At 38.2% G+C, this 288,358-nt stretch overlaps 2 protein-coding genes, 1 long non-coding RNA gene and 1 pseudogene across 7 annotated transcripts; 3 read left to right on the forward strand and 1 right to left on the reverse strand.

Moving 5' to 3' along the window:
• Nucleotides 1-17,373: 17,373 nt before the first annotated feature.
• LOC115430899 (uncharacterized) lies at nucleotides 17,374-17,550 on the forward strand (annotated as a pseudogene).
• Nucleotides 17,551-37,509: 19,959 nt separating this feature from the next.
• On the forward strand, nucleotides 37,510-125,663 carry ctif (CBP80/20-dependent translation initiation factor). 4 transcript variants are annotated; one of them, XM_030151026.1, is made up of 14 exons: nucleotides 47,190-47,422; nucleotides 47,997-48,234; nucleotides 48,883-48,954; nucleotides 54,179-54,307; nucleotides 54,936-55,009; nucleotides 60,255-60,359; nucleotides 60,493-60,571; nucleotides 80,212-80,288; nucleotides 95,850-96,268; nucleotides 96,362-96,459; nucleotides 98,360-98,659; nucleotides 105,289-105,444; nucleotides 119,586-119,639; nucleotides 125,159-125,663. In XM_030151026.1, the coding sequence occupies exons 2-14, from the start codon at nucleotides 48,058-48,060 to the stop codon at nucleotides 125,378-125,380; spliced, it is 1,962 nt and encodes a 653-aa protein (XP_030006886.1). In that variant the 5' UTR covers nucleotides 47,190-47,422; nucleotides 47,997-48,057; the 3' UTR covers nucleotides 125,381-125,663. The 4 variants fall into 4 exon arrangements, with proteins under 4 accessions (XP_030006884.1, XP_030006886.1, XP_030006883.1 ...); XM_030151024.1 differs by lacking the exon at nucleotides 47,190-47,422 and adding an exon at nucleotides 37,510-37,704 and having other exon boundaries at nucleotides 95,850-96,459; XM_030151023.1 differs by having other exon boundaries at nucleotides 47,191-47,422; nucleotides 95,850-96,459.
• A 1,128-nt stretch (nucleotides 125,664-126,791) lies between these two features.
• LOC115430803 (uncharacterized) lies at nucleotides 126,792-130,738 on the forward strand. The gene is made up of 2 exons (XR_003936986.1): nucleotides 126,792-127,393; nucleotides 128,067-130,738. It is a non-coding gene; the product is annotated as an uncharacterized LOC115430803 (long non-coding RNA).
• Nucleotides 130,739-263,252: 132,514 nt separating this feature from the next.
• On the reverse strand, nucleotides 263,253-282,429 carry smad7 (SMAD family member 7). 2 transcript variants are annotated; one of them, XM_030151035.1, is made up of 5 exons: nucleotides 282,150-282,429; nucleotides 281,732-282,116; nucleotides 280,669-280,722; nucleotides 275,997-276,068; nucleotides 263,253-264,168 (listed from the first exon to the last, which is right to left on the reverse strand). In XM_030151035.1, exons 1-5 carry the CDS (start codon nucleotides 282,231-282,233, stop codon nucleotides 263,630-263,632), a joined length of 1,134 nt encoding a protein of 377 aa, XP_030006895.1. In that variant the 5' UTR covers nucleotides 282,234-282,429; the 3' UTR covers nucleotides 263,253-263,629. The 2 variants fall into 2 exon arrangements, with proteins under 2 accessions (XP_030006895.1, XP_030006894.1); XM_030151034.1 differs by having other exon boundaries at nucleotides 281,732-282,429.
• Nucleotides 282,430-288,358: the final 5,929 nt, after the last annotated feature.

A 288,358-nucleotide genomic window follows, 5' to 3' on the forward strand; every position in this document is an offset into this window, starting at 1 on the left:
CACTTCATGTTTTAGTCACACACTGATGGCAAAAGATGAGGAGGATGTGTACCTGATGGCCCCTTTAGATTAGAAAAGGCCTGGTATGCATCATATCAACATGTGTGTGTGTATGTGTGTGTGTGTGTGTGTGTGTGTGTGTGTGTGTGTGTGTGTGTGAGACATGTCTTACTGATCTGGTGGGACAATCGTTTGATATGGGGACATTTCACTGGTTTCCACGGTGCACCCGGACTCAGATGTGATCAGGGTTATCACCATGGTGACGCATACGTGCATGTCTTCAGTGTCCTTTTGGCTCAGAGTCGATAGCAGGCAGCTGATAAGAGTGTGTGTGAGTGCATATTCTGTCCTGGTGCAGGTGTATCACTGTCCAATATGCTCTCACACAAACCCTCCCCACGGTTCCCTTTCCCTTCACTCTTTCCATGTCCTCATCCCTCCACCCTGCCCGTCTACCCCTCCCCTTCCGTTGCCTTTCCTGGCCGTCTGTGAAGCCGAGACCGGGCTCGGTGGCGCTGACCTCACCCCTAGGACCCCCAGGAGACAGTGACCATTACTTCGCTTCCAGCTGTCTCACAGTCCAGCCAGTTATCCCTCCTCAGACTAAAATAGCCTCGGCTGCTCACCCTCATATGCTCTGCCTATTAGCAGTCACATATGCCCTCACCACTGGCCCTGTCATTGTTTTTTTAGGAGGATGGGTACAAGTGTTAATGCACACCATTTACGGAAACTAGTCCGTTAAATGTGAACCGGAAAAAAAGGAACAAATATTCAGTGTGTGAGGTTCAGCTCTGATTTCATTATAAACTAGAAGCACTCAGAGAGCTCAGACCTCCGCCAAGGCTGATCAGTGGCCCCCCCGTGGGCCCCCCCACCCCCGATCACCACCAAAATTTTATCATTTCTTCCTTATCCCATTTCCAACAAACCCTGAAAATTTCATCCAAATCTGTCCATAACTTTTTGAGTTATGTTGCACACTAACGGACAGACAAACAAACAAACAAACAGACAAACAAACCCTGGCAAAAACATAACCTCCTTGGCGGAGGTAATTATAAAAAAATATGAACATTCGTTACAGTTAACAACACTGCAACACAGTACCATGTGGTATTATTAAGTAAATTTAAAGTTAGAATATATTTTAAAAGGTTAGTCAAACACAACCTAAATATTCAATATAACCAAATTATTTTGACAATTAAAGTGGAATCAAATGTGTTAAATGCATTACAAAAACGAACCTAAATTCAATACCAGGATATTAATAGAATAGAATAGAATAGAATAGAATAAGCTTTATTGTCAATGCAAAAAAAAAAAAAAAAAAATTGGTTTTAATATTTTTAATATTTTAGATTTACTAAAACCACTGTACTGGCGACTGATAAAAATGTTATCAGATTTGCTTTTATAATACAGTACATTTGAATAATTTGTCCACTCTACTTAACATTTTATTTATTGTTCACAAGATTGACATAAATATATAATAATATATCAGTGCACGGAAAACAGATTTTATTCATCATTTTAAATAATTTAAAATCAGTGAAATCATTTTAAAAGTAAAAAAAAAAAAGATTGATCACATATTATTTATAAAGTGAAATAGCTCTGTTTTCTGAATCTTTTTCCTCAGTATATTATATTAATTCATACCAGTCTCTCTTTTCATTATGTACAGTAGATGCCCACAAAAACACTGATCCGATTCTGCATTCATTTCCATTTTAAAATAATAGGAAAATGAATTGTTTCTAGTGAATGTTGAGGTTCAACATATGACAAATCTTCCTCTTTGATACAGCTGTGGTTCAGTGAAGCAGCTCCGTTGTGTGAAAAGGTGCAGAGATGAATGATAGAGAAACACGATTAAATTAAGAGGAAAGGACCGGGGTGGAGGTGGGGGGTGGGGGGGTACTACAGAACGAGATGAAAAAATATGGAGCCTGGCAAAATTATTTAATAATAGTCTGCTCGCCTTTCAGATAGAAACCATCGGACCATTTGTGATTTGTCTGTCAAAAACACAGCTGTGGAAATAATCATGGGAGCACTGTGATAATATTTGTCATAAATGTGACTTGTCAGGCTAGCACTGCTTTTCTCATGTGCAAATGTGAGACAGAAATCTAGTGAAATGTTTGCTTTACAAATTGCACATGTAACATATGAACTGAGAACATTTGAAATCCTGAATATTCCAAAAGCGTGGTCATATTTATGCGCATTTCTTATTTCTTGTTTGCTTTTTTTTCAATTAAACAAATCCAATGGTGGTCTAATAATTATTTCTAGACCTGTAGGTGCAGTTTGAAGTGCTGCACCGATGACACGTCGAAAAACAGTAGTGTCAGTGTCTGTCTTTTCGAAAGGATGTGGGTATAGGTACACGCTTATTCGACAACCACAGTTTCAACGTGTTTTTGACATGTATTTGTTACCAAAAGTGACAGTCGAGCCTGCTGGTGCCACTGTCTGTGAAAAGATGGTTGTTATATGGAGACAGATTGAATCACAGGTGATAAACACAGAGCTCACCAGGACCTCTGCCATCAGATCAACCAGCAAGATGTACTGTAGACATTCAGTAAGGCATCTGCAAAGACTTACTCATACCTGAAAATAAATGTTCAAGACAGAATATGGATGGTCAATGAAAGAACTGTATTTAACCCTTTCATGCATTAATTATGAGAACATTAATTAAGTTTTTTTTTTCTTTATTCCTCTTTAGGCATTTAAAAAACGATACGATTTTTTTTTTTTTTTAATGAAGCTATTTTTCATGGAGTTGCAAAAATGTGCGTTTCATTTTTAAAGCAAAGAAACGTGTGTTTACTGATATACTGTGTGAAAACTATGAAACAAAAACATTAAATGCTGTTAATTTTGACAAACAAAAAGTTAAGGATATTTAAAAATTTTGGGCAATTTTTTTCAGTTGGGATTCTTGCACAACACTTTTTACTTTTTTGTGTGTGAACTGAATTGAAACACATTTTTTTAATGACCAGACATAGTTTTATTTACTACGACGGCGTATTAGGGCCACATAAGAAAAAAAACCAGCTTGTCACCACGAGAAAAAAGTCGTTATTTAACGAGAATAAAGTCAAAGTTTTAAAAAGCCATTATTTAACGAGAATAAAGTCGCTAATTAATGAGAATAAAGTCGTTAATTAATGAGAATAAAGTCATTATTTAACGAGAATAAAGTCGTACTTTTATGAGATTAAACTCGTAATATTTTGAAAATTCGACAGAGTTTCTGGTTTTACGGCGAAGGCAACGAACGAAGCAGCAACTTTCCCTTCTGTTGGACTCAAAATCTCACAGTAGAATCTCCACAGTTTGTTCAGAAACATCAGACCGTCTGTGTTTAGTTCTCTGGTGTTTCCTTGATAGTCCTACAGCTGAACACTTCACCAGTTTCTCCTCCACAAAAGAAGCAATTTGCTACAAATCAGTTTGATTCTTACAACAAACCCAAACGTGTGCAAACTCTTCCAAGCCCTTAGACTAATGTGTTGATGGAGGATAGACTAATGAAAGCAGAACTTCACAAAATGTTCCAAGTTCTACATCAATGATTAGGTACAACTTCTCATTATATTACGACTTTATTCTCGAAATATAACGACTTTATTCTCGTTAAATAATGACTTTATTCTCGTTAAATAACGACTTTATTCTTGTTAAATAATGACTTTATTCTCGTTAAATAATGACTTTATTCTTGTAGTGACCAGCGTTTTTTTTTTTTTTTTCTTATGTGGCCCTAATACGCCGTCGTAATTTACAAATAGAAAAAATGACAAAAAAAGACCAAAAAAAAAGAAATATCCTTATCTTTTTGTTTGTAGTGTACTCTAATACTAGTCATTATCCATTCCATGGAGATAACGTGCCAGAAAAAAAAAAAAAAACAAGTTAATTACAGTCTAATAACAATAACAAGACCTTGATTTACACTCAAACATGCCAGATCAGGTTTATCTAGAACAGCAAAGTTACAGTATTGTTTTCAATGTCAGTGTATGGGATGCTGCATAAGCGTCCACTGTATCAGCTCATGTGAAACTAAAACAACAAAATCCATGAAGGTACAAGAGAACAGCTGCAGAAAAACTGTCCACTGGAGTGACCACTATGCATGAAAGGGTTAAATCATTTGTGTTTATAACTTATAAATATATGGCTCTAGCAATCTCATTGGAGGAAAATGTTCTATGCATAGTCACCTTTCTCCTTATATAAGATATTGTTTTTATGTTTCAAACCAAACCATTGAGCGTCACTTATTCGTCTTTAAGATAGCCCCACCATAGAAATGTTAAACATACTTTTTGTGCAATAATTCTAGGTTTTGGGAGTTTAGGAAGGGAATCTGCTGGTACTCTGTGCACAATAGTCTAAATAATTGACTGGCTAACTCTCTCAACAGATAGACAGATTTTTTCATGGTAAAAAAAAAATAACAAATACCCACTAACATGTACATAACAATTTAAAACCCAACCATTAGCAACTCAACAGGCCTAATGACAAATGCTGGAGAATTTTTTTTTTTTTTTACCCTTTTTTTCCTGTCTTTTTCCACAGTTAGCTTGGGCGCTGAATCATTTATTGTGGAGCCCCACACCCCAAAAACTTCCCCAAGATGAATTGAACCAAAACTGTTTATGCATTCATTCCATATACTCTGTGGCACATTACATTCTGCATTGCAAATGGGGGTGCAGGTAATGAAGCTTATGCAGTGTGAAAAGGCCAATTACTCTAGTGTGTGGTGGCTGGGACTAGAGTGTGCTTGGGCTCCCTCCAGGCTAAAGACAGAACCTAGTAAACACCTCATCAGCTGATGAGACACACACACACACACATACACATACACACACACACTGCTCAAGATCCTCCTAGTATGGCTATTGTGAAAGACACAATAAAGAACATGGACGAGTGAACAATACGTACATGCATAAGGTCAACACGTACGCGTCTGCATGTACACTGAGTCTACAAATAGATACGAGGTTTAAGTAGATTTACATGCAGATCAGCGTGGAAAACACATATAGAGATAATCACATCCTATAAAACTAATCTGTACGTTCACTGTTCACATACAAACTGGAGTGAAAACAGATGAACAAACACTTCACTTGAGCTATTCAGTAGGTAACTTTTTCTGTCCTCTTTGCTTATTCTTTGTGTGTGTTTTTGCAGGCTTGTGTTCCCAGTTTTGAGCAAATATGGTCCTGATTTGTGTGTGTGTGTCAAGGTTATTATCATTAACGAAAACTAACGAAATGACGAAAACTAGAATTGAAAAAACATTTTCGTGAAGTGAAATAAATAAAAACTGTAATTAAAAGAAAAAACGATAACTAACTCAAACTGTATTGTGTGTTTACGAAACGAACTAAAACGTTTAAAAGTTATGGATAAAATTCCCTTCGTTTTCGTCTTTGTCAATGTCCGATTGATGCGAAATCGATTTATTTCGCTCTAGCAATTTTAGCTAGCGGCGCCATACGATACTTCACGGTCCGTCTCTTCTCGTCAGTTGTCATTTAGAGTCGTCTTCTCATCCACACTCTACCTGGAAATATGGAGACTAAAGTTGGGAGAAAACAGAGTCCTGTCTGGGATTTATTTGAATGTGATGGCGAAGAAGATAAAAGATACAACTAGGGATGTAATGATTACCAGTAAAACAATAAACCGCGGTAAAATTGCAGACGGTTAGTAGTACCGTTTAAATTCTAATTATCATGATAACCGTGTTTGATTACCGCACTTTTAGGGGAAAAAATGCCAATGTAAAGATCTGATTTTATGTCAAATATTTGAGTATAGTTTTAATTTATTACAATTTTGATTTTATAGACCTAATATTTGGAACCAATATTCACTTTTAAAGTCTTTGAACAGGTTTGTTAAGCATCTTTGTGTTATTTATGCAATAAAGCATATACATTTTTCAAATCAGATTTTATATTTTTTGTGTTTTCTGGCCTTTTATATTTTTATAGTAGGTTAAAGTAAAAAAATAATAGACAGATGAGATAGATGAAGTTGTGCTGAAAAAACAGATCCCAAACATGGGTATAGTAAACATTTGTTTATATAGTATATAAAGGTAAAATCAAAAGTACTGAAAAACGGCCAAAATAGGCTCAGACCACTAAGGGTTAATATTTGAATATTTCTGCAACAGAAGGTACATTATGCCAATTATTTTATTCATTTATTTATTTTCCAAAATACAACTTGGTTAAATTATTTCACTGTGTGTATAAATACTTTTTGAACACTTTGAGCACAATTTCAATGATACCGCGATAATAATGATAATCATGATAATTTTGGTCACAATAACCATGGTATGAAATTTTCATATTGTTACATCCCTAGATAAAACAAAAATAAAATTAATACTAAAACTAAGCATTTGCAAAAAAAATTAAAACTAATAAAAACTAGCAAACGTGCTCTTAATACAAATTAAAACTAACTGAATTAGAGAAAAAAAAGTCAAAACTAAATAAAACTAAACTATAATGAAAAATCCAAAACCATTATAACCTTGGTGTGTGTGTGTGTGTGTGTGTGTGTGTGTGTGTGTGTGTGTGTGTGTGTGTGTAATTTTCTGACAATACTGACTGTAGACCACAGGTGTCAAACATGCGGCCCGGGGGCCAAATCCGGCCCACCAAAGGGTCCAGTTCGGTCCTTGGGATGAATGTGTGAAATGCAAAAATTACACTGAAGATATTAATAATCCTTTTAGTTCAGGTTCCACGTTCAGACCAATACGATCGTAAGTGGGTTGGATCAGTAAAATACTATGGTAATAACCTATAAAAATACTCACAACTCCAAATTTTGCTCTTTTCAAACATAAACATTTTCATGTATTTACACTAATTTCACAAAAACTGTGAATAACCTGAAATGTCCTAAGAGAAGCAAGTGCAATTTTAACAATATTATGTCTGTAAATAATAAACTGAAGCATAATATTGTTAAAATTGCACTTATTTATTCAGTTTGTTCATGATATTCACATTGTTTGAAAGGATAGTTTGTAGATGTAAACATTTTCATAATGTAATTTTCCTGTTTCACTCTAAAACATAGAGGAAAGTTTGAAGTTGACATTTCTATATTATTCTGTTATTATTTTACAGATCAAATTTAGCTGAATGTGGCCCCTGAACTAAAATGAGTTTGACACCCCTGCCGTAGACAATTACATTTTGGTCATTGTAGGTCAGGGTTTCTTAACCTTAACCTTTTATGAACCACGCCCCCACTAACAGTATCAAGAGCCTACTGGCACCCCCCCCCCCCCCCCCCGGCACCCCCCAAATTCTAAAATTAACGCGACAGACCTGTATGAGGAGGACGTGGTGGGTTATACAGGTCTGTACATAGAGCTAGGAGAAAGTCAAAGTCAAAGTGAGCTCCACTCACCTTATCATTGACTACCTGCTGCCCCCGAAAACACATTTGTGACTGCAGGGGGAGGTACAATGTGCCGGACGATATGCCCCCCCCCCCCCCCCCCCCCCCCCCCCACAATTAATCTAAAAGTAACGTGACAGACCTATTTGACGAGGACGTGGCGTGTTATATAACTCTGTAGATAAAGCTGTGAGAAAGTGAAAGTGAGCGCCCCTTACCTTATCGTTGAGTACCTGCTGCCCCCTGAAAACGAATTTGCGAACAGGGGGTTGGGGGGAGTGGGGACGATGTGCTGGACAATGTGCCCCCCCTCCACTCACAGACCTCAATCTGTGAGCAGGAGGAAAGTATGTGCCATGTGATTTATAATGTTGTGATGTACAGCAGTAGTAACTAATGCACCCGCATGCACGACAATGCCACTCACAACCCCCCCCCACCCCCCCGGGAGAGTGTCCGCAGCCAGCTGCACTATAAACCCAAATAAGTAAATTTAACTCAAAAAAAAAAAAAAAATAGTTGAAATTGATTACATCAAAATTTTTAAGTCCGGTAACTCTAACCCTGTTGCCTTAAAAAATGTAAGTAATGACTAATAAAAACTTGAGTGTATTAAACTTAAATGCTTGATTTGAATGGAATTGCTATTTTAAGTACAACACACTAAATGCCAAGTTAATTAAACTTAATTTTTTTTGTATAATCTATAACTTAATATCATCAGTTCATTGAACTCAATTCCAAGTTGATTTAAATTAAAATCTTCTGCAATATAAATTGCTTTGCATAATTATTAAACTTAATATATTGTAGCGTGGATAGAAGTTAAGCAGGGAGTTAGCTTTGTATAATTTACCACACAGGTGTCAAACATGTGGCCCGGGGGCCAAAACCAGCCCGCCATAGGCTCCGCAGGATGAATCTGCAAAGTGCAAGTTAGGGCACCGAACTTAAAAATAATATCCAAATAATCTATAAATAATGACAACACCAATTTTTCTCTTTGATTTAGTGCAAAAAAACATTAAATTATTAAAATATTTACATTTACAAACTATCCTGTAACAATAAAATGTGAATAACCTGAACACATATGAACAACCTGAAATGTCTAAAGAAAATTAAGTGTAATTTTATCAATATTCTGCCTGTTATTAAATGTTTTGTGCCTTTGTAGATCTGGTCTGTAAGGCATATGTGTAAATGATAAGTTGAGGCATAATATTGATAAAATTGTACTTATATTTCTTAACAAATGACTTTTTTTTCAGGTTATTTACATCCTTTTCATTTGGATAGTTTGTAAATGTAAATATTGGCATAACTGAATGTTATTTCTTGCACTAAAACAATTTGGAGTTGTCATTATTTATGGGCTATCATGCTATTATTTTACTGGTTGGCTCACTTAAGATTAAATTGGGCCAAATGTGGTCCCTGGAAGATAATGAGTTTGACACCCCTGATATGCCAGTACAGGAAATGCTTTTAATTTGGCAAAGCGTAAAGATTTACACTGGGCAGGAACAAACTGAGATGAACAGGAAAGCCATTGTTCAGCCTATGACTCTGACTCATGGTGCAGCTCTACAAAAATACAAAAACAAACACAAAAAGGCCAATAAACCTTACCATACACACATTAAGTCCAAATTAACACTAACACCACAACCCCGCTGAACCCCTGTACATAAAAATAACACATTTTCAACAACATGCCCAATACCCACAATGCAATGCAGAGATAAAAAGGTGTGGTCATGACTAAAACTGAGTGATTTAAATCTATTCAACTTCAACTTTTTCGTACTTTCGACAGTTTCTAAAAATTAGTAGCACATGCTTAACATTTTATAGTAATGTAATAAAACTGAAATCATTTAAGTACATTGTAATTAAAGTATTTTAGTAAATACAAAGTCTGGGCTTACAGTGTGGTTGAGAACTACTGTTCTAGGTCGTAAGTAAAGGTCAGGAAATTTTAATTTTAATGTGGGAGGAAATATTTAAGAAAAACATCTCATACAAAACTTCTACCTTAACACATAAACACATACATGATTATTATCAAAATCTAGTGCAGATGAAAGTTTGAAGGTCAAAGGTCAATGTTACAGCGGGTTATTTTTCAGAAATTACAGGCTGATCAGTAGTGAATGTTTAAAAGGTCAATATAATAAACATAATTTGGATAATTTCCATCCACGCACACATATACACTGGAACTGAACATCAAAAACGGGGGGGGGGGGGGATTTTTTATTACTTGAACCATTTTTTTTCCCTGTAAGCCATCCATGAACCACTACCGGAGTCAGGTTCTATCAAGACATTCACTCTGATTAATGAAATTTTAGGCAGATTTCTTTCCAGTTTTGGTCAGTGGTATCCTTGGATCAGTGTACCAAACTGAATTACATAAATGATGTTATATCCGTACAGCCATTGTGTTTGCTATTATTAGCAGTAGTAGATGTTAATTTCTCTGGGTACTTTTCTATTTCTTTAACCCTTAAAGACCCAGTGTTACTTCAGTGTCAGTTTTCTCTCCATTTAACCTTTCTTAAGTAATTTATCACCATTTATTCTAATATTATCCTCTGCACTTTGTGTTTTTTTTTTTTTTTATATGAAAATCATGTATTTTCCTATATTTAACTCACTGATCATCTACATGTTCATAAAAGCTCAGATTAAAGTTGAAGGTTATTATATCAGAAACAAAGAAAACTGAAAAAAAGTGACTTTTTCAGCAAAGATATCAGTAACTCAATATAAACCAAGTGTCTCCATCCACTGTTATTTATCAAATTACGTGAGTTTTACTGATGATTCAATGTTGTAGAAGATGATGGTGTTTCCACGTTCACTACAGAGCCTCTGAACGTCCAAATGGGTCATATGTGATGACCACGAAAAGATGACAAACTGTATTTTGCCTGAATTATTCAAGTATTGATTGGGTTAGTTGTTCAGAAAATCTTAAACATTTTAGATCTGTAGATGCTTTTGGTTGCCAGTGGTTGTTTAGGTCTTTATGAGTGAAATAAATTTATTTATGTATGTATGTATGTATGTATGTATGTATGTATGTATGTATTTATTTAGTTATTTAGTTATTTATGTGCAATAACTTGCTTTACCTCCTTACTCTCATTATTATTATTATTATTAGTAGTAGTAGTAGTAGTAGTAGTAGTAGTATTGTTAGTATTAGTATTTTTATTATTATTATTATTATTATTATTATTATTATTATTATTATTATTATTGTTGTTGTTGTTGTTTTTATTCAGTTATTTATTTAGTTATTTATTTATGTGCAATAACTTGTTTTACCTCCTTACCCTCATTATTATTATTATTATTATTATTATTATTATTGTTGTTGTTGTTGTTGTTGTTATTGTTGTATTTATTTATTTATTTATTTTTATACAGTACTCTATTTTACAAGTGTGTATTTGTGTCTGTCTGTGCGATAACTATTTTTATATGTTATACCTGTGTTTATTTTTTGTTTCTGTTTTTGTTCATGTCTATTTTTTTTTTTTTTTTTAATTCCGTTACTCAGGGAAACACACAAAAATTCCAGTGTACCTATACTGCGACAAATCTGTGCAAACGGCAAATAAAGTCTATTCTATTCTATTCTATTCTATTTTGAATCAAGATTCTCTGTATCTTGCGTCGCACATGCACCAGGTAAAGATTAACCCTCTATAGACATGAGAAAAAAAATCTGAGAAAAGTAAAGAACGTCAGAGATGAGAGTGGAATCTGCGGGAAGAGGATTAGGGGGCATACGGTGGAGAAGGAAACAGGAGAGGCGTGCAGCGGGAGGCCACTTGTGTCACCAGTTGCAGAGGGTCATGGTGGGGGAGGTGAAAATTAAAGCATGCGGGCGGCGTCTTGCACCTCAGCCCAGACTGAACCCCCCCCCCTCATGTCCCCGGTGGTCTTGGCGGACTCTGCGTATGTGTGTGTGGGTGGGTTTACAGGAGGTGGAGTGATGGACAAGGGAGATCTCAGGGGCGCAGACATGCACAGGTGAGTCACAGGTGTAGCACACGCTGCATATTTCAGGAGTATCATCACGGGGCGGAGGGGGCGCGGGCCACGCCAAATGCCTCCCTGCTCGTCAGACAAATTATTCTGATGTCTCTTTGTGTAGAGCAGGGAGTGTAGGCTGGAGTTAAGCAGAGAAGTGAGACCTGTTGGTTGTGTTGAAAGATGTGTGGATGAGAAAGTAGTTTTAATCACACTCTGAAGGCTGCAAAGGACAAAGGCTGCTCTGTTCACCAGTGGTAAGATCTGTCTGCAAATGTAAAAAAAAATAAACACAATGTTAATCCCACTCATTACATTTAGTGCATTTCATATGTAAAAGTGTTCTATTCATCCGTGTGCAAAAATGTGTTAAAAATCTAAGTGTAGTTTCGTATGGGATATGAAATAAATTGTTTCTTTGGTTTGAGATATAATCTTTTATTTTTTTTAATACAATAAAAAAATTATGCATATTATTATTATTTTTTTAGGTCTTTAATGTTTTGTTGCTTTTCATAAACTAAAAGGACAAAAATACCAGGACACAACATACCAGCTTAACTTCCTATTGCACACTGGAAAAAAAATCCAGATCTTATCAAGTGTATTTTTGTCATTTCTAGTCCAAATATCTCATCACACTTAAAATAAGATATAATCACTTAAAGAGTAACTTTTCAATGAGGTATAAGAACTTATTTTTAGACAATAGATCTGGAAAATCTTATTTCAAGAAATCTTACTAAGATCATTTTCATTTGTTCCATTAGCAGAATCTTTTTTGGATTGAATTTAGCAAAAAAAAAAAAAAAAAAAAAAAAAAAAAAAAATTGAATTAAACAAAAAAATCTTGAATTAAAATCTGCTAATGAACAAATGAAAATTATCTTGGTAAGATTTCTTTAAAGAACTAAAAAGCTCTTATATCTCACTGAAAAGTTTAGGTGATTATGTCTTATTTTAAGTGTGATGAGAAATTTGGACTAGAAATGAGAAAAATACATTTGGTAAGATTTAGATTTTTGCAGTGCATTTCCCATTTTAAATATTACATAATAAAAATAATAATAATTCTTGTTACAGTCAATAATTATCACAATAAATATCAAATCAAGTTTTAAGGTTGATTTTTCCATCTGAGTTTCTGAGTTAAAGAGACCAAATAGTTACTTGTTCTTTATGTGTGGCTACTACAGGAAAAATATTTCTGAAATTTTGTATTAGAATATTTAAACAATTATGGTAAAATAAATAAATAAATAAAAGAACAAAAAAAAGGAAAATTCAGTGCTGACTGAATTTAAGTTAAAACCTGAAGTATGGATGACAACGTAACCAAAATTAAATAGTATTTATTGCAAAATGAAGTTATATTAAAAAAACACTCATCATCATTGTTTTGTAGTCCAGTCCATTATTGGCAATGAAACACCTCAATTTCTTTTGTTCCAATATCCTTATTAATGTATTTCATTATTTCTTTATTGAAGGATCCCATTAGTTTCTACCAAAGTACAGACTATCCTTCCTGGGGTCCATTCCCAATATTAAAGTATTACAGTTTTTACATTTACAAAGCACATAGACAGAAAAAAAAAGACATAGTTGCATTAATTTAGCATTGTTTCATTGTAGATTACAGATGTCTTAAAGTTTGTTTGTTTGTATTAGATGAATTACTGTGAAAGAAATGTCATATGTAAAAAATATTTAACATTTCTTACTATAAAATATATCTGTCATGTAATAAAGAGTAGAAATGGACCCATATTTAACACACAAAGTATGCAAATATTACATGTAAATAGAAATATAAAAATGTTACTGCACAACCTGTCTATTCTATTCTATTCTATTCTATTCTATTCTATTCTATTCTATTCTATTCTATTCTATTCTATTCTATTCTATTCTATTCTAATCTAATTATTTGTTAATCTGATCCTTGATTTTCTGTAGAAATGTGATGTTAGACTCCTTCAAATGACCTTTTGATATTGTATTTTATGTTGTTTTTCATTACCACAACTAATTAATTTTTAAAAGGTTTTTGTTGTCATTCATTTAAGCACAGTTTATGTCATTATAAAATTTGTAAAGTCTTTCTGCCAATTTTTTACATTTTCAAACAACAGAGCTCAAGAGCTTTTCACCACTTTTCACAGTGGTCTAATAATTACCTCCTACTTAAATTGTATGCTTTTACTCATGAATTTTTCAGTAACTGTTCATTCCGCATTGAAACCTCTGACCTGACTCTGTTTTTACCCCGTATAAACACACTTCCTTTTAAAACAGAGTAGAACTTTGAAATGATGATCATCACGATATCACCCTCCTTAAAATTCACTGCAAACAGGAACGACTTTAAAAATAACCATCTGAGAAAGTGTCCCACGTCCGTGTGACGACGTGCTGATCAGGGATGTTTGACTCTGCCCTCTAGCTGTGAGTGTGTTGGGTTCACTGCCTCCATGTTTGTCTCACTCACATCCTATCTTGACCTATGTGACTCAGCATGGGTTTTTGTGGTCGTATAATCGGGAATGCCCTAACTCATGAACCATAATCATCTCCATTTCCATCTCTCAACATTAAAGGCCACTCATTTTTCTACCGTGTAATAATAGGGAACTTCCAATTCATGCCTTACAACGGCTTGTAACTTTGTACAAATCACATGCCCATTAAAAGAAAGCTGGTTCTTCCTCCGTTGGTGTTTAATTTCATTACTCTGAAAGCTACAATAAACCAAAAAAAAAAAACAAAAACAACAACAACTTTCTCTAGATTTGGTTTGTGCAGGTGAAATGAAACCTAATGAGAAATATGCTTGTGACGGAAAGAGAGAAAGAGTGAAAGAAGCCTGATGAAAAACAGAGACGGTGAAGGTCAGTGTTGGAGACAGAAGGAGTGACAGGAGACAAATCTATGAAAAACACGCCAAATAAAGCAGTGAGAGGGGAGGGAGAAGGGAGTAATCTTCACCAGAGGAGAGGAGGGTGGGGAGCGCTTGGACGTCGCTGCACACACACACACACACACACACACACACACCCTCACACACACACATACAAGTGTGTTTCCATGCAAACAACTTGGCCATGCTGGGCGGTTAGGTGGGAGGATGTAAGGGAGAGGGCTACACCCTTGTGCAAAGCTTTGTTGTGTGACACATAGACAGCCCACCCTAACATTCCCACCCCTATATTTGGCCTTGAATACAATTGCAGGTTTGAGAGCGACAAATCGGACCAGGGCAAGGCAGACAGACTCAGCTGAGGACAAGGGCAAAATTACATGAGTAGAAGGGAAAAGCTGCCGTGGTGGAGTGGTTGTTTTGCAACAGTGTTATAGATAAGACGGATGTTGTGCGTCACAGATAATGCACATTTTTTATTCTCTGGGGGAAGTTTGGATTTTCTAAACCAAGTCCGCAGACGTTTTCATCCGCAGTGAAAGGAGGAACCAGGAGAATGCCTGGTTTTCTGTGTCCTTCTTCTGATAAGAGTGTTGTCATTTCTATTTTAATCAAATCCAAGAGGTCGTCCTTTATTGCACAGGTTATAAAGCTGCTTGAGCTGCTTTGTCCTATTAGGCTATAAAAAGAAGACTTATTTCAATCGACTCTTTTTGTTTTCTTTTTAGAAGAAAAAAAAAAAAAATAAAGATAAAAAATAAAATGAATGAAAAACATAGGGAATATTAAACAATGCTCCATAAAAGCAATATTTCCTTCTTGTTTTAGTCAAAATACAAATTAAAAGTCTTAAGCTATAGAAAATCTTACCTGAATTTGAAAAACCATGAAGCTTTTAATGTAAAATATATTAAATGGTATTTGTTGTTTATGTTTTAGGCACAAATGATTAAACCTGAAAAATAAAAAACTACAACTGCTGCACCCATACACACAAGCTGCATCCATTGAATAGTGATGCCTGTTACACACTTTATACGTGTGTACATGTAAGTGTGCAGTAAGTGCATGCTTGTGCTTTGTGACTGTGTGTAATTATGTGTGTGTAATTCAGTGCCTATATATGTGTGTGTGTGTGCGTGCGTGCGTGTGTGTGTGTGTGTGTGTGTGTGTAAATTATACAGTAGTGGACGAGTGGTGGGACAGTAAATCAACTGTAGAATGACTTGGATTGGTCCGCTCTGCCGGCAGCACTCCTCACTTGCTAACCCGTCATCAGGGAGGGATACACTCTCAAAATGAATATAGAGTGTGTGTGTGTGTGTTGGTGTGTAGGCATCCATCCATGTGCATCCACATAATTTGTATTTACACACATATGCGCACATGTTTTTGTCAGTGTGGAGTGCTGTGTGTGTCTGTGTCAATGCTAATTTCTACATATGTGGATAAAACTTGAGTGTGTATGTATGTGTGTGTGTGTGTGTGTGTGTGTGTGCGCGTCCATGCTGTATGGGCGTGTCGGTCCATGGTGTATTTGTATGTGCACAAATGCCGGTGGTGTGTCAGCAGAGTTCCTCACCCAAACAGGTCATGAAAAAAGGGACTCTTGACTGCTGCCTTTTTCACCACATCGGCCGCTCGGCCTGCAGCCACATGGTTAGCTGCTATTAAAAACACTCGCCACAAACCCCGAGTGAGAGAAATATTTTAGTGCGTCACTCACAATTTAAAAGCATTTCTCAAATTTTATGAGAAGGTCCAAGGTGTAATCAGTCAGAGTATATATATGTATGTGTGCGTATCTTTTTTTGTAATCATAGATGTTGGGTTTACCAAAATCCCAGAAGAACAAGAATTTTAAAAAAGCAGAAAACATCAGTATTATTTGGAGGTTTTGGAATATTTATGTGTGACATATTTAAGGCCATATTAATACAAAAACAGTCATTTAATCTCTGAATACTTTCCTTCTGATTGTTTTTTTTTTTTTTTCTGTTCAGTAATTTGTCCTCCAGTATAAGTGTACTGGGGGCACAAGCTGCTTGACAGTTTAGATCTAAGAGGGTTTCGAACTTTAGATCAATTCCCCCTATTGGTTGGATTTAATTATTTTATTACTGTATGGATATTACCAGATGGGAGAACAGGACGGGGTTATAGCATTTGTTCTCAACCTTTTTTTTCTCTCATGACCCCATTTTAACATCACAAATTTCTGGCGACCCCAGACATTCAAAACACAGACTTTTTTTTTTTTTTTTTTTTGCTAAAATTCATTTGTTTTTGAACATGTAATAGTTTGCTATACTATGTTGCAACTAAATGTTAATTTTAGACACATTTAGTCTATATAATGTATATTATTATGGACGGGGGCAGAAAAGCCAGGTGTAGATTACTGCACAAAGGGAGAATTTGATTTTCCTTGGTCAGAATATGTACAGTCAGTCCAGCTTGGATTTCCAAGGCTGACAATTAATACTGAACAAACAAGAACTCAAACTATGAATTATGAAAGAGCTGCAGCATCTGAAATCGAACACAATGGACATTTGACAGATAAACAGAACCACAGTGCTTCAGTTTCAGACTCACAGTTTGTCATGTCTTTTATATATTTGGATTGTCTCCGTCAACTCACCATATATTTTTTATTAGTAAGGTTTTTTATTTTTATTTTTATGAATATAGAAATTTTAGGCGACTCCATTTGAATTCCAGGCGACCCCACGTGGGGTCCCGACCCCAAGGTTGAAAAACACTGGGTTATACACAAACACTGATACAGACCCTGAAACAGAAGCAGACAACGGGCCAAAACAGAACAGTAACAACAGCAATAAACAGTAACAACAACAATAAACAGTAACAACAACAACAACAAGTGGTGCTAGGCACAACAAACTCCGCCCCTCAAACCTTTTTTGCCCATTATAAGTAAATGAGAAGATTTGAAGAATTCATTAAAAATTTGACCTTTGTGAAAAGCTGTGATATTCCCTTCTGAGCATGAAGTGGAATGAGAATAATGATTCAGGTCATACGTTCACTGTCATTGATGACTGAGCACTGAGGAGGGGAATATGATCAGAGTGATAAAAAAAAGAAATAAAAAGAAAAAGGGAAGGAAAAGAAAAACAAAAAAGAAAACTGATTTTTTTTTTTTTTTTTTACTTTGACCTACTTTTCCCAAATGTAATGACATCTATTCTGGGTCAGTGGCAGTCTGTAAACCCAATTTCAACCACTGGTTTTGTTGCTAATGTTAACAAACAAACAAACCAAACCAAACCAAACCACAAACAATAGCCCCCTTTGGGTTGGCGGGGTCATAAACAGTGACAACAGCAACAATAGAAGAATATCAGTGAATTTGAAGAACAAAATAGTCCAATATCACAGCAACCAGGAGCAAACAGGAAAGGAAAATAAATAAAGAAGTAATATTTTAGTGTGTCACTCACAATTTAAAAGCATTTCTTCAATTTTATGAGAAGGTCCAAGGTGTAATCAGTCAGAGTATATATATGTATGTGAGCATATCTTTTTTTGTAATCTTAGATATTAGGTTTACCAGAAAAACAAGAATTAAAAAAAAAAAAAAGCCAAAAACATCAGTATTACTTGGAGGTTTTGGAATATTTGTGTGGGACATATTTAAGGCCATATTAATACAAAAACAGTCACTTAATCTCTGAACACTTTGTGTTTTAATGTAGCTGATATATCTCTTTTTTTGTGCTGAAAACAAACCTTTAAAATCCTATTTATTGTTCTATCCTGGGCACCTCCTGTGTAACTTTAATTCCTATTTTCCCCAAACTTGGAGGTGCAGAGGTGTTTTTACTGCGTCTCAAGTTGGCCGAGGAAAATATATATTGTTGTAATATGAAGTAATGTCAAGTAATGCTAATTAAAGGAGGAGAAAAGTTAGTTCTGGAAGAATTCATAAAGTCAAGTGAACTGTAGAGGAGACGTGTCAGTTATAAACAGTATACCAAGACAAAAGGGAGATAATGAGATTGTCATGATGTAAAAAAGGCATCAAGATCAAACTGACATAAAATACATGACTACATGAGGACGATGTAAAAGTAAAAAATGATATATATAAAATGAAAGTCACACAAAGAGAATTTTTTTGAAAAATGTATAGTTTGGGTTGAATTTGAGTCCTGAGGAGACGCCAGATTTCTCTTTTGCGTCCTGTGCTGAGAAAGTTTGGGAATAGCTGCTTTACGTTTTTTATTTCTTTTTGAATGAGCTTATCTTATATTTTAACAGCTCTAACCAGAACGTTCAGTCAGACTTGTCCACTGTCATTTATCAGCAATTAAGACGAAAATGTTTTTTTAGGTCATTAAAAAAATGACCTTTGAATGTTTGGGCCAGATCTGAACTAATTTCACTAATGTTTGTATTTAGGTGATTGTTCCAAATTTGTAACATTCTGTCAAGTTTTTCTTGAAATAATTTGATTTAAACCTAATGACACAGACTAATAAATAATCCAACTTCCTACAGAGCTACAGCACTGATGCATCTGAATGTTGGTTATTTCTGTTACCATGTACCCTGCTGCTGGGTGAAATATGGACAAACACATAGAATAGAATAGAACAGAATAGAATAGAATAGAATAGAATAGAATAGAATAGAATAGAATAGAACAGAACAGAATAAAACAGAATAGAACAGAATAGAATAGAATAGAATAGAATAGAATAGAATAGAATAGAATAGAACAGAACAGAATAGAACAGAATAGAATAGAATAGAATAAAACAGAACAGAATAGAATAGAATAGAATAGAATAGAATAGAACAGAACAGAACAGAACAGAATAGAATAGAACAGAACAGAACAGAACAGAACAGAACAGAACAGAACAGAATAGAATAGAATAGAATAGAATAGAATAGAATAGAATAGAACAGAACAGAACAGAACAGAACAGAACAGAACAGAACAGAATAGAATAGAATAGAATAGAATAGAATAAAACAGAACAGAACAGAACAGAACAGAACAGAACAGAACAGAATAGAATAGAATAGAATAGAACAGAACAGAACAGAACAGAATAGAATAGAATAGAATAGAATAGAATAGAATAGAATAGAATAGAATAGAACAGAACAGAACAGAACAGAACAGAATAGAATAGAATAGAATAGAATAGAATAATATTGGTTCAGAGTATCAGATGTAATGTATGCCAGTGTTGCTTCCCACAGATTTAACACATTAGTAGGTCATGTCGCCTGGTAACTCAAACACTCAACAGGCAAATGTTAATTAAGATGAGCCGACTATTACTTAGTCTGAACTACGGCACATGACTTATTTTCCCCTGGGGGTTAGTAAAAGTTACCTCTATACGTGTCTCTATCTGTTATCTATTTTTTCACATAAACTTGGGTGTTACCATTACTGTGCTGTGAGACACACCTAATTTAGCATGAATTCACTTTTATTATATTTTATCCATTTTGGATTATGAGTACAGTAGAAAACGGATGATCTTATTTGTGTTTATCGGCTAAAATTTACTTAAGGGCCATTTTGGTCAAAAAAAAAGTTGTAAGAAATGCACAGAACTGTGTTGAAATAATGCTAATACATTTGTGCACAGACTACTGATATTATTTGACAGTGGAAGCTATATTTTCAGAAATATTGGATTTTCAATAGCACGTGTATGTGAAAACTTTTGCTGGTGGACGGACGTGACATTACCCATGATGATCTGGTCAGTACCAGTACTTTATTAGTAATAAACTTATATACTTACTATTGCTAATTATCCTCTTATTCATAAATGTTAGTATTGTGGATCTAAAACAATAACAGCTGACACAAAAACACAAAATGTGGCAGTGGACGGATGTGACATGGTTGTTACAGATCCCATCATACTGATGCTCGGCAGCCATGTCACCGCTTCCACAAATGATCCCTGTGCAAAAACTAGGATCAGAATTATTTATTGTATAGTTTACCATCAAACTAAAGAGGAAATAACAATATAGAAGTGTTATTTCTTTATAAAATGCTTATTATTAGAAAACTGTTGATTTAAAAGTGATGTGACATTCTTAATGTATGTATTGGTGTAACATAAGCAGGATGGATCAGCACCATACTCCATATCGAACCTGTAAAAATAAAACATATGATATGTAGTATATAATCTTGTAAGAAAAATTGGGGAATCTAAAAGAATAGAATATTTGTTTTCAGGTAAATTCAGTTAAAACATAACTTAGCCATTTTTGACATGAAAATATAGCATTAATTGTGATGAAATTGGACATTTTTGACCTGAAAACATAGTTCATATGACCATCAACATGTTGCAACAGAACTGAAATCCTGTAAATTTGCATAACTTGCATTTACCAACACAAAGTTCCTTTGGGGATTCACTTATATTGATTTCTTTTGCACAAAGACAGAAATAAGACCTCTAAGCAAATTTTAGCCGATATATGATGCTGGTCTATGATTTAAAAAAAAAAAAAAAACAATACTAAACTGATATTATTTGATCGGACATATTCCACCTTGTCTAAATCCAATGATGCGCTTGTGTTTTGTTTGTGATGATAAGGAAACTTCTGCCAACACTTAGAACGTGACTGACTGAAACACAGGCGTCTTCTAGGATGAGTCACAATCACACACACACACACACACACACACACACACACACACACACACACACACACACACACACACAGATTGTCCATATTATTGGAACCAGTAATTGTTGGCAACAGATCCAAATCAGCCTTCTTGTCCATAGTGTCAGTGTGTGTAACTCTTTCTGTTCATATCATAGCCTAATTAGGAAACTTGCATGTGTGTCGCTGTCATTGCTCAGAAGACCCACTCCCCATCAGCGCATTAAAGCATCAAGCCTCGTACTGCATGGGGGTGGTTCACAGAAGCTCCTGCTACACGACACACAAAACAAACTTTGCGCTCACGCTCACGTCTTTAGCCACAGCAACAGCGCAGCCCCTAACCTCCCCTCACCATGACAACCACGGGCCGACCACAGCGACGCACACACATGCCCGTTCTGCACATATGCACACACTCCTGTCTGTTCAGGGCCATCATTAGGTTTTGGGGTGACGCCCCGCAGGTGCTTTAGTGCTTAGTTTGTCAGAATTACCAACCATGTCTCTGGGATGGATTTCTTTCCTGATTAATCCAGCAAACAGTTGCTACAGTTTATTTTATTGTACCGCTAAAACAAAACCAACATCAGCACTCCCACACAGAAATGTTGGAACGTCTGTATTTAATTGCCTTTAAATAATCATGTAAGATACGTTGTGTCTACTATTGACGCAGAGACTACTTTAAAAATAACTCAGACCTCAGTAACTAAAGATAAACCGACGGTATTTTAAATACCATAGCAACTCTCTGCTCATGCGTTCACCTGAACACCTTTAACATACTCAATGGAAGGTGTCTGGTCTATTATTTCAATCCATTTAAATAGTTAAGGCGAAGAACAATCAGCCTTAATAAAGAAAAAAATTAAACACGAAAACACACAGGAAAGAATAGAATTTATTATGTAATATTCAGGTTCTGACAGCTTCAGACTTCTGTTATGTGTTCATTTCTGCAGTTTTCTGCTGTTACACACTGGAAAAAATCTAAATCTTACAAAGTGTATTTTTCTCATTTCTAGTCAAAATATCTCATCACACTTAAAATAAGACATAATCACCTAAAGAGTAACTTTTCAGTGAGATTTATGAACTGATTTTTAGACAATAAATCTGGAAAATGTTATTTCAAGAAATCTTACCAAGATAATTTTTGTTCCTTTTTTTTTTTTTTTTTTTTTTGCTTAATTCAAGCAAAAAAAAAAATCTGGTTTTAGATTTTTTCCAGTGCATCTCCATAGCACTAACTTTAAGGTCTAAGTTTTAAAGGCGTCACCTCTGTGGAGTCCACAGTGTTACACCACTATGTTCTACAGTAGCTCCAAACAGGCTTCCTCTTTTCTCTCTTTTTTTTTTCTTTCTGTTCTGTTTTATCCATCACTATCACTCCGACTGTGAAACAACCTTTACATCCCTACAACTAAAACCTCCAGAATAGACAAAACAAACACTTGCTCCAACAAGAGACCAATGGATTTATTTATTTTATTTTTTGGTTTTTTTTGGTCACCACTTTGGGGCGTCAGAGTATGGTTGTAATCTCCGTCTGAACCTTTAAACTTTTGTACTTATTTATGTGATTGCATCATTTATATGATGATACATCCTGGTATTGTCATCTTAAAATATGTCTGTGTCATCAGGGAAGAAAAAACTCCACTAATGTTCAGACGTGATCATACGCTGCAGTAGTTATTCAGTTAAATCCAGGTGGTAAGTTTCTTTTGGTCAGGTTATGTATTTAACCAGCCATGAGAAGAAAAGGCATATTTACTATGACCCAGCAGCACGGTGAGGATATTCACTGGTATTATTCCTTTATAACTGTCACAACTGAATACATAACCATAACCATTACAAAACCATAAAACTAACTTAATTCTAACCTTGACTTTAAAACCAAGTCTCATACAGTTCTTTGAAGGTCCATGTGAAGGTAATGACTGGCCACAACAAGGTCCTCACACCAAAGATTAAATATGGGGACTCGTTCTCACAAAGATTTCCATACAAGACCACTTACAGAAAGAAATGCAGACACACACAGGAAAGTAAAGAGTTTTAATTTAAAAAAAAAAAAAAAAAAAAAAAAGGGTCCAGAGGAGCCCACAGTCTCTCAGCCTTGTGTGGGATGTAGTTTGGCTGGGCATGAACGCAATAGAACCAGACACACTCGGTTCACCCCCTCCCATCCCATCCCCTCCCAGACAAGACACACACACACAGATGTTATGCGTGATCATTTCAACACCCTACTCTGACCTGAAGGCACCTCGAACTATCACTGTGTGGACTGTACAATTCAGACAAGGTCAGCTAGTGGGCAGAGATTTCTGTATTAGCACCCTTTGTTGGAGTTCTCACACACATGCACACACACACATATTCATGAGGAAAAGAGTAAATGTGAAACCATCTAGCTACATTGTGCAAAGAAATGTGCATGGGAAACAAGTTAGGAGACAAAAGTTTCTTTTTTTCTATCAAAGGAAAAGTCAAAACTGTAGCAGTCAACATCTGCAAACTATGGCTGATATATGAGAGCTCTATTAACCCTGTAAAGCCTGAACCATTGAATCACTGACACAAAATTCCAGTTCGTAGAAACCAGAGCCTTTATTGGTCCCTCTGAACAGCACTTTTTTTTTTCTTTTTTTTTTTCAAATATCAATTTCCATGTATGAGTTTAAATTTAGTATCATATTTGATACATCGGGTCTCAATGCTCAAACATTATTATTGTTGAACAAACAAAAACATAATTTAACACGTTTACATTTTACATTTACATTTATGCATTTGCAGACGCTTTTTCCAAAGGGACTTACAGGGGAAAACCCAAAATAAAAGAATAAAATACAAGAATAGATTGAAGACTTACAACAGCTGTACAATTAAAAATACTGGAATAAAAATACCAAGTAAACCAACAGAATAAACATAATAATACATTTGAAATGGAATAACACAAACATGTCTAACAAATTGGTAATTCCTTTTCAAAATTGTCAAAGTTCTTCCTCCTTCCTCATTAATGACAGTCTTGTAGTGTCACTGGAAAGGCCTTTGGTGAATGAATTCCTCCCCCTGGTGGATTATCCGTGTATTGCATGTATCTAATTGTATACATCAGGTTTTTCAAGAAAAAAAAATATCGCACTGATCATATAAAGGGCTTCAAAACTCATGTATCAAATATGACACATTTTGCATTATAGAAACCCCAGTTCTTAGAAACCGGAGCCTTTATTGGTCCTTCTGAAAAACCCAATTTTTTTTTTTTTTTCAAATATCAATTTCCATGTAGGAGTTTCAATTTTATATTATATTTGGTACATTGGGTCTCAATGCTCAAACATTATTATTGTTGAACAAACAAAAACATAATATAAAACATTTACATTTTACATTTACATTCATGCATTTGGCAGACACTTTTTCCAAAGGGACTTACAGGGGAAAAACCAAAATAAAAGAATAAAATACAAGAATAGATTAAAGACACAAAACAGCTGTACAATTAAAAACAGTGTTGTACACAAGAATAAAAAAAAATGATAGACTTAAAAACAAGAATAGATTAAAAAGACATAAAAACAGTTGCACAATTAAAAACAATGAAATAAAAATACCAAGTTAAACAACAGAATAAACGTAATAATATATTTAAAATGGAATACACAACCACAAACATGTCTAACAAATTGGTAATTCTTTTTCAAAATTGTCGAAGTTCTTCTCCTTATTAATGACAGTCTTGTAGTGTCACTGGAAAGGCCTCTGGTGAATGAACTCCTCCCCCTGGTGGATTATCTGTGTATTGCATGTATCTAATTGTATACATTAGGTTTTTCAAGAAAAAAAATATCACACTGATCTTGTAGAGGGCTTCAAAACTCATGTATCAAATATGATACATTTGGCATTATAGAGTTAGTAAAGAAAGGCCACATTTACACCACATCAATAATTTAAGTGCACATGATGTATCTAAAGCTACTTATCAAAATAATTTCTTTTTGCTTTCCCACAGAAAATGAAGTAAACATTTGAGTTGAGTTTCATGTAAAATGAATTTAAAATAACTTTCCTTTTGTCTCCAGTTGAACAACATGACACCAGCCCTTATTTGTGTCCAGACTGTATAATGCCACTGCATACCCTATAAATGTGGGAGACTAGACTAGATTAAACACCCAGCACTCTGACATGAGGGCGATGGAATAATGAGAAAGAAAAAAAAAGAAAGAAAGAAAAAAGAAGAGCTCTGAAGGCTGACGTAAATGAACAGTAACACAGAGAACATGTCATCAACATCTGCCATGAATGTTCAGACTGAAAAGTGACTTTAATAGATTTAAACAAACACATTACATCTTAGTGGGTAGTGTCTGTTGGGAAAAAGAAAATGAGGGGGATTTTCTTCCCCCATGGTTGTATTTTTAGGTCTACTCTGCATGTAGCACATAGTTAGCATGATTAAGATGAGCATTGTAATTATGTATGTAATTAATAAGACCACAAAAAAAATGTCACTTGGTTGATATAGATCATAATAATTCTTTTTTTTTTCTTTATTAGTGATAGTTAACAAGACATTGTGGACAGAAAAACAACAACAACACATAAACAAAGGGAAAATCAAACAAATAAACAAACCAAAAACAACAACAACAACAGAGTAATGACAAACAACAACAATGACAACATCATATTACAATGAAAAGATAAGAAATGTAAAGAGCAACTAAACAATATAGATTGATTAGGGACGATAGGGAAAAGGGGAAGAGGGGAATGTGAATAAAAGTGAGAAAATAAGAGGGGAGAGTGAGAGGAAAATAATTATAGAAACAATGATAGTGATAATAACAACAACACAAAAATACATGATAATAATAATAATAATAATAATAATAATAATAATAATAATAATAATAATACCAATAGTCTAATTTGCTAGTATTGTTGTGGTGGCGTCATAATCATTTTACTAAATCTATTTTAGCATTCATGTGAGATAAAATTTTGGATAAAAATTTTGGATGGATGGATGGATGGATGGATGGATGGATGATAGATAGATAGATAGATAGATAGATAGATAGATAGATAGATAGATAGATAGATAGATAGATAGATAGATAGATAGATAGATAGATAGATAGATAGATAGATAGATAGATAGATAGATAGATAGATAGATAGATAGATGTCTTGCCTCTCAAGACAGTTATAATAACCTAAGAACAAATCTGTAACTTTATACTCTTAAATGAGCCTCATAAAACAAAAAAATATTAAATGAAACTATTCATCAGAAATATATCTAACAGAAATAGAAGTTAAAATATCATTCTTATCATAAATATCATAAAAGTATAAAAGCAGTGCAAAGGATGGTGATGATTGTATAACAAAGGTATCAAATCACATTTTCTCATACATGTGTGATATCTGTGTTACTGTGTTGGAAGGTTTCAATCAGATTTAACCCAAAAAGACCCAGTGTTACTTTTGTTACCACAAAAGTTCCCAAATTAACTATTTAACCTTTCTTAAGTGATTTATCACAATTGATTTAATTTACTTAATTTAGTGATCATATAGATATTCATAAAAGCTCAGTAAATTTCAGGGTTATTATATCAAAATGAGAGAAAACTGAAGAAAAAGTAACTTTTTCAGCAAATCCATTGTTAACTGAACATTAAAATACTGATTTGTATCCACTGTCATTGATCCAACTCCATGGGTTTTGCTGGTGAATCAATGTTGTAGAAGATGACGGTGTTTTCATATTCACTACAGAGCCTCTGAGCGTCCAAATGGGTCACATCTGATAACCATGAAAAGACACAAACTGTATTTTACCTCAGTTATTTACTTGTATTAGTAGTTAGTAGGTATAAAGTTACTTAACATTTTAGATCAGTAGATGATTTTGGATTCCAGTGGCTGTTTGGGTCTTTATGGGTTAACATTTGTCAATTAATTCTCAATCACGTGTTATGAAAGTTCAGAAAGTTGAAACACTTATGAGCTGTTGAAGTCCAAAGATTTATAGATTAATGATAGTGATGATGAGTAAAGAGTCATTTGGATGCACTTTTAAAGATGGTACTTCTGCAGATAAAAGATAGAGAAGGGAGCAGAAGAGTCAGTAGTGGCTTTTGCATTGGACATCTGCGCAAAACTTTACCGATATTTATTAAATGTCGAAAAAACAGAAGTGCATAATGTCGCTTTTTCCATTAAATCACAAATGTGATGATTTGTTTATTTATTATCACAAGATGACACGAGAAGTCATTCCATAAACATGGCGACAGACATGTTCATTATTATCCCTCTATCCTGTACTAAATTAATAAAGGATTGGGTTTCCTGGTGTGTCCACATGTTTCTTTTAAAACTCTTCTTCTTTGCTAGTTGTAAGATCTGTCAGCATCTGTTTTATTTGTATTCACATTACTCTAGTTTTGGAAAAAGGTCTTTCCATTGCAGTTTTGTGTGATATACCAATTTCGCTACAACTGAAAAACCACCTCTTGCCAGCGCAAAAACTTTTAATCGAAAAATGAGAGTTTTGGCGAAATTGTTGTTTTTCCATTACGTAAATTTTTATGCACAAGTTAAATTCACGTAATTTGAGGGTCAATGGTGACTAGTGATACTGTTATGTGTGTGGAGTTGATTGAGTTCACAACAGGATTATAGAATTGAAAACAATGCATAACACCTGAAAAACTGTTAAATTGCATTATATTTCACTATAAACTGATGCTGACAGGGACCAAACTGGTGCATAAATATCCACAAGAATCTATAGGAAATGAAGGGCTAGATCAGTGTTTTTCAACCTTGGGGTCGGGACCCCACGTGGGGTCGCCTGGAATTCAAATGGGGTCGCCTGAAATTTCCAGTAATTGATTAAAAAAAAAAAACCCAAAACTTACTAATTAAAAATATATGGTGAGTTTATATAAAGACATGACAAACTGTGACTCTGAAACTGAAGCACTGTGGTTCTGTTTATCTGTCAAATGTTCATTGTGGTCAGTTTCAGATGCTGCAGCTCTTTCATAATTCATAGTGTGAGTTCTTGTTTGTTCAGTACTAATTGTCAGCCTTGTAAATCCAAGCTGGACTGACTGTACATATCCTGAACAAGGAAAATCCAATTCTCCCTTTGTGCAGTAATCTACACCTGGCTTTTCTGCCTCCGTCCAGAATAATATACATTATATAGACTAAATGTCCTCTAAAATGAACGTTTATTTGCAACATAGTATAGCAAACTATTACATGATCAACAAGAAAAGCACTCGGAGAGCGCAGACCTCTGCCAAGACAGATCTGCCCCCCCCCCCCGATCGCCACCAAAATTTTATCATTTCTTCCTTGTGCCAGTATCAACATTTCCTGAAAATTTCATGAAAATCCATCCATAACTTTTTGAGTGATCTTGCTAACAAACAAACAAACAAACACACAAACATGCAAACACAAAGCAAAGTGATCACAATACCTCCTGGTAACAAGTGTTCAGAGAACACAAACCTCCGCCGAGCACCCTGAACTATGTGCATGTGTGGATCGACTATTTCTTTTTAAATTAAACAGTTTCAAGGTTGTTCCATACAGTAGAAAAAGTTGAAGCTTGGTACCAGTCATGTGTATGTCAAATTGTATTCAATTCCAATCAGTGTTGAGTTATAATGAAAAATGTGTTGTAAATGGGATTTTCAATGTTACATTGAAATGTCCACAGAGTCCACATTCCACAGTGGATGTGGACAATTTTGTGCCAGATACAAGATATTGTTATAAGCTACAGGTGGATCAAATTGGAGGCTAATCGGAGTCGTTTTGAATTTTTTAAGAAATTTTCGAAAATTGCTCAATGATGAGAGTTTGGAAAAATTGAGATTTTGTGACCTCACTGTGACCTTGAACTTTGGCCTACTTTGCCCAAAATTGAATGGGTTGGTCCCAGGGCCTAGGCCTATCTGTGGGTACAATTTGGTAAAGATGGTTGTAATAGTTTTCCCGTAAAGTTGCTAACAAACAAAGACACAAAGCAAAGTGATCACAATACTTCCTGGCGGAGGTAAAATCAAAGTTGTCTCTTCATTTTAGTGTAAAAAAAAATTAATTTTAGTAGAAAAAAAAGTCTCCGTTTTGAATGTCTGGGGTCACCAGAAATTTGTGATGTTAAAATGGGGTCATGAGCCAAAAAAGGCTGAGAACGACTGGGTTACATGCTCAACATTTCCAGGGAAGGACCCCTTTGAAAAGTGAGCCTAAGCTCCGTGCCCATCCCCCACATTTGGGTAAAGTGTTCCCCTGTGCAGGTCTAATAAGGATCCCATATGCAGTATGTCCCTACACGTCCTTATGCAAACCCACTCCTGCACCCTACACTCACACTGTCTTTGAAGGTCAAAAGTATCTTGCTCCCTCCCTCCTTTCCACCCATCACATTATCCTCCTGCACCTGACATCATTATCACCCTCCAAAACCCAACTCCTCCACCCTCCATCCCTACCTGTCACCCTCCCTCCCCTCTTGCGTCCCGCTGCTCACCGTTTCTCTCGCACCTCTCCCTCTGGTCCCTGACACTTGTCTCACCTCTCCCCCCCTCCCTCTCCTCGCTCCCCCACCCTTCCCTGTCTCCATCATTCTCTCGCCACTCGCCACCCTGTTGTTTTTTTTCCTTTCTTTCTTTTTCCATTCCTCTATACCTTTCACTCACCCTGTGGCTCTAGCTGAACCCCCCCTCCCTCCCCTCTCCCCTCCTTCCTTCTCTTCTTTCTGACACTCGCCATCTCTGGTGAACTTCCTTCTGTGTTCCATCTGCCCCTTTCCCACCTCTCCCACTCCCTTCCAGCAGACCCACCTACTCAACGGGTGCTCACCATACATGCAGACTCGGCCTGGAGCTGTCAACGCACTCCTCGGATGGTCAGCGCTGTACCAGGATCCTGCAGCAGGGGGAGTGTGAGGACGCACAGCACAGGACCCCCACAGCACATGGAGGACGACCACTCCTCTGGTCTGGTCTGTCTTTTCTCTTTTCTTTTCTTTTCTTTTCTTTTCTTTTCTTTTCTTTTCTTTTCTTTTCTTTTCTTTTTCTTTCTTTTCTTCTCTTTCTTTTCTTTTCCTTTTCTTTTCTTTCCTTCCTTTCCTTCCTTTCTTTTCCTTCCTTTTCTTTCTTTTTCTTTCCTTTCTTTCCTTTTTTTTTTTTCTTTTTTCCTTTCTTTTTTTTCCTTTCTTTTTTCTTTTTTTTTTCTTTCTTTTTTTTTTTTTTTTTTTTTTCTTTTTTCCTTTTTTTTTTCTTTTTTTCTTTTTTCTTTTTTTTTTTTTTTTCCTTTTTTTTTTTTTCCTTTTTTCTTTTTTTTTTTTTTTTTTCTTTCCTTTCTTTTCTTTCTTTTCTTTCTTTCTCTTTTTCTTTCTTTTTTTTTTCTTTTCTTTTTTTTTTCTTTTCTTCCTTTCGTTCTTTTGTTTATTCCTTTCTTTTCTTTCCTTTTTTCCTTTCTTTCTTTTTTCCTTTCTTCTTCTTTTTTCTATTCATTTTTTTCTTTCCTTTCTTTCTTCTTTTCTTTTTCTTTCCCTTTTCTTTCTTTTTCTTCTCTTTCTTCTTTCCTTTTCCTTTCTTTTCAACATCTCATCATTTCCCCTCTATTTACTTTTTTATGAATCAATCAATCCATCAAATTTTATTTATACAGCATCAAATCATTTTGTAACTCTTTTCACTCATTAAACATTTTACAGTGATACAACAGGATAAAATTATAAGAAAATAAATCAATAAAAATATGAAAATCAATTGTTAAAAAAACAAAACAAAAAAAAACACACTCACAAAAAAAAATAAATACAGAAACGATAGAATACTGTCAGTTTTGTTATGCAGGATATGTTGTTCCATGATAAATCTTTCCAGGTGAGATAAGGCCAAGGCCAGGACAATTAAACATTTACCAAAATACATTGTGGGATCAGAGTACCAATGCCTTAAGATATTATAGGAATACCCAAGACTGTAGTCGGATCCATTTAGTTTTCTATTCTGCACTTCATCTAAAAAGGGGCCCCATCTTTTTTTTTTTTTTTTTTATTCTCCTGTCTGTTATTGATTTTAAAGATCAGTTTTTCATAGCTGGCTATTTTAATCATTCCCTCATTCATTCACTAAAAGCTACGGTATCAGTAGTTTTCCAGTGCCTGAGCATTATTCTGCACATATAGCATCAAATCATAACAAAAGTTATCTCATGACACTTTACATATAGAGGTGGTTGAAACCAGACTCTGAAACTAATTTACAGAAACCCAACAGAACCCTCCAGGAGCAAACGCTGAACAATTCTCAAAAACAATTACTCAGAATAAAGACCCAAACATTCACCGGTGACCAAAAGCATCTACTGATCTAAACTGTTTAATACCTGTTGATCCATTAATCCTATCAATACATGTAAATAATTGATATAAAATGCAGTTATTCATCTTTTCATGGTCATCAGATATGACCCATTTGGACGTTCAGAAGCTCCATAGTAAGAGTGGAAACACCGTCCTCTTCTACAACATTGATTCACCAGTAAAACCCATGGAATTGGATCAATGACATTGGATGGACACACTGGGTTTATGTTCAGTTAATGATAGATTTTGCTGAAAAAGTCACTTTTCCATCAGTTTTCTCTGTTTCTGATATAATAACCCTTAACTCTAATCTGAGATTTAATGAACATCTACATCAGGGTCAAATTCATTTTGGTTCAGGGGCCATATTTAGCCCAATATGATCTCAAGTGGGCCAAACCAGTAAAATAATGACTTAATAACCTATAAATAATGACAAATCCAAGTTTTTCTTTTTGTTTTAGTACAAAAAAAAACCCAATTAAATATGAAAATATTTACATTTTACAAAAAAGATGTGAAGATATGAACCTGAAAAAAATGAAATTTCATTTGAAAAATTTGTGCAATTTTAACAATGTTATGCCTCGACTTATTACACTCTCTCTCTCTCTCTCTCTCTCTCTCTCTCTCTCACACACACACACACACACACACACACACACACTCACCTCATTCAAAAGCCAACTCAAATCCCACCTCTTCAGATCATCATTCGAAAAATGGCCGCCCGTTCAACCTCCTCCACTCTCATCTACCTTCTTTTGTGTGTTTTTCTTTTGTCAGTATTTTTCTCTGTATTTGTTCTTCAATTACCATTTAGTATTAACTTCGTATCTGTTTACCCATTGGATGTATGTTTGTCCCTTGGTTGTTTTTGTAGAGCGTCTTTGAGTACTTAGAAAAGCGCTATATAAAACCAATGTATTATTATTATTATTATTATTATTATTATTATTATTATTATTATTATTATTTATACATGTACATTTACACACAATGTTTCATAAACATTTGGTAACAGGCAGAATATTGTTAAAATTTTGGCGTTTGGAACTAAAATTTGAACAACTTCTACAATATTACATCTGTTATTAACATAACTACAGATCACAGTGGATCCATAAATGCACCAAACATTTAGTAACAGACAGAATATTATTAAAATTGCACATTTCGGATTGTTCATCTCTGTTTTTATTTATGTATTTATTTGCATTTTATTGTGAAAGAATAGTTTTGTAAATGCAAATATTTTTACAGTGTAATGCTATTTTTTTCACTTAAATTTTTTCCACATAATTTTTCTCAAAGAAAATTTGTATTTGTCATTATTTATGGGTTATTTATTGTGTTGTTCTTTTTACTGTAGCTCACATTGCTCTGTATGTGGAACCTGAACCAAAATGAGTTTGACACCCTTGACTCTTCAGGTTAATTTTTGCACTTTCATCTTGCGGGCCAGAATGGAACCGTTGGCGGGTCCAGATTTGGCCCTTGGACCACATGTTTGACACCTGTGATCTATATGATCAGTGAATTAAATATAGGAAAATACTTGGTTTATACTGAAAAAACACAAAATATAGAGGAGAATATAATAATAAATGGTGATACATCACATAAGAAAGGTTAAACAGAGAGAAGAAATCATTTGGAAACTGGCACAAAAGTAGCACTGGATCTTTATGGGTTAAAGATGTATGACATATAATAAACTATGGAGGGTAACACGTTGTAGAGTTTGAGATAAATCAAATTTGCAGACACAATACAATGTTGTTTTTTTATCGTCTTGTCAGTTTTATTGCTCTATAACACAGTCATGTAATGTTACTAATAAACTTCTGTGGCTGTGTGGCATTAAAATGTTTTACACTGACACAGTTCTGCAGTATTTGGCTCTTAAATAATGTACATTTAGAATTAGGGTAAAAAAAAAAAAATCACTGCAGTGCATTGAAGGTACTATTTATTAGGACAATAGTGGGAGACCTTTCAAATGTTTTGACCATTTCATCTCATTTTTAGAAAAAGATACATCATATGTACAGTCATTTTGGTGTGAAATATGTATTATATTGGATGACACTTTTTACAAGAATTACAGTATTTTATAATGGTCTGTCTGGCTATGATCTGTCTACTGCCCCCACCTGCTGGTTAGAAAGCTATCATGTTTTTTTGGTTTTTTTTTTCTTGCTGCTCAACAAATTGAACCCGGTCCAACCTCGGAGTATTTATTTGCCTGTGAGTTTAACGTGTGTGTCTGTGTGTTTTTGCTCAAAGACATGTTCCATCATTTTTGCCTTCGAAGTTTCTCTCTGTCCTCTTCCCTTTGAGCTTTCTCCCACCTACCTACTATTGTACATATTTGACCTGACAATGAAAGAGCAGAACCACTGCTTTGGGGTCGCTGCCCTAATGAACTTCACACACACCAACAAGCGCATATAATCAGTGCCCTGTTAGGAAAGACCACATCCAGTAATAATAGTTTGCTCACCAGTGTTGTTTATATCACACTTTGCTCTCACAAGCCGCAGTAGGGGAGAGTCTGCGACCTTAGGAGCTGTGGGGCCGGTACTGTCTAATTCCATGTTTATGGTTTTGCCTTTTATAACACACACAGACGGAGCTGCCCAGGCCGCAAGTACACGGAAATATCATCATGCGCCCTCTTTGCTGCTAATTGGTGCCTTGGTACCATCCCTCTGGTGAGGATTCAGGACTGTGCAGGGCAACCTGAGGAGGAACGGCAATTTCAGGGTTTGCCTGCATTTACAGGATCGCTGTAAAAACACTGACTACTTCACTAACAAACACATTCACCATGCATCATTTATAACCTGCTGAAGAAATATGACTAAGATCTAACATCTTGATCAACACCAGGGGTCTCAGACTCCTTTTCTTTCAGGTTCCACATTCAGCCTGATTTGATCTCAAGTCAAATAATAGCATAATAACCTATAAATAATGACAACTCCAAATTTTTGTCTTTGTTTTAGTGTAAAAAAAAAAACCCATTAAATTATGAAAATACTCACTTTTATAAACTGGCCAAACAAAAAAGATGTGAATAACCTGAAAAAAAATGAATGTCTGAAGAAAAATAAGTGCAATTTTAACAATATTATGCCTCAACTTATCATTTATACATGTGCATTATGGGTTGAATCTACAAAGACAGTAAACACTTTGTAAAATTAAAACTGTTAAAATTGTGCTTAATTTTCTAGAGACATTTCAGGTTCATATTTGTTCAGGTTATTCACATTTTATTGTCACAGGATGTTTGTAGATGTAAATATTTTCATAATTTAATGTTATTTTTTGCACTAAATCAAACGCTAAAATTTAAGTAGTCATTATTTATTAGCATAATGTTTGTTTGTTTGGTTTTTTCACATAAAACGAAGAAAATATGGAGTCATTATTTTCTGTAGGTTTTTATGCTATTTTACTATAGATCATGTTGGTCTGTATGTGCAACCTGAAAAGCCTTGACTGTGGAATTTTTGCACTTTGCAAATTCATCCCACAGTCCAGACTGGAACCTTTGGCGGGCCGCATGTTTGGGATCCCTGATCTACACAGTGCAGAGACTGACTGATGTTGTTTATTGTTTAGTTAATATGGTGAAATCTCTAAACTTTTTGAGAAAAATAACAAAGCTTTTCCTCCAAAACTTCTGACTTCTTGCAATAATGTCCAATGATTGCTAAATTTCCTTTAAAACTCCTTCATTTCTTACTTCACATTTATCATACAGTATTTCTCAGCTCTTTTTACAATGAATGTGACTTATTAAGATTTATTAAGACTTAATTGACTTTGACTCTGTAGTGATTAGTTTATGTGAATAACTTTTCAAAGTAATGGAAGTGTGCAACATTTATAGAACACTGAAATTATGTAGCGGCTCAGTATTTAGAGTTTCCTTGGCAACAGGACAAATGACTTTGAATCTTTACTTATTTCACAACTCCACGCAGAAGCTCCAACCTATAGGCAGATTCATTAATGCAATAGATTTATAAGACAGGAAAAAATAGATACGTTTATCTTTCTGGTTCAAAGTATACAGAGATTTCAGGATGCCACTTCAAACGTCACAGATTCACACGAAATTTAAAAAAAGGTATGAAAAAAAAACTGATGTGAGAAAGATGGGAAATGATGAAGCATCTGCAGAGGAAAACTTATGGGTGGGAAAATGGATGAATGGCTTGCGGTGCTGGTGTGGGTAATGTGAAGAAGACAACAAAGTAATTATGGGATGGCTAAGGATAGATGGAGGACTGACCAAGGCAGTGAGGTGGAGACAGAGACAGAAGGGGGGTGAGTGAGGTATATACAGTACAGTGGGTTTAGTAACCTGCTGAAGCTTCCAATGTGTCAGCAAAGTTAATTAGCCTCCGACTGTGGTGAGTAATGTCTCTACAGTCAGCGGGAGCATGGATAAACATTTTATACTCAGCTGTAAATCAGAGTTAGTTCATCTTTCTGACTGTATTTATCTTTACACCAGCCTGTTTCATGTGTATTTAATCACTGGAGTCTCTGTTTACATGCATGTGTTCTCTAAGAGGACACTGTGGCAGTGGATAACTCGCTGCACTTCTTGCATTTTCCACGAGGGGTCATAATTGGGTCGAGAAAAAAAATCACAGGTTTTTAATTGTGAGCGACAGTCACCTGCAGAAGTAAAACCATACTGTGTAGGTTGGAGTGTTAATGTGGAATTGTAAACACAGCTGTTAGCAATTGGTTATGATTTGCAAAAATGAAAAAAAACGAAATAAAACTGTGTTTTATACTATATTAACCCTTTCATGCATGAAATATGAGAGCCCTAAGATTTTTTTCCTGTTTTTGTTCCTCTTTAAGCATGAAAAAAAAAAACAAAACAAAACAATGCAATTGAAATTTTTTTTATGAACCTATTTTTCATGGAGTTGCAAAAATGTCCACTCAGCTGGACACCATGCATTTCATTTTTGAAGCAAAAAAACATGTATTTAGTGATATACTGTGTGAAAACTATGAAATAAAAACATTTTTCATGCTGCTAATGTGATGTTTTCTCACACTTTAACATACTGTAATACTAGTCATTACTCACTTCATGGAGATAATATCAAAAAAAAAAAAAAAAAACTTTTTGAAAAAAAAAAAAAACACAAAAACTGTTAATTACAGTCTAATAACATTTGGCAAATTTTTACACTCAAACATGTTACTCCAGATCCGATTTATCAACAACAGCAAAGTTACAGTAATGGTATGAATGTCAGTGTATGTGATGATGCATAAGTGTCCACTGTGTTGGCTGATACGGAACTAAAACAACAAAATCCATGAATATACAAGAGAACAGCTGGAGAATAACTGTCCACTATATTGACCACTATGCATGAAAGGGTTAATTTTACTATCAGCTGCCAGACTTCCATATTCCAGAAACTGGCCATTATGATGTTGGGATAATTTTAATCTTTCATTCTTCTTTAATTAACATGATGAAATTTTATCATAGCCTCCTGAGAAAATGATGGAACTTTTCTTGATTGAACAAAATATTTGTGTATAGTCCATGTACTTGCTAGACGTTTTAAAATGTAGTGTTTATGATGTAATATTAACCACTTTAAAAAGGTCTAAACTTTGTCATATAGGCAGTTACAAGGCTAAATAGCTTCTGTTGTCAGATGGTTGATGTATGTTACAATATAGAATATAAATACTTAACCTGCTTAATGAAATGAAATGAAACGATTTTATTTTATTTTATTTTATTTTAGTTGTTTCTCAGCATGCAGTAAGCTTCTACTGACTGTCTTTGGACACATTAAAGCTGTTTTCTAGTTCCTTCGTGAACACCATTCCCCACAATGCACCGCTCTAGAGCGCACGTGTCAACGTTGCCAGCAAACCGGACTGAACGTCACATTCCTGCATTCCCTTTTTCCTCTGCCTGGGACGGCGGAGTTTACCATAAGATAGCTAATCCTCTCTCCCACTTTTCATTTTGAGAAACACACGCATGACACGGCGAATTTGATCTCAGGAGGGGATCCCGAGTTCACCAGGAGTCTCACTTACACTTGGGGTGAGGATTTATGTCATTTTAAGCCGGTGTGGCCGGTTGGAATGCTGTGTTCTTATTGTAGTACCCAGATAACAGTTTGGAAAAATGTCCATGGTAGACCTGGAGTTGAACCTATGAATGACCTGGTTTGGTTTTAACCCCAAGTGGCAAACCTGTTGACATGCTAGACTTGGCGAATGGTGGTTTGAGGGCGGTATGTGTGGCCTGTTGTTTACTGTTGTACTTAAAGCTAGCGTTAGCCGGCTGGTTAGCCGCAAACGTTGCGTCACCATTGTTACCGGTCATACACGGGCAGAACCACCAGGGCGTGGAGGAGCCCCCAGGTGTGGTCGTGGCACTTTGTCAGAGATGTTGCGGTATGGTCATTTGGGTAATACAGCTATAAAAACAAACTAGTTTGCAGTGGGACACAGAGCAACCGGAGCAGCATGGGCGTGGCTAGAGTGCTAATTAGAAAAACAACTGTAGCAGAGGTAATGTTCAGATGGTTCTTCGGGTCAGCACCCACTCAATGTGGTTTCAGTGAAGTTACACTAATGGTGCAGGACAGGAATAACCATTTAAAATGTCAGGAGCTTTCAGTAGATCTCAGCTGTTGACCCTCATAACAAAGAGTGGAGATTCACAGCTGCAGGTAGCCTGTGGCAGGACAGAGGGGAGATGCCCATCCGGGTATTCATTCATTTCTAATGAAGGAGAGATCTAAAAAAGTTAGAGGCACTAGAGGACGTACAAGTAGTTGTTTTGAGAGTATATTATGAGAACTTCTTGGTAATGGGAGGAACTCATCACTGGTATATACTTATTTGCATCCATTAGCAGTGTGTTGGAAGAAAACATATCTGTGGAGCATGGATAGTTAACAAACCTGCAGCACTGAGTAGCTCCTGAGTCATATCATGTTGAAGACTTGACTACTTTGAGGGTACATGGAGTCCAGTTTGCATGTCATTACATTCCACAGATTCCTGTTGTTCAGAGACAGATTGAATCTGATTTACTCTTGTGAAGTAAAGGAATGTTTGCATGCCACTGCAAGTCCTATAACAGAAGGATACGTACTGTCCGTTATGTCTGATACATGGTAAATTATTAGCCTTCCTTTACTGGTAAATCAGGTTCAGTCACTGGCTGCCTCATCCTTCACATTATGCATGTGTGTTTAAAGTGACATTTACCTTGGCTGTAAGCCTGTCATCAACTACAGTCTACCATGAATGAGCACAGTTATTGAAGCGTGTATGGGGTGTTTTTGCAGATGTTCGTTCTGTTAAAAATGCCAGAAAACTTTGCACTTGCACCAAAGTGTAAATTTCATGACTCAGTTAGAGTCCTGAGCTTAACATATTTGGAAAATATTTTTAGACACACGATGGTTAGCACATGGTTGGAACACTGGGTGTGTTACTAATGTAACCTTTTACCTCAGGATGTTAAACAGAAGAGGTTTGATAAGTTGGTGATTTCTTTTCAGTGCCTTTTTAGCATATCAAAACTTGGGGTGGGTAATGTAACCAAAATCTTCTGTCATGGTATATGTCATTTTCTGTTAGTAAGGGTATGTCTGAATAATTTAATACATTTTCTTTGAATGTAAATATTTAGAATAAACTTAATTAATCTCATACATTTAATTTTGAACTTCTTTCATTTGGAAATTTATACTTTTTCAGGATTACCCCCTTCTGTGTCCTCTCCATTCTCCTGCTTTCTTTTTGTGTTGTGTTCGTGCAGTTTTCCTGTCTGCATTCATGCCTTGTGAATGAACACTAAACAATAGATCATATGAAACACTATGGATTTTTCTATTATAACATTGTATATAGTCATATTACACAGTGTTAGTCTATTTTAGGTCACTTTTCACTTATGACTTTGTCAAAATAACAGATGTGCAGTATATTGACCCCACTGCTCTGCTGTCCCAGTACATAATATGAATGCTGCATTGACGTGACGGCTGAGTGAGGCACTTCAGCTGTGAACTCTGACCTCAGAGATCAATTAGTGGCACAAAATGAAACAGTGTCCACACAGCAGAAGCAAAAACTGATAATGGACTTACTGTGTTCATTTAAGTGTCTGTCTGTCTTTCATGTAGGCTATTTATGCTCTGTTGTTAGCAGATAATGGCTTATGATGTTAACTGCTGTACATTACACATTTACCTTTTCTGTCATTATATTTGGCCCTTAACATAGACTGTTTGACTGAACTTATTCCTTCACAAACAGATAACTCATTAAAATAACTTACTTGCACATTGTGTTTAATGAAATACAGAACTGTGCAAAAGTCCTAGGCCAGCATTAGGTATTTTAGTTTAGTAAAGTTCTAAAGACCACAAATTTGCATTTCTCAGTCTTTCTATTAATATCCAATCTGGATATATGGGAAGTATGTACAGCAGTAAAAACAAAAGTTCCAGGGTATAAACAACTTCCATAAACCAAAGTGGTAGTATTTAGTGTGACCTCCCTTTACACTTAACATGTCTTTAACCTTTTGTTCAGACAATATGACATTTATGGCATTTGTTTTATGAGGTTTTATACCAGGTTTCATTCAACACATGTCAAAGGTTTCTAATTGTTTGTGCTGCTTCTTGTCACAGGGGCAGGTCGCACTAAATAGTGACTTTAACAACCCATTTATTTCTATTTTTTATGTCTTTTAAGGCCGTGCACCTGTATTTTGTTGTTGTATCTGAAGAAAAGAGAATGTGAAATAAATGTGCACACTGATTTCAACCCTGCAAAAAAAAAAAAAAAAACAACCCTAAAGGTGGCCTAAGACTTTAGCGCAGTACTGTATATTCACATTATATCATTTCATTCTAGTGAAAGAGCAGCAAGTAACATTACATGTTAATGCTAGTGTAATGCAGGGTATACGACACTATTTATGAGTGACCAAATAAATCCATTGAACTCGGTTGGAAAAAATTTGACACGTCTGGACACAGTTCAAGAAAATAAATAACACAGGCATAGTTTTTAATTCAGAAATACAACTTAATTGCAGGTTGTTGTTTTTTTTTATTAGAATCTAGTTATGTGCCAGTCTTCAGGGCTGTGACACACCTCCAGTTACACCCATGCAGCATTTTGATGAATGTGGTGGAGGAGTACACAGCTGCATGATTTGGAGGAGAGAGTGGGAGTGGCCTGCAGAAAACTGGAACACCCTGACTCAGGCTGCAGAGCAGAAATGTAGCCTCATTTCAGTGGGAACCTCTGCTCATTATGCTGAATGTATATGGATGAGTGAGTGGGGAAAAGAGCAAATAATGAAAGACAGAGGGCAGTCATGTGTGTCATGATTCATAAAAGCCTATAGTGTCAGGTCAGAGGAGAGAAGCCCAGGTAGGGACTTGGATCTCCCACCATCAGGCCTGTAGTTAAGTGTAGACATGTATACTCAAGTTAACTGTAGTGCTGTACACCAGGTATTTTTACTCTGCTGAGGCTAACCTTTTCTAAGCACAGGTACTTGTTTTGTTGTCAGCTCAGTCCTTACCAGAGAATGCCACCGCTGCATTTCAAGCTAGCCTTTGTTGGCACCCTTTTCAGTTTTGTTACCTGTTGCCTTTGTGGCCTCCTCACATCTATGTTTACTTGAAAAGCTTTGAGAGATATTACCCACACCCTTCAGTTGCAGTCCCAACCGTTGCTCTATACTGCACATTGCCAGACTTCTCCAATCAGGTCAGTACAGGGGCACAGGGGAGACAATGGGGCTATTGTCAGAAGCGCACATACTGAACCGGACCCCCACCAGTGTTACATATATACACTACATTTACCGGGTTGTTCTTCTCATTTGAAATCACAACAGACTCCTTTTGAAGTTGACTTTTAATTTATTTCTACAAAGACCTGTCCCTTATTTGTATTGAGCTGTTAAAATGTGTTGACGGTTTTGTAACCACTATACTCTCAGTTTATGTTTTTGTACCTTTGTATTAGCAAAGGGACCATGCCTGTGTGCTTTGCCTCTATTTGGTTTTACCCTGGAGGTGTATCATCAGAGTAAATGTGCACAACAGAAGTGCAGCACTGGATACTACAGGGTGGGGAAGCAAAATTTACAATGAACATTTAGTTGTTTTTTCTCCGCAGGCACTACGTCAATTGTTTTGAAACCAAACATATATTGATGTCATAATCATACCTAACACTATTATCCATACCTTTTCAGAAACTTTTGCCCATATGAGTAATCAGGAAAGCAAACGTCAAAGAGTGTGTGATTTGCTGAATGTACTCGTCACACCAAAGGAGATTTCAAAAATAGTTGGAGTGTCCATAAAGACTGTTTATAATGTAAAGAAGAGAATGACTGAGCAAAACTATTACGAGAAAGTCTGGAAGATACTATTAAAGAAGAATGGGAGAAGTTGTCACCCGAATATTTGAGGAACACTCGCGCAAGTTTCAGGAAGCGTGTGAAGGCAGTTATTGAGAAAGAAGGAGGACACATAGAATAAAAACATTTTCTATTATGTCAATTTTCTTGTGGCAAATAAATTCTCATGACTTTCAATAAACTAATTGGTCATACACTGTCTTTCAATCCCTGCCTCAAAATATTGTAAATTTTGCTTCCCCACCCTGTACATTCCTATAATTAACTGTTCATCTTCTGGATATAAGTTCTTTCCTGTTGTTTCCCACAACAAGAAGTTGCATAGACACATATTGAGACAATTTTAGTGACATTTCACAGGTGGACCAAACCACCAAAACGCCTCTGTAAAGACATTTGGTTCGGTTCTCGTTTTTTTCCACTGATGTTGCAAAATATGCTAGCAGACAACATAAAAAGCTCCAACAGGAAGCCATAAAGTACCACTTAGGCATTGCTTTCCCCCTCAGGTGACCTACCTCTGCTCTGTACTTTATTTATTTAAATTTCAGCATTTAACATACTAACAAATTGTTAAATGACCTGCAAAGATGCCACGCTACCACTGCTTTCCAGAGACTACTCCACATTCTATTCAAACACAAGTGCGAGTTTGTTAAGCCAGCCAGTTAGTAGTAGACCAGATTAGACGTATTAGCAGCTCTCACTGCATGGGGTGAGAACACTGACTTGGACCCCCTTCTGTGGAGCCTGTGTCTCATGTTCTCTATTTGGGTTGCGGGGATTATAATTCTCAGTTGTGTAACCACATCAAGTAGTGCAAATCACGGACGCCAGGGAGATCTTTACTTTACTTTCTCTGTGATGTGTTGATCTTAGATGTTGTGATGCAGCCGGTATTATTTGATCAGAGACTATAGTCGTATTCACCATGAAGTGCATCTCAGTCTGGACGTCTGGGAAGTGTTGTTTATATTACTGTAACAGCTATTTTGCAAACGAAATGCACATATACCCTATTTATCTGGCCAGTACAACAGCATATTTGTATGCAAAGCTGCTGAATACTTGAATTTCCCTCCGAACACTGGGTCTTTTTGGGTTAAATCTGACTGAAGCATTCCAGCACTGTAACACAGATATCATACATGTATTAGAAAATGGGATTTGATACCTTTGATATACAATCATCACCATCCTTTGCTCTGCTTCTGTGATATTTTAACTTCTATTTCTGTTAGATATATTTCTGATAAATACTTTAGTTTAATATTTTTTTGTGTTATGAAGCTAATTTGAAAGTGTAAAGTTGCAGATTTGTTCTAATATTATACCTGTGTAGAAAGGCATCTATCTATCTATCTATCTATCTATCTATCTATCTATCTATCTATCTATCTATCTATCTATCTATCTATCTATCTATCTATCTATCTATCTATCTATCTATCTATCTATCTATCTATCTATCTATCTATCTATCTATCTATCTATCTATCTATCTATCTATCTATCTATCTATCTATAATTTAGTGTATGTACAGTATATATACACACACATACCAAATGACATATTCAGTAATTACATGTAAATCACTGAATATTAACATTTACAGCTGTGTGACTCTGATACCCAACATCAAGCAAACTGTCCTAATCCTAGACGTTTCTGTGTGCCACTTTTTGGCCTTTTTTTCCCCCTCAAACAGCATTTCTACTTCAGCAGTCTAATATTAGCCATTAGCTACTATGAGAGCTGTCACAGTCAAATTCTGCCATTTCCAATAGTTTGTAAAACTATCAATAGTGTCTTATCCCTGCCTTTGTTACCAACGATACTCGCTGAATTATTTTTATGTCTTTGTGAACAAATGCCACGCAAATAGGGAGAGGTAGATATTCAGCCTGTCATGGAGCATATATAATGTAGGCTGGCATTTGCCTGCGCTTCACACACAAAGAAACATTGTGCTGTCCAGTGCCATGCTGTGTCTGTCTGGACAGTTTAATTTCTGTCTGTGCTCTGGGCTTCAGGCAAAGTCCTCCACTTAGCTGTTCTGTAACTGTAAATGATTTCTGCTCATCTGTACTGTCACACTGTGTCACTGGGTCAATGTTAAATTAACCATACAGTCAATTAATGATCAGTTTTACCTTATTATGATTAATTAGCTGAACTTTGGATCCTGTTGAGGAGATCAGACTGCCCAATATACAGAGATGGAAAGCGTATGGCCATGGTTGTTGGATGCTAATGTATCAGAGGGTTCAGTGCAGGAGTGAGTCGAACCCTTTGGACAGTGTAGCATGCAGTTCTTTGTTGGAGCAGCTGGTGAAATTGTGGGATGGAGAGCAGAGGGTGGAGACAGGAAGGAACAGGGGAGGAGCTGGGATATGGGGGAGACCAGACATGTAGTTTTAGAGGAGTAAACACAGGGGAACAGACATCCACATTGGTACATGCATTCTAATGCTACAACCAGTAATCACTGAACATGAAAACCTGGACTGTGAATGACTTCATCTCAGTGAAGTATGGTTGTCTCTGCTACAGTCTACACTGCACATGTTCTCACTGAGTTTTCTATAAATTATGAAGGAAAACAAATGAGAAATGACTGATATAACAGTTTTGTTTATAGGAGTGCTTTTTCAGTCATGATTAGCATCAATGACTGTGATGCAAGAGACCATATCATGGTCTCCTCTTGTGGCAAAAGGGTTTACATTAGCAAGATGAAGCTTGTGTTAAATACATGTGAGAGGCCTTGCGGTGCTATTTGTGCTTGTGGTCTTGCAGAGACAGTTTCTCTGTTTGTTGAAGGTTAGCGTGGCCACTAGGCCTCTGGTTTTGTTTGTGTTTGGTTTTGTCAGGGACACCGAGCACAGTCCTGTGTTATTGGTTCAGATCAGTTAAATGAATCCTTTGCTTTAATGTTCTCAGGTCAGCATCAGGGTTACACCCAGTATCATGGCTGTGTTTCTGGCTGACTCTCGCATGAAAGTCACTGCTTCCCTGGAATAAACTCACTTGATGGGAATGTAAACTCCTTTTTCTTACTTGCGTACCCACAGGATGGTAATAATCAGAACCTTTCAACTGCAACCTTTTTGAGTTCTAACTCATTTCACTGCAACACAACATAGGCAAAACCAATGTTTGCACTAAATAATTAGTTAAGTCATTAATCACATGCACGGGTCTGGTTAGCTGGTAGCCCTTGCAGTACAACCATATAGATGCCATGAACATAAAGCAAATAACTGACAGGCACTGAGACAGAAACACTGACAAATGTCTGGGTTGTATAGCTGTATTAATGAGCTGGTCAATAGTTTTTGGCAGCAGTTTCCCTCGGGCAGTAATTCTATACTATGTGTCAAGGACAACAGTAGGACATCTGACTGTGCTTCAGCAGCTACCACTATGCAACAATCCACCTAGACTTGCTGTATGTTACTGCATGCACCTTCATTTAAAGTCTTGTAATTGGAGTTTTTTGTCAACACAGGTTAATGTTCAGGAATATTTGTTTTGTTGCTGATTGCGCACTGTTCTGTCAACAGACAACATTGCTGTTGCAAAGTGAGTAACTTACTTTTTGGATCGTGCACTATACGTCACTATGTGCACACAAATTGTTACATACCTTTACAAGAAATTTGGGTTTCTATCTTAAGATCTTTTTTTTTCTTGAACTGTGCATAAAAAATGTGCTTTGAGGGGTTCTATCACAAGTGGCCAGTTGTAAGCATGTTCACCCCTGACATTAAAACAGGTCTCCACATTAATAAGATCAACTATAGCCTCAGGTATAGTAAACACGTTAATCTCCAGTTTAACAGGCTGGCTTTATAGTGTTTGTAATTCACTGTGCAGCTCAAAACATCCAGCAGCTTTAAAAGTTGAATGTTTTCTTGCCTGTTAATCACTACATGAGTTGACACCATGAATCGGTCAGTGCACCTTAAAGGTTGAGATGACGACTTTGACCACTCTGCTTTTCTATTTGTTCTCTTACATGACAACTGCTCAAAGTATGTGCATGCGTTTCTGATGGATTATGTGAACTTGTCCTTCAGTCTGTCAGAGGACACATTTGTATTCAGACTGCTAAGGGAACGTGGGCATACAGTATGTGTTCCAGACCTCCTCCGAATATGGGCTAAGTGATCAGATCTGACCACATCGTTAATGCATACTGAGGGTGCATTTACACCTGAACATTAAAGCTGTCCACTAGTCAGGATGTATGTTAATGCCATGTTTGAACTTGGTAAGTAAGTAATTAATCATCAAAAAAAAAAAAAAACAACTCATAAATGTCTTTTTTTTATATCACATACAGGGCACTTGATATGATTAGGATTTTTGCGTAGTTTTGTTTTACTCTATGATTAAAAATGATGTACACCAGCAGGCTAATCAAAGCTTTCACATTAATATGTGGATTATCGTATTGACACTGTCAGATTAGGATGCAGTCTGGTGACCTTGCTGTATACTGTGCAGAGATTAAAGTATTAATCCTAAAAATGCATAAGAAAAGCAAGACTGATGACAGACTGATGATAAATAGAGAGTCTTCAAAGCTCAGCTCTTACAGTGGAGCATTTCTCTCACATTATTAATAATTCAGTCATCAGTGTATTATTAGCAGTACTGTCACTTGAGGTAGTAACCATGTTTTTTTTTTGCATTTTTTATATTTTGGAAAGTGTGCTGAAATATTTCATGTTTCATTTTGTTATCTTCATCTGACTTTACATATGGGTTAGGACTTAATGCAGCTGGACTTACAGTAAAAAAATAAACTCTATTAGACTGTATAGAGTCCTTAATAGTCTTTAGGGTGTAGTATGTATGGTAACCATGATATTACATAGTCCGTATAGTCAAAACCAAAACAAAAGTTTTAGACCTTGTGCAGCCGACCTGTTGGCTGCAAATGCACAGGGCTCCCCAGCGAGTCCCCAGGGCTCAGCAGATACCATTCTGCGTGCTCCAGGGCATAAATCCTCTTTGCATGGCTGGTGATCAAGCGATGATGTAAAGGAGCTTAGTAGCAATAGACAGGCAGGCGGGAAGCTGCTTCCCCGTTGGCTCAGAGTCATGTGATCACACAAAATACTCACAGGAGAGAGAGACGGCAGAAAAGAGGTGTAAAAACAAAGAGAAATGGACAGACGTGTTGTAAATGTGCATGCAGCGTGACAGCAGAAGTGCTTTTAAACAGGGGAATTCTGATGAGCGAAACCTTGCACATTGGACCCTTTCCAAGCAAATGGTGCAAATGTGGATGTTTGTTGACAGCAGGGAGATCATGGCTCTGTTTTGAGACTTGGAAAGGTGAGAGAAATGTTACTCTACAAGGTTTTATCATAACTAATGTGACTAATAGAACAAAATCCACCTTTTACCCTATATGCTTAACCCTTTAGAAGCCAGAAGTTTTGTTTTTGTTTGTTTTCTTTCTTTATTTTTTAAATACATTTCGATATCAAGATTTCAAAAAGCTGTCTGTTTCATTAAGTTATGTTGCTTGTTGCAATATTGCAACTTTAGTGCTTAAAGGGTTACAAGCTGTTTTTCAACACTCACTTTCAGTCCAACATGGCTGTTTTAGCTCTGCATGGACATAGGAAAATAGATTATGTTTCAAAATTTATGCGTATAAGTTGTACGGCAGTAGCAAAAAATACAAACGAAGCAGTTTGTGGAAAAACATGAAAATGTGTTGACAGTTCTTTTCAATGTGCTTTTTTTGAAGGGGGTACCACCACACATCCATAATGGCAGAATAATAGCTCTGTTGTCATCCATTGACCAATTAGCACTGAGTTCTTGCCCATATAAATTCTTTGTTTCTATTATTGTTTTAATGAGATGTCTTCCTCGTGTGATTCTCCTCTACCTTGCACAGGTCACTTTCCTCCTTCCCCTCCCCTCCTCCTCCCCTTCCACCCATCACGGACCTGGTTGCCATGGAGAACTCTTCGGTGGCCTCTGCATCATCTGAGGCAGGAAGTACACGTTCTCAAGAGATCGAAGAGCTAGAGCGCTTCATTGACAGCTACGTGCTGGAGTACCAGGTGCAGGGGCTTCTGGGAGACAAGGGAGATGGCGACTCGGAACTCGACAACAGTGGCAAGGTTCCACAGGTCAGAACCTTTTTCTTTTCTTTTTTTTTCACTTAAGTTTTTTTTTTAATTTTATAAACACATAATGAGCGAAAACAACAAAAAAGCAAACAAACAAACCTTGCTTAGGTACACTACATGACATTACATTCACATTATTCAGTCCGTCCACCACTGTGGGTTCTGTAATCAGTCCATTTATTCCATTTTTTGTCCATTTGTGCTTCTTGTAGTCACAGTTTTAGAGTTATTTTTTCCATTGTATATATTCCTTCAATAATTGTGATCCATTGATCCTTTGTTGTTGGTTCTGTCTTTCCCCAGTTCCTTGTAATATTTTTTTTGCAAGCCACTAAAAGTACCTTAATCAAGTATATGTTGTTTCCCACTACATTTCCATCAGACAAGTAGAACCTTTTTATTTTCAGTTCCATGTATAATGAAGGTCATGTTTGAAAAATTATTCAGCCGTACAGCATATATGAAAACAGCTGGTTCGTTTACTGTACTGTAAACCCTTGAGGATGGAGACACGTCTACAAACACTGCTATGACATAAATTAGCTAAGGGTTGAGTTCAATACTTGAGTCCATCCATGTTCCATCTGCATATAACTTCTCCCCCCTTTCACAATTAATGGTATCATCTTGTCTGTTTATCTTCTGTAGTGGACAGATGACTGCAACGACAAGAAAGATGGCAGCTGGACTTCGTCACGGGGCAGAGGATCATCTAAGCCAGTATGTGTCTCTGTAAATAAGTCACTTGATTCATAAAAACTTTTCGAGGTTTGGTTCTCCTGCCATCTCCATATAGCCCAGTGTTAGTCAAAACCCTCTGGTCACCCAATAATTACATTGACCCAGGCATAAGCTCTCTGTGCTCTCACCGTCCCTTATGGAGTTGGCTTTTACCATTCTACAGAGAGTTGCATCATGGGTCATTAGGATTTGATGGAAATGGCTGGCTTTGATGGCTTGACGAAACTCTGATGGGAAATACTCTTCAGGGAAAACGGTATTTCCTAAAAGCCATGCACTCACTGAGTTTGCCATTTGAAATCGCGGTTGAGTTACGTTTTTAAATAGAAAATAGAAGTTTTCCTTTATTGGTGTGAAAACAAACTTTCTTGTTGGATGGAGTTTTTGCTACACTGAGACCTTTTAGCTCACCTGCCGATAGGCCAGGAGCTATTGTGAAGGTGCTGTGTCTAGCTTTGTGTTCGTCTTCCTCTTCTTTAACAATTTCGTCTTCCCCGACAAAATTACTGGTTGTATTCATTTCAGATTTTTTATTTACAAAGTACCTCTTCAGAATAGCTTACTAATAGAAAACTTCTGTGATACACGCTGAGACAAAAGATGGAGTCACTGGATTCTGGAATTAGAAGATTTTACTTGCAAGGAGTCAAGTACATACAGCGAGATGCAGTTGACTGACTAACAACAGGAAGTTTAAGATCTTATGAAAGAACATGAATATTACAGGGTGAGTCAGAAAAAATGCTCTTTTCATTTAAAGAAATTGTACCACTGAAATGGAAATGCTTATTTTTCTTTTGATTATACAGTCATATTGATGTGGTTATTGAGCATGTCTGGCGATTGAATCATTGATTTATGGCATAGCATAACAGAGGGAATGTCCATTGTTTATTGTGCACCGAAATATCTGCCAACACAGTTTATGCCACCGTGAATGAAATTGAAATTGTCAACCATTACAGCATGTTTACTCGCCATCAAAATGTTTTGTCTCAACGAAGTCGTTCGGCACAACCTTCAACCTGGCTACCATTCAGATTGATGCAAATCTGTGCTCGTTGTCGCATCTCTAACACAGCTCTTCTCGCCATTCGTGTTCGTCGTAGGGCTTGGATTTCAGCCGTGATGCGATTTCAGAGTTCCTGAAGAGTTTGTGGAACAGTCTGATACACACGGTTTTTAAGATACCCCCACAAGAAAAAATCAAGGGGGGTCAAGTCTGGGGATCTAGGTGGCCACTCTCTCTCCTGACCCAAACAGACAACTCGATGAGGAAATAATACCTGCAATCGCTGTGGTCTTGCCATGATGAAAACTCCCTGGGCACTGTCATGTAGGCCTATGTCCTGAGTGTGAAAGCAAAGCCCCGACTCCTGTAATTGTTGTCAATTTCAAGTTTGTTCACTGTGGCATACATTGTGTTGGCAGGTATTTCAGTGCCCAATAAATAATGGACCTTCTCTCTCTTATGCAATGCAATAAATCTATGACTACATCACCAGACATGCTCAATAACCACATCAATATGACTGTATGATCAAAAGAAAAATCAGTGTTTCCGTTTTAGCAGTACAATTTCTTTAAATGGAAAGAGCGTTTTTTCTGACTCACCCTGTACAACCATTGGACCAAGTGTACAAATATAATGACGATCAAGTTCACCATTGGCTTAGGTATTCAAAACACGGTGATGCATGGGTTCAGTGACCACGTTTGTACTCTTCTCCCACTTATGCTATGGCCTGATCTCCTCAACGGCAGCAGCCCGCTCTGGTCCCAAACTGGATGGACAACAAGTGCGCTCTGGTCCCAAAATGGAACAAAACAAGCAGATAGCAAAGAAATGGTAGACATATCCTGAGTGGATATGTCTGAGCATTCTTGCAAAATATGTCATCATAACCCATCCATGACTCGTGCTCTGGATGCCTGGTATTTACAGGATATAGTCTAATAGCCTAATATTACATTTTTCTTACACTTACCCACCATAAGTTTTACCCTCCATTTTGCATTCTCATTTCTATGTATTGCAATTTTTCTTTTATCTATTTGTTTACTTCTTTGTATTTTATGCATTGTCTGTTTTATCCTCTGCTGTACAGTGTCCTTGGGTGTCCTGAAAGGCGCTTATAAATAAGATTTATTATCATTATTATTATTATTATAATTATTATTATTAAAGCTCAGGTTCCACATGCAGACAAATATGATCAAAAGTGGATCTAACCAGTAAAATACTATCATAATAACCTATAAATAAAACTAATTTTGTCTTTATTTTAATGTAAAAAACTTAAATTCCGTAAAAATGTTGATATTTACAAACTATCCTTTCATACAAAATGTGAACCTGAACAAATATGAACAACCTGAAATATCTTAAGGGACCTAAGTGTATTTTTAACAATATTCTGTATGTTACTAAATGTTTTGTGTATTTGTAGATCCACTGTGATCTGTTAGTTGTAATGTACTTGTGTAAATGATAAACTGAGACAGAATATTGTTAAAATTGCTCTGTTCTTTTTCTTTTTCTTTTCTTAACACATTTCAGGTTGTTCATGTGAAACTTTGTAGATGTAAACACTTTCATAATGTAATTTAACTTTTTTCACTGTTATTATTTGACTGGTCCGGCCCACTTCAGATCATATTGGGCTGAATGTGGCAGACGGAATAAAATGAGTTTGACACCCCGATGTAGAGAATTCAGAAGGATTTCACTTAGATTTTTTTTTTTTTTTTTCCAAGAAATTCTTTGGTGAGATGACATGGAATGGTCTTTTTTCTGTTAAGACTAAGTTACTCCACTTGCAATATTTTTGGTTTGCTGTGAGACTATAGGGCATCAGATTAGACTTGGCAGGCTGCACTGCATCATATCCTCTGTGGAGGAAAAAATGTTGAAATTACACTGAATATACTTATGCAAGCGTTAATATCCCTGAGCAGTCGACTGGAGTAAAGTCTGTATGTGAGGGGAAATACTTTGTGTGTTTATGCTTCACCTTCAGTCTAGAAAGCATCAGAACACCAGCGTGGAGTATCTCAGAGCTCGTCTGCTTGTTTGTGGTTGGAAGAAGTAAAGCATGCTCTTAATCAGGACTATCATGGGGATATTGTGATTTATGCTTTTAATGACTAACATGGGATATTGTGATCCCAGTAATTTGATAATCCTAAATGAATTGCAAGTCCGTAAGGTTTCTAAATAGCATTGTGTGTGTGTGTGTGTGTGTTTGCGTGCGTGTGTGCGCGTGTGTGTGCAACTCGGCTTGAAGCAGCTCTGCAGTCTCCACTGATTTAGAGTATTATTGGTCCTCAGAGATTCACTGGTATGACTCACCACAAAAGTGAGTGGTGAGGGGAGAAACAGCAGTGCTTTAATGTTCAAAGAGAGCTAAGTCATTCAGAATATCACAGAGATAAATGGAGGAAAAAAAACAGCTGAAATGTCACTATTTCATCTTAATACATCAAGTTCTTGTCCTTACATTTTTCAGTGTCCATAATGCCAAAGAATTTTTGTAAGCTCACCGTATTACCGCTGTACTAAAGGTATATAACATGTTCAATCTGCAGCACATGATAAATCTGCTGAAGTTAGAAATGTGTAGATGATAGAATCTTTAATTATATACATTATATGCATTTGTAAAATAATTATGGTTATAGTTAAGACTTAACATGAGGGAAATTGGATTAAATGTTACAGATTTAACACTGGTTTACCCTTTGTTTTGCAGCTTTATGTGGATTATCCATTCTGGTCAAATATTAACCCTTTAAGTGCCAAAGTTGCCATAGTGTAACAAGTAACATAACAGAATGAAATGGCTTTTTAAAATCCTGATATCAAAATTTAATATTAAAAAAAAAAAAAAAAAACTCTGGTGCCTCAAAGGTTAACGTGTGCACATTTGTTGTTTGATCTGAGATGTAGATTTGGTTAAGTATCTTTCCAATGGTGTTTCTCAGGATATATTGCAATTGCAGGGGTTCCCAAAGTGGGGTACGTGTACCCCCAGGGGTACTTGGAAGAAGCTGAGGGGGTACTTGATATTTTTGGGAAAAATACAATAAATAATTCATCATGTACCAAATGCAAAATAAATAATGAGAATTAATGCTGATATATAAAACACAATAAATACATTCATATAATAGTTTTTGTCAATCGTCTCGTTTCAGCTTTGGTAACATTTTAAGAACATTTCTATTTTACATTATTCAAAATTAGTTTATTTGAGTAGATAAGTATTTTTTTTGATGAAATATTAATTTATTAATTAATTAATGACAAATTTATTTATTTTTCTTATCAATGAAAGAGGGCACTTTTCCATTTATATTTTGCACACAAAATTTACTTTCAAATTTTTTTTTTTTTAATATATTGCAGTGAAATATCTATTGTTTGTTTACAAAGTTTTGAAAATATGAACAGACACCTTTGGCACAGGAACAAATTTTGCCAAATTTTTTTCAATCAAAAATATTGAAGCTAGAGTTGGAGGTACTTGGCTATAAAAGTATATTTCAGGGGGTAGTCCACTGTAAAAAGTTTGAGAACCACTGCTGCAGGGTATTCTCTATCACTATAAGGTGCAGAATCAGCATTTTAGATACTGTTTATGTATCATCTACTATAGCTTTTCTTAGGCAGCCCTGAGTTCCATTCCAACCAGGGACCTTTCTGTGTGGAGTTTGTGTGTTCTTCCTGTGTTTTTATGGGTTCTCTCTGGGTACTCCGGCTTCCTCCCACCATCCGAAGATATGCAGTAATAGGTTAATGGGTTACCCTAAAATTGCGAATGTGAAAGTGATTGGTTGTTCGTCTCTATGTCAGCCCTGCGATGAACTGGCAACACGTCCAAGGTGTACCCTACTTTTGCCCATAGGCAGCTGGGATAGGCTCCAGCACCCCTGTGACCCTCTTGAGGATAAAGCAGTTCAGAAGATGGATGGATGGACGGATACAGCTTTTTTTTTTTAAATTATTTTAAACTAAGACATTGTAATGTTGGTCCAAAACTATGTGAAATTGTCTTTTTTTATTTATTAAAAATGTATTTTCCTTCTTCATGCCTTAATCTTTCTATATGTAAAACAAAAACAGACAGCTAAGCCACCTGTACTATGCCCCAAAATGGAGTTAAAGGAATCAGGTAGAAACCATTGTGTGTTGTCTTTCCAGGATGATTGGGAACATAGCAGTAATGGCAGTACAGGCTCCAGACCAAGTTCAGGGTCCAGGCCAGGTTCGGGTTCCCGCTCGGGCAGCAAAGGCCGAAACAACCAGTTCAAAGGCTCCGTCAAGGTACAGGTACATCTGCTTTCACAACACTACCTCCATTTAATAATCACTGCTGTAAAAAATCAGGCATCAGACTTGGCCCCTTTAATGACTTTTATAATGCGAGTGACTCATGTTCAGGGGGAAGTAATTTTCCTTTATTGAGTATGAGAACCTTATTGCATATAACTCTAGAAAAGCACTCGGAGAGTGCAGACCTCCACCCACGCAAGTCAGTCTCCCTCCCCTACCCCCAATCACCCCAATATTTAATAATTTGTTACTTGTGCCAATATCAACATTTCCTGAAAATGTCTTCAAAATCCTTCCATAAGTTTTTGAGTTATCTTGCTAACAGACAAACAAACAGATAAGCCCTGATGAAAGCATAATCTCCTTGGCGGAGGTAATAAAATACAAGTAAAAAAAAAACACCCTATACACAAAAAATGTAAGTATGTAGATTAATAAGCATGTTGAATATTTGTGATTTCTAAGTTTCCTTTCAGCTTATATCTCATAAATCATGAAACATCTGACTGTACATTACCTAGTTTATGCTGAAGACATTTTATTTTTAGATCTCATGCAGTCTGATGTGAACAGGTTCTGTGTATTCACACTGAAAACATGTGTCTGTCTGTGTCCTACTTCTCAGAATGGAAACAGAGATGGCTCCTTTGACATCCTGGGGACAGACATCTGGGCCGCCAACACAATGGACTCACACGGGTAAGGCGCCTTGTCTTTGAGCAAACTTAATGTCACGTGTGCTCCACAGACTCTGCATACCTCACATAGTTTCTGGAGGGTCACATGACTGTTTCAGACGCAGACAGAGAAATCTCATCTGTGCTTTTGCTTTGGTCTGGTACTTTGGAACAGGGGCTCAAACTCATTTTAGTTCAGTTCCACATTCACCCCAGTATAATATGAAGTGGGCCGGCCCAGTAAAATAATAACAGTGAAAAAAGTAAAATTACATTATGGAAGTGTTTACATCTCCAAAGTTTCATTAAAAATGTGAATAACATGAACAACCTGAAATTTCCTAAGGAAATCAAGTGCAATTTGAACAATATTATGCCTCAGTTTATCATTTACACATGTGTATTACAACTTACAGATCATAGTGGATCTACAAATACACAAAACATTTAATAACAGGATGAATATTGATAAACTTACATTTACTTCTCAAGATATTTCAGGTTGCTCATATTTGTTTAGGTTATTCACTGTTTGTGAAAGGTTTGTTTGTAAATGTCAACATTTTCATGTAATTTTACTTTTTACACTAAAACAGACAAACATTTTGAGTTGTTATTTTGTAGGTTATGATAGTATTTTACTGGTCTGATCCACTTGAGATCATATTGGTATTTATGTTGAACCTGAACTAAAACGATTTTAATTTTAATATCTTCTGTGTAATTTTTGCATCCAACTATATAATGCACGTTCTGTGTCCGTCCACCCGGCGTCCCGTCCATCGATGTCCGATCGATGTTGCAGCACGGGAGGGCATTTGGGTGCAATGCCGCTGTTGCACCACGGGAGGGCGTCATGCTATTGTACAATGGCACCATGGGTACAATGCCGCTAGTTTCAATAATTCCTCTTGTGGGCCGGATTGGACCCATTGGCAGGCTGGTTTTGGCCCACAGGACTTATGTGTGACACCTGTGCTTTGGAACAACCATTAGTTTTAGTTGCTCACCTTGTCTTTGACGTGTCTCAACTTGGTCATGTTGGTCTGATACAGATTATTTGTTGTAAAGTTGCATCATGCCTTGCAGTTGAAGTGTCAGCCTCTGCGATTTCGTAATTGTAAAAAGCTGCATTCCAAATTTGAAGCTGGTCTGGCTCAGTGTTTGACCAAGGTTATCTGGTAGAGTGAGCGGGTTTCAGATCTTAAACTACAGAAGCTTAATGTGCTCGTAGGCCAGTTGGGGACCCTGATTATTTTCATTTGTGTTGGATATTTATGAGTCAGAATCAGGGATTATTGCATCCAGGGCTGTCACCATATTGAAATTATATCTGACAGTTAATTGCCATGCAGTTAATCGCAATTAACAATATTGTTCATTCTGTTAACTGTATGCCGCTGCTGTAATACTTCTAATTATGAAGATGAGACATTCAGTGGCACAGAATTTTGAAACGTATACAATTAATTATATTTCTGTTTCCCTTTTCTGTTCACAAAAACTGAACACAGCAGTTATGTGTAGAAGCCCATTAGTGAAAACAAGCCAAAAACAAAAATCGCAGTGCTCGTTCTTCCCTGAACTCAAGTAGAATAACATGCAGTGAGATGATATTATTAAAAACAATAATTTCAATAAAATACATTATTTCTCTTAGTTTCACTTGCCTGTGAATGGAGATGATTGTCATAATTGTGTAAAAATATTCATAATTATTTCTAATAATTGTGATATGATAGTTATGTAATAGTTGTGAACCACAGCAGCCAATCAGAGAGATTTGGCACAAGAGTAAATACTCTAGCCCCAGTGCAGAGGTGCCCAACCTTTTTCATCTCAAGACACAAATATTAGATGATTATTGGGACCCAAATGTACTAAATTGTCTTTTACATTATTCTCACCTTGTTGCATCCTGTATGTAATTTTTTCATTGTGGTCTTTTATGTTGTTTTCATCTCGTTACATTTTCTGTCGTCATCTTATGTCTTTTACATCATGGTTGTCTGTCATGCGTTTTCATCCCACCGGCCATGAAGGCATTGTCTTCAATCGTAATTTCTTCAAACATCTTCTCTGATGAAACTACTGGTTGGATTCATTTCAAATTTTTTATGTAGCTTCCTTGGGGCAATATTTACATTTTTTTTCACAGTTTTGAGAAATTTTGATTTTTTTCAGTGTTTTAGGAATTTTTTAAATATTAAAAATGTGCCTTTATTTACAATGCACCATATTTTGATGATTTATAACATGGAAATGGTTAGAGATATCAATATATTTACTATCGAGCACTGATAGGATGTTATATATGTACTTTCATTTAATTAGTTGAGTTCTCCTCCAGTGAAACTACCATCCACTTCCATTGGTAGTTTGATCTGCTGCATCCAGACCACAGGACTCTAACATAGAGACAGAACCAGACAACCTCACACATTCAACTTGTCATTGATTCTTGATAGAACATGCTGGTTGAGATACAGGGACATTGGTCCTATTTTTATCTTGATGATTCTCCTTAGAAAGTATGGCGCAACCACATTTCAACACTGCGTGAGATTTTAGAATCTTCTTGTGCTTCTAGTGCAAGGCTGAAATGAGATTTAGGCTGGTTGGTCAAAGAGTGTATTTAATTTCTCTGGCTCCCAGTTACTTGCTGACTGTGGTTAATGTAATCTGCGTGTGCACTTGAATGCAGATCACCCTCAGTGGACTCCAACGTTGTTTACGTTGGCTGTGATCTCTGTCCCTTTAACCCAAACTCAGTCGTATTTCATCAGTCCTCTGGCAGCACTGTGCAGTATATTCTGTTGAGTGACAGGACGTCTGTTATTTTAGAGTTTTGTCTTGAACCCGGTTGCTGCTTCTATCAACACTGATGTCTGAAATCTTACACAGTGCATGTTATTAAACATTTTGTTTCAAATTATTTTCTAAACAAGACCTGAAATTTAAAAGGTGACAAAGGAAACTAAGACCAGTGTAGCTGGAGGGAAGAGGGGTTGCCATGGTAACAGCTGCTGCTCAGCTGCTTCACCTACATAAGTTCCGGCCACGTTGGCACATCTGAGGGATGGAGCTGCCCCAGTAAGATGATGTCAGCAAACCCCCCCACCCCCACCTCCCCATGCAGACATAATGTGTGGTTTACAGGAGACTGAATTCTGATTGAAAACTACTTCCATGCGATGCTGTATGAAATCTGTAATCTTAATCAGAGAAGGATCTGGATGTGTGATATTGGTTCGTGTTGTTAAATCTATTATAATTGGTGTTACAAGAGGTTATGGCGTGTTTAGTGTCTGATGGCCATCTTTAAAGAATGGTTCTGATCATTCTAGATATAGATGTTGTAGATTTCTGGATGTGTGAGATCCACTTGAATGTAACTCTGTCAGCATCAGGAGTTTTAGTACAAGAATACTTTAATGCTAACATGTACCTGACAGTCTGCTGAGTAGCTTTCCAAGACTTAGCTGCCAAAGGGAAAAATCCACCTGCATGTGAGGCTTTGTGGGTGTCCCATCTATTTCACGTGTGAGATTCATCCATAGTGATTGAAAAGTTTATCACTGTTTCTAGGGCTGGGCGATGCGGAAATAAATCAGATCAGGATCTTTTTTTTTTCATATCAGACGATATTGATATGTATCACAGTATAAATCAAATCACTATTTTTGTCGAGCTTAAATTTTCCATTTCTCATAAGTTAGATGTGAAGACATCAGAAGGTTATTTTTGATTAAAATATGATTTGTTTTCTGTCAGAGGTTGAACATGACAGATGTGCTGAAAAACATTATACAACTGTTTCAGATCAATAAAACAGGTACATTTATTTAAAACTAAACTAAAAGTCTGAGCAGCAGGCTTTTAAAAGCTTTCAACCGACCATCTTCAAAAAACAATGCCGGGGTTATATACGTTGGGGTGCATTCCGTAACTGGCATAAACCAAAAGTGAAAATTAACATGCTTTGAACATCCGACTCCCGGCACCCTACTTTTCACTAACCCACTCACCTGAGTTCTCGGTCAAATTTTCTCAAGGGAACAGTCATTACCTCCCGCTGCAGCCCAAACATCAGTGTGTGCTGCGGCTGCTCTTGCTCTGTGCTGTGTGCATCAACCTAACTTGCCATGGCTCTAGCGTGATTGGTTCGGTGCGGTGCTACTTAATTATGATTGGCTGTTCTTATATCTGTCAAAACATGGATGAATGAATTCTATCGAAATTGTTTTGAGCATGTCTCATATTTCTATCAAGGAAAAGTTATTTTGCGATATATATCGTTATTGTTTTATCAGCCAGCCCTAACTGTTGCCAACAAATGCAATAAAACAGACTTGTTTTGAGATTGTTTTATCACTCAGCCATCTTGTGCCTAGTCTATTTTTATGGGTAGAATGCTTTTCAAAGATAGCATGTGAACTCAGATCTAAGGCAGAGGAGATTCAACATTGATTTATAAATATGCCGGTCTGGATAAACAAGTCTTAGCAGAAAGCCGAGCATAAAAAGTACTGTTTATTTTTGAGCATTAACCCATAAAGACCCTAACACCCACTGGCAACCAAAATCATCTACTGATATAAAATGTTTAATAACTGCTGATCCACTCATCCTATCAACCCATGTAAATAATTGTTGTAAAATGCAGTTTGTCATCTTTTTATGGATATCCGATAGGACCCATTTGGACGTTCAGAGGCTCTGTAGTGAACGTGGAAACACCGTCATCTTCCACAACATTGATTCACAATAAAACCCATGGAGTTCAATCAATGACAGTGGATGCTTTACGTTCAGTTATTGACATCTTCACTGAAAAAGTCACTTTTTTTCAGTTTTCTCTGTTTTTGATATAATAACCCTCAACTTTAATCTGAGCTTTCATGAACTACTGTACATGATCAGTGAACTAAATAAAGGAAAATACCAGATTTTCACAGAAAAAACACAAAATACAGAAGATAGTGTTGTAATAATTGGAGATAAATCACTTGAGAAAGGTTAAATAATGAGAAAAATTAATTTGGGAACTGACACAAATGTGGCACTGGGTCTTCATGGGTTAAACAAGAATCAGACAGTGGCTAGTGAAGGCCTAATTGTGTTAACAATATAGTATGTTAATCCACACAAAATGGTGGTGGTGGAAAATTATTGATGATTAAAAGGAAGACTTGTGCTCCTTTCTCACATATTACCTGCTTGTCTGCAGGATGCCTCTAACCTTTAATTTAATCTCTGTGTTGTAGAGGTGCAGGTTGGGACGTGCAACCGGAGAAGCTGGATTTCAGCCATTTCCATAGGAAACACTTCAGAGGAACACCAAAGCACCTGCCACACATCGACAGGGAGGGGTAAGACCTGCCCCTGGATTCCTCCCCTTTTCCAAGTTGAAATGTTGACGTTACCTCTTAAATAAATACACCAGATTCTTCTTGCATCCTTGCACTTTTCACTGATTGTTTGTTTCTCACCTCATATCCTCAGGATGAACAAAAACAAGTTTGAGGAAGACGATGGCATAGACATGAATGAAATAGAGAAGTTCTTACCTCGTCTGCGCTCTGTAAGTCACTGTTTTCTTAAGATCTTTTCTCACTCAAACTCTTTCCTCACACTGATTTTGCCAGTTGTTAAAGACTACATATTTCTGTCATGTCAGTTAACACAACAGAACAGCAGTCTGTCACCATGGTGGAAACTAAATGATTTATCAGTTGTTGGATAGTGCCCCCTAGTGGTGTAATTGAGGTAATGAGCTGTGATACTCTGCTTGGATATGTACAATAGCGAAAATTACAAAAATAAAACAAAAAACAGAAATTACATTTAAGCTTTAATGTATTAGAAAAATGTGTAGAATTATGTTGTTATAGATATATATAATTATGTGTTTTGTTTTACCCCATTAACTTGGAAGAGTTTGGTTTTGATCAGATCTAACTGTTAAGTGTCATGAGAGAAGTTTTGCTATGGTTTGGTGCTATATAAATAAATTTGATCGATGTATTGATTAATCAAACTTGACTAATATGCAATAAGCAATCTACATGCAATGAAGTTGTAGTACAAGTAAGACTGCATAGTATAAGTGAGACTCTGCTGACACCTGCTGGTCACATTCTGAAGTGACCTATGCTCAGCAGGAAGCTGCATTTAAGGTGGTATTGTGACCCCTGGTGTTGGTTTGACTGTCTAACATTTAACACAAGGATGTCAAACTCATTTTCTTTCAGGTTCCACATTCAGCCCAATTTGATCTTCAGTGAGTCGGCCAAGTAAAATGATAACATAATAACCTATAAACAATGACAACTCCAAACTTTTCTCTTTGTTCTAGTGCAAAAAAATACATTAAATTATTAAAATATTTACACTTACAAACTATTAAAACAGAAAAGATGTGATTAACTTGAAGAAACTGAAATTTATTAAGAAAATTAAGTGCAGTTTTAACAATTTAATGCCTCAACTATTTTATACATGTGTATTGTGGATCAGATCTACAAAGACAAAAAACATTAAGTAACAGGCAGAATATTGACAAAATTGCTCTTAATTTTCTGTAGACATTTCAGGTTGTATATATTTGTTCAAGTTATTCACATTTTATTGTTAAGAGATAGTTTGTTGATGTAAATATTTTAATAATTGGGTGTTGTTTTTAAGTTGTCATTATCTACATGCATAATGTAGTATTATTTTTATCACATCAAACCAAGACAAAAATTGCGTCACTATTTATAGGTTATTATGTTATTATTTTACTTGAGGTCACAGTGGTCTGTATGTGGCTCCTGAACTATAGCAAGTTTGACATCTTTCACTGTTAATATCTTCGGTGTAATTTTTTTGGACTTTGCAAATTCATCCCATGGGCCGGATTGTAAACTTTAGCGGGCCGGTTTGGGCACGCGAGCCGCATGTTTGACACACCTTGTTTAACATTTGGAGGTTGATATGTCAGGTTAAAGGTTTTTAGGTTTCAAAGATTTAAAGAATACATCTTTATTGAGTTTGTCAGTTCTTTAAGTTTATAGTTTATGATATTAAAGCAAAACCAACTTCCCAGTTTTATTTCTGAATGTTATGAGTCTGGAGTCAACCAAAAGAGACTGTCTAAATGAATATTGCAGCTGTGGTTCCCCCACCTCCACACTATGAGGTATCAGGCATTGTGTTTTCCAAGGAGATATACAATCCAATTCTTTCAGGGTGTTGGAGTTCTCATGAGGTCACTGATGTCTCCTTCCTTTCTTCCTTTCCTATTTTTTCTGAGCCAGAACGTCCTCGTCTTTCACGCTGTTTGAGCTACAGTGCCTTCCTCTTTCCTTCCCCTTTTGGCTTCTGAGGCCGAGCGCTTCTCACCTCTCGCACTGTGTTAGCCCAGTTTCTCTTCCATGATGGTTTCCTCATTTTGTAGCCCGTTCCTGAGCCAAGTTCACCATTTCCGTTCATTCAGCGAGGTCCAAATGAAATATCGTATCAACTGTATTTGCGTGGTAGGCTTGGGATCGTTTATATGTTGATGCCGGGGGCACGGTGAAGGGTCAGGGGCACAAACTAGGGAGGGAGAGACATATTTTCTTTCTTTCTCTCACATTCTTTAGCTGTATCTGATATATACCATCATCAGAGGCAACAAATCTGTTCCACAGCATGATCTTCATTGGAAATCTCTACCAGGCTGAATTCTCACAGTTGAGAAACCCTGAAGAAACACACTTTTAAGGATGCAAACTCTTCATCATTCACTGAAATTAGCTGTTTTGAGTCCAAAATAAGTCACCTATACCTATGAAATTTGTGAGTATCTAGGGAGTTGTAGATGGTTACATGAAACGTCAACAGTATAATTATTTAAATAGAAAACACGATGAAGTGGTTGTAGTTTCCAAAGAATCAATTCAGGTGTCAGTAAAACACAGTGAATTTCACCTAAGTTCACATAGGTCGGCTTCATAGTCAGATATTTCAGTGAAATACAATACATTCAATCACATATGGGTAGGGATGTAAGAAAATATCAGGCCTGCAATATATCGCGATATTTCATTTCACAATACCGTATCGATATTAAAAAGTACTGTATCGATATTTTTAGGTATTCAAATGCAGATATTGTGGAGGTTCATTTTTGGTTTTTTGTTTATATTTTATTTATTATTATTTAACACTCTTTTATTAAATAATGTTAGTTCCTTTGTTGGGATTGCACAAAAATAATGTTATGATGTTAGTTATGAACTAATAGAATATGAACGTTTGAACAGGATCTTACACTGTGATGTCTGTAAAACATGATTTAAGTTTTAACACAGGAAAATGTTGTGATATAGCATTAGATCCTGTTCTAATCAAATAAAAATATGTTTGGTGTTTGTGCATATTTCTGGTGTAATTCAGTTCTTTAAGGAAATAATCATTTAAAAAAAGAAACAAAAAGTTGCCCTTTTAACAGTATCATGATATATTGTGATATGTTGTATTGTGATTTGTATTGTATTGCTAGATTCTTGCCAATACACACCCCTACTTATGGAGCAGTAAAATTAATTAATTCCTGCAAATACTGTAAATCAACATGTTGAAAGTGATATTTTAAACATTTTCTTCTGCTGACTTGGCTTCCTAGACATTTTTTTCACTTCACAAGCCTGAATTATGTTAGTAAGAATGTTTATAAAACAGGAGAACAAACCTGTCACATTCAGACACTGAAACGTAATGTTGAGGGAAGTAGATCTCAGCGTTTTCCTTAAGTTTGGACTTATTTGGAGGTACTATAATCTTCAGAGAATGATTCATTAGCTGAAGGTTTTTCTGAGTATCTGAAGTGAATATCAGTGCTGCTTCATTTTCACGCTGTAGTAAAGTGCACTTCTGTTAATGGACTGAAAAACTGTCAATGGACACGGAATGAGTATTATGAGTTGGTGAAAAGATTATGAAGTCTGTGGGAACCCTGGTTGCCATGGTGATGCCAGGACACCACTACCCAGTTATAGTTCAGTCTGATGAGATTGACACATGTTGGTCTCGGATGGTACCAGACATGATTAGACAGACACACCAGTAAACGGAGGCTACACTGTCAAATGAAAACTCCACCGACTGTTATTAAAGGCTTTCACATCTACTGAAGTGGGATGATTTCCAGTCAGGAGTGTGAATGAATGAATGAAAACAAGGATATTTTGCATGTGGTGTATTTTTGTTATTCTAGTGGTGTAAGAACGATGCGGGAGCTCAGACTTTTTAGATTAAGCACTGAAAAAAAAATCACATGTAAACCATACATTGTGGATACTAAATGTCCAGTGGTATCTGTAATGTTAGGGCTCTTTGTGCTTTCTCAGAGAGACGTACAAGATTTTTTAAATTATTTTTTATTTCACCTTTATTTAACCAGGAAAAAAAAGATCCCATTGAGATTAAGAACCTCTTTTCTGAGGGAGTCCTGGCCAAGAGGCAGCATGAAATACAACACACAGTTAAAACATACAATAATTTACAGGACAAGTCAAACTATGAAAAACAAGTGCAAGTCATTGAGTTAGTCTCTAGCACTTTGAGTTTGGATTTAAAAGCATTCAAGGAGATCAATGAGGGGATCAAGATGAGGGAAGGAGAGAAAAAAGTGGTTTGTGTTTAAAAAAAAAAAAAAGAAATAGCTGCGAGAATTAGATTTCTTTTTTTTTTTGTTGGTTTGTTTGTTTTGGGATTTTTAAAAAAAAGATTTACTACTAAAAAATGTATATATTCTACATCAAAATGTACATAAAATTGACATTCTTTTTGCCCTTAAACGTGCCCTGCCACACAAAATCGTTTTTACTTGTATTTTTTTTAAATATGTTCGGCCCATAGGTGTTTGTGTTATGTAGTGTATTTGAAAATGAACCTCTACCTCCTCTGTCTGCTGTTGCCACTGAAAAGAAACAAGTGGAGAAATCAGGTCAATTATTACAGCTGGTCAGTGTGACGTGTTAATGCCTGAGCACATTACTATTCATGAGCTCGCCTGGGTGAGACCACGCCCACAGAATGCATCTAGCTCAGTGACAGTTTTCCTGTACAGCAAGCTTGGGCGCCGTAAAGGGGGGCATGACAAATTTTTGGGGCCTGTAGTGCAGTGGAGGGGGCCCAATGGATACAGGTTGGAAGGTGTGAAAATTCTGTGTAAGGTCATAGAAGCCAGGAGTCGGACATTCAACGCACGTTAAGATTAATTTTTGGTTTCCTCCAGTTCCTCTACTTGTTGTGCGCTGTGAAGGATGCTGAAAAGCCAGGCTGTTATTGGTTAGCTGTGAACCAATCAGAGTCAAGCAGATTAGCATGTTGAATATTAATGAGAACAGGCGTAAATCAAGCTGAGTCTTCCAGCAGGCTTTATGTGCCACGTAGGGATGTAACGATTACCGTTATAACGATAAACCACGGTAAAATTGCAGACGGTTAGTATTACCGTTTAAATTCTAATTATCATGATAACCGTGTTTGATTACTGCACTTTTCCGTAGAAAACACTTATGTAAAGATCTGCTTTTACGTCAAGTCTTAAGTTATTACAATTTTAGTTTCAGGTACTTAATATTTGAAACCAATATTCACTTTTAAAGTCTTTGAAAAGGTTCGTTAAGCATCTGTGTGTTATTTATGCAATAAATTATATACATTTTTCAAATCGGATTTTATATATTTTTTTGTGTGTGTTTTTTGTCCTTTTATGTTGATACAGTAGGTTAAAGTGAAAAAAATAATAGACAGATGAGATAGAAAAACAGATCCCAAACATGGGTAGAGTAATCATTTGTTTATATAGTATATAAAGGCAAAATCAAAAGGACTGAAAAACGGACAAAAGAGGCTCAGACCACTAAGGGTTAATATTTGAACGTTTCTTCCAACAGGAAGTACATTGTGCCAATTATTTTATTGTTTTTTTTGTTTTTTTCAAAATACATCTTGGTTAAATTATTTCAGTGTGTGTTTTAGTACTTTTTGAACATTTTGAGCACAATTTCAACAATACCGCGATAATAATGATAACCGTGATAATTTTGGTCACAATAACTGTGATATGAAATTTTCATACCATTACATCCCTAGGACCACGTTAGAATGGATGGAAACTTGGTAACCAAAGCATTTTTTCCCACAAAAAACTGTTACAGAGTCCATGGTAGAACTTAAAAATTAAATATGTGTGGTGGGGCACCTTTAATGGATCTGAAAGAATAGCATGCTACCTGTATATATTATAATAAAAAAAATAATCCAGCATGATATTATTATTATTATTATTATTATTATTATTATTATTATTATTATTATTATTATTATTATTATTATTATTCTCCCCTGTGATGAACTGGTGACATGTCCAGGGTGTACCCCGCCTTCGCCCATAAGTAGCTGGAATAGGCTCCAAGCGCCCCCCGTGACCCTAGTGAGGATAATGCGAGTTCAGAAAATGAATGAATGAATGAATTATTCTTTTTCTTTTTCTCAGTGGAACCAAGCACAAACAATAACATTCTTCCCCCAGTCGTCACCTCCAGCTACTGTAACGGCTCAATCATTCAAAGTGTCCCGTCTACCTTCCACACTTCCTGCCAACGTTCACTTCCCCTTTCCAGGAGCCAGAATAGACTTCCAAACAGCCATGGGATGTGGAAAAAACACATCTCGTTTGAGTGTGTGGGTGTGTGAGTAGCTCGGTGAGAAAGGGCTTCCTCCTTTTGCCCTCAGATTGTGCTGCACCTTTACTGGCCTCTCTGGAATGTCATCCTGAACACACACTAAGTCATTCAGCACGTCCAGTGTCATGTTGTAACGACGCAGGAATGTGAGGGTCACAGGGCCACTTTTTGATCCCTGGAGTCACGCCAGGTATTGCATACTGTACATCCCTCCTCCTCAAAAAAAAAAAGTTAAGTCGCAATATGAGAAACAAATCAGCAGACATGAGTGTCTGTCTCAAGGATAGCTCGAAACATTTTTGTGCCCTGTATACAAGGGACTTTTCCTCCTTTTTTCCTCTTCTCTACTGTCTCTGCTGTCCTCATTTACTGTCATATGGACACTCATGATGTTTGGCTCATCAGCATGATCCTTTTAGTGTCATCCTCAGTATTGTGACAGCATTAGCTCCTGCGTTACCTTGGTTTGTGTGATTTTATCCCTGCAAACATTTGACATTTGTCTGAACTAGGGGTGTGTATTGGCAAGAATCTGGCGATACAATACAAATCACAATACTAGGATCATGATATCACAATATAAATAAAGGCCTTTTTTTATTGGTTTTGTTTCTTTTTTTAAAGATTATTTCCTGGAAGAATGGAATGACACCAGAAACATGCACAAATACCAAACATGTTTTTATTTGATCACAACAGGATCTAATGCTATATCGCAAAATTTTCCTGTGTTAAAACTAAAATTATATTTTTCAGACATTACACTCTAAGATCCTGTTCAAATGTTCATATTCTATTAGTTCAGAACTAACATCATAACATTATTTTTGATCAATCCAAACAAAGGAACTAACATTATTTAATAAAAGAGTGTTAAATAATAATAAATAAAATATAAACAAAAAAGGAAAACAAAAAAGCCAAAAATGAACCTCCACAATGTCTGCATTTGAGTAAATGCTTAAAAACATTGATACAGTACTTTTTAATATCGATACAGCTTTGTGAAATGAAATGTCGCCATATATTGCAGAACCGATAGTTTCTTACACCCCTGGTCTGAACATCAACTTAAAATGGTTTAAAGGGTACCTGTAGTGAATTTTCATTGCTAGCTATTTTAAAAGGTAACTTGCATCATAGCCCGTTGTCAGGTACCCATGAGTATTAAGTCTCTGCTCTGTCAGTCTGCCCCCACTCGTAATTCATGTAATAAAAAGGTCCAGTGTGGTGCATATTTATTGCGTTTTTTTTTTTTTTTCCTTAATATTCCTGAATTTGCGCCTCTCTTGCTTATGAGTAATACACATAGCACAAATAATATTGTAAGCACCAGTACATGTAGGGTACACTTTAAAGGTACTGTTTTTGACATATGTGAAAGAAATATGCATGTATTAATTATTGAAATTGTGAACAAATTGGAATATTTCTTTAAAAAATGAGCCCATTCCCTGATGTCTTGGTTTCCTACATCCATAATAATGTCCCGTGCACAGATTTCTACACACAGGACTTGAGCTGAGTATTCCATGAAAATCCAAAGGGTGACATTTATGCTTATGTGAGTCAGTTCTGTGTTTCTATGTCAAACATCAAATGAATTTTAAGTTGTGAATTACGAACATTTGAAACTGCGCATCAAGTACATTTATAAAACACGCTTCTGATGACGCCACTTTCTCCTCCACAGCTGTAACATTGAGCCTGTTTACATGCACACCAATGCTCCAGTTATTATCTGACTTCTGCAGTTATCAGATTATTCAAGTGACCATGTAAACAGGATAATCTGATATGTTTTTATCAGATAACAGCAGTAATCTGATTGAGAAATCGGATTAACACACCTTGGTTTCTCCCCAATACTTCGACGTCTTCCTGCACACATTTAGGTTAATCTGATTTATTTTGTTCTTTTACGTCTGCGCATGTGTAAACATTTTAAAACAATTAAAATTGTAGGAAACGGAAGTTACACAAACGTGAGAGACGACAATAACAGGAAGTTTAAGTCTACCATCACTATGTAATACATACCCCGAAACAAATCTGATAATGGACTGGAGTGTCTAAACCAGGTTTTTTTCTATTATTGCATTATTTAAGTGCATGTAAACCTGTCAGATCTGATTATTACAATTATCTGGTTACTCCCAATTACCGGACTTTATGGTCATGTAAACGGGCTGATTGTCTCATACCACTCTTAGCTTAGATATGTAGTATGCTAACATACACAAATGATAGCACAACATACAACATATGATGAGGCTTCAAAATGTTAGTGGAAAAAGAACGTATCTTTGACATGGTTTAAATCACATGGTCCTCAGTTTAACACAAATGGACTTACTGACCTAGATGGATCATAAGGGCGAAGTCAAGGGTGTCACGGGTGGACCGCCCACTACTTTTTGATTTATAACTTTTGAACCAGACAAATTTAAGACAAATATTCCACATAATTGTAAAGGTCTAAATGCCATCTTTAACATACTTAAAGGGCAAAATTTAGTTTCAAATATTTTCCCACGAAAAATATCAAAAACCACTGTGTCATGGATGGACAAAAAATTAACATCTATTTTTTCCAAGAATTACAAAGTGCTCAAAAGTGAAGTTCCTCTGACATTTTCATCCTCAATTGTATTCAGTGTATACCTTCAACCCTCTATTTCACAACCTAATAATTGGTTAGAGGAAAAAAATATTTGATCATACCTAAATAGCAAGAATTTTGACAAATGGCAGTGTCACGGATGGACAACAAAACTAAATATCAAATTAAACATTTTTTATTTAAATTATCAATGTCATATACATTTTTTAACAACATACAAATAATATTAACATTATTTTCAAATGTATTTTGCATAGATATATGCATTTATTAATTTTAAACACTGTGTGTTTAGAACCTGACATAAATAATATAATAGTCAAATATCAATGTATTTGGAATCAATTTGGTTTATTTATGAGAGTTTATAAAATGAACCCAGGATGACGGCAAGAAAACCGTTACTTTCTAAACATTCACACTCATAAATCTTTTTCGCAAATCTTTTTCTCATTTCAAAATACATGTTCCTGAAAATATAAGTAATTACCTACCCAAAAATATACATTTAGCGTAGATTACTGTAATTCAATTTTTTTGACCAGACGTTAACCTTCCCTTGACTTCCCCCATATATTGAAAAATATACATAATAACTTAAACCCTTCTTTCCAACTGTCCTGTTTCCATGAATTTTTCGAAGTCCACTGGGGGACTATATAATCACATGAGCAAATATTACATAATGCACCTTTTTAAAGGCAAGTTTTTGATGTGTACATGTTATGTATGTATCTAATTATCAATCATTAATTTAAAAAAAACGTGAATTATGCTTTAAGGAACAATAATAATGTTGACAAGTACTGATAAGTAAACTCAGGTGAAACTGTGCTATAGGGAGGCTCCTTTTCCTCACAATTACCGTACGACTATGGTTAAGGTCAAAATGTTTCAAACCCTTTTTGATGTTGAAGCACCAATATATTAGAGGTGAACCAATAATCGACCAATAGGTCAGTATGATAATGATCAATTGCAGAAGGGAAATTCTTAACCCAAACATTAGACCCTTACCCATCCCAGTGGCACCAGCAGAAATAACTGGTTTCCCTTCACAAAATGTCATACGGTATTGGTCTTATTTCAGGAGGTGACGGAGTTGGGGTCACCTCGGTTACAGCTACAGTTACAGTCAGTATTATTGTTTTTACTCCCGCACTATAACGGACAGAATTTCTGTGAAACGGCGGGGCGCCAGAGACGTCACAGAAGGGTAGGGTGAGACCAAGGAGAAAGCAACGAGTCAGCGAGGAGACATCCGGTCTGTAGCCGGTGAACAAAGCCGTCCAACAGGGGAACAAAGCAGGAGTCTGGAGCTGAGACATTACAGACTGGTCGGCCCCTCCGCCTGGAAGTGTACGTGCCGCAGAGCAGGGCCGCGATTGTTAAGGGACATTGGGGGCGGGCTGGAGTTTTTTTGTTTTTTTTTTTCTGTTGTTGGCGGCCTGTCTGTCAGCTGTCAGTCTGTGTGAGGCCTGCATTCCATTTAGTGTTTTCTCACCGTGGTGTCTCATCTGTCTGTGTACGTGGACACACTTCTGTCTTAACACACACCTCAGTCTGTCCCTTTCTCTGTCCTCTACCTCATCTCCCTTCACTTCTTCCTATTTGTTTCCCGTTTCCTCTTACCTTGTGATCCCCATCATTACGTTCAGACCTCCTCCATCCTCTCCGTCTGTCCTCCCCTCTATCTTTCAAACGTCGGTGGGCAACAGAACAATATCCAGGGGGTCACAGCGACCGGTAGCCCCCTCCCTGTTGTCTGTTCCTGCTATTGTCCCCACTCCTACTGCCACTCGGCTCCCAAACTCTATTAACCACACATGTAAGAGCTTAATCACCACTGTATACTGTGATGGTCTGGTCTGGAACATGGGGAAAACACATGGAGACAGTTTATCTGGGGACGTGTGTGGATTAATGCTACACAACTGTCCACTTAGAGGTCCTGAGTGTCTCCCACAACAAAAGACAAGTCAAACAAACGGAGCCCTTCTCGATCATTTAAACATTTTAGCTTGAAACAAGAACAATTAAAAAAAATACCCAGCTTTAATTAACTGTCACTTAAAGGGCTCATATTTTGCTAAACTCACTTTTATTAGTCTTTGGTTCATTTATTTGTGTATTTGGACCTTAATAGTTCATAAGGTTTGAATTGGAACCCTCCAGGTGCTGCAAAGCTATCTTTATATTTATTCCATCAAAAACTGAGTGGATTTCTACAACCTGTTTCACTTCCTACTTAATTTGTTACATTTTATAACTAGTTACATCACGACATTTGCACATATAAGGTCCAGACTTCAGATGAACATTTCTCTGAGTAGGACATACTTGTTTATCAGCAGCAGTGGTTGTAGTCCATACTGAAAATATGTCCTAACTTTGAGCCGATTACCTAAAATGTTCAGATGTTGGTTGATTGGGGCAGAGCAGTACGGCTAACAACCTGGAGGGGGCAGGGCCTGAAGTTGCTCTTTTTTTTTTTTTCCTTCTTTTTTTTTTTTTTTTTCTTAGTGAAGTTGCTCATTTTGATTTTAAGGGCCAGTGCTCCAAGCCACCTTTCTGGTGTCATTACTCAGAAATAGGGTTGAAGATGGACCTGTGGAGTTGAATTAATGAAGAATTCAGACCCAAGCAGAGCATTTACAGTTTATGGAGACCACAGGGAAATGTTGGAAAATGAAGAATTCCATTTAAAAAAGAAAAATATCACTCCTTTAAGTCAACTTTAAAGTAGTTCTCAGTCCCCCCCCCCCCCCCCCCCCCCCCCCCATGTCACAGCATGTGCATGTGCAGCCACAATGTAGATATGTATATGAAGTTTAAATTTAAATCTAAAGTTATATAAATACTTTCTTTCTTCTCTTTATATTTTATGTTTCACAAGTGTATATTTTCTGTCTTCCCTGCACTTTATTTTTGTATTTGCTGTTGTCAAATCTTATCTTATCTTATCTTATCTTATCTTGTCTTGTCTTGTCTTGTCTTGTCTTGTCTTCAACAGTTGATCAAACTGTTGCTTCTGCAGGAGGTTAACAGAGGTGAACATGTGTAATACTGTAAAGTCCCATTTGTAATTTCTCTTTTTTTTTTTGTAACGGGTCTAGCTCACAAGAAATAGTCTGTTTTAACATGTCTATCCTTGGCCAGCTATTTCAGTCATGGAAACTTTTATGCTTCTTTTTGTAATTTTTTGTCAAAATATTTCTCAATCAGATCTGGAATTTATTGAAACATTATCAGTGTCAATGTTTAAAATGAGCTACTTTGGTACTCTGATGCATCCACCCTTCTATGTGTTTAATAACCTGTTTATGGTCAAGTGCAATAAACTGATTGATTACACATCAACAGACGCTTAAAAAAATTACTACTATTTTTCCACTACAGTCCTTCCAGTTTGTTGTGAAAATCTAAATAATTGTTAACCAGTAATTGAACTGTGCTGTTCTTTTTTGATTTGAAAGTTAGTTTAAATGTCCAGTGTGTGAAGTTTAGCTGGATTAAATTATCGAAATAGCTCCTAGTTTCTTCAGTAGCACAGAATGGTCATCCTCTTGTATTGTCGTTCTATTGCAGTTGTGGACCAGAGTTAATATCCAATTAACTAAAAATCAATGAACAGACAAAACACCATTTTGACACCATTTTTCGTCTTTAGAGCTAATGTGAGTTCCAGATATCAGTTACGGCCTTGGGCTTAACACACCATTAAGAGGAATAATGCTTTCTATAGACACGAGCATCAGGCTTTATGATGTGGGGGGTAGATAAGGTGACTGTCAATGTAATGTGGCACAAAGAGCTCATATGATTGAAGTCTTTTTATCTCTCAGAAATGTGGCTAGAACTGAACTGTAATCATATGCAACCTGCTGCACAAGTAGTTGTGGCATGATTACATTTCTATAGGGCGCTACAGTTTTTTGCTACAGTTTTTTTTTTTTTTTTTTTCTTTTTCTGGTACTTTGATCCCACAGTGGCTCCATCTCCTCCTGTAGGGGAGTTCTTTGATGCACCTGTCTATCTGCCTGTGCTCTTTTCTGGCCCTAGTCTCAGATCACTTATTAAATGAGACACGGATGTCAGGGCCTCACATCTTTGCCTCTTATCACCCATCATCCATTATACCTGACTGTGGCAGCTTTAAATCTCTTCTTTCTGTACCGCTGGCAGGCATCAGCTGTAGTGTTGGTTACATGAAAGGCCTAAAGCAGGGATCATGAAACATATACAAGCAAATCCTCCAATGCAGGAGGGTTTTACAGAAAGACAATTTGAGAAATGCTTAATCCTAAGTTGATTTCTGACATAAGTGAGTTGGATGGTGCACATTAGAGCTGGAAGCCACAGTGTACCAGCCACAGTTCTTACTCTTATGTGTTTTCTGCAAATCCACAGCTTACTAATGTCATTTTTCACATTTTTTTATTATTGTAACAAATAAATAGTATGGAGTATATTTTATTGAAATGATTAGTGTAAGCTAGGGGTAGTCATTTCAAGCAATATTCCAATAATGGTATATAGGGAGAATGTGTCATTAATAACTCCTTTTTTTTATCGGATAATGTTTTGAGGATTTTTTCACCATCAGTAGGTTTTTAGACATGGCTAGCTCCTGGTTTGCATGTGGTCTTCATGGCATCAGGGAATAACTGATATTTGTTTAGGTGTCTGACAACAGAAAATGTAAGGCATAAATTACAGTGATTTCAGAGTCATACAGTTGTTTTGAGCATATACAGCAGAAATGGAATACATGGACATATCACAGGCTTTTTCACAGTTAAATCTGCTGCTTTATATAAATTTTCCAATTTAGAAAAGAACCACTTAGAGTCTGCACTGTATTTAAGGTGCATGAGTTTCACACACTCACACACACACACACACACGGGAATATGAATGGTGCATTCAGGTCACCTAGTAAACTGTGAAACCTAGCCACAAATGGCATTTAAAACATTGTAAAAAGATACTTTTTTTTTCTTATTTTACTGTGTTTAAATAGTATTAAATCTGTGACAAGACTATGAAAGTGCTTGTCATGGTTGATATTCATAAAGTTTAACCTCTTCCATCATCTGCCAGCCTTATCAAGACAGTATTATCAAATTGAATATTGTGTGAAATATCAGCACTAAAATGGAAAAAAAAAAAACAGTAAAAATGATTTTCTGATGTACAGTGAAATCATTTCATAACCTTATTATTTCCAGGGACAGATCATAAGCATTATTAACTTAGCCTTAGTATCTGTGTAAAATGCCTTTTTATGCCAGACAGTGCACTCATACTTCCTCTTTTGGATTTTACATGCTCGCTATCTTGTATTTACAGTCTCTCACATTGTCATTCTGGCTCTCTCTCTCTCTCTCTGCCTCTTGCTCTCAACAACCTGTCTTCTAATGCCACCCCTGGGGCAGTTTAAAATTTATTGCTCTTGGCCGAGGGCCCTTACAACATAAATAAACTGAAAGAAACAATGGGCCGAGTGAACGCGCATCATACCAGAATTGTTACACGCTAGAAGGAACAGGAAGATGCACACTTCACTTTCTATGCTATTACACAGAAAGTACTATTATAGTTTTTCTCAGTTTCTATTCTTCACATTTCCATCCCTGTTCGCTTTTCTCATTTCCATACTTTCCTTCCTTGTTACTTATACCCCTTTTTCAAAGAAGCAGCTCCATTGTTATGAATGGACCAACAATAATTTAAAACCTAGGCCTGTGACCCCTCTGGAAAACAGCAAAATAGCAGATGTCATTGCTTGTAAGTCGTACAATATGCAGTTGGGAGTCGGTTTACACTAAATTGCTCCTTCGTCTGGATTGAATGCTTCAAAGCATGACTATGTAAAGTTGTTCTAAGAGGACACATCCAGGCTAGCCCTCACCCAGTGACCCTGGAATGCTACAGGGCTCGTCAGCTTCCTCTTAAGGCGAACTCCTCATCCAAGCACGTAATGCGGTAATGAGACAACCACGGCTGTCAAACAACACCAAACCTATTTGTTATTTGATTGTTCAGCAAGCTGTAACCCATGCTCTGTGTGACATGCAAGTCTTTCCTCCAAGCCAGCAGTGTCTATTTTTCTCCTACATCCAAAATCCGCCTGCACACTTGCATTACTTCATTTACTCTTTTGATATGTATTCCCACACATGCACATGTAGATCTGAAAAAATATGCAGCCACTGTGCGCCTTCATATTCCTTCTATACAAACCTAAAGAGACAATGTTGGCAACTTATCTCTAGTTCAAACTGCATATCGGCTAAAATTTACTTCGGGGGTCAAATGAGTGGCCATTTTTGTCACAAAAAAAGTTGGAAGAAATGCACAGAACTGTGTTGAAATAATGCTAATACATTTGTGCACAGACTACTGATATTATTTGACAGTGGAAGCTATATTTCAGAAATATTGGATTTTGAATAGCACGTGTATGTGAAAACCTTTCCTGGTGGACGGACGTGACAGTGGACGGACGTGACATTACCCATGATGATCTGGTCAGTACCAGTACTTTATTAGTAATAAACTTATGTACTTACTATTTCTAATTATCCTCTTATTCATAAATGTTAGTATTGTGGATCTAAAACAACAACAGCTGACACAAAAACACAAAATGTGGCAGTGGACGGATGTGACATGGTTGTTACAGATCCCATCATACTGATGCTCGGCAGCCATGTCACCATTTCCACAAATGATCCCTGTGCAAAAACTAGTATCAGAATTATTTATTGTATAGTTTATCATCATACTAAAGAGTAAATAACAGTATATAGAATTGTTATTTCTTTATAAAAATGCTTATTATTAGAAAACTGTTGATTTAAAAAGTGACATGTGACATTTTTAATGTAAGTATTCACGTAACATAAGCAGGATGGATCAGCACCATACTCCATATTGCAACCTGTAAAAATAAAACATGTGATATGTAGTATATAATCTTGTAAGAAAAATTGGGGAATCTAAAAGAAAAGAATATTTGTTTTTCAGGTAAATTCAGTTCAAACATAACTTGGCCATTTGTGACATGAAAATATAGCATTAATTGTGATGACATTGGACATTTTTGACCTGAAAACATAGTTCATATGACCATCAACATGTTGCAACAGAACTGAAATCCTGTAAATTTGCATAACTTGCATTTACCAACACAAAGTTCCTTTGGGGATTCACTTATATTGATTTCTTATGCACAAAGACATAAATAAGACCTCTAAGCAAATTTTAGCTGATATATAAATAGTGACAGAGGCTCTCTGACATCCCCATTAGTCTTCTGGACTGTCATTTTGAAGTCGTTATTTGGCCGCAACCATCTTGGCTTTTTGGAACAAGTGCCCATCTTTAATAAGAGGGTGGAACTGGTGTAGAACAGCAAGTGAACGCATCAACTAATGCTCCAACCACAGACTAATACTATCATGTTGAACACCAAGTGATTTGAGCTACCTAATGAATGCATACAATTGTATGCACACTGTCTGGTCTAATTAGTACACTAGCTGACAGATCATATAATCTAATATGAATGAATGCATAATGCATGTGCTAACAGTGTGGATACTGTAATTAAGCACAAGTAAACTTCATGACAGAATCCTCTGACAGTCTTATTAGTGGAAGTTCTTAAACACAAGTACAATAGAGTTTTCTGTCAGGGAGAGAAATACTTTTTATTGATCGGTTTGTGAATGTGTGACTCACCGACTGGCCGAGCTGTCAGTCAAAGTCTACATAGCATTGTGTTCCAAACATGTGTCACTTAAAGGAGCCACGCCCTTAATTACATGTAACTTTAAGACTTAATGTGGACTAAATTGGTCGGTTACATAACAGAATCTGAGGAAAATATCAATGCTATTTTTGCATTCATGTAAACATTTTTACTTTTTCTATACAGTCAGACGTTAATATGGGATTTATTTGGATCGACTCACTTTTAGAGCCAGCCTCAAGTGGACATTTAAGGAACTGCAGTTTTTGACACTTTCCACATTGGCCTCACTTTTCTGCTCTGAAGGCTTCCAATTGGTCCTGATCCTAAGTTTGTGAAAGGCAGCTCTTCAGTAGATGAAAATTCAGCTGGTATAAACCGTCATTGTTAGCTGCTGTGTGTTTCCTATTTCCTGCATTTTTTCCTTTCCCACCCTCTAGATCATTGTCCACTTCCACTTTATAAACTACACACACTTCAAATACATTGTTCAATAAAGTTATTGCAATCCATCTTATTGAGTGTCCTTATGGTTTTTATTAAAATCTACACATGTACAGCAAGACGTTGACAGAGGAGAGTCTGTTCGCATGTCCATGTGAGTCTATGCACCTCGTCCCCGTCTCTGACTTCCACAGCGACAGCCCCCACCCCTAGCCCTCACTATCCTTGTCACGTCCACAAGGCTCGTTCTGCCTGCCTCGAGGTGAGAGGTCTTCTGGCTGGAGACCAGGACAGCACACACCTCTCTTTGATCTACCCCATGCTGGCTGCTACCTGCAGCTAGTATATTCACATACACACTGCACTCTCCCTTTCAACCACAGAAACTATTCTACATCTCTCACTTCCTCCCTCTGTGTCGTTGTCAGATGTCATATAGTGGGCACAAACTAGCAAAGAGCTTCAACCCCGCTGTCCAAAATATGCTTTTATTCCCATGGATATTGGTATGAATGATATTTTGTATTTATAGCACATAGGTTTGGTAAAATACAGGCTAAAGGAGTCTAGGTAAATAATGCCGCACACATTATTTCAGCCTTGTGTGTGTGCATGTGTCATTAAAGGCTGCATTCTTGTGTGTATGTGTATGCGCTTGCTGTCATCTGGTTACCATTTGAAGGCAGAATTACAGCTAATGATATCCTAGAGGAAAACTACAGTAGCCAAACATGCAACCATTCCTCTGTTTCTTTCTTTTTACATCTCCACCTACTTTTTTTTTTCATGCTGTCAGACTTTTCCAGTGGCAAATAGTTAAAATCTGGAGAAAAGCTGAAAGTCTGATTAATACTTAAGGCTTTTTTTACATGAAGTCCCCTAAATATTTTAGGTCGAAGTCAAGCTTTTTACTAACAGACAGGTTAAGTGCACCTTTGCATGCATTTCTTTCTTTTTTTTTTTTTTTACTGTGCCACACAAATACAGTGCCCCCTCCACTTCCCTCCCTCCCTTTATGCACGTTCTGTCTCTCACATCTGGATTCAATCAGAATCCAACAATCTCTGAGCAGGCTCTTTGAGTTAGAAGTAGGTTAGAGCAGTGTCAAATAACAAGCTTTTAAGCTGATTTGAATATCTGTGTGTTTGTGGAAGTCTGAATGTACAGCTTGGCTGTATAAAACAGGGTAATTGAAAGCTGTTTTTTTTTTTGTGGAGAAACATTCTGAAAATAAAAAAAGAGCATTTGACTTTGGGTTGTTTTTTTTAATCCTGTGTGTCTTTGTGTTTGTGGATGGTGCAGTCAAGCTGTGACAATACCACGCCTATACAATGTACTGTCAATATGTGCACAATGTCAGTATGTCTTTGTGGATTAAACTCAAGTCTTGACTCAACTCTTATTACTATCACCACATGAGATTGCACTCAGATCTGTCCGTTGGCCTGGATGTCTAAGCCTATACCTCAAAAACTATAGCACATATCGACTTGATGATCACACACAGCATAGGTCTGTACTTGACGACGGCCTCAGGTGTGGATTTTTCATTGCTGGGAGAACTTTTTGACATTTTTTAACCATCATTTTCTTGGAGGTTATTGGTCTGAAAAATAATCACACATGCTGCTTCACAGTATCTCTCAACATGATCAATTTGTTGTTCATCCAGAGGGTGATACACAACTGAGAGCATGTTTTCATGTTTAAGTCTGCCATATTTGACAGCTGTCCAAGGAGAGCAAGGAGGTCTGAAATCCCTGTCTTGTTTTCTTTGTATTCCTGTCTCGCCTGTATTTAACTGTTGTTGTAACTTATCTCTTAGTGGGAATCAAATATCTGAGCAGAACCGTATCTGACTTCCACCAAGAGAGAGAAAAATGGGTGTTGGAAAAAGATCAGAATTCTACTATTGCAAAGAAGAAGAAAAAAAAAAGAACAACCGAAAGCTAGTCTTTCAACAGACAACACCACAACAACCTCAGCTCAGACTTCCTTCTAACGGACTGTGGTCATGTTTTTACACAATCCACAGGATGACAATTCTAGGGACTTTTTGCACCTTAAAGAATTTGCGACTTCATTGTGAACACTGACACTGGTACTGTCGACTGTTTTTTTTTTGTTTGTTTTTTTTTGTGTGTGTGTGTGTGTGTTTTGTTTTTTTCATCCAGACTTCTCACCATGTCCAGTATGTGCCTACACCGTCAAGTCTTGGCACATAAACAGACAGATCTATAGTTAGTCCATGGCATGTATGTATCACTCTACCATTACATACTACCTGGTAAATATGCAGCACTAGTCCTAGGCCACCTGTAGCTATGGTAACGGCAGATAGTGATGCTGAGCGAAGGGGGGGTTGTGCTGTTTTGATTGGCAGGGCTGATGTTTAATGGATGATAGGTGGTCTTAGCTCATTTTCCACACATAAAGTACACAGCGTAATAGTTGATAGGAACCAAATATTGTGCTCATACATGCTTCATGTTTTCTCCAGAGCCTCACCAAACTATTTCTCATCTACTCCACATTCCATGTCCACCTCTGATCTGATGTTTCATCCTTCTCCTATCAAGCTCGTTACTTTTAATTGCTCCTTTTTTGTCCATTTCTGTTCTTTCTGAAAGACCAGTCCTAACAACGGCCTTTTCCGTTATTTTTCCTCTTAACAGGTCTTCCCACCCCTTCCTAATGAGGCTGAGATCGCGCACACCAAAAAGCTTTTCCGACGCAGGAGGAATGACCGACGGTAATGACGCATGCAAGCTTTTACACACACACACATATACACATACCTCAGTGAAACGGAATGGGTTTTTTTTTTTTGTTTTTTTTTTCTCTCTGTCTGTGTTGATGTCAGCCAGTCCTATAGCCTTAACATCTCTTCCCAGCCAAAGCAATGTCAAGACAGGAATGCAGGCTCCACACTTCACTGCAGTTAGGAAAAAAAAAAAAAAAACCCACTGAGGAAACATTCAAGGCTTTTTCTTGTTTAATATGTCACTCAGTGAAGTTGGCTGCACACACTCATCAATCACCGGTGTTAGTCCACGATGCTAAAACTTTCTTTTCCTTTCACTAATAATGGATTTACTTGCAAAAAAAAAGAAACAAAATTGTACTCAGCTTTGCAGTGGAGGGGTCTTATACTTGTGCACATTGTAAAATTTCACCCATGTCTAAATTCATTGAAAAAATGTCCTTAAAAGAAAAAAAAAATGTAGCTGCCTCTCATTCTCTCGCTCTCTGCCCTGATGTCACTGGAAAACTGTTCTTCAGTTGCTAAGAGACAAGGCAAAGAGAAAATATTTGGGTTGTATTTGTGGTTAAAAAGAGGAAATTTTAGCTGTACCAAATGGACAAAAACACTTTCATCGTTGTTTTTAAGCACAGGGAATAATTGGTTCTGACCAGAGCTATTGTGTTTGTGTGTATTTGTGTGATGGGCGCAGCACAGGCCTGGAAAAAGGAAAAGAATAAAATGATTAACTCAGACCAGCTATTTAATTTTAATGAACTGAAAATGTTAACAGGAGACCCTACCAGTTTCTTGTACGTACTGTTTCAAGACACAACTATTTTCCCTCCATGGTCATGCTAGCTTATCCTATTGAATGTTTCAACATCTTTATTAATATCTTAAGGTAGAACTCTCCGCAGCACAGGATACAGTGTGTTATACACTATAGAGAGGACTATAATGTGGAAAAAGTCTTTGTTGTTACAGATATGTGGACATGAAACTATGCTATCATAACCTATACTAGCTGTAGGTTAATCTTTTCTGTGGTTGTGTATTGTGGGTATGTACAGACTGAGAAAACAGAATTAATCTCATGCGTCCACGTTGAAAAGAAAAAAACGACACAATCACATAGGTTGTATTTTTCCTGCAGAGATGGAAATACAGGGGTCAGAAAGAGATGAGGTAGAGGATAAGATGAGTGGAGGAAGACATGATTAAGGGAATGACTTTAACTCAATAAGCAGAGGGAAGACAAGAAAGAGACGTGAAGTTTTCTGCAGCAAATCCGAGTTATCTTTAGGTATCTCGGTTTTTGCATTTAGTTATTTATGAAGCTTAATGTATTTGCTCGTTGAATAAATTAAGAGAATCTGTTTGTCTACCAAACACGTTTCACATTTTATTTCATGTTATGCAGCAAAAAATCCAACCAGCAGCCTTAAGAAATTGATCAATGTAACAAAGAGATATTAATTTTCGCGCTGTATTATCGTTTGTCATTTCTGAACAATTCTTGATGACAGAAAGCTTCATCTTCAGTGATTTAAAAAAAAAAAAAAAAAGCAGAAATACATCCTGATTTGGCAAAGGAAATAAGCAAAAACACAGTGTGCAACTTGAAGATCGTATTTAAGCACAACAAAGAGAAACGGAGGGAGACTGCGAGACCGAGCAAAAGAAAAGTGTAGGCTGGCTGTGGCAGGAAGGAAAAGAAAGGGGAGGTAGTGCATGTGTTTCTACTTTAGTAGGCACGTCAAGCAGGGCTGAAATTAGTTGTGATTTACTGGAATGTGCTGCTTACCACTTGCGGCTCCAAAACAGCAACAGAGCTAACATGTTCCTTCTATTTGTTCTTTCATTTAAAACATGCACTTTTACTTCATATATGTTCATACCACTATTGCGGATCATTAGCTTTCAGTTTTTACATATTGTGTCGTTCCTTCAGAATGATGAGCCGACTAAACAAGCAGCAGCGAAGCTCATTAATTCAGTTTCGCGTGTAGGCATTCTTCATTCATGTGCTATAATATCCATGTTTTGCTTCATCTTCTGGCTGTGATGACTCAGACATACTGACTAATTACACATGTTCACTATATATCCAGGGCTTGGAACCAAAGGGGCGCGAGTGATGTTTCACCAAACGTACACGAAGACAAAACCAAAATGACCATAGTTTGATCTAACTTCACTAAACTGATTTCAGTCTTTAATAAGAACACTCCATACACCCATGGGTAATATTTTCACTTATTTAAAATATTAATTTTGGAAAAAAAAAACAACAACCCTGAAATGCACCTCTTTTAAGCACCATGCTTCACTGTATTCTGAATATATAAAAGGGGCGTCTGGTGGTTTGTGAGAAAACCTTCATATTGATGAACAAACGATAATCTGCAGTGATAAAATATTCAATAAAAATCCACACATCAAGTTAATTCGCTGAATGTTACTCAGTAATAAAGCACAAATATTCCTCTGCGCCACTTGACCATCTGGGGGGTTGAAAAAATGTGACAGATGTCTTAATAATAAAAACATGATAGTAAATATTAGACAAATGATTAATGGAATTCATCGACTATTTAATTATTAATAACTAAGTGTGTTTACGCCCTTTTAGAATCAAGTGTTTGGTGTGTTCAGTATAAAGATCTTTGAAGTCTAAATTCATTGATACTTTATTTAATTTTTAGATTAGTGTGATGTGGTGTTGAAATGTTTCTTGCCTCTTGCTTTGAGGATCTTGGTGGAGTCAGGCTATATTTTCTCCTGGAAGTTTCTAGCAATTGAAAATAACTCTAACTGTCCTCACAAAGAAGAACTGACTTGATTATTTTAGCATCATATATATAGCTAATGCACATTGTAATTGCATCTCAAGTTTTGGTTGTCTGTTGTAAAATTTGAAAATAGAATTTATCTCAATATTTCGCATTTTTGTTCCCAATTTATTCCATCTATTTAGTTATTCTCAGACTTTTTGTGTTTTAGCCTATTGTAACTTGTTGCAATCCACTTAGCATTTCAACTAAACTCAATCATTGTTTAAAAGTAGGGCTGTGCAGCAGAATGAGAAATGGTGGTATCATGATATACTCTTATATCACCATCATAAGAGATTTTCTTTCTTTAAGATCTATGCTTTTATACTTTCACAACACAAAATCAAAATGAAGGAAATCGGCAAAATAACAATTTGCCGGTTACGTGTAATTTTCAATTTTTGTCTTGTTTGTTTTTCATGTTTTGTCTTTGACATCAGTTTTATTTGGTTTCTTTAACTGTAACTTGGGATCAAAAAAGAAATCATGACCAGTTACCATTTATCGTTAGTGTGAGAACATTTTTTCCCATAATGCCCAGCTGCTGATGAATAGTTGTTATGATATTTGAATGTGTCCAGAAAAATCAAACGTGTTCTAATAATTATTTCTATGTCCATTTTTATGTCCCTCATGTCTGTCTGGTTCTCAGCCTCCGATATGTATTTTTCAGCCATTTTCAGTCTTAAAATAAGAACAGGAAATGTTAGGAAGATGCAGATAGTGTGTCAGCTGTAACGTGTCCCTCCACAGTCCATTAAAGCAGTGTGTCATGGCCTGTCCGAAGCTTTGGCTGTGTTTGTATTGACCGTGTGGCCGCAGGCTTCCCTTCCCCCAGGCCGATCGATTCTCCAGTCTGGGTCAACCAATGGTCCAACGAGTCCACGAGTCCTCCATCTACATCCACATTCACACAGCAACTCCCACAATTGATCATGAACATCTGACCTCCTCCCATAATCATGTTCACCTTTTTCAATTCCAAATGCTTTATTTCCCGTAGATCTGTGCATGCAGTTTCGATGTAGTGATCCACCTGTAGACTGAGTTTTTTTTTGTTTTGTTTGTTTCCCCTTTTGTCTCGCTACTTATTTCCCTCTTTTTTTTTTCTTCTCTGATCTGATCTGATTTGCAAAACCTTCCTGCTTTTTCCTTCATATTTTTCTGCCACTTTTCTCCATGTATCCCTCCATGCTTTTGTATTGGTCCATTTTGGCACACCCTCCTCTCCTGCCTGTAGAACGGTTGATCAGTTCACCCGAGACCAGTTAACCATACTTCTGCCTACTGGCCCTGGGGGGAAGCGGCAAGTCTCCGCCAGGTTAGTGTCAACATAAGCCATTAGACACCAAAACACATGGATCATCAATGCATTTTCAACATCTGACATGGTATCAGAAACAATTAAATAGAGCCACGGCATTAGAGACAGAGTAAGAATGATAAAACCCAGCCAGGAAATATCAAACAGTTGAAATCTGAATAATATACTCATGATTGCAATGAGTTAAAGTCAGTTCCTCATTTGGTGAGATGATCACGCCAGACGACCTGTTTCTAAGTAACCAGATATTGTGAGATGAAATTCAATCAGCGCCTCCATCGTTCATCGGTAATACAAACATCTCTGTGGCAGTAATGTGACTGATGGATGGTCAATCCGAGCCAGACTCAACCGACTGCGGAGCTCTCAGTCATTAAATATGATTAACATTTTATTACTGTCTCACCTCTCCGCATCACCAGTACATCAGCACGATGGCTTATTAGAGCTGAGCCTAAACTAACAGCTACGACACAGATCAAATTAATCATCACAGGAGGAAATTGTTTGTGTAGCTGAGAGAGAGATTTTATTCCTCAACTCTCAAGTTCACCGTCGAGCCATCCACAGCTTAGTGACAGATTATGAAAGCTCATCTTCTGCAGTTGTATTAATGGAATCTCACAATATCTGTCAGTTCATGCTGTCAAGTGTGTGTTGATCGAAGTCTGCACTTAGACATACAGCAGCAACAAGCCACGGTTGAGGAGAGAAATAAAACAGACATTGGAAAAGAAAAGAACAATGCCTTGAAGGGCAAAGATAGGGAGGTGTTTTAAGGCAGCAGATAAAATTCGAGAGCTGTCATAAAAGCTAAAGCTGAGAAATGCTAGTTGCAACATAAAGGTCCTCTGACAGCAGGGGCGTACAGCATGGTGTTAAAAAATCAATGTACTGTAAGTTATTTGTCCAAGTTTGTGTACCTTCACATTTTTTATTGTCTTTCTGTCCTGGAGGAGCCATCAGTCGTGTGTGGCTCTTCCTGAGGTTCCCTCCATGCCTAGGTAAAATATTTGTGACCATGGGTCACATGAATAAAATAGAAATGATTGGAATTTGTAACAGAACTATAAAATCATTTTTTCAAGTCGTCAGTGATGACCCCATGCAGCTTCAGTGGATTCTGTCAAAGTTGATCAGGGTAATAAGACAGTCATTTCATTAGTTTCTACTTTTTTGCCACTATTTGACTAGTGCTCCGTTAACGACATCTTCTCATTTCACCGTATTTTTCTTCAGCTCTGAAAAAAGGTATTCTGACTGAAGACAAAATGTTCCAATTCCCAGGGGTAAACATGTCACATCGTTATGGTCTTCAAGAGGAAACCAGAGTCTATTCTAATTGAATGGAGTCTTATTGGAGAAGTGGCTCAGCTTACGAATCAACCAACTGTTTAGCAGAGCTGCAACCGATTAATCGATTAGGTGTTTTAAGCAAATGCAAAAATTCACGATTCGATTAATCGAGTCGAATTGACTGAAGGGAAATATTCTATTGCAGTTTTCCTGAATTGAAGCTTCTTTGTGTGTCACAATAAGCGTCCGTGTGAAACACCACAGTGGAACCAATGTTTAACAGCAGAGAAATGAAGGAAACAAAGCTTTGATTCAGGAGAATTGAGGTTGAATGATTTTTTTTTTGATCACTTTGAGTCGATTAATCAGTTGCAGCTCTACTATTTAGTAAAAACTGTTTTTATGTAACAATCAGACAACCTCTGCGATGATCTGTAACATCATACCCATAAACTACAAAATTACAATGCCACCTGAAAAGATCTAATATCAACTAATGCTGTGTTCCAGGCTGTTTTGTGAGCCTGTAAGTCATGACTTCAAGCCACAACTTGTGACTTTGTAGTGTTCCAGGCAAGTCACGCCAAACTGCCGAAGTCCAAGGAGTTGTGGTAACTAGATGTAAACACACTAGCGTGGTGGACGGTACGGGGCTTATGCTCATTTACAATCATTTCTATCGCCAGAGGTGCTTGTTCCTCACTTATTTGAGGGAAACAGCAGCTGATTTCAGGTGTGCATGGATTGTACTTTTGAAGATACAGGCATTAAATCAGGCACATGCTGAGCTAGGTTAGCTAAATATTGTATGCCTCATTTTTCTATGCTGAGAAATTGTACATTACATTATTTTTATAAGTATGATCAGTTGCATGGCCAAATTGAAGTTTACCTAATAATAATATATAGCAATTATTATTTTAACTGCAATGTTATACTGTCCTAAAGTTTATTTCTCACCGTGTACCACTTGCATATACACTGTATCCAAGGGGGCTGCCATTGTTGTTTTGCAGGCTATGTGAGATCAGAGCGCGGAACTGGGAGTACATCGATCTAGTATGAATTCATGGGTTGGAAGTCTTGGGTTTGATTGCCATTTCAGTACATTTTCACCGGTAGAAGGTTGGAAAAACACAGCTTATGGGTTGCCTGGAGCGTGGCATTAATGATTATTGAGACAAGTGACAGTTTGAGGTGTTGTAACAGTTGAGGCCCATTTAGGGCATTTCTACGGTCTGTCACCATTTATCTTAACGATGAACCAAAGATATGCATTTTAAATCTGTTTTCTTCTTTATTTTGTCAAAACCAAAGGTAAAAAAAAAAACAAACCTGTCAAACAAGTCATTAATCACTCCCATTCCACCTTAAGCTATTTGGCTACAAGTTAATGGTTATGTCTGCATCAACAGTAAAATTGCCGACATTGGAATCTACGATTGGCATAAACAGTGAGCGTTTGTCAATATCAAGTTCTCAAGACCTTGGCATTAGTAAGAATGGCCCCAGGGAATAGACTTCCTAAGAACACAAGTCTCTTTTTAATTGGAACGGTTGGTGCTTGTGAACTTTCCTTTCCAGCTCTGCTCTGTTTATACAATCCACCACAATATGTCACTCGATTTAATTTCAGTACATTTGTACTACTACTATTTCCATGTCATCTATATATTTTATACAATTTCTATATTCTTCAAAACTGGCTAAACAAATTTTGTTGAATCCCATATCATGATAATAAAGATGTATTTCTTGCTATTCCACCTTCGACTCAATAAAACATTTCTGAGGTAAGTTGTCACAGAAGCCACTGTTAGCTTTGAGGGTAGCATGAAATCCATCTAGGGATATTTGCTAGCCAAGCCCACATGACTCACCAACCAGTGCATCCTGGTTTAAGTGAGCAGACAAGAAAAACATCCAAGAATTACATCCGATCTTAGCTTGTATGAACTTTTAAATGGAACAGTTCTTGGGCCACGACTGATGACGCTTCACAAGAACGTGAAAACAGAAGAACTGACAAGAACATTTATTGAGAAACACCTACTGTTCCAACCTTGGTTTGCATACTATGACCTCCCCTTTATTCAGCGTACACAAACACCTGCATTTTATAGTGTGACTGTTAAAATGTTCAGTTTTGTTGACTTCAGCAGTAGGTCTGACTTCATGTAACAGTAAATTCAGCCAACAGGGCGGTTCCCTCGCCACAATTCAACAGTTGGTGGTCTGCTATTGTAGAGATGAGAACCTACAGCTGACCATCAGTGTCTGGATGTGGATAGAGTGGCCATCTTCAAGTTTCTCAGAACAACACCCTCTTCTTCTCCGAAATAGAATGACTACATTATTAAAGAAGACTGAAGACTCCTTTTTGTTTTACCTATTTGTGATGTCCAGAAAGGGACTGGACGCTGCAGTTCCCCCAGAGCTGTAAAATGTGATGTGTGGTACGGTACCACCATAGCTCAGCAGCGAAAACAGCCCAACAGTATAGTTTTCTCCATCTCCAAAATCCTCAGCTGCAATTTCACACCCATCTCTGACATCTATGAGATCCACATTCAGCGTAAAAGTCTAAAAATACAACAGGGCTCCATGCACCCTGCCAACCTCCTTAATAACTCAGGGCCATCAAAAATAAGACATCCCATTTCCTCAACAGCACTTACTGCGGAACCATCAAATTACTAAATGGCTCCTCATTTCTGCATCAGCACCTTAGGAAAGCACTAACTACTACTGTACTTCAGGGCTGTTTGTATTTTATAGCACCTGACACCTTATGCTTATCTCATTAATTCTGATTTGTGAAAGGCGGTCTTTTGTACTTTAATAATAAGCTTTTTTTTTTTTCTTTTTGATTCTTGCATTTATCAAAGGGATGCCAATTGATAGAATTATTCAGAGATTTTGTTTTTCCATCATGCTAGAGATGGGGTTGTTTGTTTGAGGAGGGCATGAGAAGATGAACTGTCTCCAACCTCCCTTGGAGAGTGGCGTAGAAGGGCCAGACAAGACATGAACCGACAAACACACTCACACACAAAAACAACTACAAATATAGCCCTTCTGTCAGCATGCATGCTAACAGATGGATGATAAAGAAAGCCAACATAAGGTGTTCTAGTAAGACATTCCTCAGGGCTACTAGATGAACTGCTTTGAAGCCCCTTATAAGTCTCAGGAACACATCTGTTAGAGAACACACCATTGTTACAAACAGGATTCTATTCTATCTATTGTGTTTGATAGAAGCGAGGAATATTTGTCTGCCTTTTTATATATTATATTTTTTCATAAATTCTATAACAGGAAAATGTTAGTGGCTGAAAATGCAGTATTCTAAACGTTTGTTAGAAAGTCTATAACTATTCACCTGAATATATTGGTCAAGTGGAGTCATATTTTGCTAAACCCACTTTTATTAGTCTTTGGTTCATTTATTTGTATATTTGGATCCTAACAGTTGATAAAGTTTGAGTTTGAACCCTCCAGGTGCTGCAGAACTCTTAATATTCAGTCCTGCAAAAATCGAGTCACATCACGACATTTGCACATTTAAGGTCAAGACTTCCAACGAACATTTCTCTGAGTACGCTCTAATTGTTTGTCAGTAGCGGCGGTTGTAGTCCATACTGAAAATATGTCCAAACTTAGAGCAGATTACCTAAAATGTTCAGTTGCTGGTTGTATTAACGGACTCAAGTGGCTGAACAGGATAGAGTGCATAGTCATCAACCTGGAGGGGGTGGGGTCATTTGCACTTAAAGGGCTAGCGCTCACAACCACCTTTCTGTCATTACTCAGAAATAGGGTTGAACATGGACCTGTGGAGTTGAATTAATGAAGAATTCAGACCCAAGCAGAGCATTTACAGTTTATACAGACCACAGGGAAATGTTTTAACATGCATAATTCCATTTTAAAAAGCAAAATATCACTCTATTAAGTAATTGCAGCCTTTTTTTTGGATAATTAATCGGCACTGATTTGACATTCAAGAAACCTTGATGGATGACAGAAGTGGATGGAGCCACCATGATGTCCCCTATTGGTTTTTGGACTGCCGTGTCAAAAACAGGACTTGGCATTATGGCTGTTCAGAGATAGACTGGACCATATTTGGACAAAATTAGTAGAACTACAGGAGTACAAAGTCATTGAGAAGCTTCTGGATACAAAGCAATAAACTTCATGAAACAATTGCGCACCAAAACAGTCTTGGTTTTGTAACTCATTTACTACAATTACAAATGCAGGTTTTGGTGAATAAACAGGGAGTGCTGAATGTTGGAACGTGAGCTGTCTGTCATGTGTGTCAATTAAAGCTCTCTATTCACCCTCAAAGCATATCAATAGAGTGATAATTTTAAGTCATACCACTAGAACTCATTTGAGGTTCCATAAAAAATTAATGAAACCATCTTCTGAACCGCTTTATCCTCGAGAGGGTCATGGGGGGCGGGGTGCTGGAGCCTATCCTAGCTACTTTTCAAGGGAAGGCGGGTACACCATTGACATGTTTATCGCAGGACTGACATAGAAATGAACAAGCAATCACTCACACCTATGGGCAATTTTAGTTTTAAAAAATTAACCTATTAGTGCATGTGTTTGGATGGTGAGAGGAAGCCAGAGTGAAAGCATTTCTTGCGGTGAGACAACAGAGCTAACCACTGCACCATCACGTTGCCCTGAAACCAGAATGACTCCTGGAAAACAACTTATTCACTTGTATTTAGAGAAACCTCAATTTAAAAAAAAAAAAAAAGCCAAGAATTTTTGCAACATATTTCTGAGCTACATTGAAGTACAAGTATAAGCACTCTTTAAGTTTTAAATATAGTTATTGGCAAATATCTGACTACTATGCACATTCATCTATAAGGTACACAACAACCTATTTCCACCCTTGCATACAGGAGCTGTTCTCAGTCAGAGTTCCAGTCCAACCTTAGGGGGACCAAGAAATCAATGGCAAGGACCAACACAAAAGGCAAATGCATATCTGTAATTGGAGTAAAATCATGGACTAACCTTGATAAAGAATTAAAAACATGCACATCAGTCACTACATTTAAAAAGATGTTTAAAACTAAGGTATTCAAAATAAAATATTAGGATAAAGTAAGCCAATTATCAGTATGAATCTAAGATTTTGCTTAGATTATATTGTTTGTTTTATTTATATTATTGTTTAAAACTGTGCCATCTTGTTATCTTGTTTTGTTTCTGCAACTTTCCTTTTTGTAAATGGGGTCGGCATAAATAAGCTGTTGCTTCAGCCTACGCCTTTTCGCCCATGTTTAATATAGAAATCCAAACTGTATGTATGTATATATCGTGTTCTGTTAAATGGATGAATAAATTACTACTACTACTACTAATCAGTTTGTGTCATGACCAAAACCTTTGGTCACAACTATCCAATCACACAGATTTTGGACAGTTGGTTTGATCTTCACTCTAATGTATTAATTCGAACTCTTAATATGATTATCACCCATTATGAAATATATATGACCATGAAGTAACTGCATAAGCTGTTTTGTATATGATCCAGTTATACTACCCCTTACGTTTTCCCAACATTAACGATCCCACAATGCTATGCTGCTCTGTTTTTTTTGTTTTTTTTATTCTATAATTTATTTATTTTTACTGTAAAGGTTACTCCAAATTGAATACCTCTCAAGGACACAAAAGAATCACTCTGCCAGGTTACAGAGCTGCAATTAGTCACATTTCTGTTGAAAATTTCTTTGACCTGTACCTTGGGTTTCTTTTAAGCCCAGAGAACATTTCCAAGATTATTCTTTATTTTTGCAATGGAATGAACATTTTTTTCAGCAGAGGTTTGTAAACTGAACTTTGACAGTACCACATGCTTTCCAAAAAAAAAAAGTTTTTGTTCCACTGTTCTTCAATCTGAGAAGTGTCTGACATATCTGACTTACTTGTCTTTGTCTGTAAGTGACCTACTGAAGGTTGGACAAATGTACACGGAATCACTTTGTGTTGACTGTTAAAACCTGCACTGCGGCACTGGCACTGATCAACTCTTAACTCTGCCCTGTTTTTACTTTTTTATTGAAGTTATCAAACCATTCTCCCTTCTCACAAGGCCTGCACAGACGTTTGGATGTCAGAGCTATGGCTTTTGTTTGTTTCTCGTCGTTTCTCACACTCCTGTTTAGTTCGAAGAGGAAGAAAACCTTGAGTTACCCCGCAAGCTGGTTTTCTCAGTGGGAGCTCTGATGAATTATGTTGTTTTTTATTTATTTATTTTCTAAAACCCCCTACAGCTCTGTCACTGTGTGCACATACCAGCAACAATAACAACATGTTTTTCACAATATTACACTTTTGTTCCCATTGTTTTAGTTTTCACATGTTAACCATCCATTTACAAACATGACTAATGTGATAATATAGCCAATATGAGTTTCTCTTGTGAAATGTGTCCAGATTTTAGGTTCAGTAGTTGGTGTTTTCCATGTCACTGCAAATAATCTGGTTCTCTTTTAACTTAATACTGTTTGGTTTGAAGCTATTTGTTAATAACTCAAATGCCACATTTGGTATGGTTAGTGTTCAGGTCTGACTGTTGCGCAGACAATCATTAACACCATAAGCATTTATGACTGTGTTAACAGAGGAATTACTTAAATGTATGTTCAAGTAATAGTTTGCCCAGATGTTCAGTGGTTTTCTACTAGTGTTGTCCAAAGTTCCTAAAATTGCTGTTAGAGTTTTCTTTCAAAAGCACAGGTTCAAGCTATTATGCTATTTATTTCTGTACATTTTTACATTAAAAGACCTATGCCTACACATTATGAGATCGCTATAGAAGAGATGCTCCGAGGGACTTGTGTATTGGTGTATTAGTCTGTAGATTACCAACCGTAGATTACTGTTCAGAACTAACATACTGATCAAAATTTTAAGACCAGTTGAAAAATTGCAAGAATTCACATTTTGCACTGTTGGATCTTAAAAAGGTTGAGTAGAATTTCAAAATGCAAAAAGAAGAAATGGAAGTGAGACCAAAAAAAACTGAGTAATCAATTTATTGAAAACAACATTTACACTGAAATAGGTTGTTCATCAGCTGATCAAAAGTTTAAGACCACAGCTAAAAAAAAAACAGAAACCTCCCTAAACTAGAAATAAAAGTTTCAAAAAGGACTCAGTAATGAGTAGTTCCACCGCTCTTGTTGATTACTTCAAAAATTTGTTTCGGCATGTTTTATTATTATTATTATTATTATTATTATTATTATTATTATTATTATTATTATTATTATTATTATCATTATTATGGCAGTGTTGCTCCAAGTGGAGAAGATGGCCATTTTTGTTAACTTCCCTTGCCAACCATCCTCAAATGTTCTCAGTTGGATTTAGATCAGGGGAACACACAGGATGGTCCAAAAGAGTCACGTTATTCCTCTGGAAGAGGTCCTTTGTCAGGCAGTGGGCGTTGTGAACTGCAGCTTTGTCCTGTTTTTAAACCCAGTCATTACCACACAGACCAGGGCCCTCAGTCATGAGGGATCCCCCCACTGCAACATCTGCACATAGCCAGCCGCCATTTGACACCCCTGCACAACCTGAAGCTCCATTGTTCCACTGAAGAAAGAAGTACCACAGATCCTGATGGCCACGCCCCCTCTACTGTACCACGTAGAAAACATCTGCAGTGGGATCTCCTTGTCATGCCATTAACAGTAGAAACCATCAGGACCATCAAGGTTAAATTTTTTCTCATCAGAAATAAAACATTCTTCCACCTTTCAGTGTCCCATGTTTGGTGTCTCTTACAAAGTCCAAATGGGCAGTTTTGTGGCGTTGAAGGAGACGAGGCCTTTGAAGACATTTTTTGCTCTTAAAGCCCTTCTCTGGCAGATGCAGATGCCGTCTGATGGTTATTGGGCTGCATTCGGCACCAGTAACCGCCTTAATTTGGGTCCAGGATCGTTCCTTGTCTTGATGGACAGCCAGTCAGATTCTCTAGCTCAGTGCCGGTGAAATTTGACTTTTTTGTTCCTTAACCCTCAAGATCTTTTAAGAAATTTCAAATGACTGTGTTAGGTGTCCAACCTCAGCAGTGATGGTGCGTTCCCAGAGGCTTTGCTTATGCAGCTCAACAATCCAACCACGTTCAAAGAGACAAAGCTTCTTTGCCTTTGCCAGCAGGAGGTCATGACAGTGTGGCTACCAGACAGAAAATGGTACTGAATCCACATTTTTGCAAAAAATTTTTAAAGGCTGTGGTCTTAAACTTTTGATCAGCTGATGAACAGCCTGTTTCACTTTAATTGTTGTTTTCAATAAATAACTTACTCTTTTTTTAAAAATCTCACTCCCATTTCTTTTTGCATTTTGAAGTTCTACTTACAACCCTCTTAAGATTCAACAGTGCAAAAATGTCAATTCATGCTGTTTTTCAACTGGTCTTAAAATTTTGATCAGGTGTGTATGTACCCCTATTGTGATGAAAGGATCTGAGAGTTCGTGGTTTAAAGTCTGCCTCAAACAACGGTTCTGCCGTCGTCTGAGCAAAAGCCAAAGTGCCACCATGAGCACAGGGCTATTCATGAATCATTCACTGACTTCAACTTGACCTACAATTTGTTTTAAACCAAAGTAACTCTTGTCGTATCATACGACCCGGAGTCATGTATGATCTCTCAAAACCAACGGCCATGGCAGTGCTGTACAGTTGAATATTAATTTTCATGATCAGATGCCTGTTTTTGTTTACAGTATGGATGAATAATCAGATTTACAATATTGGTGGACAGCTTTATTTTCTATGAATGTCAAATAGATGAACTCTTTTGTTTGGCAGTTTATCCAGGTTCCTGCAGTTATATGTGCTGACATGCCCTGCCACTTTTAGCTTGTGAATTGCAGGACCATGGCTGTGAAGTGAAGCCACTGCGCAATTATAGTAATGTGTAATACTACTGACTGCCACTAGATGCTGATTCAGATAGACTTACATTGAACTTTTCTCTGGAAGTACTAAGTCAGTCATTTTTTGCTATGAGTCATTCTGATCTTAATGGTTTTGCTTAGACATTATAGTACATGATCTGATGGTCCTTCTTTAAATTATTGCAGCCTGTAGGATTTCATTGACAGGTGTTTCTGACTTTCAAATGGACCTGGGGAAATGGAGAGTTTTTGTTTACTGCAGAAAACGTTTTTTCTTTAGCGATAGCTTGACTGTAGTTGTGCTTAATAGGTCACACTACAGTAAGATGGCTTTTTACACAAATGTTTAATGAGGTTTACAGCTTTTACTGAGTCAGTAAGCTAGTGTGAAAATTAAACTCACCAATCATCAGCTCTTCCGTCTTGTCCAAATGATGTGCGGTGAAGCTCTAATAGCCATACTCTCTATGATTATACCACAGTGTTTTTTAAGTATTGGTGGAAGAAATGTCTCGAGTCTGCCAGTTCCTACTATGCGGCTGCAGCCATTGAAAACAGATTCATTAACCTTGTCTATCTTTGATTTGCTTCACAAAGACAGATGTTGTGAGGTTGGCTGTGACAACCTTCGCAGTTGTGTTCATAGCCATCACAATTAGAAAGCGTAAAAAGCACTAATAGAACTGGAGTATCCGTACAAAGTTGTGCTCCTTGCCACGGGTTGAATTTGCATTGGTTCACGGGTTGAGGCAGATAATAGGTTGCCTCCTCTGTGCTAAAGTGACTAATCCCCTCAACCATATGTCAGCGGCTTGTCAAGCACAGAGCCAGTGCAGTAAAAAGGACAGAGCTATGCAGGACAGGAAAACACAGACACACTGTTCATCCATATGTAAGCAGTCACTGGTCGTTTGGATGTGTAGTCGAGGTGTAGCTGTTTCTGTCAGGGTGTGATTTGTAGTAGTAATATTTATAGACACATGGTTCGGTGGGTAAAATAAAAACTAAATAGAATATGTGACTGATTAGAAAAGGAGGTTAGAACACAACAAGTTACATAGTGTTTTATATGTGGCTTTTCGACCACCACGGTGCCAGTTACACAAAGTGAAGTTGTACATCAGCCACTGTTAGGCTAACGAGAACCTCCTCTCATTCCAGGAAACAGCAGCGGACTCAGGGAGGAGGAGGTGGAGGTGGCGGCGGCGGAGGAGGAGGAGGGGGGAAGAACCAGCCTCAGCAGATTCAACAGCAGTCACCACAGCATCAGAGGGATCAAACCCAGTCTCCAATCCAACAGCAGCACAACTCGACAGAACTGGGAGACAACAGGAACAACAACAGCGGTCGACCGCCACGTCAGTACCAAGGAGGGCATGGGCAACGCCAAGGAGGACCGCCACATCACGGGTACAGCCAGAACCGGCGTTGGCACCACAGTCAGAAAGGCCAAGGGCACGGACAGACAAACGCCGCGGCCGATAGAGGAGTACCTCCGAGAACAACCAAAGACAAAGATAGTGAGAATGTAAAACTGGGTGACGAGCAGATCAGGCCACAGGAGCCTCAAGACTGCAGCAGTAAGAGTCCCACTGAATCACCTAAATCTGACTCTGCACCCAGTAAAAATGCCTTCCCAGATCTGTCGTTTAACAAGGAGTCTCCCAACCCAGCAGGCTGTGGGAGGCCGGGGGAAGGCCAGCCGGAGCAGCCCAAAATCAGTCTGCTGCAGTCGTCAAAGGAGAGGCTGAGGAGGAGACTAAAGGACAAGGTATTGGAAAGCTGCTTACTGCCTGTCAGTCAGAATTAAGGCAATCAGGACAAGTGTGTATGTGTACACACACGCTACCAGTTAGATGTATAATTACATTTCATTATGTTCACACATACACTATCATATGTTCACATATACACTCTCATTTTGATGTTCACAGAGTAGTTCATCAGTTATCCACTCAGTTCTTTAGCATTCAGAAGGCTCGTGCTCAGAGGGATGGAAGCACATGTTCCACTAACAGTTTTTGATGTTTTCCACTGTGTGCACTAAACAGCAAATCAGCCAAGTGGGCTGCTGCTCCCGTTCACAGCTTCCTCTTTCCACAGCTAACTTGTTACCACCAGGGGTGGTTCATTTGACAGCATGGGACTCTCCAGAACGACGGGAATTAATAAACATACCCCCAGTGACACCAGTGAATCAGTAAATCCAGTCAGGGAGCCAGTTTTTGATCATTTAAGGCACAGTGGACTCAGCCAAACTTATTTATTTATTAGATTTTTTAACAAGATTGTTGTTTGCAGTTTTCATACAGCTTTGAAAATGAGGGTGAGACCACTGTGGCAAATTAGAGACAAGTCAGTATTTGTCATGAGTGTGTACAGCCATTAGGATTTTGTCTGAATGTGAGGCAAAAAAACAAAAACAAGTTTAATGAAGAAATAATCCAGGCCTGTCACAGTTACATAATCATTATATCAGTATTATTTCAGGTAATTATGATTGTTGGACATGATTGTCTCCATCACCTCCACATTTTCCACTGTTTAGACTTTAATCTCTTTGAGACACATACTTAAATTTATTTAAATTTTGTAATTTTGAATATTTCAGTAATTGGCTTTGTATATTTTGCTCATATCAGATTTTCCACGTTAAATTTTTAGTAACAAGATGAAATATAATTCAGCATATATGGTTAAATATTCCATACCAACAAATGTCTCTTCTTCATTAAGTTCAGGGTCTTGAACGTCTTAAAAAGTATGGAATTTTTAAACGCAGACCTTAAATAGTCTGGAATTTTAGGTGAAAGTCTTAATAAAATGTGGAAAAAGGTTTCTCTCATGGTCGAATTTTAGAGTATGGTCAAAGGCACATAATGTTGTAAGATAAGAAATACATAAGGAAAGCCTATTAGGTAGTTTGTTTCAGTTTATTTTGAATATGCAACAACAAAACAAAGTAATCCTACTTTTGTCCTTAGAAATAAAACAGATTGACTGTATAATAATATCACCTTAATATAACCTGTATTTAATTAAGTAGAATAGAAAGTAGAATAGAATAGAAAGTAAAATATAAATTAAGAACATGTGTTGAAAAACAATCTAGAATCAGTTATCAGAATCTCAGACTCACATCAAAAGATTGTGATTGAATTTTTACAGAAAATCACATGTTTTTATAATGATTTCCAAAGGAATAGAATTTCCATCTCATCAATATAAACATACACATTCATAGAAATTTTACCTGTATGTCTTTTTTTCCATTACTGTTTTTTTTATTATTTAAGATGTGGGTGGTTGGTCTCTGTTAAGATGCATCGTTCTGTTTGTATTACCTGCTCCAGGCCTGTGATTGGTGTTGATGACATTCATGACATGTACTTATTATCATGTCACATGTTATTGACATTTTGTGGGTGCTCCACATACACACAAAACAGAGGAAGTGTCATGTTGACATACAGGAGCATACATCTACATATAGATTGGTGTAAACTTATGGAATACACCTATATGTCTTCAGTAATGGCCTTTAGAGAGCAGCAGCTCTTGACATGTGTGGAATGTTTTTCTCTGTCGTTGGGTTTTACTTGTATTTAAAATTGAACGTCATGTCGTATGCACCCATGTACCCACCGTTAATGTCCCGCCTTTTGTTGCAGGAAGAGGCGCAGGTGGTTGCTCTGGGCTGCGGATCTCAGAACATGGACCGACTGGTTGAACTTCTCAATAGCATGAGGAGCAACAGCAGCGGGGTGGAGCAGCAGCTGGCCTCCTTCATGGAGGAGGCGCAGTGCTCGGCACGCTCCGAGGAAACCCTGGCTCAGGTGGTCAGCACCATCTACTCCAAGGCTGTGTCCGACAGGAGCTTCGCTGCCACGGCCGCCAAGCTGTGCGACAAGATGGCGCTGTTCATGGTGGAGGGGACCAAATTCAGATCGTTGCTGCTCAACTTGCTGCAGGTGAAGATTGTCTGGTTATCAGACCTATATGTTAGACTAGGGCCAAGGCCAGAAAACAAACACTTATTTCGGCTAAAATTTGCTTATTATTTATGTCTTTGTGCATAAGAAATCAATATAAGTGAATCCCCAAAGAAACTTTGTGTTGGTAAATGGAAGTTATGCAAATTTACAGGATTTCAGTTCTGTTGCAACATGTTGATGGTCATATGAACTATGTTTTCAGGTCAAAAATGCCCAATTTCATCGCAATTAATGCTATATTTTCATGTCACAAATGGTCAAGTTATATTTGAACTGAATTTACCTGAAAAACAAATATTCTGTTCTTTTAGATTTCCCAGTTTTTCTTACAAGATTATATACTACATATCACGTTTTATTTTTTAACAGGTTGCGATATGGAGTATGGTGCTGATCCATCCTGCTTATGTTACGCCAATACATACATGAAGAATGTCACTTTTTAAATCAACAGTTTTCCAGTAATAAGCATTTTTATAAAGAAATAACAATTCTATATTGTTATTTACTCTTTAGTATGATGATAAACTATACAATAAATAATTCTGATCTTAGCTTTTGCACAGGGATCATTTGTGGAAATGGTGACATGGCTGCCGAGCATCAGTATGATGGGATCTGTAACAACCATGTCACATCCGTCCACTGCCACATTTTGTGTTTTTGTGTCAGCTGTTACTGTTTTAGATCCACAATATTAACATTTATGAATAAGAGGAGAATTAACAATAGTAAGTCTATAAGTTTATTACTAATAAAGTACTGGTACTGACCAGATCATCATGGGTAATGTCACGTCCGTCCACCAGCAAAAGTTTTCACATACATGTGCTATTCAAAATCCAATATTTCTGAAAATGTAGCTTCCACTGTCAAATAATATCAGTAGTCTTGTGCACAAATGTATTAGCATTATTTCAACACAGTTCGATGCATTTCTTACAACTTTTTTTTTTTTTTGACAAAAAATGGCCACTCATTTGACCCCCGAAGTAAATTTTAGCCGATTTTCATTTCACTGTAATGGAGATTTATGATTTAAATGGTTCTACTTGAACTCCAGGCCGACTGAGAGTGGATTTTAAAAGCAGAAAAGATTCAAAGATTTTTTATATTGTCAATTCACTAGATGCACAGGACAATGCAGAGAATTGAGATACTGTTTCTCTCTCACCTTGTTAAATCCCATGCATTTAAAAAAAAAAAAAAAAAAAGAATAAGTAAGTGTTATAAAGAATACACTATAGCAGAATATAAAGTGTACATGTCACTCTATAATTACAGTAGCAGCAGTAGTGCAATACAGTAATGGTTATGAGGTGAGGAAGTGCATAATGGAACCAAACAAAGATAAGATAGATCCCACCATGAGGAAATTGCACAGTTGACAGCAGCAAATTATTAGCAAGTATTTATATATATTTTGATTTAAATTTTAATATTATATACATCTATTTTTTTCATAAATATATCTATGGTTGTTTTCATTGTTTTATAAGAACAGGCAACAACACACACACATCAAAACAATCCCTACCACCCCCCCCACCCCCCACCCACACAATAGTACCCACTTCCAGCGCAACAAAATATACTTGACAGACACAACTTAATTGTATGTATTGACAAGTCCTTTACAAATTGCAAAAAAAGGTGTCCAGATCTTATAAAAGTCTTTGATCTCTCCTTTAGCCAGCTACATCAGCTTTTCCAGTATTATATACATATTTACAATGCATTTGCACATACACATGGTATGACATGGGGAGGGGGTTACTGAGAACAGTTATAATAATAATAGTTTTTAACAAGGAAAAAACAAGATCAAATTTGGATACGAACAGGTTTTTGTTCAGAGTGAGTGCTCCAAATTGTGATTTAGATATTTTTTTTTCATCACTCTGAAATAAAACCCCAGATGAATTCAGTATATGGCTCAACACTGTATCTCCATGTTCAGACTTCAGTACACTAAGAATCTTATTAAATTGATGAACCTGTTCCAGACGGAGCCAGAGTAGTGTTAATCATCTTTGGCAAAGCCCCAGTATGTTACAGCCTGATCAACACCTTCATTTTCCTGCTGGAGGTGAATGTTTATTTGTTAATAAGCTGCTGTCTTAATAATGAGCTGACAGGAAGCACTCAACAATAAAAAAAAAAAAAAAAAATCAACTACGGAATGGCCGTTTCGACCAACCTTACAAATATTAAATTATTATCTTATGGCTTCAGTTGTCGTTTGTGTTTTAATTCGCCACACTCTTATTCCAAAAGCAGTTTGTTTTAGTTTATTATTCAAACACAAATGAATGAGCTTCCATCTGTTACGCTTCTGACATATTCAACTCACTGCAATTATATCGTCTAATTGCAGTTACTGTCCTGATTCACTGGCATAAAAATGGCTGTATGAAGCAAACACAAATGTCATATTTCATCACAGTTTGCACATCCCAGCGCTCTGTTTGACATTAATTTCTTTTCACCCCTCGTTCTCCAGTGCTTCACTTTATTTATCATTATCAGTGATTTCTTTGTATATTTCAATAATCGTAACACATTGGATGTTTTTTATGTCAAGTCCAATTTGTGTCAGTTTCATTTACAAGGTAATGAGAAATGCCATTTATATTGATGTGTTTTAGTCTTCAATTCCAATAAATAGTTCTTCTCCGTTAGACGTACAATATGAGTATTAAGAAACTGTTCAGCTTATAATAGTAGCACAAAGTGAAGTGAAAAACACAATTATTTATGTGACAATTAAGTTTTCACCTAAATGTCATTGCTTTACTGTTCAAATACAAGTATGCAATGGTTAACTAAAAATGAATCTTTTTCACTGCCACTGAACAGTAAATTCTACAGCTTTTCATGAAGCCACTGTGCCTTCTTCAAAGTGTCGATTTATCACTTTCTCTTTGGTGAACTCCATCAGGGTGGGTTTTGGACTTGGAGGCGAGATCCACGTACAAAAAATCAATTCAAGCACACTACCAAGGGCTCTGGTAAAAGTTTAGCCGCTTAAATCTGAATTGCCAAAAAATTGAATAAAATGACTAAACTCTGAGTGAGTTTCACCACCCTTGCAAAGGTTTTGTATTTGTACTTTAGACCCTGTCCCACGTATGGTTAAAACTTGTCCTTGGTTTAAAAAAAAAAAAAAAATAATAATTTTGAAAAGCTCCCACATTTGAACTTTTGTCCCAGTACTAAATTACTTGGTGAAAGACTGCGGTGCAATAGAAAAAAGTTACTTTGAATCATGTTTTCTCTAAAATATCTAATGTGTGATCGTCATCATTTTAACCAAGCAGCACAGTAAAGAGTCTCCTTAATGGTGTCATTCAACCTTAGTTTTATCAAGGAACACCTGACAGTGTGTGTGTGCTGTTGTAAATGTCAGTGGGCACAATAACTAATCACCCCACCTGAGAGACACAGACCTGCCCCTTCAGAGCCCCAATTTCCTACTCATCTCAACTTAATTTCTAAAGCACTTTAAACACTGGAAAAGCACTTGGAGAGCAAAGACTTCCGCCAAGGCAGATCAGTCCCCCCCCCGATCACCACCAAAATGTAATCATTTATTCCTCGTGCCAGTATCAACATTTCCTGAAAATTTCATCCAAATCCATCCATAACTTTTTAAGTTATCTTGCTAACGGACAGACAGACAAACAAACCCAGATGAAAACATACTCTCCGCTGTTCCTTGGCAGAGGTAACAACACAGTTATAAGATGGGGCAAATGGATTAGTTTCTTTAAATCCTACTATAATGGACATTCTGCGCGTCTTTGTCCGATCGATGTTGCATGTTGCAGCACATGAGGGCATTTATACGGGTTTTCCTCAGCCTTCATAGGCCCGATCGCCGCCAAACTCGCCAAATTAATAGAAACATTACCCGCCTATCTACTAGGCACAATTTTATGTCCGTATTCAGATGTTGTGCAGTATTCTGGGTGATTTTATCCGTCCTGGCTCACTCAGCCAGGCACGAGAGATGTGACGTTCACGGACGAGTGGACACTTTTCAAGGGCTCTCTTAAATAAACGATAACAACCGATTCGTTGCGAGCCGTTCGTTTACGTGCCGTTCTGTTCTACTCTATTCAACAGGCTGTGAAACACACTCAAAAATCACTTTCCTTTTACATATTTGAAGGTTTTTCAAAAAAGTTACGCAATAATTACTTTCCTTGGTAACTAATTACATTTATGAAGGAGTAATTCCGTTACTACTTCAATTACTTTTTGAGAAAAGTAATTACTAATTCTAACTAATTACTTCTTAGAAGTCATTTGCCCAACACTGGTGGTTATGCTGCCGTTCATGACATTTCTACTGCTACCAGACCATGCTACAATGTGAAGGCTGCAGTTCACTACCGCTGTATGAATTTAATCATGCTTGACAGGCCAGACAAATACATGCTCTTCCCTACATGCCTCGCATGTTGGCTCAAATTATTACCTGCACAATGCATGATTAAATGGTAGTTTACAAGTGGATAGTGGTGGCAGACAAGTTCTACTTATCATGCTATCGTACAATTCCACCGTGGGTACAATGCTGCTAGTACAATTAATGTGTGGTTTGTCTCATAGTCCTGCAAAGTGCCATATAAACTGCTGCTCTAAAAATGTAATTAATTGGGTAACTTGATTGTTATTTCATAACGGTAAACCTAAATTATCATTATTATTAGATTGTGAGTATTATCTGTTGCTGATTGTTGTTTGTTGTGTTCTGTATGAAAAAATTATAAATAACTAATAAAAACTGTCAAAAAAAACAAAACAAAAAAACAACACAGTTGGCCAAAGTGCTGTACATAGACAAAAAAACGAATAAAACACATAAAAGAATTAATAAAAATAATAAAAGTAAATAAATACACATTAAAATAATTAAAGCCAAATTCTCACACTGACTTAAAAGCCAGAGAAAAAAAATATGTTTTAAGGGAGGATTTAAAAACAGAAATTGAGTTGCCCTGCCTGATCTGCAAAGGTGTAGTTCATTCCACAGTTTGGGGGCAGCGCCTGAAAAAGCCCCGTCACCTCTGAGCTCCCTAACGGTACAGTTTCAGCGCCGTTATAATATCTCACTCCCTTGTCTCTCCTCCTCCCTCATGCCCTCCCTCCTCGTCCCCTCATGAGCTCTATATTCCCGTGCTCCCGTGTCTTATCACTTCCTCTCACCCAGAACGACACGGGCCAGTACCTCTCTGCTTCTCCCTCCCTCCCTCCCTCCCTCTCCAACCACACTCCCTCACTTCCATCCTGAGAGCCAGTAAATCCTGCCAAAGCGTCAGACTGTCTGGAAGTCAAGCAAACAACACACACGTGCATGAACGCGCTGTCTAAAGATGACATCCAAGGTCTAAATGTTAACCCACCTGCAGCCTCGCTCCATCACTCCCCCCCCCCCCCCCCCCCCCCCCCCCCCCCCCCATTCCCCTACAGACCGTCGTCTAAGCTCCAGTAGATCCTTCACATGAGGCACCATTATTCTCCCACCTTCTTTCTGTTTTTTTATTCCACTTAAGCATCACTTTCTTTAGTTGTTAAGATTTCCATCCCTTTTATCTCATTCTCTTTTAACAGATGTGCGGTTCTCCCCCTCCTTGGACCCCCTCCTTATCTTTGGCATTTGGGCTTTTAGCTTTATAAAACGTCTTAAATGTCATAGAAGCGGCTCGTGAACGTCGTCATTAATGACACTGCATCCAGAACCCCGTGGATCTCAAATGTGGATGCAATTAGCCTTGCGACTGGGAAAGGCCTCAAGAGTTTAGCGTTGGATTAATTAAACGCAAACAACCTTTTTACCTGCAAAGTACATCTGAAAATATGTTTGTTTGTTTTTTCCCACTTTTTCATCCAAGTTGCCTTTTGTGTCAGTAACACATCAACTGTCATTGACTCTGCTTCGCCAGACGGTTTGTGTCCGTTCGTGCGCTCTCCTATTGCTGGTTCATTGTCGAAGTATCTAATGGTGTGACGTCCTTGAACACGGTTTGAGAGGTTTAGTCGCTGTGAGCGTCTGCGTGAGAAGCATTACGCCGCTGAAACCGAGAAGAAGTGGAGCAACTCGCTGCCACAGCTGTTAATAACAGTTCCAGTTTAACCCAGCGTGGAGCACCTTTACAAGTGCACATTAAGCATTAACCCATATTAACCCCTTGCATTTGAAAGCACAGACACAGTCCACTCCCTTTCACTTTGGCACCAAATTAACATATTCTCCTCATCCTCTGGCAGATAAAAGACATTTGTGAATTAATTTAATGTGTTTTCAGCTGCTTTTTGGCTTGAAGTACTTTAAGCTGTGAGGTTAATACATGTGCCACCTACGAAATCTCCCATCTGAGAGATAGTAAAGATGTTAATGGTGAATAATGGGTCTACCAGGAGAGACGGTTTGCCACTACTTCTGATGAATATAACACATTTGAAAATCCACCCACCTCCCCGCCTGACGCTTACTTTTCATTCTTGTGTTACAGAGTCACAAATGAACGCAAAAGGCAGGATATTATATTGTAACTAACTCTACATCTGTGTAACCTTTTCCTCCCCCCAATCTCCAGAGGGACTTCTGCCGTCGCGAGGACCTCCAGCAGTCTGACGTGGAGAAGTGGCTAGGTTTCATCACCTTCTTGTGCGAGGTGTTTGGGACCATGAGGAGCAGTTCTGGGGAGCCCTTTAGAGTCCTGGTCTGTCCCATCTACACCTGCCTACGGGAGGTATGTATTACTGCTGCACAATATGTCGTTTGAGCATCGTCATCGCAATGTACGTGTGCGCAACAGTCACATCGCAGGTCCTGCAATGTAGGAGGCAAATCAACTCAATGTGTTCTCATCTAATTTCAACCTGAGTACCTGACACACACTACACACAGCGATCCACCAATCACAAGCGTTCTTAATCAGTTTGCCGAAGCAGACCACGCCCCTGCACATGGAGTGAGTCGCTGGTAACAACATTGAAAAATGAGCAACGAACAAGAGAAAATTACTCAAAATGATGACTTGGTGCTAAAAAGAAAAGCAACGTCAGTTATCTGGAATTATTTCAGCTACAAGAAGGATGATATTAACCCTTAGGGGTCCACGGTCACTGCCCCTTGACTCAGTCGCATGACATTTTCAACACGTCATAGCGTCAGAAGTCGGTCATGTAGACCACTGGGTACAGTTGCATTCAAAAGTGCGGACTTGAAACACTCTCCCACTTTTATTTGATGTTGATAGAGCCAATACAACCAGAGATATGACAGTTTGAAACCGGAGCAAACAAATGTGAATAAAAGTTTGAAAATGGGGGGGCGTTATATTTCTGACCATATCTTCATCATTTTTCGTCCTTTTTCAAAATGTAAAAAAAACTGTCTGAATCTGCAGATTCTCATCCACAGACTGCTTTAACGTTACAGGTAAGGGTGAGAATAACCCCACCTGAACCAGATTCGGAAACCGAGAGGACCTGGGTTCAGGTGGTAGGAGGAGGGGGGAGAAAACTGGAGAAAACTCCTATGTAAAGATATGCTTTTATGTCAAATATTTTAGTACAGTTCTAATTTATTACAATTTTGATTTTATATACCTATTATTTGGAACCAATATTCACTTTTAAAGTCTTTGAAAAGGTTCGTTAAGCATCTTAGTGTTATTTCTGCAATAGATTATATACATTTTTCAAATCGGATTTTATGTTTTTTGTGTATTTTTTTGGCCTTTTGTGTTGATATAGTAAGTTAAAGTGAAAAAATAATAGACAGATGAGGTAGATGAAGTTATGCTGAAAAAAAAGATACCAAACATGGGTATAGTAAACATTTCTTTATATAGTATATAAAGGCAAAATCAAAAGTACTCAAAAACAGCCAAAATAGGCTCAGACCCCAAAGGGTTAAAATACGTGTACTGTGTCGACAGTGCCTTGTACCTGTTGACACAACAAGTGGAAATACAGCTAATTTGTTTGACCATTTACCCATTTATGTCAGCACCACGCAGCTATTATGTCCTCCTGAGTAGTTTTTCATATCACAATATATATCGCAGGGTTAAAAAAAATGGCAAAGTCAGTTTTTTCCAATATCGTGCAGCCCTAGTTTGTATTTCCAGTTCAGCTACCATCCACAACCTTTCATTTATTTATTTATTTATTTTTAAATTGAGGAATGTGTCAATAAGTGAATCGATTGTCCCCGTCCACACGCTCCAGTAATGGAAAAGTGTCCAGCTGAGTCTGTTTATCTTGTCTGTCCAGATCGATACGCATACAAAGAGTTTCCTGTTTTTTGTTGTTTTTGTTTTTTTGGCCAGACCTAGTCTAGACTCTAGACACCACAGTGGGTTTGGTTAGTGGTGCAACCAGTCAGTGCACTATCAGTTCCTGGAAAACCTGTGACCCCATCACCCCCCCTCCTTTACACACCAGGGGTCATTTCTCATCAGCTGGGTCATCCTCTCTTACACGTCGTCATGGAAACCATATAATGTAGCTACAGCAGAGACACCACAATACAGAAGTGGTTAACGGCAGATGGAATACCGAAAGGGGAAGTGAGGTGGGGGTGGGGGGCGGGGAGAGAGGAAGTAGAGGAGACTGCGGTCATGTGGGCGGACTAACAGCACAAGTTTAAGCGATGATGCAGCACAGGTAGGAAAGAAAGAGGTGACAGAATGTGGGAAAGAAATGTATTTTGAATGTACAATGTAAAGGCTCATTCACGCTTTACGTTGAAGACGCATACGTACACGGACGGAGCTTTCTGTCCGTCCTCTGCCTTCATTACGTCCATACTTCTGCCCATCTTTTGTGAGTTTGTGGTTGCCAACTCCAACAGAGAATATGGAGAAGTATGGAGGCAGTGTTGAGATTTGAAGACAATAATTTCCAGAAATGGCAGAACTTTTCAAAGAGTCATGTGTGAGTTACTGAAAAACTACTGACATATTTATGACAACTACCCTTCTCAATATCAACATTAGTAAAACCTCCTCTGTCGTTGCCATGTTTGTTATAATTGACTGTCTTCTTCTCAAAAAACATTACTCTTCCTCTTGGTTTTTTGGCCAGTTTGTTAATTAAAAGCGGCACCCTTTGGTGGATTGATTGACAAACGCTCATTCCAACGCAATGGACGCATCCAAGTATGAAGGCAGTGACACCTGAAACAGACGTACCTGTTTAACCCTTTCATGCATGAAATATGAGAGCCCTAAAAATTTTTTCCTGTTTTTGTTCCTCTTTAGGCATGAAAAAAACAATGCGATTGAATTTTTGTTTTATGAGCCTATTTTTCATGGAGTTGCAAAAATGTCCACTCAGCTGGACACCATGCATTTCATTTTTGAAGCAAAGAAGCATGTATTTACTGATATACTGTGTGAGAACTATGAAATAAAAACATTTTTCATGCTGCTAATGTGATGTTTTCTCACAGTTTAACATACTCTAATACTAGTCATTACTCACTTCATGGAGATAATATGCAAAAAAAAATGTTAATTACAGTCTGATAACAGTTACCAAATTTTTACACTCAAACATGTTACTCCAGATCAGGTTTGACAACAACAGCAAAGTTACAGTAATGGTATGAATGTCAGTGTATGTGATGATACATAAGCGTCCACTGTGTTGGCTGATATGGAACTAAAACAACAAAATCCATGAATATACAACAGAACAGCTGGAGAATAACTGTCCACTATATTGACCACTATGCATGAAAGGGTTAAAGTACGTAAAGCGAGCATGAATGGGCCTTTAGAGCAAAGGAGACTGGAAAAATGGCAGCGTTTGAGGCGCATGCCAGGTAGTTTTGACACCCACATCCATACCTCTGCCGGTTTTCACTCAACACACACATGCCCTGTGTCTCCCCAACAAACACAACAACAATCAACACACAGCTAACAATCGCACGCCATCCACGCCCTGTCTGACGGTATGCCCAGGGCATTATCTCAGCTTGTTAAAAGGCTCTGAGACACGGCCAAGGGTGTGGACAGACAGCATAACCAGTATGAAAAAACACACAAACACACCTCCATATGATACCTGTGTCAGCAGTGTCACGTTTAGCTTAATGATGCAGGTGGTCAGAACACACCTGAGAACAATGAAGAGATATTTGTTTATTTATAGATTTGTATCATTACAAGAGTATGCTTTCCCAGGGTCACCGCTCCATATTTATTGTGCTGTTTTTGAGTTTGTGGTCGTAACTTGTATTCGTAAGAGCCCGTCGGCAAGATTCACTATCGTGTGCGTGTGCTCGACACACACACCGTTTATTTGCATATGTCTGTGCTAATGTGTGCATCTTGCAGGAGCAGCTCTCTTTCGCTGAAGTCTGTGAGATTAAGTATGAACTCAGGTATGTCAGGAAGTGTGTGACAGCTGGGTGATATATAGACAGCCTCTTAATGATGGTGATCTCATCCATTCATCACTGACATGCTGTCATACCTGCAATCTGCTAATGGTGAAACACAATCGTAACAGTAGTTTGAAAGGCATCTGATGTAATCATCAATCAGTCTGTTCTAATATAGTTAATAGCTGTCTGTATTTACTAAAAAGAAAAAAAAAACATAACCCTATAATTATTAGATGTACATTCTGACATCTAGACATGTTGAGACTTACTGGTTATGGTTTTTGAATATACAAACAGGGCTCCTGGTTAAAACCTGTTAAACACCAAGTATGTTCAACTAGTTGACATGAAATAGGTTCTGTGTATCACAATAGAGCCAAACATGAACTAATTATAGGCAGGAAAAACTACTGGTTTTCCACATAATATGTATTCAGTTTATAAAACATTTACTATTTAAAGAGATAGATAGAGAGATAGAGAGATAGATAGATACTTACTTTAGTAATCCCGAGGGAAATTCATGTATTCAGCAGCTTTACATACAGCATAGGACAAAAAAACAGACAGGCCACAACACAACAGTGGGTTAGTAGCCAGGTTGACATTAGGTTTAGTATATATACTCTAAAAAACACTTGCTAAAGAACTACCTCTAAAAGACAGTATAAATCAGTATACACTAAAAAAAAGGAAAAAGAATATAGCATTTACAGGGTGGGGAAGCAAAATTTACAATGAACATTTAGTTGTTTTTTCTCCGCAGGCACTACGTCAATTCTTTTGAAACCAAACATATATTGATGTCATAATCATACCTAACACTATTATCCATACCTTTTCAGAAACTTTTGCCCATATGAGTAATCAGGAAAGCAAACGTCAAAGAGTGTGTGATTTGCTGAATGCATTCGTCACACCAAAGGAGATTTCAAAAATAGTTGGAGTGTCCATAAAGACTGTTTATAATGGAAAGAAGAGAATGACCATGAGCAAAACTATTACGAGAAAGTCTGGAAGATACTATTAAAGAAGAATGGGAGAAGTTGTCACCCGAATATTTGAGGAACACTTGCGCAAGTTTCAGGAAGCGTGTGAAGGCAGTTATTGAGAAAGAAGGAGGACACATAGAATAAAAACATTTTCTATTTTGTCAATTTTCTTGTGGCAAATAAATTCTCATGACTTTCAATAAACTAATTGGTCATACACTGTCTTTCAATCCCTGCCTCAAAATATTGTAAATTTTGCTTCCCCACCCTGTAATTGCTGCTGACGTGAAATTTTACACAGTATCTATTATGAAAGTTCCCTCCAAGGTTATTATTGTTAACGAAATGCCGAAAACTAGAATTGTAAAAACATTTTCGTGAACTGAAATAAATAAAAACTATAATTAAAAGAAAAAAACGATAACTAACTGAAACTGTATTGTGTGCTTATAAAACTAACTAAAACGTATAAAAATTATGGATAAAAATTCCCTTCGTCTTTGTCAATGTCAGATTCATACGAAAGCGATTTATTTCGCTCTAGCAATTTTAGCTAGCGGCACCATATGTTATTTAACGGCCCGTCACTTCTCGTCACTTGTCGTTTACAGTTGTCTTCTCGTCCCCACTCTACCCGGAAACATGGAGACTAAAGTTGGGCGAAAGCAGCAAAGTCCCGTCTGGGATTTATTTGAATATGACGGAGAAGAAGATAAAAGATACGAAAAAACTAAAATTAATACTAAAACTAAACTAAAACGAAGCATTTAGAAAAAAAATGAAAACTAATAAAAACTTTCAAACCTGCTCTAAAAACAAATTAAAACTAACTGAATTAGAGAAAAAAAAGTCAAAACTAAATAAAACTAAAGTATAAAGAAAGATCCAAAACTATTAGAACCTTGGTTCCCTCTGGTAATGACCGATCGCTAATATTGGGTTTCTCTAATGGTGTGACTGGCTTCAAGGTCAAATAACGCCTCAAAAAAATGAAGAAAAAAAAGGAAAAAAAATGTCAGTTGCCTATATATTTAGCAGTAGTTCAGTGGCAGTTGCTTAATTACTGAAGTTTGCTGTTAACGGATTCTGATTTATTGATTTATTCATGAACATTTTAGATGTTTGATTTAACTCTTCAGCTAGTCTTAATTAATGTCTTGTGTGTGACGATGTCAGCTGATTAATTACTGATTAGTTAGACTTTAACAATCCAATATATAGAAACATTTTCTTCAAGCTAATCTTAAACGGCCAACAGCCTTCCCTTATTTCCATTTGAATGAACTGTAAAAAACTGCTGAAGATAGTATGGATGGTAAAATATTTGTACGTAGTGCATATTCTTCATTTATTATTAGCACAGGAGCCAAGAAGTGAATTTGTTTTTTTTTTTTGTTTTTTTTTGCTGGTTTATCAGGCTTGTTACAGTTTCAACATGTTCTTGTGGTGTCAACGTTTGTTTGAACATTTTACAGTCAGAGATGAACAACATTCACATCATACCGTTTTAATCATCCCACTTGGGCGAAAGAAATTAATTTTTACCCCGACTCTATTGGGGGTAAAGTGTAATACACAGAACAAGAAGGCGTTAATTACTTATTTGCACAGGCAAGATCTAAAAGCGGATCTTTGCTTTAATACAACACCTTAATAAAAAAACAAAACAAAACAAAAAAAAAAAAAACTCCATAAATACAAGAGCGCTGTCTTTGTTGACGAGAACACATCCTGCACGCCAGGAGAGTGTTGCAAACCAAACGGGCGGGTAGCGGCACACCTTAATTTGCAGCTAAAACCATGTAATCGAAGAGAATGACCCACATGTGGCCCACAGAAGCCGTCATCGGGTTATTGGTTTGCAGTTGCACCCTGGCAGCAGCAGCATGCACATCCACCGTATCTATCTGTGACATCAGAGACTATTTATATCATCGCCTCGGTAGCTTCTCTATCAAATTCACTGTGAGCCCCTATGAGTGACTCCTCAAGTATAATTTAAAACGGATCCTGAAAGGGTTTTGTAGTTGCGTTGTAAATAGAGATGCACCAATAGCAGAATTTTTTAGCTAATACCAATACCAATGTTTGAAATGACATTTTGGCCAATAGCTGATACCAGTACCAACGTTGTTTTCTGTTTCTTTATTTTGATTTTGTAGCTTTTATCAGGTTTATTTGTTACTTTCTTTTTTTTTTTTTTTTTTTTTTATATATATCGGCTAAAATTTACTTAGGGGGTCAAATGAGTGTCCATTTTTGTCGAAAAAAAAAGTTGTCATAAATGCATAGAACTGTGTTGAAATAATGCTAATACATTCGTGCACAGACTACTGCTATTATTTGACAGTGGAAGCTATATTTTCAGAAATATTGGATTTTGAATAGCACGTGTATGTGAAAACTTTTGCTGGTGGACGGACGTGACATTACCCATGATGATCTGGTCAGTACCAGTACTTTATTAGGAATAAACTTATAGACTTACTATTGCTAATTCTCCTCTTATTCATAAATGTTAATATTGTGGATCTAAAACAGTAACAGCTGACACAAAAACACAAAATGTGGCAGTGGACAGATGTGACATGGTTGTTACGGATCCCATCATACTGATGCTCGGCAGCCATGTCACCGTTTCCACAAATGATCCCTGTGCAAAAACTAGGATCAGAATTATTTATTGTATAGTTTATCATCATACTAAAGAGTAAATAACAATATAGAGTTGTTATTTCTTTATAAAAATGCTTATTATTAGAAAACTGTTGATTTAAAAAGTGACGTGTGACATTCTTAATGTATGTATTGGCGTAACATAAGCAGGATGGATCAGCACCATACTCCATATTGCAACCTGTAAAAATAAAACGTGATATGTAGTATATACTCTTGTAAGAAAAACTGAGGAATCTAAAAGAATAGAATATTTGTTTTTCAGGTAAATTCAGTTCAAATATAACTTGGCCATTTGTGACATGAAAATATAGCATTAATTGTGATGAAATTGGGCATTTTGACCTGAAAACATAGTTCATATGACCATCAGCATGTTACAACAGAACTGATAGCCTGTAAATTTGCATAACTTGCATTTACCAACACAAAGTTCCTTTGGGGATTCACTCATATTGATTTCTTATGCACAAAGACATAAGTAAGACCTCTAAGCAAATTTTAGCCGATATATACATATAATCTTTTTATTAGGACACATTTTCAGTACACATACCCTCTTAGCACAGGTATAAGCATATGTCCAATTTTCCACTTTTCCAAAAAAACAGCAAACAGCTTAAAACTTAAACTAAAAAAAAAAAAAAGGAGAAAAGTAGTACCCCCCACCCCCCATCAGTTACTCTCTTGAGGTCTGTCAGTCCTTCATTACATTATCTTTGAATGAACACAGATGTAAACATACACATTCTTCATGTTAAGACAGTACATTTGTGTTTGTGTATAGAATGGTAAAGTTTAAGCAGAAAACCATGATGACTTAGAGGTTTTTCTTATAGATACGAGTCACTCTCGTTTGATGCGCTGCTTCATTCAGTACGACACGGGATCACAGCTGTCTGAGGTTTCATAGCTTCATACGCTCTAGGTCAAAAAGCTTGAATGAATGAATAAATCAATGATAAATGTAAGTCATGTAGATTCCCAAGGTTTCTCATTATAGTATGTGGCGCTTTGTTTCTTCATGATGTAACCGGCTTAACTCGTACAGAGACGCTGAATGTGTTAACCGGCCTCACAGAAGCTGCCGGGAATACATATGAATGCAGTAGTTCCTTTAAAGTCGACTGTATGGGAGCTTTATGGTGTGATGTAGGAGCAACCGAAGAGAGGTCTCCCATTGGAAAATAGGGTGAGAGGGAAAAAAAAAAGCAGCGCAATGGACACGAGAACTGACGATAGATGAGTATAGATTAGACAGTTTTAAACATATTGAGCTAAACTTCACCCGGCGCTCCCCAGAGAACTCATTACGAGCTAATCCCCCGCTTGTCGCACAGCTCTGTTCTGTGGGAAAACACGGAGAACTTGAGGGACGAGACTTCCCACATCAAACAGCCCGACTGTCACCACACCCCACCCAGGGCATACTGAGGAGCTGACGTGAGCCGAGCCTGAATGATAGGTGGAATACCATTAGGCTTACAGCGTGGAAATTTCAAGTCTGGTGTTAACACAGTGGTTTCCATGAGTGCGTCTGTCTTCAAAGTGCGCATTTACTGTTTTTTAGTGCGTCTGTGAATGAAGTAACACAAGTGTCAAAATGAAACAGTGTCTGGGCTGTACGGTACCGTTTGTGGTGGACTGTGTGAAAGCACCTCCATATCACGCCAAGTTACTCAGTTCTATAATATTTAAATGAATCACACTCACATCACAAGTACTAGTGGAAATGAGTCTATATTTTCACACCAGAAATAGCACTCGTTTCAGGGTTTTCCTTAGAATTATAACCACACAGACAGTTTATTAATGGAGAATCAATGCAGAGGTGGTTGCAGTTAGTCCACAGCAGACTTCTGTATTGTACATTTATTTTTAGTATTCGCTCTAGCTTTTCCGAGTTTTTTCATATCGTTAGTCTCATAGCTTAATTGCCTAAGTCAGGGGTGTCAAACTCATTTTAGTTCAGGGGCCACATCCAGCCTACTATGATATAAAGTGGGCCGGACCGGTAAAATAATATAAATAATAGGTTAAGAGCTTTTGAGTGAAAAAAGTAAATTCCGTAATGAAAACGTTTACATCTACGAATTGTACTTGAACATAACATGAACAAATATGAACAGCCTGAAAATTCTTTAGTAAAATAAGCGCAATGTTAACAATATTACGCCTTAGTTTATCATTTATACATGTGAATCACAACTTAGAGATCACAGTGGATCTACAAATACATAAAACATTAAATAACAGGACAAATATTATTAAAATTCCACACACTTCTCTTAAGACATTTCAAATATTCACATTTTTTGTTAAAGGCTAGACTTTAAATGTAAACATTTTTGTGTAATTTTACTTTTTTACACTTAAACAAAGAGACAAATTTACAGTTCCTATTATTTATAGGTTATTGTACTAGTATTTTACTGGTCTGATCCACTTTCGACTGAGATGACCTAAAATTATTTTAACATCCTTGATTGTTAATATCTTCAGTGTAATTTTTGCATTTTACAAATTCATTCCAGGGGCCGGATTGAACCCTTTGGCAGGCCGAATTTGGCCCCCGGGCCACATGTTTGACACCTATGGCCTAAGTCATATTTTTTTCAGGTCATAGCCAGTTAGAGCTGCACAATATATCATTTAAGCATCATCATCGCAGTGTACATGTGTAGGGGGCAAATGAACTCCACGTGTTCTCATCTAATTTCATCCTGGGTTCCTGACACACACTGCACACAGCAATCCACCAATCACAGTCTTTCTTTATCAGTTCGCCGAAGCAGACCACGCCCCTACACATGGAGTGAGTTGCTGGTAACAACATTGAAAAATGAACAACAAACAAGAGAAAATCACTGAAAACCAAGACTTGGTGTCAGTTATCCAGAGTTATTCCGGCTACAAGAGGGATGATATTAAAACATGTGTTCTGTGTCAACAGTGTCTTGCACCTGTCCCCACAACTAATTTGTTTGACTATTTACGTCGGCACCACACAGCTATTATATCCTCCTGAGTAGTTTTTCATATCGCAATATATATCGTAGGGTTAAAGAAAATCACAATGCCAGTTTTTTCCAATATCGTGCAGCCCTATAGCTAATGATGCAAAATGAAACAGTGGTGTTAGGAGGGTAAAGTTACACAGATGTCACAATTTGGCCAAAAAATATGACTTGGGCAATTATGCTGTGAGTGTGAGGCTAAGGAAATGGTAAAATAATTCAACATGACGACAGCAGTCCTAAGTGCTAAAAACCTAGGAAAAAGCCTGATCTGTGTTTATATCCACTTACATCAGCAAATTATTTTAATGTCAGGATTGCGTTAATCGTCATGTATCGTTTTCAATATGCAAGGAATTTCTTTTGGTAAGATACAGTAGCAGACACAAGAAACGCACTATCGATAGAAGTAATGGAAAAACAAATATTCTAAATCAAAATCACATGAAGACCTAAGCATAGTGAAATTATATACAGGACAGAACATGGGAGGATAGAAGAGAATACAATGCACTAATTATAGTATTGGTACCGATCTGATACTGACCCAGCAGATGGAACAGGTATCAGTGACCAGAGGTGGAAAATAACCAAGTATCAATACTGTCTACCTGTATAACATCTGTACTTTACTTAAGTGTTTTTTTTTTTCCAGCAACTTTTTACTTTCACTCCACACATTTTCACTTACCACCAATATCTGTATTTTCTGTACTATCAGTTGTGATGCATTTTCAGTAGGTTTTTTCAAAAATATATATTTATTTTTGCGTCACTGCACACCTTCAACCTGAATGGACTGAATGATAACACATTCAAACGTTGCCCCCATGGTGTGTAGAGTGAAAAGGTGCCGTTTGTTTACTGAGATATGAATGGATGATATTAGGTGCAGTAGCTTTGCACAGAAATGGTATAAATATAGGACTACTTTGAGAACATTTTAGCGGTACTAGTGTTGTACATTTTTTAAGTTGTCAGTAGTTCTACTTCACCAGTCGACCTAGTGCAGTTCTTTTATTTATGTGATCAGTGGCCTGTAGACCTGTACGTGTTTCTAAACGGAGGCTATAGCGTAAAAGAAAGTGTGAAAGTCATCAAGTGTGCAGCAGACAAAGTACTCCTTGTCAGTCCTTGTACCTTACTAACATTGTCCTCTGTTGTCTACTTGGTGACTTAGTAATCAGAAATAGTCGTTTTATTCCACCAGCACATTGAACAAGTCGCTCGCTTGGAATTGGCCATAGTCAGAGCAGCAGCTGTGAGGAGAGAAGAAGTCAAGGAAGCTTGTTAATTGTGCTGGAAAATTCAAAAGGACAGTCCACAAACCTGCTGCTGTCAGTGTAACACTGGTTTATGGTTGGGTTTGACCCAGGGTTGTAAAATATAAGTTATTTTCATAAATCCTTATGAAAATAACTCTTATGTGTAGGTGTATAGTTATCACTTTAAGACGAAACACAAGTTCAGGTACATCCACTAATGATCCATTCATGCAGTTTTCTCACTAGTAGTTATGGAATAAATATAACCACCTCATCCTTGAGTCCAAGTAAACGTTTGTGCCAAATTAGAGACAGAACGTGGTGAAATATGCCTATGACCTATGAAAGGTGCAGTCCTCTGAGCAGTTTCACTGTATACTAGATGTTTCTTTTCTAATTTTACTACAAACCAAGTCTTTCTTGGCTCATGAAATTATACTTTGAATTCACATACATCATATGTGTGTAAATACTGACACTATTCAAATGTCTCCCTCCATTGACCACCCTTCATATTTTTTCCAAAGTCAGGTCTCATAGGACACAGCGGAGGAGACAAGACTTCAGCTCCCTCTAAGAAAGGACAGACACAGGGTGGCAGTGACCGTAACCTTTAACATTTGGTCACCAGAATCCTTTCAGATCCTCCGCGAGTCTGAGTGAAAATTGTTCACTTTTGATTTTCTGTCAGACTGCCCCTGTTGTGCAGTAAATGTAATTGGGACTAAGTGGCTGACAGACACAACCTCTAACAGAGAAACCCATGGACACGTCTAAATATGGATCTGCAGATTTCTATCTCTGTATGGATTTTACAGTTAGTCATGTTTGATCTGCTTTATCCACTGGGGCAGCTGTGTTATTGGACAGGGTTGGGGGTTCAAATCTCACTCTGTCCCACTCTGCCATGTGCCATCCTTGGGCTGAACACTTCACCCACCTTACCTCCAGTGTCACTCACACTGGTGTATGAATGTTGGATGGTGGTCAGAGGGTTTGGTGTGGAGTGGATCAGTCTGCCCCAGAGCAGCTGTGGATACAGATGTACTTTACCACCACCAGTGTGTGAATAAATACTGGACCAAAAATGTAAAGTGCCTTGGATGCCTTGAAAAGCTCTAGAAATCCAATCCATTATTATTACAGTTTAGAGAATGAGCCCAGTTTCCTCCATACACTGATAGAGATTGTACTCACTATGAGCTGATACACAGAACTGCAGAAGTCTGATTGGTTCACCTATAATTTTGACAAAACCACGGTCTTATGCCACGTTTCCACTATGTGGAACCAGCTCGACTCAGCTCGACTCGGTATTCCTGGAGACCGTTTCCATTACAGGACACTACTGACTTTACAGTACCTGGACGTCATAGCGATGCAGCGCGTTATTTACGTGTCGTCTGCTCAGAGAGTTGCTGAAAACTCACTCGTTGCGTGTTGTCTCATCTGAATTTTTAGGTCGGCCACCAAAGACTGAATCTCCTCGACCGACCATGGTGTAGTTTTGGGCTGTTATCATGTGGATTAATGTACCGCTACATTTACTGTCAACTTCCGCATCTGTTTTTTGTAAAACAGCGGGTCACAGAGACAACTGTCTGACCAATCAGCGGTCCGCAGTGTTATACGTCACGGTTTAGTATCGCTTGGAACCTCAGCAGAGGTGATACCAAAAAACTAGTACCGGGTACCAGATTGCAGGTCCTTTTTCATAATGGAAACACAAAAAAGGCTGAGTCGAGTTGAGCCAGTACCACGCAGTGGAAACGCGGCAATAGCTCTTAATTGTGTATTTGCTGTTGGTTTTGCTCATGCTGCCGTTTGATGCTTACAGTTGGATATATCGTGCCTTTAGGTTCCTTCCTTTGACTTAATCAAAGCCACACCTGAAGACCACACCAGTCACAGAACTGGAGGAGGAGTATTCACCATTCTCCATCCCTGCATTGTTTCAGAGTGCTAGTTGTATGCCCATCTGTCCACAGGGCCAGCATCCAGGGGAAAAGCCAGCTAGCATGTTTATCAACTCGCCTCTTTGTTTTTGGCATTGGTGCGTGCGTGTGTGTGTGTGTGTGTTTGTGTGTGCGTGTGCGTGTGTGTGTGTGTGTGTGTGTGTGTGTGTGTGTGTGCGCGTGTGTGTGCAGATATACAGCGTCCAGAAAGCAAGCTTCATGTTTGATGACTGGTTTGTTTGGCCAGCTCAAAGCCTCGTCTGTTGTCTTCCAAGATTTAAAATGTTAATATCTGAAATATTTACATTGGGGATTAGCCATTTCTTTCCTTTTTTTTGCCGTATGTACTGATAAATACACACAATGTCACAAACACTTGCATTTGCTTAATCTCCACACGTGGCCTTAATCCAAATATACATCCTTTGCATTTCTATACGTGCCAGCCTTGTCGGGTTTGCGCTCACACACACTGTGCTTCTGAACCCCTTGATGTCTCTGCGTCTGTATTTCTGTTGATTAATTTTTTGCAGATGTCTCTCTTCTCGGCGTCTCACTGTGTATGTGTTTGTGTCTCTTTCAGCTGTTAGAGTCCACAGATGTTAAAGAAGATGCAGTCCTGTGCTGTTCAATGGAGGTATGGACCACACATGCACTGATGCCCATGACTGTTTATTTCTTTGGGAGGAACAATCTGATTTTAAATTCATGCAAGACACAGAGAACATAAACTATGAAAACTATATGCATTCAGTAGACATATACAAGCACTGCTACTGAAACCATAAAGCTCTTGTTTTATTTGGATTTACAGATGTAATCTCCAACATGTACTGCAGAAAATATGAATGTCCATAAGCATCACACACATAGTCTTATTTCTTAAGCAGTTGTACTTGCAGCTATGCCATGTTATCCCTTATAAATGTAAATAATACAGAAGGTCTGGTGAATTTAAATAAACAGTATGCCATCAGAATTTAGGTTTTCTACTTATGGCTGCATCCATCCTTTTATCTGTTCTCATAAAGCTCAGTTCAGACCAAACCATTATAGAACTCACTATAGCTCCCCTGTTACCACAAAGCTCTGGTAACTAACTCACTCCCTCTGTCCTCATTCATATTTTAAGACACTACAGATTCTGCACAGAAACAAAAAAAAAAAAAAAAGCCTGAAAGCCCAGCAGTAAAACCGGAAGAACAGACAGTTGTTGCTACGGAAACAACACACCATCTTACCTCGTTGAAGTGGCAGGTTTCTAAGACAACGCACACCTGCACTTTGCAAAGTAGTTGCAAGTTTTCAGCTTGTCTAGTCACAGATCTTTGGTGTAAAGTGGGCTGAAGACCACACCGCTCAAAGTAATCACCGTGATCTGGGAATGCAGGTGTGGTCGAACGGTCGCACAGGCTGTAAACAAACTGGAAAACATTAAGGGACATCAGTCTAATGACTCCTGATGGGGCTTTTATCAAATCATCCAGAGTGTGCAGAGGCTAATCACCAGTTTAACTCTGACCTGCTGTGCACCAGTCATGGCCGTTTGCAAAGTGGGAGCTAATCTGGCCGGACACGTGCCTCGACTCAAACCATACATGGTACTGCAACCACCAGAGCTCAGTCTGTACTGTGAGTGTTGTCATACAACACAACAGTTGTGCTCATTAGTTTACATACCTTAGCAGAAATTGTGATTCTTTGGCCATTTTTCAGAGAATATGAATGATAATACAAAAGCTTTTCTTTGACTCATGGCTAGTGGTTGGGTGAAGCCATTTATTATCAAACAAATGTGTTTGTTCTTTTTAAATCATACCGACAACAGAAACTATCCAAATGACCCTGATCTGAAGCTGACATACCCTAGTTCTTAAAGGCGTTTTCACACAGCGTACTCGAGTCTGTATCCGAGTACGCTGGACCCCAAAGTCCGCTTAATTTTATCCATGTGAATGCAACCGTTCCGTGCTCGAGTACCATACCTGAGTCCAGTTGAGAAGGTAGTCCTAGGTCCGGGATCCCTGTACTCCAGCACGGTACATTGCCATGTAAATGCAATCCGTGCCCAAGTCCGGGAGTGACCTAATCACCACTCCGACAACCGAAGTGGGTTATTCGACTCAACTACTGTAATGCCCTTCTTTATGGGATCCCCAAGAAACAGCTGCAAAAGCTTCAGTCCATTCACAGCAGTGCTGCCAGAATCCTCAAAGGGACCCATAAACAGGAACACATCACTCCCATTCTCCATAACCTCCACTGGCTACCAATCCCCTTCAGAATTAATTATAAGACCACCATCATCACCTTCAAGTGCTTCCATAATAATGCCCCCGACTACCTCAAGAACCTCCTCACCCCTCATTCCTCCACCCGTAGTCTCCGGCCCCACAGCACCAACCTCCTCCTCCCCCCCAGAACTAAACTTCGGACCATGGGTGACCAGGCCTTCTCCTCTGCTGCCCACGTATCTCGAACTCCCTCCCTGACCACCTCAGAGCTCCTCAGTCACTGGACTCCTTCAAAAAGGGGCTAAAAACATTCCTGTTTGGACAGGCTTTTTGTGGGCCACCATGATGCTCTGTTTTATTCGCCTAGTCTTTTATTCCTGATACAGTATTTTATTTTTTATTGGACTGTCTTCTCTCTGTAGCACTTTGAGATTCTGCTGAATGAAAAGTGCTTTATAAATGTGATTTTTTATTATTATTATTATTATTATTATTATTATTATTATTATTATTATTACTCACCACGAGACCATAGATGGTGCTCCTGTTGTCTCCTGAAAAATCCTCAAATCCACATGGCACTGGGTCACCTTACCAACCGAACTACTCTGTGATATATCAGGGACAACGAAGGTCGCTCTGCTTTTCTTTGCCTCAGACAGGCTAACAGATAGGTAAGGGTTTTCTTCTTCTGACTTCCGTGTTTGTAGGATAGCAACAGAATTCATTCCACACCGCCACCTACTGTTTCGGCCCTGTAACACTCATTCGTACTCGAGCACTGGCCACGGTTCGTGTATGTGAATGCAACATCTGCAGGAAAGGTGTGAATGTATCCAGGTACGGTACGGACTGAAGAACGCTGTGTGAAAACGCCCTAATCCTCTGCATTGGCCCCTTTAACATCAATGACAGCTTTGTGGTAGTTTGAGGCTAGGGGTATAAGAAAATATCGGTTGTGCAATATATCGCCATATTTCATTTCACAATTCTGTATCGATATTAAAAAGTACTGTATCGATGTTTTTAGGTATTTATTCAAATGCAGACATAGCGGAGGTTCATTTTTGTTTTTTGTTTTTCTTTTTTGTTTATATTTTGATTATTATTGTTTAACACTGTTTTATTAAATAATGGTTATTTGAAACATCCTAAAAGCACTTTTTACTTTCTGAAAGAGGCAGATGTTAGTTCCTTTGTTGGGATTGCACAAAAATAATGTTCTGATGTTAGTTATGAACTAATAGAAAATTAACATTTGAACAGGATCTTAAACTGCAATGTCTGTAAAACATAATTTAAGTTCTTACACAGGAACATTTTGTGATATAGCATTAGATCGTGTTGTGATCAAATAAAAATGTGTTTAGTATTTGTGCATATTTCTGGTGTAATTCAATTCTTCAAGAAAATAATGATTAAAAAAAAAAAGAAACAAACAACAAATTGCCTTTTTAACAGTATCATGATATATCGCGATATATCGTATTGTGATTTGTATCGTGTCGCCATATTCTTACCAATACACACCCCTATTTGAGGCACTTTATTTTCTCAGATGGTAAAGCTGCCCGTTCTTCTTGGCAAAACACCTTCTGTTCCTTTAAGATTTTGGCTTTTCTTGCATGAACTGTGTGTTTCAGACCTCCCCAAAGTGGCTCAATGATATTGAAGTCAGGAGGCTGAGATGGCCCCTTCTTCACCTTCACTTTTTTCTGCTGTAGCCAATGACAGGTCGACTTGACCTTGTGTTTTGGGTCATTGTCATGTTGGAATATCCGAGACAGTCCCATGTGCATTCTGTCAGGGTATGTAAACTTATGAGCACAACCGTATCTGTTAGAAACCAAGCTGAGGTCACAGAAGTCAAACCCAAGGTCGAATGAAACTTCTGGTGCTCTTCTACCACATGTTTTACCAGCTCAACTCAACTCACTTTTAGAACCTGGTCATTTTCCACTGCAGATGTATTTGTCCCTCGGTGCTGTTGGTCCAAATAGTGATGTCACTGTGTTGTTACTGTGGCATAACCTCATCTTAATAAGAACGTCAGAACCTCCTCATTTAATCACAGCGTCATTTTACTGTCTGCCATATAATCAGTGGAATAGGGTAAGAATTGAATATAATCTAAATATAATCGAGGCGACAAATGAGTGGAGTAGCTTTATCATTGGGTCATAATTCAGTCCAGGTCCACACAATGACGACTCAGTCATTATTCTCTGTCCAGTCAATAGTCTGCAGTGTTTTCATGTCACCTTCCTATTATTGTTGTATTTCATTTGGAAACTTTACAAAAAAAAAGTAGTATGTGCTAGAGTAGACTGTGTAAAAGGAATGTACATCGTAACTGTGACATCACCTGTTTGTTTTTGAGATGCTGTTTTGAAGCCTCAAGTTTGATATTTGGCCATTGCAAACTTTAAAAATATCCATAAATGAACAAAGCACTGGGGCTGTGGAAGAACAAGGGGTTTGTTTGTTTGTTTGTTTATTTCGAATTTGCATTAAAACCAAACAACAAAAGGATTATATAAAAGAAAGTCCAATATTCAAAAAGGAGCGGGATGAAGTTTAATTTATAATGTCCCGCCCCCTTACCCCATCCTTTGACCTACCCTAAATTTCTACACAAAACACAAAATTGCCATAGATATCCAGGATAGACTGTCCATTTTGCAGCAGCATTTCACATTAAAGTAAACTCTGTCCTTTTTGTAGCAGTAATAGTGCACATATCAAAAACAAAAGTAAATTATCCATTCTATAACAATAATACAAAAAAAGGAAACTGTCCATTTCTTAGCAGTAATATACTTATCAAAAATAAACTATATCCAATTCATAACAATTAAAAAAAACAAAAATATACTCTGTCCATTTCATGACAATAATAGCCATATAGAAAAACAAAACCTAGAAAAGCACTCGGAGAGCACAGACCACCTCTGCCAAGGCAGATCAGACCCCCCCATCACCACCAAAATTTAATCATTTGTTCCTTGTGCCAGTATCAACATTTCCTGAAAATTTCATCCAAATCCGTCCATGACTTTTTAAGTTATCTTGCTAACAGATAGATGAACAAAAAATCCGCCGCCCCCCCATCACCACAAAAACGTAATCATTTGTTCCTTGTGCCAGTATCATCATTTCCTGAAAATTACATAGAAATCTGTCCATAACTTGTTTTAGTTATCTTGCTAACAGACAAACAAACAGACAAACCCTGATGAAAACATAACCTCCTTGGCGGAGGTAATAATACATTAATAGATGGATGTGGAACAGACCAACATCACTCACAGTGGACAAACCCTTAACAGACCAGTACTGTTTTTAGTACCAGACTGTGAACATGTTTCTTTCTGTTAAGTTGGACAGTTTAACCTGGGGGGTCTTGTTATTGGACCCACCCTCAAGTGGCTAAGCAGCCAAAGAACTGGAACTTTTGGCACTTGTTTGTTAGCTTTAGCTTCATTTTTCCAGTCTTGGTGATTACCACTTGGATACTATCCACAACTTTTGCCTGATAGAAAAACGAAAAAGTGGAGTTGAGTCCAGCTTGAACCATGCTGTGGAAAAGTGCTAATAGACTGAATCACATTTCAAGTGGTGAAAGTTAACAGCGTCTAATGAAATTAAGACTGAGAGCTTAAAGACAGAATAGAGACAGGTGAGATATAGTTGGAAAAACTGTTTCCACATGCTCTCCTACATGGTCCTGACCCTTGTGGTTTTGATTAGACAGCAGCTCGCTCGCACACGGCTCCATACCCACAGGGTGTGTGAACCTCTGCCGTCTGACTGTATCCACGGTAACAAGGTGCCAGACGCTGTGTCTTGCTCTCTTGAAAAGGACACACATGCTCTCTTGCTCCTCATCTCTGACCTCCCGCCGCCGCTTTCCTCTTTTCAGCTCCAGAGCGCGGGGCGTCTCCTGGAAGAGCAGCTGCCGGAGATGATGACCGAGCTTCTAGCAGCGGTCAGGGACAAGATGCTGTGTCCGGCCGAGTCTCAGCTAACCCGATCTCTGCTCATGGAGGTCATCGAGCTGCACGCACATCGTTGGAGCCCCCTGGAGGCTCTGACCACCCAGTACTACAACCGTACCATCCAAAAGCTCACCACCACTGCCTAGGTGCCCGCCAACAGGGGGGAGAGGAGACAAGCCCCGGGACTGACGTCAATAAATCAATGAGGCTTTATTCGCTGACTGAATGTAGTGATGCAGTTTGATGACAAAAGATGACCACTAGCACAGAAACCAGCCAACATTTTATACACTCGACTGTAAAAGTCTACGTCCAACATGAGGTTTGTTGTTTTATTAAGGCTGTAATGAGCATACATTTACATTTTCGCAGTGTCTGTATCAAGATACGCCCAGGATATACAGGAAATATGTAAACAGAATTTAAAAATCTACTAAAAGATCCTACAATGTCCAGTATTTAGTGTGACCTTCACTTAACATTTCTTTACCTCTTTTGGGCAGAAAATATATCATTTACAGCAGCGCGTTATTGTTTTGGATCAGGTTTTATTTATCACATGTCAAATGTTTCTTATTGATTTCAGCTAAAATTTACTTAGGGGGTCAAATGAGTGGCCATTTTTGTCAAAAAAAAAAAAAAAGTTGTAAGAAATGCATAGAACTGTGTTGAAATAATGCTAATACATTTGTGCACAGACTACTGATATTATTTGACAGTGGAAGCTATATTTTCAGAAATATTGGATTTTCAATAGCACGTGTATGTGAAAACTTTTGCTGGTGGACGGACGTGACATTACCCATGATGATCTGGTCAGTACCAGTACTTTATTAGTAATAAACTTATAGACTTACTATTGCTAACTATCCTCTTATTCATAAATGTTAGTATTGTGGATCTAAAACAATAACAGCTGACACAAAAACACAAAATGTGGCAGTGGACGGATGTGACATGGTTGTTACAGATCCCATCATACTGATGCTCAGCAGCCATGTCACCGTTTCCACAAATGATCCCTGTGCAATAACTAGTATCAGAATTATTTATTGTATAGTTTATCATCATACTGAAGAGTAAATAACAATATAGAATTGTTATTTCTTTATAAAAATTCTTATTATTTGAAAATTGTTGATTTAAAAAGTGACATGTGACATTCTTAATGTATGTATTGGCGTAACATAAGCAGGATGGATCAGCACCATACTCCATATTGCAATCTGTAAAAATAAAACATGTGATATGTAGGATAGAATCTTGTAAGAAAAACTGGGGAATCTAAAAGAATAGAATATTTGTTTTTCAGGTAAATTTAGTTCAAATATAACTTGGCCATTTGTGACATGAAAATATAGCATTAATTGCGATGAATTTGGACATTTTTGAGCTGAAAACATAGTTCATATGACCATCAACATGTTGCAACAGAACTGAAATCCTGTAAATTTGCATAACTTGCATTTACCAACACAAAGTTCCTTTGGGGATTCACTTATATTGATTTCTTATGCACAAAGACATAAATAAGACCTCTAAGCAAATTTAAGCCGATTTAGATTCTTTGTCTAAATACTGGCTTGTACCTGTAGTACATTTAGTTGCATGTGCTCACGATGTTCCCTATATGTTCCTGTTTAATATTAAAGGCAGAATATGTAGGTTCAGACAGTGATGATTCTTGTCAATGCATGGCGGTATAGTGTATTTTCACTCTGTTGCGTTGAGGATGTGTCTGGTCTGTGTGCATCACGCAAAGAATAATATCAAGCAATACATCTCTGCATTTGCAGAGTTATCAGAAAACGATGTTTTATGGCTCTATTTCGTAGCTTTTTTCCTCTCACTACTGTTTCATGCTACTGCTTGAAAAAAAACAAAACAGAAATGTAGCTTATTTTACCTTTTTAATAAACGGAAAGACAGGAATAAACAAATGGTTAGAAACATCTGACATGTGTTGAATGAAACCTGGTCTAAAACATCAGAAGATGAATGCCATAAATCTCATATTGTCTGAAAAAAAGTGTTCAAGACATGTTAAGTGCAAAGGGAGGTCACACTAAATACGACCACTTTAGTGTTTTTACACTGAAACGTTTGTTTTCTCCTGTTGTACATACTTCATATATATCCAGATTGGGTCTAAATCACAGGTGTCAAACATGCGGCCCAGGGGCCAATTCCAGCCCACCAAAGTTTCCAGTCTGGCCCGTGGAACGAATTTGTGGAAAACTGCAAAAATTACACTGAAGATATTAACAATCAGTGGTGTCAAAATCATTTTAATTCAGGTTCCACATACAGACACATACAATCCAATTAGATTTCAAGTGGGTCAGAACCAGTAAAATATTATCATTATAACCTATAGATGATGACAACCCCCAATTTCCTCTTTGTTTTTTGGTGTAAAAAAGTAAAATTACATGAAAATGTTTACATTATCAAACTATACATTTACAAAAAATGTGAATAACCTGAACAAATATGAACAAACGGAAATGTCTTAAGAAAAGTAAATGCAATTTTACCAATATTCTACTTGTTACTAAATGTTTTGTGTGATTGTAATGCACATGTGTAAATGATAAACTGATAAACCCAGGCATAATCCTGTTAAAATTGCACTTGTTTTTCTTAAGACAATTCAAGTTGTTCATGTTATTCAGATTTTTAAGGAAACTTTGTAGATGTAAACCTGATCATAATAGAATTTTCCTTTTTTCACTGTTGTTATTTTACTGGTCCGGCCCACTGGAGATCAAACTGGACTGAATGTGGCCCCTGAACCAAAATGAGTTTGACACCCCTGGTGTAAATACAGAGAGCTCATTACAACCCTGCAAAAACACTAAAGCTGAAGGTGGCCTCAGACTTTTGCCCAGTCCTGTAAACCACAGCCACACCACACAAGAAGACAACACTACAGACACTGTACTGTACAATACAAGGTTAACACGGTTTTGAGGAAACGCTAACTGCTAGGTGTCCGGTAGGGGCGTGCTCAGCCTCAGTTGGACGCTGTTGTGGCCGCAGAGAGAACAGACAAGAGAGGGGTCACGGAGGGGGGGTGGGGGGGCAGCAGCCTGTCCGTAGGGAATAGAGAGATCCTTTCCCGAAGATGAATGGAGGTAGAGGGGAGTCAGGGGAGTCCGTGTCAGACTCTTCATTGTGTTCATTTGTACCCCCCGCCCCCCACCTCCCCACATGTGTCTTTCTGCTCCCCCATCCCCTGTCCGTCTCCTCCCCCATCCCCTGTCTCTCCTATCAGCCCCTGGGGCCTTTGGCTGATAAAAGAGACAGGGTGAGGTGAAGGAGGAGGGGGATGGGGAGGGGGGGCAGGGGGAGTAGACCCGGTGCTGTCTGTCTGGGCCGTCTGCCCCACCAGGGCCAGGGCCCAGGTCAAAGGGCCTCCTCGCTGTGGGGCCGCGCTCTGCCCCCTCCCCTCCTTTGTCCGCCCCCCTCCTGTCCCTCCCCCTACCTCAGCAGGAAGCCCCCTCCCCCTTTCTGCAGGGATGAGACAGCGGGCCTGCTGGGCCGGGCTGGGCTGAGGATAAAGATCAGGCTGGCTGCAGCGGAGCGGCAGATGGCTGCCTGAGCCCTTATGAGACGACACACTCCCAACACACACCCCCTGGCACCCCAAACCCCCAACTCCCCCGAGCAAGGCCTGGTGTTACCAACGGAGGCAGGAGGAATATTGTGGAGGGGGGGGGGCAGCATTAGAAAAGCATTAAACAGACAGTGCTGGGATAATTGTGGAGTTTTTCCGGTACAGGGGAATGTCTCTTCTCTTCTGTACAGCCGTGCATGTCCACGCTTCGTTAACCACGTCGATATTTTTTTAAGAATCATTTATTATTTTTATGACTGTTGTTTTGTTTTTATGATAAAACGTACAAGATATTCTAGCGGTAGGCCTTATTGCACAGGTTTGATTTGTTTTTGCACTGTTTTGGGGATGATTTACTTTAAAGAAAAAAAAAAATCTCCAGAAAAGCAAATTTTGGAATCAGTGCTCATGGATTTATCTGAAGAGTCTGTAGTGAGAGACGTGAGGCGGGTGTAGTGAGCGGTGGGTTTTAGACTGTTTTAATGGACTAGTGGCCTTGTCAGCTATCCATTTTTAGCTTTCTTGAATATTAGGCCTGCGGGGCCTGTAGAGGGCATGCCGAGGACTTAAACGGTTGGATTTTAAAAACATCTTTGACACAGAAAAATACAGCGACGACAAAAAAAAAAAAAAAAAAAAAAGAGCATGGCACAGAGACTCTGTTCTCGTACTCGAGCCATTCTTTGCAGTGGACATTTTGCAAGTGTTTAATATCAACTGTATTTGATCTTGTTTTGTTTTTGAGACAAACTGAATTATTATTATTAATATTATTATTATCCTGTGTATCTGAAGACGTCAATGATGAATAGAACAAAAACTTATTGTATGACCTCATTAGCTAGTCATATGTGACCCGTATTCCAGCTAACGTGTACTATGATATTGACGTACCAAGCCAATCATGTACCATTTGTAAATGGGCTCTATATACATATATATAACCCAGCATTCAGTATATTCACAAGTATTTAATACGTGAAATAGAGCTGACGGAGGGACGTTAGTGCAAACAGAGGTGAAACATTGGAAAACTGTGGTGGTTTGGGTAGAAGTTGGCCTTCCCATGCATTTCTGTCAGGAATCACTGCATTTGCTTGGGAGTAGACACACACACACACACACACACACACACACATATATACATGCACATATGCACACGCAGACACACTTAGTTTCCCATTGAATTTCTGTGGGCAGTTTTAAGTGTTTTTTTTTAATTATATTTTCTCTGTCTTGCATCAAGAATTGAGAAGCTGTGTGGTAGAAACACACCCCAGAAGATTAGTTAGAGAAGGGTGATTTGACTCTCAAATGTTTTTTGGAGGTGCAGGTCCTAATCGTCTGTGTGTCCGCTCAAGGAATTATTTTTGTTTTATTGTTTCATGTCTTATTTTATTTCTAGGTTTCTATTTAAATTATGTTTAACTCATTTATATATGAATATTTTTTTTCCTTCTGATGGGTTCTTCTTTAGACATCTAAAACAGTGGTGATACCTAGCTTGCTGGCAAGTGTGTAAGTGTGGTATTAACATGTGAATAGGAAAAAAAAAAAAAAACAGCCCATCGGTCAGTTTGCATTATGCAAAGAGCGGCTCGCTCTCACAGCAGATGGGGGCAGATGGGGATCACCCCCCCCCCCCCCCCGTCTGTGGCGCTGGAGCCTTCCCACCCCACGTGCCCTTAGACCCTTCTGCTCGGGTCACATGACTCACTCGACGATTGAATGAGACGCACCTTCATTTGCATATTCTCATGAATATTTTTTTTTGGGGGGGGGGGGGGTAAGTGCACACAGACAGGCTGTAAAATCGCAATAGTGGGTCATCTGTGAGCTCTTGTTTGTTTTGTTTTTCTAAGTGACTGAAAAATAAACTAACAGGAAAAAAAAGACATGACGGAACGAATCGGTGTGTTTTCTGTCTGTTCACTTATCAACATGGTCACGTGGGTGGGGGGGCTGACTGGGGGGGGGCCTTCACTGTGAAGTCAGCATGATACCTCTAGGATATTCACATATCACAAAGGAAACACAATGTTGCACACTCTGTATTTTCCCCACATTGTTTCCTGTGCTATTACCAGACAGACTGCGTAACTAATGCTGACACCACAGTGGGTCATTATCCTGACAGTCATACGTGTGCGCAGTCAAACAACTCATTTACATGGACTTCGCCTTTGCATCGTCACACATGAAACACACCACACTTCAGAATCTTAATTACCGTGCGTGTGCTGCTGCGTCCTTGGACAGTGGTTTGTCTTCAACACATGCCTCCGGCGCCCTGACTGTGGGGATCACATCAGGGGCCCTGGGTACCGGGGTTACCTCCATACTCAGACCCCCCTATCCCTACAAACTATAACATGTCTTTTAACATCCCACAACATCAGGGGCGTCAAACTTATTTTCTTTCAGGTTCCACATTCAGCGCAATTTGTTGGTTTGTTTGTTGGTTTGTTCATTTTTTTTTTTTTATTTAAAACCAAAAACAACAAGGAATGACTAAGAAAAAACTAGAAAAGCACTCGGAGAGCACAGACCTCCACCAAGGGCAGATCAGTGCCCCTCCCCCAATCACCACCAAATTTTAATCATTTGTTCCTTGTGCCAGTATCAGCATTCCCTGAGATTTTCATCCAAATCCGTCCATAACTTTTTGAGTTATCTTGCACACAGACAGACAAACAGACAGACAAACCAACGCCAGCAAAAACATAACCTCCTTGGTGGAGGTAAAAAACATTTGAAAAGGAGCAGGATGAAGTTCAGCTTCTATACTCCCGCCCCCTTACCTCATCTTTTTCCACTGGACACAAAGTCTCTTGCCAGCTCCCCAAAATAACTCCAAAATATTGCACATATCAAAATAAACTCTATCCACGCCTACGTTGTATATCATAGTTCATTATTCATAATCATATAATACACATTATATACATTGTGTAATGATAATGATGTAAAATAATACATTATATATTAATACATTATACAATGTATGGCCCACAATGACCTCCAGTGGGTCAGACCAGTAAAATAATAAGATAATAGTCTATAACTAATGACAAAAGTAAAGTTTCTCTCTTTATTTTCGTGCAAAAAAAACCAAATTATGAATATAATTAGAATTACAAACTATCCAAACACAAAAGATGTGAACAAGTGGTGCCCCTCACAAGTATTCCACCCATTATAAGTAAATGAAAAGATTTTTATAAATCAAAAAAATTTTACCTACCTTTCTCAAAATGTAATGACATGTATTCTGAGTCACTGGCAATCTAGAAAATGAATTTAGTATGAATTGGACCAATAGTTTTGCTGCTAACGTGTTAACAAACTAGAAGCACTCGGAGAGCGCAGACCTCCACCAAGGGCAGATCAGTGCCCCCCCCCCCCCTCGATCTCTACCAAAATTTAATCATTTGTTCCTTGTGCCAGTATCAACATCTCCTGAAATTTTCATCCAAATCCGTTCATAACTTTTTGAGTTATCTTGCACACAGACAGACAAACAGACAAACCAATGCCAGCAAAAACATAACCTCCTTGGTGGAGGGAACAAACCGAACCAAAAACAATACCCTTTGCCTCCCCTTTAGGGGACGGCGTAATGACCTGAAAAAAGTGAAATTTCTCAAGACAAATAAGTGCAATTTTAACAATATTATGCCTCACCTTATCATTTGTGCATGTGCATTACAGATCGGATCTACAAAGGCACCAAATATTCAGTTACAGGCAGAATCTTACTAAAATTGCACTTAATTTTCCTTAGACATTTCAGGTTGTTCATATTTGTTCAGATTATTCAGTCTTTATTGTTAAAGGATAGTTTGTAAATGTCAACATTTTCATAGTTTGTTATTTTTTGCACTAAAACAGGAGAAAAATTTGGAGTTGTCATTATTTATAGGCATCATGTAATATTTTTTCCACATTAAACCAAAACAAAGAAACCTCACTATTTATTATAGTTATTATATTATTTTACTACAGTTCACTTTGGTCTGTGTGTGAAACCTGAAATCAAATGAGTTCAAAACCCTTGACTGTTAATATCTTCAGTGTAATTTTTGCATTTCATAAATTCATCCCAAGGGCCGGATTGGAACATTTGGCGGGCCGGTTTTGGCCCACGGGCCACATATTTGACCCCCCCTCCTCAACATCAGTCTCTGAGGTGAACACTTACATTTGAAAGTGCAACTTGAATCAGTTTTCAGAAGTGCAGATTTGTCGTGACTTTAAATCTTCTTTACAATAATCATGATGTGTCTAGGGATGTAACGAAATGAAAATTTCATATCACGGTTATTGTGCCCAAAATGATCACGGTTATTATTATTATCACGGTATTGTTGAAATTGTGCTCAAAATGTTCAGAAAGTACTAATACACACACTGAAATAATTTAACCAAGTTGTATTTTGAAAAATAAATAAATAATTGGCACAATGTACCTTCTGTTGCAGAAACATTCAAGTATTAACCCTTAGTGGTCTGAGCCTATTTTGGCTGTTTTTCAGTACTTTTGATTTTGCCTTTATATACGATTGAAACAAATGTTTACTATACTCATGTTTGGGATCTTTTTTTTTTCAGCACAACCTCATCAATCTCAACTGTCATTATTTGTTTCACTTTAACAAACTATATCAACACAAAAGGCCAGAAATCACAGAAAAAAAAAAAATCCGATTAGAAAAATGTATATACTTTATTGCATAAATAACACAAAGATGCTTAATGAACCTTTCAAAGACTTTAAAGTGAATATTAGTTCCAAATATTAGGTATAGAAAATTGAAACTGTAATAAATTTAAACTATACTCAAATATTTGACATAAAATCATAGCTTTACATTTTTAGGGTTTTTTCCTCTAAAAGTGCGGTAATCAAACACGGTTATCATGATATTTAGAATTTAAATGGTAATACTAACCGTCTGCCATTTTACCATGGTTTATCGTTATACTGGTAATTGTTACATCCCTGGATGCGTCTTTGAATCGGTGCATTCAGAGCGATCCAAGCAGAAACAACAGAGAGGACATTGTACGATAACGGAACGAGGCAGCGTTGAGAAGCAAAAGATAACAATCCAAGTAAATAAATATTGGAGGAGATGAAGCAAGGAAACGAACAGATATATATAGAAATATCTGCGAGACAGTATGGGCGTCTGTTGAAGAATGAACGTCAACATTGTAGAAGAAACTCAGAGCTAGCCATGGCTGACAATTAGCATCATGGTTAATTTAGCTCTGTGCAGAATAAAACATACACTTGAACAGGCGCATCAGCCCTGGGGGATCATGTCCTTCTTGTTGGCTGACTGTGCTGTCGGAGGCTAAACTGGTCAGATACAGTAGCAGAGGATTTGATCTGGAATCACATCACGTCACAGACAAGATGTGAAAATATGTTTGTAAGCAGAGTTGGAGTCAGAGGAGAATGAAAAGTCCAGTGTGTGAGGTTAACGGAGGATTTAATGACAGAAATGAAAGTTTATGTTAACCCTTTCATGCACAGTGGTCAGTACCAGAGGTGATTTCTCATAGGCTGCAAGGGAAGCTCGGCTTCCCCTAAAATTATGAAAATTAAATGGTTGAATATGTACGGTTGTGTTGACGTTTCATTGACTACAAATGTGTTAGAACACGTTCATCTCACAGACGAGTTCGTTCAGAATCAGCTTTATCACAAATCAACGGACTCGATGTTGTTCACTTCTCATACATTACCGTTGCGCTGTTTTCTCATTCGATCTCAACAGTTTCAGTCTCAACAGGAACAGTTTTTTTTCATTGCCTCAAAACTGGACGGTCATTGGATAAATGCCACGATGTTGTCCCGCCCCCGGACACTCGGCGTCTCTGGGGCTGAATGGAGCTGTGGGCGGAGCTCGGCCAGGCTGGACACTGAACTTCCACGTGCTGATTGGAGGATCAGTCGAAAGGCTGAATCCCATTTGATTGACAGCTATTTTGAGATCTACTCCTTCACTGACACAGTTCAGTTTAATACCGTCACACATTCTGCTGTGAAATCGACAGAGAAACCACTACGAAATTACTTGTTCATTCTTGCACTGTAAATAAAACACACTCACTGTACTTCCTTGTTTCAGTTTAACATAATTTCAGCGTTTTCTTGTTTACTTGGTACAATAAGGTCACTGACTTTAATCGGGTTTAAATTTAATCCAAACTTTTCTTTTTCAACTGGAATAAGGTGTTTACATGGACATCTTACATAGGATCTGACCTTTAATCAGTTTAAACCAGGAATAAAAGTTGTCATGGAAACACACTTAGAATGGTGTGCTGGGAGGTGGGAAGTTTCCAACATCCAACTCTGCAAAATGTATTGGAACGTCTGTGGAAGCCGGAGCTCCTAGAGTTGCAGAGTGGGGCCAGATCGAAGTACCTGGACCTCACCACGAACTACAACATGACGTCAGCACAACAACATCAACTGTTTTATATTGTCTCATATTAAAACATTTGTAAAGGTTGGATTACAAGAGTAAACACATGGCGCCATATCATGGGTTTGGCTTTTTCTCTGCTGGCATTGATGGATGAATGGATGTAAGTGCGTGTGTGTGTGTGTGTGTGTGTGTGTGTGTGTGTGTGTGTGTGTGTCCACGTAGGGTGACTCAAACCACTACCATCCATTGTTTGACTCAGACAAAAGCCAGCTGTATTTCGGCCTCGATGACGAACCAGACACTGGGGGGGGGGGACGACACTCAGCCCCGTCCTCCAGACCTGATGGACGTGTCTCGTATCTTCAGTCTGAGGATGGCGCATGCATCACGACCTTTATGTTTTTTGGCTGTCTTCATCCTCTGTGTGTGTGTGTGTGTGTGCGTGTGTGTGTGTGTGTGTGTGTCCATGTTTACACCAGTGGAAATCAGAGGAGAGTGCTGCACATCACTCTTTGTGTGTGTGTGTGTGTGTGTGTGTGTTTAGTCCAAAGGGGTACAAAGGCCATATATTGTGTAAAACAAAGCCAAGTTAAAACACAGAGAAGTCTCCCCAGATGTTTTTCTACAGTACGCTTTGCTGTGGCAGAAATCAATAACTGTGGGCTACGAAGTGGTTTTAGTTCGCTCTCTTGACCTTTCCATCTCAGCTGCAACTTCAGCGCTGTAGTTTATTCTGCTCCCCACAAAAAAAATGATTCAACTCAATTCTATTTGAAGTCACTCATCTACTGGTTATGGAACAATTATTTATTCACACAGAATAATAATAATAATAATCCATTTTATTTGGAAGCGCCTTTCATGAAACCAAAGGACACTGTACAGCAAAGGATAAAAAGACCATAAATAAAATACAAAAACCCAAATAAATATACAAATATAAGGACTGCATGAAGCCTCTAAAATTAAGCCATTATTTGCACCTACTTATCAGATTTTTCCAATGTATTTCCCATGGATTTAGCATTAGTTTTTATGCCATTTAACATTTTTATACAGAAATATAGTGTCAAACTAAGTGTTAAAAAGGCAGAATTGATTGATTGATAGATCAGGGGTGTCAAACTCATTTTAGTTCAGGGGTCACATTCAGCCTAATATGATCTAAAGTGGGCTGGACCAGTAAAATAATATAAATAATAGGATAAGAACTTATAAATAATATCAACTCCAAAGTTTTCTCTATGTTTTTGAGTCAAAATAAATTAAATTCCGTAATGAAAATGTTTACATCTACGAACTGTATTTCAACGTAACATGAACAAATATGAACAACCTGAAAAATAAGTGCAATTTTAACAATATTATGCCTTAGTTTATCATTTTTATCACAACTTATACATCACAGTGGATCTTCAAATACACAAAACATTCAGTAACAGGCAGGATATTGGTACAATTGCACGTACTAGTCTGTAAATGTTAACATTTTTGTGTAATTTTACTTTTTTTTTTTTTTTACACTAAAACAAAGACAAAAATTAGCTTTTTTTTTATTATCTATAGGTTATTATGACAGTATTTTACTGTTCTGACCCACTTTAGATTGAATTGACCTAAAATGATTTGAACATCCTTGATTGTTAATATCTTCAGTGTAATTTTTGCATTTCACAAATTCATCCTGAGGGCCGGATTGGATCCCCACCTGTGATGTAGACAGTGAAATCAAAACAAAGTCGACCAACAAAATATCAGTAATGATACATAAAAGGCTGGTAAGTAAACAAAAGAAAATTAATTAATCATAGCAGGTTGGAGGGGGTAATGTAGGTGGGGGTGTGATCCATACACAACGTCACATGAAAACGAAACTGAAACTTTCCATACTTTCACTATTGGCCTCCCAACTTCTATACCTCTATTTTCATGTTCTATCCTATATCAACATTGACAAACACAAAAACTGAGGGAATTTTACACATAATTTTTATACATTTTAGTTAGTTTTGTAAGCACATAATACAGTTTCAGTTAGTTATCATTTTTTTCTTTTAATTCTAGTTTTTATTTATTTCAGTTAACGAAAATGTTTTGTCAATTCTAGTTTTCATCATTTCGTTAGTTGTCGTTAATGATAATAACCTAGGTAGCAATTGAATAATTGTGTGTAATTCTTCAGGAGTTTCTTTTTTTTTAAATCCATAGATTAAAATAATAACAAATAAAACCCCAGAAATTGTCCTAAATGTAGTCACATCGTTGTTTAAGTCAAGCAGCCTAAACACACACACACACACACACACACACACACACACATACACTCAAACAGCTATTTTAAAGTCAAGGTTTGTTTTTCGGAGTAAAAGTAAGAATGTGATCTCAACCGAAGTGGAAACTAGAAAGCTGCATTCCCCGTTTCCTGGACTGGCAGTGGAGGAAATGATGTCATGACCCGCTCACTTCCTGAATGAACTGTTTCAGTGCTGAGTCAGTAAATCAACCACTGATTGGTTTGTGAGACCGTGAATAAAATGCATCGTGTGTAACAGAAATAATAAAGTGCAATAATTAACTTATAGCAGGGGCGTCAAACTCATTTTAGTTCAGGGGCCACATTCACCCCAGTATGATCTCACATGGGCCGGACCAGTGAAATAATACCAGTGAAAAAAGTAAAATTATATTATGATAATGTTTATATCTATATCATTTCCTTAAGAATCTAAATAATGTGAACAACTTGAAATGTCTTAAGAAAAACAAGTGCAGTTTTAACCATATTCCGCATCAGTTTATCATTTACACATGTGATTTACAATTTACATTACAATTACAAATACATAAAACATTTAGTAACAGGTATAATATTGATAAAACTGTATTTACTTTTGTCAAGACATTTCACGTTGTTCATATTTCTTAAGGTTATTCACATTTTTTGTAAAAGGATAGTTTTTTTAATGTAAACATTTTCATATAATTTTACTTTTTTTACACTAAAACAAAGATAAAAATCTGCAGTTGTCATTATTTATGACAGTATTTTTCTGGTTTGACCCAAATGAGATCTAATTGGTTTATATGTGTATGTATGGAACCTGAAATAAAATGATTTTGACACCATTGATTGTTAATATCTTCAGTGTAATTTTTGCATTTCACAAATTCATCCTACGGGCCAGATTGGACTCTTTGGCAGGCCGGATTTGGCCCCCGGGCCGCGTGTTCAACACCTGTGACTTATAGCTTTCTAAACCGAAAATAAGAAATCTGCAGTTATTGTCCCAATATTACGAGATAAAACTCCAATGCAGTATTTTTTGTTTGTTCTTAACCCTTAAAGACCCAAACATCCACCAGCAACCAAACTTATCTACTGATCTAAACTGAAATAAAAAAATAAAATACAATACAGTTATTCATCTTTTCATGGTCATCAGATATGACCCATTTGGGTGTTCAGAGGCTCCGTAGTTACCATGGAAACACTGTCATCTTCTACAACATTGATTCGCCAGTAAAACCCACGGAGTTGGATCAATGACAGTAAAAAGTCAAAGTCCATGTCAGCTTTATTGTCAGTTTTTCCGTATGTACATCACACACAGAAAACTGACATTACAAAACTGTAAGGCCCCATGGTGCAAAATGAACATAATAGAAAAAAATAGAAGAAAAGAAAATAGAGCAGAATATAAGTATAAACAGCAAGGGGTTGAGGAGACAGTAAATAGAAAATAAAGGTGCAACAGTGAAGTTAAACAGATGAGCTATTAGTAATAGAAGGTTTTTATGTTCAGTTATTGATGTATTTTACTGAAAAAGTCACTGTTTTCTTCAGCTTCCCCTGTTTCTGATGTAATATTACTCAAATTTAATCTGAACTTTGATGAACATCTACATGATCAGTGAATTAAAATATTGGAAAATACATGATTTTTACTGAAACACTGCAAAACACATAGTGTAATAATATAATAAATGGTTATAAATCCCTTCAGAAAGGTTCAGTTTAGATCAGGGGTGTCAAACTCATTTTAGTTCAGGGGCCACATTCACCCCAGTTTAATCTCCAGTGGGCCGGACCAGTAAAATAATAACAGTGAAAAAAGTAAAATTATTTTAGCCTCCTCTCCCCCTACCCCCCAAGGAGCTATTGCTCTTTGATCAGGCTGCACTTCTAAATCAGAATCTGTTCTTAATTGTTTGCCCAGGTAAATAACGGTTAAATAAAAAATAAATATTATGATCAGGTTTACATCTCCAAAGTTTCCCTAAAAATCTGAAGAACATGAACAACTTGAATTGTCTTAAGACAAACAAGTGCAATTTTAACAATATTCTGCCTCAGTTTATCATTTACACATGTGCATTATAATCGCACAAAACATTTAGTAACAGGTAGAATATTGGTAAAATTTACTTTTCTTAAGACACTTCTGTTTGTTCATATTTGTTCAGGTTATTCATATTTTTTTGTAAAAGTATCGTTTGGTAATGTAAACATTTTTATGTGATTTTACTTTTTTACACCAAAAAACAGAGAATTTGGGGTTGTTATAATTTATAGGTTATAATGATAATATTTTACTGGTTCTGACCCACTTGAAATCTAATTGGACTGTATGTGTCTGTATGTGGAATCTGAATTAAAATGATTTTGACACCACTGATGTTAATATCTTCAGTGTAATTTTTGCATTTCACAAATTCATCCCACAGGCCAGACTGGACCCTGTGGTGGGCTGGATTTGGCCCCCGGGCCGCATGTTTGACACCTGTGATTTAGAGGATAAACGTCATATGGGAGCGGCCACAAAAGTAGCACTGGGTCTTCATGGGTTAAAGACTTTCTCCAAACAGATTAGCATTCAGCCTGCAGCATCCGCATCCTCTGATTATGTGGAAAACTGAGTGTCTCCCAAGCAGAATAAACCTCCCATAATCAAAGGCGAGCCGCCGGACTCCAAACAGCGTGGTCGTAAAATGCAACACGGAGCTGTGGTCACTCATGACACATTCACCAGTAAAACCTGGAGTTGGATCAATGACAGTGGATGGAGTGGTTTAGTTTATGTTCAGTTAATGAGAGATTTTACTGGAAAAGTCACTTTTTCTTCAGTTTTCTCTGTTTTTGATATAATAACCCTTAAGTTTAATCTGAACTTTTATAAACAGCTACACGATCAGTGAATTAAATATAGGAAAATGCATGATTTTCATTGACAAAAAAGCAAAATACAGAGGATAATATTATAATAAATGGCAATAAATTATAATAAATGGTGAGAAATCACTAGCTCTGTCTGGGTTTCCTGAAGGAAACCCAGACAGAGATAGGTAAGGTACGTCCCAGTACTTACGAAGAACTCCCACCACCCTGGTCTAACAAACTATTCACCCCCCACCCCCATCTGTGTGCTCCGTGTGTACCTCAGTTTCATTCTGCAGGTGCCTGGGGATTAATACCAGAATTAATACTGTACATTAATGCTGGTATTAATACTGTATATTAATACTGGTATTAATACTGAGATAATTACAACTAATCTCAGACCAGACCCGGTCTTATGGTCACCATCGCAGAAGTCACTGTTCATCGTAGAACTGACTGTACCATGGGAGGCTGCAGTCAGTGAAGTACACGAACGCAAACGCCTGAAATACTCCGACATATCAGCAGAGGCAGAACAACGTTGCTGGTGCGCCCATGTGTTTCCCGTAGAGGTCGGATGCAGAGGCTTTGTCGCTGGATCCACAACCAAGCTTCTGAAGGGGATGGGAGTGCGAGGACAGGCCTTTCAGCAAGCCATCAGATCACTGTCGGAAGCCGCCGAGCGCAGCAGCAGCTGGCTGTGGATAAAGAGGAAGGACCCCATCTGGGCTGCAAAGTGACCACCGGGGGTAAAAGCCCAGGGGGGCACACCAGGGACACTTGGTGTCGCCGTTGAACCCTGTGGAGATGTAGTGGGCCCATCAACGAAACATCAATGAAGCAGGGTGCCCACCTGAAGACCCCAGTGAAGCTTTTACCCCAACCCCACTCATCACCAAGTGCCGTTCAGTCAGGGATTGTAATACCAAGTCCTATTAGCTCAACAAATCTACGCATGCGTAGATCTGTTGATCTACGCATCCACTGCCGGCGTACCTTTTTTTTTTTTTTTTTTTTTCCTTACCTATACAGCGCCATTGACCCAAACCGCCATCAAGGCAGGTAAGTATTCTCCATCGACCCAAACCGCCATTGTGGGCCTATCAATGAAACATCAATGAAGCAGGGTGCCCACCTGAAGACCCCAGTGAAGCTTTTACCCCTACCCCACTCATCACCATGTGCTGTTCAATCAGGGATTGTAATACCAAGTCCTATGAGCTCAACCAACTCTATATTAAATGCTGTTTACATTTTAAACAATGATTTACCAAACAAGTTTTATGTCACTACTTATAAAATATAGACTCACATCTTTTCCCAAAAGTCAACTCTCCCCAGCATCCAAACTACCACATCTACAACCCATAGGGGCAACACTACCAATTGTGGCCCCATGAAACCTAAATGTTGTGGGCCCTTTCATCATAAAATTCAGTTTGTTGTTGATCTGTCAGAGCTGGGGTGGGGCACGGTCCACGCAAATCGTCACTTGCAGTACCGTGAAAGTGAAAATGAAACTTAACATTCTTTCAACTTCTGATTCCTGACTACGACACCTCTCTTATACAGCAGATCTTACAGGACATTTTCACCACTTCTAGTCTGTATCCACTGGACCCCCTCCTCTGCTGTATGGGCCCCCCATAAATGCTGGGCCCCACAAATTTGTCATGTTTACCCCCCCTTATCAGCGCCCCAGACAGGTCACATACTAGTAGTTTGTGACCTGTGGTATTTGCTCCCAGTCTCTCTTCAGAGGTATCCACAAAAACACTGACAAACTAACGGTTTAAAGAATTAACAGAGTTGAATAAAGTTGACATGCCTTCTCTCGTCTACACCTGCCTCAGTGATCAGTGTGTCATGGTTACGCTCGTCAATGATTCAGCCAGCTCATATTCCGTTTCAGTATCCATGTAATAAAAACACTGAATCAGTGTCCACATCTGATACTATAATCCTATACGATACACACGACTACACAGTCTGATGTACTTTGACCGACCTGCTGTAAAGCAGAGCACCTGCAGTCACATGACTTTAAGTGTCCCATGAGTTAGTGAAGCTGCTTATGTGCATGTCAGCAAAGTGGAGGGTTTTCAGGTTCACTGACATTTTTATTGTCAAACAGCAAAATGCAATATATGCCACGTCAGCGTTTTGATGGTTGACCATGACTTAATGGTACCTGGAGTGAATGTTCATTATTAGCTACTGTATCTCAGAAGATCATGTATAATACTAGTGGTTCTGTGCGGTAACTTACTTTATATCCCGTTGTCAAGTACATGTGAGTACTAAGTCACTGCTCCGTCTGTCAGTCATGGTCAGACACGTTTCCTCCTTTATGGGCTGTTCAGCACCGATAATGACGCAGACTCGTTGTTTTATCTGATTACCTGGGCTGAGATGGGCTAGAAAATATCAGTTCTGCAATATATCACGATATTTCATTTCACAATACTATATCGGTATTTAAAAGTACTGTATCAATATTTTTAGGTATTTATTCAAATGCAGATATGGCAGAGCTTCATTTTTGTCTTTTCGTTTTCTTTATTGTTTTTATGTTATTTATTATATTTTAACACTGATTTATTAAAAGATGGTTATATGAAGCATCCTAAAAGCACTTTTTACTGTTTGAGAGGCAGATGTTACTTCCTTTGTTGGGATTGCACAAAAATAATGTTCTGGTGTTAGTTCTGAACTAATAGAATATGAATATTTGAACAGAATCTTAAACTGTAATGTCTGTAAAATCTAATTTAAAAACTTTGAACACAGGAAGATTTTGTGATATAGAATTAGATCCTGGTTTGATAAAATAAAAATGTGTTTAGTATTTGTGCATATTTCTGGTGTAATTCAGTTCTTCCAGGAAAAAATCTTAAAAATATCTAAAAATCTTAAAAATATATATGAATAAATGAATGTAAAATGAATAAATGGTAATAAAAATAATTTTAAAAAATCTTTAAAAAAAATCTAAAAAAAAAACAACAACAATGGGTGGCCATGGCTCAGGTGGTAGAGCGGGTCGTACAATAACCGAAGGGCTGGCGGTTCGAATCCCGCTCTGTCCATGTGCTGTTGTGTCCTTGGGCAAGACACTTCACCCTCCTTGCCTCCAGTGCCACTCACACTGGTGTATGAATGTGTGTGAATGTTTGGTGGTGGTCAGGCCATAGGCGCGAGTTGGCAGCCACACTTCTGTCAGTCTGCCCCAGGGCAACTGTGGATACAGGTGTAGTTTACCACCACCAGAGGGAGAATGTGAGAGCGAATGAATAATGGATCAATAATGTAAAGCACTTTGGGTGTCTAGAAAAGCACTATATAAAATCCAATCCATTATTATTATTATTATTATTTTTAAAAAGCAATAAAAATAGCCTTTTTAATAGTATCGTGATATATTGTATCGTGATTCTAGCATCATGACTTGTATCGTAACGCCATATTCTTGCCAGTACACAGCCCTACTGGTCACTGACCCCGTGCAGCAGATACCAGTCTAAGAGGATGTTTACATGTAGCCGTATATTTTTGAAAACAGAGATTGTTCTCTGTGTTTGTGCTGTCGTTCACACGATGACGGGCACGCGCACTGAAAACGAAGGTTTCTAAAAACTCCGGCCAAAATGGAGATTTCGGCAAACCTCCATTTTCGTGTTTGCGTCTTTGAGGGAAACTGAGATCTCAGACAGACGTCATAGTTTTTGAAGGCCGCTCTGCACGGACATAAGTTATTACTTCATTTACCTTCCACTGAACTGGACAGAACAGATAAAAGACAGTCCATGCCAGTGCCTCTGTATGCACCCACTGTCTCTCCCACATCGGGTTAGGGTTAGGGGATTTAAAAATGAGCCCTGCATCCCCGCCCCTTTGATTCCGTAACGCAGGTCCGCTGTGTAAAAGTCCGGCCTGTCTCACCTCTGTTCCTCCTTTGGCTGTGGAAATCAGTCAATGGTGGAAAAAAGGTGGGATCCCCATCTCGCATTTTTCCCAAGATCTCCGTGTAGAAGTGATTAATGACTCCACATTTTCACTTTGAAAAACTGAGAACAATAGGAGAACACACAGAGGTCAACTGAAACTCAAATATAGTAAGTGATGGTGATAGAACTTCATGTCATAAAAGGGAAGAAAATGACTGTCATGAAACAGTGGACTAAAATAACTAAAATAAGACAATTCATATTTCCACATTATTATACACAAATAAAAACATAATTGTGAATATTTTATTCCATTTCTGTAATTAGATCCTTCTATATCTATGCAACCCTTAAACAATGGACATTATTTTACAGGAGAATCACTGTATTTTGATGCATTTACACTGATATAAATTGATTCACTGGAGATTTTAACTGTATCGTCTTCCCCTAATAAATATACTGCAGCTGCCAGTTTTATATTTTTACTTCAAAAATTACAAAATCTAACCCCAGCTTTTATTATTATTATTATTATTATTATTATTATTATTATTATTATTATTATTATTATTATTATTATTATTATTATTATTTTAACTGTCACTGTGTCAGACTGTTCAAGAGTCGGTGATACAGTACACATAAAGTACATTTACAACACGTGGAGTATAACTATTCAAAGTTTGTCCAAATGAAAAGACATTATAGAATTATTTTTTAATATATACATAGGTATTGTCACCGACAGATCTCCAAACAGCTTGTTTTAGGTGTGGAACATGACGTCTTTGTTGTTCTGGAGCATGTGTGCCCTTGCAGTGGCCTGGCTGGGAAGTGTGCGGCAGTAAAGTCATTCTCACTTTGTTGCTGCCAGCAGTAACACACACACACACACACACACACACACACACACACACACACACACACACACACACACACACTCTGCCAATGTCAACAGGCGGATATTCATAAAGGAGAAGGAGAAGGAAGGTGAGGCAGAGGAGGGAGGGAGGACTCCTGAAATCAAAACTGGACACAGTAAAGAGTTCACCCAGAGACACGAGTAGTTTAAAGAACACACAGAACACACACCAGGGTCATTATAATGTCTTTATTCACTGCCTGTCATTCAGTTTTCAGGATCTTGTCAGTTGGTCATTTCTCAGAACAACCAGTCCAGCCTCACAGAAGTGTGTCTTTGTGTTTCTGACAAGCAGTGGTGAGCAAACCTTCCACTGTGAGCTGCACCCAGTGACCGACCACTGGAGCACAAATCAACACACAAACACACACACGCACACACAAAAACACACACACATACACGCACACCATAATTAGAGACGGGAAAAGGGACATGGGTAGTGTCAGCAGAGTTTCTGCTGCTCACTGGAGCAGAACTGAACACACACATACACACACACACACAGTACAGTATCTACGCACACACACACACACACACACACACACACACACACACACACACAGTACAGTATCTACACACACCACTCTGCAGCCGCTGGAGGTCAACGTAAGTGTCCACAGACAAGCACCAGGAAATAACACCTGATGTCTTTGTTGCCAGGCTCCTGCCTAGCAACTGTCGTTGTGGCAACCTGCTGCGACAAGCACGACCCTGTTGCTAGGCAACCTAAACTTCTGTGACAGATAGTCCCGAAGTTCTGTAGTGAGCGTAAAAGTGAAAAATGGAAAAGAAGGGAAAAAAAAGTGCCGATATAAGTGGAAAAGGGAGTAAAAGTGTTGAAATGTGAACAAAGCTCTGTGGACAGTTTACCACCGAAAACACAAACAGCAACACTGACCTTTCAACATCAGCGTGTCTTCATCACAGTTGCTACATGTGTCTCTTCTCCCTCACTTGCTTTCACGCAGACCGACTTCTGTGCATGCCAGCGGTGGTTTTTTTGCCTTTGTGGCGTGCTGTGCAAGGCGTGTTCCCAGTTTAGAGTGTGTGTAAATACACACATAAAAGAGCTGAGTCCAGGGGCCGTTGTACAAGGCTTTGTCTGTGCACATACACCCTCCTTTAGCCGCCCCTGACACTGACTGCACATTAAACACTTTCTCAATGCACATATACACAACCATGGATGAAACTGCAACTTGCCTACACATCCTGATTCTTCAAACCCTTTCATGCTGAGCTCTGCATGCATACATTGTGTTGAAAGCGTGTGTCTCGCTGTTACCTTTGTTTGTACTGATTTACAGAACACAGCTGGCTGAAGCCCAGTTCACAAAGTAATGAGCACTGCTGGGGTAAATACACCTATGCAGGAAAAAAAGGTCTGCTATTTATTTATTTCATATTTGTCATTGGTTTATTTAACAGGGACATTGTACATTAATTCACGTTGCTGTAAATGCACCATCACCCTTAAAGATAGCACAAAGTTACAAACATACGATTTTTAAAAGAGCTAAACACAGATGAATACATTACAAGTTTTGCAATACAAAACTTACAATTAATAACACATCAGACACAATACACTCTGTATTTGGACATATTAAAAAATACAACAGATACAGGACTAAAACTAGGGATGCACCGATACCACTTTTTTCCAGACCGAGTATGAGTACTTACATTTGAGTACTTGCCGATACAGAGTACCGATACGAGTACTTAATAATCCCATTCCAGTTCTTAGTTCCTTTTGTAAATGTGCTTTATTGTCGTTGTCATTAGTCTGACTGGAACAAAGTGCTGCTACTGACATTTAATGTGTTGGAATGAACGTTTCTCAATTAATCCACCAGGGGGCGCTGCTCTGAATTAACCATACTGGACAAACACCACGGATAAAAGTAAAGTTTTTTGAGAAGAAGAAGAAGAAAGTCAGTAATAACAAACATGGAGATGACAGAAGCAACACTAATGTGATACTAATATTGCAGCGTTTTCACTGGTAAGGTTTAAAAGCTTAGCTTCAGCAGGTAGAGAAAAGAGAAATGAGTGATAAGTTTCGTTTTCACTTCCGCTGGCGGCGGTCCGCACCGCTCCATACTCCCGGTGGTATTCTCCGTCTGGGTACGCATCCGCCAGCACCTGGAAAACAGACGGAATGTACGCAGAGGACGGACAGAACGCTGCGTCCGTATCTGTCTGTGTCTTTAACGTTACTTGCAGTCAGCGTTACTTTTATCACCATCATTTATTTGGTTAAATCTCCTCACTCTTCACACTCCCCACACATTATTCCACCGCCGCGTACCTGCTGCACTGAACTGTGAATGTCACACGGCTGTAAGTGGTATCGGTGCATTTGTATCGGATATCTTTTACAAGTACGAATATGAGTACACACACTGAGTATCGGAGCCGATGCCCGATACTCGTATCGGTATCGGTGCATCCTTAACTAAAACTTATCTAATGTTGGCTGCTGCAGTTATTAATATACTACTTTTCTAGATGCATTTTGAACTCATTCTCAGATGTCAGTTCTCTGTTTGCCACTGTTAATAGAGTTCCACTCGTGCAGCTGTAACCGTAAACAAGGCTGAACTATACAAGAATTAATTTATTAACTGTTTACTCTTCATTTAAGGGCAGCAGGTGTAAACATGAGGAATACTGACACATCTGTGCAACACTGTCAAAGTCTAAAAAGTTTTAGATTTTTTCATTTCCAACCACTGCCAGAAAAATGTATAGAATTTCTTTGGTGCGTTTCAAAAACACTATTTGCTTCGTTTTTTCTCCCCCATCTGGGCACCTCTGTCCCCCCCCTGACACTGACCTCCAGTGGCTGTGAAGTCGTCTCTCATTAAGGATAAGTGATTGTTTTGTCTTTTGTCTTTGTGAGTCCTGTCACCTGTTCCTGGTACCACAGACCACTTTGTCTGTACTTTGAATTTCCAATATTTAGTTTACTTAGTCTGTTCATCTCTATTCACCTGGTGTCCCTTTTCGCCACTCCCCTCTGGGGGAGGGGCTTCTGTTTGAGTTGTGACCGCTTAAGGTCCAATGACAACAGGATCTGAGGTGACTCATCTGTGACCTGACCTGTGACCTCAGACCCCTCCCACCCCCACCCCCACCTGTCTGGATGGAGGTCCTCACCCTCACCTGTCTCATCTGACTAGATGGACCCCCTCATGTGCCCCCACCCTACTGCATCTTTACAGACTGGAACTACGAGGGGGGGCTGAAAAGTTCATAGCCTGACTAAGAAGGAGTTATTCCACAGCAATGAAACTGTGCATACATTAAATTCAACCTCTCCTGATACTAACTGCATGGTTTCCTTCCAGATAAACCCACACTGGATAAATAATTTCAGACTTTGAAAAGTAGTACCAGAGACCTTTGGTGAACCGTCCGTGGCACTGTGGTCTTATCAAATGTCTGCAGACAAAGGGGTTAGCCCCCCAGGACATTCATGTTGACATGGCTGCTATAGGGGATGATGCTCCAGCTTTATCAGCTGTGCAAAACTGGGAAGAGGAATTCAAGAGGGGTAGGGAGAATGAGGGAGGGGTGAAAAGCAAGTATTTTAATGAAATGTCTGCAGTACTACTTTTCAAAGTCCTAAATTATTTATCCAATGTGGGTTTATCTGGAAGGAAACCATGCAGTTAGTATCAGGAAAGGTTGAATTTAATGTATGCACAGTTTTATTGCTGTGCAATAACTCCTTCTTAGTCAGACTATGAACTTTTCACACACACCCCGCCCCCCCCATACATCTGCTAATGGACGTCCGTCAGTCCTGGTGCATCTACAGTCTGTCTGTCCATGGGAGTGGATCTGTCCTTCACTGTGGTTCTCCCTCAGGTTTCTCTTTTCCCTCTGGGTTTCTGGAGGGTTTTTTTGTCCAGAAGGACGGTCTAAGGACGGGGGACACCCGGGACGTTAATCCATTCCCTTCATCTGCTGTTTATTTGACTGTTGTTTGTTTTCAATTCCAACTAATTCTGTAAAGTCCCATGAGGACACTTTGTTGTGATATAGGACTGTACAAATAAAACTGAATTGAATTGTCTGTTCTGTGGTTTGTCAGTTAAAGCTGAATATAGGTATGAATGAATGAAAAATGATTAGTAATGCCTTACACTACTGCGTTACAGCAAAAAAGTAATCTGTCACTGTAATGCATTACTTTTGTAATGTGTTACTCCCAACACTGATCATTAAAGCCCAGTGTTTTTCAACCTTGGGGTCGGGACCCCACGTGGGGTCGCCTGGAATTCAAATGGGGTCGCCTGAGATTTCTAGTACTTGATTAAAAAAAAAAAAAAACTTAATAAAAATATATGCTTAGTTGACAGAGACAATCCCAATCCATAAAAGAACAGGTGGTGACAAAACAATAAAATGATGTTTGTAAATTCTATTACATTTTGAAAATTAAATGAATTTTAATAAACACCAAGTGTGTATACATTTTTTGGGACACCCTGTATATAATCTATAGTATATAACAGAAATCAAACAATGTCAACATCCATTTTGTGTGTGAGTGAGTCCCTTGGTTTCACTGTAGAATGAATGAATGAATGAATGAATGAATGAATGAAACCAAGACTGAAATGAAATTCCATTGAAAATGAACCCAGGTCATTTGGACCCACCTATGGAAGGTTGGAGTAGCAATGCAAAAACTACAATTCCATAAAATCTATAAAAGAGAAATTAAAAATGTAAATGGCATGATGTCAATAACACTTTTTGAGGAATACCTGGAATATGAAATAATGGCAACTTTTCATTACAAACATTAAAAAAATAAATAAATAAAACAACTTACTAATAAAAAATATATGGTGAGTTGACAGAAACAGTCCTAATCCATAAAAGACAAACTGTGAATCTGAAACTGAAGCACTGTGGTTCTGTTTATCTGTCAAATGTTCATTGTGGTCAGTTTCAGATGCTGCAGCTCTTTCATAATTCATAGTTTGAGTTCTTGTTTGTTCAGTATTAATTGTCAGCCTTGTAAATCCAAGCTGGACTGACTGTACATATCCTGACCAAGGAAAATCAAATTCTCCCTTTGTGCAGTAATCTACACCTGGCTTTTCTGCCTCCGTCCATAATAATAAACATTATATAGACTAAATCTCCTCTAAAATTAAAAATAAAAAAAAATATTTTAAAAATTAAATTAAAAATAAGTCTCCGTTTTGAATGCGTGGGGTTGCCAGAAATTTGTGATGTTAAAATGGGGTCACGAGCTAAAAAAACACTGTTATAGGCTCAAACTTACAGCCCATTTGTGCTTCTGTCCAGTCCACTACAGAGGTACACCATGTGAGGAGAGTCCATTTAGGAGCTGTTCAGAAAGTCAGTATAACCTGATGTGTCTAATAATGGCAGAGGATGATTCACAAGGTGAGAGCCAGCCAGTAGAAGAGCTCCAAACCTAAATATAGCTGTTAGAGTCAAAATTCTATTAGTATTGGCATTGTGTAAATACTTGTGATGGATGAGTCAGAGTGATTTTAGCTGGTGAGTGTCGTCCGCCTACGGGTGCCAGGCATTGCTGAGGCTTCTTTTGCTGAATGATGCTGCATGCCGGGGTGTTATACTTCTTTTTCTCTCGATAATCAACAAGTGAATATTGAGTCATGACAGTCCTTTAACTCTGCTCCTTTTTCTGCTGTCTGGCTTTATTTGTTTTTCCATATACACACATTGCCACTGATAACAGGTTGTGAATAAATATTGGCAAAACTCAGTAGACAAAACATAAGAGATTTTTTGTAACAATGTATAATGTATTATCTATATTATCAATTAGGGACGTAACGATATGAAAATTTCATATCACGGTTATTGTGACCAAAATTATCATGGTTATCATTATCATCGCGGTATAGTTAAAATGTGCTCAAAATGTTTAAAAAGTACTTATACACACATTGAAATAATTTAACTAAGTTGTATTTTGGAAAAAAAAAAACAACAACAAAAAAGCCAAATAAAATAATCGGCACAATGTACCTTCTGTTGCAGAAACATTCAAATATTAACCCTTTGTGGTCTGAGCCTATTTTGGCTGTTTTTCAGTCCTTGTGATTTTGCCTTTATATACTATATAAACAAATGTTTACTATACCCATGTTTGGGATCTGTTTTTTCAGCACAACTTCATTTATATCATCTGCCTATTATTTTTTTCACTTTAACCAACTATATCAACACAAAAGGCCAGAAAACACAAAAAAATATAAAATCCGATTGAAAAATATATATAATTTATTGCATAAATAACAAAAAGATACTTAACAAACCTTTTCAAAGACTTTAAAAGTGAATATTGGTTCCAAATATTAGGTATATACAATTACAATTGTAAGAAATTAAAACTTTACTCAAATATTTGACATAAAAGCAGATCTTTACATTGGAGTTTTCTGCGGAAAAGTACAGTAATCAAACACGGTTATCACGATAATTAGAATTTAAACGGTAATACTAGCTGTTGGCAATTTAACTGCGGTTCATCATTATACCGGTAATCGTTACATCCCTATTATCAATATCTATAATTAAAAATCAAACCTGTTTACCCTGTCGATTATCTGAAATTCACTTTAATATAACACTTTGTACTAGTGTTGTTTTATTTATTGCCAACCTTACAGTTTCACAGTTAGCAGCAGCTGATCCAGATCTCTGGTTGCGTGTTATTCACTACTATTGGCTCCTTTGTCTTTTCTGAAGGTTGTCATTTAGTTGAAATAACCGTTTTTACTTAAATGGAAATCTCCAACTCCTCCATCTCATGTTCTTTGGATCAAATCCATCTTGAACTGCATACATCTAGAGAACATATGATACACACTTCAGGGCTCCAAGACCAAATTTTATACAATGTGGACCCCTTTTCTTTCATATGCTACAGATCTAAATTTCCCCGCTATCCCTGATTGATTAGTTGTGTCTTTTGTGTCCACATTTGTGGCCGTTCCCCCGCTGGACTGGAATAAACTGAACCTAATGTACCCCTAAATATGTAGGAGTCTGAAATTAGGTGTGTAATGAGGCACCTTAAACACTGACATGGACCATGTTTACACTGACTGACTTACATAGGATCATATTATTGTATTCTTTAATGTCGAGGTACTGTGTGTTTGTCTGTTTTGTTCTTTGTTGATGTTTTATTTTGTTTTTATACATTGCTGTCACCAAGGTTATTATCGTTAACGAAAAACTAACGAAATAACGAAAACTAGAATTGTAAAAACATTTTCGTTAACTGAAATAAATAAAAACTATAATTAAAAGAAAAAAAAAATAACTAACTGAAACTGTATAACGTAACGTAACGTATAAAAATGATGGATAAAATTCCCTTCGTTTTTGTCTTTGTCAAAGTCGGATTGATATGAAATTGATTTATTTCCCTCGAGCAGTTTTAGCTGCTGGCACCGTATGATATTTAACGGTCCATCACTTCTCGTCACTTGTGGTTTAGAGTCGTCTTCTGGTCCCCACTCTACCAGGAAACATGGAGACTAAAGTTGGGAGAAAGCAGCAGAGTCCTGTCTGGGATTTATTTGAATACAACGGAAAAGAAGATAAAAGATATATTAAAAAAACCTAAAACTAAAACTAAGCATTTAGAAAATAAAACTAATAAAAACTAGCAAACCTGCTCTAAAAACTAATTAAAACTAACTGAATTAGAGAAAAAAAAGTCGAAACTAAATAAAACTAATTTATATTGAAAAATCCAAAACTATTATAACTTTAGCTGTCACTTAGGTTTTTGACTTTATATCCTTTTACATACAAAGGTGTGTTGTATACATGTAACCTCTGACTGAAAAAAACTCAATAAAATAAGTAGGGAAAAAAAAAAGAAAGAAATAACCATCAAATAATCTTTTCAATATATTACTTCATATAAGGTTTTTTTTTGTGCTAATAAGCTAAAAGCTAACAGGCACATACAGATACAGGAATAAACTCACCTCTGCCTGACGTTTAAACCTGGTCATAAACATGTTTCTACTGTGCACTTTATTGATATGTATGCACCTCCATCTTACAGAAAAATGACATTTTGTTTTGCACATTACAGTTTATTGTTGCACCTTACTGTCTGATGGTCCAGATTTTCTACCAGTTCTCTTTTATACTTCTGATTTATTATGTATAGTGTGTTTGCTCTTGTATTTTCTAGATTTATTACCTCGGCCAAGGAGGTTATGTTTTTGCCAGGGTTTATTTGTCTGTTTGTTTGTGTAATGGGGCTAGTACAAAGGCTGAACCCAAATGCAAGACCAGAACGCAGATGACCAATTGAGAGTGTTTATTAAACACAATCACAGTATGAAAACCACAGCACAGAATAGTTAACACGTCTGTGAAGGCGTGTGCTTCTGGACTCTTTGTCCGGGCTGTGAGCAGGGAATGCGGGTGGACAGCACGGCCGAGCCGGAGGAATCCCGACAGCACCCCAACTAGGGTAAAACAGAGGATAGTCAAAAAACAAGCCAGGTCATACACGGGAGGGCAATTCAGGAGGCAACGGGACATGAGGGAAAGGCTACTCACGGTCAAAGTCCAGGCAAGGGTCGAAACACAAGGTAACACGTTGGAGGCTGAGGTAATCAGGGAATTGGCAGAATCAGAAGTCGATGTACGAACCAGGTCAGAACCAGACGAGCAGGCAGACAAGGAACAGGCAGGATCGGTGGTCGGAAGGCAAAACGGGTCAAAACGGGCAGACAGACTGACAGGTATCCAAAAACGCTGGTAAGTAAGCACACAAAGGTAGAACACAAACTGGCAAAGGAACAGGAGAAAACACAGGGTTTAAATACACAAGAGGGCGGGAAGACAATAGGACACAGGTGGAGATAATCAGGGAGGAGTCAGGTAATCAGGAGCTGGTGAAACAATCAAGGAGGGGAAGTAAAAACACCAGACATGACACAAGAGGGAAACTTAACAAAATAAAACAGGAAATGACAGACAAAACAGAAAAGACAGACACAGTCTGGGAGCAGACATGACAGTTTGTTTGTCTGTCCGTTAGTGTGCAACATAACTCAAAAAGTTATGGACAGATTTGGATGAAATTTTCAGGGTTTGTTGGAAATGGGATAAGGAAGAAATGATTAAATTTTGGTGGTGATCGGGGGTGGGGGGGCCCACGGGGGGCAGCGCAGACCACAAAATTTTATCAAAATCTGTCCATAACTTTTTGAGTTACGTTGCACACTAACGAACAGACAAACAGACAAACAAACCCTGGCAAAAACATAACCTCCTTGGCGTGGGGGGGCCCACGGGGGGGGCCACTGATCAGCCTTGGCGGAGGTCTGCGCTCTCCGAGTGCTTCTAGTTTGTTTGTTTGTTTGTTTGTTTGTTTGTTTGTTTGTCTGTTTGTCTGTCCGTTAGTGTGCAACATAACTCAAAAGTAATGGACAGATTTTGATGAAATTTTCAGGGTTTGTTGGAAATGGCATAAGGAGGAAATGATCCGGAAGAAATCCTGGATTCTGGATCACTTTGAAATTTTCGTTAACATTGTGGTAAATGGGGCCAAAGTTTTCGTTTCCCAATATCTCGCTTAATTATTGACCAAAACTCATGAAATTTAACTCAGGAATTGACAATGGGGTCCTCTATCACATTTCAAAGGCTGATCCGGATCTGATCCAGAAGGCAGATTTTATCTCAATTTATATAAAAAATGGGGGTGCCCTTACTTTTTGGTCTACTGTGCCTTTAACATTAAAGGTAGAAATTTCTGACAAGCGCCATCGTGTAGCTCAGTCAGTTCCGCATCGGGAGTATGCCACCAGATTTCATGTAGCTTTAATACTTAAGGAGCTAGATCCAGAAGAAAACCGCCATTACGAGAAATGTGATTTTCGTGAATAACTACTGAACTAATAAGGATATAATTATGAATCCAGTCGCTAATGGTATGTTTTCATGGTCAAGGAATCTTAAAATATAGGTCAAATAAATATGGGACTAATATTTATGGTGGAAATCACAATATGGGGGAATTGTGCAAATCTCATGCAATTTGACTCAGGGATTTACAATGGGGTGTTCTATCAAATGGCAAAGACTGATCCGGATCTTTCAAAAAGTTATGGACAGATTTGGATGAAAATTTCAGGAAATATTGATACTGGCACAAGGAACAAATGATTAAATTTTGGTGGTGATCCGGGGGGGGGGCACTGATCTGCCTTGGCGGAGGTCTGCGCTCTCAGAGTGCTTTTCTAGTTTCTAGATTTATTTTATTTGCACAAAATAAAACAGCAATAGAAAAAACAACAACATTCAAACAGGTAACAAAATTGTGCAGGAGAGGTTAGAAGCCAAAAAGAAGGCTTATATGAATACCTCCCCCGAAATGATTTGTTGAAAAGCATTTCAAACACTGTTTTATTGAGTTGGTATCGGTTATTCACTGTTGTCTTGGTGTATCTATAAAGGCAGGCATAGAAACGGCCTGCATATACAGGGTGGGGAAGCAAAATTTACAATGAACATTTAGTTGTTTTTTTCTCAGCAGGCACTACGTCAGTTGTTTTGAAATCAAACATATATTGATGTCATAATCATACCTAACACTATTATCCATACCTTTTCAGAAACTTTTGCCCATATGAGTAATCAGGAAAGCAAACGTCAAAGAGTGTGTGATTTGCTGAATGCACTCGTCACACCAAAGGAGATTTCAAAAATAGTTGGAGTGTCCATAAAGACTGTTTATAATGGAAAGAAGAGAATGACTATGAGCAAAACTATTATGAGAAAGTCTGGAAGATACTATTAAAGAAGAATGGGAGAAGTTGTCACCCCAATATTTGAGGAACACTCGCGCAAGTTTCAGGAAGCGTGTGAAGGCAGTTATTGAGAAAGCAGGAGGACACATAGAATAAAAACATTTTCTATTGTGTAAATTTTCTTGTGGCAAATAAATTGTCATGACTTTCAATAAACTAATTGGTCATACACTGTCTTTCAATCCCTGCCTCAAAATATTGTAAATTTTGCTTCCCCACCCTGTACATGAAGACACAGGTCTGGTAAACGTTCACATCAAAAACTGAGAGAAGATTGAACTTTTTGAGAAGAGGAGCAGATGAGTCGAGTCTCTTAGAAAAACTGATCATTCTTAAAAAATTCTTTTGAATTAAGAGAATCTTATTGTATTTTTATTCTTATTTTTTGCTTTATTGTCTGTCTGTCTGTCTGTCTGGATTAACCCTGGCAACACATAGAGACTGAAATCTGATTGGACAAAATATTTTACATCAACATACGTACTTGTACTAGAAGTAGTGCAGCCAAGAGAAACACTAAGAAATAAAGAGAATAATCTATTGCAGTGTTTTTCAGCCTTAGGGTCGGGACCCCACTTGGGGTCGTCTGGAAATCAAATGGGGTCGCCTGAAATTTTTAGTAATTGATAAAAAATTTTTTTTTTAAATTACTAATAAAAATATATGGTGAGTTGACAGAGACAATCCCAATCCATAAAAGACATAACAAACCATGAGTGTGAAACTGCAGCACTGTGGTTCTGTTTATCTGTCAAATGTTCATTGTGGTCGGTTTCAGATGCTGCAGCTCTTTCATAATTCATCATTTGAGTTCTTGTTTGTTCAGTATTAATTGTCAGCCTTGTACTGACTGTACATATCCTGACCAAGGAAAATAAAATTCTACCTTTGTGCAGTAATCTACACCTGGCTTTTCTGCCTCCGTCCATAATAATAGAATAGAATAGAATAGAATAGAATAGAATAGAATAGAATAGAATGTCTTTATTGTCATGGTACAGGTACAACGAAATTAAAAAGTGCAATCATCCTAGGTGCCATAAAAAAGTATAAATAATGTATATAAAAGAGTATAAAAGCTAAAATATAAAAGAAAAAACCCTGACAGCATAAATATCTAAAAAGCAGCATAAAATAAAATAAAATTTTAAAAAAGGAGTGTTACTAGAAGTATAAAATAATTCCACACAATTACCGGTAGTTAATGTCCAGCAGTATTCAGTGGAATTATGGTCCTGGGATAAAAACAGTTTTTTAGATGGTTACATTATATTGCCTAAATGTTGTCTAAAATTAATGTTTATTTGCAACATAGTATAGCAAATTATTACATGATCAGAAACAAATTAATTTTAGCAATAAAAAAAAAAAAAGTCTCGGTTTTGAATGTCTGGGGTCGACAGAAATGTATGATGTTAAAATGGGGTCATGAGCCAAAAAAGGTTGGAACCACTAATCTATTGGGAATAAATTAATACAAGAAAAGGCTTTGCTGGAACCGGACAGCCCATCACTGTTAAATGCACTTATTAAATCTCCACTGAATCTCCACCTATACTATGTTTTATTGTTAATTAGAATAGAAGTGAAGACGACTGACAAGGTAGCATGGTCTGAGATAATAATGTGATGAATTTTACAATCAATTACGATATCGACCAAGGACTGTGAGGTAATCAATCCTGGAGAATGACTTGTGAGCATAGTAAGTGTATTCACGTGTTTCAGGATCATAAAGACGATGTAAAGAATATTGGCATCGAGGACCACTGTACGAGGCCTGTTCTCCCTGTGTCTATGTGGGTTCTCTGTGGGTACTACGTCCAACACCGTCCAGAGACATGGACCTTAACCCATAAAGACCCAAACATCCACCAACTAACAAAACCCTCCACTGATGTAAATCCTATCAATACATGTAAATAATTGGTGTAAAATACAGTTTGTTGTCTTTTCATGGTCATCAGATATGACTCACTTGGACGTTCAGAGTAGGGGTGTGTACTGGCAAGAATCTGGCAATACGATACAAATCACAATACTAGGATCACAGTACAATATATCACGATATATCATGATACTGTTAAAAAGGCAATTTTTTGTTTGTTTCTTTTTTTTAAATGATTATTTTCTTGAAGAATTGAATTACACCAGAAATATGCGCAAATACTAAACAGATTGTTATTTGATCACAACAGGATCTGATGCTATATCACAAAATGTTCCTGTGTTCAAACTTAAATTATGTTTTACAGACATTACAGTTTAAGATCCTGTTCAAATGTTCATATTCTATTAGTTCAGAACTAACATAACATTATTTTGTGCAGTCGCAACAAAGGAACTAACATTATTTAATAAAAGAGTGTTAATTAACCCTTTCACGCATTAATTATGAGAACCTTAGTTAAGATTTTTTTTCTTGAGTGATCAATGTGATCAAGTTGTTTTTTTTTTTTCATGGAGATACAAAAATGTCCATGCATTTAATTTTTGAAGTAAAGAAACATGTTTAAAACCCAATATCAGAAATTGATATTAAAACAATGAAATAAAATCTGATGTTTTCTCACATTTTAACATATTCTAATGCTAATTATTATTACTCTTTTCATGGAGATAATATGCAAAAAAAAAAAAAAAAAAAACCAATAATTTTTTTTTCTAACAAATAACAATTGATTTACACTGAAACATGTTACTGCAGATCAGGTTTATCAAGAACAGCAAAGTTACAGTAACTGTATGAATTACAGTGTATGGGATGATCCATAAGTGTCCACTGTGTTGGCTGATATGGAACTAAAACAACAAAACCCATGAATATACAAGAGAACAGCTGGAGAAGAACTGTCCACCGGAGTGACCACTATGCATGAAAGGGTTAATAAATAAACTAGAAGCACTCGGAGAGCGCAGACCTCCACCAAGGCTGATCAGTGCCCCCCCCACCCCCCCACCCCCCGTGGGCCCCCCCACGCCAAAGAGGTTATGTTTTTGCCAGGGTTTGTTTGTCTGTCTGTCTGTCTGTTTGTCTGTCCGTTAGTGTGCAACATAACTCAAAAAGTTATGGACAGATTTGATGAAATTTTCTGGTCTGCGCCCCCCCCCCCCCCCCCCCCCCCCCCCCCCCCCCCCCCGATCACTACCAAAATGTAATCATTTCTTCCTTATCCCATTTCCAACAAACCCTGAAAATTTCATCAAAATCTGTCCATAACTTTTTGAGTTATGTTGCACACTAACAGACCGACAGACAGACAGACAGACAAACCCTGGCAAAAACATAACCTCCTTGGCGGAGGTAAATATAAACAAAAAAGAAAAACAAAAATGAACCTCCACAATATCGATGCATTTCAATAAATACCTAAAAAATATCAATACAGTACTTTTTAATATCGATACAGTATTGTGAAATGAAATATCGTGATATATGGCAGAACCGATATTTTCGCATTGTGCATTGATGATGCAATGACGCAGAGACAACTCTGACCAATCAGTGGTCTGCAGTGTTTACACGTCACATTTTAGTATCGCTTCACCCATTTTGGAACCTCAGCTGAGCAAGTACTTAAAAAAAACTAGAAAAGCACTCGGAGAGCGCAGACCTCCGCCAAGGCTGATCAGTGGCCCCCCCCCGTGGGCCCCCCCACGCCAAGGAGGTTATGTTTTTGCCAGGGTTTGTTTGTTTGTTTGTTTGTCTGTCTGTTTGTCTGTCCATTAGTGTGCAACATAACTCAAAAAGTTATGTACAGATTTTGATGAAATTTTCAGGGTTTGTTGGAAATGGGCCCCCCTGTGGGCCCCCCCACCCCCGATCACCACCAAAATTTAATCATTTCTTCCTTATCCCATTTCCAACAAACCCTGAAAATTTCATCAAAATCTGTCCATAACTTTTTGAGTTATGTTGCACACTAACGGACAGACAAACAGACAAACAAACAAACAAACAAACAAACAAACCCTGGCAAAAACATAACCTCCTTGGCGGAGGTAATAATACCAGGTACCAGATTCCAGGTTCTTTTACGCAATGGAAATGCAAAAAGGCCGAGACGAGTTGAATAAAGTCAAGGAAGAAGAAGAAAATTTGAAATCTGCATATTTGATTCACATCAAGTGCAAAGTATATAATTCCAAACTAAATAACATAGATATCGAAACACTCTTTGTATATTCCTTTTGTTTCAGTTCTGCTATCCTTCCTATGACCAGCACTAGGCAAAGAAGTGAGTGATTAATGTTGTAAAGTGAATTTGTAAAGTAAATGTTGTAAATATCCTGTTTAGATTTAAACTCAGAGAACCAGATAGAAGAACCCATTGTTCCTGTATCATAAGATATGAGTGATTTCGAGTATGAGTCAGAGACCTTGTAAAAACATGCTAGTAATATCCAGTATTAGAGAGACTGTTAATGAAGGTGCTGAAGCTCAAGGACAACAGTAAGAGAATAGGCATCATAATTACAGTGAACTGAGAGCACAGTTAATTTAGTTAATTAAGGGTATTGTTGCAAGCGAATCTCATAACATTTCCAGTTTACTTGTACTGGGTGAGCTTTGAAGTGCGCGAACAAAAGAACAGCAAAAGTGAATTAATAACACAAAACAATTGGCCAATGTGTGAATTATTCAGAATGTCTTCATTATTTCTGTCTGCTCCACTCCAGCAGGTTAATTGCTTTCAAGTCTTTTATCTCTCAGTACATCCAACAATGAAAGAGTTGCTTTCTCTGTGTTCTTTTCACCTTCATCTTCTCACCCACCCCCCCTCTGTTTCATGTGCTCCCTATTCCTTTTTTTAACTTTAATATTAACTATGACTTGCTCACTTGGCTCCTACAAGCAGATGCCACTCACACAAACACAAATATTAGGTACAGTATTCATCTGTACATGTGTAGATCTCCTGTCTCCTAGTAACATACAGTAGGATGGTGCAGCAGCGAAGCATCTGTCAACGGATTCAGCGCTGAAGCCTGTGAGTGTCGACCACGCTGATGTGTACGAATGTGAAAACATATTAGATACTGACAGGAAACACAGATGATCTACAAGTGGTGTGTCTTTAACATTTTGCAATCATGCCCATCAAATGCAAAATACTATAGAGGGTATGCACATGTGTCATTTCCCCCCTCTAAATCAGACTGAGTGGCAAAACCCAACCTGCTCAACATGACGGAGTATAGCAGTAAACACAGCCACACTGGGAAGATGTGGAATATGAAATTAAATTAAGGACAATTGGACTGGACATGGATCCGTACGAGCTCCCAAAGAACAAGTGACATGTGGACAGAAATGAAGGATCCTGACATCCAGGGTGGAGGGGATCATTACTTCCGCCAAGGAGGTTATGTTTTTGCCAGGGTTTGTTTGTTTGTCTGTTTGTCTGTCCGTTAGTGTGCAACATAACTCAAAAAGTAATGGACAGATTTTGATGAAATTTTCAGGGTTTGTTGGAAATGGGATAAGGAAGAAATGATTAACTTTTGGGGTTGATCCGGAAGAAATCCTGGATTCTGGATCACTTTGAAATTTTCGTTAACATTGTGGTAAATGGGGCCAAAGTTTTCGTTTCCCAATATCTCGCTTAATTATTGACCAAAACTCATGAAATTTAACTCAGGAATTGACAATGGGGTCCTCTATCACATTTCAAAGGCTGATCCGGATCTGATCCAGAAGGCAGATTTTATCTCAATTTATATAAAAAAGGGGGGTGCCCTTTCTTTTTGGCCTACTGTGCCTTTAATATTAAAGGTAGAAATTTCTGACAAGCGCCATCGTGTAGCTCAGTCAGTTCCGCATCGGGAGTATGCCACCGGATTTCATGTAGCTTTAATACTTAAGGAGCTAGATCCAGAAGAAAACCGCCATTACGAGAAATGTGATTTTCGTGAATAACTACTGAACTAATAAGGATATAATTATGAATCCAGTCGCTAATGGTATGTTTTCATGGTCAAGGAATCTTAAAATATAGGCCAAATAAATATGGGACTAATATTTATGGTGGAAATCACAATATGGGGCAATTGTGCAAATCTCATGCAATTTGACTCAGGGATTTACAATGGGGTGTTCTATCAAATGGCAAAGACTGATCCGGATCTTTCAAAAAGTTATGGACAGATTTGGATGAAAATTTCAGGAAATATTGATACTGGCACAAGGAACAAATGATTAAATTTTGGTGGTGATCGGGGGGGGGGGGGGGGGGGGGGGGGGGCACTGATCTGCCTTGGCGGAGGTCTGCGCTTTCAGAGTGCTTTTCTAGTTGCTATTTTGACCTGAAACAAATATACATGGTTTCATCATCACTGACAACCAGGGTCCAAAACTAGGGCCCAGAACCAGCTGATCCACAGTGCATTTCCAGTAGACCGTGGACTGACCCCAGTGAATATATGCATGATCTACTGGTACTGAGGAGATTTACTGAGTCTAGTTCAGATCAAGTACTTTATACAACACACATACTACTGCTGTGGACCAGCAGGGCACCACTGGATTCTTGTAATTTAAATGTAAATTATGACATTTTTCCCACCTGTTTTTAAATTACGACATTATTCTTGTAATGTTACAGCTTTATTGTCGGAATATAATAATAATAATAACTTTATTTGTATAGCACCTTTAAAAACAAAGTTTACAAAGTGCTTAGACAGAGGGCACAACAGCAGGATACACGAAGCAAGTAAAAACACTAAAACAGAAGCAACACAATTAGAGAGATGTATGAACAAGTTAATTATCAAACAGGATCAAATTTAAAAATTAAAATTAAAAACTAAGGTTAAAAAGGGGACAGACATCACATAAAAGCAAGTCTATAAAAATGTGTTTTAAGAAGTGATTCAAAAGATGTTACTGATTCCACAAGCCTTATCTCCTCGGGCAGGCTGTTCCAAAGTCGAGGGGCTCTGATGGAAAATGCCCGGTCACCTTTTGATTTAAGCCTCGTCTTTGGAACAGCCAGGAGCCCTCTGCCCGAGGATCTAAGGCTGCGTGCTGGCTCATAGTCAATTAGCATTTCTTCTATATAACTTGCAGGCCAGGCCCATTCGAGCTTTAAAAGTGATCAGTAAAATCTTAAAATCAATTCTAAATATGATGACTTTAATCTCATAAACGCTTTAATCTCCCCCTTGAACTGCCACCTTATCGTGGTGGGGGAGTTTGTGTGCCCGAATGATCCCAGGAGCTATGTTGTCGGGGGCTTTATGCCCCTGGTAGGGTCTCCCAAGGCAAACAGGTCCTGGGTGACGGGCCAGACTAAGAGCAGTTCAGAAGCCCTTATGAAAAAGAAACATCTAAAAAACGTGACGTCGCCCGGTACGGCGCAGCCGGGGCCCCACCCTGGAGCCAGGCCTGGGGTTGGGGCTCGTATGCGAGCGCCTGGTGGTCGGGCCTATGCCCACGGGGTCCGGCCGGGCCCAGCCCGAAAGAGCGACGTGGGCCCACCCTCCGACGGACTCACCACCCATCGAGGAATCATAGGGGCCGGGTGCAGTGTGGATTGGGTGACAGTCGAAGGCAGGGAGCCCGACAACCCGATCCCCGGACACGGAGTCTAGCTCTTGGGACATGGAATGTCACTTCGCTGGGGGGGGAAGGAGCCAGAGCTTGTGAGGGAGGTTGAGAGATACCGTCTAGATATAGTCGGGCTCACCTCCACACATAGCTTGGGCTCTGGAACCCAACCCCTCGAAAGGGGCTGGACCTCTCCACTTCTCTGGCGTTGCCCGCGGTGAGAGGCGGCGGGCTGGTGTGGGCTTACTCATAGCCCCTCAGCTCAGCCGCCATGTGTTGGAGTTCACCCCGGTGAACGAGAGGGTCGCGTCCCTACGCCTTCGGGTTGGGGACAGGTGCCTCACTGTTGTTTCGGCCTACGGGCCGAGCAGCAGTGCAGAGTACCCGGCCTTCTTGGAGTCTCTGGGAGGGGTGCTGGATGGTGCTCCGACTGGGGACTCCATTGTTCTCCTGGGCGACTTCAATGCCCACGTGGGCAACGACAGTGAGACCTGGAGGGGGGTGATGGGGAGGAACGGCCTCCCTGATCTGAACCCGAGTGGTGTTCTGTTACTGGACTTCTGTGCTAGTCACAGTTTGTCCATAACAAACACCATGTTCCAACACAGGGAGGTCCATAAGTGCACTTGGCACCAGGACACCCTAGGCCGGAGGTCGATGATCGACTTCATTGTCGTATCATCAGACCTCCGGCCGCGTGTTTTGGACACTCGGGTGAAGAGAGGGGCAGAGCTGTCAACCGATCACCACCTGGTGGTGAGTTGGATCCGCTGGCGAAGGAGGAAACCGGACCGACTCGGCAGGCCCAAACGTGTTGTGAGGGTCTGTTGGGAACGTCTGGCGGAACCCGATGTCAGTGTGGTCTTCAACTCCCACCTCCGGGAGAGCTTCTCCCAGATCCCGGGGGAGGTTGGGGACATTGAGTCCGAGTGGACCATGTTCTCCACCTCCATTGTCGAAGCGGCTGCTCGGAGCTGTGGTCGCAAGGTCTCCGGTGCCTGTCGTGGCGGCAATCCCCGAACCCGGTGGTGGACCCCGGAAGTAAGGGATGCCGTCAAGCTGAAGAAGGAGTCTTATCGGGCCTTGTTGGCCCGTGGGACTCCCGAGGCAGCTGATGGGTACCGGAAGGCCAAGCGTGCTGCAGCCCAGGCGGTTGTGGAGGCAAAAAACTCGGGTCTGGGTGGAGTTTGGGGAGGCCATGGAGGAGGACTATCGGTCGGCCTCGAGGAAATTCTGGCAAACCATCCGGCGCCTCAGGAGGGGAAAGCAGTGCGCCACCAACACTGTTTACAGTGGAAGTGGGGAGCTGCTGACCTCGACTGGGGATGTTGTCGGGCGGTGGAAGGAATACTTCGAGGATCTCCTCAATCCCACTGCCACGTCTTCCATAGAAGAAGTAGAGGCTGAGGTCTCAGAGGTGGACTCGTCCATCACCCAAGCTGAAGTCACCGAGGTGGTTGGCAAGCTCCTCGGTGGCAGGGCACCGGGGGTGGATGAGATTCGCCCTGAGTACCTTAAGTCTCTGGATGTGCAGGGACTGTCTTGGTTGACACGTCTCTGTAACATTGCGTGGCGGTCGGGGACAGTACCTCTGGATTGGCAGACCGGGGTGGTGGTTCCCCTTTTAAGAAAGGGGACCGGAGGATGTGCTCCAACTATAGGGGGATCACACTCCTCAGCCTCCCGGGGAAAGTCTATTCCAGGGTACTGGAGAGGAGGATCCGACCGATAGTCGAACCTCGGATCCAGGAGGAACAATGCGGTTTTCGTCCTGGTCGTGGAACGCTGGACCAGCTCTATACTCTCCATCGGGTGCTCGAGGGTTCATGGGAGTTCGCCCAACCAGTCCACATGTGTTTTGTGGATCTGGAGAAGGCGTTCGACCGTGTCCCTCGTGGTATCTTGTGGGGGGTGCTTCGGGAGTATGGGGTCCGGGGCCCTTTGCTAAGGGCAGTCCGGTCCTTGTATGACCGAAGCAGGAGCCTGATTCGCATTGCCGGCAGTAAGTCAGACCTGTTCCAGGTGCATGTTGGACTCCGGCAGGGCTGCCCTTTGTCACCGGTTCTGTTCATAATTTTTATGGACAGAATTTCTAGGCGCAGCCAAGGGCCGGAGGGGGTCCGGTTTGGGGACCACAGGATTTCATCTCTGCTTTTTGCAGATGATGTTGTCCTGTTGGCCTCATCGAACCTGGACCTTCAGCGTGCACTGGGGCGGTTTGCAGCCGAGTGTGAAGCGAGCGGGATGAGGATCAGCACCTCCAAATCCGAGGCCATGGTTCTCGACCGGAAAAAGGTGGTTTGCCCTCTCCGGGTCGGTGGGGAGTCTTTGCCCCAAGTGGAGGAGTTAAGTATCTCGGGGTCTTGTTCACGAGTGAGGGAAGGATGGAGCGTGAGATTGACAGACGGATTGGTGCAGCGTCTGCAGTGATGCAGTCGCTGTACCGGTCGGTTGTGGTAAAGAAGGAGCTGAGCCGAGAGGCGAAGCTCTCGATTTACCGGTCAATCTACGTTCCTACCCTCACCTATGGTCATGAGCTTTGGGTCATGACCGAAAGGACAAGATCCCGGATACAAGCGGTCGAAATGAGTTTCCTCCGTCGGGTGGCTGGGCGCACCCTTAGGGATAGGGTGAGGAGCTCAGTCACCAGGGAGGAGCTCGGAGTAGAGCCGCTGCTCCTCCGCGTCGAGAGGGGCCAGCTGAGGTGGCTCGGGCATCTGTTTCGGATGCCTCCTGGACGCCTCCCTGGGGAGGTGTTCCGGGCATGTCCCACCGGGAGGAGACCTCGGGGAAGACCCAGGACACGTTGGAGAGACTATGTCTCTCGGCTGGCCTGGGAACGCCTCGGGATCCCCCCGGAAGAGCTGGAGGAGGTGTCTGGGGAGAGGGAAGTCTGGGCATCCCTGCTTAGACTGTTACCCCCGCGACCCGGCCCCGGATAAGCGGAAGAGAATGGATGGATGGATGGATAATCTCATAAACGAATGACATTTTTGTTAAATTATGAGTTTTTTTTAAAACTACATCTTTATTCTCATAACATTGTGATCCTTATTGTATTTGACTTTATTCTCATAAAATTACGGGTTTCATATTGATATTTTATGACTTTATACTCGTTGGGACAAATGTTTTTATTTTCTTATGTGGCCTTAATACTCTGTCGTATCTTTCCAGTTCCCCGTATTTGAAAAACTAGGTTAGCTTCAGTTTAAGTTAGTTTATTAATCATGTTGGAGCACAAGGTTCAGAATCACAGAATGAAGACAAAAACCATGAAAGATCTGATCATGAAACCAAGAGCTTTACTAAGAAGTAACGTTAGCCAAAACAATACGTCATTTAAGGTCTGATTTGACCCAAAAATACAGCATAAATGAATGTTAGCTGACACCAAACAGGATCCACAGATCTAGGTTTGGTTTCCTGGATTTGTGGATCCATCTACTTCTCTTTTCTTTGTCTTTCTTTGTCTGTAAAACGATAGCTCCCACTGCTTTAAGAACCTGTTCATACAATCAATCACACAACAACTCTTCCCCATTTTTAAAAAAAAAATTGCTCTTCAGTTTAGACAGTACTGAAGCCAACGCTGTCACTCATCTCCCTCTTTCTGCCACTCAGTGGGTGGAACTGCGGTGACTTCCGCTAGCGGTGACGTCACATGCATACCCTCTATTGAAGCCACAAAAAGATTAGTGTACTAGATTTAGATCTAGTACTAGTACACAACAACGCCATATTGATAAGGGATGCACTGATTGGATAATTACAATGATCATTTGGACTATTGCCAATGTTAATGCTATTTTCAGATGATATTTTCTGTTTCTTTTTTACGCCTTTCTTCTAATTTATACTCTATTTGTCCAAGGAAATAAAGAAATATAAAATATATAAATACAGGTAAATTTAACAGTCAACTTTCAGTTCTTCATCACATTACTTTTGAATGAACACAGATTGAAACCTAGCACAAAAAATAATAATAATGCATATTTACCAATGTTGCCGTTAATCTTTAACATATGCCGGGTTGCAAAAATCAGATAATAGGTAATCCAATTTTCATGTAGTGTTTTAGAAAAAAAAAAAAAAACGCAAACAAAGATGTTGTGTTTTTTGCATTAAAAAATGTAGTGACATCATGATCAAAATAGAACATTCAAAGGGTTAAGAACATGTAAAATGAAATGAGTATTTGATATGTATGCCTAAGGCTGACCTTGAAATGCAAATTACTGTTGTTAAGAAGCCAAAAAAAAGATTAGTGTACTAGATTATGATCTAGTACTAGTACACACCAATACCATATTGATTAGGGATGCAATGATTGGATAATTAAAATGACAGTTTGGACAATAGCCAATGTCAATGCTATTTTCAGATGTTATTTTCTGTCTATTATGCCTTTGTTGTTATTTATACTCAATTTGTCTTACAAAACAAAGAAATATGCATTATATAAATATATAAATGTAGGTAAACCTAACAGTTAACTTTCAGTTCTTCATCACATTACCTTTGAATGAACACAGACAGAAACCTAGCACAAAAAATAATAATAATGCATATTAACCAATGTTGCTGTTAATCTTTAACATATGCCAGTTTGGAAAAATCAGATAATAGGTAATCCAATTTTCATGTAGTATTTTTTTTGGGGGGCGGGGGGGGGGGGGGCATGTTTTGTGTTTTTTGCATTAAAAAAATGTAGTGACATCATGATCAAAATACAACATTCAAAGGGTTAAGAACATGTAAAATGAAATGAGTATTTGATATGTATGACTAGGGCTGACCTTGAAATGCAAAATACTGTTGTTATTGATTAGGGATGCAATGATTGGATAATTAAAATGACAGTTTGGACAAAAGCCAATGTCAATGCTATTTTCAGATGTTATTTTCTGTCTATTATGGCTTTGTTGCTATTTATACTCTATTTTTCCAAGGAAACAAAGAAATATGCATTATATGAATATAAATATATAAATGTAGGTAAACCTAACAGTTAACGTTCAGTTCTTCATCACATTACCTTTGAATGAACACAGACTGAAACATACAAATGTATGAAAAATGTGTTAAAATAACACGGTACAATAAATATCTGCTACTGCTATTGATGAAAAGATGTCTTACATTCTGAGTCTGACGTTGAGTAAAATCAACAAATGTACATATTCACTAATAGGTATGTCCAGACCCTAAAACTGATACTGTATTTTGAAATGAATTGAAAGTTGATCAGTTTAGTTCAGTGGATGTTTATAAAATAGTATACACTGTCTACATGAGATGAGATGAGATGAGATGAGATTACATTAGATCAGATTAGGGATGTAGCGATTACCAGTATAACGATAAACCGCGGTAAAATTGCAGATGGTTGGTATTACCGTTTAAATTCAAATTATCATGATAATCGTGTTTGATTACCGTACTTTTAGGGGAAAAAAATAAAAATGTAAAGCTATGCTTTTATGTCAAATATTTGAGCATAGTTTTAAGTTACTACAATTTTGATTGTATATACCTAATATTTGGAACCAATATTCACTTTTAAAGTCTTTGAAAAGGTTCGTTAAACATCTTTGTGTTATTTATGCAACAAAATATATAAATTTTTCAAATTGGATTTTATATATTTTTTGTGTGTTTTCTGGCCTTTTATGTTGGTACAGCTGGCTAAAGTGAAAAAGTAATAGGCAGATGACATAGATGAAGTTGTGCTGAAAAAAGATAGACAGACAGACAGACAGACAGACAGACAGACAGACAGACAGACAGACAGACAGACAGACAGACAGACAGACAGACAGACAGATAGATAGATAGATAGATAGATAGATAGATAGATAGATAGATAGATAGATAGATAGATAGATAGATAGATAGATAGATAGATAGATAGATAGATAGATAGATAGATACTTTATTACTCCTGAGGGAAATTCAAGAAGATCCCAAACATGGGTGTGGTAAACATTTGTTTAGATATTCTATAAAGGCAAAATCAAAAGGACTGAAAAACGGCCAAAATAGACTCAGACCACAAAGGGTTAATATTTGAATGTTTCTGCAACAGAAGGTACATTGTGCCAATTATTTTATTTGTTGTTGTTGTTTTTTTTTTAATACAACTTGGTTAAATTATTTTAGTGAGTGTATAAGTATTTTTTGAACATTTTGAGCACAATTTCAACAATACCGCAATAATAATGATAACTGTGATAATTTTGGTCACAATAACTGTGATATGAAATTTTCATATCGTTACATCCCCAGATCAGATCCATCCAGAAGCAAAAATAGAATAGTATTTATTTGCTCATCAAATAACAACACAAAGTTGTTACAAAGCTCAACCCCTCCTTCTTGTCTCTATCATTTTGATCATCTCTGCATCCTACAACAGCTCACATGACAATAAAAGGAAAAACAAAACGCTCTGATGCCTTTTGGTGAATATGGTCAACAGTTAGCTGACCAAACTGTGACTGGCTCCATTTGACTGAATGACTCCATCTATGTCCTCCTACACATGGGCGACACTCTGACCCCAGAGCCTGTCACACAGTCTGCAGGGGGGGCCGGGTTCTCAGCCCACGCTCAGACACCGCATGTGCACTTCGACTGGCGCTGTCTGATGTCACCACGTGGTCAGCGGGTTTCCCTATTAGTCATGTGGCGCAGAAAACCACAGTCAGTCCAGGGGGGTCGTGGGCTTTGGCGTCAGCTCTCTGGATATTTTGTTTTCCGACGGTGAATGCTTCATTGTGTCGCTGTACCGACCAAAAAATATGTTCTTTCAGAGCAAAGATGTCCACAACACACATGCAGGAATAAATGTTGTCTTTTTCTTTTTTCCTCTTTATGTCTTACACAGGCCTTAGGGACAGAAGGACAGAAGACAACAAAACCTCTACTCCTCTTTCCCTGCTCTAAGGTTACCACAGAGGTGTCCAAAATATTCCCATTCATTCCTCAGGTAGAAGTACAGATACCAGGGTTTAAAAAGATTTCTGTAGAAATTGAAGTATCAACTCAAGCTTTGTACTCAAGTAAAAAGTGTAAAAGTGCTGCAGCTAAAATTTACTTCGGGGGTCAAATGAGTGGCCATTTTTGTCAAAAAAAAAAAAGTTGTAAGAAATATCATAAAATATAATAAAAATCTTTGAATCTTTTCTGCTTTTAAAATCCACTCTCAGTCGGCCTGGAGTTCAAGTAGAACCATTTAAATCATAAATCTCCATTACAGTGAAATGAAAATCGGCTAAAATTTACTTCGGGGGTCAAATGAGTGGCCATTTTTTGTCGAAAAAAAAAAGTTGTCATAAATGCATCGAACTGTGTTGAAATAATGCTAATACATTTGTGCACAGACTACTGATATTATTTGACAGTGGAAGCTATATTTTCAGAAATATTGGATTTTCAATAGCACGTGTATGTGAAAACTTTTGCTGGTGGACGGACGTGACATTACCCATGATGATCTGGTCAGTACCATTACTTTATTAGTAATAAACTTATAGACTTACTATTGCTAATTCTCCTCTTATTCATAAATGTTAGTATTGTGGATCTAAAACAATAACAGCTGACACAAAAACACAAAATGTGGCAGTGGACGGATGTGACATGGTTGTTACAGATCCCATCATACTGATGCTCTGCAGCCATGTCACCGTTTCCACAAATGATCCTTGTGCAAAAACTAGGATCAGAATTATTTATTGTATAGTTTATCATCATACTAAAGCCGACCTGGGCATTTTAAGGCCCGGGGACCACATGCGGCCTGACAGCAGACCCTAACTGGCCCACATGAGGTCACTGGCAAATTAAAAGTCAATGCAAATATACATCATCATAATAGACGTAACCAATACCACTGCTTTTATTTTGAAGGATACCGTTTTTGCACACATACTTTCTGTACTTGCATAAGGATTATGCACTGATTGGTTTGTTTGTCAGTTTCAGCCCATGAAGATGTCAGCTAATGGCAAAAAAAAGAAAGATTCATTCCGAATGCAGAGTGTTTAACAAGACATGGACTTGCAAGTATTTCTTTTCTGAAGTCAGAGGTACAGAAAACGAAAAGGAACTGTGATGTGCAAAAAAAATGAAGCTGGATGCATGTATAGTTTTTCATGTATAGTTAATGTGGAGCTGGTTTTGCACATTTTCGAAAGTCTTTTTGTGAATAGTCATTAAATAGTTGTATTCTGTGTTCCACATTTTCATTTTATTATTGTGTTGTTGCATTTACTGTTTTAGTATTATAGTAAAGTATGTATATAGATAGAGAGAGATATTTAGGAGAGCTGCAAGTGTATTGATCCGGCCCTTAACAACTGTCAAAGTTTCTCATGTGGCCCCATCGGAAACTTAATTGCCCACCCCTGTGCTAAAGAGTAAATAACAATATAGAATTGTTATTTCTTTATAAAAACGCTTATAATTAGAAAACTGTTGATTTAAAAAGTGACATGTGACATTCTTAATGTATGTATTGGCGTAACATAAGCAGGATGGATCAGCACCATACTCCATATTGCAACCTGTAAAAATAAAACATGTGATATGTAGTATATAATCTTGTAAGAAAAATCGAGGAATCTAAAAGAACAGAATATTTGTTTTTCAGGTAAATTCACTTAAAATATAACTTGGCCATTTGTGACATGAAAATATAGCATTAATTGTGATGAAATTGGACATTTTTGAGCTGAAAACATAGTTCATATGACCATCAACATGTTGCAACAGAACTGAAATCCTGTAAATTGGCATAACTTGCATTTACCAACACAAAGTTCCTTTGGGGATTCACTTCTATTGATTTCTTATGCACAAAGACATAAATAAGACCTCTAAGCAAATTGGTTTCAAAACTATTTAACCCATAAAGACCCAAACAGCCACTGGCGACCAAAACCATCTACTGATCTAAACTGTTTAATACCTGTTGATCCACTAATCCTATCAATACATGTAAATAACTGGTGTAAAATACAGTTATTCATCTTTTCATGGTCATCAGATATGACCCATTTGGACGTTCAGAGGCTCTGTAGTTACCATGGAAACACCGTCATCTTCTACAACATTAATTCACCAGTAAAACCCATGGAGTTGGATCAGTGACAGTGGATGGACACACTGGGTTTATGTTGAGTTAATGAGAGATTTGCTGAAAAAGTAAATTTTTTCTTACATTTTCTCTGCTTTTGATAGAATAACCCTCAAACGTAATCTCATCATGATTATTAAAGTACATGATCAGTAAATTAAATATTAGAAAATACTTGATTGTCGCTGAAAAAATGCAAAATATAGAGGATAATATTATGATATATGGGGATAAATCACTTAAGAAAGGTTAAGTATGGACAGAAATTCATTTGGGAACTTTCACGAAAGTCACTCTGGGTCTTTATGAGTTAAAGAATAAAAGGAAATGTAAGGGGAAAAAATGCCATTAGGACAAAAGCTTAGGCGGTTCCACAGGGGAGGGGCCTATACGCATGTTTCTAAAGGCTGTAATAACTATAATGTTCTATTAAACTGTTAATGTTGAAACATTTGGGGTGCACCAGTCTACCTGTTTCATATATGAACAGTGAAAATGGTCTTCCTGGATGCTACCAGCCTCCTCCCCGGGACATTTCACTCCAGCTCTCTTGAGTCTCTGCCACAGATATCTTCATACTAGGCTGCATACGTCTGCTATGTCCTCACTGGAGTGTGACATGATGTGTGTCATGTGCAGGTGGGATGGATCACATACAAACCAATAGGGTGTTGGAATGGTATACGTTTATAATCAAATTCACTCTATCCAGCGTGATTTATCTGGATAGCTTTTTTTCTTTATTTGAACCATGAATGAAAACAAGGTGAAATGAAATAGGAGTAATGAAGCTATTTTTAAAATGCAAGGAGTTGAGGGAAAATAATTACTCCAGTAAAGTACAGATAACTCAAATTTCTGCTTAAGTAATGTAATGAAGTATTTGTACTTTCGGGCTCTGCGTGCTGGGCTCCACCCCCCATAGCCATATTATTTTAAATTGATTCATATAAACTCAAAACAGATAGTAACTGATACAAATACATTATTACAAATATTAAATTATTTCACTCATTGTATTGTGACTGCCTCCGCTGCAACAATAATACTAGCAAATTAGGCTACTGGTATTATTATTATATATTTTTGCATTATTACAACAATTACGATTTTCCCCCTCACTCCCCCCCTCTCTCTTTCTCACGTTCATTCACACCCCCCTCTTCCCCTTTTCCCTGTCGCCCCTAACCAAACTATATTGTTTAGTTGCTATTTACATTTATGATCTTTTTCGCTGTAATATGACGTTGTCGTTGTTGTTTGTCAATACTCTGTCATTGTTGTTGTTTTTGGTTTGTTTGTTAATTTGTTTGAGTTTCCCTTTGTTTATGTGTTGTTGTAGTTTTTCTGTCCACATTGTCTTGTTAACTATCACTAATTAAAAAAAAAAAAAGTATTTGTACTTTGTTACTTGACACCTCTGTGTATATATATATATATATATATATATATATATATATATATATATATATATATATATATATATATATGGTCATAAACCTATTTACACTTAAATGTCATTTTGCACCTTCTCCTTCTGCATATTCCAGTTTATTTTGCACCTTACTGTTTTATTTTGGCACATAACAGTCATTATTTTTTACCCAGATCTTTTTCATACTTCTGTTCTATTATGTACAGTGTATAGTGTTTGCTCTTGTGTTCTATTTTCTACTCTTATTTGTTCTTGTATTTTATTTGTATTGTGTGTTGTGCTATCCATCCATCCATTCATCCATCCATCCATCCATTCATCCATCCATCCACCCACCCACCCATCCATCTATCCATGTTTAACATTATAATGTTTTCAGAACAAGGGCACTTTGCAAGGGCGGCGAAGTTAACAGAAAGATTTTTTTTCCCCCTCAAATTAAATTTTCATAGTGTCACAGTAGTGGGGAAAAAGGGCATATTTTGAAGAAGCCTGTTTTATTGTTAACCAGGTCGAAGCCTTTCAATAAACCCACATTAAAGATGAGATTTGTAGTGAAGCGTTGAATTTCCATTACAGCATGTTTATGACTCCCCGAGGTAACAACGTATATTACTGCTCATTTACGACAATAATAACATGCTTAATGAGATCAGAGATGATACACGGTGTCTGCTCTGTATGGCCTGGAACTCTACAGTTAAGAGCCCCTGATTTTCATTAAATATCTGCCTTTTTTTGACATTGAGCCAGGAGTGAAATGCCAATACAATATATATGATAATTATGATGTGTGGGCTGGAGCATCTTTCACCTATTTAATTATCCATCTCCCCAAGTCTCATATCTGTGCATCTGAGTGTGTGTACATGTGTATAGGTGTGTGTGTGTGTGTGTGTGTGTGTACATATATATATATATATATATATATATATATATATATATATATATATATATATATATATGTGTGTGTGTGTTAGTAATGTAGCCTGTGTTTCAGTGTGACCTCTACCCTAACAACAGTATCCGGCAGATGAGTTGATGTTACAACAGTGTGTATGTCTGTGTGCATGTGTTTGTGTGTGTGTGTTTGTGTGTGTGTCAAAGCCTCTGTGGCTGCACTTCAGACTTGAGGCCTGCAGACAAAAGCCTATTCATCGTGCCATTCAGCCGATCAGAGGCCTCTCCCGGAGACACTGGGGCTGACGCCGAGATTGGCGGCACTGGGCACTACAATAGCGACATTATTTGTTGTCGGCATAGCGATGCCACGCTTCTTCACAGAATGACTCGCCGTCTGTGGCCGTGAATGCTAAACACACACACACACACACACAAACACCTCAAGAAGCCACTGTGCGTTTGTGAACTAGTGTGTGTGTTTTTGCAATCCAAGAACAAACAAAACCAACATACTGGCGTTCAGGAGCCACCGCCATCATGACGCGTCTTTCTTTTCCTCAGGAGCTGTAGGTGTTTAGACGCCTCGTTGTCTTGGTAACAACATACATCCTCTCTCACTCAAGGTGATCAGCTCCTGCCCACTTTCTCAAAACACTCATTATTATTTTATGACAGGTCGATGAAGAGCACACGGTTTGATTCTCCAGTCTGACTGTATTGTATTGACATGCTTGCAGTGCTGTTACCCTCATGTGGGTTTTCTCCTCTGACATGACAACAGCAGGTAGTCGTGTTTACGTGAGAACAGATACACATATTTGAGAAATGTTCATGAGCGTCTATACCAGGGGTGTCAAACTCATTTTCTTCCGTTTGGCTATAATTTGATTCATTCCAATGCTACGTAATGATTTGACATTTATCGTGATATTTTACACAAGTCATTTTTGATATTGACGGATATCGTACACATTTGGGTGGTCCTGTTTTTAGGTTCAGCATCAATAAACAAGACAAGTATTATTCTCATCCTTTCCCTCACTCTTTACACTTTCCTTTTCATCTGATGAAGACATGTAATGTAAGTCACAGACACTTAAGGTGGCCATACACTGTGCGATTATTTCTATCGTTGCACGCAGCTTCATCTCAAACTGTGCGAATCATTCGTAAAGTCAGGCTCACGATTTATGTTCTCACACTGTACGGACCGATGCTCGTATGCGACCTGACTGCTCACACTGTAGGACCATACACCACAGGACGCACCACAGGTTCGAGTGTTGTATCTGGAAATACAACGTTAAAATACCAAGGAATCTGGAAGTGCATAGACGATTGTGTATTGGTGTGAGTCATGAAAATGGTAGTGCTAAACAAAAACCAACGAGCTGCTTTGGCAATAAGTGCCATGATCTGTGGGGAATCAAAAAAGAAGAAAAGACGGCAATGTGTTTGGTGCAGGAATTGGTTGGCCAGATGTGGACAGTATGGGCTGTCAATCCTACAGCAAAGGGAACTAGAGGTAAGCTGCAAAAGCTAAACTGCACTAGGCCAAGAGCCAGCTACTGTAAGCTTAGAATTAGCTTACAGTAGCTGGCTATTATTGTATTCGCGCATGCACAGTGTGAGAATTTGAGGCACATGGGCTCGTGGCACTGCTTTGACAGTGCGATACCCTCACGAGGAGCGAGCAGGATTTCAAACAGCTCTGTTTTCCTTGCGAACCCACGATTGCTGGTCGTGAGGTGGTCGTGAGGTATTAATCACTTCTCCTTACCCCATGTACACTGCACGAAGCACGACACATAATTAGACGCACATCTGGCCCGATCCCAGAAATAGTCGCACAAGTGAGAAAGCGTCTCTAAAATCGTACAGTGCATGGCCGCCTTTAAGGCTACTGATACAACAAATGGGTTCAATGTAAATAATATTTAATCTTAATTTTAATTCTACCTTCACCCATAGGTAACTGGGATAGGCTACAGCAACACACACCCCCCCAATGCTTGTGAGGATAAAGTGGGTTCAGAAGATAAATGAATGAATGAACTTTAATTCTAATCCTATATTTATATAAATATTTATATCGGCTAAAATTTACTTAGGGGGTCAAGTGAGTGTCCATTTTTGTCAAAAAAAAAAGTTGTAAGAAATGCATAGAACTGTGTTGAAATAATGCTAATACATTTGTGCACAGACTACTGATATTATTTGACAGTGGAAGCTCTATTTTCAGAAATATTGGATTTTGAATAGCATGTGTATGTGAAAACTTTTGCTGGTGGACGGACGTGACATTACCCATGATGCTCTGGTCAGTACCAGTACTTTATTAGTAATAAACTTATATACTTACTATTGCTAATTCTCCTCTTATTCATAAATGTTAGTATTGTGGATCTAAAACAATAACAGCTGACACAAAAACACAAAATGTGGCAGTGGACGGATGTGACATGGTTGTTACAGATCCCATCATACTGATGCTCGGCAGCCATGTCACCATTTTCACAAGTGATCCCTGTGCAAAAACTAGGATCAGAATTATTTATTGTATAGTTTATCATCATACTAAAGAGTAAATAACAATATAGAATTGTTATTTCTTTGTAAAAATGCTTATTATTAGAAAACTGTTGATTCAAAAAGGGATATTTGACATTCTTAATGTATGTATTGGCGTAACATAAGCAGGATGGATCAGCACCATACTCCATATTGCAACCTGTAAAAATAAAACATGTGATATGTAGTATAGAATCTTGTAAGAAAAATTGGAGAATCTAAAAGAATAGAATATTTGTTTTTCAGGTAAATTCAGTTCAAATATAACTTGGCCATTTGTGACATGAAAATATAGCATTAATTGGGATGAAATTGGACATTTTTGACCTGAAAACATAGTTCCTATGACCATCAACATGTTGCTGTAAATTTGCATAACTTGCATTTACCAACACAAAGCTCCTTTGGGGATTCACTTATATTGATTTCTTACGCACAAAGACATAAAAAAGACCTCTAAGCAAATTTTAGCCGATATAGATATCCAAAATCTTACTTTTCTCTCTATATTTCATGGTTTTTCTACTTGTCTTTTTCTCTGCACTTGCTTGTTGTATTTTGCTGCTGATAAACATTTTATGGAGGCTGGGGCACACCTAAAAAGTCTTCAGGGGACAGGTGCATAGGAGCATGAGGTACGAGTGTAGAAGAAAAAAGCAATTCCACACACTGTCCTTCGGTCCGAAATGTTGCTATCCTGTATTAGCTATTGTAAATTTAAGTTTTTTTGCAAGTTGAATGGACAGTGTGTGGGATACCTTTTTTTCTTCTTCGCTGCTGTTAACCGTGAAATTTACCCACAGTGGGATCAATAAAGTCATATCTCATCTCATCTTATTTCATCTTGAATTTTTAGTCCATTAGTCTTATTATTTTGTCCTGTTTGCAAACCAATCACTGTGTGAACCGCAGAAAACAAATCTCAAACACTGTGGAGATGCTTGAGAAATAAGCAGTTAATGAGTTACGACAAGCAAAAAAAAAAGAAAAAGAAAAAAAAGAAGCATGTTTTAGTTGATTTACCTGCTTCCACATCTGGTATTTGAGCTTTTTCAGTTTAAGGTCACCTCTCAGTCAGCTTATTTTAAAGATTTTTTTTTTTTTTTAACACACCTATGTACACTCTTGATGTTGTGTAGCTCATATTTTAAGGTGTGTGTGTGTGTGTGTGTGTGTATGTGTGTGTATGTATATGTGTTGACATGAAGTTATCAGCCAAAACTGTGGCTCCATAATAACAGAGGACCAAACAGCCTTTACACCTGTATGTTAATTCTGACACTTGGCTGTTTCCCTTGGCTCTGAGGCGAGTGTTAAGACAAACTGGAGTTTAATGACTACCCATGCAGTCACTCCATACACACATTGGACTGCTCTGTAAATACACACTGGAGGAAAAGGTGGATTAAAGAGGCAAATGGATGAAAGCGAACAGCTCTCTTCCTCTGATTCTTAGGTTCAAATAGTTGTTTTTGCTCAAGAATGTTCCTAAGTGAGTGAAATTACATGAAGTATCATAGTATTAGCTATGATAAGAGCTGTCTGAATTCTTTAACTGCTGGAGATTTTATGAAATTCATTTGCAAAATCGTAAAATCGTATTTTTTATTTAGTTATTTGTTTTTATTTAACCTTCATTTTACCAGGTTGGTCCTATTAAGTTGGTGGATCTCTTATTAAGAAAAGCAAAAGCAACAAACCTACCATCTTATGCCATTACTTTTTAACTTAGGTCAAACTTAGGGGTCAAACTCATTTTAGTTCAGTTCCACATTCAGCCCATTATGATGTCAAGTGGACCAGTAAAATAATAACTGTGGAAAGAGTAAAATTACCTTGTGAAAATGTTTACATCTACAAAGTAGCCTATGAAAAATGTAAATAACATGAACTACCTGGAGTTTATGAAGAAAAATAAGTGCAATTTTAACAATACTATTCCTCAGTTTATCATTTACACATGTGCATTACAACTTACAGATCACAGTGGATCTACAAATACAAAAAACATTTAGTAACAGGCAGAATATTGGTCAAATTCCACTTATTTTTCTTAAGACATTTCATGTTGTTCATATTTATTCAGGTTATTCACATTTTTTGTAAAATAATAGTTTGTAAATGTAAACTCGTGTATGGTTTGTTACTTATTTACACTAAAACAAAAGCAAAAATTTGGAGTTGTCATTATTTATGGGTTATTATTATAATATTTTACTGATCTGACCCAATTAACACTTTCATGCATGAATTGTGAGAACCTTAATCAAGAGTTTTTTCTTCAGTGTTTTTATTCCTCCTTAGGCATGAAAAAAACAATGCGATCGAGTTTTTTTTTTTTTTTTTTTCTATGGAGTTACAAAAATATCCATGCATTTAATTTTTGAAGTAAAGAAACGTGTTTAACCCTTTCATGCATAAATTATGAGAACCTTTATCAAGATTTTTTTTTCCTGAGGGTTTTTATTAGTCTTTAAGCATAAAAAAAAAAAAACCCAATGCAATTGAAATTTTTCTTATGAACCTATTTTTCATGGAGTTCCAAAAATGTTCACTCAGCTGGACACCAGGCATTTAATTTTTGAAGCAAAGAAATATGTATTTATTGATATATTGTGTGATAAACTATAAAATAAAAACATTGTTAATGCTGCTAATCTGATGTTTTGTTTTGTTTTTTCTCACATTTTAACATATTCCAGTACTAGTCACTACTCACTTCATGGAGATAATATGCAAAAAAAAAAAAAAAGTTTAAAAAAACCTGTTAATTTTAGTATAATAAGAATATTAAGCAATTGATTTACACTCAAACACGTTAGTGCAGATCAGGTTTATCAAGAACAGCAAAGTTACAGTAATGGTATGAATTACAGTGTATGTGATGGTGCATGAGCATCCACTGTGTTGGAAGTAAAACAACAAAAAACCAACAAAACCCATGAATATACGTATAACAGAACAGCTCTGAACAGCTGTCCACTGGAGTGACCACTACGCATGAAAGGGTTAAAACCCAATATCAGAAAGTGATATGAAAACAATGAAATAAAAACATTTTTAATGCTGCTAATCTGATGTCTTCTCACATTTTAACATATTCTAATGCTAGTTATTTCTCACTTCATGGAGATAATATGCAAAAAAAACCCTTCTTGTCTAACAAATAACAAGTGATTTACACTCAAACATGTTACTGCAGATCAGGTTTATCAAGCACAGCAAAGTTACAGTAATGGTCTGAATTACAGTGTATGGGATGGTGCATCAGTGTCCACTGTGTTGGCTGATATGGAACTAAAACAACAAAACCCATGAATATACAAGAGAACAACTGGAGAATAACTGTCCACCAGAGTGGACAGTGCATGAAAGGGTTAAGAACACACTGTTCTGTGTGTGGAACCTGGACTAAAATGATTTCGACATCCTTGATTGTTAATATGTTCAGTGTAATTTTTCCATTTCACAAATTCATGTCACAGGCCGGATTGGACCCTTTGTCGGGCCGGTTTTGGCCCACGGGCTGTATGTTTGACACCCCTGATCTAGATGGTTACAGATATTTTGGATGTCCACTAGCCTTTCCATCCATCTGTCCATGTGTGCGTCTACCTTTCAGCAGGATTAAAACCCCTTTAGCCCTATCAGCACGCGGGCGGGCCGATAGGGCTAAAAAATTATATTAACATTCCTCTACGATAAAAATATAATAAATCAGGACAATGGATGTTTTTTTCAACTTTTGCTTAAAGTTTAGACCCTAATGTTAATAAAAGTACATCAAAAGTGCATTTTAGTGCAAACTTTAATGTTCAAATATGATTTTTAATCTTTGTGGGGTGAAATATATGCTATTAAAAATCTCCAACACAAACAATTAATTTATGCATATCATCGTCAATCCAGCCGGAAAAAAAAACAGGCAAGGATAAAAAATTCTAATTTCTCTTTTAGTTTGTTGCCGTTTACTTAGGCATAGTAATAGATACAATATTTTAGACACTGGGGATAGATTCTGTGAGGTCTCTAAATGTCCATAAACACCAAGAACATCCATATGAACCTTATTATTGTGAAGTAATTCTTCATTTACTTTGGGTATGTCTTTTTAAGCGGTTTTTCCCCTGAAAATATGGTCAGGGTTAAATTAATGACATGGGCGTGCACATCGAGGATGACCTGATCTGGAGCGCCAACACCAGAACCATCATTAAAAAGGCACAGCACAGACTTTATTTTCTGAGGACTTTCAGGAGTAACCATGTCTCCCAGAAACTGCTCGTGTCTTTTTACCGATGCGCCATACAAAGCATCCTGACGCCCTGCATCTGTGTGTGGTATTGGAGCTGTACGTATGGCAGGGAACAGGAAGGCACTCCAAAGGGTCATCACCATGGCCCAGAAGACCACCAGCTGCCCCCTTCCTTCCCTGGAGGATCTCTACAGTTCCCACTGTCTCAGGAGGGCACAGAATATTATCAGAGATGCAACCCACCCTGGCTTTCCACTTTTTGAACTTTTACCCTCTGGCAGACGTTTCCGGACACTAAAGGCCAGCACAAACAGTCTGAAAAACAGTTTTTATCCCAGGGCCATAATTGAACTGAACACTGCTGGACATTAATTACTTGTGTGGAATGCTGAATGTTGTCCAGAGTATATGATGATGTTTTAAGGGTCTTTCATACTTCTAGTAACACTCTTTTTAACAAAAACACAAAATGTGGCAGTGAACGGATGTGACATGGTTGTTACAGATCCCATCATACTGATGCTCAGCAGCCATGTCACCGTTTACACAAATGATCCCTGTGCAAAAACTAGGATCATAATTATTTATTGTATAGTTTATTATCATACTAAAGAGTAAATAATAATGTAGAATTGTTATTTCTTTATAAAAATGCTTATTATTAGAAAACTGTTGATTTAAAAAGTGACAAGTGACATTCTTCATGTATGTATTGGTGTAACATAAGCGGGATGGATCAGCACCATACTCCATATTGAACCTGTAAAAATAAAAACATGTGATATGTAGGATAGAATCTTGTAAGAAAAATTGGGGAATCTAAAAGAATAGAATATTTGTTTTTCAGGTAAATTCAGTTCAAATATAACTTGGCCATTTGTGACGTGAAAATATAGCATTAATTGTGATGAAATTGGGCATTGTTGACCTGAAAACATACAGGGTGGGGAAGCAAAATTTACAATATTTTGAGGCAGGGATTGAAAGACAGTGTATGACCAATTAGTTTATTGAAAGTCATGACAATTTATTTGCCACAAGAAAATTGACATAATAGAAAATGTTTTTATTCTATGTGTCCTCCTTCTTTCTCAATAACTGCCTTCACACGCTTCCTGAAACTTGCGCAAGTGTTCCTCAAATATTCGGGTGACAACTTCTCCCATTCTTTAATAGTATCTTCCAGACTTTCTGGTAATAGTTTTGCTCATAGTCATTCTCTTCTTTCCATTCTAAACAGTCTTTATGGACACTCCGACTATTTTTGAAATCTCCTTTGGTGTGACGAGTGCATTCAGCAAATCACACACTCTTTGACGTTTGCTTTCCTGATTACTCATTTGGGCAAAAGTTTCTGAAAAGGTATGGATAATAGTGTCAGGTATGATTATGACATCAATATATGTTTGGTTTCAAAACAATTGACGTAGTGCCTGCTGAGAAAAAACAACTAAATGTTCATTGTAAATTTTGCTTCCCCACCCTGTAGTTCATATGACCATCAACATGTTGTGACAGAACTGAAATCCTGTAAATCTGCATAACTTGTATTTACCAACACAAAGTTCCTTTGGGGATTCACTTCTATTGATTTCTTATGCACAAAGACAGAAATAAGACCTCTAAGCACATTTTAACCATAAAAGATAATGTAAAGTTATTTTATTCAATTTGGAAGCCCTTTATAGATTACTTTAATGTGAAGGAAGACAGACCTCCTACCCCTTTTTTTTTTATTGTGTGTATGTGTACATGTGAGTGCGGGTGTAATGTTCTTGTTTTGCATTCTAATTTCAATAAAAAGAGTTAAAAATAAATAAATAAAAAAATAAAACTAAACTATAATGAAAAATCCAAACCTATTATAACCTTGCTGTGGAGGGAAGTAAATGGGAGATTTGTTATGGTGTTGCATAAGCGTTGTTTGACATCAATTCACCTCTTCCTCTTTGAAAATCTTCTTGAGCCTTGAACATTTAGGTCCAGTTGTATTGGAATCTGGATGTTTCTGCCTTTATTCAGAGCTGTTTAGTCCACCCGTCCTTCAGTCAGATGATGAACCTCATTCATTTTGTGACTTTTGAACTGACACTATTTTATCGCTCTATTCAGAACCACCAGACTCACACACCTTCCAAAACCACTGCCTCCATCTGTTAATTTAACACCAGTAACAAAACAACACAGGCGCTGGAGCTGCTGTTTGTGGTGAGAAAATCTGTCAATAGAGAACTAAAGACACAAAACTGGTCTTTCGTGTGACTTTATTGCTTCCTGCAGGAAGGACCCTCCCCAAACGAGAGCACAAGGCTGAGTCATAGGAGACAGTAAGTGGGAGTGGAGCAGAAGCGGATAGGACAATAACAAAAGCAAGATTACCGTCTTAGTCAGCTGACAACAACAGTGGCGGATGTTGGTCTTAAATCAGGGGAAGCTCAACTTACAGCTCCATAAAACTTGTCGTATTAGACCAGGGGTGTCAAACTCATTTTAGTTCAAGGGCCACATTCACCCCAATATGATCTCAAGTGGGCTGGACCAGTAAAATAATACCAGTGAAAAAAGTAAAATGACATTAGGATGATGTTTACATCTACATCATTTCCTTAAAAAACTGGATAACGTGAACAACTTGAAATGTCTTAAGAAAAACAAGTCTATTTTTAATAACATTCTGCATCAGTTTATTAGTTTATCATTTACACATGTGCATTACAACTTACATTACAAATACAAATACACAAAATATTTAGTAACAGGTATAAAATTGATAACATTGCATTTACTTTTGTCAAGACATTTCACCTTATTCATATTTCTTCAGGTTATTCACATTTTTTGCAAAAGGATAGTTTGTTAATGTAAACATTTTCATGTAATTTTACTTTTTTTTTTACTTTAACATAAAATCTGCAGTTGTCATTATTCATAGGTTATTATGACCCCACTGAGATCTGATTGGTTTATATGTGTATGTATGGAACCTGAAATAAAATGATTTTTACACTACTGATTGATATCTTCAGTGGAATTTTTGCATTTCACAAATTCATCCCACGGGCCAGATTGGACCCTTTGGTGGGCCGGATTTGGCCCCCGGGCCACATGTTTGACCCTTGTGTATTATAGTAAAGCAATTAAAAATAAAAGGAATGCTTAAGTGAGGCTGTTCTGCTTCATCTATACCATAAAACCACAGCAACACACACTCGCAGGTGTATGACTGGACCCTTTTTCAACTGTTCTCATCTGTAAATATTGTGTAAATTGTGTGGAAGAGTGAGTGAGTGAGTGCCTCATACCGTATAAATGCAACACTGGTTTATTGAATTGTATGGTATGATTGTTTTAAATTATGTATATTTTATGTTGTACTGTTGTTGTGGAACAGCCCAACTGGGGACTGGAGTTGAGAATTAGGACTAGCTAAAACCTCTATATGCATCACACAAGGTTATTATCATTAACAAAAACTAACGAAATGCCAAAAACTAGAATTGTAAAAACATTTTCGTCAACTGAAATAAATAAAAACAATAATTAAAAGAAAAAAACGGTAACTAACTGAAACTGTATTGTGTGTTTACAAAACTAACTAAAACCAATAAAAATTATGGATAAAATTCCCTTTGTTTTCGTCTTTGTCCATGTTGGATTGATATAAAATCGATTTATTTCCCTCAAGCAATTTTAGCTGCTGGCACCATATGATATTTAACGGTATGTCACTTCTTGTCACTTGCTGTGTAGTCATCTTCTGGTCCCCACTCTATCTGGAAACATGGAGACTAAAGTTGGGAGAAAGCAGCAGAGTCCTGTCTGGGATTTATTTGAATTTGATGGTGAAGAAGATAAAAATATAAAGAAATTAAAACTAAACTAAAACTAAGCATTTAGAAAATAACGAAAACTAATAAAAACTAGCAAACCTGCTCGAAAAACTAATTAAAACTAACTGATTTAGAGAAAAAAAAGTCAAAACTAAATAAAACTAAACTATAATGAACTAGAAAAGCACTCGTAGAGCGCAGACCTCCGCTAAGGCAGATCAAGGGTTCTCTGGGAGGGGTCAGGATGGGTTTGGAGGTCCTTCATATGGAGGAAAACATTGATGAGGTGGTTTGGTGCTGGTCCTGTGCATCAGTGTGAGATGCTTTGTGTTCTCTGATCCACACGGCGGCTACTGTTGTTGATAACAGAGAATGTGCTGTGAAATTAGATATAGATGGCGTAGAATGTTCTGTATGAGTGTGTGTGCATTCAGTAAAATCAGAGGCTTGAAGTTAGGTAAGAATTATACAAGTGATATAAGTTATTCCAGGATTTTTTTGCTTCCGATCCAATCCGATTTTTTTTAGGATTAGTGTTGCTGATACCGATCTGATACCGATCCGATACCAACTTTTTACAATAAAATTTTAATTTAAATTTGGAGTCATTATTCAGAGGTTATCATACTATTATTTTTGTTGAGATCACAATTGGGCTGAATGTGGAACATGAACTAAAAAAACTATGACACCTGTGACTCTTAATAAATTTAGTATAATTTTTGCACTTTCCAAATTCATACTTTGGGCCAAATTTTGGCCCGTGGACCGTATGTTTGCCACTGCTGTAGTGCCTCTATGGACAGGTCCGTTTAGGGATTATGTAGAGGTGCGTTCTGTGCCGTACATTAGTGATGAGCACATCAGCGGGTTACTCATGGGTCGAGTTGGGGTGGGTCGACTTGCGATTCACTACCGGACGTTTCATTAATTCCTCTAAGCCTCCTGCTGTTGTGCAGCTAATTTTCCTCTTCCCTACCTTTGGAAACTTTAATTTGAGCGAAAAGGACGTGTGTTTACCCCCCCTCTCTCAGAACCAGGTCCAGATCGGCCTGATCTTGTAACTAAATCCGATCTGATCTTCTAAAAATGCCAGATCGGCAGCCGGTACCAATCTGTAGATCAGATCAGGACATCCCTAACGGTTACCCAAGTGGTATAATTTTGCCATTACATGTCTGTTGTTGAACTGTTGAGGAATTAGGCTTCAGGGATTCAGTTCCTTGTGGGAAAAGACTGTATGACAGCAAGAAAAATATTCTAAATACATGTAAATGGGTATTGATTTATGCAGACAGGCCTTTATTAGATGGTAAAACCCAAACTGCCCTCTCAAAGCCTCATATTGTTTTGTGTTAATGTGTTGTGATTTTTTGAAATATACACTCAACAAAATATAAACGCACCACTTTTGTTTTTGCTCCCATTTGTCATGAGCTGAACTCAAAGATCTAAAACTTTTTCATTGTACACAAAAGGCCTATTTCTCCCAAATATTGTTCATAAATTTGTCTAAATCTGTGTTGGTGAGCACTTCTCCCTTGTCCTTTGCTGAGATAATCCATCCACCTCACAGGTGTGGCATATCAAGATGCTGATTAGACAGCAGGATTATTGCACAGGTGTGACTTAGGCTGGCCACAATAAAAGGCCACTCTAAAATGTGCAGTTTTACTGTATTGGGTGGTCCAGGGGGGTCAGAAAACCAGTCAGTATTTGGTGTGACCACCATTTTCCTCGCACAGTCTTCTTCATGAATTCTCTGAAACAGCTTTGGAGATGGCTTATGGTAGAGAAATGAACATTCAATTCACAGGCAAAAGCTCTGGTGGAGATTCCTGAAGTCAGCATGCCAATTGCATATTCCCTCAAAACTTGTGACATCTGTGGCATTGTGCTGTGTGATAAAACTGCACATTTTGGAGTGGCCTTTTATTGTGGCCAGCCTAAGGCACACCTGTGCAATAATCCTGCTGTCTAATCAGCATCTTGATATGCCACACCTGTGAGGTGGATGGATTATCTCAGCAAAGAAGAAGTGTTCACTAACACAAATTTAGACAGATTTGTGAACAATATTTGAGAGAAATAAACCTTGTGTGTACACAGAAAAAGTTTTAGATCTTTGAGTTCAGCTCATGACAAATGGGAGCAAAAACAAAAGTGGGGCATTTATATTTTTGTTGAGTGTATATCCATGAACTACCCTTGTCTCACATCCACACCTGGACAGACATTGATCCTCACACTCTCAGCCTCCTTCTGAATTTGTAGCCATTTTCATAAACATGTGGTGGGGGTAACTGGACTCAGAATGGGGGTCAAGTTACAGTTGAATTACTGTTTAGCTCCTTCAGTTACAGATACTTTAATATAAGCTGTAAAACTGTAAAATGTAAAGAGGAATGCAGCCAAATCAGGCCAGAGATAAGTGTATTAATGGACTGAAATGCTGTTATTGTAAATACAGTTATTACATATTTCATACTAGATAATGTTTTCAACATGTAAATTTAGGAATTACTACATGTACACAGGTAAAAGTGGTAAGAGTCACTGATTTGTATTGATTCATCAGTATGAAATGTGTCTGACTGAAACATGTGAATTGGATTCATGTGGGGATGAAACTGAGGCACAGTGTGTTTAACATCTGTGCATCGATAAAACCAAACTACAGCCCTACACTTTTATTATTTACAATTGTAATCAGTTAATTTGTGAATCAGTAACTTAATGTATTCCAGCAGACTGATGCAGAATTAGGCTTCAGTGTTTTGTGAATGTGTAACTAGAGACAGAAAATGAAAGGAAAACGCATCACCTTCCTAAAATAATGACCAGAGTCCTTTCAGGAAACACAAAGAATTTAACCAGAAATTATATACTTGATGATATAAGCAAAAAGGTCATTTTTGTCAAAAAATTACTTGGGCGATTATTTTAGGAAGGTGACAAAACTAAGGGTAAGGGTCCAATCCAGATGAATGAAAAGTTCAAAAATTATGCTGAAGATATTAAACATCAAGGGTGTCAAACTTGTTTCATTTCAGAGGCTAAATACAGATCAGTAAAATCTCAAGAATAATAATACAATAATAATCTACAAATAATGACAACGCCCAATTTCCTTCTTGGTTTAATATTAAAAAAAAAAAAAAAAAAAAGTAAAATTACACAATGAAAATGTTTTCATTTACAAACTATCCTTTCACAATGTAATGTGAATAATCTGCATAAATATGAAAAAAAATGGAATGTCTTAAGAAAAATAAGTGCAATTTTAACAATATTCTGCCTGTTACTAAATGTTTTGTGCATTTGTAGATCCACTGTAAGTTGTATTAATAAGCAGAGACATAACACTGTTGAAATTGCAATTATTTTTCTTGAGAAATTTCAGGTTATTCACATTTTCATGATGTAATTTTACTTTCTTTACACTAAAACAAAGAGGAAAAAATGTGGGATTATGTATTTGTTATTATTCTATTATTTTATTTGTCTGGCCCAGTTGAGATCACATTGGGTTGTATGTGGCCCCTGAATTAAAATGAGTTTGACACACCTGAGTTAAAGTGATGTCCTGGTCCTGGTCCTGGTCCTGGTTTTATTTGATCTTTTTCCAGATAGTTTTCTGTGAGAAACATCTGTAGTACTAGAGAAACAAATATGTGACGTAAAAATGAAGCTTTTTAGTTATTATTTGTTGTCCTCTTATGAAGAACTGAGAAATTGAATCAAAATATATATTGAACTGTACACCATTATACTATACTCTTTGCACTGAATTACATTAAGTTGAATCAAATAGGGCTGAGTTTCAACTTGCATTGGCAGTTGCTTTATCTTTAACCTTTTCATGCATGAATTATATGAACCTTAGTCAAGATTTTTTTCCTGAGTGTTTTTATTCCTTTTTAGGCACGAAAAAACAATGTGATTGAAATTGTTTTAATGAACCTATTTTTCATGGAGTTCCAAAAATGTCCACACAGCTGGACACCATGTATTTAATTTTTTTTTTTTTTTTTTTTTTTTCCAAAGTGTTTTTCTATTACATATCGAGTCACAGAAAAATATAATACAGTCATTGTTTTTTTTTTTTAAACCTAAACCATGAACATTCCCACCCTGTTGCACAAAAAAAAAAAAAGAAGAAGATAATTGACAATAAGAACAATAAATGAATAAGGAATATAGATATTTGTCACAGACTTGTATTAATAAGACTATTGTGGAATAAGTGAGGGATCTACCTTTTATATGTGATTCAGAACAGATTGCCAGGTACTGAAAAACTTATTAACACATCCTCTTATAGAATATCTGATTTTTTCCAATGTTAAATGATGTAAAAGATCTAGAAAGCAAGTATTGAATGTTGGAGGTTGTTTATCTTTCCATTTTAGTAGTATTAGTCTATGAGCTACAAGAGTGGCGAAGGCAATTAGATTTTTAGATTTTTGGTTAAAATGCAAAGAATGTAATGTAATGCCAAATATTGCAATTGTTGCCTCCGGTTCAATATGAGACCCTGTTACATCAGAAAGAAATTTAAATACAGACTGCCAAAAGTTTTTCAGTTTTGAACAAAACCAGAACATATGAGACAGTGTGGCCGGTTCAGCTTCACAACGATCACAAATAGGATTTAATTTTTGTCAACTTCACTTTCGACCAATGCAGTCTGTGAACCACTTTGAATTGAATTACTCTGCGTCATCATGTGTTTAATTTCTGAAGCAAAGAAACATGTATTTAAAACGCATCATCAGAAAGTGACATACTGTGTGAAAATCATATTTGCAATTTTTATTTGCAATTTATTTACACTCAAACATGTTACTGCAGATCAGGTTTATCAAGAACAGCACAGTTACAGTAATGGTATGAATGTCAGTGTATTATGGGATGGTGCATAAGCGTCCACTGTGTTGGCTGATATGCAACTAAAACAAAAAAAAAAAACCCATGAATATACAAGAGAACAGCTGGAGAATAACTGTCCACTGTGGACCACTATGCATGACAGGGTTCATCTATCAGCTCAACAGCAGTGAATAAAGATGTGCAGCACATCAGCCTTGTTGAAGGAGCTCCATATGTATACTGCACCATTAGAAACACTAAGAACCTCAGCACTAAGACAGGCAAGACGGTGATCTCTGTTCCCAGAAGATTCATGTGCTAAATCTCATATCCTCTGCCAAAAAGAGTTCAAGACATACAAAGCGAAGTCTTTTCACTGACGCGTTTTTGCTGTTTACATATTTCCTGTATATTTTACTTCTGTCTTGATACAGAGATAAGAAATGCACATGTATGGTCATTATTTTCACAGTACTACATATCACCAGCATCAACCAGTGTGAAAACAGAACACATGTGAGGAGACATTTGGCCACAATGGTCATGTTTCATAGTGACCGATCAATAACTTGATCAATTTGTCTAGGAAAGGCATGAATGATGATGAGCAATCAAATCCAATAATGTCTCACCATAACCAGCACAATATCAATAATACACATCGCTAAGAAAATCAATTCAGTTTATCCAAATGTCTAAAAGGTTTGTCAATAGAGTTGATTTTAGTTGAGATATCCCTCATATTTGTAATTAAAGGATGTTTTACAGTTAAAATGGATCGACTTCAGTCAATGACAGTTTTCCACACAGTTACAAACACATTAGGCTGGACTGTGCAGTATAGAGCGAAGACATGAGTGTATAGACAAGGAGTGGCAAACATGCAGCCCATGGGCCAAATCCAGTCCACCAAAGGGTCCGATCTGGCTCCTGGGATGAATTTGCAAAGATATGAACAATCAAGCATGTTGAACTCATCTCAGGGGCCAGACTGGAACCTTTGGCGGGCCACATTTGGCCCCCGGGCCGCATGTTTGAGACCCCTGCAGTAGAGATTATATTGGGCTGAATGTCATCTCCCTCTGTGTGTATCCAAACCTTCAGTAAAAGTGATAATCCATAAGAATAGTCACTAAGTTTAAGATGTGTCAGTCATTTATTCATATATTTTACCAGTAAAAAAAGGTCCCAATCCTACATGTGTTAAACGGAGCTTTAATCTAATGAGTGCTGACAAACGTATCCTTTTCTAGAAACTATAAATATTTAGAGCAGGGGTGTCAAACATGCGGCCCAGGGGCCAAATGTGGCCCGCCAAAGGGTCCAGTTTGGCCCTTGGGATGTTTTTGCCAAGTGCAAAAATTCCACAGTCTTGAACTGAATTAAGCAAAAAAAAAAAAAAAATTAGTTTAAATTAAGGAAAAAATCTTGAATTAAGCCAAAAAAAAATCTTCAATTAAGCCAAAAAAAAAAACTTAAATTAAGTAAAAAAATCTTCAATTAAACCAAAAAAATCTCAAATTTAGCAATAAATCTTGAATTAAGCCAAAAAAACAAAAAAAAAAAACTTCAGTTAAGAAAAAAAAAAAAATTTGAATTAAGATTAAAAAAAAAAATCTTCAATTGAGTAAAAAAAGAACTTGGATTAAGCCAAAAAAAAATCTAGAATTAACAACTTAAATTGTTTTTCTTTGTTTTAGTGCAAAAAATAACATTAAATTATGACAATATTTACATTTACAAACTATCCTGTAACAATAAAATGTGAATAACCTGAACAAATATGAACAACCTGAAATGTCAAAAGAAAATTCAGCACAATTTTAATAATTTTTCTTCCTGTTCCTCAGTGTTTAGTGTCTTTGTAGACCTGATCCATAATGCACATGGACAAATGAGAAGTTGAGGAATAATATTGTTAAAATTGCACTAAATTTTCTTATGTTTTTTAATTTAAATTTCAGTTTTTTCTTTTTTTTTTTTTTTTTTGTATAGTTTATGAAAGTAAGTATTTTCATAATTTAATTGTTTTTGTTTTTTTTACACTAAAACAAAGACAAAAATTTGGAGTTGTCATTATTTATAGGGTATTATATTATGATTTTTCTGGTCCGGCCTACTTCGGATCAAATTTAGCTGAATATGGCCCCTGAACTAAAATGCGTTTGACACCCTGATTTAGAGTTTTAAAGTGCTGGTAAGCGCTTCTATCCCATTCACCTGTATAGGAACATGATAGAGTATTAGCATCATTCTCATCTAGAAAACAAGTCAGAGTCACGTCGGGATATGTTTAGAATGCTGCTGATGAGCTTTTAAAGGCTAGGTTTCAGGTATTTATGAGGTTAAGAGGAAAGCAGAACAAAAAAGGGGAGGGCTCAGAGGAGAGGAGATTGGATTTCGGAGATGCAACGCTGCCAATGTTAGATTTAGAGATGAGAAGTTTCTGCCTTAATGAGGGAGTCAGACGTAATGGAGAACAGCCATGCAACTACAAATATCATCAGACAGTTAGATGATACCTCCCTCTGTTTCATTGTGAACCTGAGACGTCTTCATAAACACTCTGTTTCTCGCCTTCACAAACAAACACCCAGACGATGGCAACGTGCACAAAGTCATGAACTCTTAAACGGAGGTGGAAAAAACACACTTTACTAACTCTGGAGAAGTACAGATACTTGTGTAGCACTAATTCAACTTGTTTTATGCAGGAAAAGTGGCAAAAGTTAAGGCTCTGAACATTTTGTAATCATGATCAATGGTGGTCAAGGTTATTATCGTTAACAAAAACTAACGAAATGATGAAAACTTAAATTGAAAAAATATTTTCCTTAACTGAAATAAATAAAAACTACAGGGTGGGGAAGCAAAATTTACAATGAACATTTAGTTGTTTTTTCTCAGCAGGCACTACGTCAATTGTTTTGAAACCAAACATATATTGATGTCATAATCATACCTAACACTATTATCCATACCTTTTCAGAAACTTTTGCCCATATGAGTAATCAGGAAAGCAAACGTCAAAGAGTGTGTGATTTGCTGAATGCACTCGTCACACCAAAGGAGATTTCAAAAATAGTTGGAGTGTCCATAAAGACTGTTTATAATGGAAAGAAGAGAATGACTATGAGCAAAACTATTACGAGAAAGTCTGGAAGATACTATTAAAGAAGAATGGGAGAAGTTGTCACCCGAATATTTGAGGAACACTTGCGCAAGTTTCAGGAAGCGTGTGAAGGCAGTTATTGAGAAAGAAGGAGGACACATAGAATAAAAACATTTTCTGTGATGTCAATTTTCTTGTGGCAAATAAATTGTCATGACTTTCAATAAACTAATTGGTCATACACTGTCTTTCAATCCCTGCCTCAAAATATTGTAAATTTTGCTTCCCCACCCTGTATAATTAAAAGAAAAAAAATGATAACTGAAACTGTATTGTGTGTTTACAAAACTAACTAAAACGTATAAAAATTCCGGATAAAATTCCCTTCATTTTCATCTTTGTCCATGTCAGATTGATATGAATTCGATTTATTTCCCTCAAGCAATTTTATCTGCTGGCACCACATGATATTTAACGGTCCGTCACTTGTGTTCACTTGTGGTTTCCAGTCGTCTTCTGGTCCCCACTCTACCTGGAAACATGGAGACTAAAGTTGGGAGAAAGCAGCAGAGTCCTGTCTGGGATTTATTTGAATACGATGGAGAAGAAGAGAAAAGATATGATAAAACTAAAATCAATACTAAAACTAAACTAAAACTAAGCATTTACAAAAAAGGAAAATGAATAAAAAAAACTACCAAACCTGCTCTAAATTAAAACTAACTGAATTAGAGAAAAAAAAGTCAAAATTAAATAAAACTAAACTATAATGCAAAAAACCAAAACTATTTGAACCTTGGTGGTGACTGGTGAAATTATTTTTGGTGGCGCAGGGTGTAAGTCTGTTTTCAGCTGCACTTTAACCGCATATCACCACTAGGATACATGCACCGCTATTTTAAAATATTAATTTAACTTAGAATAAAAATACACAGTGGGCCAGATCTACTAAGATCCCAATTTGCATGTAGTAATTTGCTTGCGCAATCTAGAATATTGCGTGTGGGGTGTGACCACGGTTTGCGGGTGATTTACTAAAACTGCTTGCACAAATTACAGCAGGTGCAAAGTCTTGAAGACCACCCTAAATGAGGGTTTCGCGTGTGCTACTGGAGACAGTACACTGTAAAAACTGCTGTGGGATAAACCAGCACTAATGAGACCAGTGACTGAATGATCCAGATGCAAGGAAATGTAAAGCTGGAGGAGTTTTGTCATAGAAGGTATTGCATGACCCATTCATTCATTCATTTATTTTTCATTTTAACGGTGTGTGTGTGTGGGGGGGTGGTGGTGCATATGTCTCAATTATTTTTTCTTCCGTCACTCTAAAAAATGTTCACACGAGGGTGAAAAAGGCATTCTCTGCATCTCGTTTCATCATTTCGATGTCTCCTAACCACTTCCATGTGTGCATTCAAACCATTTGCTCCTCCTTTTGAGACGTCCTAAATACAGACACAGTTTCTATCAGCAAAATTGCTTTCAGGTTTGATAAATCACTTTACGTGTGCTAAATTAATATATTTACATTTTCTCCTCCCACCACACGCACAACTGCGTGTAAACACCCCAAATTGCATATTCATTGTGTCAAATGTAGTAACTGGATGTAGACGCGCTATTTTGCACCTTTGAAAGACGCAACCCTTAGTGCGCACTGTTAGTAAATCAGTTTGTACATTTTTTTTGCATTTACATTGAGTTTGCACACGTTTTAATACACGCAAACCTTTGATAGATCTGGCCCGATATGTGTAAATTTCACCATCTATCCTTCAAACATGCACATTTATTTATGACTCTACTGTTAAAGTCAGACATGTCCCTGACAGGTGTCTTTTCCACTGATAATATGGACACATCATAGTCAGTAGCATTACCTACTGATCTATCTGCTGATATATATTAACACAGGGTTATTGAAAAAGAATGAACCGATTTCATTACGCAATATTTGAATAAAGACAAGCAATAGAAAACTCCAGCCAAGTCACCAGTATTCTACTCACTGTCAGCTTTTATTTTATATCTTACAAGTGTTCAGTGTGTCCACCACCTGCAGCACGGACAACATCAATGCGATAAGAGAATTTCTTTCAGACGTGTATCAGCATATCACGATCCACTGAGCTGATCGCTGTTGTTATTCGATGTTTAAAGTCATCGAGGTTAGCCATTCAGAACTTAGAAAACTCCTCTCTCAAATGGTCACTGACTCGTTCCATGACGATGCCTGAGAACTGAAGCAATGCATCATGAAATCGGTTCATTCTTTTTGAATAACCCTGTACATAGTGGACGTACATCATTACCTCCGCCAAGGAGGTTATGTTTTTGCCAGGGTTTGTTTGTCTGTCTGTTTGTTTGTTTGTCTGTCCGTTAGTGTGCAACATAACTCAAAAAGTTATGGACAGATTTTGATGAAATTTTCAAGGTTTGTTGGAAATGGGATAAGGAAGAAATGATTAACTTTTGGGGGTGATCCGGAAGAAATCCTGGATTCTGGATCACTTTGAAATTTTCGTTAACATTGTGGTAAATGGGGCCAAAATTTTCGTTTCCCAATATCTCACTTAATTATTGACCAAAACTCATGAAATTTAACTCAGGAATTGACAATGGGGTCCTCTATCACATGTCAAAGGCTGATCCGGATCTGATCCAGAAGGCGGATTTTATTTTAAAAAATAAATGTAGGATTTGTATCACCGATTATGTGGGGAATTTTTGTGCTTGGCGGAGGCCTGCGCTCTCCGAGTGCTTTTCTAGTTTTGTCTCAGTCATTTGAAAAAGTATTTCACAAGTCGTAAAAGTGTGTTCACCCCTGGTTTAGATAATCTTGTGTGACATTCCATTTCTGAGGATGATCTTGATTCTTTTTGGGATGTGACGTTTACTCCTGTGGGCGGTGCTTAAGGCTCTCCTATCTCTTGTATTGGAGGTAGGGATGGGAATTGAGGACCGGTTCTTTTTGAGAACCGGATCCCAGTAGCTCGATTCCTTGGAATTGTTTGCCTGCCTGCTTAACGATTCTGCTTATCGATTCCACCCTCATTGTGCATGCGCGATGATGTCACGTGTACGCTGCATTGTTTTGGTCAGAAACGGTCTAAAAAGACAACACCAGTTCATTAAATCGTTAAGCCCAGCGCAACGCAAAATGCGTCTATTTAACGCATTTTGTGCTATCCCGTTTCTGGGCTCGCTCTTTGTTCGTTAACAACTAGTGCAACATAAAATGCGTTCATTCGTTAGTTCGTTAACCCCAACGCAACGCAAAATGCGCTATCCTGTTTCTGGGCTAGTTCATTAAAAGTGAGCGCTCGCCCAGTTCCTCGCTAAACAGCTGATTTTAACGCGGACCTCAGAGGTCCACGTTAGGAGGAGGAAGTATTCTTGTAGATTCATTTCACTTCGTTTCTGTCATGTATTTCCTTTGAAATATTATTTACATTTGTAGAAGAAGATTTTAACACAAGTCTGACAATATCTTTAATAATATCAGATTTTTTCCATGGACATTTTGCACTGATAAAAATGAATTTACTGAGTGAAAACTGATCTGCTCACTGAATTTTATTTTCTATGGATTTATGGATAACTAGAAAAGCACTCGGAGAGCTCAGACCTCCGCCAAGGCAGATGAGTGCCCCCCCCACCCCCCACCCCTGGATCACCACCAAAATTTTATCATTTGTTCCTTGTGCCAGTATCAACATTTCCTGAAATTTTCATCCAAATCCGTCTGGGTTTTCTTGCACACGGACAGACAGACAAACAAACCAATCCTGGGAAAAACATAACCTCCTTGGCGGAGGTAAATACAGATTAGTTCAGGACAAAGTGTGTTTGGCTTTGAGAGATGAATGAATGAATGAATGAATGAATGAATGAATGAGAACCGTATGGGACCAGTGCCAGTGAACTGGTGACACACACACTAGCGGGGGTGTGCGTGTCTGTGCGTGCGTAATGAGATATGAGCACGTGGATGAGAGGACCGGAACAGAGTTCCTTTTTCTATATAATCTGTTTGTCCTGTTGTTGCCGTGGTTACGACCAACAGCGACCATTTAGAGTTCTGTTAATAAAGTCACCAGTGCAGAAGAACTGGGGTCATCCTTAGACGTCCAGCCGGACCATATGTATGTGTAAATAATTCAGTTCAGTTCAGAGTGTGCATGTGTGAGGGGGGGTGCAGACAGCTGAGGGGGTCCATCTATAGTCAGATGAGGGTGAGGGGGTCCATCCAGACAGGTGAGGGTAAGGGAGGAGGTCACAGGTCCGGGCTCACAGATATCCTCTAATACTTCTTCATTCTACCCATAATGCTGTCAGATCAGATGACTGGAAACAGCGGGAGCGGAGGCGTTCATTCTGGGTTAAATAGTGAACGCACCTGTTTAGCGCACCCTTCAATGCAAATAGTGAGTGAACGATGGCTTAGCAAACGAAATGAGCGCAGAAACGGATTTTGGATTCGTTAAGCCTCTGCATTCGCCGACCCATCGTTCGCTCTCTATTTGCGCTGAAGGGCGCACAAACAGCTGCGTTCACTATTTAACCCAGAAACGTACCCCAGGTCCACTGGAACACTGTCAAAGCTTCCATGTCTTCAAAAGGGTGGAATCCCTCCAATCTGCTCAAACATTTGTCCACAGCACATGATTCATTTACAGGAATGTCACGTATTTGATATGCTACTTAGCGACGCTTGTGAATGTAGCGGCAGAGTGAACGCCGGGTCCAGTTCCATTTCTGGTGCGGGCAACAAACGTTGTACCCCCTCAAATACAAGTTTCTGAAGGTAGGGGAAAGGAAATGAGGTGCAAAACAACGGGAGACGAACCGAGCCGAGTTGGTTCCACGTAGTGGAAATGCAGCTATAGAGGAATTAGTAAAGCGTCTTAAGTTTCACTTTCACTGTACACCCCCCCCAAACCGTCATCTGTTATTATTATTTGTACATACTGTCTATGTTATATTTTCTGTGCAGAGATGGAAATATAAAAGACAGTTAATGCAAACACACCCGTTTTTACTCTTTTATTCCCTCACTCAATGAGAATCGATAAGAAAATCGATAAGGAATCGGATCGATAAGCAAAATCGATAATGGAATCGGAATTGTTAAATTCTTATCGATTCCCATCCCTAATTGGAGGAGGTCTACTGCACATGCACCATTTATAACCACAGTGTAAAACAATAATAATAATTGATTAGATTTCTATAGCACTTTCCAATCACCCAAAGCACTTTACATAACTGATCCATTATTCATTCGCTCTCACATTCACACTCTGGTGGTGGTAAACTACGTTTGTATCCACAGTTACCCTGGGGCAGACTGACAGAGGCATGGCTGCCAATTCAAGCCAGACAGCCCCTCCGACCACCACCGAACATTCAAATGCATTCGTACACCAGTATGAGTGACACTGCCCAAGGACACAATGGCACATGACTAGGACAGAGCAGGATTCAACCCGCCAACCCTCCGGTTATAGGACGACATGCTCTACCTCCTGAGCCATGGCCACCCCCACAATTATGGTAAAGGGAGAGCTTTGGGTACAGGTTTTTGCGCCCCAAACAGGAAACATGTGACTTGACTGTTCACTAAACAACCGAAAACATTTGAACCTACACTTGAATGCAGATTATACACAGTATTCAGGGGCTATGTCATGTATAGCTCATTTTTGAAATGTTCATGTTTTTAAAAAATGATTTTATGTGATTCCTATTGTCTTCTTCTTCATGTGAGACAGGTGGGGTGGCGCCCTAGTGCCAGGATATTTTAGTGGTTCTTTGTGCAATGTGAGCTGATCTTCATGTCAGATTAATATAATGTGAGGACCATGAAACCTTTGTAACTTCAACACAAAAACAGAAAATAATTTATATTATCTTGACCTCAGGGTGTAAACCGTGTTCTGTGTCAGCGACTGTCATGCCTCTTACAGATTGTGATTGTCTTGCATGTTTTCATATGTCATTTATACCATTTTCATCTTTTTTTTTCATTTTTGTCATTCTCTTCATGTTATCATGTTATGTTTCATGCTGTTTTCATCTTCACACATCATTTTTGTCATGCTACATTCAAATCTTTTCTTTTTATTGCTAGCTGACAAAACAAATATTCAAAGTATTAAATTGTGTTGTGTTTTTATTTTTTATTTTTATTCTTTTTTTTTTACTCTATATATTTATCTCTGCATCTGTACCTTGAAAACTACAGCACTTTATACAAGTTAGGTCGAACTGGATTCTACATTTTCCTTATTTTTCAAGTTTCTTGATCAGTACCGGTCCCATTGTATTTGTCTTATGTTTTTACCGTCTTCCTGCCCCTTTTATGTGGTTTTATTCTTATGAAACCTTTTACAGAACTTTCATCATTACATTCTTTACGTTGTTTTTGTCTTCTTATGTTTCTTTTGTTGTGTTTTTGTGTCTGTTTCCATCCGTTCATCCATCAGTCTCCATGTTGTGAATCTGTACAGTGCACCAAAATAAAGATCAACTCAACCCCCTCAACTCCACTGAGTGAAAGTTATCAGCTTTTTGGAGTAGAAAGAACAATAAATAAATATTCATGTTTAGTACAGATACCTGAAAACACTACTGAAGTACGGTGATAAAGTGTTTGGATTTCCCATCTCTGGTTGAAGGGTTATGCGTAGATCAGGGGTGTCAAACATGCGACCCGTGGGCCAAAACTGGCCCACCAAAGCATCCGATCTGGCCCGTGAAATGACTTTATGAAATGCAAAAATTACTCTGAAGATATTAACAGATATAAGATAAAAGTGTCAAAATCATTACAGTTCAGTTTCCACATTCAGCCCAATTCAATCTAAAGTGGGTCAGACCAGTAAAATACTTTCATAATAACCTATAAATAATGACAACTCAGAATTTTTCTCTTCATTCTAGTGTAAAAAAAGTTAAATTCCATGAAAATTTTTACATTTACAAACTATCATTCCCGAAAAAATCAGAATAACCTGAAGAAATAAGAACAACCTCAAATGCCTCAATAAATATTTATAATAAATATTCTGTCTATTATGAAATGTTTTGTGTATTTGTAGATCCACTGTGATCTGTAAGTTGTAATGAACATGTGTAAATGACAAACTGAGGCAGAATATTGTTAAAATTGCACTTATTTTTCCTAAGAAATCTCAGGTTGGTCATGTTACTCATATTTTTAAAAGGATAGTTTGTACATTTAATACTTTCATCATGTAATTTTATTTTTTTTCACTCAAAAACACAGAGAAAAGTTTTAATTATAGGTTAATATGCTATTATTTTAATGGCCTGGCATACACGGTAAGACCGGATAAGTTGAGTTTACTTAAAAAATTTGAGGAAATCGGTTGCCTTAAAAAATTTAAGCAATGAGTAATGAAAACTTGAGTAAATTTAAATGTTTGATTTGAATGGAATTGCTATTTTAACCCTTTCATGCATGAATTGTGAGAACCTCAGTCAAGATTTTTTTCTTTAGTGTTTTTATTCCTCCTTAGGCATGAAAAAAACAATGCGATCGAGTTTTTTTTTTCCTATGGAGTTACAAAAATATTCATGCATTTAATTTTTGAAGTAAAGAAACATGTTTAAAACCTAACATCAGAAAGTGATATGAAAACAATGAAATAAAAACATTTTTAATGCTGCTAATCTGATGTCTTCTCACATTTTAACATATTCTAACGCTAGTTATTACTCACTTCATGGAGATAATATGCAAAAAAAAAACCTTCTTGTCTAACAAATAACAATTGATTTACACTCAAACATGTTACTGCAGATCAGGTTTATCAAGCACAGCAAAGTTACAGTAATGGTCTGAATAACAGTGTATGGAATGGTGCATCAGTGTCCACTGTGTTGGCTGATATGAAACTAAAACAACAAAACCTATTAATATACAAGAGAACAGCTGGAGAATAACTGTCCACCAGAGTGGACAGTGCATGAAAGGGTTAAGTACAACACACTAAATGCAAAGTTAATTGAACTTAAAATTTGCTGCAGTGTCAATTGCTTTGTATAATCATTAGACTTAATATCATTAGTTCATTGTACTCAATTCCAAGTTCATTTAAATTAAAATATTTTGCAATATAAATCGCTTTGTATAATTATTCAACTTAATATATTGTAGCGTGGATGGAAGTTAGACAGGAAGTTAGCTCAGTGTAATTTGCCAGTACAGGAAGTGCTTTTAATTTGGCAAGGCATAAAAATTTACATTAAAGAAGAGTGATCATAGATGAACAGGAAAGCCATTGTTGGACCTATGGCGCTCACTCATGGTGCAGCTCTAAAAAAAAATACAAAAGCAAGCACAAAAAGGCCAATAAACATTGCCATACACACATTAAGTCCAAATTAACACTAACACCACAACCCCGCTGAACCCCTGCACAGAAAACAAACATATTTTCAACAACATGCCCAATGCCCAAGATGAAAAAAGTGTATAAAGAAAGAACAATGAGATTATATGAACAGTTACAAGTTTTTACATTTTGCTTCATATTTGTATTGCATTTTGTGACATATTTATTAACTTATTTTGGTCCGGTATAATGTTTTTGCATCATTTCGTCAGGTATATATTTACCGATGTTTTGTACTTCCTGTGCATGTAGTTTTGTGTTCATTTTGTGTTCATTTTGTACTGTCTTTGGATGTAATTAGTTTGGTTTGTCTGATTTTATACAGTATGACTTTATAGCTTTTTGTGTATCGCTAACCATTAAGGCTATTACTATTTAGAAGGGGGCAGGAAATATAAGATTTTCTTCATCCTGCTCCTTTTCAAGCATGGCTGTGTACATGTTTGTTCACTTGACGATTATTGAATGTTTGCTGATGAAATGCACAACCATGAACGAAATAAATGAAATGAAATGAAAATACCCACAATGCAATGCGGAAATAAAAAGTTGTGGTCATGACTAAAACTTAGTGATTTAAATCTGCTCAACTTAAACTTTTTCGTACTTTCAACTATGTCTACAAATTAGTAGAATGTACTTAACATTTTATAGCAATGGAATAAAACTTTAATCATTCAAGTACATTGTAATTAAAGCATTTTCGGGCTTACAGTGTAGATAGATAGATAGATAGATAGATAGATAGATAGATAGATAGATAGATAGATAGATAGATAGATAGATAGATAGATAGATAGATAGATAGATAGATAGATAGATAGATAGATAGAGCAAAGAAAGTAAAAAAAAAAAAAAAAAGAATAACTGGAGCAGAAAGTGAAAGATGCTGTGAATGAACTGTGAATTTCTTCAACCCCCCCCCCCCCCCCTTTATTTCCCACAGACAGACAGATGGACAGACACACACACACACACACACACACACACACTGCTGCTCTGTCACCTCTGTCTTTCTCTATTTCAGCCATTTTTTCCATTCCCCCTCTCTCTCCTTCCTCTATTCTGTCTGTTCTCTCAGTCACTGCCTTTGACCTCAGTCCCAGTATAAAAGCTAACCTTCCACGTCAGAGGAAGGTCAGCTGCACACAGCGAGGTCAAGGAGAGGTTGCCTTCATGCCCCGGAGCGTTGCCTGTGTCCCTAAGGACCACGGGCAATGTGACAGGGACGAGGAGGAGGGGCAGGGGGTCCCACTTGACTTCAGTGGGGGGTGGGTGTTCAGCTAATGCAGGCATAGCTACGCTACGGTTACTTTATGATGCTCCGAGGCTTCAATTGTCACCAAGGTTTTTTCCCATTATACAACACAGATGCAGTACTCGAGTGTTTTTGTACAGCGTCTAAACTGAAAAAATGGAAAAAAATCACCTGAATAGACTGACAGAATAGGCTGAATAAATGATTCTTAGAAAATGTGTTTTAGTATTATTATTATAAGTGTATAAGTTCTTTAAATGTTGGTTGTTATTCACTAAATTCTTACTGTGTGTTGACTGTGTCTTCATCTTCGGTGTTCTGCTTAAGTCTTAGAATGTAGGGAAAACCCTGTAAACGTGGAGGTTTTTTTTCCTCCATTTTCCTTTATTTCATTTTTAACTTCTTAACCTCTTGAGACTCAGCGTTGCATTTTTGTCCTCTGTAGGGGACAGGACTTTCTCAGCTTTACTAGAAAAAAAAACGTCCACTGTAAAGGACATTTCATAAAAGATGTATCTGGGAAAAAATACTTGCATTATGCTATCAAGACAAAAAAGCCCAAACTTAGTTTCCTGGATCTCAGAGGAATTAGATTAATGTTTTTAACTGGTTGTGTTTTGTTGAAAAGTATTTCAAACACTGTTTTATTGAGTTGGTATCGGTTATTCACTGTTGTCTTGGTGTATCTATAAAGGCAGGCATAGAAACGGCCTGCATATACAGGGTGGGGAAGCAAAATTTACAATGAACATTTAGTTGTTTTTTCTCAGCAGGCACTACGTTAATTGTTTTGAAATCAAACATATATTGATGTCATAATCATACCTAACACTATTATCCATACATTTTCAGAAACTTTTGCCCATATGAGTAATCAGGAAAGCAAACGTCAAAGAGTGTGTGATTTGCTGAATGCACTCGTCACACCAAAGGAGATTTCAAAAATAGTTGGAGTGTCCATAAAGACTGTTTATAATGGAAAGAAGAGAATGACTATGAGCAAAACTATTACCAGAAAGTCTGGAAGATACTATTAAAGAAGAATGGGAGAAGTTGTCACCCGAATATTTGAGGAGCACTTGCACAAGTTTCAGGAAGCGTGTGAAGGCAGTTATTGAGAAAGAAGGAGGACACAGAATAAAAACATTTTCTATTCTGGAAATTTTCTTGTGGCAAATAAATTCTCATGACTTTCAATAAACTAATTGGTCATACAATGTCTTTCAATCCCTGCCTCAAATATTGTAAATTTTGCTTCCCCACCCTGTATGTTTTCAGGTCAACAATACACATATATATATATATATATATATATATATATATATATATATATATATATATATATATATGTATATGTATATATTTGTGTGTGTGTGTAAATCTAATACACACACTTGAGTATGTCTCTACTTCTTGTAACTCTTGTCATCATTGAAATAGTAACAGTGTTATCACAGATCACAGCCCTAACACTGTTTCATATATATCCACACTCTGAGGTGATGTGTTTTACAACTTTGCATTTCAAATCGGGTCCTTTCTTTTCTCCATCTTCATTTATGGCATCACTTGCATTCCCTCCCCCTCTCCCCCGTCTTCCTTTGTGTGTCCAGAGATCGTCTGCCTCTTCCAAACTGATCCGTCTTCCTCAGAGCCGGGTGACAGGTCCCTCTGTGTCTCACAATAGACAGACAACCCCCTCATAAACACACCGCACGCACACACACACACACACACACACCCCTACACACACAGCCACACTTACCATACAGCCAGATGGGCTTATGTCCCCCATCGCCAGACAAATTAAGTTTGGGCCCCCAGATTAATATTCAGGCAAAGCACTGGCTCTGTATAATTGAATCACGGTGCCATGAGTGTACAACAGGGGCTACTTTAGATGCAGCCACCATGTGCGCGTACACACATACACACATACACACACACACACACACACACACACACATACACACCAGCACACACTAGGTAGCCAGCTGCGCTCGGGGTCCCGTTTGCTGGTTGGGGGCAGGTTGTGAACACAGAAACGCTGTTGTCTGTGAACCACATACTGTTCATATTTACCTCCAAGTATCCTTTAAATATTAGGAATTATTTTAATATATAAAACTCTTTTAGTATTTTTTTTTTTCAAATTTGCCATAAGCAACTGAGAAAAACTGTGGTTTGAGATGTTTGGTGTTAAAAATGAAAAATACACATGATAGACATAAGAGCTGGGCAATAAAATACTACCATCATCGGAATCAGTATCAGAATAATTTATTCATCTCAGGTGGAAATTATTATGTGTTACAGCTGCTCCATGCAAGTATAATTAAAAGTAGCAGGTAAGAAATGATAGATAGATAGATAGATAGATAGATAGATAGATAGATAGATAGATAGATAGATAGATAGATAGATAGATAGATAGATAGATAGATAGATAGATAGATAGATAGATAGATAAGAAAAAATAAACATAAATAAGATACATAAACTAGAAGCACTCGTAGAGTGCAGACCTCCGCCAAGGCAGATCAGTGCACCCCCCCCCCCCAACCCCCTCCACCCTGTGGCCCGATCACCACCAAATTTTAATCATTTGTTCTTTGTGTCAGTATCAACATTTCCTGAAATTTTCGTCCAAATCTGTCCATAACTTTTTGAGTTATCTTGCACACAGACAGACAGACAAACAGACAAACCAACACCGACAAAAACAAAACCTCCTTGGCAGAGGTAATAAGTGTGCAAATATATTGTTGTGTACATTGTAAATATGTATATTGTTGTGTTACTATACTTATGAGTGAATGATTTCCCAGGTGGTTCGGTGGTGCCTTCAGGTGGAATCAGTCTATCACTGAACGTGGAATGGGTGAGTGGAATTGTTCAATATTGTCTAGTTCTTGGACAACATCCAGTGAATCAGATTCAGTTTGACATTTGGTGAATGTCAAACCATTATTTCTTTCCAGTTGTTCCAGTCCATAGTCAAAGTTAAAGAAACCAGACAAACAGGACTGTGGTTTTTAACAGTCAGTATTTTTTGATATTAGAAATATTACAGTCTGTGACATTTGAGGTTCTTTTGTTGGTCATTAAGGAAAAAATGCATTAATGAGATAATGAGTTATTTTGAAATGCGGATTTTCTTCAAGTACAAAAGAAAATTTATATAACCTTTCATTGTTTTTCTCAGTAGGTCTCTCTCTATCCTCACACATCATTGTCTAAATATTCAGCTTAAATCTCCATGAAAAATTATTACAGCACTGCAATATAAATGACACACCCATAACATAATATATCAAAACCATATCATTATTGATAAGTATTGTTCATCACCTATAGTTGATGTTGACATTACTACATTTCAAAGGTTGAGTGACAACGTAATAATGAGTGAGAGAATGTATCTGTATCTGATATAGAGCTGCATTAGTCCGTAAACTGATCAGTTTATTAAACAGTAAACAGATTGGTAATTATTTCACATGTCTCAAGCACAACTGTCCAGATGTACTTGAGATAGAGTAAATTAACTCTCAGATGCACGAGTGTCAATAAATGGGTCAAAATGACTCGTTTTAAAATCAATGTGTTTTTCTGCCACTTGTGTCATTTTGTCAGGTTAAAAATAATCATTTCTATAATATTTTGGTCCATGAAAGAATAATTTTATGTTTGAATTTTTTTATTCAATTTTACCTTTTTTAAAACATTCTATTTATTATTTATTTCTTTTGATAATTTGAAAATTTGAAAAGCAAAGTATATAATATATAGTATATAACAGCAATAGAACAATGTCAACATCCATTTTGTGTGTGAGTGAGTCCCTTGTTTTCGCTGTAGAATGAATGAATGAAGAATGAAACCAAGACTGAAATGAAGTTCCATTGAAAATGAACGCGGGTCATTTTGACCCACCCATGGAGGGTTGGAGTAGCAATACAAAAACTACAATTTCATAAAATCTATAAAAGAGAAGTTAAAAATGTAAATGGCATGATGTCAATAATACTTTTTGAGGAATACCTGGAATATGAAATAATGACATTGTTATTGCAAGAAAACAAACCTCACCGGGTCATTTTTGACCCATTTATACATCTAAGGGTTAATTAGTGACAAATAGGAAATATACTGAACTGTGGCTGTTATGATTTGGGTCCAATAGTGACAAATATTAGACTTCACAAGTGGAACCGCTGATTTTTAAATTGTTGTACTTTGTCTATTCTGTTCTATTCTATTCTAATCTATTCTATTCTATAGGAAAATAATGTCTTAAAATAAAATAGAATTTTAAAAAAAATCACACATACAATCACCTACATATTCAGCAGTTTTAGGAAGTTTTGGGCTGAATATCAGACAAAGAGTCAATGTTCCTCAATAGTTTTGCTGCGGCTCCAAATAAACTGATCAATAATCATCTTTTTTGTCATTTTCTGTGACTTCATGAAAACGGTGGTCAGGGTCCTTTCAGGAGTGTTGTATGTGAACAGGATCCTGTTATAGATGTTCTGAAGACATTTCTGTCACCAGAGCCACATAAAGGATGTCTACTTCTGTCATAGGAGGGTCTAACTTAGAATGTTTTAAATATGGTACGATTGTTACTGTTCAGGTGCTGAAAAACTGACATCCCAGGATGAAAAAGCCAATACATTTAAACAGTATGTTCATATGTGCGGTGTAGAGGGTGTGGTATAGATGAAGAGAATCAAATATTTAGGTTTCCTTTTGATGGGGAGTTCTTTTTGATTAAAAATGCTTTTGAATAAAAGTTTCACTTTTTTTCCCTTTGTCTTACAGTTTTAATAAATGTTCCTCTGAAATGCTGAACACAACTTTGAAGTTTGTCAAAAACAAACAATTAAATTGGTCATTAACTCCTGGACACAGGTTGAAAGGATATCATTTTAATAAAGAGAAATAGTAGAATGGGTGATCAATAATGGCTCAGATCGCACACACTTGGTTCTTTAGGGAACTAACGGTGTTATTTCTAGTAGAAGGTATATATATGATGCACCATGGAAATTCCCCATATCAGGGTTTTCTCTTCTATTATAAGGCTTAGGTTCATCATTATATCATTTCAAACAAATCAATGTAAAATCAATCTGGAGAGCATCATAAACTACTCAGATGGTTTTTTTCACTCATTTTTTGAACTGCTAATTCCTCGAGGTGATCACGGGCATGCTGGAGCCTATCTCAGCTACCTTTGGGTGAAGGGGGGGTACACCTGGACCAGTCAGCGGATCATCACAGGACACTTAAATGACGTTTCAGGTCAAATGGTTTCTGTTGGTCTCTTTCTGTTGGAAATATGATTTTCCCAATCTATTGTCTAAAAATCAGTTCTTCTATCTCACTGAAAAGTTACTCTTTAGGTGATTATGTCTTATTTTAAGTGTGATGAGATATTTCAACTAGTAATGAGAAAAATACACTTTGTAAGATTTTGTTTTTTTCCAGCGTACACATTGTGGGGTTTATTTAACAGAACCTATTTCATCACCAGAGTACCTAAAATACACCAATGCAATGTGATTAAAAACCCTGATAACCACTGAGTACAAAGAACAAATCTGATTGACAGATCTCAACTGCTTTTGTAATTTTTTTTTTTTTTTTTAATTAATTGTAAAGACACTTCGTGGACACCCTGTATATGTTTTTTTGCAGTAGACTGTGTGTGCTTCCTCAAATTCAAGGAAAACTCTGTAATAATCTAAAATTATATGAATATGAATGCGCAATTTAGACAAATGTATAATATAAATAGTTTGTGATATGATATACAATTAAACCACAATGAGTATCATTATACCTTTTTCACGCAGCCGTACCTACGCCTACCCGACAGTTCTGTATGTTTTCATTTCCATAGAGATGACTGATTAAGACGAGAACCTATTGATCCAAATGATGCAACACAGTGCACGTCCGTCCGGCGAGATATCAGACTGCCCACTCGTCTCTAACGCACACACACGCGCGCACACACACACACACACACACACACACACACACACCTTCACAGTCTCCTCTGCTTCCTGTTCTCTCACAGGCTGTCACCCTCACGAGTTGTGGTGCAGCGAGAGGGGGTGACATGGACACACACACACACACACACACACACACACACACACACACACACACACACACACACACACACACACACACACACACACCAGTTCATTTCTCACAAGGCTTTTTCTGTCTCTCCCACACCTCCTCCTCCTCCTCCTCCTCCTCCTCCTCCTCTCTGTCTCTCACACTAGCTGTCACACTCAGGGTTCATTTGTGGGTTAGCTGGCACAGTTGCCACTTATTGGATTTCATGTTGACTCTCTGACTCATTTCTATTTTTATTTTCGTCAGTATTACAATTTTTTTGTTAATACGATACATGAAGGGAGAAGCAAAACACCGTGTCGTACAAAAAAGGTTTGAAAAAGACACGGTTTCTGTCTTTCTTCTGACGATGCTACAGCACGGCTATTCCTGACTTCTGAGCAGAAGAGGAATAACATGGGTTTATCACAATATTAATTGGGGCATAAACAACCTTTTCAACTCCAGCCCTGGTCTTAACACAACCACACGATAACTTAAGCCGTTTTTTTTTTTTTTTTTCCACAGCTTTATAAAAACAAAGACTCTCCCACGTACAAAAACCACACAAACACTTCCTTTGTCAGTTTCATATAAATTCTTGAGCCGGTGGAAATGACACATCGGTGTGTGATTAAGGTGGTAATGCCACTGAGGCTGCAGTCTGCTCTGTGGTAGACGGGTATCTGTCATCCACAGTTGTTTGTATGCTGCTAGAGACCCATCACTTTTAGTTGATTAAATCCCCACAGCCATCTTATCTGGAAGCAGCAGGACAGGTATATGAGCCACACTGGCCATCATTAATATGAGGGATGGGCTGCACGATTCAAAGAGCCACCCATCACTAATTATATACAGTACGCATCACTTCCTGTGTGGGAATCATCACCAGAGGAAGGTAAAAAGCAAATAACATTTTTTCCTTTTGTCTGCTAAACTAATATATTTTTCTTTTTTAGAATTGTACCCAGAACAGCACAGCATACCATCTCATTTTAGAATAACCTAATTGCAAACTGCCTCTAATGGGAATAGAGAAGGGTGATATAAAGGTGACTGATATAAGCCTTTAAAGGAGGATGTGAAGAGTGATGTGTCTGTTTATTGTCGTAGGTAAGCGACAGAGTGCTCAAACAAGAAAAATAATTGGGAACAGCACAAGTTTTCTTATCATTACTTTCGAGTAACTCAGAGTTCAGCTGCAAAAATACAATATGTGTATGCCCTGTCGTATAGGAATGCATAGCGGCTAAAATTTGCTTAGAGGTCTTATTTATGTCTTTGTGCATAAGAAATCAATATGAGTGAATTCCCAAAGGAACTTTGTGTTGGTAAATGCAAGTTATGCAAATTTACAGGATTTCAGTTCTGTTGCAACATGTTGATGGTCATATGAACTATGTTTTCAGCTCAAAAATGTCCAATTTCATCCCAATTAATGCTATATTTTCATGTCACAAATGGCCAAGTTATATTTGAACTGAATTTACCTGACAAACAAATATTCTATTCTTTTAGATTCCCCAGTTTTTCTTACAAGATTATATACTACATATCACATGTTTTATTTTTACAGGTTGCAATATGGAGTATGGTGCTGATCCATCCTGCTTATGTTACGCCAATACATACATTAAGAATGTCACATGTCACTTTTTAAATCAACAGTTTTCTAATAACAAGCATTTTTATAAAGAAATAACAATTCTGTATTGTTATTTACTCTTTAGTATGATGATAAACTATACAATAAATAATTCTGATCCTAGTTTTTGCACAGGGATCATTTGTGTAAACGGTGACATGGCTGCCGAGCATCAGTATGATGGGATCTGTAACAACCATGTCACATCCGTCCACTGCCACATTTTGTGTTTTTGTGTCAGCTGTTATTGTTTTAGATCCACAATACTAACATTTATGAATAAGAGGAGAATTAGCAATAGTAAGTATATAAGTTTTTTAATAATAAAGTACTGGTACTGACCAGAGCATCATGGGTAATGTCACGTCCGTCCACCAGCAAAAGTTTTCACATACACGTGCTATTCAAAATCCAATATTTCTGAAAATATAGCTTCCACTGTCAAATAATGTCAGTAGTCTGTGCACAAATGTATTAGCATTATTTCAACACAGTTCTATGCATTTCTTACAACTTTTTTTTTTTTTTGACAAAAATGGTCACTTATTTGACTGCCTAAGTAAATTTTAGCCAATAGAAATGTCAGTAGGACTCAGTATTGGTCTTTATGGCTACGTTCAGACAGCATGTCTTAGTGCACAGTTAAGATTTTTATTGTGTGCTCATTCATATTACACATTAAATGCGACTTCTATCAGTTTTGGGTATGAACTGAATCTGACCCTGAAGTGACCCACATGCGCAAAAGAGGTCCTGATGTAATACGTGACCACGCAAGAATGCAAAATTGTTATGTTTGTCGCATTTCAATGATGTAAAGGTCGGATAAATGCGACGTGGCTGTTCAGACTGAAGTCGCATTGCAAAATATCAGAAACATATCAGATTTTGGACCACATATTAGACTTGGACCGATTACAATTTTTTGTGCCGATCCAGATTTCCGATTTGCAGGGTGCTTGGACGGCCGATGTCAATATTGGCCAATTCCGGTCTAATTTTTTCCAAACACAGCACCAAAGATATTGCAATGTAACTTTTGTATTAGACCATTTATTTTGAAAATAGAGGAAAAGTGTGCAAAAAGGTGCCAGGTGTTCTGTATGAAAACAGGTGTACTGATTGAAACGCCTGGTTTTTAGTGAGTCCCGTATCATACCAGCAGCTGAAAATTATCATATTTGAAGGAAAATTATCATACACACCCAATTTTTATTCTGACATGGCTCAGACCATCTGCTTTAGTAACACAATCATAGACCATACATAGCACACGCTGCAACCCACTTTGACTTTTAAATAATCTAAACTAATTAACACCATTTATACATCCACCACTTCTACAGGCTTTGGGCTGGATCAAGGTGTTACCTCACGAGTAGAGAGGCACGAGGGAGTATGAATAAAAGTTTCACTTTCACTTTGTATGGTGTGCATGTACTCAGTGTGAAGAGTTGCACGACTGTGAGCGGCGTGGACTCTGTGTGCACTGCCTGTGGACGTTTGAGGTTTCATAGTCGAGCGTACCAATTTCACATATAAAACAGGTCGATGTGAAGACTTCCTAATGAGCAGTTTATTGTGCAACACCGAGTACATGTACATGGAGTGTGCGTGGTCATAAAAACTTAGCATTGCATGAACATGTCCAGTGGACGACCGCTTTGGGAGTCAAGTACGCCGAACTCTGTGGGGGCCTTGAGGTACACAGAACTGTGTAACCCCCCCCACACACACACACACCGTCACCACTTCCATCAATGACATGTGCCCCCTTAAAGCTATACCATATGATGTGACATTTTTACACTTTTCTTTTGTCATCTTAAAATGCTCCTAATAAGCGTATGTCAAACTAAAATGTAAAAGAAATCCACCAGGTATTGAAACTCAAAGATGTTTAATTCTCATATATTGCTCATATTTCTGATAAAATTCTGACCAATCATTTTATTTGGTCCGAATGAAATAATTGGCCAAACCTGGCTGAGCCTCCTGTCAATCACCCATTATGGCCATCCAGCATCCAATCCATTATCGCCGTCTCTGCATCCGATATGTGTCCCTCTGAATCTGACGCTTCACTGGCGCTGCTTCTCCTGTCACTGACCACAGTCTCCTGTCTAGGATGTGTATGGATAACACTCAAATGCACATGTGGAAGGGAAAAAACGGATTTATGAACAGAAACAACAACTAAGGGGAACAAACAGGAGTCCGATGAATGAAGGATGGAGATAAAAGTCCAGTAGTCTGGTGTACTGGAATAAACAGGTCTGCACAAAGCTCAGCTTTTATGACCACGGGATGTAGGATTATGTAGGATGATAAATGTAGGGACTATGAAACCTCAACTGTCCATGGAAAATTTGCGGAGGCCACACAGTCACAGTGCACGCGCCCATCGCCTGGGCACCTCATCTCCCAAGTGATGAGAAGACACTGACCCAGCGCTGCACAGACCAGACCCTTAAATACAGGGTCTACTGATGAACCAGGAGCTGCGGCAGGTGGATGATGTGTCTGATTACTGAGGGAGGGGTCCGCGGACACACCGAAGCAGACCGGACCTCCACCTCCATCTCCACTTCCTCCTCTGCTTTCACCGCGTGCATCAGGGGAGAGGAGGGGAGCGTCAGAGCTCAGGCAGGGGGAAGCGGGCGGGGCTTTGGAGGGAGGCGGGTTGTTCATGTTCAAATTTTTACTAAGTGCTGTGAGAAATGCCACATCGGTAGGTATAGCTTTAACATTCCTGATTGTCACCTCATATGTAACTATCTGGAACCAGTCCCAAGTCTGGCTATGCAGCGCAGCAGGAATGTGACCTGTGCTCAAAATCGGTCAATTTCAGACTGACTGGCCGGTCGCCGGTCATGGCTGACCACATGAAAATCAGCCAATTTCTGAGCAAGGCCAATTAATCGGTGCAAGTCTACCACATATGAAAGTGGTCTGGGTGGGATTTGAAAAAAGCAGATTTGTGCTGTTCAAACTGTCTTTAACAGATCAGACACAGGTCGCATATGGGCGAAAACATCTGATTTGGACCACATTTGCCTGCAGTCTGAAAAGAGCCTATGACTTACATCATCAATCAAATTTTATTTATATAGTGTCAAGTCTTAACAAAAGTTATCTCATAACACTTTATATATCAAGTTGGTCGAAACCAGACTATAAGCCAATAATCATCGTCATTTCACCAATGGCAGTAACCAGCAGTTATCTGTTGTGTTTGTATGATAAGTGTGTTTGATTGAGTTTGTCCTCATCGTAAAAATACTGTGATTATGTCTTTATGGATTTCAAAACCTAGTCCAAACTGACAAACTTTATGTCTTGTGTGCTGGAAAATCACTGGGGCCTTTTTTCAAGCATTTGAGAGTCACAGCTCTACTCACAGACCGACGCTCGACCAATTCACTGCCAATGAAGATACTTAGGATCAGCGTTGCTACAACAATGATACATCGAGGACAGTTCCTGATTCAGTGGGTACATTTTATAGACAACATCAGTCCCAGGATTATAAGTACAGGATTGGCTCTGACCACTGAGGAAAATCACCTTACCCATTTTTCAGCCAATCACACAGCAGCATACAGAGGAGGTCAAAAATGGTCACAATTCAGTGGTTATCAGCATGCCTTGAGCTGTTACAGTTAACTCAGCGAGAAATGATTGATCAAAGAAGTATTTATTAAAAAAACATAAAATAAGTGTAAAGTTTTCATTGATGCTGAGTATAGTTTCACATACCCAGACCACAGTTGTTGCCCCCGCAGTAATGTTTTTCGCTAAGCTTTTTTAGCTTCGTGCCAGTGCTGTAGATTGGTCTGGCCCCCTCGACCCTGGAACAAAGGTAAAAGTTCTCTGGGTTGTTTGGTTAGTTCTTGAGAGGCACTGAGAGCAGGATGCTGCAAGAGTGCATCTGTAAAATAGTGTTGGGAGAGTTTGTTTTCATTGACTGTTCGCCTGAGGAAGTGCATCATAGTTTCAAAAATACTAAATTTATACAAAAGAAAACGGAGCAAAAAAAAATGTCTTTGTCAAACTTACTATCTTCAGGGCACATTTGCAGCTCAAAGGTTGTTGTTCTTTCATGTACGTTGAAGACTTTCAAAGTGATAACACACAGAACAGAAAGAAGGAGAATGACAATCCCACCACTGTACAACAGAAATATTCCCCCCTTACACCAGCAGAATACAGACACTGATCCAGACCAACAGACAGCTGGAGCTCCTGCAAGGTTAGGTACTAGGGTGACCAGGTGCTTACGAGTCACATGTGGGACAAAGAGTGTGTTTGTGTGGGACAATGTGGGACACGTAACCGTAATGCTGGAACAAAGTCTAGACTTTTAAACAATGTGCATCTTATTGTCGAGCTTATAAATATGAATAACAACAATTTAATTTGGTTGCACACAATATGCATATTTTTGCACTGGGCATTTATTTTTTTGCTTTTTCTGCACAGGTTTCAACAACTTTTTTTGCTTGTTAAACCAAAACAAAAAATCTACTTGTAAAAACTCAAAAAAAGAAACCTCAAGTTTCAAATATTGTAATTAAATACTTTTAGAAAATCAGCTTTTTTTTTTTTTTAATTTGAGTATATGTTCTCAACCCTCAAAGGTAAATTAATCTATGTGCAATAAAACAAATAGGCCTAACTGACAACATTCTAACAGCTGTTTCCACTTCCAGACAACCTAAAAAATACTTGGACCAAAAACCTTTGTGCATCCAAACACAGAACAGTATAACATTTTGTGTTCTACCACAGTAATAAAAATAGAAAATACAGTAAATATCCTGTGGAATTTTGTCAAAAAATACATACACTACCAGTCAGAAGTTTGGACTCACCTGGTTTTTCTTTATTGTCATGACTATTTACATTGTAGATTCTCACTGAAGGCATCGAAACTGTGAATGAACACATACGGAGTTACGTAGTTAAAAAAAAGTATGACATGACTCAAAGTATATTTACCTCCACCAAGGAGGTTATGTTTTTGCCAGGGTTTGTTTGTCTGTCTGTTTGTTTGTCTGTCCGTTAGTGTGCAACATAACTCAAAAAGTTATGGACAGATTTTGATGAAATTTTCAGGGTTTGTTGGAAATGGGATAAGGAAGAAATGATTAAATTTTGGGGGTGATCCGGAAGAAATCCTGGATTCTGGATCACTTTGAAATTTTCGTTAACATTGTGGTAAATGGGGCCAAAATTTTCGTTTCCCAATATCTCGCTTAATTATTGACCAAAACTCATGAAATTTAACTCAGGAATTGACAATGGGGTCCTCTATCACATTTCAAAGGCTGATCCGGATCTGATCCAGAAGGCAGATTTTATCTCAATTTATATAAAAAATGGGGGTGCCCTTACTTTTTGGCCTACTTTTTGGATAAAAATTTCAGGAAATGTTGATACTGGCACAAGGAACAAATGATTAAATTTTGGTGGTGATCGGGGGTGGGGGGGCCCACGGGGGGGCCCACTGATCAGTCTTGGCGGAGGTCTGCGCTCTCCGAGTGCTTCTAGTTTATATTTAGATTCTATAAAATAGCCACATTTTGCTTTTATTACTGCTTTGCCCATTCTTGGCATTCTCTCGATGAGCTTCATGAGGTAGTCACCTGAAATGTTTTCCAAAAGTCTTGAAGGAGTTCCCAGTGATGCTGAGCACTTGTTGGCCGTCTGCGGTCCATCTTATGCCATTTAAATGAGAAGGTGAGTCCAAACTTTTGACTGGTAGTGTATCCACATACTTAACAAAAGCATATTGGTTTGTTTGTTGTCTCTCAGTTCAAACTCCAAACTTAAAAATAGTTAAAGGGAATATGGATCAGATCTAACCAAACATCACATTCTGGACATACAGTGTTTTGTTTCAGGTCATACTCTCCTCCATGCACGATGGAGAAATAAGTTTGACAAAGTTCGCAGAATACCCTCTGTGAATCATCCCCCACCACTTTCACTCATATATAAACATTTTCCCATTCTTTTCAGTTGCTGCATTTTCTTTTTTTGCATGGAGTTTCCATGATTTCCGCAAATATTTGCATACTGGTGTCTGAGGCTTTTTCCTTTGTTTTCTGTGTGTCAGTGGGCAGAGCTCAGGAGGACGTCGGTGACAGGTTAATGGACTCCTGACCCCACGTGTATGTTAGTTGATTGACAGCGGACACAGCCAATGGCGATAGCGCTGTCTCCGCTGTAAAATGAAAGTTGTGTTTGGAGAAAGGCGACTGTCCTGCACTTTGGACAGACAGAGCCAATCAAATGTGGGACATACGTGGATCTGAACAGAAGTTTCATAAAGTGTGGAAATCTTTTGTAATCTTCTTTGACAATCCTATGACGCATGTACAAGGCCCTTAACAAGTCAAGATGTATTTGTATGTAACACTTTGATATGTGACTTTATTTATATTTACAGTGCCATATTGTATATGCATATAGATCGGTGACAGCAAGGGGTTTGGGAGGGTTAAATGGGTTTTGTTTGATTTTTTTTATTATTTTTTTTTTATTATATTTTTTTTATTTTATTTTATTTTTATTTATTTATTTATTTATTTTTAATTTTTTTTTTTTTTATGTTTGAATGCCTGTGTGTATTCTGTATTTGAAATTTAAGAAATATATCTAAACACAGAAAAAAAAAAAAAAAATGTGGGACATTGTCTCAATTTGCGGGACGTGGAAAAAATGCTCATAATGCTGTGCAGTCCCACACAAACCTGGTCACCCTATTAGGTACTGACGCCAGAAAATATAGAGTACTGAGGGCTCACCTCTGTGCATCATTAGGTGAGTAAAAACAGTAATCCACTACGAGTTCAGCTTCTTTCATAAATTAACTACAAGCACATGTCGTCACATGGATGTCTTATTATGATTGACTCCCGATATTGAGTTCTGTGTCATCTTGGCTGAAATAAAGAAATAAGAACTTTTACTAACAACATATGAGTGAGAAGTTACAGAAATGTCCTTCACGCACACACCCGGTGTTATGGACAGTCCATGTTACTGTCTCCTAAAGAGTTTTCACTACTATCACCATTATAATGTAAAAAAAAAAATCCTCTCCACACAGTACTGCAGTTTAGACCACTTCGAAGTTGACGTCACGGTCTACGTCACTGCAGTTGCCCACGCAATCTGATGGTAGAAAAACACTGTATATCAATGGAGGTACACTGAGAGATCGGAGAGAATAGAGAGAAAAGAGGAAATATGTGTTGTTATGCTGTAGGTTGTCAGAATAGAAATGCTAAGATAAGCAACCTTCACTTTTACTGAATAGCGTCGTTAAAGACGCCATTTGAGTCAAACCGTAGACACTTATGGTTGCAAGCCATTAAACGGACGGACTGGACCGATGAAATCATCCAGAATTGTGGGCTCTGCAGTGTTTATTTCATATCAGTATATACATTAAACTATACTTACCCAGCCATGCAAGTGCAGTTGGCTGTTAGTATAGAGTTGGTCCACTTCTCGATGATTGCCCACGTCTTGTAAAACTGCGTTTTATGTCCTTGTCACTGACTAGGCAGCACGTCAGCCCTCAACACACAAAAACCATCACACAAATCTTGGTATTCAATATCCTGGGCATGACCGCAAAGTACAGAGTTTGTTGTATATTCCAACCTGTTGTGTGTTCTTTGTGCTCTTAAACTGAAGGGTTAAACAGGATGTTCACTAATAGAGTGACATGGGCTGCATATGTGTTTTTTTTTTCCTGTGAATTTTGCGAGTTACCACAGTATTCCTACCCTTAAAATGTCCAGTGCAACAAAGTTATAGACATTGAGGGATTTGTCGGCCTTGAGCTTTTCTTTTGTGTAAACACTGGGTTTTTCAACAAGATATAAAAAGCAGAGGCGATTTCTCATAGACTGCAAGGGAAGCTCAGCTTCCCCTAAAATTACGAAAATTAAATGGTCAAATATGTACAGTTGTGTTGACATTTTATTGACTACAAATGTGTTAGAACACGTTCATCTCACAGACGAGTTCGTTCAGAATCACCTTTATCACAAATCAGCGGACTCAATGTTGTTCACTTCTCATACATTCCCGTTGCGCTGTTTTCTCATTCGATCTCTGCTCAGTGCACTTGCCCGTAGACGCTCAGCGTCCATGCACTTCAATGGGACTGAGTGGAACAGTTTTTTTCATTGCCTCAAAACTGGACGGTAATTGGATAAATGCCACAATGTTGTCCTGCCCCCGGACGCTCAGTGTCTCTGGGGGTGAATGGAGCTGTGGGCGGAGCTCGGCTGGGCTGGACACTGGGCTTCCACATCCTGATTGGAAGATCAGTTGAAAAGCTGAATCCCGTTTGATTGACAGCTATTTTGAGATCTACTCCTTCACTTGACAGAGCTCAGTTTAATACCGTCGCACATTCTGCTGTGAAATCGAGAGAGAAACCACTATCAAATTGCTTGTTCATTTCTTGCACTGTAAATAAAACACACTCATTGGACTTCCTTGTTTAAATTTAACATAATTTCAGAGTTATCTTGTTTCAGTTACATAATTTAATAATTTCTTGTTCGAGTTTAATGTTGTTTTGTAGATAGTTAAATCAATCATACTGTTGGCTAGGTCAGGGTGAATTAGCTATCAAGTCCCTGGAAAAGACGCCTACTTGGTACGATAAGGTCACTGAGCATTTTCTTAAAAAGGAACGGAGGGCCGAATTTATGTTTAAATAACTTGACAATTTTTATGATGTAAGCCAACAATGTGCTTCCCCTCTCTGAAAGACGAGCAGCCGCCACTGATAAAAAGATATTCGACCCCCGTAGCTTCGGTCATTTGGTCGGCTCTGTGGACAGTGAGTTTGGATCAGGAAACCTTGCTCCGCTGCTAATGGTCCACTTAACTTTGCAAGACACCTTGTCTCTCGTTGACAGACCATTAAACTAATCAGGGAAGGCCTCTCTTTCTTCCATTACTCTGCTTCTCTCCTGATTTTCACACTCCTGACACCGGCTTCCATGTATTGTTGACACCACAACTGTCACTTTCTGCCACCAGTTAGGCCCCGCCCACAAAATGCATCATCACTGTTTACCAACATCGAAATGGTCTATAAACAAAGGTACACTGCAAATTATTTGGTTCTTACCAAGATAAAAAAAACAACAACTTAGATTTAGAAGTGTTAGATAATTGATCTTGTTAAGAGTTAATTTCTTATTTTAAGCGTTCATACATCTGTAGACATACTTATTTCTAGATTTAACAATCTTAATCTTGTCAAGTGAAATTATCTTGCTGCGTGGACAGATATTTCACTTGTTTTGAGTACCCTTTTCCTCAGATTTAGTGTTTTTATCCTGTTTTTAGACACCCCTTTTTGCAGTGCAGCAAATCAATAGCCTCACAGCATAATGGCCTAAGTCATACACTATGTCGACAAAAGTATGCGGACATGTTGACTTTTTTTTTTTTTTTTTTTGCTTAATTCAAGATTTTTTTGCTTAATTCAAGCAAAACAAAAAAACAAAAAAAAACTGCCAATGGAACAAGTGAAAATTATCTTGGTAAGATTTCTTGAAATAAGATTTTCAATATCTATTGTCTAAAAATAAGTTCTTATATCTCGCTGAAAAGTTACTCTTTAGGTGATTATGTCTTATTTTAAGTGTGATGAGATATTTTGACTAGAAATGAGAAAAATACACTTGGCAACATTTAAATTTTTTGCTGTTTATCTGTCAGTATTTGCTAATACAGTAACTGCCAATATTGGTATCCGCATTAAGATGCCTTTTCACCAACGGCAGAACCAGATATTTATCTATCATATTATATATTGTCATGTTTTTCATGTGAATCTATGTTTGAATATTTGTTTATTCAAAATGTAAAAACATTAAAACAGTAACTATTGAATATTTACATAATGAAGGTCTCTTGTTTAAAGGAAGTAAAATTAACAAGAAAAAATTGAAGAAAGAATTGAAGAAAAAAATATCCATTTACAGGGAAATGTAAATGTAAATTACCTGGAACACACATCCAATTTAAGATCAAACACATTTCATCAACATACTCAAGTGAGTATGGCTCTCAGCACATGTTTCCTGAATCCCATGTGGATTTATTTTTGTGATTTTTGTTGCCATGTGCAGCAGCAAAGAGAAAAATCAAACATTTCATGAGTTGGATATGTTGAATTCGACTGTGCTTTACAAAAAACTGCAGCAAAAACCACAATACCCACAAACAAGTGAAGAAGAGCAAGGCCAAATCAAGATCAGTCGCCTCTTACAGAGAAAAAAAGTTGCTCTATTTCCCATAATAGATGCCACCCACGCCTATAAACACAAGCTTGTGATCACAACAGCATCGCTAATGACAAACTACATCCTGCCACACCTTTATTAACTCGCACCACAACAGAACCAACCAACGAAGACAAACACCAGGCCTTTGAACTGCAACACACTTGTCACCCCATCTCAGCCTCTCCCTGAGGCTTTGAGCTTTGCCACTGTGATGTACTGTACCCTCCCCGGCCAGATGAGGGTATTAGCAGCAGGAATAATTAGGCCAGATGTCTTGTTCTGGGACGGAGATACCCAGCTTTTCCCTGAGAGTTCGACGAAAGAGGGAGTCCTCGAGAGATGCAAACACAGGACGGTCAAAGGCAAAGGGGGGGGGCAGGAGAGGAGGGGGGGGGGGAGAGGAGAGGAGAGGAGAGGGGGGGAGGAGAGGAGAGGAGACCTAGATATTACTGTGGGCCCTGCAGTAATGTTTTTCAATGTCTGAACCACTTAGTGAATGACAGAGAGACAGACACAGAAAAAGGGGAGTGGGAATGACACATACCACATCTTTCCGACTCTAATGCAGCAGAGACGGCAGCAGCGCTGTTGAAAAGCACATGAAGCCCCAAGGCAGCTTCCTGGTGCTTGGTAATCTTCTTCAAATCTCATCCCTAATGCTCACTCACACCCAAACACCCATCTGAAATGTTCTTTAAAAAAAGGCAGACCAACTGCCTCAATGTCTGTCTGTCTGTCTGTCTGCCTGTCTGTCTGCCTGTCTTTATGTCTCAGCCTGTCTTTCTGTATGTATGTATGTCTGCCTGTCTATCTGTCTGTTTGTCTGTCTGCCTACCTGTCTGTATGTATGTCCGTCAGCCTGTATGTCTGTCTGTCTGTCTATCTATCTGTCTGTCTGCCTGTAGGTCTGTCTATCTGTCTGTTTGTCTGTTTATCTGTCTGTCTGTCTATCTGTATCTGTCTGTCTGTTTATTTGTCTGTCTATCTGTCTGTCTGTATGTATGTATGTCTGCCTGTCTATCTGTCTGTTTGTCTGTCTGCCTACCTGTCTGTATGTATGTCTGTCAGCCAGTATGTCTGTCTGTCTATCTATCTGTCTGTCTGTCTGTCTATCTATCTGTCTGTCTATCTATCTATCTATCTATCTATCTGCTTGTATGTCTGTCTGTCTGTCTATCTATCTATCTATCTATCTATCTATCTATCTATCTATCTATCTGCTTGTATGTCTGTCTATCTGTCTGTCTGTTTATCTGTCTGTCTATCTGTATCTGTCTGTCTGTCTGTCTGTCTGTCTGTCTATCTATCTATCTATCTATCTGTTTGTTTGTCTATCTGCCTGCCTGCCTGCCTGCCTGCCTGCCTGTCTGTCTGTCTGTCTGGCCTGGTGACTGACTGACCATCTAATTGACTGTGTGAGTCAAATCAATGTTGCGAACTGGACGTGCTTTTCAGCTCCACTAACAGTACATCGGTTCAGTAAGAGTTCAACATGCCACAGTAAATGGTGTGGGGGAGTTTGTGTGTGGCTCAGCTGGTACAGCACAGTTAAAACAAAGCCACGTAAAGCGGCCGTTTTAATGACACGTGGAGCTAAAACGTGAAGGATGCAAAAGAATTGTGTGGAAGAAAATCAAAAATCCTCCAGACTGAATAACACGACCACTGATAATCATATAAATTAACCCTGGTAGCTGTAGCAATGTCTATTAACACTCTGTACGACAGTAAATAAAAGGAAATAAACTATTCAGCAAACACTCCTGTCATCATTATCACTGTATGTTAGAAAGAAAGAGCGATAAACATGAAAATTAAGACAAATACTGTTGCATGGCCTAATCTGTAGCTAATAATCACACATTTACAGATAGTAGAACTTAGTGGCCTTGGTTAGCCATGATGGTGAAGAAGCATTCAGCTCTACTGAAATACAACACTGTCTAAAATGCAGACATGTTTTAAATTCTGGTAGTGGCCTTATTCTCACTGTTAAGTCTTAAAGGTAGGGTAGGAGGTGTTTTCCTGGAGCATTTTTTACTGTATTGCTTAATATCCCCTTCACACCCCAATTGCAACCAATTAATTAAATGCTGTAACACAAAAATAAAAAATTTTAGTCACCTGTGGGACGAACAGAACTGAAAAAACACCATCCAATCATTTTAACTGGCCCATCGAAATGATTGAATGGTGATATGTCTATCAAACTCAACTGCCATTTGTCCCTCCCCCCTCCTCCCTCTGTGAGTACAATCCGGTACTCTGGAGGCGTGGCTTCAGGGGGAAGTCTGAAGAAAGGGCTTTGAACTTTTGAACTGTGCATTTTCAAAATGTAGCTTGCTCAAACTGTTTTTCCAGGATCTCCTACCCTACCTTTAATTATTAGTGCACTGTATGTGTTGTGCTATGTAATTGTGGAGCAATACACTATATTTCAATCATTTTAATAATTCTTTAATAATATTTTCCACTGTTATTATTTAAGCTCTTTTTGTTTTTTCCAGATGTTTTTTTTTTGTACTTTTTTTTTCTTGATATGTTCTTTTTACTTTTCTTTTACTATTGTGTGAAATGTGCTACATACTATATACAGGTGTTGGACAAAATAATGGAAACACCTTCACCTCAAGATGATAATGCCCCAATCCATACAGCTAGAATTGTTAAAGAATGGCATGAGGAACATTCTAATGAAGTTGAGCATCTCGTATGGCCGGCACAGTCCCCAGACCTCAACATTATTGAGCATTTATGGTCAGTTTTAGAGATTCAAGTAAGACGTCGATTTCCTCCGCCATTGTCTCTAAAAGAGTTGGAGGGTATTCTAACTGAAGAATGGCTTAAAATTCCTTTGGAAACAATTCACAAGTTGTATGAATCAATACCTCGGAGAATTGAGGCTGTAATTGCCGCAAAAGGTGGACCTACACCATATTACATTATATTTTGTTGATTTTTTAAGGTGTTTCCATTATTTTGTCCAACCCCTGTATACTCTAAATAGAGGGCGTTACTTAAAAGAGTGATATTTTGTTTTTTAAAATGGAATTATGCATTTCAGAATATGTCCCTGTGGTCTACATAAACTGCAAATGTTCTGCTTGGGTCTGAATTCTTCATTAATTCAACTCCACAGGTCCATTGTCAACCCTATTTCTGAGTAATGACACAAGAAAGGTGGTTTGGAGCGCTGGCCCTTTAAATGCACATGAGTCACTTCAGGCCCCGCCCCCTCCAGGTTGTTGGCTGTACTGCTCTGTCCCATTCAACCAACAACTGAACATTTTAGGTAATCAGCTCGAAGTTTGGACATATTTTCAGTTTTTACTACAACCGCTGCTGCTGATAAACAATTATGTCGTACTTTGAGAAATGTTTGTCGGAAGTCTGGACCTTATATGTGCAAATGTTGTGACATAACTAGTTATAAAACATAACAAATTAAGAAGGGTTGTAGAAAATGAGTTGGAGAAATCCACTTTTGCCAGAATGAATGTAAACATAGTTTTTGCAGCACCCGGAGGGTTCAAAATCAAACTGTTTGAACTATTAGGGTCCAAATACACAAATAAAGGAACTAAAAGATAAAAGTGGGTTTAGCAAAATACGACCCCTTTAATAAGCCTATTTCTATCTATATGCATGTTGCAGCAGCAGGGTGGTGGGCTCATTGTCATTCAGGTGTATTTTTTAAAAGTCTCACGTATAGAAATGACGTTGTTTAAACAGTGCAAAGGAACGACAACCTTGAAAATTCTCTGAAGGAAGGACTCAGTCCTCTGTAGGATCCTGGTCATTGGATCAGGCCTTTGGAGAAACCTGATGATGTAGCATTATGTAAATGAAGCCTTGAAGGATCCTTACTTCAATACCTATGCAGAGTACAGCTGTTCTACACACCGTGACACATTTGCAAATGGCGGCAGAGCTGCTCCCTTCAGATAGGCATCCACTTCATTTTTCTTGGCTTGTTGAAATTTCTTGTTGCAGAGACTGTGAGAGTGGTGCCTCTCAGTGTGGCCCTTCAGAGCCACTAACCCTTTTCATAAGAGTCTGTTTAGTAGAGTTCAGTGTCGAATTGATCAATGTCCGCTGACTGAGATGGGGTTCAGGTGTGGTCTGTTGGCTATAAACTCAGGGTACGTTTACACGGCAACACTCCGCAAAGATTTCTCCTTTGCGTTATAAAATCATTCCGCGTTAAGACGAAGCCGCTATGATAACGATCTGCGTTAACATGAGTCCGCGAGGACGGCTGAATACGCAGTAGTGGCCATGCCAGACCAGTAGCTGGCGATGTAGAGCTGTAGTGAAACAGTGGCAGTAAAACACATGCCTGCACACAAACGATTTCCGGTTTAGACAGCCTTTAAATGAGGAGAAGAAGAAGAAGAGGCGGACAACATCATTTACAACCATCAATGGTGAGTGGTCGAACAAAGACGCAGGACTTCTTTGTCTGGACAGATGAGCTGAGCACAGTTAGCAGCACGTATGTTGTTCTGAAACTGGTCATTGTTGTTGTGGTTGTTCCTTCTTTTTCTGCAGTGTCATAGAGGCTGGCAAACCAGCTTGGAGGCGCATTACCGCCACCAACTGGCCTGGAGTGGGTTAACTGGCAGTTCTTGGCTGCGTGCGCATGCGGTGACGTCATATTTTACCCCAGAACGTTCCGATTCGCGTTAACACGGAGCTGAAATGCGGAGTGTATCGATAACATTCGACCCTGGTATCAAAAGTTTCCGGATTCAGGCACTCTAGGCACCGTTTCCATGTTAACAGAAGGCTAATCCGCGATGAAATCTTCCCGGAGTCAACTGAATCCTACGCCGTGTAAACGGCCCCTCAAATAGTCACATTTTATTGAAGTATTCACATACAGCCTACTCATTTAACCCACACTATTTGTAATAGACTTGATAATGTCATCATTACTCATTTATCCATGCAGTTATAATAGTGTTTTTTATATAGTTAATGGATGGTAGAGGTTTCTATTATTGGTACTAACAGCTGCAGTAGTTGTATATCCAGGCAGTGATTTGTCAAAAAAACAGAAAGGGGATGTTTTGGGGTTTTTTGTCAGAGCTCGGGGGGGTGTCCATAACTAACGCTGGCGTGAAATGAAAGTGCAGCTTTACATACTTTCAACATCCAACTCTCAGTTTCTATTCCTTTATTATACAGCGGATCTTACATGACATTTTCACAACTTCTAACCTGTATCCACTGGACCCCCTCCACTGCACTATGGGCCCCCCACAAATGCTGGGCCCCATGAATTTGTCACACACACCCCCTCCCGGCCTTTTACAGTGCCCTAGTGCATGGGGACGAATTCTGAGAATGCCAACAGTTTGGTTCAGGTGAACGTTAGTGCCAGTAATGTTATTTGCATTGGTTGGTTGTCCCCCCCCCCAGGATGAAATTCGTTGAGCAGAAATAGGGATGTAAAAACCAGAGGGGGGGTTGATCCCTCCCATCCCCCCCAACAAATCATGCCCTGAGTATATCCACTGTTAGTATTTGGAGTGGTAGTGATAACAGTTATGGGTATTTGTACTAGTTATTGGTAGTTATACTTACAACAGCAATTCTAGTTTTTAACACTTATAGTTCAGTTTACTGTGCATTCATCTCTCTCTCTCTCCCTCTCTCTTTCTCTCTCTCTCTTTCTCACCCCAACTGGTAAAGTCAAACATCCATCTTCCAGAGTCGTGGTCTGGTCTGGGTTAGACCTCCTCTAAATGTAAAGTGTCATGAGATAACCTTTGCTATGATGTGGAGCTACAGAATATTAATGAAATTTGATTGACTGATTGATTGAGCAATTCAACATGTGTCACATGGGGGCTTTTCCAGTTGTGTTTGTTTTACTTTTTTTTTTTTTTTTTTTTACTTTTTATTTAGATTTTTGCACAATATACAGGGTGGGGAAGCAAAATTTACAATATTTTGAGGCAGGGATTGAAAGACAGTGTATGACCAATTAGTTTATTGAAAGTCATGAGAATTTATTTGCCACAAGAAAATTGACATAATAGAAAATGTTTTTATTCTGTGTCCTCCTTCTTTCTCAATAACTGCCTTCACACGCTTCCTGAAACTTGTGCAAGTGTTCCTCAAATATTCGGGTGACAACTTCTCCCATTCTTCTTTAATAGTATCTTCCAGACTTTCTCATAATAGTTTTGCTCATAGTCATTCTCTTCTTTCCATTATAAACAGTCTTTATGGAAACTCCAACTATTTTTGAAATCTCCTTTGGTGTGACGAGTGCATTCAGCAAATCACACACTCTTTGACGTTTGCTTTCCTGATTACTCATATGGGCAAAAGTTTCTGAAAAGGTATGGATAATAGTGTTAGGTATGATTATGACATCAATATATGTTTGGTTTCAAAACAACTGACATAGTGCCTGCTGAGAAAAAACAACTAAATGTTCATTGTAAATTTTGCTTCCCCACCCTGTATAACAGAACAAAACATCTGAGACAAGACATAAATAAAAAAATAAATTACACCACATAATATTATTATTGTTACAAATATTATACTACATCTATAGATACATTGCCAAATATTGAAATATTCATATATTTGTATACATATGCACACATCTGTATAAATACAAAACACCTCATGTCAGGGCTTATAAGAGCAATTCTCGTCAACAACCCAAAAAGTTTAATTATACAAATAGTCTTCGACCATGTGCCATCTCCACTTAAAAAGATCCATTTTCATTTGTAATGACGCAATCATTCTTTCCATAGTGTACACTTGTTTCAGACTTTGTTTCCATTCTATTACCGTTGGTGATTTGACACTCTTCCAATTTACTGTTACTATTTTTATAGCAATCAATAGTAAAATAAGTAAAATATATCTCTGCTCTGCATTAAAATCATTGACCGGTATGACTCCAAGTAAATAGAACAAAACATTTGAAGGGACTTCTCTTTTTACAATTCTTTCAATTTCTTGTGTTTGTTTTACTTTAATGCCCAGTTCAGCTCAAATAATCACGACGAGACAAAAATGATAACGTCGTCTGTTAGAATGTCACAGGTAAAGGTTACAACGGTGCAAAATCTTATCATCAGCAGTTCACTTTGGGATGCTTTTAGAACACTGCACTAAATACTGTGTGTTCCTCTCAGTGTTTATGGCAGTAGCTGCACCTGTTACATGTTATTATGGGCTGTTTTCCTGGTACATCCTGTCGATATCTCAAGTTTTCCTTCCCTGCTAGAGGTGGCTCCAACTCCCCTTCACAACAGAACTACTCTGCGAACAGACAGGAGAAACTCTCGACCTGATCATTTCTTTCATGATTTCATAATTTCATCGATACCAGACATGTACGGTGTAAATAACTTACTACTGTACTCCTCATTCATATTTCAAGATGCTACGAAGTATATCTAGCTATAAAAAAAACATGAAAAACCGGCAGTTAGAACGTAAGTACAGAACATTGTTACTATGGAAACAATATACCATCTTGTGCTGTTGTATTTGTCTGAGCTGGCAAGGTTTCAGAGCGTTGCAGACCTGGGCGTTGCGACCAGGGGGAAAACTATTTAAAAACTGTGTTCACCTTGAACAGATTATTAGTACAATGTTTCACACCTCCTCATAGCTAGTAATTTTGACTGTATGTATTTTCTTTCTCATCGAATCTGACTGTATACAGTACCCGCCTAGTGGTAACAAGGCCACTAGACTTTGTTCCGCTTACACAGCAGTACACACACACATACACACACACACACACACACACACACACACACACACACGGCCTTGCTTCAGGCCTCCTAACCCTCACATTTCAGGACTGCAGTGGGAATTTCTTTAACTCTTAAACAAACCCCTATGCATTAATGCGAACACACCGACATCTCACACACACTGACACACATCTCCGTTCAGGCTGTCTTCCCCTTTTCCGTCTAGGGCACCGCTACGATAGGTGCGACGTTGAAATCAGTCCCCGGGAAAATTGGATCCCTTCCACTGTTTAAATTCCACAGACTTTGAGGCATGCAGTTGCCTAGCAACAGCTGAGCTGTATCCCCTCTCTGATATCCATTTTGGTTTAGTTTCTGCATATTCTAGCTTTGACTCAGAGCTAAGTTAAGGATCTCAAATAATTCTAGTTTATGCAAATACTCTGTGCAAGCATTAGACCAGAATCTGCAAATAAAAATCTACAAACCCTCAAAGTTACAATTTGTCAAGGTTTTATTTGCATCAGCCTTGGAGAATATTTATATTAGTATTTAATGATCAAGTTTTCAAATACATTGTAAATATTAGGCTGTTCTGCATGCTAATAAATAAATAAATAAATAAAAACATAAGAGCAACAGAGAAAAGAGGAATCTGTCGCCTGAAATTGGCATCATATTCAAAGGTATTTAAGTGACACACACATTAAACACAACAGTCTGTTACTGAATATTTTCCTTCTTATAGTTCTATACAAGCTGATACATACATGAATATGCTGAAGCAGAAATCAGTGCATGTTTTCAGTTTATGTCTGGTGGGATTGTAGCACTTTAAAATACTGTGTGTCTGTGAGAGTGGGTTCTTTTTTGTCTGGCGCTCTAATCACTATAATGACTTCTCCTGCTGAACATCACAGAACCCAAGGGTGTTGTGTTTGTACCATGAACACCCTTTTTCTTTTTTTCACGCATGGAGCTCTCTTGCACATATCTCTATTCAAACCATTTTTTTCTTCCTACAGCTCTCCATCACAATAGACCTGTGGACATATTTCTCTGCCAACTAAGGGGATTTCATTACACAAGCAGGATTGCCATACCCTGCATCCTGTGTGTGTATGTATATGTGTGTATGTGTGTGTGCATGCATGCGTGTTTATGTGTGTGTGTGTGTGTTGCAGAGTGGACTCAAGCCAAGAGCAGTCCAGTTTATTCTCATCGTCGCTCACTAGTCTCTCCGTGTTGGATTGAGCTGTTTAAGTTTTAATGCTCTGTGTATGAGACGCTGCCAGACCCTGACGTTTGTTTACAACCAACAGCACCAGCAGCCCATCTCAGTGTTTTCTGTATCCGTTACATATAGATTTACTTTACACACGTATTTCCCTGGTTCTCTTAACTCTATTACTCCACCGTAGCGGAGAGAGTGTCTGCCTGCGTCTATCGTTGGCTGTAAACTCATGAAAACTGTGCTGCTCCCCAAGCTCCATGAACACATCAACATTAATGTGAGAGAATAACTAAGTAGTGAAGCGCATTACGATTCATCTCTCATTCAGCCATTCACACAGATGGCAGCAAGCCACCATGCAAGGTGCTGGCCTGATGACAGGAAACAGTTTTTGGCTCAGTGGCTTGTTCAAGGACACTTCCACAAACACATCTCACAGCTGATCGCCACGGTCACTCAAGGTGCATCACTAAAAAAAAATGATGTTTTTTCCCTAAGATCAGGTCATCATGTTTGTTTTGTTCTCACAAATTTGGTTTAACTTCATAGACTTCAAAATTCTCTTACTAGCATATAAAGCACTGAATGGTTTAGGCCCAAAATACATCAGAGACCTTCTAGTCCAGTATGAACCATCCAGACCACTCAGGTCATCTGGTGCAGGTCTGCTCTGTGTTCCCAAAGTCAGAACTAAACATGGAGAATCAGCGATCAGTTTCTATGCTCCATATATCTGGAACAAACTACCAGAAAATATCAGGTCTGCTGAGAGTCTGAGTTCTTTTAAGTCAAGGTTAAAGACTCACCTGTTCGCTGCTGCCTTTGACTAAAAGGCTTTTGACTTTTTAAACTTTATATTCTCTTTGAAACTCTGCACTGCAACTCTTACTTTAATGTGTGTGTTTTTATTTTTATTTTATTCTATTTTATTTTTTTTTAATTTTATGTGTTGTTTTATTACTCGCTGTTTTTAATCACCTTTTACATGTTTCTTTTATAATGTTTTAAATGTGTTTCTTTTTGTTTCTTTTATTTCAATGTCCTGTGTGAAGCACCTTGAATTGCCTTGTTGCTGAAATGTGCTATACAAATAAACTTGCCTTGCCTTAACTTTGGACCAAGTGAGATATAATAATTTTTTCTATATACAGGGTGTCCCAAAAAAACTGACATCATTTGAGATGTCCATATCGGAGTGACTACATCAGTGGTTCCCGACCTTTTTTTTTTACTCGTGACCCCATTTTAACATGACAAATTTCTGGCGATCCCAGACATTCAAAACTGAGACTTTTTTTTTTTTTTTTGGCTAAAGTTACTTTGTTTTTGATCATGTAATAGTTTGCTATTGGCCATAATTGCACTGAATACTGCTGGACATAAACTACCGGTAATTGTGTGGAATGCTGAATGTTGTCCAGAGTATATGATGATGTTTAATGTGTCTTTTATACTTCTAGTAACACTCCTTTTTTTTTTTTATTTAATTTAATTTTATGCTGCTTTTTAGATATTTATGCTGTCAGGGTTTTTTCTTTTATATTTTAGTTTTTATACTCTTTTATATACTGTGGCTCCAAAATGACAACACAGCACGTGCTTCTTAAAGACGGGCGCTTTTATTTGACTTCTCAAATGCCGTGAAAACTAAAAGAATAAAATACAACGGATTTATGCACTTAACTGAAGCCTAAAGGACATGAAATGTGAATAGCAAAAGGCTATCCTACCTCGTGACCACCTGTCACTTCGGAGATTTCAGGTAAACAGTCTTTTCGTTTTGTGCATTCTAAATCAACATGTGTTAATTAGAACAAGCGTGATTACGCATATACAATGATACAAATGTACACAGTATTACAAGATACCTTATACAGCTAGCTTCCCTTAGCAGCTACTGCAGACATGGCTTCATCAAAGGCTTTAGCAAGTCTGGGCTAAAACGGAACTTGAATCTTCTCTAACTCTCACCAAGTCTCGCGATAACAGCGATAAATAGACCGAAATAAATAAAATGCTTTACATTAACCTCAATATAACAAATAATGCCTCCTATACATGAAACAAAACATATTTTCCATAAATGAAGATAATAATATAATTATAATATTCCATCAAATATTTTAACTCTTAAAACAAAACATAAATTTCTTCCATGCTTACACTGTTACACTGACTCTTACATATACATTATTTATACTTTTTTATGGCACCTAGGATGATTGCGCTTCTTAATTTTGTTGTACCTGTACAATGACAATAAAGACATTCTATTCTATTCTAATCTATTCTATTCTATTATTATGGACAGAGGCAGTAAATCCAGGTGTAGATTACTGCGCAAAGTGAGAATTTGGTTTTCCTTGGTCAGGATATGTACAGTCAGTCCAGCTTGGATTTACAAGGCTGACAGTTAATACTGAACAAACAAGAACTCAAACTGTGAATTATGAAAGAGCTGCAGCATCTGAAACTGACCACAATGAACATTTGACAGATAAACAGAACCACTTTGCTGCAGTTTCAGCTTCACAGTTTGTCTTTTATGAATTGGGATTGTCTCTGTCAACTCACCATATATTTTTTATTAGTAAGTTTTAATTTTTATTTTTATCAATGACTAGAAATTCCAGGCGACCCCATTTGAATTCCAGGCGACCCCACATAGGGTCCCAACCCCAAAGCTGAAAAACACTGGACTACATGGTCAGGAGAAATGATATTTACCGTACTTTCCAGACTATAAGCCACACTCACCCCGTCTCCACCGTCTCACCATCGCTTCATTGATGCCAAGCTTACGTGCAGCAGCTCTATTTCCTTCTTTGTCAGCCGGATCGATCATTAGCCGAGAAAACATGAATTAGCCGCATCACCTTAGAGCCGCGGGTTCACAGCGTGTGGAAAAAAGTAGCGGCTTATAGACCGGAAATTACAGTAATAGGATTTATTTTGGATATTAAATGTTTTATTCTACAAATTTCAAACGAAAAATTCTGGGGGATGGTAATTTTATAATGTTCCAAAGTTATTACAAATGTTCTATGTGTACAGTAGTGGAGTTCTTTTTTTCCGACACATCAGCCTTCCTCTTAAACTTTTTAAGCCACGTCCAAATCTGCTTTCCTGTTCACGCTTGTTTATGAAATGTTCTAACAAATTCACATTGCGCATTCACATTTGACTGAGTTTGGGCGTACTTCAATACACAGGACACCTTTTCTGTTGCAGTAAAAGGTCTATTCCTGAAAGCAGAACAATAAAAATGATGACACTTTTTTGAGCAAACAAATTTTAAACAAATTATTAAGTGATGAAATGATCTAAAATTTTTTGGGACACTCTGTACATCAGTCTTATATGTCAAACAGTTCCCTGGGGCCTTGTTTAAGACTTAGAGCAGGAATGTCAAACTCATGTTGGTTCAGGTTCCAAATTCAGCCCAATATGATCTCAATTGGGCCGTACAAGTAAAGTAATAACTTAACTAGAAGCACTCAGAGAGCGCAGACCTCCGCCAAGGCTGATCAGTGGCCCCCCCCGTGGGCCCCCCCACCCCCGATCACCACCAAAATTTAATCATTTCTTCCTTATCCCATTTCCAACAAACCCTGAAAATTTCATCCAAATCTGTCCATAACTTTTTGAGTTATGTCGCACACTAACGATCAGTGGCCCCCCCCTCGTGGGCCCCCCCACCCCCGATCACCACCAAAATTTTATCATTTCTTCCTTATCCCATTTCCAACAAACCCTGAAAATTTCATCCAAATCTGTCCATAACTTTTTGAGTTATGTTGCACACTAATGATCAGTGGCCCCCCCCGTGGGCCCCCCCACCCCCGATCACCACCAAAATTTAATCATTTCTTCCTTATCCCATTTCCAACAAACCCTGAAAATTTCATCCAAATCTGTCCATAACTTTTTGAGTTATGTCGCACACTAACGATCAGTGGCCCCCCCTCGTGGGCCCCCCCACCCCCGATCACCACCAAAATTTTATCATTTCTTCCTTATCCCATTTCCAACAAACCCTGAAAATTTCATCCAAATCTGTCCATAACTTTTTGAGTCATGTTGCACACTAATGATCAGTGGCCCCCCCCGTGGGCCCCCCCACCCCCGATCACCACCAAAATTTAATCATTTCTTCCTTATCCCATTTCCAACAAACCCTGAAAATTTCATCCAAATCTGTCCATAACTTTTTGAGTTATGTTGCACACTAACGGACAGACAAACAGACAGACAGACAAACAAACCAACCCTGGCAAAAACATAACCTCCTTGTCGGAGGTCATAAACCTATAACTAATAACTCCACATTATTCTTTGGCAAAGGAACAAATTTTGCCAAATTTTTTCAATTACAAATGCAGAAGCGAGAGTTGGGCGTACTTGGCTAAAAAAGTATATTTCAGGGGGTACTCCGCTGTAAAAAATTTGAGAACCACTGAACTAGGGGATGATTTGGGTCAGTCACAAGGAGGAGTCATGCAATACCTTCTGACAAAATTCGTCACAACATTACATTTCCGTTCATCTGGATCATTCCAGCGCACTGTCACCATTACTGCTGGTATATCCCGGAGCATATTTTCCAGTGCCCTGTCTCCATGACGACAACCAGTAGCGCACGCAAAATCCTCTTTTAACCCATAAAGACCCAAACATCCACTGTCAACCAAAAGCATCTACTGATCTAAACTGTTTAATATCTACTAATATGCACTAATCCTATCAATCCATGTAAATAATTAGTGTAAAATACACTTTGTCATCTTTTCATGGTCATCAGATATGACCCATTTGGACGTTCAGAGGCTCTGTACAACATTGATTCACCAGTAAAACCCATGGAGTTGGATCAATGACAGTGGATAGAGACACATGGTTTACAGATATGCTGAAAAAGTCCATTTTTCTTCAGTTTTCTCTGTTTCATGTATAATAAACTTCAATTTTAATCTGGGCTTTTATGAATATTATACATTATCAGTAAATTAAATATGAGAAAACACTTGATTTTCACTGACAATTCACAAAATGCAGAGGATAATATTACAGTAAATGGTGATAAATCACTTTAGAAAGGTTAAATAGAGAGAAAAAATAATTTGTGAACTACCGCAAAAGTCACACTGGGTCTTTATGAGTTAAATAGGGCGGTCTCCAAGACTTTGCACCTGTTGTCATTTGTGCAGGCAATCTTAATTGATCAGCCATGACATGCAAATCAATAGCACGTGCATTTTTTTAGTGCAAGCAGGCAAATTTGCGTGTGTTATTTGCGATCGTAGTAAACCAAACTCCATGGATTTTACTGGTGAATCAGTGTTGTAGAAGATGACAGTGTTTCCACGGTAACTATGGAGCCTCTAAACGTCCAAATGGGTCATATCTGATGACCATGAAAAGATGACAAACTGTATTTTATACCAATTATTTACATGGATTAATAGGATTAATGGATCAGCGGCTAAAATATCAGTGTTTTTCAATCTTGGGGTCGGGACCCCACATGGGGTCGCCTGGAATTCAAATGGGGTCGCCTGAAATTTCTAATAATCGATAAAGAAATAAAAAAAAACAAAAAAACAAAACGTACTAATAAAAAATATATGGTGAGTTGACAGAGACAATCCCAATCCATAAAAGACAAACTGTGAAGCTGAAACTGAAGCACTGTGGTTCTGTTTATCTGTTAAATGTTCATTGTAGTCGGTTTCAGATGCTGCAGCTCTTTTATAATTCATACTTTGAGTTACAGTTTTTTTATTGTTTTTGTTTTTCTCGACTGACTGTACATATCCTGACCAAGGAAAATAAAATTCTCACTTCGTGCAGTAATCTACACCTGGCTTTTCTGTAATAGTTTTCCATAATAATGTACATAACAGACTAAATGTCCTCTAAAATGAACCTCTATTTGCAACATAGTATAACAAACTACTACATGATCAAAAACAAATTAATTTTAGCAAAAAAAAATGTTTTGAATGTCTGGAGTCGCCAGAAATCTGTGATGTTAAAATGGGGTCGTGAGCCAAAAAAGGTTGGGAACCACTATATTAAGTAGTTTATATCAATAGATGATTTTGGTCAGTGGTGGATGTTTGGGTCTTGCATGGTGCATAGTTGCTATAATTCATTTGGTCCTTTTTGTCTTTTGCCTCAGACTAAACAGGACACCACCTGCATCAAGGTCAACAACTGCTGTCACATTTTTTTTTAACAATAAAGAGACATCAGTTTCCAGGATGTTACAGGTCAAAATGGTCTGGCAATGTTTTTGGACGTAAGCAAAAAAAAACCTGAAATGCACAAGATTTCATGTAGACTCATATTTCCTTGTCACAAATTGCATTATGTCATAAAATTGATGTTATTATTTACATTTCTTTATGTGGAAAGATAGTGACAGTGCTCCGCTTGTTTGCAGGAAATGACATTACTCAGTATATCTTCAGTCCTGACATGTTTAGTGAAAGTAGTTAAAGGTGTTTACCTGCAACACTACAGCTTGTCTATTTATCTCATCAATGAAACCTAAACATAGATCACATTGTAAAGAGGGCACTGAGGGCTCATTACACTTTAAAGATTCTAAAACTAGAATCTTTACGATTACTGTAAATCAACAAACCAAACAGTGAATGTGAGAGAGTAAATGCCTTAAAGCAGGTGTGTCAAACTCACTTTAGTTCAGTTCCACATTCAGCCCAATGTGATCTGAAGTGGGCCGGACCAGTAACATAATAACAGCAAAAAAAAACAAACAAACTACATTACGAAAGTGTTTACATCTACAATGTTTTATTAACCCATAAAGAACCAATGGTACTTTTGTGGCAGTTCCCAAATGAATTTTTCTCTATTTCTACCTTTGTTAACTAATTTATCACCATTTTTAAAATAATATTTTCGTCTTTATTTGGCATTTTTTGGTGTAAATCATGTATTTTCCTATATTTAATTCACAAATCATATATAAATATTCATGAAAACTCACGGTAAATTCAAAGTTAATTATATCAAAGAAGAGAAAATTGAAGAAAACGTGACTTTTTCAGCAAAGATATTTATAACTGAATGTAAAAACAAGTTTGTCCATCCACTGTCATTGATCCAACTCCATGGGTTTTACTGGTGAATCAATGTTGTAGAAGATGGCGGTGTTTCCATGGTAACTACGGAGCCTCTGAACATCCAAATGGGTCATATCTGATGACCATGAAAAGATGACAAATTGTATTTTACACCAATTATTTATATGTATTGATAGGATTAGTGGATCAACAGGTATGAAACATTTTATATCTGTAGATTTTTTGTGTCACCGGTGGATGTTTGGGTCTTTATGGGTTAAAAATTTGGATAACATGAAAAACCTGAAATGTGTTCAGAAAAATAAGTGTAATTTTAACAATACTATGCCTCAGTTTATCATTTACACATGTACATTATAACTTACAGATCACAGTGTATGAGTGTGTGTGTGTGTGTTAATAGATATATAAATGTAAAAGAGTAACGTAAAAGGAAGAGGGAGATAAATATATATTAATATTTTATGGAAAGGGGGTGGGATTATACAAGTTGCACTTCTTCCCACCCCTTTTCGGGCATGTAAATTAAACTGCTGTGCTGTTTCTCTATCTAAGATTGTCTTGATTGTAGACTTTTGTATCATTACCTCTGCCAGGAGGTATTGTGATCATTTTGCTTTGTGTGTTTGTTTGCGTGTGTGTTTGTTTGTTAGCAACTTTACAGGAAAACTATTCCAACCATCTTTGCCAAATTTTACCCACAGATAGGCCTAGGCCCTGGGATGAACCCATTAAATTTTGGGCCAAGTAGGCCAAAGTTCAAGGTCACAGCATCTCAAATTTTCCTATCTCTCATCATTGAGCAATTTTCAAAAATTCATAAAAAATTCAAAAGGACTCTGATTAGCCTCCAATTTGATACACCCGTAGCTTATAACAATATCTTGTATCTGGCACAAAATTGTCCACATCCACTGTGGAATGTGGACTCTGTGTTACGGCACGACACTTGGTGAGGACCCAAATGCAACGAGACTCAAAGATCAGAGGTCAAAAGGGATTTATTTTACAAAAATACAAAAGCACAAAAGGATAACAAAAAGAGAAAGCACAACATGCTCTAAATAAACCTAAAAAAAAACCCTAATGAACTAAAAGAGAAGTACAACTTACTCTATGAGAACTATAAGCCTGAGTAGATAACACAAAGTACAAGATTCAAGATACTTAACGCTAGACAGTCTTCACAAGATCACAGATACGACACACTGACAAGAGACAAAGGGAGCGAGGAGAATATATAAGGGAGGCAGGGATCAAAAACAGGTGTGGACAATTACGAGGGGAACACCAGGTGCAGGCAATGATGGGACAGGGAAGACAGAGACAAGACTGAAAGAGTGCAGACAAAACAGGAAAGAGACCACTATCACCAAAATAAAACAGGAAGAGACAAAAACCCAAAACTAAATCAACATAAACGTCAACGTGTGACCCTCTGGACATTTCAATTTAACATTGAAAATCCCATTTATTACCTCCGCCAAGGAGGTTATGTTTTTGCCAGGGTTTGTTTGTTTGTTTGTCCGTTAGTGTGCAACATAACTCAAAAAGTTATGGACAGATTTGGATGAAATTTTCAGGGTCTGTTGGAAATGGGATAAGGAAGAAATGATTAAATTAAGGTGGTGATCGGGGGTGGGGGGAGCCCACGGGGGGGGCCACTGATCAGCCTCGGTGGAGGTCTGCGCTCTCCGAGTGCTTCTAGTTTAAAAAGAAATAGTCGATCCACACATGCACACCGTTCAGGGTGCTTGGCGGAGGTTTGCGTTTTCTGAACACTCATTATTCATGTTTTGCTTGTTCACATATATGTTAAATTTCATTGCATGTTTGGAACTAGAAGCACTCGGAGAGCGCAGACCTCCGCCAAGGCTGATCAGTGGCCCCCCCCGTGGGCCCCCCCACCCCCGATCACCACCAAAATTTTATCATTCCTTCCTTATCCCATTTCCAACAAACCCTGAAAATTTCATCCAAATCTGTCCATAACTTTTTGAGTTATGTTGCACACTAACGGACAGACAAACAGACAGACAGACAGACAGACAAACAAACCCTGGCAAAAACATAACCTCCTTGGCGGAGGTAATAAATCACTAAATTACATCAAAATCAAATCTATAAATACTCAAAACATTTAGAAACAGACAGAGTATTGGTAAAATTACATCTACTCCTCTTGAGCTCTTGATGATTACAGTACAACACAAAGTGGTCCAAATTTTTATTCTTCCTTTGTTAGAATAAACACACTTGATTTGCTATGAAACAAGTTTCAGGTTTTTTCTTTATGCAGTAGATTTATACATTTACTCGACGATCCAATAAAAACCTACGCGTGTGATGTGAGAAACTGCAGTCGAGGTCTTGAGTTAACAGTGGCAGAAAGTTGGAATGAAAAACATTTTCTCAGGGTCTTTGCAGAGGGAAACCTACACATCATAATGTGTACAAAGCTTGTCAGCACACTTTTCTCTCCTGTCTGTGATTGTTCTCAATAACCCCCGTTGCCCAGATGAATGATGGCAGGTATTGGATGAGAGCCAGCATCTGCTTCACTTCTGCTCAAAGTCTCTCTCCAACATTTCATTCACTACCATTCAATATCAGGCATCACTGCACAAACGAAAAGAGGAGTGTGTAATAGAAGGAGAAAAAAGGGTTTAAGATGAAAGGGCGTCCGGGTTCTCCCCACCGAGCGACGGATGATAAGCTCCATCAAGTGTGACTGAGGCAATCTGGAGTGAGATATTTGTCAATACGAGTTTAAGGGTCTGACCGAAGGAACTTTCATCCAAAGTGAGCGGCAGCTTTATATATCGACTTCTGAAAGACATGTTTTTACAGATTCATCCAAGTTTTCTGAAGAATTCACAGCACTATTTTTGCAATTCCATTTTCTTGTAAATATGTATATAGTCTCTATAGTTTTAAGTACTATTACTGTTATTATTGGTACTATGCACATATTTTTCCTGCCCTTTATTCTGTTGCTGCCTTGACCATTTTTTTTTTACTACCTCCACCGAAGAACGGCAGAGGTTATGTTTTCATCGGGTATTGTCTGTTTGTTTGTTTGTTTGTTTGTTTGTTTGTCTGATAGCAAGATAACTCAAAAAGTTATGCATGGATTTTGATGAAATTTCCAGGAAATGTTGATACTGGCACCAAGAAAAAATGATAAAATTTTGGTGGTGATTTGGAGGGGGGCAGATCTGTCTTGGGGGAAGTCTCCAATCTCTGAGTGCTTTTCTTTTTATATATCTATTCACACACACACAGTCATACACTGTGATCTGTAAGTTAAAATGTGCATGTGTAAATGATAAACTGAGGCATAATATTGTTAAAATTGTACTTATTTTCTGAACGCATTTCAGGTTGTTTATGTTATTCAAATTTTTAACCCATAAAGACCCAAACATCCACCGGTGACACAATCTACAGATATAAAATGTTTAATACCTGTTGATCCACTAATCCTATCAATACATGTAAATAATTGGTGTAAAATACAGTTTGTCGTCTTTTCATGGTCATCAGATATGACCCGTTTGGATGTTCAGAGGCTCCGTAGTTACCATGGAAACACCGCCATCTTCTACAACACTGATTCACCAGTAAAACCCATGGAGTTGGATCAATGACAGTGGATGGACACACTTGTTTTTACATTTAGTTATAAATATCTGAGTGCTTTTCTAGTTTTTTTTTTATTTTTTTTTTTTTTAATTTAACCTTTATTTAACCAGATAAAATCCCATTGAGATTGGGTTCTTTTTTACAAGGGCAGCCTGGCCAAGAGGTCAAACAGCACACACCATACCATAATGAAAAACACATTAAAAGATTGGCGATAACAATAAATGAAAAAAAATGTACAACAATTTTTGACAGTTTTTAAAGTGCATTGTAGTTTAGCTCTCCAGCAATATTTTAAAGTGCAAGATCTGGTTTAGGTCAGCAAACAATTTAAATTAAAAACAACCACTGAATTCCATATCGTGGGAATAAGTGGGATCAATAAGTGGGATCAACAATGGACAGTTCTTCTCCAGCTGTTCTCATATATTCATGGCTTTTATTGTTTTAGTTCCATATCAGCCAACACAGTGGACGCTTAAGCACCATCCCATACGCTGACATTCATACCATTACTGTAACTATGCTGTTCTTGATTAACCTGATCTGCAGTGACATGTTTTAGTGTAAATCAATTGTTATTTGTTAGACTAGAAGGTTTTTTTTTTTGCATATCATCTCCATGAAGTGAGTAATTACTAGCATTAGAATATGTAAAATGTGAAAAGACATCAGATTAGCAGCATTAAAAATGTTTTTTTCATTGTTTTCAGATCACTTTCTGATATTGGGTTTTAAACACATGCTTCTTTACTTCAAAAATTAAATGCATGGATAGTTTTGTAACTCCACAGAAAAAAAAACTCGATCACATTGTTTTTTTCATGGCTAAGGAAGAATAAAAACACTCAAAAAATAAACCTTGACGAAGGTTCTCACAATTCATGCATGAAAGGGTTAAACTAATGTAATCTAAAAACCTGGTTATTCTCTGGTGATATAAAACAGGAGACTTAGGTATATCTAATATCACTTCTACTGATAGAAAACCTGCTGTCTCTTCTACTGTACTCTACAAATCCAACACAAATAAACTTTCATATATTATTTCATCCAACAGGTCTTTCTCACTCTTGATCGTCTCCTTACTTGTGTGTATCTACGATCTTCAGTGTGTTTGTCTGGAGAATACAGTTCGTCCAGTACGACATGGAAGTACGTCATTGTTGTTGGCTTCTGCTTCCAAAGGGCAACAGGAAGAGACCACTCAGAGAAGGAACCCAAACAGGAGGGGAGGGTGACAAGGTGTTGGGAGAGACGGGAAAAATATGAGGGGAGGAGAAAAGAGAGTCAAGTGATGTATAACACAGGGCATCAGGGGCTCATTACATCTTAAAGATTCTAGTTTTTCTCTTGTAAATTAACTGAACACTGAATGTGAGAGAGTAAAAGCCTTAAAGCAGGGAAGTCAAACTCATTTTAGTTCAGTTCCACATTCAGACCAATGTGATCAAAAATGGATCAGACTAGAGCTGCATAATATATCATTTGAGCATCGTTATCGCGATGTACGTGTGCGCAATATAATCTCATTTCGTTATTAGCAAAATTTCATGTGCATGCAAGCAAATTTGCCAAACAGAAACCCAGCTTCATAGTCTTTCAATCCTACTTAAAATCCTGTGTGGACACTCCTAACTTTTGCACTAACTCTAAAGCTGTGAAAACTAAAGTCTTATGTAACAAATTTAAGTTGTAATTTTTCCCCTTCTTTTTTATTCTTTTACTTTTATTTATTTATTTAATTTACTTACCTATATATGTATTTGTATTTAATTTCTTCCTGCCTCACCTCGAGCTTTATGTTTTTTCCATGTTCTGTTGTTCTATTTGTATATGGCATTATGTAAATAAAGTTTTAGAGAAGAAAAAAAAAAAAAAAAAAAAAAAAAAAAAATATATATATATATATATATATATATACACACACACACACACACATATATATATACATATATATTTATATATATTTATGTGTGTGTGTGTGTGTATGTATACATATATATATATATATATATATATATATATATATATATATATATATATATATATATGGCCCACTGAAGGGCCACAATGGACCCTTCAGTGGGCCACTTTTGGCCCATGGGCCATATGTTTGACCCCTGTACCTTAAAGGCTCACTACAACATTTAGCAAAATAAATAAAAACACCAAATCTGAAAACAGCATCAATGGGAAGGCAAAATCACTGTGGGTGGTTTTCTAATAATGTAAACAATGAATAATAACTAAAGAAATCTACCAATAGAAGTGAATTTACACATTACATCTGATGAAAGTAGGGGTTTCTCTGATGGAATTGGTGGCATTGGTGAAGGAATATAATGATTTCAGTCGCTTAAAAAACACAAGTTATACTTTGAAGTCACAATTTCTATGTCCAACCTCAAGAAATACAGGAGGGCAGACATTCTGAGTCGTTTCAAGTAACATGCGTTCATAAATACTGAAGATGTGGAAGAGTAATGTTTAATCATGTCACTATTTTGTAATCTTAATATGTTATCGTAAAGACACATGAATAACATTCACTATTTAGGATTTGCTTAATGATTTAAACAGTAATTTTGGTAGATTACATTTTGTATATAACACTTTGAGTCATTTCAAGTAACTTGCGTTTATAAATACTGAAGATTTAGAAGAGCAAAGTTTTATCATGTCATTATTTTGTAATTTTATTATGTTATAATTACAAGAATGAAATTATTTTACTTGTAACTAGAGATTATAGACTGTGTCAAGATGCCTAACATGTTGCAATTGCCAAGAGATATATTCCTACAATACCTATGTCAATTTATGATAAAACAAACTGAAAGAGTAGCAGAAAATATTGAACTTTTGAGTACCCCAATATCTAAACATGCAGGCGTCAAAACATCGTAATATATGTAATTCTAGCATGAATATGCAATATATACTGCGTTCTATCAGGAATATGTAATATATCACCAGAATAGTTGTCAGAGATATATATTTCTTAAAAGTTTATTTGCTGCTATGAAATTTTTTGCGAAAAGGTGAACTTTAAGACATGCTGTCCTTATATCATGTCATTTTTATTGTGATAAAGATACAAAAACAAAATGATCATATTTGGAAACTAGAGATTCTAGGCTTTTTTGTGATGTGTAACATGCTGCTATTGTCATGGGATAAATGGCTACAATACCTATGTCAATTTGTGGCAAAAATGAACCACAAGAGCAGTGGGAAATATCACACTTCGGAGTACCCAAAAACATGACGTCAAAAAGTACACTGGGAATGAGTTGCTTTAGTGTTACCACTCAATTTCTCATTTAGGGCATCACAAAGGTTAAAGAAAATCAGGTGACATTTTGTTGTGGGGGGGGTGCATGGTAGGCTATCCTGGCTCCTGGACTAAGAAGCATGCCAAAAGATGCCATACCAAATACTGTAAAGCAGGTGCACACAGAAGTCACAGTTATAGATGACTTCCCCATTACACAACCTGACCTACATTTGTTCTATGTGGATGGTAGACCATATCTAGGTCTATGTCTATATCTATGTCTATATGTATGTCTATATCTATGTCTGTCTATATCTATGTCTATATGTAAATCTATATCTATGTCTATATCTATGTCAATGTCTAAATCTACTGTATATCTATGTCTATTTCTATATCTGTATCTATGTCTATATTTCTATCTATATTTATGTCTACATGTATATTATGTATATCTATTTCTATACCTGCATCTGTATCTATGTCTATATTTCTATCTATATCTATACGTCAGTGGCGGCTGCTCGTCTTTCAGACAGGGGAAGCTCATTTTCGGCTTACAACAACAAAAAAAAGAATTAAGAAAATGCTCAGTGACCTTATCGTACAAAGTAGGCGTCTTTTCCAGGGACTGGACCAGTGTCCTCTCAATGTCCATCAGAGCTGGGCTGCTTAGATTGCCTTGGCCCATTGTGTTGTGGGTGTAAGACTTCAGCCTTTTTAAACTACAGATGCTCCTTTCACTCCGACCTAGCCGACAGTTTGATTGATTTAACTATCTACAAAACGATATTAAACTCGAACAAGAAATGATTAAATTATGTAACTGAAACAAGAAAACGCTGAAATTATGTTAAATTGAAACAAGGAAGTACAATGAGTGTGTTTTATTTACAGTGCAAGAAATGAACGAGTAATTTCATAGTGGTTTCTCTCTTGATTTCACAGCAGAATGCGCGATGTTATTAAATTGAAGTGTGTCAGTGAAGGAGATCTGAAACTAGCTGTCAATCAAAGGGGATTCAGCCTTTCGACCGATCCTCCAATCAGCACGTGGGATTCTGGCATCCAGCCCGGCCGAGCTCCGCCCACAGCTCCATTCACCCTCAGAGATGCCCGGCGTCCGGGGGCGGGACAACATCGTGGCATTTATCCAATTACCGTCCAGTTTTGACGCAATGAAAAAAACTGTTCCACTCAGTCCCACTGAAGCCCAGAGACGCCCGCAGTCTACGGACAAATGCACTGAGCAGAGATGGATGAGAAAACAGCGCAACGGGAATGTATGAGAAGTGAACAACATCACGTCCGTTGGTTTGTGATAAAGCTGATTTTGAACGAACTCGTCTGTGAGATGAACGTGTTCTAACACATTTGTAGTTAAAATGTCAACACAACCGAACATATTTAACCATTTAATTTTCGTAATTTTAGGGGAAGCCGGGCTTCCCTTGCAGTCTATGAGAAATCGCCACTGATATACGTTTGTTCCAGTAATACAGGTACCACAATAAGCACAAAAATGCCATTAACCTGTAAATTTCATATATTTGATATTACTTTCGTTCTTTTTTTGTCTTTTTTTTCATGAAGGATGACATGAGACTTTATGAAATTTCAGAGCAGTTGTACAGTATACGTCCATAGGGTCTTTTTCTGTCTTTTAACGCCTGCCCTCTGTTCTTGATTACACCTCCTCCACATGCCACTATCATCTGTCAGACACTAAATAGATCTCTTTTTTTAATTACATAATGGTGCAATTGGCAGTAAACTGACTACTACAAATCTTAGTAAATCACATCACACTAGTCATTTAAATGCTCTCCTCCCCAAATTTTGTATCCTGAAAGTCCAACTCCTATAAATACATATGCAATAGAGCAAATGCAAAAGTAATCACGTCCACACCTTTCAGTGCTACCACTGTGGTACACCTTTCCTGATGATAGGTTTTTTGTTGTTGTTTTTTCAGCCAAAAGAGGGTTTTTTACTTTCACAACAAAATCTGCCCTTCTCAATCATTTTGAACTTATTGTCTAAAGTACAAAATTCCTTTTGTGCAGACAGATTACATACTGCATAGTGCACCAAAAATGGTTTATTTAGTAGAAACATATGGGAAGGAAGTAGGGAATGCAAATTTTTATTGTCGATTATTAGGGATGCACCAGTACCACTTTTTTCCAGACCGAGTACAAGTACTTACATTTGAGTACTTGCCAATACCGAGTACCGATACGAGTACTTAATAATCCCATTCCAGCTCTTAGTTCCTTTTGTAAATGTGCTTTATTGTCGTTGTCATTAGTCTGACTGGAACAAAGTGCTGCTACTGACTTTTAATGTGTTGGAATGAGCGTTTCTCAATTAATCCATCAGGGGGCGCCGCTCTGAATTAACCATACTGGACAAATACCATGAAGAAGAGTAAAGTTTTTTTGAGAAGAAGAAAGTCAGTAATAACAAACATGGAGACGACAGAGGTAACACAACTGTGATACTAATATTGCAGCGTTTTCAATAGTAAGGCTTAAAAGCATCAGCAGGTAGGGAAAAGAGAAATGAGCAATAAGTTTCGTTTTCACTTCCGCTGGCAGCGGTCCACACCGTTCTTACCTCTATAGTATCATAAGCAGGATGGAAACCAGCCCAGCCCCGGGTAGCTGTCATAAATCTGTCAGCAGTTTTTCTCTAACTCACACAGTGGCTTTTGAACAGATCCTCTACCTCCATGGTTCCACTGGTATTCTCTGTCTGGGTACGCATCCGCCAACACCTGGTAAACGGATGGAATGTACGCAGAGGACGGACAGAATGCTCCATCCATATCTGTCTGTGTCTTTAACGTTACTTGCAGTCAGCATTACTTTTATCACCATCATTTATTTCATTAAATCTCCACACTCCCCACACATTATTTCTCCTCCGCGTACCTGCTGCACTGAACTGTGAATGTCACACGGCCATAAGTGGTATCGGTGCATTTGTATGGGATTACTTTTACAATTTCAAATCCGAGTACACACACTGAGTATCGGAGCCGATACCCGATACTGGTATCGGAATCGGTGCATCCCTATCAATTATGATGACTGATGATGACTATGACTGATGATTATTTTCTCAATTAGTCAAGTTCTTGTTTAGTCAAAAAATTTGCGCAAAAGTCTTTCCTAATGCCCAAGATTATGAACTGTCTAATTTGGTCACAGCCTATAAATATTCAGTTTACTGTAAAATCTTATTATTATTCTTTTTCTGTCAAATCTTGATTCACGTGAAAGCAGAAACCTCAGAACCCTAAATTATATGTATTAAATAAAACAAAACACAGCAGTGACCCTTAAACTGAAAATCATTGGTGTGTGTCTGTACTTCTTTTGGACACACTAACCCTCTAATTATCATCCACGGCTAAAGGATGTAGATCATTCAGCGTATTGTTATTGCAAACCACTGTAAAGTAAATGACGCCTGAAACTTGATCTTTACCAAGTTCTTACTGGAAAGTGAAAAAGGATGAATAGATTGTCAGTTTCTCTCCTACACTTGTGTTCTTCTGGCATTGAGTGAGGAGATAATTAGAGTAAAAGTAGAAGTAGGAGTCGTCTCTGTGTTCATGCGGGGTTCTATGTTCTTTCTGTCTCTTTGTAACTTGCTCTCTTTTTTTTTTTTCTCCTGCCTAGATCAGCACTACAGCTTTGATCTGGCTCTTCATGTAACAAGGCCCCAGGGTCTACTGTACAAAAGTCCAAACTACAGTGTGTGCCTCAGTGTGTATGCATGTGTGTGTATTTATACATAAAGAGCTGAATATCTTCTCGCTTGTGTCAAACACTAAATTGTTCCTCAGGGATTAATTCCTCATAAGTTATTTTTTTCTTTCGAAGACACTCACTCCACTGTTATTAGTGAAGGATATCGTGCCGCATCACTAATACTGAACACTGTTATCAATGCTGCTTGGATGAAGGCTTTTCTTTTCTTTTCTTTTTTTTTTTTGTTCAGTTCTGTGAGTGCTTAATTGGCATGAAAGTAGGGTTTTCTAAATTACCATTGCACTAGGTGATAAATTGGAATGTCATTACATTTCCTTATAGAAAACTAGCCATGAAATTGAGGAAGAAATGGCTAAAAAAGTGCACATTCATTCATTGTTGTTCATTTTCCTTCCTTTATATGGCCATAATCCATTAGAGATTCCTTTTTTCTGCAAACTAATTCAGGGCTAGAAGTTTTCAACTGATGTAGTCCATGTTCATTTTTAGTATTTTTGAGTAATGTTGCATAAGAGGTGGTATTTACTGTGCGTTGCAAAAATATGTAACTAAGGAAAGGCATTTGGTCTCACAAAAGCTTCTCTTATTTCTGGTGCAGATTTTGTGTTTCGGTCTACTGTTGTAAATATCATCATGCATCCCTTCATGTCCATCTGTCTCTGGTCAAACAGGATGTTTTAAGGAGGAAGACACCGGGGTCAGATTGTGTGATAAAGATCAACCATTTCCTTTGTACTGTGTGTGTGTGTGTGTCCAAGCCCAATATGTGAACTTTTGTGAAATGAGGAGTTACAGTTATATACTGTACAATGGCAGATATACCTACTGAGACCCTGTGTGCCCCCCCCCACCCCCACCCCGTTTGAACATGTAAAATATTGAAAATAATGTAACTGCTCTTGCCGGGATTGACAAGAGTCTATATGGTAAAGGGAGTTCAATCTAGACCAGGGGTGTCAAACATGCGGCCCGGGGGCCAAATCCGGCCCGCCAAAGGGTTCAATCTAGCCCGTGGAATGAATTTGTGAAATATAAAAATTAGACTGAAAATACTAACAATCAAGGATGTTAAAATAATTTAAGGTCAATTAATTCTAAAGTGGATCAGAACAGTTTAAATACTATCATTATAAACTATAAATAATGAAAACTGCAAATTTGTCTCTTTGTTTTAGTGTAAAAAATTTAAAATTACACAAAAATGTTCACATTGACAGACCAGTCTTTTACCAAAAAAATGTGAATATCTGAAATGCCTTAAGAGAAGTACGTGGAATTTTGATAATGTTCTCCCAGTTATTTAATGTTTGGTGTATTTGTAGATCCACTGTGATCTCTAAGTTGTGATTCACATGTATAAATGATAAACTAAGGTGTAATATTGTTAACATTGCACTTATTTTACTAAAGAATTTTCAGGTTGTTCATATTTGTTCATGTTATGTTCAAGTACAATTCGTAGATGTAAACATTTTAATTATGGAATTTTAAGAATATTTTTGCGTGTATTTTAGGATATTTAAGCATATTTAAGTGTATTTTTGTGTGTATTGTAGGATTTTTGAGCATATTTAAGTGTATTTTTTATTTTACGGAATTTACTTTTTTCACTCAAACGTTCTTATCCTATTGTTTATATTACTTTACTGGTCCGGTCCACTTTATTTCATATTAGGATGGATGTGGCCCCTGAACTAAAATGAGTTTGACACCCCTGATCTAGACTGAAGTCTAATCATTAAGACACAACTATCTATTCAAGCAGCATTTGGGTCTGTATGAAAAAGAAACGTGCAACCATAGAATGTATGGAATGTATTATTATACAGTGGAACTATAGAACTGCATGGACTGAATATGAAATATCTTTGAGTTACTGTAGAACACAGCCAGTGATCAGAGTTGTCAAACATAGGCCTATATCTCTACTGCAGTAGATCCAAAATTTTTTGGTTCGTGACCCCATTTTAACATCACAAATTTCTGGTGACCCCAGACAATCAAAACAGAGACATTTTTTTGCTCAGATTAATTGGTTTTTGATCATGTAATAGTTTGCTATACTATGTTACAAATAAAGGTTGATTACCTCCGCCAAAGAGGTTATGTTTTTGCCAGGGTTTGTTTGTTTGTTTGTCTGTTTGTCTGTCTGTTAGTGTGGAACATAACTCAAAAAGTTATAGACAGATTTTGATGAAATTTTTAGGGTTTGTTGGAAATGGGATAAGGAAGAAATGATTAAATTTTGGTGGTGATCGGGGGTGGGGGCCCCACGGGGGGGCCCATTTCCAACAAACCCTGAAAATTTCATCAAAATCTGTCCATAACTTTTTGAGTTATGTTGCACACTAACAGACAGACAAACAGACAGACAAACAAACAAACAAACAAACCCTGGCAAAAACATAACCTCCTTGGCGTGGGGGGGGCCCACAGGGGGGGCCACTGATCAGCCTTGGCGGAGGTCTGCGCTCTCCGAGTGCTTCTAGTTTTAGAGGACATTTAGTCTATATAATGTATATTATTATGGACGGAGGCAGAAAATCCAGGTGTAGATTACTGCACAAAGTGAGAATTTGATTTTCCTTGGTCAGGATATGTACAGTCAGTCCAGCCTGGATTTACAAGGCTGACAATTAATACTGAACAAACAAGAACTCAAACTATGAATTATGAAAGAGCTGCAGCATCTGAGACCGACTACAATGAACATTTGACAGATAAACAGAACCACAGTGCTTCAGTTTCAGCTTAGCAGTTTGTCATGTCTTTTATATATTGTGACTGTCTCTCTCAACTCACCATATATTTTTTTATTAGTATTTTTTTTTTTTTTTTTAATTTCATCAATTAGTCTAAATTTCAGGCGACCCCATTTGAATTCCAGGTGACCCCACGTTGGGGTCACAACCCCAAGGTTGAAAAACACTGCTCTACTGTATCCTGTAGTTTCTAATTTAGAACTACAAAAGCACTCGGAGAGCGCAGACCTCTGCCAAGGCACATCAGCCCCCCCCCCAATCACAACCAAAATTTAATCATTTGTTCCTTGTGCCAGTAGCAACACTTCCTGAAAATTTCACCCAAATCCATCCATAACTTTTTGAGTTATCTTGCTAACAATCAAACAGACAAACCCCGATGAAGACATAACCTCCACTGCTCCTTGGTGGAGGTAATTATTTGGAATGTAATAGAATTCAACACCATAACTCAGTCCACCCTTATTAAAGCCAACTTTGATTTGGTTCCAAAAGTGGTCACATTAATGAGATTAAACTGTATTCATTTTATTAGTGTATGTTAAGCTTTTAAAAAACGTTTTATATGATTTGAAGCATTTATAATGTTAATTTTGCTTCGCCCCCATGAACCCCCACCAGGGCTCCAACCCTACCCCCCACCAAAATAATCTGTTTTTTTGCAAACATGCATCAAAGAGGGAGCAGAAAAATTACAGAACAAGGAGAACCAGAGTAAATTTAGATTTTTAGTGCGCGGGTCGAGACGCAGGACTTTTTAAGGACCAGGTTTATGTTAAGGGGGGGGTGGGGGGTGGTCTGAGTCCCAGCCAAAGTGTCTCCTGCAGGAGGTGGTTTGTCTGTGAGGAGGGATTCCCACTCCTCTGAAGTCTAGCAGTCGGTATCTGGTTACTCCTGTAGGTCTGCCATGATTACCCTATTACCCTCCACTCACATTCCACAGACCTCATTTACTCCAATCCACACTGGAATCTTACAAAGTCAGCATTACAATCCAAACACACACACACACACAAACACAGGGACCACTACATCTGCATCTAAATGTTAAACCAACTCTTAACTCAAAACATTCATCACAAATTACCACAGTCATCGCCCCCACTCCTTCTTCTCCTTGTCACAAAGTTGTCAATTGAAAAATGCATTGCTGTGTGACAGTTCGAATGGCATCTCTGTCCACAGCTGAGGTTTATGTTGCTGTTGTAGTGCTAACCTGGTTGTAAAATTCAAGAAATGCTGTAATCCACATGGAGGTGTTTGTCACCTCACACCAAACTGTGAGGGGAGCAGCGGTAATGTGGCATCTCAGTCCTCGTCTGTTGCCCTCCTGCTGGAAGGAATGCCGTTCCAGACGACCGACTAGACGCCCAATCAGCTGCCAGCCCGGCCACATGTTGCACAGTACTTGTGTGATAGTACTGCAACAGGACGCTATGTACTTTCACAATGACCATCCAATTATGACAGTGTTTGTGTGCATATCTGTGTGTGACCGCGACTGCTGTAAGTCTGCAACGCTGCCTCGTGTGCATTTTTGTCTGGTGTTTCAAAGTCGTCTCATCTCCACACGCTGTTTCCTCCCTCTGGAAATGAATTTCCCATTGCTTTATTAAAATCAGCTCTCTGTCAGAGACTCTGACATCAACATTGTTTTTTTTATGGAGGTTTTTGGCCTCTGGGAGAAAGGCCCAATAGGACACAGGACAGTGCAATTCATAATCAAGAGGCAGGGAAGGAAATGGCTCTTTTTGTATAACGTAATTGAAAAAGAAAAGGCAAAGGATATTGCAGTCATTTCAAGCTTGCTTCATGCTGATATTGGACCTATCAATCATATTTCATATGGTATGTGCACTGACATTTCTCTTGATTTATCAGTGTAATAATACGTATATACTGTGTGTATAAATATACAGAGAGAAGGGGCTTCTTAGTGGGGGTGCTGTGTGTGATGATTTAATGTAATGTGATATGTGGTTGTGGGTGTTGTGGGTATAATGTATAAAAATGGATATGTATCTTCAAGGTAGAAAAACATAGAATAGAACAGTAATTGATACAAAAAAACACATGTTGGGCTAAATTTAAGCTGATAGATAGATAGATAGATAGATAGATAGATAGATAGATAGATAGATAGATAGATAGATAGATAGATAGATAGATAGATAGATAGATAGATAGATAGATAGATAGATAGATAGATAGATAGATAGATAGATAGATAGATAGATAGATAGATAGATAGATAAGCTTTATTACAGACTCATGGTCCACATTAAAAAGCAAACAGATAAATACAAATACAATAAAAAAAAAATTAAAAAAAAAACACTATACTTTCAAGTGGCAGTCATAACAGTGTTTATTAACGATCAATGGTGTCAAAATCCTTTTAGTTCAGGTTCCACATACAGACCAGTATGATCTCAGGTGGGTCAGACCAGTAAAATACTATCATAATAACCTATAAACAATGACAAATCCAAACTTTTCTGTTTTGGTACAAAGAAGTAAAATTACATGAAAATGTTTACATGTAGAAACTATCCTTTCACAAAAAATGTGTATAACCTGAAGAAATACAATAGATAGATAGATAGATAGATAGATAGATAGATAGATAGATAGATAGATAGATAGATAGATAGATAGATAGATAGATAGATAGATAGATAGATAGATAGATAGATAGATAGATAGATAGATAGATAGATAGATAGATAGATAGATAGATAGATAGATAGATAGATAGATAGATGCTTCAGTGTGTGGGATTATATTCTGAATGTCACTGGGCAAAAATTCCAGAATTACCAGGATATTTTAATTCAAGTGATGTGAGGGAAACAGAAACTTGACACCTCCTGCAGAAAATCTACTCCATAATGGAAGATTGTGAGGTAGATTTTCACCATAGTGTTTTCAGAGAGGGAATGGATTAAATATGAGATTAACTACTTTAATTACTGATCACTAGTGGGATTCTGTCAGATGCTAGTCTGGTGCTCTACTCTACTCTACACAGAAGAACACGGCAGCTCCACTAACCAGGATCATTTGGCTTCACATTTCCACAACATCAGGACATCTGTCTTAACCCATAAAGACCCAGCACTACTTTATGTCGGTTCCCAAATTACATTTACTCTACAGCTAACCTTTCTTAAGTGATTTATCAACTTTTATTTATAATATTATCCTCTGTATTTTGTATTTTATCAGTGTAAATCAGGTATTTTGCTGTATTTAATTCACTGATCGTGTAGATGTTCATAAAAGCACAGATTAAAGTTGAGTGTTATTATATCAGAAACAGAGAAAACTGAAGAAAAAGTGACTTTTTCAGTAATATATATCATTAACTGAACACAAACCCAGTGTGTCCATCCACTGTCATTAATGCAACTCAATGGGTTTTACTGGTGAATCAATGTTATAGAAGATGACTGTGTTTCCACGGTAACAACGGAGCCTCTGAATGTCCAATTGGGTCATATCTGATGACCATGAAAGGATGAATAACTGTATTTTACACCAATTATTTACATGTATTGAAAGAATTAGTGGGTCTAAAGTTACTAAACATTTTAGATCAGTAGATGATTTTGGTCATCGGTGGATATTTGGGTCTCTAAGGGTTAAAATAAAATGTAAAAAATATGTTGAAAATGATGACGTCAGTTTAGTTTCATTGCCTTATTTCAAGTATGTTGTGTGTGATATGTACTAATGTATAATTTACTGTATTTGTCTATGTGTTACTGTCTATGTTAAGGTGAAATTGGGACTTGATTTAGTGAAACTTCAAAAAACATATATAATCCTTTCTCTGACAAGCAGTAAAAATACATAAGAAGTCTACTTTAACCCTTTCATGCATGAAATATGAGAACCTTAATCAAAATTTTTTCCTGAGTGTTTTTATTCCTCTTTAGGCATAAAAAAAACAATGCGATTGAAAATTTTCTTCTGAAAAATAAATAATAAATAAATAAAAATTATTTAATTTTTTTTTAATGCATACAAAAAATAATCATGAAAAAAAAATTCTTATGAACCTATTTTTCATGAAATTGCAAAAATGTTCACTCAGCTGGACACCACACGTTTAATTTTTGACACACAGAAACACGTATTTACTGATAAATTGTGTGAAAACTATGGAGAGGGCTTGTGATTCTGGGGGTTTATGCTCAGGAGAGATCTACATAATGTTACCAATTCATGTCAGAAAAGAGATGTAGTGTCTTAACTTTAATAAAGATATGTGTAAAAAAAAAAAAAAAAAAACATCCCACAAAACCCATGAATATACAAGAGAACTGCTGTAGAAGAGCTGTCCACTGGAGTGACCACTGTGCATGAAAGGGTTAAAATATAAGGAGTACAATTTATGCATTTGTCAGAAGTAAAAGTAAAAATTTGTCATAAAAATAAATACTCAATACAGATACCTAACCACTGTTCTTCCATACAGTAATGATGTGTTTGTCCTGTGTATTATTTTCCCTCTCTGCACATATAGTCGTACAACTGGAGTTTGGCATGGGAATGAATAAAGCTCTGCCATCTAAACTCACAAGCTCTAATTACAATGGCCAACAGTGCAGAGAAAAGCAGTATTTTGCGCGACTATTCCCAGCACTGGATCAATAATAGCTCAAAATCCATCATGTGGATGTAAAAGATTTTGAAATATAGAAATAAAACAGCCACGTACTGATACTGGGGCAGGAAAAGATCAAACACTTCAATTCATTTCATTACACACTTTGTACGTGTGTGAATAAAACTTTCAGGCGTGTGTTTCTAAGTGACTTGTGTGATTCATTGAGGTCAGGAAAAACATGACTTCAGGCCATTCTGGGGATAAATAAGCATGAGAATGCCAGAAGTGACTGTCCTTTTCTTTCAACCCCCAACCTGACATCCAGCCTGTAAACATGGCTAGACTGTCCCACATCACCACCGCCACCACTGTCCCAGCCCCCCTCCTGCTGGGAGGAGGCAGACAGGCAGTAAAGTGTCTTATCTTCCCCCCAGGGAAGAGGAAGGGACGGGGACGGGGACGGGGGGTGGTGGTGGCTTTGTGTCTATCGGCACAGACTTTCTGTTGCATTTCCACATGTATGCATAAAGGCACGTGTGCAGGAATACACGGTCACATTGTATACACACATGAACACACACACACAGGCCAGTGAATAATATGACACATAGCATAAATGCAAAGCCATTGTACTGTACACTCCTTTGATCTGCAACGTATAGGATGCTCAACAACAATGAAGATTAAGACAACTTGCTTCGCAGACAAATAAAGTAAGGGGATGTTTACTTTGGATTCAATGTCAAATGACTGGGAAATGACAGTAAAATAAGCAAATAAATAAATAAAAATCCCTGATGTGAAAAGGTCAAGTCACAATCAGACACAAAGAACTCAACCCCCATCAACACCACCTATAAGGCCCCACCTACAGACCACACTCATCCTCCCAACCCCCCAAACAGACATACAACGTCGAGCAATGCTGTAGAGTGCTGATGTGTGTGTTTACCGCAGGCAAACAATACACTGGTTTGATTCTTGCCAAAACAAAAAATAAATGTGCAGCATGAAAACTGATCAGGTTTTATACAAAAAAAAAAGACATCAAGCCATTTTATTTATCTAAAATGATTCAGGCAATGTGTGAGTTAAAGGAAGGGCAGCCCTTGTTTAAGTGCATATCTTGGATGTATACTCACATAGGCCTTCATGTTCAAAGAGCTGTCACAGCCGGTATGGACAGGAGGGATGATCTGAACAACCTGCATCATTTTCACTGTATATATGGGCATGAAATGAAAGATTTGAATCAGTCCACACTGATCCTTCAACCTGAGCAAATACTCTACCAGTAAAACATGAGTGAAGGGGATCAGATTACCACAGGGATCTGACAAGAAATAAGGAAAAATTAAATTGTAAAAGTCATTTCCTGCTGTTGTGAAATATTTAAAAATGCACAAACACAGGAGATGATTCCTGTCACTCTGAACGCACCAGGGTTACCACAAAAAAAATATTTTCCGTAAACAAGAGATGAATGAATATTATATCAAAAAACAATGCCTCATTCATCAGTATTTCCACGGCATATTTACTAAACACAAGGAGATTGCCATTAGTATAACTGTACTATTGTATTTTTTTTGTCATTCAGCAATGGTAACCTAATGAAAAAAAAATTAAGAAATCTTTCACAACATAAATGTTTGTGAATGTGAAGAAGTCAGAAATAAACATCCTAATACGGGTGCCAGCAGCAATAATAATAGCATTTTGTTAATTTTAGTTTTGATAAAGTTTTCTAATGATTATTTCACTAGTATATAATTCAATAACCCATTTTTATTTGGTAACCATTTACCTCAGACTGTAAAGCTCAAATAATGTAAAACAGACTTATATTTCAGGATTAATTCATTTTATCGAACAATAATATTGACTAGAAATGGGCTGACTGCTAATATGAGCTGTTATCGAATGGTACGCTATGGATTATCATAATCATTGTTTAACTTTGAAATACAGTCTGATTATCATTTTCATTTACATTTGAGTTTTACAGTCAAATAAAAATGGCCACTGTGTGAATATGGTAATAACAAAGGGAACATTTGGAAGATGTTGAAGCATAAAGGGCCACCAGTAGGGGTGTGTATTGGCAAGAATATGGCGATACAATTCAAATCACAATACTAGGATCACGATACGATATATCACGATATATCATGACAGTTAAATAGGCAATTTTTAAAAACAAAATTTTTTCTTCTTTTCTTAAAAGATGATTTCCGGGAAAAATTGAATTACACCAGAAATCTGCACAAATACTAAACACATTTTTATTTGATCAGAACAGGATCTAATGCTATATCACAAAATGTTCCTGTGTTAAAACTTAAATCATATTACACAGACACTACAGTTTAAGATCCTGTTCAAATGTTCATATTCTATTAGTTCAGAACTAACATCATAACATTATTTTTGCGCAATCCCAACAAAGGAACTAACATTATTTAATAAATGAGTGTTAAATAATAATAAATAAAATATAAACAAAAAACAAAAATTAACCTCCACAATATCTGCATTTGAATAAATATCTAAAAATATCAATACAGTACTTTTTAACCCTTTCATGCATAGTGGTCACTTCAGTGAACAGTTATTCTCCAGCTGTTCTCTTGTATATTCATGGCTTTGGTTGTTTTAGTTCCATATCAGCCAACACAGTGGACGCTTGTGTATCATCCTAAACACTGCAATTCATACCATTACTGTAACTATGCTGTTCTTGATAAACCTGATCTGCAGTAACATGTTTGAGTGTAAATCAATTGCTAGTCATTATTAGACTGTAATTAACAATTTTCTAAAAAAAAAAATTTTTTTTTAGTATATCATCTCCATGAAGTGAGTAATCGTTAGTGTTAGAGTATGTTAAAATGTGAGAAAACATCAGATTAGCTGCATTAAAAATATTTTTGTTTCATAGTTTTCACACAGTTTGTCACGTTCTGATATTGCGTTTTAAATACATGTTTCTTTGCTTCAAAAATTAAACACATGGTGTCCAGTTGAGTGGACATTTTTGTAACTCCATAAGAATGAGATTTGTTAAAAAAAAAATTCTATCACATTGTTTTTTAATGCCTAAAGATGAATAAAAACACTCAGGAAAAAAATCTTGACTAAGGTTCTCATAATTCATGCATCAAAGGGTTAATATCAATACAGTATTGTGAAATAAAATATGGCGATATATTGCAGAACCGAAATTTTCGTACACCGTTAGCCACCAGTATAGCCATTTGTGTAAGTAAAATATCAAACTAAAAGATAATTTTCACAAGAAAGAAACATTTCTCAATCTGTGGCTCATCAAGGAATTCTCGCGGGATCTCGCACCGCAAATCTCGTCTGTAGGAGATTGAAAGCTAGCGGGAAATAAAGCTAACGACAATCATGGTGAAATAATATTGGTTTATAGACGTTTAGCACTGTAGTACTTAAGTGTAAAGGTAGTTAAAGCTCTACAAAAGCAGGTAGTTAAAATGAACAGAACACCAATATCACTGCTAGCAAAGAGCGAGAGTTTACTCTGTTTACGTTTGGTTCATTTCCTTCTTGTAGGTTAAGGGCTCTTATCCGGGTGACAGATGTTCCCTGCTGTTGACGTGGACATAGACACATAAAAGTTTTCGTGGCTGTCGGTTCGTATCTGTTATGATTATTTTCCCATCATTTCATCGCTGCTATTTAGCTAGTTTTAAATACGTCTTGTTAACTTCACCTGGCTTCACTCCATATTATTCAGGTGTAATACCATGTGTCACCACAATGACAATTACCTTCAGTTCAGGGCGGCGCTGTTTCGCTCTTTTGTAGAAACCGGTAGAAATCTAATTTATGTGACGTGTAATAGCCGACAAACTGTGATTCGCTATTAAAAAGGCACATATATAAAGGCTAAAAACTGCCTAGAGGTCTTATTTATATCTTTGTGCATAAGAAAAATCAATATCAGTGAATCCCCAATGGAGCTTTGTGTTGGTAAATGCAACTTATGTAAATTTATGGGATTTCAGTTCTGTTGCAACATGTTGATGGTCATATGAACTATGTTTTCAGGTCAAAAATGTCCAATTTCATCACAATTAATGCTATATTTTCATGTCACAAATGGCCAAGTTATATTTTAATTGAATTTAACTGAAAAATAAATGTTCTATTCTTTTAGATACCCCAATTTTTCCTACAAGTTTATATACTGCATATCGCATGTTTTATTTTTACAGGTTGCAATATGGAGTATGGTGCTGATCCATCCTGCTTATGTTACGCCAATACATACATTAAGAATGTCACACGTCACTTTTTAAATCAACAGTTTTCTAATAATAAGTATTTTTAGAAAGAAATAACAATCCTATATTATTATTTACTCTTTAGTATGATAAACAATGCAATAAATAATTCTGATCCTAGTTTTTGCACAGGGATCATTTGTGGAAACGGTGACATGGCTGCCGAGTATCAGTATGATGGGATCTGTAACAACCATGTCACATCCGTCCACTGCCACATTTTGTGTTTTTGTTAAGCCGTAATTGTTTTAGATCAACAATACTAACATTTATGAATAAGAGGAGAATTAGCAATAGTAAGTCTATAAGTTTATTCCTAATAAAGTACTGGTACTGACCAGATCGTCATGGGTAATGTCACGTCCGTCCACTGTCACGTCCGTCCACCACCAAAAGTTTTCACATACACGTGCTATTCAAAATCCAATATTTCTGAAAATATAGCTTCCACTGTCAAATAATATCAGTAGTCCGTGCACAAATGTATTTGCATTATTTCAACGCAGTTCTATGCATTTCTTACAACTTTTTTTTGACAAAAATGGCCGCTCATTTGACCCCCTAAGTAAATTTTAGCCGACACACAAACTCACTATATATAATAAAAAAGAAAGCAGCAAAATGTGTCTTTAAGTGTTTTGCCAGTAATTCAGACTGAAAAACAGCATCACGTTATGCAATTTGAGGCTTTATTTGAGACTCCATATAAATTGCCGTATTTATAAATAGCAGTTGAGAAAATACAAATTTTACAGAAAGTTATGTGCACCATATGTCAACTATACCGTCAACTTTACAGCCTTCTGAATGTATCACTGAATGTAACATCTTTCATAATGCTGCTTGCTTTATGTATAATGTGTTGTATAAATGCCCAAGAGACTGTATGAACTATAAGACTAGGAAAAAGCATTTTATAAATGGTAAATATACTAACTGTAGAGTGGTATATAGTAGCCAACACAGTGTGTGGAATGAGAGTGTAAATGCTATAAAAGTGTTGCAATCTGTGTCCGTTCTCCAAAAGAGATTAAAGCAGCAGTTTTTGGTTAAAAAAAAAAAAAAAATTAAATACTCTAAATGTCTCTCGTAAAATGTACTGATTTGTTCTGTACTGTTTTTCCTATTTATCATATGTGTTAATTATAAATTCCTTTCACATAACAGTTTGATGAAAAAATGTTTAGACCATTTTGCAATTAAAGGTTTCAGTTTGTTTGGTGCACTTTTTAGATTTGGTTTAGGATTTTTGGTCTTATATTTATGCGTTGAAAATCTTATTACTGATCCTCAAACCTAGTGATATGTTACAAAACTGTATACTCTGCTATTTACTTTGTGTTTGGGTTCCTACTTTTTGAGCTGTAGGTAGCTTTTCAGGGTGTCCCATTTCAGAAAATCTTCTTTATGTGTTACATCATCAAATGTGTATTGTACTTTTTTGTGAACAAACCAGTTGAACTGAAGTTGTTGAGTAAACACACACTCACAAGCTGCCTGAATGCATAGAAAAGTTACGTGTACATACTGACTAGAGATGCCGCCATAATCTGTAACAGTTTTAATGGAATTATTGTTGGGCAGAATCAGGGTCACCCTGTCTGAGGAAAGACATGGATATAAGGCCATTCCTCTGTTACACACACACACACACACACACAAAGCTCCGAGCCGCTTTAGCTGTATTAACAGGGTTAGGGATTATTGTTACGAGGGCATACAGACAGCTATGAGTTTAAAATGCATGATGTCAAGGAACAAGGTCCTATCATTTGGCCTCTAGACACATCTATTAGGCTCTACTATACATGTTACAGTTATGGCTCTACCTATATCAAGTTTTCATTCTACTCCACAATGGATGCACAGACAGTGAATAAAAACCACAAAACAAAAGGATTTAAACATGTCTCAGTTTCGACCACAAATACCAGCTCTTGGCGCCTCAAATATCTGCTTTCCTAACTTTATAGACTAGGATTATAGACACATTTCATATCTGTGCTGCATTTTCATACATTATTTGGCAAAGAGTGTGAAAATATTCATGTTGATATTAAGTACCAGTTCCAACAAGAGAAAAAAGTCAAATACTGACTTTTTGAGAGATTTTAGTGGTAAATATCCTATCACACGCTATTTATATTTTTTTGTGTTTTCTTCTAAATGGAACATTCTAGGTTTTTCAGTGTTTTTAACTAAACCGAAGTATGGAGGTTGCATGACGAAAGTGGGTCTTGTGAATGTAGGTCTTTGAGACAGTGTGTGTGGGTAAAGCAGGCTTACAGTAGTAATCCTCTTCACAGACACCCATCTGACTAGCAACAGGACGAGGTCCAGACAGACACACACATACACACACACACACACACACACACACACACAGGGTTTATTAGAAGGAAATCTAAAAACAAGAGGTCAAAATCCCGCCACCGTCTCTATTTGCATTTATCTCTCGAGGCCTTCTTGATGTCTGGGTGAAGTAGTGATCTTTCGGGACATTTTCTAGTTTGTGTTCATTTCCTCAGGTGTGGCTCTGAACTCTTTGTCCGATTGTGTAACACGCAACATTCTTTTCATCAGCCATTAAAACGAGGAGGCCTTTGGGAAGCCGGACCCTCTGTTGACTTTATTGGTTCCTGAAATTTGTCATTACTGCTTCCTGGCTGTGATGTCAGCAGTCAGTTAATGACAGAGGAAGAGGACGTTCATCTCAAAATAATAAAAGAAAAACAAAGACAATTTTAAAAAAAGGCATAATGAGCCTTTAAGGACAGGGACAGTGAGTTATGGCTCTGTCACAGTCTGACTCATTGTGTCTCAAGGGGGAAATGCTTTTACGATGCACAACATGACATCAAAGCCATGCCTAGTCACACAAACTCCAGCACATGTTGGCTTCACTTCTTATACAGATACTCTGTTTTTCAACAAAACCAAATTAAAGTTTTTTTTTAAAGGGAATTTGTGCATGTGTATCCAATGAAATAACACTGATGTCTCTCCAAACAGAATCATTTAGAAGTTACTGCGTATGAATGCAAATGAAAGAAACCACTGCAACACTAAAGATAAATCATAGACCGGACAAGAAATGTTATTTGGATTTTTTTTTTTTTATTTTGGCATTTCTTTGTTTTGCATTTATATTAAGCAAAGTGCATCTTATTTTCTTTTTCTCATCAACACATTGCACAATACATAAATAATGATGCATATAAAATGTCTTCATATTTACAATTAATAATATATTTATATATAACATAAAATACATTTTTCACTTCTTATTTTATTTAATTAAATCTTAGTCATTTATTAAACAAAGTCGGTCAGAACTTTATACTCCTTCTTCTTTTAAAACCTTTTCTCTGTTTGAACAAAAAAAAAGGTCAATTAGTGAAGTCCGTTTGTGTGTGTTGGGGGGGACTGGGGCAGAAGAGGCAATGGGGAGGGAAAAGAAGAGGAAAGCTGCTGCTATCGGGTGTTGAAGATGACTTCCAGCCAACACGGGCAGCTACTGATGAACTGTCTTGTGTAGCACTGTCCCCAGCCTTTCACGAAGCTTATCTGGACCGTGAAGCCTGTGCGAGGCTGCTGCGTGAACTCGTGGTCGTTGGGCCTCTGTAGGCTGCAGGCCTTGTCATAGTCAAAAGCTTTGATGGAGAAACCTGGGAACACCTTGTGCACCAGCAGCGTGCGCGAGTCCGGGTTGTCCAGTGTGGCCGACTTAATGAAGATGGGGTAGCAGCTGCGGTTGTAGACCCACACCCCGTCTGGCTCGCGCGTTAGCTGGATGCCATAGCCAATCTTGGCCCGCACCATCTGCACCAGCTGGGACTTGTTGTCGGAGCAAAGCTGGCCCAGGCAGAAGCCGTTCCCCTGAGGTAGATCGTAGAAGATGTCCAGAGAGGGCTCCTGGACTGAGTAGAGGCGCCCGACACGTGTCTTCTCCTCCCAGTATGCCACCACGCACCAATGGGCCCGTTCGCCAGACTCCTGCATCGCTAGGGAATCTAGAGGAGGAGACAAAGACAGAGGATGGTTAGAACTGCTGGGAGGTGGTCGGAGAAGACATGATGCAGGCAGTATGGTAAAATACACAAAGAAAAAAGTAAAGGAGAAGCAAAGAAGTAAATGCATGAGGCAGTGATGTGGGAATTCTAATCAGATTTTAAAAGGCTCAATTTGAGACATGATGTGTAGCAGTGATGTCACAGATAAACATGGAAGCCCTTTGTCAGAGCCCATGTACTGGGATATTAACTCTGGTGCACATTCAAACACAGTGGGTAATGGTAGCAAACCTTAACACTGGATGCCACCAGCTATGAGCATGAGGAAACATGGTTGACTGAGTGGAACCAGCTCGACTCGGCTCAGCTCGGCTCGACTCGGTACTCCTGGAGACCGTTTCCATTACAGGATACTACTGACTTCACAGTACCTGGACGTCATAGCGATGCAGCGCGTTATTTCTGTGTCATCTGCTCAGAGAGTTGCTGATAAACTTGCTCGTTGCGTGTTGTCTCATCTGAATTTTTACATCGGCCACCAAAGACGGAATCTCCTCGACTGACCATGGTGTAGTTTTAGGCTGTTATCATGTGGATTCATGTGCCGCTACATTTACTGTCAACTTCTGCATCTGTTTTTTGTAAAACGGTAGGTCACAGAGACAACTGTCTGACCAATCAGTGGTCTGCAGTGTTATACGTCATGGTTTAGTATCACTTGGAACCTCAGCGGAGGTGATATCAAAAAACTAGTACTGGGTACCAGATTCTGGTCCCTTTTCGTAATGGAAACGCAAAAAGGCCAAGCCGAGTTGAGTCGAGTCGAGCCGGTACCACGCAGTGGAAACGCAGCGTAAGTCTGTGAACACTGACGTCCCTCTGAAGATATAAAGGAAACCTTTTAAGGGAATTCTATACTGATGAAAAAATAGTTACAAATATTCTACTACATATCTTCATATATATGGTCAAGGTCAGGTTTATTTATATAGCACATTTACAACAATGCAAAGTGCCCAAAGTGCTGGAAAAACACAAGATATGACAAAACTAATGAAAATTTATAGATATACAAGATAAAATATAGTAAAACTGATAAAGCAGATACACAATAATAGGATAAGTAATATCTAAAAGCACAACCAGAAGATAAAACAAATATATATATGGGAATTCAGTCTTGTAAATTCCCTAATGTATAACAGCCTGGACTTTTAATGTAGAACACTTCTTAACATCTTTTTCCTTATATCTGTTTTGGGAAAAAGAGAATATGTTTTCGTCATGAGCTAAAACTAAAGTGTCATCTTTAATTTGTGCCATACAGGAAAACCATGCTGGAATCCTTGGACTTCAGACAAGAGAAGCAACTCAGACACTAGCAGGCAAGTGTCCACATGCAGTACAATATTTGTCTAGGCATTAAATGCTTATCTTCTGTCTGGCTCGCTGTATTTTTGTAACAGCATGGCCAACAATGTACTGACGTCAAAAGACTGCCCCAATCCTCTCTCTCTCTCTCTTTCTCTCTGCGTTTCTCTATAGCAGTGTGCCTCAATGTGCTGCAGGAAATAAAGAGATCACATAATTCATATTCTTCAAAGACAAGGAGCGAGTTTCACGCGAGCGTCCCCTCTTTACGCTGAAGCACATGGTGTTTAGCTGACAAGCAACGCAGGCCATTAACTCTAAAACCCTGGTGTCGGAATCGTTGACAAGCCCAGCCTCTCCGATCTAAAGTTTCCCCTTGAGCGTAAAAGAAGTGTAGCATTGGCCATGCTCCAGTTTCCAAACCCCTCCGCCTCCTCCCTCCCTCCCTCCCTCCCTCTCACGTCTCCCTTTACTGTGCCTCCTGCGCCGTCCCTCTCCCCCTTTCATATCTCTATTCCACAGAAATCTGGCTCCCAGCTACTCCCAGCTAGAAAAGTGGGAGCCAGTCAGGCGCAAGGGAAATAGAGGGAGACAGAGAGAGAGAGCGAGAGGAAAGAAAGAGGGGGCGGAGGGGACGGGGTATGGACGAGAAGGAATGCTTTTCACATATTTTGACTGTTACTTTTGCAACTTTGCTTCCTTTCCCGATTCGCAGCGCCTCCTGTGCTTTTAGGGTCATCACCTAATTGCTGCCGCTCCTATCAACAGCTCAACAATATTTTCTGGCTTCCTCTCTGACTGAAACACGCATACAGTCGAGCACTCAAATCCAACCTCGATGAAAGACACATTCAAGGGTTAAGAGAGCTCTAAAAGAGGGGAAATATATGTGAGGGGAAAAAAACATGAACAGAGCCCCTCTCAGAGCCATTTCAGTTTGCTGGGTCCTTCCCATCCGACCCCAACTCCCTCCCTCCCTCCCTCGTTTTATCTGGCGGTAGCAGTGAATGTAACCGGTAATTTGGAAGGTCCCGTCTGAGACAAACTGCAACGTTAATGTAGCAGGATCGCTGCCGTCCCGAGCAGACTGGATGTGGCCTGTCATTAGCCTTCATTAGACACAGGGAGAAAGAAGAAAAAAAGGAGGAAAAAGACAACACTGGGGGAAGAGAGACATAAACAGAGGAGAGGAGGGAAGGCAAGGGAAGGGAGGGGGAGAAACTATGCTTTCCATAAAACAAGAGGGGCTGTGTTCTTTGAAGTTGGTCAGAGCCGAGCCTCGGGGAGTTTATCGTAAATCCATCCTCACGGGGTGCTGGGGGAACTAAGTACCCAGCTATCTACCTTAGACTAAACGGAGAGAGGGGGGGAAATAAAGTATTTATCTTGGAGATAAGAGACCAAAAGTGTCCTTTGTGTCTCGAGCTGATGTCATAAAGTGTCTCCGATCCGGGCCCTGGTTGTCGTTCTTGGGTCTGTTTTACATGTACGTACAGGAACAGCCGGGGTTGATAAGAAAACATTGGACTTTTCTTAACAGCTGACAGAGGGCCTGCTGGTGGAGCTCACCTGTGGGGCTCTGTGTGTGTGTGTGTGTGTGTGCGCGTGTGTGTGTGTGTGTTTGTTATTGCTGAGAGAGACAGGGCCTGGCGTCAGAGGTCATTAGAGCGGCTGCCTGTCTGAGCCTGTCATTGCAGCCTGAAAACACCCTGCTATTCAGGACTACAGTGCCCCGTTTCCCCCCTCCCTCCCTCCCTCCCTCCCTCTCTCTCGCTCTCTCTCTCTCTCTTTCCCTCTCTTCTCCTCTGTGAAGCTCAGACTAGTAGCAAGTGAGAACCACATTCATGTCGGAGTGAAGGAAGTACTGTGCGCAAATCTTTTTCGTAAAGGTAAAAGTAGTTACATCCTACGCTGAAGCACAGACCTGCTTAAATATTCAAAGTTCAGTCGATAGAACTTGCAAACATAAACTTTTAAGGATTACTGCAAAAACTTAGTCCTTCGCTTCTGTGAAGTCGGGGGACTTGCCAGAGAGAATTAAAAGTCAATGATCAAAATCGATGGAACAGAGATCTGCTGAATTTGAGTCTCTAGTGTGGGTCAAGCACCCAAAACACCAGATACTACACTTCCCATAATGCAACGCGATAGTGTCTTTTTGTAGACCAACCCAATATCTTTTAAAGTCTATGTGACCAATCTAAAAATAACCCGGAAAATAGAGGTCGAGTGTGGCTGATATGTTGATACCTAGTTAATCAGTCCATTGTAGCTCCAAGAAAAAGTTAGACCCTGTTATCAATCAAGTCTTTATTAGATATTGGAAAACTGCTGAACTTAACATCTAAGTCAAAGTGATGAAAATCAATAAAATACTCAACAACAGCAATCAATATATCAATAAATACGTAACTTTTCAATTCCCATTTTACACCAAAGTCAGTAATTGTGGTTGTGAAGCCACTATTGGAGCCAGGTTCTGCTCATAGCAATAGTTTATAAAGCGTTAAATCAGCATTGATTAAGTGGCCAAACTGACAGATTGGTCTGGCTCTAACTGAATACATCATTATGAGACATAAATTGGAATATTTCCCCGCAGCTTTGAAAACCTTAATCTGGATTCCTAGAGGAGATTTTCCAGGAAGCAGAGTAGTTATGACTTAAACTACTACATATTATTAAAGCTACTGCATTACAAGACTTCATTTCACAGAATCTGAAGAATCTTAACTATGCCAAGCATTAAATTAGTCAATGAGAGTTTAAGTGGAAGCTGATCAGAGAACATGTACCTGACAAAAACAACCCCTTTTCTGTTCAATTATGTGCAGAGAGAAAGCGAGACAGGCAGACTCCTCCATCTGTGGGGCACAGCCTTGAGAAGACTATGTTCACAGCTTGTCCTGACAGCAGAGGAGCTTACACCTCATGAGTAACGCTGCAGAACAGCACATGCACACACATAAACAGACGTTCTAACGCGAGTAGCCAGTATCAACACACCTTGTTGCAACTGCAAGGCTCATTTAACCAAATTTTAATTTTTAACACGCCGTGTGAGCATGTTTGTGTGTGTGTTTGCGTATGTCGAGGTGTGAGGTGTCCGCCACTCACGCTTCTCACATTACAGTCTGACACTATTTCAGGTGCTCTTTGCATAGGTGTGTGAGTGTGTGTGTCAGACGGTGTCGTCAGAGCGTCTGCACATAGTCCGTCTGTCTGTCTGTCCAGAGAGTTTTTCAATCAGCTCCAGCCTCTGAACACATACACAATGAACTGGCTGTGCATCTGTCTGCCCGCTTTCTGGATGTCTGCCTATCAGAGCATTAGTCCGTCTATCTGTCTGTCTGTCTGTCTGCCCACCTGCCCGTCTGCGCCATGGCCTTTCAGCCTGTGTGTCTCGGTGCAGCTCCTTGCAGGAGATAAGCTGGCTAGCTACAGCAGCCTGAGACCATCTGTCATCCCAGACCTTTTCTGCCCTGCTCTGCTCCACTCCTGTCAATTGTCTGCTGCAGGTCTGCCTCCTTCTGCTTCTCTCCCATGGGGTCCACACATCCCCCACCTCAAATTTAAAAAATGCTACTTTCCCTGCTGTTCCACTGCCCCTGCATCATGAAAACGGTAACAGACTGATTAAAGTGTTTTCTCTTGAAACTGCAAGAGGCAGCTGGTGAGAGCTAATGTGGATGATAGCCATTAGCAACATTGTACAATGAAAAACAACATATTGCCCCAAGTATTTAATGGTTGATCAGCTTATGGTCTGGGAGAGAGGGTCAGGGCGTCTTTTTTTCTCAGAGCTGCTGCAATAAACCATAATTTCCTCCCCACACACACATACATATCTGTGATTAAATAAACCTGCTGTGCAATGCAAAATACAGAGTGGATTTGGCAAAGAGACACAGCCTCCCCGTGGATTTTAATGGTCCTCTGTCTTTAAGAGTGGACGCCATGCTAGCTGACTGAGACAATTGGACTTGGTTGGAGGGAGGAGGGATGTCTGAGAGGGGAGGAGGGGCGACGACAGACTGGGTGCTTCTCTCAGGGGCCAGAAACACAGTCTGGAAAGGTTAATCATTACCTCTGTCTGACTCCATACTCACACACACTCACACACACACACACAGACCAGGTCACTACTATTCTTAGAAGTCAACACAGTCACAGAGTAACACACCCACGCCCTCACTGCACACACACACACACACACACACACAAGTTGAACTTTAGTTCTGGACTCAACACTATCAACATCGGTAAATAGTGAGGAGGCTCTTGAGAACTGTCTCATATCGATCCCTAGGAGCTCTGTCTTTGTGTGTGTGTATTTGTGTGTGTGTGTGTGTTTGTGCCTGTCTTGGCTCAGACATGTAATGACCCTGTCGTCATCATCAGACTTCACAACGGCTGCGGTGAGGAATGGGGAAGACGTGAAGGAAATAGCCGGAGGGGGGAAGGAAGAACTCTTCACGGTGCCTTATTTTCTAAGTCAACACCCTCTCTGGAGCTGGGGAAAGTCTATTGTGAGGGTCAAGGGTCACCCTGAAGGCATTCCCTTTGTTCTCTCTACCATGCCGTTTATGTTCACGCCTGTGTGTGTGTGCCTGTGAGTGAGTGTGTATTTCTGTGTCTACAGAAAGAAGCACAGGGATTTCTTACTGTGCTCACCATAAGATTTGGTCTCATTGATTTTTTTTTCACAGTTAATACAACGTGGAGCTCTCAACAGCTTTCTTCTTCTGGGAAAAAATTCAGTGATAGGCAACCCTTCAAAATAGGTAGGATTAGCTGCCCTGCGCTTGAAGACATTCAACTGCCCTTGTCTTGCACACATAGCAGTCATTTAAAACCCAAGTTTGTACTAAGACACTTTCATTTGCTGTTTTACACAGCACAAATGAAAATGCTTCCCTCCTCAAACATGAACAGAAAAATCATGGTGGGTTTACAGAGGAAGTTGCTCTTTTAGGGTGCTGCTTATGCAACAAGACATCAACTGCGCCCCCCCCCCCCTCCCCTCCCCTCCCTTTCAAGAAACCTAAATAGGCCCTGATGGCAGGAAAACCACACAGGGGAGTGGCAGAGTTTTGCTATCTGCTGATCTGACTCTTCGCAGAAACACAGATAGAGAGAATGAGTTGCAGACACGCCATGTCTTACGTGAACGGGCCAAGACTGGGCCAAGATAAGGAGAAGAAATAATGGTGTTTGTTTCCCAAATGTCTCCGTGGAAGTTTTGTTTTGTCTTTGGAGAGTTGGTGGGAACTGCATTGATATAAAGAAGATGAAGATTCATTTTAGAATTTCTTTCCAGCATCTTCCACTTCTATCTGTTAAACTTCAGAATGAAACTTCTCCAAATGAAGGACATTTTGTTCTCTTGCAGTGCCTCCTCCTGAGTTATTATTCAAACACTTCATCATGTTCACCCTTACCACACACACACACAAACAGAACCATCCCCTGCTGCCCAGATTTCCCAGGGTGACAGGACAAATAAACACTAGCTTTTCGGACACAGGGTGCCAGGCAGACCGTAATAATGATGTCATCAACTCTCTTTTGCAAACACACCAGTCAGAAGATCACCACCACTGCTACGGACAGATGGACAGACAAGCTCAACAATCACCTGCATTGTTGTGGCACTAAAACTTCCGTGGGAACAAAATATTACCTCAAAACACAGAGACAGACAACCAGCCAAGCCAGTTGTGTGTGGCCAGAGCTTTTGTTGTTACTCTATTATTAATAATTACATACTTTGTGTGGCTGTGGATGAGTGTGTGTGATTATACCTAGCACTGTGGTTGGTTTGTGATAGAGATGTGGCTACTGGCAGCACTGTCTCAGAGATAAAAAAGACAAGACACACACCCCAACAGATACAACACACACTGACTCCATGAATGAATAGGCTGGAGGGTGGAGACAGCACCGACACCAACACACGCACCCACACACACATACAAACACACACACTAACACACACAGGTTTAGAGGAATGTGTCTCCACTTATTTCCATTTTTGCCTTTATCCTGTAAATCAAAAGGGGAGGGAGGGGTTGGCTGTCTCTCACTCCCTCGCTCCCTCTTTCTCCCTCACACACTCTTTCATATCTTCATATGCTGAGGTAACGTCAAAATCCACTTCACAGAGGGACTGTGAACCAAAACAATGTTCGTCTCATTCTGGGCTTCCCTCCATGTATGGCTCCCAGCCAGATCTGCATAGCCCACCTTTCAGTCAACTGGCTACACTGAAAAGTACGGTCTGACTGTAAACGTACACGTAGATGTACACAAGGTTATGTTAAACACAATACTGCACCAAGCATTTATATCTGAGGACATATTCAGCAAAAAACACACCAAACACTGACATACAAGCTATGCTCTCCTCTGTTTTTCCCTTCTCCCTCCATCCTCCTATGTCTCCTCGTGCTGTTTTTTCGATTTGTGCAGCATAATGACACAGGGTGGAGAACAGAGGACGGCCAAAACCAAAATTAAGTCCCTTGCCAAGAGGCGGCTTGGCTGCCGCGCAAGGAGAGGAAGTGGGGAGTAATGAGAGATCCTGGCCCGGCACGGAGCAGCCCAGCTCGGCTCTGCTCTGCTCTGGCTAACACACAGCCTCCAAATTACAGAGAACACAGCAGAGCTGCCGGCCATCTCTCCCTCCACCCAAAGCCGCCATCTTCTCTCTCTCTCTTGCCTCTCTCTCTCTCTTCATTCCTTCTCTTAGGGAAAAAGTAACAAAAGAAAAAAAAATCAAGATTGGAGGGAGAAAAACAAAACAGAAACATTTTTATGGTGAAGAAAGTGTTCCATGTGTCTTACAGTTCCTGGGAACTGAAGTGTTAGCGCGTCTGTCTTTCTGCAAGTCGAATACATGTTAAATTTGTTGCTTTTCTTTCTCGTTTGACTCCCTCCCCCTTTCTGCTTGGTGCAGACCACTGTTTGTTTTCCGTCAAGAAGAGGCCTCGGCTGCCTCCCTGTCCGCTCGCCTTTTCCTCAAAGACATGAGGTCATATCCTGCGCAGCCCTTTCCTTTGCCTGCTAACCCAAACAAGGCACGAATGCAGGGAATGAGGAGAGACTGAGGCCGCTCTGTTTCTTAACAGGGCTGACGATTGCTGGAGGTTAGTGTTGAAAAAATTCTAACGCATCTTATGTTTCAAGATGCAATTTAAACTTTCAACCAACTTTTTTGACTCTTTCTCTCGCTTGGCATGGGCCGAAAATGCTGGGTTTCTTTGGGGACTTCCATATGACAGCAGAACTAGTTTGATTTAATGAGCCAAGGTGCCAAGACTAAATTTAATCTCTGTCAGAGCCCCTGATGAAGGTTATACCTCCAGCCGATTCACCGGATGACTAATTGACTGACTGAAGGCCCCGGCCGACTGTCTGTGGAGTGAAGTGACTGGCTGGTGGTATAAGAATACAACTCAGCCTAAATTTAACCTGCAGTGGGAGGAAGTGCCTGTGTGACAGTCGGCCGTGCGCCAGGGCTCGCACCAGGTCATTCTATCTGCCTGCCTGCGCGTATGTGTCACTGTATGTGTGTGTGTGTGTGTATGTGTGTGTGAAAAAAATGCAAGTGTGTGTGTGCGTACATGTCACCGCAACCCGACTGGATCCCCTTACACGCAGGCACTCTGGGTCAGTCCCCGATGGCACCAGTAGGCATGCCACCGTCAAACACACAAGCGATACTACACATCCAATAAGAGCCTGGTATGAGCATGAACGTATAACTGCCCTCTAAACTAGACACTGGGCGATTAATTGGCGCCAATAGGATGCTTTTCAAACTCTCAGGATTGGCAGAACTTAGCTCCGATAATGACCGGTAAATAGTATTATTCGTCCCGGCTGGAATTAGCTACTTTGAAGGAAAATACTGGCTAAAAACAAACAAGTATCCCACTTTTATGGTTCGTTGGATGTTCAGTCCAGGGTTGATTGATTAATTAAGCTTGATTTTAACTTCAGGCTATCCATTTTCAAATGAAGTCAAAGGAAGCACAGTTTAGATTTCTTTTTTTCTACCCAGAAACAAGTGGTAAGGCGATATTGGATGTTTTTTTCTGCTCCAAACTATTACCACCAATCTTTAAAAATCCAGCATCAGCCAACCGTTACTGTAAACAACATACATTTACACACAAGAGCCGGGTATTGATCCTCAACTCTTCTGTGTTTGACCACAGGTTGACAAGACGTACCAAAGCTGCCAGTCAAATGTCCGCTTACATGTATGCTCTCCTTGTTACATTTGCCTTATCTGGCTGTTTTCACGCATCAAAACAACAGCCAAAAACATCCAATCGTTCAGTATTTTTCCTCTGAAATGTTCAAAGGGGCAGCTAAAGGTTTAAATAGATCTTTCACACTGCACACATTCATAACTAACAACACAGCTCCTCCCTAACCCCTGACCAATTCTCCATTTCTGAAGATCTCCCTTGATGTCAGCTCCTAGCTGAACCCAAACCCCCTGAGCTAAGCCCTCAGCCCGGCTCAAACTCAGATCAGCACCACCACCACCACCCCCCCTTCCTTCTTTTTCTCCTTCTCCTCTCTTCTTCCCTCTCTCTCTCTCTCTCTCTGCTCTGTTCCAAGCTGATGACGTGAGCCAGCGAGAGGAGCTTTGGAGCTGCTAGCCTGGCAGGCAGCCTAGATTGCATTTGCGCTTGTCGCTGTCGCAGCTCACTTTAACTCCTTCCAGCCTGGATAGTCTTGGCTTTCCAAGACGGATAAACATGGAACGTTCCCTTTTTTCTATTAAAACGAGCATAAGAGATGATGTTTTTGCTAAATTCGTCTGATAAGCTCCTTCTTCTTTTTCAGATTCTCAAACATCCTCTTCCTGAAACTGTAAAATCCATCTAAACAAACAGAAAAAAAAAAAAAAAAAAGGTGGACAAGCACTTAGTTATTCTACATCAAGCAAGAAAGTTATGGTGTAACTCATGCTGACTTCAAGTCTTTGCCACCCGCCCCTCTCTTCCTTCTTCCTCTCTGTAAATATGTCTGGAGAAGAACATAAAAAGGGCAGAGTGAGTGAATTAGAAGGTCAGCAGCGGGCCTCTGGGAGAGCCATGTTTCTTTTGTCAGGGCCCCTGAGGGAGGGAGCGAAGGAAGGAGGGAACGCGAGGGGGGCCGAAGGAGGAACGGTTCTTTCCTTGCCAGGGAAATCGCGAGGGGCAGAGTACGTGGGCCATCCCTCTCCCCAGGCCCTCTTTCTAACTCACTTTTACTGAGGAGGCCCATTCACACACATACTGAGCGATGGCCGCTGCTGCCATGTCATCTTTGCCAGGAAGGAAAAGAGGGGAGGGGGGAGGAGGAAGGAGGCATGTATGCCTAGCTAAAGCAGGGAAGGAGGGAGGGAGGGAGGGGTGTAGGAGTGCCTGTTAAAGACTCCGGTTCTTAGGTTTCACAGTTTGAACTGGGTCTAAAATGTGTCTTTGGTTAATGTACAGGGAGTTATTTAGTGTTCTTAGGAGGAGAGGAGAGGAGAGGAGAGGAGAGGAGAGGAGAGGAGAGGAGAGGAGAGGAGACTGAAATTTGGGTTCTGTGCTCATGTAAGCATTTCTCCAATCACCATCTAAGAACACACACATATATGACCCACACACACACTCACACACACACCACCACAAAACAAAGCAGGGGGGGGAACGGGCAGTGAACACCAACTGACATAAAACAGGCTTTAAAGGCCCAGTAATGAGAACCATCTGAGGCGAAGGAAAGCAGAGAACAGCACAGAGCACAATCTGAAAGAGTGGAGAACTACACAGACTGTTGAAACATATTCTGTAGCCTGCGGAAAGGGCGCCGGGTAAGGCAGGCAGCACAGCCAAAGGGAGGATTATGGGAGGAAAGCTGAGGAAACCCAAATACAACGTCCTCCATGAAAGAAAGAAAGAAAGAAAGACACCTGTGTGTGTCTTATACACAGAGTTAAGTGTCTACAAAGACATCCCCTGTACGCACAAACACACCCAAACAAACACTCAGATGTGAGTCCAAGCCTCGTTTTTTTTACTCCTTTTTTTTAAACTCCCTCTGCAATACCGCACGCACAGAACAGATTCTTCTCCAAACAACGGATCGGCGTGTTTGTCTTCCATTACAACAGTACACGGCAAGGGATGAGTGGGAACGGGAGAGGAAGAGGAGAAGAGAAGAGCCTTGTTCAAAGAGCCAGGAGGGAGGAATTTATGTGGATGTGGGAGAAATACACCACCCTGCTTCACTGCCTTTTTTTATTACAGAGGGGAAGCTGGGGCCCCCACAATCACTGCCTCATCACCATGAGTATGGAGACGAGATGTGTGTGTGGAAGGGAAAGACAAAGAATGAGAAACGGAGGATGAAATTAAAATAGAGGCAGAAAAAAAAAAACAGAAGAGGTAGGATTCAGTAAGAATATTTACCTGAAAGCCCCACAGGGGCCGAGTATGTGGTTCCCCCAGTGTCACTGGATGAAGGTCCAGAGTCTGGAGAATCTAATGGAAACAGAAAGAGAGACTGTGATTTAGCACAGTGTGTGTGTGTGTGTGTGTGTGTGTGTGTGTGAGGGGAGAAGGCAAGCAGCTGTGTGGCCGTCAATCACTCCGGTGAAATCAATGCCTAATGAAGACGCTGACGATGAGGCTCACACTCTCACACACACACAGAGGACTAACAGTGGAGAGTTTCTTACACCCCTGATAATCCCTCTATAATCCACTGCTTCAGGAGGAACTTTAGGCCTCCATCTCTGCACAGACAAGCTGCTGATCTGAGAAGAGCTGTTTCCTTCCCGCTAATGGCAGAGGAGCGAGGGTTTGGGGTCAGATCCCCGCTCCAGATCCAGTACTAGTAGATATTTCAAGGCCGACAGTTACCACTCTGAGGTCCGGGAGTCAAATAAACGGGCCTGATGTTTGTCATATTTTGCTTTTTTTCTCTTAAGGGACACTTGCAGCTCTTTGTAATTTCAGATCCCTTTCTAGCATATGACTTTTCCGAACGAAATCTGCGTCAACAACAAGAAACGAAAAATGTTTTAAAGACGTGTTGGCCTTTAAATTAAAGTTTTAGAAGGAAACACTTCATCCTGGTAAAAACAATGAGCCGAACAGAGCTTAAAAGGGCAGCTCTGAAAGCCGAGCACTGTAAATTTTCTTAATGGCACACTAGCTGACAGACAGGAGAGACAAAAAACAAGTCACTCTCACTCACCCTCTCTTTGCATTTGAATAATAAACTCCCCACTAAGACTTGTAATGTAGGCTAGTTTCAACATGACACCTGAATGGAGCTTTAACAAAACTGCTGTGTGTGTCGAATAGAGCAGTGCACCGTTGGGAGCAGGCTAACTCTGCTGCAAAGCTGCTGCTGGTAGCTTGGTATTCACTAATGATACATTCCTTTCACTGTACGTCAACACTGCGCTGCACCTACCGTCCATTGAAGCCCAGACGGTGGTGGCCACGGAGTGAATTATGACTCTTCAACGGCAGTTTTTACAACTTGGGGCGTGACATGTAATACATTACTCACGCATTCAAATTCATCGAAGTTTGCATCTGCTTCAACTGTTTGCGCTTGTTTGCGTTTGCTCCAAACGTGGGAGAAAAATAGTGGGTTTCTGCTGGAGAAGAGTTAAACTGGTCTAGAAACAGTAAAAATGCATAAAATGATTAGAAGATTTAATGTCCCCTTAAGTATTTGCAAAAATGTATCATCCCACATCAGTTCACTGTGTCACAGAGCAGTCACACATTGACAGTTCCTAGATAGTAGCTTTCTGCTCGTACCTAACAGTAACTAGTTAATTTAGGGGGATTTTCCCTAAAGTAGAATCACGTTTAATTCAAAACTAATATCAGGAAGTTTATCAAAACTTAAACTGGTGATATCTCAAACTTCTATTGAGGAAATATACAATAAATATTGACATTTATTGCATAAGACCTTAACAGTCCCTAGATATAGTTAGCTAGTGGTGGCTAGTTCATATGTGTGGGAAACCAACTGAGATGTTTTTAGGATTGGTTTGTGGAATGAATTAAGTGTAATACATGTCCAGTTTATCCACATCCAATACAATACAAGGTAGTTTATAAAGGTGGTTTTATAGATAACCTAAAAAAAACAACACTTTGCACTTTAATTTCGTTCAACTCTTAAAAACTGAACTGAAGACCTTCTTGTTTAGACAGGCTTTTAGTTAGGGGTGGGTTTTATGACCATTTACTTTTATGTTTTTATACCTGCGTCTGTATGTTTTTGATGCCTGTGTATTTTACTACTGACTTTATTCTAAAGCACTTTGTGAATTCTTTCTGTGATAACTGCTACATAAACAAACTTTATTATTATCGTTTTAGATTTGTACTTAGACTCATTTCATTACATAAAGACCCTAGATTACATTAAAAGCCTGTTGTGTGTTGAAGTTTTTAAGGCTTTAACTCACTGTCTCTCTGGCCTCCAGCTGACCGAGCTGACTTCAAGTATGAGACTCAGTCAGACCCCAGAGTGGTTTGACTGGGAGCCCTCTACACCCTGTCACCCTGCCCCGTCCGGACGCGGTCCGTGCTGCCTGTGGTCGCGGTAAATGAGATGCACGGGCACAGCCCAGCCTGCCTTCCCTTTCATTGGCTGCCAACAGCCAGCCCTGGTCTCCCCGGGCAACAGTTCACAGCTGACCACAGAGCCGAGGGGGCATCAGAGAGAAAGAGCTAAAACAGTGTATGATTTATATTCCCCAGAGCTGAAACAAGGTAGCGTTTGACGTCGGCGCTGCTTTCATATTGACCGCCGTTGCTGGTAGCAGGACAGGCACCCTGACACATATAACCCCCGCTTCCTTCTCACTGGAATCATAAAACCATCGTCATAAAATCCACCACTCTTCCGCTTCTTCATTCATGCACCGTCTGATTGCCTTTTAAAAGTTAACTATGCAGATTTGCTGAACGCCATCATGATTGAAAACAGTCAAAGAAAAAAAAAAAAAAAAAAAAGTAGAGATTGTTAGTGAAAACGGTAACAGCCTAAAGGAATGGGAAGTAGTGGATGACTGACAGCTTCCTGAGGCACAGGGGGAAAAACCTCTGTCTGTCTGCATCATAAGCTCATCTATCCTTTGGCTGTATATCTGTGTTTATACATCCCTCCAGCCTGATTCATTGTCCTCTTTATATGTTTTCTTTCACTCTTCTCCGCCAGTATACGACAGACACAGACCCTTTTGATTAACCACAACTGCAGCAGCTACGCACTCTGAAAGCTTCCAAATGAGGTTACAGCGTGACAGGTGAGCTGCACGGTTTTACTTTAACAGACACATCAGACTGAATGACAGCGCATGTAAACTTTTAAACACACTCGCAATACACTAATATTTTCCTCATCGTTCCCACACGGTCACACTGACTCGAGCATTTCAGTTTGCTCTGGTGGAAGGGGAACAGGGTGGATACATGAGTTGTATAATCATTTCCTTTGTGTGCATCCAGCATGCATTTCCTATTTATCTCCTTGTTTCCTTTCATGGCTGGAATGTTTCCAACTGGACTCTTTTCATACAGACACTAGAGAACTAGTTCTGCACTGAGGCAGACATCGCCACACAATCAACAGTTTAAGTGTGAAGGAGAGTGCAGCTTCTATTATCATCTGTCACATGTTTACCTGATTTGGACTTGAAATGTTTTCCGAGGCTTCAATAAAAGTCTACCCATAATGGGTTTCTGATGGCAGATAAAATAGCAACTGGAACACTTGGAACTGAAAAATGCAGACTGAAAGACTGATAAAAACACTTAAAGCTGCTAAAAATGAACTATCTTTGCATTTATTAGAGCTGAACCTCTAAGTCCCAGTAATAAACACCTCGTAAATACATCAATAAATCTGGCCACTATCAGAAATGTTACCAGTGTTGATGGTTTGTGAAATGCCCTATCATCCGCTTTTAATAAGTGAAATAATATCATGTAAGCTTTGATAATAAAAAGGTAACAAAAACAGAAGTGGGGGAAGAGGGCGAGTGGGGGATTGAAAGGACCACAGCTGCAGCTGCAATGACTTCCTATTGTTTCCACTCACTGAAAGCCACTTTCTCCTTCTCCTGACTGAACCGGCTGGCCGGCCGCTCGGCTAACTGGTCATTGTTTTTTAACTCGGAGCTCTTCCTGCGCTGACAGACAGGCAACGGTGAGAGTGAGAATGTCAGAAAGCGAGACGTTAATCGTCCCAGAGCAAGGCCATGAATTGATGATGATTGGAAACGTGCACAGACTTGACTTCATATCCTATCTGGTTATACGCAGCTCCATAAAACACACAAACATACGAATAACAAACTGACTAAACAGGCGATGACAACCAGTGTGACAGAGCGGTAGGAGGAAATAATCATAGTTATGACCAATATAAAAAAAAACATCCTGTTAGATCCCCTTGAAAGAAAAATACACAATGTGACTCCCTAAAACAAACCCATTCATCCATAGATGTGGGATGATGACACACACACCAGCCTTCAAACCTTAATCTGTTGATTAATTCAGCTGATAAAAGCCGGCTGGCTCCAGAGACGCCGCTCACTGTCTGTCTGTCTGTCTGTCTGTCTGTCTGTCTGTCTGTCTGTCTGTCTGTCCTGCTCTCTTTCTACTGCGATTCACAATAGATAGATGGACAGACTGCCAGCCACACAAAAGGACATTCAGACAAGCTCCCGTCTTCCCCCTAAAGACCCACACTCACATTATGCCCATGGTGACGTGCCAGTCAATCTATAGCTGGTATCACTTTGTGTGGCTTTGCCCCTGGCTGCCAGCCATGCTAGAACTGCCTCACTTGGCCAAGACTGCCCCCTCCACACCCCCCACCCCCAACCCCCACCCCACTGCTATCATAAATCACAACATAACATGAGGCTGTTGTTTTACACACACTCAACACGAAAACATGCAAATGCACTGCACAGACACACACACACACGGGTAAGGTCACACTTGTAAACATTTATGGAGGCAGAGGAGGGAAAAAAAAGATGTTTCTGACAGGGTGTAAAATGTGTGTATTGATCCAGTAAAATGCCAGTCTCACCTGGTGGTTTAAGATAATCCATGGGATAGCGCGAATATGGAGGAGGAGGAGACTCTGCATGGGGAAAAAACAGAAGCAGAGCATGAGTGGGGAGGGGAAAAAAACGACTAGTGAAAGATGTAAACTTTATGATAAGAGTTGTCATTCTTCTGGGAGAAGGTTTGTGTCTGTCAGCTCTGCCTGGAGAGGCAGGCAGAGGCCGGCCGGGCGGCTATTGCCTTTCATTGGCAGGCAGATAAACAGGGGGCCGCCTGGCGCCAGGAGGGCCACTATCAGCGTCTAGGACAAACTGAGATACAGGCCTCTTTTGGCCCGGGACACCAAGCAAGCACACACACACACACACACACACACACACACACACACACACACTCTCTCACTCTCTCTCTCTCTCTCTCTCTCTCTCTCTCTCTCTCTCTCTCTCTCTCTCTCTAACACACACACACACAGGACCTGGAAACTTCAACGTGGAAAGACTGTAAAGCCCGGGTTGAGTCGATGTACTTTGGAAATGCCAATTGTGAAATGTTAAAATACCACGTAGGCTGTTTGTTTGAAAAAGAGCAGCTCTGATGGAGAAAATATCTTCATATATTCAGGCTGGCAGCTCCTCTGTGGACCTTTGATAATACAGCAGCTGCGTAATAACTGACCACTCTGTGCGTAATGCCAGAAGTAAATGACGCGCATTAGAATAACAATAATAATAATAATGATAATAATAATTCATGATCAGGACGGTTAGGGTAAAATATTATCCCACATACCAAAATGAAACGTAATGACACCACACAGCCGAAAGATGAAGACGACTACAGTTGGCACGCTTTTCCACATTGGTCAAGTTTGACCTTATGGAAACTCAAGACAACCGCGCCAGTGGAGGTGATGTCATTTGAATTAGGCTAATTAGCCCTTTACGACCTGGGTCAGGCTTTTGACATAATGACACAATGTCTGAATCTGGACCTCAAATGATAGAATTTCACTATTTTCTTTTTTCCCCTGATCTGATCTGATGTGAATAATAATAATAATAATAATAATAAAATCCTGGACTCACCTAGTTCACAAAGCCTGCTCATGTGGTGCGGGTTGCAGCAAACGAGCTCTGGGTTGATTTTCCCGTAGGATTCACAGCAAGACAGCCTCTTCAGCTCCGAGGAATGCCTGAGGTCCGGCCACCTGAACACTTTGTAGAGCAGCATGGGAAGAGAGTAAGACTGTTGACCCACTTTGGCGTCCACTTTGCTGGGCAGGAGCAAGCAGGGGCTTCGGGCACCCCCCTTGGACTCCACCGCCTGCAACAGCACCTCTAATTGTTTCTCTTTGATCTTTTTCAGTATCGAGTGGGTCAACGCCTTTAATTCAGCCTCCGACCCGGCGTTGGACTTGGCCACCTTTGTCGCTTTGCCCATGCAGCAGACCCCGGAGCCATGCGTCCCGCCGCCGCCTCCTCCTCCTCCTCCTCCTCCTCCTCCTCTATCCGCCTCCCCGTCGCCCTCCACGGGCGCACGGCTCCTCCAGAGTCGCCGGACGAGCCCCGATCGTTTGGTCCTAAACATGCGGGACGAAAAGAGGTTTCCCCGGCTAAAAAACGAGCATGGTGTCCGCAAATCATGAAGATTCCGGGATCCGAGTCCAGGCAATGACAAGCAGCCTGAGAAAATACGGTGGAAAAACTGGGAGCTGGATGAGCAGAGGAAATCTGTAGCATACGCCAGTCTCTGTCTCCTTGTCCTGGACACTGTGCGATCACCGGAAAAAAAAAAAAAAAAAAAAGAAAAAAAAAAAAAACAGTCGTGAGGTCCGCGGGACAGTCAGCCGGTCCTCCGTGGGTAGATAAGCATCACCTCCAGGCGGTGGAGACTATAAGCAATAATATTATTAATAATAATAACGCATCTAACAAATGTGCTCCAACACAGACAGCAGTCGGATGTCGGATGGATGGAGCCCCAGCAGTGGGTGATGTGCAGCCCGGTGACCCCTGGAAGAACCGATTTTCACCGGATAAAAAACATCCTTCTATCTACACGCATTTCCCACGATCACGGTGGAAACGAGAACAAACCGGGGCCTAATTACGCATAAATGCTCTCAGTTATCCCATGAAAAAAAAAAAAAAAGAAAAAACGCAGCTCGCCCCTTCTCTTTCTATGTGTGTGTATGTGTGTGTGTCTTCAAGAGCATTAATCCACAAAATCCTTGATCCGACTGCACCGTGCACGGAGCTCTTATCCGTTACCGTCTAAAACTCTGCAGAGGATGTGGTCTGCCGGTAGGGAACAAGCCTCGTCCGAAGAGCAGACGGAGAGAAAGAAAGAGAGAGAGAAGGAGAGAGAGAGAGAGAGAGGGGGGAGGAAATCCACGGACTGAAAAATCTAACCCGAGTTCAGCTGAAAGCCGGAGAGAGGAGAGAAGAGAGAGAGACCCTCCGGTTCTGGTTGTACGTCCACACGCAGAAAAAACGCGCACCAAAATATGCCGAGAACCGTGGACAGGCTGTTTTTTGTTTTGTTTTGTTTTTAAAAAGGCGAATCCGTTCATTAAAAAAATATCAAATAATCCAGCCTTCGTTTATCTGTGGGTACACGAAGTTTCCGCGTCTGAGTGTCGAAGGAAAAAGCGAGCCGACGACTGATCTGTAGGGGGGTAAAAGGCTCTGTGTCTGTAAATGCGGCGGATGGTTTGGGTGCCCTTGCTCCGTCTCCAGTCTCCAGTGCGCATTGACGCGCCCGGTCACGTGTGTGTCTAGACACCCTGTCGCTTAAAAGAAATGTGATTGTGTTGCGCAAACAACAGATCAAGTAGAGCCCACAGCGCACACGGAACACGCACACACATTAAAAAAAAAAAAAAAAAAAAACACAAACGTATATCCAAATGAGGGGGGAAAAAAAACTTTGACAAGGATGGGAAACATTTTAGCCAAATAAAAGTTGAGTGTAAAGTTGAGGATAGGGGGCGAGAGTGGGACACGGGTCTAAGTTCAGGATCTGAAATGTCTCAGTTTACATAATAAACATGAAACATATTATAAGAATGAGAATTAAAAATCTAATTTTTTTTATTATTATTATTATTTAAGGTTATCAAATATCTTTAAAGTTTCCCTTTTTTGTTTTATTTTCGGTTTCACTCATGTTAAAAGTGTCCTATAATGAAAATGTAGGTTAAAACATATAATAATCTAACAGCCCCCACGTTTCAAATGGTCCTTTTTCTCATTTTATTTATTTTAAAAACACATAAACGTATATACAAATGAGGAGAGGGCAACAAAAAAAACTTTGACAAGGATGGGAAACATTTTACCCAAATAAAAGTTAAGTGTAAAGTTGAGGATAGGGGGTGAGAGTGGGACACGGGTCTAAGTTCAGGATCTTAAATGTGTCTGTTTACATAATAAATATTAAATATATTATAAGAATGAGAATTAAGAATCTAAATATATTTTTTGATTATTTAAGGTTATCAAATATCTTTAACCCTTTCATGCCTAGTGGTCACTACAGTGGACAGTTGTTCAAAGCTGTTCTCTTGTATATTCATGGATGTTGTTGTTTTAGTTCCATATCAGCCAACACAGTGGACACTTAAGCATCATCACATACACTGAAATTCATACCATTACTGTAACTTTGCTGTTCTAGATAAACCTGATCTGCACTAACATGTTTGAGTGTAAAAATGAACTGCTAATTGTTATTAGACTGTAATTAACAGGCTTTTTTTTATTTGCATATTATCTCCACGAAGTGAATAATAACTAGTATTAAACTATGCTAAAATGTGAGAAAACATCAGATTAGCAGCATTAAACATGTTTTTATTTCATAGTTTTCACACAGTATATCAGTAAATACATGTTTTTTTGTTTCTAAAATGAAACACATGGTGTCCAGGTGAGTGGACATTTTTGTAACGCCATAAAAAATAGGTTCATAAAAAAAAAAATCAATTGCATTGTTTTTGTTTTTTTGTTTGTTTGTTTGTTTTTTTGGGGGGGCGGGGGGGATCATGCCCTAAGAGGAATGAAAATCACTCAGGAAAAAAATCTTGATTAAGGTTCTCATAATTCATGCAAGAAAGGGTTAAAGTTTCCCCTTTTTGTTTTATTTTCAGTTTCACTCATATTAAAAGTGTCCTATAATGAAAATGTAGGTTAAAACACATAATAATAATCTAACAGCCCCCATGTGCCAAACGGTCCTTTTTTGTCATTTTATTTCACATTTTGCCCTATTTAACGCATTTTCTCTGATGTTTATGTAAAACTCACTGACTGTCATTGGAATTTGGGAATGTTCTAATATTCCAGCTCAAACTTGGAAATATATGGAGAAACTTGAGTCCCCTGGTATAAACTGAATTTAGGGCAGTAATCCGTCTCTCTCTCTTTCTCTCTCTCTCTCTCTCTCTCTCTCTCTCTCTCTCTCTCTCTCTCTCTCTCTCTCTCTCTCTCTCTCATCCCCCTTACTGTTGAACCACATGGGAGGGCGCTGCTGTACTGCCGCCTTGTGGAAGTGGAGCTTCCAGGTTTGACACAGACAGACTTTTTTTTTTTTTGACAGTTTTAACACTTCCCACCCTTCATTATTATCCAACAACAAAATGGGGTCCCATCAACCTAGGATCAATTTTCCCCTCTTTTTCCTGGCAGTGGACCTGTAACAGGATCTGCCCACTTTATTTGCTGCAGGTCTATAAGGGAAATCCATATTTATTATGACAGGCGCAATTGTTGATTTGATCAGTTTACGGGAGATGTATCTGGCGCTGGCGCAGAAGGCCCTTTTGGAATACTTATGCGCACAGTCGTTATGGCGTCTATTTTTGGGATTCCTATTTCTATAAAGTGTATAAATAGACTGTCTGACTTATTAGTAAAAGACCTCAATAGAACCAAAACTGAATTACCTCCACAGATCAGCTCGGACTGCACACCCCCCTACCCCCCTACCCCAAACACACTGAGCTGTTAGTGTGAATGCAACATGCAAGATCAACTTTTTCCGCACTAATGTGTGTGTGTGTCTCCTCCGTTGCCTAATTTTCCTCTCCAGACAGACAGTAGTCTAGGGGAGGAGGTGCAGGCAGCAGTATGTTAATGTGCCAGTATGGCTGCAGGGCAGAGGAATGGATGGCTGATAATGATGATGGGAGAGATGTACTGGGTCGGTGGGGTGGGGGATAGGGGTGTGTGTGTGTGTGTGTGTGTGTGTGTGTGTGGATGGATGGGGGTAGTCAATAGCCCATCCCCACATTGTCCCAGGATCCCTGGCGCCGCGTAAGGGTGCTATGCAAAAGAGCCCCAAACCCAGTAGGGGGACTATTTTTTTTTTTTTTCTTTTTTTTAAGGTAGTCTGGAAGCAATCAGTCAGAGCAGCAGAGGGGGTGGTGTTGGGAGGAGGAGGAGAGGGGGGGGTGTCTGTCAGAGGAATTGTGGAAGTGACTGTAGACTACCATCGTCCCCTCCCCTCTCCCTCTTTCTGTGCGTCTCTCTCCATCTCCATGTCCTTCCTTTTGTGTGTAACTATTCTCCAGACTACAGGAAGTACCCAATTTTATCTAACCGTTTTCCATTTCAGTTTGGCTACAGGAGTCAGTGTGCATGTCTAGACTGGATAAAACTGCAGTTATAGGATAGGACTTTTATTTTGAAAATGCACAATGAGTTTACTCATAGGTGTTAAAAGTCCAAGTAAGATAAAAGAACCAGTGTTGGTGGGCTCTATTGACGTCAAATCACACCCACTTTTTGATTCAGAAAAAAAGAAGAAAAACTGAAATCTTTACATACTTACTTTTTCTACAGAGACGAAGTTCATTAGAAGGATCGTTTAACCCACAGGTGTCAAACATGCAGCCCAGGGGCCAAATCCGGCCCGCCAAAGGGTCCAGTCCGGCCCTTGGGATGAATTTGTGAAATGAAAAAAATTACACTAAGATATTAACAATCCTTTTAGTTCAGGTTCCACATTCAGACCAATTCAATCTCCAGTGGGCAGGACCAGTCAAATACTATCATAATAACATATTAATAATGACAACTCCAAATTTTTCTCTTTGTAAATGTAAATATTTTCATGTATTTACACTATAATAAAGTATAATTCCGCAAAGAAATGTGAATAACCTGAAATGTCTTAAGAGAAGTAAGTACAATTTTAACAATATTCTGCGTGATACTCAATGTTTTGTGTGTTTGTAGATCCACTGTGATCTGTAAGTTATAATGTACATGTGTAAATGATAAACTGAGGCAGAATATTGTTAAATTTACACTTTTTTTTCAGTTTGTTCATGTAATTTACATCTTTTGAAAGCATAGTTTGTAGATGTAAACCCTTTCATAATGTAAATTAACTTTTTGTGCTCTAAAACATAGAGAAAAGTTTGGAGCTGACATTATTTATATATTATTATGTTATTATTTTACTGGTTCGGCCCACTTCAGATCAAATTTAGCTGAATCTGGCCCCTGAACTAAAAGGAGTTTGACACCCCTGGTTTAACCCATAAAGACCCAGTGTTACTTTTGTGGCAGTTTCCAAATAATTTTTTCTCTATATTTCACCTTTCTTAAATGACTTATGTCCATTTATTCTCATATTATCCTCTGTATATTGCATTTTTTTCAGTGTAAATCATGTATTTTCCTATATTTCATTCACTGATCATGTAGATGTTCATAAAGCTCAGAATAAAGTTGAGGGTTATTATATTAGAGACAGAGAAAACTGAAGAAACAGTTACTTTTTTAAGCAAAAATATCAAAAACTGAAGGTAAAAATGAGTGTGTCCATTCACTGACATTGATCCAACTCCATGGGTTTTACTGGTCAATCAATGTTGTAGAAGATGACAGTGTTTCCATGGTAACTACGGAGCCCCTGAACATCCAAATGGGTCATATCTGATGACCATGAAAATTTTGATTCAGAAAAAAAGAAGAAAAACGGAAATTTTTAAATGCTTACTTTTTCTACAGAGACAAAGTTCATTAGAAGGATCGTTTAACCCATAAAGACCCAGTGTTACTTTTGTGGCAGTTTCCAAATAATTTTTTCTCTATATTTCACCTTTCTTAAATGACTTATGTCCATTTATTCTCATATTATCCTCTGTATATTGCATTTTTTTCAGTGTAAATCATGTATTTTCCTATATTTCATTCACTGATCATGTAGATGTTCATAAAGCTCAGAATAAAGTTGAGGGTTATTATATTAGAGACAGAGAAAACTGAAGAAACAGTTACTTTTTTAAGCAAAAATATCAAAAACTGAAGGTAAAAATGAGTGTGTCCATTCACTGACATTGATCCAACTCCATGGGTTTTACTGGTCAATCAATGTTGTAGAAGATGACAGTGTTTCCATGGTAACTACGGAGCCCCTGAACATCCAAATGGGTCATATCTGATGACCATGAAAATTTTTGATTCAGAAAAAAAGAAGAAAAACGGAAATTTTTAAATGCTTACTTTTTCTACAGAGACAAAGTTCATTAGAAGGATCGTTTAACCCATAAAGACCCAGTGTTACTTTTGTGGCAGTTTCCAAATAATTTTTTCTCTATATTTCACCTTTCTTAAATGACTTATGTCCATTTATTCTCATATTATCCTCTGTATATTGCATTTTTTTCAGTGTAAATCATGTATTTTCCTATATTTCATTCA

Source organism: Sphaeramia orbicularis, chromosome 12 (genome assembly GCF_902148855.1).
Source record: "Sphaeramia orbicularis chromosome 12, fSphaOr1.1, whole genome shotgun sequence".
NCBI classification, from domain to species: Eukaryota; Metazoa; Chordata; class Actinopteri; order Kurtiformes; family Apogonidae; genus Sphaeramia; species Sphaeramia orbicularis.

Coding starts and splice junctions, on each gene's coding strand:
- ctif (XM_030151024.1), top strand. CDS start 48,058: ATGGAGAACTCTTCGGTGGCCTCTGCATCATCTGAGGCAGGAAGTACA. Junction 60,360..60,492: donor CCACACATCGACAGGGAGGG/GTAAGACCTGCC, acceptor TCATATCCTCAG/GATGAACAAAAACAAGTTTG. Junction 80,289..95,849: donor CGCAGGAGGAATGACCGACG/GTAATGACGCAT, acceptor CTCTCATTCCAG/GAAACAGCAGCGGACTCAGG.
- smad7 (XM_030151034.1), bottom strand. CDS start 282,233: ATGTTTAGGACCAAACGATCGGGGCTCGTCCGGCGACTCTGGAGGAGC. Junction 280,723..281,731: donor GAGCAGGCTTTGTGAACTAG/GTGAGTCCAGGA, acceptor TTCCCCATGCAG/AGTCTCCTCCTCCTCCATAT. Junction 276,069..280,668: donor GGATTATCTTAAACCACCAG/GTGAGACTGGCA, acceptor TGTTTCCATTAG/ATTCTCCAGACTCTGGACCT.